Source organism: Somniosus microcephalus, chromosome 2, assembly GCF_052327205.1.
Source record: "Somniosus microcephalus isolate GS21.2 chromosome 2, FLI_Smic_1.0, whole genome shotgun sequence".
Taxonomy (NCBI): domain Eukaryota; kingdom Metazoa; phylum Chordata; class Chondrichthyes; order Squaliformes; family Somniosidae; genus Somniosus; species Somniosus microcephalus.
Window position 1 is genome coordinate 139,791,195 of NC_140988.1, and position 236,900 is coordinate 140,028,094.

General features: G+C 45.5%; 1 protein-coding gene across 6 annotated transcripts; it reads left to right on the forward strand.

Annotated features, from left to right (window-relative positions):
• Positions 1-15,945: 15,945 nt before the first annotated feature.
• Positions 15,946-180,848, forward strand: LOC147122981 (TNFAIP3-interacting protein 1-like). Of its 6 annotated transcripts, none has more exons than XM_085963027.1 (13): positions 15,946-16,045; positions 112,965-113,023; positions 122,707-122,842; positions 142,794-142,895; positions 144,505-144,570; positions 151,045-151,167; positions 151,346-151,474; positions 153,337-153,462; positions 158,723-158,842; positions 159,000-159,074; positions 172,697-172,861; positions 178,456-178,534; positions 178,852-180,848. In XM_085963027.1, the coding sequence occupies exons 1-13, from the start codon at positions 15,962-15,964 to the stop codon at positions 178,881-178,883; spliced, it is 1,296 nt and encodes a 431-aa protein (XP_085819153.1). In that variant the 5' UTR covers positions 15,946-15,961; the 3' UTR covers positions 178,884-180,848. The 6 variants fall into 6 exon arrangements, with proteins under 6 accessions (XP_085819153.1, XP_085819143.1, XP_085819157.1 ...); XM_085963017.1 differs by having other exon boundaries at positions 16,031-16,045; positions 158,717-158,842; positions 178,852-180,324; XM_085963031.1 differs by lacking the exon at positions 15,946-16,045 and adding an exon at positions 91,917-92,043 and having other exon boundaries at positions 158,717-158,842; positions 178,852-180,324.
• The last annotated feature ends 56,052 nt before the right edge of the window (positions 180,849-236,900 follow it).

Genomic DNA, 236,900 nt, shown 5'->3' on the forward strand with positions numbered 1-236,900 from the left:
ACCACACTAGGAGTCATCAGGAAAGTCAAAGAGCCAACAGACTGGGTTAACTCCATGGTATGTGTAAAGAAAAAGAACAATGATCTAAGAATATGCATGGATCCAAAGGACTTAAATGCAAACATAAAACTTGAACACTACCAGATTCCCAAGAGAGAAGAAATCACCAGTGAAATGTCAGGTGCCAGATACTTTACAAAGCTCGATGCCTCACAAGGATTTTGGCAACTAAAACTGGATGAAGAGAGCACCAAATACTGTACCTTCAACACACCATTTGGCAGGTATTGTTTCCTCAGAATGCCTTTCGGGATAATATCTGCATCTGAAATCTTTCATAGAGCGATGGAACACATAATTGAAGGTCTGGAAGGAGTTCAGGTCTATGTTGATGACATCATCATCTGGGGCTCCACACTGAAAGAACACAATGAGAGACTGACTAAAGTGCTACAGAGCATACGCCGGAATGGACTGAAGCTCAACAAAGCCAAGTGTCAGTTTGGCGTCCAGGAAGTCACTTTCCTAGGAGATAATCTATCTGGTAAAGGAATAGAGCCAGATATGGAAACAGTAAATGCCATACTCAAAATGCCCCGACCCACTGACAAAAAAGGAGTGCTACGCATCATGGGGATGATAAACTTCATTGGAAAGTTCATTCCTAACTTGTCAGCCAAGACAGCCTGTCTGCGAGACCTGCTACATAAAACAAATGAGTTCACATGGACAGAAAGACATGAACAAGAGTGGATAAACCTCAAACCAGTGCTGACAACCACACCTGTACTCACCTTCTTTGACCCAACAAAAAGAATCAAAGTGTCAACGGATGCATCAAAAGATGGCCTAGGTGCGGTCTTGCTACAAGCAGAGGGTGGAGATTGGAAGCCTGTTGCCTATGCCTCCAGGTCTATGACTGATACTGAGTGTTGATACGCCCAGATTGAAAAGGAATGTCTAGGCTTGGTAGTTGGACTAGAAAAGTTTCATGGCTACATATATGGACTTCCCACCTTCACAGTTGAGACAGACCACAGCCCACTGGTTGCCATCATAAAAAAGAACCTGAATGAGATGTCTCCAAGGATTCAATGACTCATGATGAAGCTGCAAAGATATGACTTTGAACTGATCTACACACCAGGCAAATACATAGTGTTAGCAGATGCACTATCCCGAGCACCCAAAATGAGTCATGTGAGCTCTACTGAGGAAGACGTGGATGTTCATGTGAGTATGGTCACTGCTGCGCTGCCCGTGTCAGACACAAAATCAAAGCAAATAGCAGAAGAAACAGTGAAAGATACAGTATCACAAACAGTAATAGAGAGCATTCATCATGGTTGGCCAAAAGGTTCCTGTCCAAAATATTTTCACATAAGGTCAGAATTGAGTGTCGCAAGTGGACTATTACTAAAACAGAACAGAATAGTCATTCCACAGGCTCTACGTCAAGACATGCTCAAAAGGATTCATGAGGGACACCTTGGAATTGAAAAATGCAAAAGGAAAGCAAGAGACACTGTTTATTGGCCTGGCATAAATAAGGACATTGAGAACATGATAGGCAAATGTGAGACATGTCAGAAACACCAAAACAAACAAGCAAAGGAACCAATGATAGTAGCTGACATACCAACAGCGCCATGGCAAAAGGTTGGTATGGACCTTTTTCACTGACATGGTAAAGACTATCTAATAGTGATTGACTACTATTCCAACTATCCTGAGATGGCGCTGCTCTCAAGCACCACAGCAAGCAGTGTCATAATGCATGTGAAATCCATCTTCGCCAGACATGGAATTCCCAGGATTGCCATTAGCGACAATGGTCCGTGCTTCAACTGTAAGGAGTGGCAACAGTTTGCAGCACATTATGACTTTCAACACATCACATCCAGTCCTCTGTATGCTCAGTCGAATGGTAAGGCAGAGAAAGATGTTCAAGTTCTCAAGCAGCTACTGAAGAAAGCGACAGAAAGCAAGTCTGATCCTTATCTCGCCCTGCTGAGCTACCGAGCCTCACCTTTAGACTCTGGTTCTTCACCTGCTGAACTCCTAATGGGTCGCAAGTTGCGTACCACGCTACCCTGCTGTGCAAAAGAAAAGCAGAGTAAGGAACTGAGACAGAGACTTCAACTGTTAAAGCTGAAACAGAAATCATACTATGACAAGTCATCCAAAACTCTGAAACCATTGACAAGGGATGATGTTGTCAGGATTGAAGATCCAGATGCATGGAACAGGAAAGCTACAGTTCTTGAGGAAGTAGGACCAAGGTCATACACTGTTAGAACTGAGGAAGGACAGATTCTCAGGAGGAACCGCCGTTCCCTCCTAAAAACACAAGAGACTATCGAAGAGCAAATCGATGACAGTGCCGCAACTGAATCTTGTCACTCACCACCAGAACAATCCTACACAAATACACATACAGGCTCTCATGAAAACACATCAGACTTACCTGTGCTGAGAAGATCCACACGTGAAGTAAAAAAGCCTGATAGACTTAATCTTTGAGTACAAAGAAAACTACATTGAAAATGTTGAGGATGTTTATGTTGTTATTGATTGATATTGATTGATACTGATTTTGTTTAACCTCAAAGAAAGGGGGATGTAATGATCAGTAACCTTTCATTCTGGAATGGTACACTAGGTGGAGCTGTATGTATATAAGAGTGGGCTACCCACGATGCACCAGGCTACCCACAAGGCAGCAGTCAAGATGGATGCCTCTACAGATACTGTACCTAGTCCACATGTGCTCAATAAAGTGTCTAGCAAAAGCTAGCTGTTCTTAATAAAAATGACTGGTTATTAATGAACATAACAGCGGGAAGGGTCTGATAGAAACATAGAAACATAGAAGATAGGAGCAGGAGTAGGCCATTCGGCCCCTCGAGCCTGCTCTGCCATTCAATGCGATCATGGCTGATCATCCAAGTTTAGTACCCGGTCCCTGCTTTCTCCCCATACCCCTTGATCCATTCAGCCTTAAGAAATATATCCAACTCCTTCTTGAATATATTTAATGAATATATTTAATGATGAGGGTGAAGCTCTAGGACCCAGTGGGCTGCAGCAACATGATGTGGCTAGGGAAGCTCAGGGGCCTTCTCTCCGGAGGGAGAGTATGCCAGCAAGTCCTGCTGCACTGGACACAGAGGAGGAGCGGCTTATCGCTGAAATGAACACCCAGGCGGTGGACATGCACACTGAGCTCATGGGTGCAGTGGGAAGGGTGCCCGAATGCATTGATGCACTGGCAAGGAGTGTGGAGCACTTCGCTGTAGCACAGGCGGATGCCACGCTAAAGCTTAGTGCTGCAATTCAGTCACTGGCTGCCGTGATCCCATCTCAGACTGTTCTCATGCAGACTCAGATTGAGGCCACGCAAGCATTGACTGCTGCCATTGTCGCTGGTTCAGACACATTTCCCCAGGATTCTCACCGCGCCGCAGCAGGCCAGCAATCTGTGCTCCAGCAGATTGCTCTGGATGCTGATGTGCTGCCCCGTGGGAGTGCCAGTGTGTCGGTTGATCAGGGAGTTGCTGTCCTCTCTGAAGATGACAGCATTCCTGCTGCCACCACAGTCACTTCCCCATTGCACTTGCCACCGCCTGTAGCCCAGACTGCTGCCACCCATGCAGAGTTGGTGCAGTCTGCAGCCGGGCCCTCCAGGCCCAGAGCTGGTCGAGGCCGTCCTTCAAGGGCATCTGCAGTCTCAGGTTCTGACAATCAGCAGCCTTCCACCAGCCTTGCTGCAGCCACTGGGGCCCCATTATGGAGGAGCAGTAGCGTGGGAAGGGGGGAAGTGCGCAAGGGAAGGAGAGCACCCTCAAAGGGCAAAAAGTAGAAGGTGTGACGAAATGTTGGTCAATTTTTTATTAAAGGCCGAGGTTCATGTTCAAACTTTTGTTTCGTGTTTTGGACATTATCTCCAGGTTGTGAGAACCAGTTATGTTAATGAATGATTTTCTGTGTTTGTTTCTATTAGTTTGTCATGAAGAAATGACACACACAGGGTTAGTAAAATAAAAAAGTTTTTGTATTCAAAATGTGCAGGTTTGGCCATTGGAATCAATGCTGCCTTGGCCGGATTAGGGGTTGTGGGTTGGTTTCATTCATGTTGTTCTGCATGGCAGAAGCCATTTCCTCAGCAGGGGCCTAGAAGCAGCTTGTTATCAGCCTTTGACAGACGGCCCTTGCAGTTTCAACATTGTGGGCCTCCCTCCCGCCTTGGTGGTGCTGCTGATCATCCTCCTTCTCCTGTTCCTCCTCCTCCTCTGGTGGTGCTCCAAGGTCTGGTGGCATTGGTTGGGTCCCGAGGATTGCCAGGTTATGCAGCATGCAGCACACAACTATGAAGAGGGGGGCTCGCTCAGGCGAGTACTGCAGGGCTCCTCCTGAGTGGTCCAGACAGCAGAACCGTTGCTTGAGCATGCCGATCGTCTGCTCAACGATGTTCCTGGTGGCGAGATGGCTCTCGATGTACCGCAGCTCAGCAGGGGTGTTGGGGTTATGGAGTGGTGTCATCATCCAGGTGCACAGTGGATGACCCTTGTCCCTGAGGAGCCAACCACTTGGCTGATGCGGTGCCTGGAAAAGTTCTGGCACAGCAGTCTGGCGCAGGATGAAAGCATCGTGGCTGCTGCCAAGATAGCGGGCATTGACTGCGAGTATCAGCTGTCTGTGGTCACAGACCAACTGGACGTTTAAGGAGTGGAACCGCTTGCAGTTTCAGAAAACCTCTGCATTCTCATGTGGTGCCCGCAATGCCACATGCATGCAGTCAATGGCGCCCTGCACCATGGGGAAGCCCGTTATCCTCGCAAAGCCCAATGCGCGTTCATGCTGTTTGGCCTGGGTTATCGGGAAAGAGATATACTGGCATCTCCTTTTATAGAGGGCATTTGTGACCTGACGGATACAGCATTGGACCGTGAACTGGGAGATATTGGCGATGTCCCCAGTAGCTGCTTGAAAGGAGCCGGTGGCATAAAAGTTCAGAGCCACTGTGACCTTCACTGCCACCGACACAGACGTCCTGGTCCTCAGTAGAGACTGCAGATCTGGCTGCAGCAGGTGGCAGAGCTCAGTGACCACCTCCTTGCTGAAGCGCAGCCTGTGAATACGCTGCTCCTCAGATAAATTAATGTAGGAGAATTGTTGCCGAAATACCCTGGGAGCGTAAGGTCTCCTGTACAGGGGCCTGTTGGCCCTCCTCCATCTGGCCATGATTGCCACTTTCTGTGTCTCTGTTGCCTCCGATTCTGCAGGCGCAGGACGATGCCCCGAATCAGTGCAGCCCCCATACTCTCTTGGTAATCAAAGCAATGAATGTCAAATCCAAAAGTACCTGCAAAGTGATGCTCAGTAACCAAAACTACTTCACACAGCGTTGACTCTATGCAGAAGTCTCTCCTTCTCTCTCTCAGAATCTCTCTCTGTCAGAATGAGTGGTGCAAAAATGTCTACCACAGAAAAAGCCAGGAAGAGGCCGCCTTTAAATAATGCCACCCCCAGCCCCTCACTGACTGGGAAACGTTCCAGTCTCGCTGTCGTTTCTTGCGCCAGGTGGAAAGGAGGGGGGGGCGCCACTCAATATCTGGTCCGGGGCACCACAAGGGCGTTGCACGCTCGACTGATGTCGAGATCTGCAGATGCAGGAGATCGAGGCGGTATTGTTTAGCACTGCTGCAAAATGTCTGGTCGATTTCGTGAGCGGCACAGACATCGCCACACCCGGGCGCTAGCTGCTTTGCGCCCCATTAGCGCCCTCGTAAGCCACTAACGGGAGGCGCAAACCAACCGAATTTTTCCCCCATAGACTCATAGAAACTCAAAAATAGTGATACAGGTTAATAAGACCATAAAAAAGTGAACAAAGCCCTGGGGTTCATTTCTAGAGGGATAGAACTAAAAGCAGAGAAGTTATGTTAAACTTGCCTAGAACCTTGGTTGGACCACACTTAGTAGTGTGCACAGTTCTGCTCTCCATATTATAAAAAAGATATAGAGGAACTGGAGAAGGTGCAAAAATTTATTACAAGGACGAGACCAGAAGTAAGAGGTTATACCTACCAGGAAAGATTGAACAGACTGAAGCACTTTTTTTTAGAAAAGAGAAGGCAGAGGTGTGACCGGATAGAGGTCTTAAAGATTATGAAAGGATTTGATAGGGTTGATGTAGAAAAAATGTTTCCACTTGTGGGTAAGGTTACCAAATCTGGTTGGAAGCATTCCTGGTGGTTTGATCATGTGATGTTCTCACTACTGTATGGGTAGAGCTGAGAAATACCAAGGGGCAGAAAACGTTAGTGGGAGTTGTATACAGACCCCCAAACAGTAATGCTGAGGTTGGGGATGGCATTAAACGGGAAATTAGAGACTCGTGCAATAAGGGCACAACAGTTATCATGGGTGACTTTAAGCTACTTATCGATTGGGCTAACCAAATTAGTAACAATACTGGAGGAATTCCTAGCGTGTATACAGGATGGTTTCCTGGACCAATATGTAGAGGAACCAACTAGAGATCAGGCCATCTTAGACTGGGTATTATGTAATGAGAAAGGATTAATTAGCAGTGTTGTTGTGCAAGGCCCCTTGGGGATGAGCGATCATAATATGTAGGATTCTTCATTAAGATGGAGAGTGAAGTATTTGACTCAGAGACTAGGGTCCTGAATTTAAATAAAGGAAACTACGATGGTATGAGGCACGAGTTGGCTAGGATGGATTGGGGAATGTTACTTAAAGGGTTGATGGTGGATAGGCAATGGCAAACATTTAAAGATTGCATGGATGAACTACAGAATTTGTTCATCCCTGTTTGGCATAAAAATAAAACAAAAAAGGTGACTCAACCGTGGCTAACAAGGGAAATTAGGGATAGCATAAGATCCAAGGAGAGGAGAAATAAATTGGCCAGAAAAACCAGCAAAACTGAGGATTGGGAGCGGTTCAGGATTCAGCAAAGCAGGACAAAGGGATTAATTAAGAGGGGGAAAATAGAATATGAGAGTAAGCTTGCAGTGAACATAAAAACTGACTGTAAAAGCTTCTATAGATATGTGAAGAGAGAAAGATTAGTGAAGTCAAGCGTAGGTCCCTTGCAGTCAGAATCAGGGGAATTTATAATGGGGAACAAAGAAATGGCAGGCCAATTAAATACATACTTTGGTTCTGTCTTCGCAAAGGAGGACACAAATAACCTTCCAGAGATTTTGGGGAACATAGGGTCAAATGAGAGGGAGGAATTGAATGAAATCAGTATTTGCAGGGAAATGGTGTTAGGGAAATTGACGGGATTGAAGGCCAACAAATCCCCAGGGCCTGATAATCTACATCCTAGGGTACTTAAGGAAATGACCCAAGAAATAGTAGATACATTGCTGGTCATCTTCCAAAATTCTATAGGCTCTGGAATAGTTCCCATGGATTGGAGGGTAACTAATGTAACCCCACTATTTAAAAAAGGTGGTAGAGAGAAAACGGGGAATTATACACCAGTAAGTCTGACATCGGTAGTGGGGAAAATGCTAGAGTCCATTATAAAAGACGTAATAGCAGAGCACTTGGAAAACAGTGGCAGGATCGGACAAAGTCAACATGGATATACAAAAGGTAAATCATGCTTGACTAATCTACTGGAATTTTTTGAGGATGTAACTGGTAGAATAGTTAAGGGAGAACCAGTGGATGTGGTGTATTTGGACTTTCAGAAGGCTTTTGATAAGGTCCCACATAAAAGATTGGTGTGCAAAGTTAAAGCACATGAGATTGGGGGTAAGGTACTGACTTGGATAGAGAACTGGTTGGCAGACAGGAAGCAAAGAGTTGGAATAAACGGGTCTTTCTCCAAGTGGCAGGCAGTGACTAGTGGGGTACCGCAGGAATCGGTGCTAGGACCCCAGCTATTCACAATATATATTAATGATCTAGATGAGGGAACTAGATGTAATATCTCCAAGTTTGCAGGTGACACAAAGCTGGGTGGGCGTGTGTGCTGTGAGGAGGATGCCGAGAAGCTCCAGTATGATTTGGACAGGTTGGGTGATTGGGCAGATGCATGGCAGATGCAGTGTAATGTGGATAAATGCAAGGTTATCCACTTTGGTGGCAAAAACAGGAAGACAGATTATTATCTGAATGGCAATAGATTGGGAAAAGGGGAAGTGTTGTGTCCGTCGGTAGTAAGACACAAGACTGCAGGAGAACGGTACAACAGGTGTTTACTCAACGTGGCTCACTCTGGAACTGAACTGTACAGATTACTACTCAGTGCTATATACAGGTGTGGTCACTGCCGGTACTACAGTATACATGAGCTGTAAAAAGTAGTTCCCCCCTTAAAGGTATATACATTACAATTCCTCCCCTTTTAGATTAACAGTACCATAACACTCATTTAACAATTAAATATCAAACTAATTACAATTAACACTTTTAACATACAACGTTAGCTGAAAATAGTCCATTTATATATTCAGTCTTTGGGGAGGCTTCCTGATCCTTTCTGGATAGCGCCTTTCCCGAGTGTCTCGCTCTTGGTGCGGAGACGATTCTGGCACCCTGTCGTCGGTTGGGTCATCAGCTTCCGATGCTACTGTTTCTGGGGTAGATGCGACCTGTACGTCGGGTTCCTCACCAGGTACGTATGGGCGAGGCATGGGGTTGACTTGTTCCTTTGACTCTAGGATCTGGTCAGCATGGCGTCTCACGATGCTCTCCCCAACGTCCACTGTGGACATTAGTGGGCCCTGCCGTGTGCATATCGTTCCTGGCTGCCATTTTTCTGTTCGGTAGTCGCGGGCCAAGACTGGTTGCCCTACATTGAAGCTCCTTGTTGGCTTCTCATGGATGTGCTGGAATTGCTTACTCTCAACATCTCTTCGTACGTTTGGTCTGAGCAAATCCAGGCGAGATCTTAACCTTCGGTTAAAGAACATCATGGCCGGGGCTTGGTTGGTGACTGCATGTGTCGCATTCCGGTAGGCGAACAGGAAATTGTTCCACCTTATGCTGCAGCGGAATGTTGTCATTGTACATAGCCTTTATTGCCTTCTTAAAGGTTTGTACGAACCTCTCAGCCAATCCATTTGTGGCTGGATGATACGGGGCGGATGTGTAAGGCCTTACCCCATTCTTATTCATAAACCTCCGGAACTCTTCGGACACAAACTGTGGTCCGTTATCGGAGCAAATCTGTTCTGGCAAGCCATTCCTGGCAAAAATGGTCCGTAGGACTGCAATAGTTTTCTCCGTGGTGGTGGAGGACATTTTGATGACCTCAGGCCATTTCGAGTGCGCATCCACGGCTATTAAAAACATTGAGTCATGGACCAGCAAAATCAATATGCACCCGTTGCCATGGAGATGAGGGCCACTCCCATGGGTGTAGAGGGGCCTGTGGTGGTGCATTTTGGACTTTCTGGCATCCTGAGCAGCTTTTGGTTAGGTCCTCGATTTGTTTATCGATTCCCGGCCACCACACATAAGTCCTGGCAAGGCTTTTCATTTTTACCCCTCCCAGATGACCCTCATGAAGCTCATTGAGCACTCTATCCCTTAACTTGGGTGGAATTACCACTCGGGATCCACACATCAAGGTCCCCCGGCATACTGACAGCTGTTCTCTTCTTGTCGAGAATGCTGGCAACAGTGAGTCGCCATGTGCTGGCCATCCCTTCACCGTCAAATCATATACCCGAGACAGTGTCGGGTCATTTCGGGTCTCCTTTTCTATACGAGCGTTAGTTACCAGTAGGTATTCAACTATAGTCGAATGAATTATTTCGACAGGATCCACTGCTGGTGCTTCCTCCGCAGTAGGCAGTGGCAGGCGTGATAGCCCATCAGCATTTCCATGCTGTTTCATGCCCTTATATTCAATCTCATAGTGGTGCGCCCCTAGAAAGAGTGACCATCTTTGTAGTCGTTGCGCAGTCATCACCGGAACGCCCTTCTTCGGATTAAAAATGGAGACAAGAGGCTGGTGATCAGTCAGCAAGGTGAATTTCTGCCCGTGCAGATAGTGATTGAACTTTTTCACTCCCCACACTAGGCTGAGGGCCTCCCTGTCAATCTGGGCATAGTTACGCTCGGCTGAGGTTAGTGATCGTGACGCAAAGGCTATTGGCCTCTCTGAGCTGTCCGAGAATTTGTGCGACAGCACCGCTCCAATGCCGTAGGGTGACGCATCACACGCCAACTGAATTGGTAGTGCTGGGTTGAAATAGGCCAATACCTCTTTCGACGTGATTAGTGTTTTGCTCTTCTGGAAAGCTCATTTACATTCGTCACTCCACTTCCATGGCACTCCAGTTTGCAGTAGGGTGTTCAGTGGGTGTAGTATTGTAGACAAATTTGGCAAGATCTTACGGTAGTATTTTACCAGCCCGAGGAATGACCTCAGTTGTGACACGTTTTCCGGTGCTGGAGCCTTGACTACTGCCTCAATCTTTTCTGGGGACTTATGTAACCCCTCTTTATCGATAACATGGCCACAATACGAGATCTGTTTTTTAAAAACTCGCATTTGGGGCGGTTAGCTCGGAGCCCATATTCCTTCAATCTAGTGAGCACCTGCTCCAGGTTGGCGAGGTGATCACTGTCATTTTCGCCCGTGACCAGGGTGTCGTCCAAATAACACTGGGTCCCTGGGATCCCTTGCAGGACTTGTTCCATTGCCCTTTGCCAAATCGCCGGAGCTGATGCTACCCCGAATACCAGCCGGTTGTATTGGTAGAGACCTTTATGGGTGTTGATTGTGAGGTATTTTTTTTGATGCTTCTTCTACCTCCATTTGCAGATACGCCTGGGCCAGATCAATCTTAGTGAAGCGTTTTCCTCCAGATAGCGAGGCGAAAATATCTTCAATCCGCGGAAGTGGATATTGCACGGTGTGAAGGACTGGGTTCACTGTTACCTTAAAGTCCCCACAGATGCAAACCTTCCTTGGTTCCCCAGGTGTGCTGCTCAACGACTTTTTCATCACAGGGACGATGGGTGTAGCCCACTCGCTCCAGTCTACCTTAGACAGTACTCCTGAATGTTCCAAACTCTCCAGCTTTGCTTCGACGGCTGGGCGGATCGCATAAGGTACCGGTCTGGCCTTAAAATAATTTGGCCTTGTGTTTTCTTCGATTTTAATTGTTGCTGTCATGCCTTTTAGTGTTCCGAGTCCTTGCTGGAACACTTCTTGCGCGTCGGTTAGGATCTTTGACAGTCGCCCAGGTGTGACGTCGTCATCCTTTTTGGCAGCCACAGTCAGTGCTTGTATGGAATGCCAATCCAGCTGTATATTCCAGATCCATTCACGCCCCAGTAATGGTGGTCCTCCATCTTGCAATACGTACAGGTCTAGTTTTGGTGTTTCCTTACCATTATATATAACGGTCACCCTTATTTTTCCTTTGGGGTAGACTTTTTGCCCCATGTACGTCTTCAAAGTAATTTTTGTGTCTCTCAAGGGTACGTGTGAGAATAGCCGCTCGTAGTCCCATCGGTTTATGACTGTTAGGGCTGATCCTGTGTCTAATTCCATTTTGACCTGGACTCCTGCTGTCTTGAGAGTGACTCAGATAGTTCGGTGATCCTCCGTTTTGATCACATTATGTAGTTTCAGACAACTCAGCTCCCTGCTTTCGGAGTCGGTATCACTCTTTTGTTCGTCTGAACTGTTCTCTGTCACCTATGTACCTTCTTGTACTTTTCTTTTGGAGATTTCTTATTGCTGGTTTTCTTTCCCGACCTGCAGACTCGTGCTATGTGTCCTACTTTTCCACACTGTCTGCACACTTTGGGCCCGATTTTCGGCTTGTGTGGGAAATGGTCGGATTTCCCCGAATGTGGGGTTTCTGACACACATAAAAAAGTGTCAGCCAGCCCCACGCAATTTTCCCTCAATTGGCCAATTAATTCCCAGCATGTGGGAAGCCTTGCTAATTGTTTAAATTGAGTCAGGAATCGCCACAGTATGATGTCATCATTCGTGGTGCTTTCAAGGTCCATGGCAAGCACTGCATCCTCTGAAGACTTCCAAATGAACCATACAGGATGGCATAAGGAGCCTGCAGCAGCTGTGGCCAGTGCCAGACCCCGAGCTGCCTTCAAATTCGACGAGGCTTCACTGCAGGCATTATTGGATGGGGTTAGGGCCCACAGGGAGGTCCTCTTCCCTAGGTCAGGGAGGAAGAGGCCTCCCACTGAGACCAAAGCTGCATGGATGCAGGTGTCAGCAGATGCCAACTCGCTGGGAGTCACCAGAGGAACCTTGGCATTATATCTCTAACTCCTTCCTTTACTCCCCCACAGTACCATCCAGAGCCCCCGTCCTCACTGTGGAGGAGGAAGAGGCTGTGCAGCCAGACTCCTCAGAGGAAGCTCCAACCTCTGAGGGTGCAGCGTCAGCAGAAGTAAGCGCACCCAGCACCAGCGCAGACACTCACACCTCGGGGGGGCCTTCGGGACATAGAGTAGTGTTGTCACCTGGTGTTTCACAGCTCACAAGTGAGCCTCAGCAGATTCTGGAGACAGGGACAGCAGTGGAGAGTCCTCGTCGGAGGGCGCAGGGCTCTGCCAGCTCAGCTCAGCTCAGCTGCATCTCGACCCTCTGCCTCTGGGTCCATCCGCAAGAGAAGAGGTGATGGATCTCCATGCACAGATGCAGGAGTCTCTGGCAGGTTTTGTCTCCAGGGTCGCTGCGAGTGTGGAGCGAATGGGGGAGACCATAGCGACCATGAGCAGAGCCTTTGTGGAGTCATTGGTACATGAACGCAGCACCATGGAAAGGTTGGCAACCTCCATGGAGGAGATAACTCGCCAGCATACGGAAAACATGGTGAGTGCTCATAAGAGAATGACATCTCTTGAGGAGCGTTGGCCATCTGTTGAACAGAGAAACCAGATTTTCATGGAAGTCCTTCTGAGTAGGACTGCCAGTGCAGAAACGGGTCCCACTGGCCCCCTAAAGCGCAGCAAGGTGCTCTCAATCCACTTCCAAGCGATGGCCCCTTCTGGCTTGTGCAGCTTCAGGTGAGTGAGCAGCAGCCTGGTGCTCCTGGTATTCATCCTGCTGTTCCTGGTACTGCTGCTGCCACCTCTGCTGTTGGAGATCCTCTAATGCCAGGAAGGGAAGGTGCCAAAGGCCTCCCATGCTTCTAGCAGATGCCTCGGTTGAGGAGGTCCTGAGTTAGGGTGGTGAGAGGGGCTTCCCAGGAGCTCACACTGAAGAAGTGTGTGAGGCTCCAACTTTCTGCAGCTGCTCCAAAGGCTTCAAATAGTTCCCCCAAGCCTTGATCAACAAGGTCCTGCAGCCTGCAAATGCTGCCTCTTTAAATATCTTCAGCCCTCAGCGACCTGCTGCTGCAAGCAAGCAAGCCAGCTGTTTTCACACCAGCTCTCATCAGCGGGGTTCCCTGCAGGCGGGTTTCAGGTGGGGAAAGCCCCAAAGTCGCAACAGCATGGGAAAATCCACTTCAACAAGCAGATAATTGCTTGTTAGTGCTCCGACGACCAGTCCCGCCAGCGACGGGCAGGACTGAAGCGGGGCGCGTGAAAACGGCAGTCCGAAAGTCGGACGGGGCGGGGAATCAGGCGGGGGGGTCCTGACCCGCTTTTTCCACGATTTTCAGACCACGGCCGCATGAAAAGCCGCCCGACAGCTGCCCGAAAATCGGGGCCTTTGTCTTTGAACCAGCAATCATTGTGGTTGTGTGTTGTTCTGCCGCAGCGATAGCACTTCTCTGTTCTGTATGACATTTCGTTTGTGCCATATTCTTGCGGTCTCTGTTGTATCTCTGCAGCGCCCCGTGCTGCTGCTTCATATGATACCGCAATGCTGAAAGCCTTGCCCAGCGTAAGGTCCTTTTCAGGTAAAAGCCGTTTCTGGGTTCCTTCACTTTGAAGCCCACACACAAACTTGTACCTTAAGGTATCTGCGAATCCCGTTCCAAACTGGCAGTGTTTCGATAGTTTGCGCAGTTCTGTTAAATATTCAGCATTGCTTTCATCCTTATGCTGGTTCCGTTTGTGAAACTTGAATCTTTTTGCTATCAGCAGCGGTGTAGAGTTTAAATGTTCCTGTAGTATCGTCACTATGTCTTCAAAACTCTTTTCCACTGGCTTTGCTGGGGTTACTAGATTTCGTAATAAGCCATACGTCTTTGCACCCATTAAATTTAACAATACCGGCGCTTTCTTGTCATCTGACACCTCATTTGCCTTGCAGTATACCTCTATTCGTTCGACATATGTAGTCCAATCTTCGACTTCATTGTCAAATGCGGTGATACTGCCACTCTTCGGCATTTTGGGTGTGGTTTAATATGGCTTAAAATGGCGTCTCCCGCGCTTTCCTTCCTCCCCTGCTGCTGCCAACGCCGCTTTCGGCGGAACTTGTGGCAATGGCGGCGCCCTGTAGGTTTCGCGCGTTTCTCCTGCGCTGCTGCCAACGCCGCTCTCGGCGGTCCTCGTGGCAATGGCGGCGCCTCGCGGGTTTCTGTGCGTCTCTCTCCCTCTCCTTGACGCTGCTTGGCCCCAGAACACCGGCTGCGCCCTGTGCGCTCTGCCCTCTCTCTCTCTCTCCCGTCGACGCTGCTCGGCCCTTTGCTGTGCCGCTCGGTCGGGCTCTAGCCCGCCGCTGTCCGGGAAGGGTCTGCGCACTACCTGTTGCCAGCCCGTTTTGCTGGACCACCACGACTGGAAAGCCAAGTCTGGCTCTCAACAGCCTCCCCCGCAATTCTCGAGTCTCTGCTGGATGACTGGGCGGTTGCCCGTGGTCGACGCCCGTGTCTCTAGCCCTGACCTCCAATCTACTGGTCTCCAGGAACTAATCCCTGGGAGGTGATGCAGAGTTGCAGGTAGGATCGAATTTGCCTCGTCGCCAATGTTGTGTCCGTCGGTAGTAAGACACAAGACTGCAGGAGAACGGTTCAACAGGTGTTTACTCAACGTGGTTCACTCTGGAACTGAACTGTACAGATTACTACTCAGTGCTATATACAGGTGTGGTTACTGCCGGTACTACAGTATACATGAGCTGTAAAATGTAGTTCCCCCCTTAAAGGTATATACATTACAGGAAGTGCAACGAGACCTGGGTGTCCTTGTGCACCAGTCGCTGAAGGTAAGCATGCAGGTGCAGCAGGCAGTTAAGAAGGCAAATGGTGTGTTGGCCTTCATAGCAAGAGGATTCGAGTACAGGAGCAAGGATGTCTTGCTGCAGTTGTACAGGGCCTTGGTGAGACCGCACCTTGAGTATTGTGTGCAGTTTTGTTTGCCTTATCTGAGGAAGGATGTTCTTGCCATGGAGGAAGTGCAGCGAAGATTCAACAGACTGATACCTGGGATGGCAGGAAAGACTTATGAAGAGAGATTGAGTCGATTAGGCTTATATTCGCTAGAGTTTAGAAGAATGAGAGGGGATCTCATTGAAACTTATAAAATTCTAACAGGACTGGACAGACTAGATGCAGGAAGGCTGTTCCCGATGGTGGGGGAGTCCAGAACCAGGGGTCACAGTCTAAGGGTAAGGGGTAAGCCATTTAGGACTGAGATGAGGAGGAATTTCTTCACCCAGAGAGTGGTGAACCTGTGGAATTCTCTACCACAGAAGGCAGTTGAGGCCAACTTATTAAATATATTAAAGAAGGAGTTAGATATATTTCTTAAGGCTAAAGGGATCAAGGGATATGGGGAGAAAGCAGGGACAGGGTACTGAATTTGGATGATCAGCCATGATCTCATTAAATGGCGTAACAGGCTCAAGGGGCCGAATGGCCTACTCCTGCTCCTATATTCTATGTTTCTATGTGCTACATGTCATCTGATCATGTGATGCCTGATCTCATGACATCTGGTCACATGACATCGGATCACATGACTTCTACAAATGTTATTGCATTTACCTTATCAAAGTTGGATCCCCTGCAGTTCAATATCTTTGCTCATGGTTTTGCGCCGGCAGCTCTTGTGCAAGAAGTTCCAAGAACCAGGAAACCATCTGCGAGCCGGTGAAGAGGGGAAACCAGAGGTAGGGGAGCAACTTGCAGGGGGGAAGTCAGAGGTGGGAGGAACTTTGATTCCGCCAGTAACTGATGATAACTCACTGAAATTGCACTGGTATCTAATAGTAATGCTAGTAACACTCAGATTCCCCTCATCACCAATAATTATACAATAATTCACTGATAGTCTATCTGTAACTGGTAGTAATAAGTGTAATGCCCTGATATCCTGCCTGTAAATAATAATAATACTATAATCCACTGATATTCACCCTGAAACCATAGCCAGAAATCTCCTGCGCTGCACAAGGTGCAGTCAGACTCCCCAGTTGATACCTCTTTCAATAGGCCCCATCTCTCTCCCTATCTCCATGGACTCTAGTCGGGACTACGGTTCAGTGTGAAATTGACAACTTTGAACTCAGTCAGGGCTGATCTGTACTTGGACTTCACTCATCAAAACAGGCCGGTACAGACCAACCTGAACCAAACAGAGAGATTATATAGAGGACAGTGGGCTCAGTTTGGGGCACTTCTCACAGAGCACATCGTCCTAAACTCAGCTCGGCACCAACATTTCTAAACTACTCCCTGGGCTCAGTCTCAATAAAGGAGTTTTCATAGAATTATAGAAATTACAGCACAGGAAGAGGCCATTTGGCCCCTGCTGCTGGTGCTCTCTTTTGTAACCCCATTTCCCCCCAATCCTTTTATATTCCTCCTTTTCAATATTTACCCCCTTCCCTTTTTAAATGAAGTTTTAGTCTCAATCTCATCAGGAGTTGTAGCATGGTTATATTACTATGGACTAGTAATCCAGAGGCCTGGACTAATGATCCGGCGATGTGAATTCAAATCCCACCGTGGCAGCTGGGGAATTTAAATTCAGTTAATTAAATAAATCTGGAATAAAAAGCTTGTATCAGTAATGGTGACCATGAAGCTACTGGATTGTCGTAAAAACCTATCTGGTCCACTAATGTCCTTTAGGGAAGGAAGTCTGCTGTCCTTACCCGGTCTGGCCTGTATGGGACTCCAGACCCACAGCAATGTGGTTGACTCTTAACTGCGCTCTGCAATTCAAGAAGGTGGCTTACCACCATCTTCTGAAGAGCAATTTGGGATGGGCAATGAATGCTGGCCTTGCCAGCGATGAATAAAAAAAAAGCCACATGCGGTGAAGGAACCCACAGTATATTAGCCTTAATTCAAGAACCTCCCTCCTCCCTTTCCCCCTTGGTTTTTCTAGGGAGAATCCTTGCTTTCCATTCCCTAGTTCCCCATTCGCCCACCAATGGAAACAATCTTTCACTACTTACCCATGGTAAAGTCCCCAGGTTTCACTCAACCTTTACTGGCTTATCCTCTCTGTGCCACTCCCACTCACCATATTGCTGCTGCTGCTGCTGCTGCTATCGGTCATATCACTTCTTGCCCTCAGGACTGAGCAATTTCCACTGCTCTTCTTTGAAGCCACACACCACGCTGTCATTAGGGCTTTCTTGGATGTTGATTCAAGCTTTCACCTTCAGAAAGTGTCTGCGAACCATTCTGTTCAGGTTTTAACACAGGCATGATTGGGCTTGTCCAGTCGCTGTAGTCGATTTTCTCAATTGTGCCCTCGTGCTCCATGTGATCAAATTCCATTGATGTCCCCTCCTTTAAAGCATAAGGTACTGCTCTGATCTTTAAAAATGTTGGCTTTGCTTTCTCCTTCACATTAAGGTGTACCTGAATACCCTTTGCTGTGCCAAGTTCCAGACTGAATAAGGACTTGTACTCTTCCATGAATACGTTCATGGGTCTTTGAGTGGTGATCTTCTTTAATATTGGCCCAGAGAGAGCATGAAAAATTCTTGGCAAGTAAAATCAAGGAAAACCCAAAGATGTTTTATAAATATATTAAGAGTAAGAGGATAATTAAAGAAAGGGTAGGGCCTATTAGAGATCATGAGGGTAATGTGTGTGTGGAGGCAGGAGACGTCGGTAGGGTTCTTAATGAATACTTTGCGTCTGTTTTCACAAAGGAGAGGAGCGAAGCAGACATTGATATCGGGGGGGAGGAGTGTGAAGTATTAGACGAAATAAACATAGTGAGAGAGGAAGTATTAAGGGGTTTAGCAGCTTTAAAAGTGGATAAATCCCCAGGCATGGATGAAATGTATCCCAGGCTGTTAAGCGAAGCAAAAGAGGAAATAGCAGAGTCCCTGACCATCATTTTTCAATGCTCTTTGGCTTCAGGTGTGGTGCTGGAGGACTGCTAATGTGGTACCCTTGTTTAAAAAGGGAGAAAAGGATAGACCGAGTAATTACAGGCCAGCCAACCTAACCTCGGGGGTGGGAAAATTATTGGAAAAAATTCTGAAGGACAGGATAAATTTTCATTTAGAAAGACATGGATTAATGAAGGATAGTCAGCACGTATTTGTTAAGGGAAAGTCATGTCTGACAAACTTAATTGAATTTTTTGAGGAGGTAACAAGGAGGGTAGATGAGGGTAGTGCATTTGATGTAGTGTATATGGACTTTAGCAAGGCTTTTGATAAGATTCCACATGGCAGACTGGTCACGGAGTTAAAAGCCCATGGGATCCAGGGCAAAGTGTCAAGTTGGATTCAAAACTGGCTCAGAGACAGGAAGCAGAGAGTAATGGTCGATGGGTGTTTTTGTGACTGGAAGGCTGTTTCCAGTGGGGTTCTGCAGGGCTCAGTAATAGGTCCCTTGCTTTTCGTGGTATGTATCAATGATCTTGACTTGAATATAGGGGGTATGATTAAGAAGTTTGCAGATGATACTAAAATCGGCTGTGTGGTTGATACTGAAGAAGGAAGCTGTAGACTGCAGGAAGATATCAATAAATTAGTCAGGTGGGCAGAACAGTGGCAAATGGAATTCAATCCAGAGAAGTGTGAGGTAATGCATTTGAGGAGGGCTAACGAGGAAAGGGAATACACATTAAATGGTAGGACACTGAGTAGTGTAGAGGAACAAAGGGACCTTGGAGTGTATGTCTACAGATCCCTGAAGGTAGCAGGCCAGGTCGATAAGGTGGTTAAGAAGGCATACGGAATGCTTGCCTTTATTAGCCGTGGCATAGAATACAAGAGCAGGGGGGCTATGCTTCAACTGTATAAAACACTAGTTAGGCCTCAGCTAGAGTACTGCGTGCAGTTTTGGTCACCACATTACAGGAAAGATGTGATTGCACTAGAGAGGGTACAGAGGAGATTTACAAGGATGTTACCAGGAGTAGAGAATCTTAGCTATGAGGAAAGACTGGATAGGCTGGGTCTGTTTTCCTTGGAACAGAGGAGGCTGAGAGGAGACCTTATTGAGGTGTATAAAATTATGAGGGGCATAGATAAAGTGGATAGAAAGGACCTATTTCCCTTAGCAGAGGGGTCAAAAACCAGGGGGCACAGATTTAAAGCAATTGGGGGAAGGTTTAGAGGGGATTTGAGGGGAAATTTCTTCACCTAGAGGGTTGTGGGGGTCTGGAACTCACTGCCTGGAAGGGTGGTAGAGGCAGGAACCCTAACCACATTTAAAAAGTACTTGGCTGTGCACTTGGGATGCTCTAACCTGCAGGGCTATGGACCAAGAGCTGGGAAGTGGGATTAGGCTGGATAGCTCTTTGTTGGCCGGCGCGGACACGACGGGCCGAAATGGCCTCCTTCCGTGCTTTAACTTTCTATGATTATATGAACATTAGGCTATGAAACCAATCTCAGCCCATCAATGAGGGACCGTAGCCCTTAACGACAATTACGGGCAATTGTTTCATCCGATTATTTTATTTGACTTGGACGTTTATTTACCCAAGGACTGGCAACAGGTGTCCAGAATAACTTTTCAGTAAAATGTTTTTTTTGTAGGGCAATTTTCTGAAACTTTTCCTCATATACATTAAATGATAAAATAGTTACCACAGCTCAAGTGTCCAATTCAAATTCACATTTTACAGCTTCTATCCAGACAGGATTTCATGTTGCCTGTTTCTTGTTGTGGAATATACAGGAAAATGTGTCTCTTCAACCATCTCACTTATGGTATGGTTTCTCGTCAGGTTCCTCATTGGAATTGACTGAATTTTGTCCTTTATTCTGTTGATTCTTCACAGCACTATGATATGATTTGGAGTCTTCTTTTCTTCTCCCTGCTTCCAATCTAGCAGTATTTACTGACCTCCGGCAACACTTGGCTAAATGGCCAGATTCTGTACGATTATAACATTTAACATTGTTACAAAAACATCTATCTGGATGATTAAGCTTACCGCACCTTCAACATGGTTGAGCAACTCTCTTCATTCCAGAGTTATTGGACCCTGTGTCATGTAAGTCAACATGCAGTCTCCATCCCAAATGCTATCTTGAGCTCTAGCAGACGTTAGTCTGTCTTCTACCAACTGTATCAACGTGGTCTCTTATTGCATTGCTTGGAAACCCACCAAAGTCACATGGTGTGGGCAGTTTTCAAAGTTCTGCCATAAACTGAGAAACATTTTCATCATCCCTTTGCCTCCTCTGGTTAAACTTGAACCACTCTGCAATAACCAGTAGCTTCGGGCTTAGATATTCTTTGACCACTTGGGCCAACATTCTTTAAAGATAACGGCCCCAATTTTCGGCTTGCGTGGGAAATGGTTGGGTTTCCCCGAATGTGGGGTTTCTGACACACATAAAAAAGTGTCAGCCAGCTCCATGCAATTTTCCCTCAAGTGGCCAATTAATTCCCAGCATGTGGGAAGCCTTGCTAATTGTCCAATTCGAGTCAGAAATCCCCACAGTATGATGTCATCATTCGTGGTGCTTTCAAGGTCCATAGCAAGCACTGCATCCTCTGAAGGCTTCCAAATGAACCATACAGGATGGCAGAGGAGCCTGCAGCAGCTGTGGCCAGTGCCAGACCCCGAGCTGCCTTCAAATTTGACGAGGCTTCACTGCAGGCATTATTGGATGGGGTTAGGGCCCACAGGGAGGTCCTCTTCCCTAGGTCAGGGAGGAAGAGGCCTCCCACTGAGATCAATGCTGCATGGATGCAGGTGTCAGCAGATACCAACTCGCTGGGAGTCACCAGAAGAACCTTGGCATTACATTTCTAACTCCTTCCTTTACTCCCCCACAGTACCATCCAGAGCCCCCGTCCTCACTGTGGAGGAGGAAGAGGCTGTGCAGCCAGACTCCTCAGAGGAAGCTCCAACCTCTGAGGGCACAGCGTCAGCAGAAGTAAGCGCACCCAGCACCAGCGCAGACACTCACACCTTGGGGGGACCTTCGGGACATAGAGTAGTGTTGTCACCTGGTATTTCACAGCTCACAAGTGAGCCTCAGCAGATTCTGGAGACAGGGACAGCAGTGGAGAGTCCTCGTCGGAGGGCGCAGGACTCTGCCAGCTCAGCTCAGCTGCGCTGCATGTCGACCCTCTGCCTCTGGGTCCATCCGCAAGAGAAGAGGTGATGGATCTCCATGCACAGATGCAGGAGTCTCTGGCAGGTTTTGTCTCCAGGGTCGCTGCGAGTGTGGAGCGAATGGAGGAGTCCATAGCGACCATGAGCAGAACCTTTGTGGAGTCATTGGCGCATGAACGCATCACCATGGAAAGGTTGGCAACCTCCATGGAAGAGATAACTCGCCAGGGTACGGAAAACATGGTGAGTGCTCATAAGAGAGTGACATCTCTTGAGGAGCGTTGGCCATCTGTTGAACAGAGAAACCAGATCTTCACGGAAGTCCTTCTGAGTAGGACTGCCAGTGCAGAAACGGGTCCCCATGGCCCCCTAAAGCACAGCAAGGTGCTCTCAAGCCACTTCCAAGCGCTGGCCCCTTCTGGCCTGTGCAGCTTCAGGTGAGTGAGCAGCAGCCTGGTGCTCCTGGTGTTCATCCTGCTGTTCCTGGTTCTGCTGCTGCCGCCTCTGCTGCTGGAGATCCTGTAATGGCAAGAAGGGAAGGAAAAAAAGGCGTCCCATGCTTCTCGCAGATGCTTCCGCTGAGGAAGCGCTGAGTGAGGGTGGCGAGAGGGGCTTCCCAGGAGATCACATTGGAGAAGTGTGTGAGGCTCCAACCTTCCACAGCTGTGCCTAAGCCTTGAACAATTAGCCCCAAACCTGCAACAACAAGGTCCTTCAACATACAAGTGCTGTCCCTTTAAATCACAGCTTTCCCTGACCTGCAGCTGACAGCAAGCAAGCCGGCAAGCTTCACACCAGGTCTCAGCAGCGGGGTTCCCCGCAGGCGTGTTTGATGTGGGGAAAGCCCCAAAATCGTAACGGCCCCGGAAAATCTTCTTCAACAAGGTAATTATTGGTCATTAGTGTGCCGACGGCCAGCGGCGGCCGTGACTGAAGCGGGGCGCGGGGAAACAGCGGTCCGAAAGTTGGACGGGGCGGGGAATCAGGTGGGGGGGGGTCCCGACCTGCTTTTTCGGCGATTTTTGGCCCCCGGCAGCCTGAAAAGCCGCCTGACGGCGGCCAGAAAATTGACCCCAATGTTTTCTCTTTAGGCTCGACAGGAGCGATCAGATTGTTAATCCAAGTAATGTTGCAGGTCTGCGGAGAGTAAGCACATTGCTCTCTTTTTGACATCTATTGCAAGTTCAGTTGCTTCAATATAAACTGTAGTGTTTCTGCACACTCACTCCAGCTCGACCCCATGCGATACTCTCCAATTTTTCCAATTAATGCCGGCATGATAAAAAAATCAGTGACAACGTAGAACACTACCTAAGTAACAAAGATGTCCAATATTCAATCTTTTTAACAATGTACTGTCTATTATTTTTGTCACCACTTTAATGTCGAAATAAATACTTAGATTGGTGAGGTAATAACTCGCTGCTTTTATGTTCAGACTCTCTAGAATATTCCATCAAAATAAAACAAAAGCAATACAAGAGTGACCTTGGAGTGTAATTGCTACAATTTTCTTACGCCCATCAGGCGGCCATTTAGTGATCAAATACCACACATATCAGTAAGGGCCACAAAGAATATAGAGGCACTGGAGAGGGTGCAGAGGAGAGTGACCAGGATGATAGCAAATTTTACAGCTCTTAGCTATGAGGAGAAGCACCAAGAGTTGGGGTCATTTATTCTGGAGACATACAGATTGAGGGAGTAGAGGGAGGAAGTTTTCAAAATTGGGAGGGGATCGGATCCAGTTATATAAGTTATTATAAAACCTTAGGCAGAGCTAGGTTAGATACTTTCTCAAAGTCATCAGCCTCTACGAACAAACTGCTGGGACATGTGATGTATATGGAGTCACTACAAAAGGGAACTTGACAAGCTCTTGAGAGAAGAGGACTGCCACATTTTTGAATTTTTACACTGGACATTTCCTCAGCTTCAGCATCATCAACCATTCCCTTAAGTGGACCTCACATCTTCTATGATCCAGAGCCCAATATCTAGGCAAATGATCGTAAGACCCAGAGATTGTAACCAAAACCAGTCACTCTGTGCTCAAATGCATCACATCCCGCCATATGATTTGCCTCTCTTCAACAAGCAGACTGAATAAACTTTCTTACCAGAATGAGATTCAGCTCTGCAGTAACAAAGGCTTTTATTTTAAAATAGGTGAATAAACAATAAAATTTATAAAACAATGAATCACACGTTTCTCCCCTCTCCTCAAAACATTGATTTTAAAACATAAACTCACTTTTTGCGCTGTGGGATATGTCACAGCCTCAGAACTGACCAGGCTTTTGTGCTGGTCAGTACAAAAATAAACACCGAGCTCTATTGTGGCTGCTGTCTGAAGACTGGCACTGACTGTCAACCTAAATACAAAACATTCAACACAATCCTGTAATTGGAAAACTCTGTCCTTAGGACTACAGCCAATCGATGGCTCCCTCCCCTTCTCAATGTTTGTGTGAGCTGCTATCACAACCCTAGCCCCCTGCATACTGCATGCCAGGGTGTTTCCCCAACATGCAACTGTGTAATTTTCTTTAAGTATGCACAACTTTCTAAACAATCTGATTCAACGTACAAAGTTCGTTCCTTTAAAATCTGTGTCCATAATTACAGAGAATTACGTAGAATGTACAGCACAGAAACAGGCCATTTGACCCAACTGGTCTATACTGGTGTTTATGATCCACACAGCCTCCTCTCACCCCTCTTCATCTAACCTTATCAGCATATCCTTCTATTCCTTTCGCCCTCATGTGTTTATTGTTATGTATTGTGTGTTCTATTGTGTGTTCTCCTCCCACCTGTGGTGGCGCTGTCACAGGAGATAAATGGTTGGGTATTCTCTCAGTTAAGTTTAGCTCTCTTTGACTTCCTGTGTTGGAGAAGAGCACTGTGGCAAAGGATGCTGGTTTGCGGTATCATTTGGAAACAGTTCAGGCCAACCAGCCGTTGGAGCTTCTGTGGCTGTCTCTGCTCCTAGCAACAGTTGATCTGTGTGTCTTCTCCAGATGACGTCCTCAGCAGTCTCAACCGTGTAAGACACAGGGCCCGTCTGCGCGATCACCTTAGCAGGAACCCATTTCGGTCCAGTGTTGTAGTTTCGAGCTAGGACGTGCTCTCCCGGATGAAACTGTCTCTCCTTGGCTCCTTTCTCTCTCTTTTCAACTTGAGCTTGTTGTTGACGATGGACAACCTGCTCTGCCCTTGGAGGTTTGAGTAAGTCAAAACTTGTCCACAATTGCCTCTTCATCATGAGCGAAGCAGGGGAAGTTTTGGTTGTGGCATGCGGCTCGTTCCTGTAGGACAACAGGAAGCTGTTCAGACGTTGGTGGATTGAGCCCTGACCTTGCGATGCCTTCAAGGCGTGCTTCAAAGTTTGCACGAACCTTTCTGCCTGGCCGTTAGTAGAGGGATGATAGGGCGCAGACCTGATGTGTTGGACACCATTCACATGCAGGAAGGTTGCAAACTCCTGTGATACAAATTGTGGACCATTGTCACTTACGAGTTGTTCCGGTGAGCCATAACGGCTGAACATCTCACCAAGTTTCTCAATTGTTTTCTCTGCCGTGGTAGACCTCATCACAGCGACCTCCGGCCACTTGCTACGAGCGTCCACAACCACCATAAACATCTTCCCTTCGAAAGGACCAGCGAAGTCCACATGTACTCGCTGCCACACTTCTGCAGGCCAATCCCAGGGGTGTAGGGTTGCCAGCTGTGGAACATTCCGGACCCTTTGACATGGGGAACATGTTTTGGCTTTCTCCTCAATATTCCCATCGAGACCTGGCCACCAGAAGTAGCTTCTTATTGCTGAAGCCATTACATCAGTTGCTATGTCAAGGCAAAACATGGAAATGGACTGAACTGTGCAACGAAGCTTTCGCCCAAGCAAAGAAAGCATTGCTGAATTCGGAGGTCCTGACACACTTCGACCCAAAGCTACCCATGCAGCTAGCATGTGGTGCATCACCATATGGTGTGGGAGCAGTCATATCCCACATCATGCCTTCGGGTGAAGAGAAACCTATCGCCTTCGCATCACGCACCTTGAACAAGGCCGAGAGTAACTATGCGCAGATCGAGCGCGAGGCCTTGGGAATCGTTTTTGGAATTCGAAAATTTCATCAGTACCTGTTTGGGAGAAGGTTCACACTCCTGACAGACCACCGTCCATTGACTTCAATCTTCGGGCCCCACACCGGAATTCCGTCTCTCGCTGCAAGCAGGATGCAAAGGTGGGCTTTACTGTTGTCAGGACACACATACGACATCAAATATCGCAAATCAGACTTGCACGGCAACGCAGACGGTCTCTCGAGGCTACCCTTGCCTGTTACTCCCTCAGAGCCTCGTCAGATAGACATCTTCTACTTTAGACAAGTGGAGGGAGCACCTGTCACTGCAGTTCAGGTGCGAAGGTACACCCGCAACGATCCAGTCCTGTCTGAGGTAATGGACGATGTCATTCGAGGGAGAGCGATAGGAGATTCTCCTAGTTTGAAACCTTACGTTTCAAAAAGAAATGAGCTCTCCATCCAGGCCTGTGTCAATGCCTACTGCTGTGGAAGCCAGCGATGACAGCCGGTATCCTGTTAGAGAGCGGCGGCCTCCAAGACGCTTGGATCTGTAGGCTTAGTGACTTACCCACAAGACTGGGGCAGAATAAACCCCAGGGTAAAGTCAGGGTTTGAGGCAGTCTACCTCTACCCTAGGTTAGTTGAGTGCATTGAAAGTAACTTACCTATTGAGGAATAATGTGGACCTTCCATTTAAGAGGGGAGGAAATGTTATGTATTGTGTGTTCTATTGTGTGTTCTCCTCCCACCTGTGGTGGCACTGTCACAGGAGATAAATGGTTGGGTATTCTCTCGGTTAAGTTTAGCTCTCTTTGTTCGGAACTTGCCAGAACTTCCTTTCCTTCCAATAATGCACTTCATGTTTGAATGTCTGAGTTCTGAGTCCTAAATTGTGTCTAGGTAGAAAGGTACCGACACAACATTTATCATCTATGCATCTATGCTATAATATCTAGCATGATTGAGCATCCATATATATCTGCTCAATATCAATAGAGAAAAATAATAAAGAAAATTAAAGAGGTATTACCCTTATAAAAAGTTCAAATCTGTTTTTTGTCTGTCCATTAGTTACAGGTCAGATTAAAAGCTATATTGGTTCTGTGGAGAATCAGCTGGAAAAAAGACATGGTTCTCTGGTGTTATTTCTCTTTAAAAAAATCTGAAATTCTTTGTCGTGACAGATTTCTAATAATTTTAGGAGTGTTGATGTCTCCTGCCCTATTATACTACAGTTACAGTATAGTCACAATCATTTTACTGTAAACGACAGTGAAAGACTTTAAATGTAGATGTGAGTCACTTCTGTGGTTGGCTTATGTTGCACAAGCTGGTTACGGTCGCTGGCCACAGGGTGGGTTCTGTCACTGCTGTATGGTTGTTGTGAACTTGCTGTTGAAAGCCCTAAAACTGGGTCTGCTCTCTGGATAATTCTCTTTTTTTTATGCACCTATGTGACACTGTCAAAGTACATGACTAATCTACCCAGCAATTTTATTTTAAAAAGTTAAAGAGTATCTCCCACACCACGTTTCAGTTACCGGATGTGCCAATGGCGATCGGTGGGTTTCATTTTGGACCCACCACATGAGTGTAGGCGTTGTTTGCGCACCACAGTAAAGAGCAGGCATAAAGGTTAAAAGGACCTGGGAAGCCCTTGACTTTAAAGAATGACTTACTGTAAATCTGCTTTCTTCACCTGGTCTCAGTGTGTTTGAGCCAATGGTCTAGATTTTCCTGCAGTGGTGAAATCAGCGACACACACTGCACATTTCGCTGTCTAGCAGGCCAACCTCGCCATTGCTAGCTTCCTAAACACCTCAGCGAGCATGGTGGCGAATCATAAGAGGTGAAGCCAATGGTCAATGTATTGATCCCACCACTAATGGTCACTAGAAGGAGACACCGCGGGACACACTCACTAAAAGGAGGCACCGCAAGACACACTCACTAGAAGGAGACACAATATAAGGAGGTCGGGACCCAGGAGCGAGGACGGGGCCCAGGAGCGAGGACGGGGCCCAGGAGCGAGGACGGGGTCCAGGAGCGAGGTCGAGCCCAGCAGCAAGGTCGAGGGCCAGGAGTGGCGTAGCCTGGACCAGCAGTGGGGTCAGGAGGACCACACTGCAGCCTATGAAACCCAGGCAGAGAGGACCTGCAGGAAGGAGGGAGGAGGACAATAGGAGTATGTTTGTGTGTGTGTGCTAGGCCGATGTAGCAGAACCTGGTCTCCAATCGTCTTGGATCCCCTTGCCATTGGACCAAGACCTTGCTCTGTCAAGCCCGTGTGGTAGCTGGTGTGCAACAGCCACCCCACGTTAAAAGAATTCACGCACAGGCATCTTCCACCCTTTAAAATGAAGTTTGGGACCTGGAACGTCAGGAAAAAAAAATTTTTTTTCCGCATTGGACTCATCAGTCACCTGAGAACTCATTTTTAGTGTGGAAGCAAGTCATCCTCAGTTCCGAGGGACTGCCTAAGAAGAAGAATGGTGCGATTTCTTTTTCATGGTGGTAAAATGCTACAATTTAACTCGGTGACAACTTTAAACAAATCCTGCCAACTCGAGGTAACATAAGACTTGGCATTTCCAGTTTTTTAAAAAAGTTTTAAAAGTTCTTTTTCTGTAAAACAAATAAAATATAGCTGCATAAAATGGATTAGCACAATGAAACCCAATTCTTATTTACCCTTATTTTAGTTGATTGTGTGATCTGGTTGGGCGAGTTCTTTAATCATCTCAAGTATCCACAAATCTCGCAGCAACATGCAGGGAAGGTTCACACCTGTCTGATCACACACCCCTTACCATTTAAAAAATAATTGTTAAATTAATGAAATGAACATTTACCGGGCTTGTAAATTTCAGAAAGGTTTGTTTGAACCCATGGTTGGACAGAGACTTGTGCTATGTTAACTATTGATCAAAATATTTGAATAATTGATCCTCGCAATCAGATTCCTCCATGCTACATAGAAATACATAGACATGAAAGACAGATGACCTTTATGAAGCTCTGCTTCATGTCCCTGAGTGCTGAGACAGTGATGTCAATTCCTAGAAAGGGATCACAAGAAGAATCAATCTTACATTAAGTGTTATTTTTCATGCACTGCTGACAAGTATCAATTGATGGCACATACTATGGATTTTATGTTGAATATTAAAACATAGTTATTAAATAATGAATCAACCAGCTAAAATAAATTCCATGTGATTTAAAAATAATTAACAAAATTATCAGTGTAATACACAGCATTTGTATGATTATGGATGTATGTAATTGCAGCCTATGCATGACTACACGACGACACTATCCATTATCGACCAATTGAATTTTGATAAAGGCATAATTTGTATGCCAAGAAATGTTGGACCTGCATTGTGCTTTCAATGATAATTGTTGCAGCTGTAGTTCTTCTGATAGTTCAGGTGAGACTCTTCATTTAGATTGATATAATTTTGGCTTTAATAAGGGAACGGTAACATAGAGAATATGTTACTCGACTAGTAATCCAGAGGCCTGGACTAATGATTCAGAGACGTGAGTTCAAATCCCACCACGGAAACTGGGAAATTTAAATTCAGTTAATTAAATAAATCTTGAATAAAAAGTTAGTATCAGTAATGGTGACCATGAAACTATTGGATTGTCGTAAAAACTCATCTGGTTCACTAATGTCCTTTAGGGAAGGAAATCTGCTGTCCTTACCTGGTCTGGCCAAAATGTGACTCCAGACCCACAGCAATGTGGTTGACTCTTAACTGCCCTCTGAAATGGCCGAGCAAACCACTCACTTGTAAAAAAAAACGCTATGAAAAACAATAAGAATAAAATCAGACGGACCACCCAGCATCGACCTTGGCACCAGCTACAGACACGACAACGGCACACCCAGCCCAGTCGACCCTGCAAAGTCCTTCTCACCAACGTCTGGTGACTTGTGCCAAAATTGAGAGAGCTGTTCCATCAACTAGTCAAGCAACAGCCTGACATAGTCATACTCACAGAATCATAACTTTCAGCCAATTTCCCAAACTCCTCCGGTAGGACAGACCCACCAGGGGTGGTGGCTCAGTGGTATACAGTCGGGAAGGAGTGGGCCTGGGGGTCCTCAACATTGACTCCAGACCCCATGAAGTCTCATGGCCTCAGGCCAAGCAGGGGAAAGGAAACCTCCTGCTGATTACCACCTACTGCCCTCCCTCAGCTAATGAATCGGTACTCCTCTATGTTGAACACCAGTTGGAAGAAGCGCTGAGAGTAGCAAGGACACAGAATATACTCTGGGTGGGGGACTTCGATGTCCATCACCAAGAGTGGCTCGGTAGCACCACTACTGACCGAACTGGCCAAGTCCTGAAGGACAAAACTATCAGTCTGGGCCTGTGACAGGTGGTGAGAGAACCAACACTTGACCTCGTCCTCACCAATTTACCTGTCACAGATGCATCTGTTCATGACCGCATTGGTAGTAGTGACCACCGCACAGTCATTGTGGAGGCTTCACACTGAGGACACCCTCCATCGTGTTGTGTGGCACTACCACTGTGCTAAATGGGATAGATTTAGAACAGAACTAGTAACTCAAAACTGGGCATCCATGAGGCGCTGTGAGCCATCAGTAGCAGCAGAATTGTATTCCACCACAATCTGTAACCTCATGGCCCAACATATCCCTCACTCTACCATTACCATCTAGCCAGGGGACCAACACTGGTTCAATAAGGAGTGTAGAAGAGCATGCCGGGAGCAGCACCAGACGTACCTAAAAATGAGGTGCCAACCTGGGGAAGCTGCAACACAGGACTACATGCATGCTAAACAGTGGAAGCATGCTATAGACAGAATTAAGCGATCCCACAATCAACGGATCAGATCAAAGCTCTGCCGTCTTGCCACATCCAGTCGTGAATGGTGGTGGACCATTAAACAACTAATGGGAGGAGGAGGCTCCATGAATATCCCCATCCTCAATGATGGCGGAGCCCAGCACGAGAGTGCAAAAGACAAAGCTGAAGCGTTTGCAACCATATTCAGCCAGAAGTGTCTAGTGGATGATTCATATTGGCCTCCTCCTGAGGCCCCGACCATCACAGAAGCCAGTCTTCAGCCAATTCGATTAATTCCACTTGATATCAAGAAATAGCTGAGTGCACTGGATACAACAAAGGCCATGGGCCCCGACAACATCCTGGCTGTCGTGCTGAAGACTTGTGCTCCAGAATTAGCCATGCCTCTAGCCAAGCTGTTCCAGTACAGCTATAACACTGGCATCTATCCGACAATGTGGAAAACTGCCCAGGTATGTCCTGTCCACAAAAAGCAGGACAAATCCAATCCGGCTGATTACTGACCCATCAGTCTACTCTTAATCATCTGCAAAGTGATGGAAGGTGTTGTCGACAGTGCTATTAAGCAGCACTTACTCACCAATAACCTGCTCACTGATGCCCAGTTTGGGTTCCACCAGGACCACTCGGTTCCAGATCTCATTACAGCCTTGGTCGAAACATGGACAAAAGAGCTGAATTCCAGAGTTGAGGGGAGAGTGACTGCCCTTGACATCAAGGCAGCATTTGACCGAGTGTAGCATCAAGGAGCCCTAGTAAAACTGAAGTCAATGGGAATCGGGGGCGGGGGGGGGAAACTCTCCACTGGCTGGAGTCATACCTGGTAAAAAGGAAGATGGTTGTGGTGGTTGGAGGTCAATCATCACAGCCCCAGGAATGTGGGAGTGCCTTCACTACACGGACTGCAGCGGTTCAAGATTCCGGCTCACCACCACCTTTTCAAAGGCAACTAGGGATGGGCAGTAAAGCTGGACTTGTCAGCAACGCCCACATCCCATGAACGAATATAAAAAAAGATCTCCACAAGTCACTGCCCACGAGTCACGATTCTCATGCATAGCTTTTTTCTCCCAGTTATGGCATCATTATTTTCAGCTATCTATTGTTAAACCAGGTGTTAATCCAACTAACCAAGATACCATTAATTCCATCTTCTTCAAAAGACTCAGATCGTCTTTAAAAGTCCCATTCATTCACATGACATTTATTTTACCAACATCAGGAAAACAATTGTCAGTCAATGAAACTTTTAGGAACTTAGGCCTAGAAATTCATTATAGCCACTTTTGGGGCGGTAAAGTCGGGCGGCCGCTAAAGTTTGCGCCCGGCGCAAATTCGAGGCCACTTCTCCGATATTCATTAGCTTCGCCCTAAGAGTTTGTTCGAGCGCTAAAACTGGCGATGCACGCCTCTCTTTAGGCGCTAAGCCGGCTGCCCGGGCGCTAACACCGGAAGTTGGGCGCAGGGCAGGTGCGGCGAGCTGCTGATTGACGGCAGACACTCTGGCTCCGGTGAGCTCTTAAAGGGGTAGGGTGGATTTGTTTTTTTGAAAGGCCGAGACTGCTGTATTTGTGTTGTTGGGGAGGGCTTCTCTCCATCAGTTTGTTATGTGGTACCGGCACACCAATCCCAATCCCAATCCCATCCTCCTCCTCCTCCTCCTCCTCCTCCTCCTCCCATCATCCCATCATCATCTCTCACAAAGTGTTGTAAAACGGCTGCCTTTTCTACTGCAGGAGTGCCCTTTAATTTGCGCTCCCCGCGGCCCGCCTCGGCTGTGTACCGTTCCACTTCACAGTCGTTCGGGCCGCCAGGCGCACAATGGGGCGGCACGAGTGAAGTTCTGGTTCCAGGCGCACAAAGGGCATTGCACGACGAAATGACGCCATGATCTGCGCGCGCAGCTAAGCGCGCGCAAAGACTTTGCGCCGACGCTAAATGTCTACTGAAGTTGGGGCGAGGCGCAGATCGCGCTGCGCCCGGGCGCTAAGCGCCTAGCGCTCGAGATCTACTCCTCCTAAGGCGCTAACGGCTGGCGCGCCCAACTGAATTTCTAGGCCTTAACCTAACAGAAAACCTGAGCAATATATTACCAATGTGCAAAAATCCATCATAAGGATACTGAGCTGGTTAGACTGTCTGCATGGTATTTGTTACAGAACTATCTATTATTTCTAATGGTACCAAACGTGCAGTATATCCTACAAGTGTTATGGGTCAGCTGCAATTACATTACAGCTGATGAGGAATCAACATATTTCAATTTTAAAAAGCTCTCTGGCAGCATTAGGTTTTGTTTGCTCCCTTTATCTGCAGTCAGAGACCAAAGTTGAACCCTGTGAGTGCATTTATGTATGTTTGTGCAAAGCTGTGCTTTCTTCAATTTGAAAGTAGTGTAAGTAAGCAGTATCCCTACTGCTGCCTACTGATAGCACTCTTAGAAATGTCCCACAGTTCCTCCAATGCTCTACCAGTTAAAGGGGAAGGGTCATTTTTTCATGTTTCAGCCTAGACATAAGTGTCAACAGGACATATGAGTACAGAAGCCATCAGAGTCAAGCCTGATCCTGGCCGTGTCTGCAACCAAACATCACGCTTTCCAATAGGTGTTACTGGATAGCAGGAACCCTGGCACAATTTTCCCCTCTTAATTCAATGATACTGAGGTCATTTGTAGTGTCCCTGGTTCAGATCAGTTAACTCAGCAGAGACCAGAGATGGAATCTGGAACTTTCTGGATCTGTCTGACTCAATGCAATTAACCACAGAGCCATCAAGGGAGCCCATTATACCTCCCAAACCTCTGACCTTCACCGCCAAGAAGGTGTTGACGAAAACCATCGTCTCAAGTTCCCTCCAAATCACACACCATCCTCCTTGGACATATGTGGCCGTTCCTTCATTGTTGCTGGGCCAGAATCCTGGAACAGGCTCAAGGGCTGAATGGCCTACATCTGTTCCTATCTTCCTATAACTCCCTATCTAACAGTATTGTGGGAGTACCTTCACCACACGGACTGCAGGGGTTGAAGAAGGTGCACAACCACCTTCTCAAGGGAAATTAGAGATGGGCAATAAATGCTGGCAGGGAAATCCAAATCCAGAGAATGAATTTTAAGAGAGGACATCTATTCGCAGTAGTAAAATGCCATTCACTGTAGATGGCTCCTTTTCAAGTATTACTAACGTTCAAACATTGAGAAAAATACTGTAATTACACTCTGCTGGCAGCGGAGATGATACAGCACCTCCAGTGGCAGAAAAGTGTAATTACATGATAGAAAGGAAAAACAGAAAAGCAGAGTATTTTTTAAATGGTGAGAGATTGGGAAATGTTGGTGTTCAGAGGGACCGGGTGTCCTTGTACACAAATCACTGAAAGTTAACATGCAAGTACAGCAAGCAATTAGGAAAGCAAATGGTATGTTGGCCTTTATTACAAGAGGATTTGAGTATAAGAGTAAAGACGTCTTACTGCAATTATATAGGGTCCTGGTGCGACCACACCTGGAGTATTGTGTACAGTTTTGGTCTCCTTACCTAAGGAAGGATATACTTGCCATAGAGGGAGTGCAACAAAGGTTCACCAGACTGGTTCCTGGGATGGGGGGATTGTCCTATGAGGAAAGATTGAGTAGACTAGACCTATATTCTCTAGAGTTTAGAAGAATGAGAGGTGATCTCATTGAAATATACAAAATTCTTACAGGACTTGACAGGGTAGATGCAGGGAGGATGTTTCCCCTGGCTGGGGAGTCTCAGAATAAGGGGTTGGGTATTTAGGACTGAGATGAGGAGAAATTTCTTCACTCAGAGGGTGAAACATAGAAACATAGAAACATAGAAGATAGGAGCAGGAGTAGGCCATTCGGCCCTTCGAGCCTGCTCCGCCATTCAATGAGATCATGGCTGATCATCCAAATTCAGTACCCTGTCCCTGCCTTCTCCCCATATCCCTTGATCCCTTTAGCCTTAAGAAATATATCCAACTCTTTCTTGAATATATTTAATGAACTGACCTCCACCGCCCTCTGTGGCAGAGAATTCCACAGGTTCACCACTCTCTGGGTGAAGAAATTCCTCCTCATTTCAGTCCTAAATGGCTTACCCCTTATCCTTAGACTATGACCCCTGGTTCTGGACTCCCGGCCATCAGAAACATCCTTCCTGCATCTAGTCTGTCCAGGCCTGACAGAATTTTATAGGTTTCGATGAGATCCCCTCTCAATCTTCTAAACTCCAGTGAGTATAAGCCCAATCGACACAATCTCTCCTCATACGTCATTCCTGCCATCCCAGGTATCAGCCTGGTGAATCTTCGCTGCACTCCTTCCATGGCAAGAACGTCCTTCTTCTTCGGAATTCTCTACCCCAGAGGCCTGTGGAGGCTCAGTCATTGAGTATTATTCAAGACAGAGATCGATAGATTTTTGAATGTTAAGGGAATCAAGGGAAATAGGGATAGTTCAGGAAAGTGGAGATGAGGTAGAAGATCAGACATGAACTTAGTGAATGGTGGAACAGGCTCGAAGGGCCAAATGGCCAACTCCTGCTCCTATTTCTTATGTTCTTATATATGATGCACTGCAGCAACTCGCCAAGGCTTCTTCGGCAGCACCTCCCAAACCCGCGACCTCTTCCACCTGAAAGGACAAGGGCAGCAGGCGCATGGAAACACCATCACCTGCCAGTTCCCCTCCAAGTCACACACCATCCTGGCTTGGAAATATAATCGCCATTCCTTCATCGTTGCTGGGTCAAACCCTGGAACTCCCTCCCTAACAGCACTGTGGGAGTACCTTCACCACACGGACTGCAGCGGTTCAAGAAGGTGGCTCACCACCACCTTCTCCAGGGCAATTAGGGATGGGCAATAAATACTGGCCTTGCAAGCGACACCCACATCCCAGGAATGAATAAAAAAAATCACAAGGTGACAAGATTACATAGGTAATTTCCATTTATAATGCAAATACAAAAATAAGGAGAGAATGCGTGACTTTAAAAAGGGGGTTGAATTATGTCCCCTTATATTCTCTAATTTACCATGTGCACAGAAAATTGGCTCATAATATATTCAAAATCTTACATCTGCATGCACTTCCTTTCTTGATTTCCTGTGTGCAATGCCACAGGAGATCGACTAGTATGAAAAACAATTCTCAGTGAGGCTTGAGCTTAATTTTACTAATTCGGTGTTACACCTGTAATTAAATAAAAGGTACATTTCTTTTCAATGCAGCCTTTGTTTCCAGTAAACGCCTGCCTGTGGGTTTGTGTGTATGGACGGAAGGCAATCACAGACAGCTCAGTGATCTGAGCTGTCAGAAATCCAGAGATAACTCATTTGTGATGGCACTTTGTACTAGTAACGTGGGCTTTCTCGCTCATGATTTATATTCAAACAAGAACCTTGCTAATCTTCTGGACAGTCATCAAAAGAAACTGTGTGAATGTTGCTGGGCCCTGAAACTACGAACAAAGTCGGGGGCTTTAAGGAGGCTGAACAGGTTCAGTCAGTTTCCACACAGTGAAACTAAAAGGTGTCAAAGTACTTTTAAAAGCAGAAAAATAGGTCACTTTAAAAATATTTTACAAAATCCTTATCCCTATAGCTTTTATATATAACATACATTTCGATAGCTAATGCATCTCTAACTAATATTGTTACCGAGTCTCAAATTCTGAATTTACATGTTAAATGTAATTGAAAAAGAAGTATTTTCTTCCCTTCCTCTCATATAAACTGATCCAGTGAATGATGTCATTTTTGGAAGAATATTCTGACTAACGTGGCTGAGATTCTAATCATTACCTCATCAGTCAGACAGTCCACTGCCAGCATGAACAGCAACTACAATCTGAAAATAGTACTGTATTGAAGCTCTTAGAATATTATTATTATTTAGAAGAGCCACTCCTTGCCTGAATGTGAAGCTTCCAATCCACAAGTTAACACTCTTTGGGAGTTGATACAGTTTTAAAAGTACCTTTTCTCACCCATTTTCTCCTTTCCCCATCTCTTCTGAAGACATCAACTACTTGCTGGGGTTTGGTTCCATAGGCTTTAGTCAAGTAGCCATTGTTCGGGAGTATGCCTTGACAGTGAGCGTTGGCATGCTATTTAGTTCATCATGGGGTATCCTTTGCCTACACATACGCACTATCAGCAGAGGTAACTGGCTAGCTGGCAGGACCAGGAATCCTGGGTAATTTTCCCCTCCCAAACCCAGAATGCTGAGGCTAGTTGTAGTAACTCCCATTGCCACTCCAACTGCGATCAGCTAACTCAGCACAGACGAGGCAATGAAATTGGAACCTACCTCACTTATAGGGCTCAGTTTCTGACTGGATCAACTTGATGAGATGTCGGGGCATTTATTGATGTAATTTCATATTTACAAAGTAATTTTCTAACCTTAATATGGTGAAATATAAAGGATTGTAAAAATCCAGCTTCCAGAAGGTATAATTCTATAAAATTGCCTTTTCTGCCTCATGATGTGAATTTTCTCTTAAGGTGCTGTGCGATGTCCATAGTGAAAAATAATACTGGGGAGAGTACAATTTATTTTGTATTCAGGAACACATTGAGCTCTCTCTGCTCCACCATTGGTGGCTGCTCCTTCAATTCCTAGGCCCCTGCCCTCGCAATTTTTTCCAGGTATAACCTGGGCACAACTGAACCCACTTTTGGGGACCAACATCCTGTGCTCGTAGGTCACCTGAAAAATACCTTGCCTGAAATTGGTAAAGGGCAATTTTTCAGCTGTTCTTGGTAGCCGCTTAAAACAGACTTAAGTAAATGAGAAAGCTAATGTGTGCTTTAAGGCCCTTGTCAAACTTGGCTTGCGATGAGCAGCGCAGGTGTTGGGCCTGCCCATTCAGGATTCTTCAGCAGCCACTGAGGCCTAAGCATTGGCCAACAATTAATTTTTTTTTTTTTAATTCCTGTGCTCCTCCGAACTCCACAGCCCTCCTGTAGGCCGCTGCTAGACTGCGAATGCCCCCCGCCCCCATTCTAAGTATTGTGGCCGAGCTGCCTGTGGAAGCGCAAATGTCGCCAACAGCTTGTCCACGTTATTTAGATGAGGACCAAGGCAAAATTTTGGGTCCGCCAAGTACATGGAATGCAAGACCTTCTCTGGAGTTTCAGATAAGTAGTAATGCCACTGTGTTCATGGTGTAGCATAACCCAATTGGAGCCTCCACTCTGTACCTCCACAGAATAGTAATTTAAGATAGAGCTTCTCATCTCAATCTGGTGCAATAGAAAGGGAGGTGAACTTAGACCCAAGAAACATTAGAAGTAGAGTAAAGTGAAACAGCTGGAAAACGTATCTTAACAACTGTATAATGTCAAGAGCTTTGACCTTGTATGTCTCCAGGTGTTTGAGGGATAGGAACTGTTGGTACTAGATGGTACTGAGTATTTTTAATCACTAATGATGTCAGTCACTGCATTATATTAACCTTTTCATCTAGTCTCAAGGTTTACTGTAAGAATGCCATTAACCAAGACAGTAACCATATGGCTCTAAGTGTGTCAGCTGTTCTTTCTCATGGGATTTTTGGTTGAATGTCACGGCCTCTGTTTAATCAGAAAAGACCAATTTCATGGGTTATATATTATTCTTGAAAACTGGTAATAATTTCACTGCAGCTCAATTTCAAAATGTCACAAAAAGTTCAAATATAAATAGAGATAAAACCACTGCGCTGCTTCACTAATTCAGATAGAAATTCTACACGCACATTATAGCTAATGATTGTGGACAACTGGGTAATAATTTGAATAGAGCTGTCATGGAATAATGTAACTTCCAACTTTGCACTGAAAGGGAAAACTCAGCAGTGATTAGGACGGGTTATGGTAGTGTACTGGTTATAGTCCTGAACTAGTAACTCAGAGGTGGTGAGTTTACCTTCCATGATGGCAAGGCGTGAAACTGAATTCAATAAAACTGATCATTTGTGAGCTAGTTCCAGGGAAAAAAGCAACAAATTCCCTAATGCCCTTCAGGAAATGGAACCTGCCACGCCTATTGGTCTGGCCTACAAATGACTCCAGTCCATACTACATGTTGACTCTTAACAATATCTTAGGAAGTCACTCATTAGTACACATGATTGCTTTAGGTCAAATAAGGATGGGCAATACATGTGGCCTAACCTATGTTGCCCACATCCCAAGAGGAAATTAAAAAAGATGGGTCCGTAGCAGCAATGTGCACATCCAAATATACCTGTATGCTGCAAACACATACATAAAGCGCACACACACACCCACGCAGACATATATGCACACACGTAGATTAATTTGCTATGAAGTTGAGTGCACTTTTTGCCATTTTATTAAGTTTCTGCAAATTTTATTGAGTTTTTAAAATATGATTTTCACAAGGCTTATCCAATTGTGCAGAATCCATGGGATCCATGCACTTCATGAAACAGAACTTCTCTAATTATAACTCAAAGCTGTGAATCAGATGTCTTGAGACGACCAGTCTTGATATCCCACAAACAACATTGTACATGGGTCCACCACACATTCTTCAACATGAGCAATTTAGTAGTGTTGAATGTTCGTAAATTATCCAATTTGTAAAATGCAGTTTCAAGCAGTAAATGTCATAGCAGCAAGGTTTCTGTTCTATAAATGACTTTTATACAACTAGAAAAGGTCAAACCTTGAAATGTGCTACTTAATAGGTTGAGTAACCGCCAAATGTCACTCTAGGTGAAGGTAGGAGGTATAAGAACCACATATTCCTAAACTGAAGTGTAGTGTATCTTGTCTAATAACATAGATGCTGTATGTACTGAGTTAGATTGTTCAATTCTGTGAAAAAGATTTATTGAAACACAAGAGCTGAAAGTTGAATCTCTGGACAGTCTCCCAGGTAAGTGAACTGCCTCATACTGTATAGGTGATTTTAAAAAAGAGCATCACTCCTTGCCCAGGAGTAACTATTCCCTTTCCTAGTACAGTATGTATAAAGAATACACATCAAGGAGTGGTGAAAATAAAGAATTGTTTATGCATAGGATGCATATCTTGTGTGGATATTTAATGACAGCTGTAACACGATTAGCTTATTGCTTGGCAAACACCTGCCTGCGTTCTGTGCTGACATTGTTTAGCTTAGTGAGATTAATTTCATTTTTGTTACATTTCTCATCAATTTTGGGTACTTATCAGAAGTATTAAGAGATTGTGGAGAAATTGTGAAATAACCTGAAAACATCAAAAGAGTAAACACAAATTTAATTAAACTCCTAAAAACATTGAACTGAAGTATATTGTCGGAGTACTAATCAGATGAATTATCTAACCACCTGTAAAGGGAATTACTTTTAATATTTAAGAAATATCAGAAGTTTCTCCAGTGGCTCATTGGACCTGTGAGCCATGAAGGTCAAACCATCAGAATAAACCAAACTTGTATAAGTGATGTGATCACTGTACGGATTAGGCCACATCAATCAATCCCCTCATTGGAAGGCGAGTACTGATGGCACTATTTTAGTTTCCTTTATTTTCTTTGCTTTCTTTATGCACTTTGTATTTTTTGTTTCTTTTATTTTATTGCTCTTCATTCTTAAATCTTTCAGGTTCAATTTTTGGTGATAAGTTTGACTTTGCTGCTCCTTTCTTTCTCTCTTTTTATCTTTTTCACTTTTTTTTTCTCTCTGCTGACTCTCACTGTTGTTTCTCTCTCTGTCCTCATTCTCTTTCTTTCTCTCTTTGTTTATCCTCTTTCTTTCTGTTCTCTCTCTCTTTCTTTTTTCTTGTTTTACTGCCTATTACCAGCATTTCCGTTTGTTGCACAGGCCAGTGGTGCATTGCGACTCTCACAAAATAGTGATCAGTTGTGCTTGTGTCGTGTGAGTATTTCTTTTTTAAAAGCCAGCATGTCAAAAATATTGACCCAATTTCCTGCAGCTTGTTATAAATTGAAACATAGATTTTTGCACCAATGGCCTATTCTGGCAGTTTATAGCTTTGAAAATGGTGCAGTCTGGGCATTGTATGGGAATTCCTGCCTCAATTGCAGGAATCGATGGAAACATTTGTGGGCTATCTTTTTTTGTGCCTCAGCAGTGTGCTTACAAAACCTGGCAAGCTGAAGATAGTGCTGATTGTAGAAAAATGCTGCAAGCATGTCTTACACAAAGCACCTTGGGATGTTTACTACGTTAAAGGCACCATATAAATGCCAAGCTGTTGTTGTAAATCTCTGCATACAATATTCTAGAACCAAGCACTTTGTGAAAATATGTCTCCAGGTGGCCAGTGGTGCAGTGTATTGGTACGCATCACGCATTATCAGTTCCTGGATTGTCCAGATGGGGGAGAATTGCTCTGGACTTTACAAGATAAATTTTTGTCTTCTCCACCTGGACGTAAATCTGGTGGATCGGATTGTCTGGGGGGGTTTAAACTAAAATGGCAGGGGGTTGGGAACCTGAGCAAGGAGACAGAGGAAAGGAAAACAGGGATAAAAGCAAAAGATAGGAAGCAGAAAAACAAAAGTGGCAGTCAGAGAAATCAATGGTTTAAATCAAACGTGGCCACAGTAAATAATAATTCTAATAGGTCTAAGAGCGTTAAAAAAACAAGCCTGAAGGCTTTGTGTCTTAATGTAAGGAGCATTTGTAATAAGGTGGATGAATTGGCTGTGCAAATAGAGGTAAACGAATATGATTTGGTTGAGATTACGGAAACATGGCTCAAGGATGGCCAAGACTGGGAACTCAACATCCAGGGGTATTCGATATTCAGGAAAGATAGGCAAAAAGGAAAGGGAGGTGGGGTAGCATTACTCGTTAAAGAAGGGATTAATACAATTGTAATGAAGGATATTAGCTCTGATGATGTGGAATCTGTATGGGTAGAATTGAGAAATACTAAGGGGAAAGAAACATTAGTGGGAGTGGTATATAGACCTCCAAACAGTAAGGCGGAGGCTGTGGATGGCATTAAAAGGGAAATTAAGAAGCGTGCATTAAGGGCACAGCAGTCATCATGGGTGACTTTAATCTACATATAGATTGGGCCAACTAAATTAGTAACAATACTGTGGAGGAGGAATTCCTGGAGTGTTTACGGGATTGTTTCCTGAACCAATATGTCGAGGAACCAACCAGAGATCAGGCCATCTTAGACTGGGTATTATGTAATGAGAAAGGATTAATTAGCAATCTTGCTGTACGAGGCCCCTTGGGTCGGAGCGATCATAATATGATCGAATTCTTCATTAAGATGGAGAATGAAGTAGTTGACTCAGAGACAAGGGTCCTCAATTTAAATAAAGGAAACTACGATGGTCTGAGGAGTGAGTTGGGTAGGATTGATTGGGGAATGGCACTCAAAGGGTTGACGGTGGATAGGCAATGGCAAACATTCAAAGACAGAATGGATGAGCTACAGAATTTGTTCATCCCAGTTTGGCATAAAAATAAAACAAAAAAGGTGACTCAACCGTGGCTAACAAGGGAAATTAGGGATAGCATAAGATCCAAGGAGAGGACATATAAATTGGCTAGAAAAAGCAATAATCCTGAGGAGTGGGAGCAGTTTAGGAGTCAACAAAGGAGGACAAAGGGATTAATTAAGAAAGGGATAATAGAATATGAGAGTAAGCTTGCAGGGAACTTAAAAACTGACTGTAAAAGCTTTTATAGATATGTGAAGAGAAAAAGATTGGTGAAGTCAAGCGTAGGTCCCTTACAGTCAGAATCAGGGGCATTTATAATGGGAAACAAGGAAATGGCAGACCAACTAAATATATACTTTGGTTCTGTCTTCACAAAGGAGGACACAAATAACCTCCCAGAGATGCCGGGGAACAAAGGGTCTGATGAAAGGGAGGAACTGAAAGAAATCAGTATTTGTAGGGAAATGGTGTTAGGAAAATTGATGGGACTGAAGGCCGATAAATCCCCAGGGCCTGATGGTCTACATCCCAGGGTAATTAAGGAAGTGGCCCTAGAGATGGTAGATGCATTGCTGGTCATCTTCCAGAACTCAATAGACTCTGGAATGGTACCCATGGATTGGAGGGTAGCTAATGTTACCCCACTATTCAAAAAAGGTGGTAGAGAAAAAGCGGGGAATTATAGACCAGTAAGCCTGATATCGGTAGTGGGGAAAATGCTAGAGCCTATTATAAAAGATGTAATAGCAGAGCACTTGGAAAGCAGTGACAGGATCGGACAAAGTCAACATGGATTTACAAAAGGTAAATCATGCTTGACTAATCTACTGGAATTTTTTGAGGATGTAACTGGTAAAATAGATAAGGGAGAACCAGTGGATGTGGTGTATTTGGACTTTCAGAAGGCTTTCGATAAGGTCCCACATAAGAGATTAGCGTGCAAAATTAAGGCACATGGGATTGGGGGCTGTTGTGTCTGTGTGTTGATAGAGACACTGAAGACAGGAGTTGGTTTCATAGGTGTTTACTAAACAAAGTCTGGAGGGGAACTAACGGATATAACACAATATACAGGCTTATATAGCCCGAGTGGCCATTACCGGCATTACAGCACACATGGGGCTCTTAAAGGCACATACACTACAATTCCTCCCCTTTTAGCTAACCAGTACATAATATTTTAAGTAATTATTAATTACATGTTATAAGAAAAATAATATACACATTGCTGCAGTTAATTAATTATAAGTCAGTCTCTCTGGAGGCTTCCTGACTCGGTCCGGATAACGCCTCGGTGGTGTAGTGGTTTCTGGTGGTGTAGTAGGTTCTTTTGGCAAGGCTGATTCGGCTTGAATGCCAGTGTCGGGTTCATCAGGTTCCAGTATCACCGGATCGGAGGTAGATATGGGTATCTCTACTTCATCGTTAGGTGTATAGAGTTGTGGTGTAGGTTGTCCCTTTTCGGATAACTCTATGATTTGGTCAGCATGGGGCCTTATTATGCTTTCTCCGATGTCCATGGTATACATCAGCTGTCCTAGTCATGTGCAGATTGTTCCAGGCTGCCATTTCTCGGTACGGTAGTCCCGGGCCAAAACTTGTTGACCTATCTGGAAGGTTCTAGTTGGCCTTTCATTCATGCCTTGAAATTGCCGGTTCTCCACGTCCCTTCTGATGTTGGGCTTGATCAAATCCAGCCGGCATCTTAGGCTTCTATTGAAGAACATCATGGCGGGAGTTTGGTTGGTAACCATATGTGTTGCATTCCTGTATGCGAACAAGAAGTTATCCACCTTGTGCTGAAGTTTTATGTCTTCATTACCCATGGCCTTTATGGCCTTCTTGAAGGTCTGGACAAACCTTTCAGCCAATCCATTGGTGGCGGGATGGTATGGGGCGGACGTGTAGTGCTTAACCCCATCGTTTTTTAAGGACTTCCTGAATTCTTCGGACACAAATTGCGGTCCATTATCAGAACAGATCTGTTCCGGCAGCCCATTCCTGGCAAATATGGTCCTTAATACTGTGATGGTTTTTTCCGTGGTGGTGGAGGACATCTTTATTACCTCCGGCCACTTGGAGTGTGCATCAACCGCGATTAAGAACATTGAGTCCATAAATGGACCAGCAAAGTCGATGTGTACCCTTTGCCAGGGAGATGAGGGCCACTCCCATGGATGTAGAGGGGCTTGGGGTGGAGCGTTTTGGACCTTCTGGCATCCTAGGCAGCTCTTGGTCATTTCTTCTATGTCTCCATCGATACCTGGCCACCATACAAACGCTCTGGCTAGGTTCTTCATTTTCACTCCACCCAGATGCCGCTCGTGAAGCTCCTTTAGCACTTTATCCTGGAGTTTGGGTGGAATCACCACTCTGGATCCACACATCAAGGTTCCTCGGCATACTGACAGCTGTTCTCTTCTTTGCGAGAATGCTGGCAACAGTGGTTCGCCATGTGCTGGCCATCCCTTCACCGTTAAGTCGTAGACTCGTGAGAGAGTCGGGTCATTTCTCATTTCCTTTTCAATGGCAGAATTTGTTACTGGTAGACATTCCACTATGGTTGAGTGGAACATCTCCACTGGGTCTATTGCAGGTGCCTCTTCTACCGTTGGCAACGGTAGGCGCGATAAACCGTCAGCATTCCCATGCTGTTTTGATCCTTTGTATTCTATGTTGTATTGGTGTGCCCCTAGAAAAAGGGACCACCTATGTAGCCTTTGCGCTGTCATAATGGGAACACCCTTTTTAGGGTTGAATATGGAGATGAGGGGTTGATGGTCAGTCAACAAGGTAAATTTTTGTCCGTGTAGGTAATGGTTGAATTTCTTCACTCCCCATACCAGGCTGAGTGCTTCCCTGTCGATTTGGGCATAGTTACGCTCAGCTGAGTTTAATGAGCGTGACGCAAAAGCTATCAGCCGTTCCGAGCCATCAGGGAATTTATGCGATAATACTGCTCCTATGCCGTAAGGGGATGCATCGCACGCCAGTCTGATTGGCAGTGATGGGTTGTAATGAGCCAAAACTTCTTTGGACGTAATTAAGTCTTTGCATTTATGGAAGGCACGTTTACAGTATTCGCTCCATTGCCAAATTACTCCTGTTTGTAGCAGTTCATTAAGAGGGTGTAGAAGAGTTGATAAGTTCGGTAAAAATTTATGATAGTAATTTATTAATCCCAGGAACGACCTTAATTGTGAAACATTTTCAGGTGCTGGGGCTTTTATGACCGCTTCAATTTTTTCAGGTGACTTATGCAACCCTTCCTTATTAATTATGTGGCCACAATATGATATTTGATTTTGGAAAAATTCGCATTTGGGGCGATTTGCTCGTAGGCCCCGTTCTCTCAGCCTAGTGAGCACCTGCTCCAAATTGGCAAGGTGCTCATTGTCATTTTCTCCTGTTACAAGGATGTCATCTAGGTAGCATTGAGTCCCCGGAATCCCTTGGAGGACTTGCTCCATAGCTCTTTGCCAAATAGCTGGAGCGGATGCTACTCCGAAAACCAGTCAATTGTACTGGTACAGACCTTTGTGTGTATTTATCGTGAGATTTTTTAGAGGCCTATTCAACCTCCATCTGTAGATATGCCTGTGCCAAGTCAATTTTGGTGAAACGTTTCCCTCCGGATAGTGAGGCGAAAATATCTTCTATCCTCGGAAGAGGATACTGTACCATGTGAAGGACCGGGTTTACCGTCACCTTGAAGTCTCCACAGATGCGAATTTTTCTCTGTTCTTCAGATTTATCATTATTCAATGCTTTCTTCATGACTGGAACGATGGGTGTTGCCCAATCGCTCCAATCTATTTTGGATAATACGCCTGCATTTTCCAAATTCTCCAGCTCTGCCTCGACTGCTGGACGAATTGTGTATGGCTCTGGTCTTGCTTTAAAAAACTTGGGAATTGCTGCATCTTCCACTTTTATTGAGGCGGTGATGCCTTTCAAGGTTCCTAGTTTCTCTTGAAATACTTCTTTGACGTTGACCAAGATGTCATTTAATCGTTCAGGTATGACGTCATCATCGTTTTTTTTCTTACTGGTCACCGTCAGTGCCTGAATGGAGTGCCAGTCTAAATGTATTTTCCTGATCCATTCACGTCCTAACAGCGGTGGGCCACCATCTTGTAGAATGTATAAATACAACTTTTGTATTTCCTTGCCGTTGTATACAACAGGCACCCTTATTTTTCCTTTGGGGTATACTTTCTGCCCCATATATGTTTTCAAGATAATGGATGTGTCTTTTAAAGGTATATGCGGAAATAGCCTCTCGTAATCCCGTCGATTTATTACGGTCAGAGCTGATCCTGTATCTAGCTCCATTTTAACTGGGGACCCTGTTATCGTGAGGGTAACCCAAATGGTCTGGTAATCATCTTTGGTAAGTACATTATGTAATTTGAGACAGCTTAGTCTCTTGTTTTCGGAGTCGCTATCGCTCTTCTGGTCTTCGGAGCTACTGTCCGTCATCATTTGTACCTTTCTGTACTTTTCTTTAGTAGCCTTTTTGTTGTCATTGGTCTTCTTCCCAGACCTGCAAACTCGTGCAATGTGTCCCATCTTTCCGCATTGCCTGCATATTTTGTCCTTGGACCAGCAGTCCTTCTGGTCATGGTTTGTTCTGCCGCAGCGATAACATTTTGCAAATCCCCGTGTCATTTCATGGGTGCCGAAGTCCTGTGTCTTTTGTTGTATTTCTGCAGCTCCTCTTGCGGCTGCTTCGTATGATACAGCCATACTGAAAGCCTTGTCCAGTGTTAAATCTTTTTCAGAAAGCAGCCTTTTCTGTGTTACTTCACTTAAGAGACTGCAGACGAATTTGTCTCGAAGATAATCTGCTAGTCCTGCCCCGAATTGGCAGTGTTTTGATAGCTTTCTTAATTCGGTGAGGTAATCAGCGTTACTTTCATTCTTGTGTTGATTTCTCTTGAAGAATTTGAATCGTTCGGCTATCAGCAGCGGTGTTGGGTTTAAGTGCTCCTGTAGGGTATCAACAATTTCTTTAAAATCCTTGTCCTTTGGTTTGGCTGGAGTGATTAAATTTCGTAACAGCCCGTATGTCTTTGCGCCCATTAGATTCAGCAGTACTGAAGCTTTTTTTTCATCTTCTATTCCATTTGCAGTGCAATATACCTCCACTCTTTCCACATATGTGGTCCAATCCTCTAACTCGCTATCAAAAGCATCAATATTGCCAGACTTAGGCATCTTAGAAAAGATACGGCGCTTCCCGCACTTTTCTTTCTTTTCTGCAGAAAAGATATGGCGCTTCCTGCGCTTTCCCGCCGCTGCTGCCGATGACAACGCTGTTTCCCACGGTTTCCGTTCTTTTTTTAAATTTATTTATTTACAGTTGGAGACTCGTTCCCGCCGGACTGTCTCTCTAGGTCTGAACGCTGACCTGTTTGCAGCGCCGGCCATCTCCCGAGTGCTCCCTCCCCGTCTGTTACTGCTTGCCTCCGCTTTCACTGCTTGGCCCAGCTGTAGAACCAGCCGCTGGAGCCCCAGCCTGACGCCCAGGAAGGATTAGCGCAGTACCTGCCACCAGCTTGGCCAGCTGGTGAAACCACAGCTTTTTTCACTTTCTTGATTCTTCTGGACGCCAGAGGAATCGATGTCCTTGAGGTGCTGCCGAATTGCAGGTCAGTCCGTTTCCACTTCGTCGCCACTGTTGTGTCTGTGTGTTGATAGAGACATTGAAGACAGGAGTTGGTTTCATAGGTGTTTACTAAACAAAGTCTGCAGGGGAACTAACGGATATAACACAATATACAGGCTTACATAGCCCGAGTGGCCATTACCGGCATTACAGCACACATGGGGCTCTTAAAGGCACATACACTACAGGGGCAAGGTATTGAATTGGATAGAGAACTGGTTGGCGGACAGAAAGCAAAGAGTTGGAATAAACGGGTCGTTTTCCGAGTGACAGGCACTGACTAGTGGGGTACCGCAAGGATCAGTCCTAGGACCCCAGCTGTTCACAATATATATTAATGATCTGGACGAGGGAATCGGATGTAATATCTCCAAATTTGCAGACGACACAAAGGTGGGTGGGAGGGTAAGCTGTGAGGAGGATGTCGTGAAACTCCAGTATGATTTGGACAGGTTGGGTGATTGGGCAGAAACATGGCAAATGCACTATAATGTGGATAAATGTGAGGTTATCCACTTTGGTGGCAAAAACAGGAAGGCAGATTATTATTTGAATGGCAATAGATTGAGAGAAGGGGAAGTGCAAAGAGACCTGGGTGTTATTGTGCACCAGTCGCTGAAGGTAAGCATGCAGGTGCAGCAGGTGGTTAAGAAGGCAAATGGTATGTTGGCCTTCATAGCAAGAGGGTTCGAGTACAGGAACAAGGGTGTCTTGCTACAGTTGTACAGGGCCTTGGTGAGACCGCACCTTGAGTATTGTGTGCAGTTTTGGTCACCTTACCTGAGGAAGGACGTTCTTGCCATGGAGGGAGTGCAGCGAAGATTCACCAGGCTGATACCTGGGATGGCAGGAATGACGTATGAGGAGAGATTGTGTCGATTGGGCTTATACTCACTGGAGTTTAGAAGATTGAGAGGGGATCTCATCGAAACCTATAAAATTCTGTCAGGTCTGGACAGACTAGATGCAGGAAGGATGTTTCTGATGGCCGGGGAGTCCAGAACCAGGGGTCATAGTCTAAGGATAAGGGGTAAGCCATTTAGGACTGAAATGAGGAGGAATTTCTTCACCCAGAGAGTGGTGAACCTGTGGAATTCTCTGCCACAGAGGGCGGTGGAGGTCAGTTCATTAAATATATTCAAGAAAGAGTTGGATATATTTCTTGAGGCTAAAGGGATCAAGGGATATGGGGAGAAGGCAGGGACAGGGTACTGAAATTGGATGATCAGCCATGATCTCATTGAATGGCAGAGCAGGCTCGAAGGGCCGAATGGCCTACTCCTGCTCCTATCTTCTATGTTTCTATGTAACCCGCCCAATTTTCATTCCCTTATTTTCAATGGAATAAAAATCGAGTGGATTCGACAATGGCTCTGCCAGATTACTGCCCAGGCAGTGAAGACAGGCATTTACCTCTATGGACAGCAACATTGCGAATGCATTCATGAAGATCTCCTCTGATCATTTTTTCCTAGTGAAATCATAAATGCCTTCTGCACTGTGATCTCTAGAAATACCAATCGGAGGAATTTATTTCATGGTGAGTTCCTGAACCTCTTGTTCTTTTGCAACTCCTACTAAATGGCCAGCTTCCCATCCACCACCCTATGTAAACTTCAGCTCATCCAAAACTCTGCTGCCTGCATCCTATCCTGCTCACCTACCACTCCTGCCCTTGATGATTTACATTGGGTCACAGTCCCCACTGCTTCAAAATTAAACATCTTATCCTTGTGTTTAAAACAATTCACGGCCTCATCTCTCCCCAGCTCTGTAACCTCCACCAGCCATACGACCTTCTTTCATACTCTCAGTTCCTCTGACTCTGGCCTCTTGAGCATCCTCCTTCCCATCGCCTTACTATTCACAGCTCCCTAGGCACTATGCTGTGGCATTCCCTCCCTAAACCCCTCCGCTTCTGCACTTCCCTTTCCTCCTTTAAGACCCCTGTAAATCCCACCTCTTTGACGAATGTTTTGAACACCCCTCCTAATATCTCATTCCGAGGCTCTCCATTCATTTCTATTGATGAAGACTCTGGGAGCAGCTGTATAAATTGTTGTGGTGGTGGTAGTACATTGGCAGTAACCTGGGAATAAATCAAGTCCCTACTCTCTCGCTTTGAGGATTCCACATGACATTGTGAGCAGTACAGGGAGAAAATGCTTAAACCAGAAGGGAAAAAAAATAAAATGTGATGGAAAAACACAATGGGGGAGATTTTCAGTTTGGCCACAGAATGGATGTGATATTGGCAATGGGCCCGCGGTGCCCACCCAAGACAGTTGGGGTGCCCAAACCAATTTTAAGTCCAGGCCTCATTTATATTTTGTCAGCAAGTTGTGGGTCGGAAATGAGCGCTCCACTGAAGCTCACTGCTTTCCCGCCCCTTGACAGAAAAGAAAATCAGGCGTGGTGTATGCCTTTTCAGCTATAAGATGGAAGGGGAAAGCAGTACAAAAGTAACAGGTTGTGAGGACAGACTTTGTGCCATGCATACTTGGATGCCCCAACTCCATTAATAGTACCATAATAGGTTTCCCCATGGGAATTCTTCTGAACTTGTGTTTTTTTGGGGAAGACCAATGTAAGGATGCAATGCAGGTTAGCCTGTATCAGAAGCACTCTACACCTATGCATCAGTACCCTCCTAATCGCATTTGCAGGGCAAGACACACATACCTTAATATATCAGAGGAGCAGGGCTTGCACAGGCTGCCATTCACAAGAAGTCATTGACTGTTGTGTCACACGCTGCAGAGATCTGCAGCCAAATTCATTGCCTGTGCAGGGTGCAACAGCCCTTAATCTATGTGCCTCCTGATCATTCTAAGGTACAACTAGTGACATCAGCCACATGGTCAATCTGCAATATGTAGATGTTTAAAAGCAAATGACAGAATCCTTGTTTGCTCAAGCAAGTAAATTTTATCTCTTTTCCTGAGAGGCCTGTAGAATTTTCAGTGCCAGGATTTCCAAAGGTCCAGGGAAATAGAGATTGCACCTACATGCTTCATTACACAATACCACTACCTACATGAATTGCAAACAATTTTACTCTTTTAAAAAAATATTCTTGGGCTGGCAAAGAGCCTCTTTAAGAGTCAGCCATGTAATGTGGACTCGGGTCATATCTAGGTCAAGAGCTCTTCCTTGAAGGGCATGAATGAACGAGCTGTTTTTTTTTCAATCCAGCAGCTGTCATAATCATTTATGCTTAAATAACCAGATTTATTGAATTCACCTTCACTACTTGCCATGGTGGGATCTGAACTCATGGTTGCAAGTCCACTACCATAACCATTATATTATAATATCCTGTAGGAACAGCCAGCTCCATTTGTGACCATCACAGAATTATGCAAGTCAGTACTTTCTTCCCAGGCAGCTGTCATGATGCTGTGGCGGAGCCGCCAAGGGCCTCAGAACAATTGGTAATAATCCCTTTAACTACAGTATAGTGCAACCACGGACTGCATCTTTAAACTGCCTGTTAACTGTACTGCATTGTGTTTTCCTGCACTCCACGTGATGACGTCATGACGCTGCTCACGTGACCACCAGTGGCGCGAAGAACATGATGACGTCAGCTTCCAGAATCTTCCAGTAGTCGTCAAGTGCCCAGCAAGCTGTATAGACCTGTATACCGTTTCTCCTGTAGTTTCCCTGCTAACTTCGTTGTTCATTAAAACCTGTTGATTTGATTCATCGAGTCGAATACTTTATTCAGCTAGGAACCTCCGTTCCTACATTGGTGACCCCGATCTTGTCGGACAACTTTCGTCGAGGATGAACACGAACGCCGTCGCCCTTAAACTGCCGCAGTTCTGGGAACAGCAGCCAGCAGCATGGTTTTTCCAGGCAGAAGCACAGTTCGTTCTCCGGGCGGTCACAGCGGATGCGACCCGTTATTATTACGTGGTTGCCGCTCTCGACAGTGCCACGGTCTCGCGGGTCGTCAGCATCCTTGGAAGCCCACCGGAGGAGGGCAAGTACGAAGCGCTTAAAGCCCGTTTGCTACAGGTATTTGATCTTAATAAGTCGGGGCGGGCACGCAAGCTTATTTCCATGCCCGGCCTCGGGGACTCAAAACCATCAGAGCTGATGAGTCAAATGCTCACGCTGTTGGGTGCGGAACCCCAATGCTTTTTATTCCGTGAGCTTTTCCTCTGCCAGCTACCCGAATCGGTTCAGGCGGCATTGGCCAACGCAGCCATCACAGACGGTGCTGAACTCGCTGCAGAGGCAGACAAGATATTTACTGTCACTCAGCAATGTTGTGCAGCCACGAGGCGCTTTTCCCCCATGCGAGAGAAAACCAGCCCGCCCCCAGCAGGATGGTGCGCGTACCACGCCCGTTTTGGCGCCAAAGCTCGATGCTGCCGGCCTCCTTGCAGTTTCCCTCAAGAAAACAACAACAAAAAAACTCCAACAAGCCCGCGTCCTCCCGGACGGATGACAAGGTCTAAAAAGCACAGCAAGTTAGCTATGGCGGCGGGCTCAGCGGGCAAACTCATTTATGTTACGGATTCCGTTACGGGCCGCCGATTCCTGTGCAACACTGGTTCACAGTGCAGCATCCTCCCGGCTTCAAAGCTGGACCTACTATCCGGCAGCCAAGGGCCTTCCCTCGTGGCAGTAAATGGCGCTGCCATGCGTACGTTCGGGAAACGGACGGTATATTTAACCTTCGCCGGTCAACGTTTTGTCTGCGACTTTATTACAGCCAAGGTCTCACAGGCCATCCTGGGGGCCGATTTTTTCTGCGCCAACGGTCTGCTGGTCGACGTCCAACACTGCCGACTCATTAATGCATCCACTTTCCACGCAGTGCCCTGCTACCGCAGCACCGCTGTGTCCTGGTCGGTGGCCTGCGCGGTTCCGTCGCAAGACAGCTTTACGCGCCTGCTCGGCGAATTCCCGGAGCTCACCAGGCCCACTTTTTCGGCTACAAGCACACGGCACAGGGTGGAGCACCATATCTCCACGACCGGAGCACCAGTTTACGCTCGGGCGCGGCGATTAGAAGCCGGCAAGCTGGCAGCCGCAAAGGCTGAGTTCCAGACCATGGAGCGCCTCGGGATCATCCGGCGTTCGGACAGCCCTTGGTCTTCCCCACTGCACATAGTACCCAAACCAGGCGGCGGATGGTGACCTTGCGGGGATTACAGACGCTTAAACGACGCCACGACACCGGACAGGTATCCTATTCCCCACATCCAAGATTTTTCGGCTCATCTGGCTGGAAACGCTATATTTTCTAAAGTGGATATCGTTCGTGGATATCATCAAGTTCCGGTGCACCCTCCAGACGTCCCCAAAACGGCAGTCATCACTCCGTTTGGACTTTTTGAGTTCCTCCGCATGCCATTCGGTCTGAAAAATGCAGCTCAAGCATTCCAGCGTTTGATGGACTCTGTATTACGGGACCTGCCCTTCATTTTTGTCTATTTGGACGACATCCTAATAGGCAGTAAGGATACGACAGCTCACATGGCCCATTTACGTACACTTTTCGCCCGACTCAGCCAACACGGCCTTATTGTCAATCCGGCCAAATGCACGTTCGGAGTATCCTGCATTGATTTCCTGGGACACAGGATTACCCCAGAAGGCGCCGTCCCACTAGCCACCAAGGTAGAGGCAGTTACCGCATTCCCGCAGCCTCGCACGGTCAAATCCCTGCAAGAGTTCTTGGGGATGGTAAATTTTTATCATCGTTTCATCCCCAAAGTGGCCCGGTTGATGCAACCTCTGTACGAAGCACTAAAGGGAAAGCCGGGCAAGGATGTTCTCACTTGGACACTGCAAATGGACCAGGCGTTCCGCGATACCAAGGCGGCGTTGGCGGATGCAACTATGCTGGCACACCCACTTCTGGGCGTGAAGGTTGCTCTCACTACGGATGCCTCCGACTATGCCATCGGAGCAGTTCAAGAGCAATGGGTCGACGGGGGTTGGCAGCCGTTAGCCTTTTTCAGCCGCCAACTGCGCAAGAATGAGCGAAAGTATAGCACTTTTGACAGAGAGCTGCTAGCCCTGTTTTTGGCCATCAGGCATTTCCGTTTCCTCCTAGAAGGCCGCCCGTTCACTGCCTTCGCGGACCACAAGCCGCTCACCTTCGCCATGGCCAAAGTGGCGGAGCCTTGGTCAGCTCGGCAGCAGCGACACCTCACGTTTATATCCGAATTCATGACGGATTTGCGGCACGCGTCAGGCAAGGATAATCTCGTGGCAGATTGCCTTTCCCGAGTTCCAGTCCAAGCAGTCCACCTGGGCATCGATTTCGTCGGACTGGCAGGGGATCAACTGGCAGACCCAGAGGTACAAGCATTTAGGACCGCGCCTTCCAGTTGGCAGGTTGCAGACGTGCCATTTCAAGAGGCAGGAACCACTCTCCTGTGCGACACATCCATGGGAGTGCCCCGGCCCATCGTGCCGGTCGACTGGCGCAAGAAGGTATTCCAGGCAATCCACGGGTTATCTCACCCGGGGATGCGGGCTTCTCAACAGCTGCTGTCCCGCAAATTCGTTTGGAAAGGCATGCATTTGGACGTCCGGGACTGGACAAACAATTGCGTCAATTGCCAAAAGTCCAAAGTTCACCGTCACGTCAAGGCCCCGCTGGCAAACTTCCCGGTGCCTGAGCGCCGTTTCGACCACGTTCACGTGGATTTAGTAGGCCCCCTTCCCGGGTCACGTGGATTCACACACCTCCTGACAGTCGTAGACCGGACCACCAGGTGGCCAGAGGCGATTCCCTTGGCCGGCACCACCGCAGCAGACGTAGCCAGGGCATTTCTTTCGTCGTGTGTAGCTCGTTTCGGGGTGCCATCGGACATCTCCTCGGACCGCGGTCCACAATTCACCTCAGAGCTGTGGAACGCAGTGGCACAAGGCCTGGGTACCAAGCTGCACCGTACCACCGCGTACCATCCGCAGACGAATAGCCTGTGCGAAAGGTTTCATCGGTCCCTCAAAGCGTCCCTCCGTGCCAGCCTGAGAGGACCCAACTGGGTGGATAGGCTCCCATGGGTGATGCTAGGCCTCCGGACAGCACCAAAGGAGGATCTTCAGTCTTCATCGGCTGAGCTGGTTTATGGCCAGACACTCAGAGTGCCAGGTGACTTCCTCCCTCCACACACCGAGCCATGGTCTGCAGCTCAACAGCTCCTACTTCATCAGGAGGCGGCTAGGAATTTCCGGCCCATCCCAACCTCACAGCACGACCTGCAGAGGCCTCACGTTCCAACAGAGCTCATGAGTTCGGACTATGTCTTTATTCGGCAAGACGGTCACAGAGACCCACTCAAGCCGCCATATACCGGACCTTTTCGTGTCATCTCATCAGGGGAAAAGTTCTTCACAGTCAAAGTCGGTGGAAAGTCTGATACTGTTTCTGTCGACCGGCTCAAACCAGCCCACCTGGATTGGACTGAGCCTGTCGTGGCTGCCCAACCGCCTCGCCGTGGCCGACCGCCGTTAGCCACCAGACCAGCTGTGCATCAACCCACCGTCGAACAGCCCGATTCGGCCTCTGACGCGCCTGCACCTCTGATTACCGTTTCTGCCTCGCCCAAGACGCCGCTTCTGTTGCAATCCGGCACTGGTTCTTCGAATAACGCCCCGTTTCCGCTGCCTGAGTTTCGTCGCCGTTCGGCCAGGATCATTAAGCCTCCTACTCGGTTGACAATGTCTGTTAAAGTGGATTCTGGGGGGGCGCCTGTGGCGGAGCCACCAAGGGTCTCAGAACAATTGGTAATAATCCCTTTAACTACAGTATAGTGCAATCACGGACTGCACCTTTAAACTGCCTGTTAACTGTACTGTATTGTGTTTTCCTGCACTCCACGTGATGACGTCATGACGCTGCTCACGTGACCACCAGTGGTGCGAAGAACGTGATGACGTCATGACGTCAGCTTCCAGAATCTTCCAGTAGTCGTCGAGTGCCCAGCAAGCTGTATAGACCTGTATATCGTTTCTCCTGTAGTTTCCCTGCTAACTTCGTTGTTCATTAAAACCTGTTGATTTGATTCATCGAGTCGAATACTTTATTCAGCTAGGAACCTCCGTTTCTACAATGCCTTCATTTTAAGGCTGTCCTCCATTCCAGCAATGGTTAACCCACCAAGGCAAATTGAAGGATGGTTCCAGGGTGATGACGGCTGCCCTTAGCAATCATGGCTCATGACATCTTTGCTGCATCCAAGGACACCAGCTAAAACAGATTTAACGAAAATAATCATCGAGCATATCGTGACATGTTGAAACAGTACATCTGGTGCTTGGGAGTCTGGGGCAACCTGTAGTATAGCCCAGATAAGGCATCATGATTGTGGTCGGTAACCTGCTGCATGCTGCACGTCTTCACATTGCAAAAAGGTATCATTATCTAAGCCGTAGAGGGAGAAGACAGCAATATGGAATAACGGGACCAATGCAAAGAACAAGAGGAGACCTTCTAATGTGAAAAGCTGTCCATTGCTTTAGCGTTCCTGTTTACATTTTCCCCATGCCCTCCACTAATCAGCCTTCACCTACATTGTCTTATTTCTGTCACTTAACTTCTAAAATTCTCAATCCTGTTGGTTGCTAAAACCTGAGAAAGAACACACTCTGCACACAGTCCAACTGCAGTGCAACCGACTTTGTTACCCTATGGATGTGTCAACTGTTTTTCCCTTCAGTGTTTCACTTTGGTGACGATATGTGATGTAATTCCTGTTAAACCTAATCTGATACTTCATTTAGGTGCAGCCTCAGGAATATGAGGTGGCTGGTTACTGTGTATCCATAAGAGACTCTTAATATTGCTGTAAAACTTGACCCTTGGTTATTGTGCTTTAGGCTGACTAGCTGCAGATTCTGGCACTTCTGCAATTGTTTGGTTGGCGTGGCCCTGTGCACCCTTTGACATCTGTACAGACATCGGAGGGCCTGGTGGTACGTCTAGATATGTTACAGTTCTGAGAGACAGCACCATCATCCATGCCTGTTCCAGTCATGTTAATGCTGCTGGACACTGCCTCTGCCACTGCATTGATTAGCATGACCACAGACCTAATGGTACCATGTGATCAGTAGAACACTGCCTCATGGTTAGAATCATAGAATCATAGAAATTTACAGCACAGAAGGAGGCCATTTGGCCCATCTTGTCCGTGCCAGCCGACAAAGAGCTATCCACCCTAATTCCACTTTCCAGCACTTGATCCATAGCCTTGTAGGTTATGGCTCTTCAGGTGCATATCAAAGTACTTTTTAAATGTGATGAGGGTTTCTGCCTCTACCACCCTTTCAGGCAGTGAGTTCCAGACCCCCACCACCTTCTGGGTGAAAAAATGTCTCCTCAAATCCCCTCTAATCCTCCGACCAATTACTTTAAATCTATGCCCCCTGGTTATTAACCCCTCTGCTAAGGGAAATAGGTCCTTCCTATCCACTCTATCTAGACCCCTCATAATTTTATACACCTCAATTAGGGCTCCCCTCAGCCTCTTCTGTTCCAAAGAAAACAACCCCAGCCTATCCAATCTTTCCTCATAGCTAAAATTCCCAGCCCAGGCAACATCTTCATAAATCTCCTCCACACCCCCTCTAGTGCAATCACATCCTTCCTGTAATGTGGTGACCAGAACTGTATACAGTATTCTAGCTGCAGCCTAACTAGTGTTTTATACCGTTCAAGCATAACCTCCCTGCTCTTATGTTCTATGTCTCGGCTAATAAAGGCAAGTATCCCGTATGCCTTCTTACTCACCTTATCTGCAGTTGATCCCCAGTGCCTCTGGAAGAGATACCACATTCCACTCTGAAATTGCAGACCTCAGCGGAAGCAATGTGAGCATCCATGAGTTTAGACCGACTGTCCATAAGGCCTCTGACATGGAAGCTACATTGCAGATCTTGCTGCAGTTGCCACACATTCCATATTGGACTCCAGTGCAGCAAAATGGCTATATAGGGCTCTGTAATCCTCCAGTTGAGCCATCATCCGCAGCACACTTTCTGGCATGGTCCCTAACGGATACAACATCTCCCAAAGCTCAGAAAGCATCTTTCTTTTACAAACAGGTTCCATAAAGTTTACCTCTCATGACTCATCAGCCAAGGCAGGGCACAAACTGGCCCTCCAAAGAGTAGGATCCTCCTCCTCCTCTGTCACCACCAATTGCTACTGCTTACTTGTGCTCTTTGTCTCATTCAGTGCAATCCCCTCTAAATAAATACTAATCACCCAGGAGGAAATATTTGAGCTGGTGCTTGTGAGGGAAAGAATTAATGATGGTGTATGCTGATCGAGACTGGCTCTACCTCTGCTTTCTGTGGACTACCCAGAGAAACAGAAAAGAAATAGAGGTGCCCTTATCACTAGCCCTTAAAGAAAACTTGCTGTGGAAAGATTGACATGGTAAAGTCCTTCAATATATGTTTAGTGATCAGTAATTTAATGAGAGAATAGAATGAAAAGAAAGAGCAGAAGACGGTTAGAATGCAACTTGAGCTGTATCCAGTCTTACTTAACCATCTCCAACCTTTAATATCACCTCTCTTCCCAGGAATTGCAAGTCTTCTTCCTCATATGGGAGTAAAAGGATGAATGTGTTTATTCCCTTTCTTTGGTTATGGGCTCTCTTCTCCTGTAACCAGAGTCGAGATGAAAGGTTGCAATTGTCATCATGGAGATATACAATGATATAAAAGTGTCAGCATGCAGCCTTGGTGAGTGTGATGCTATGTACATAGAAACATAGAAACATAGAAGATAGGAGCAGGAGTAGGCCATTCGGCCCCTCGAGCCTGTTCCGCCATTTAATGAGATCATGGATGATCATCCAAATTCAGTACCCTGTCCCTGCTTTCTCCCCATATCCCTTGATCCCTTTAGCCTTAAGAAATATATCTAACTCCTTCTTGAATATATTTAATGAATTGGCCTCAACTGCCTTCTGTGGTAGAGAATTCCACAGGTTCACCACTCTCTGGGTGAAGAAATTCCTCCTCATCTCAGTCCTAAATGGCCTACCCCTTATCCTTAGAATGTGACCCCTGGTTCTGGACTCCCCCGCCATCGGGAACATCCTTCCTGCATCTAGTCTGTCTAGTCCGGTTAGAATTTTATAAGTTTCAATGAGATCCACTCTCATTCTTCTAAACTCAAGCGAATACAAGCCCAATCGACCCAATCTCTCTTCATACGTCATTCCTGCCATCCCAGGTATCAGTCTGGTGAATCTTCGTTGCACTCCCTCCATGGCAAGAACATCCTTCCTCAGATAAGGCAAACAAAACTACACACAATACTCAAGGTGTGCTCTCACCAAGGCCCTGTACAACTGCAGCAAGACATCCTTGCTCCTGTACTCGAATCTCTCTCGCTATGAAGGCCAACATACCATTTGCCTTCTTAACCTCCTGCTGCACCTGCATGCTTACCTTCAGCGACTGGTGCACAAGGACACCCAGGTTTCATTGCACTTCCCCTTTTTCCAATTTATTGCTGTTCAGATAATAATCTGCCTTCCTGTTTTTGCCACCAAAGTGGATAACCTCGCATTTATCCAAATTATATTGCATCTGCCATGCATCTGCCCAATCACTCAACCTGTCCAAATCATACTGGAGTTTCTCTGCATCCTCCTCACAGCACACACACCCACCCAGCTTTGTGTCATCTGCAAACTGTAAGGGGTGGTGTGTGTGTGGTCAGCTTTGCCTCTGACTCCTGAGTGGTTCGAATCGCTCCCACTCCCTTGGCTCTAGACCTTGGACTTATTTGGGGGTTGTAATGAAATTGCAACAGACAACGGAGTTGGTGAAACAACTTGGATTTTATTTGAGACAAGAAAATATACACAACACAATAATCTTATTACTCTAAAAGGGGGGGGGGTCACTTCGGAATATATGAGGGAGAATAACAATAGACAGAATACTTCACCCGTCCCAATCCCACTACACTAACTAAGTTAGACTCCAGAGGACCAGGGATAATGCTCACCAAACGACTTATTTTGACAGTTGTAGAGGTTCGCGATTTCGGGGTACTCTTTCTCTAGGTGTGGCGGTTGGGGCCTGCTGTACCCCGGACATGGTAGAAGACTTCACCTGCGTTGCTGTTTAAGTCTCCGCGTGTCCGCTGATGCGGTCGGGTGCGTATTGGATCTATTGGGTAAGTACCCAATTTCTTTTTGTCAGAAATAGGATCTAGAGTCTTTTCATCAAATCTTACCATGGGGTAAGTCAGAATAGTTTGTAGAGTGGAAACAAACTTGCGAATCTTTGGTTTCTTCCAGGTTGGTTTCTTGTCGGTCGCGGTGGCCCAATATTACCTAGTTGCTGGTAATATTTTTGGTTGTTTGTTTCTTGGGGCCTTTGGTTGCCACGAGGCGTTCGATGATGTCTTCTTCTGGCTCGGATACTTTTGTGACTTAACGTAGATTTTGAAGTTCCGTTCTTCTTCTCTCCGAACTGAACTCCTTGACCGAAAAAATCGAATCCTCTCTCTTTTCCTTCCGTTCTCCTTCTGTTGTCCTTCCGTCGATTGCTTGTTTCTTTCCGTTTCTCCAAATATTTCAACTGAAAAATCAGGCCCCAATTATACCATTTGAGGCCTTGCTTATCTGCCCGCCAAATCTTCTCTGGCCCATTGTCATTTTTGGCGGGCTCGTTAACATTAATAGTTTTTGAATTCTTTAACGGGTTTCGAGCTGGTCCCATCTATTTTTAAATGATTTATGTTGGTGTAAACTAGTTTCGGGATGGTCCATTGAAACCTAAATTGGCTTTAAATGACTGTTTAATCTCTGGTTTGATTAGTAAGTTTTGTCTTTTCCTGCTGGGGTCAGGGCCCCTTTTGTTGATCAGTGGCATGTACTGCATTATGCATACTCTTGATGGCTCTGTAATTTTGGCGGGAACTGCTCTTCCGTAGGCCTATTGTCATTATGTAAAATGACTGAGACAGTCCAGAACATTCCCAGACAGTTTGGCCTTATGCCAATACCCAAACTGCTTGTTTTACAGAGGCCCATCCCAACCCCTTTGTCGCAGCCTTCCACAGGCCTGGACATGCCCTTTTAAAATAGCCAAAATCCTGGGGTTTTGACTTTAAGCCCCTTTTTGGCCCAACATTCTTTTAAACAGTTCAAAAATCTCTTCTTTGGGGTAATCTTCTTGGTTTGGGGAATCTGCAGAAGTTTGCGAACCTTACAAAACTTGAAGATATTACATCTAGTTCCCTCGTCTAGATCATTAATATATATTGTGAATAGCTGGGGTCCAAGGACCGATCCCTGCAGTACCACACTAGTCACTGCCTGCCACTCGGAAAATGACCCATTTATTCCAACTTTTTGCTTCCTGTCTGCCAACCAGTTCTCTATCCAAGTCAGTACCTTACCCCAAAACCCATGTGCTTTAACTTTGCATGCTAATCTCTTATGCGGGACCTTATCGAAAGCCTTCTGAAAGTCCAAATACACCACATCTACTGGTTCTGCCTTATCTATTCTACCAGTTACATCCTCAAAAAATTCCAGTGGATTAGTCAAGCATGATTTACCTTTTGTAAATCCATGTTGACTTTGTCCGATCCTGTCACTATTTTCCAAGTGCTCTGCTATTCCATCTTTTATAATGGACTCTAGCATTTTCCCCACTACCGATGTCAGGCTTACCGGTCTATAATTCCCCATTTTCTCTGTACCACCTTTTTGAATAGTGGGGTTACATTAGCTACCCTCCAATCCATGGGAACTGTTCCAGAGTCTATAGAGTTCCAGTGTACGTGCATCATGGAGATACATTACATGGGAGGATTACTTCAGGCTGAACATAGGCAAGGTATGAGTGAAGAAATGGTTCCAGGTGAAGACATGGCAACAAATGACCCCATGGCATAATGGGTATTTATGCCAACATTGAATGTAGTTTAAAATAACGAGGGGGTGGGGGAGCTAAATGAAAGTGCATGGATGCTGAGTACACTGAATTATGAAAGATAACAGTGGGTTCTCCAACATTATTAATGAAACATGGCTAAAAGGGCAGGAATGGCAGCTTGACCTTCCTGGTTACAGTTTTTCAGATGAGATAGAGAGGGGAAATAAAAAATGAGGGGGGGTTGCAATATTGGTTAAAGAAACAATTACAGCTGTAAGGAGGGATGATCTGTTAGAAGGATCATCAAATGAGGCCATATGGGTTGAACTGAAGAACAGATTAATCAAGGACAGTCAGCATGGATTTGTTAAGGGAAGGTCGTGTCTGACTAACTTGATTGAATTTTTTGAGCACGTAACAAGGAGGGTTGATGAGGGTAGTGCTTTTGATGTAGTCGACATGAATTTTAGCAAGGCTTTTGACAAGGTCCCACATGGCAGACTGGTCAGAAAAGTAAAAGCCCATGTGATCCAAGGGAAAGTGGCACGTTGGATCCAAAATTGGCTCAGTGGCAGGAAGCAAACATCGATGGATGTTTTTGTGACTGGAAGGCTGTTTCCATTGGGGTTCCGCAGGGTTTAGTACTGGGTCCCTTGCTTTTTGTGGTAAACATCAATGATTTAGACTTCAATGTAGGGAGCATGATTAAGAAGTTTGCAGATGATACAATAATTGGCTGTGTGGTTGATAGCAAGGAAGAAAGATGTAGACTACAGGAAGATATCAATGTCAGATGGGCAGAAAAGTGGCAAATGGAATTCAATCCGGTGAAGTGTGAAGTAATGCATTTGGGGAAGGTTAACAAGGCAAGGGAATACACAATAAATGGTAAGATACTGAGAAGTGTAGAGGAACAGAGGGACCTTGGCATGCATGTCCACAGATCCCTGAAGGTAGCAGGACAGGTAGATAAGGTGGTTAAGAAGGCATATGGGATACTTTCCTTTTATTAGCCGAGGCATGAATATTAAGAGCAGGGAGATTACGTTTGTACTGTATATAACACTAGTTAGGCCACAGCTACCGTACTGTGTACAGTTCTGGTCACCACATTACAGGAAAGATGTGATTGCACCAGAGAGGGTACAGAGGAGATTTACAAAGATGGAGAATTTTAGCTATGAGGAAAGATTGGATAGGCTGTGGTTGTTTTCTTTGGAACAGGAGGCCGAGGGGAGACTTGATTGAGGTGTATAAAATGATGAGGGGCCTAGATAGAGTGGATAGGAAAGACCTAATTCCCCTAGCAGAGAGGTCAATAACCAGCAGGCAATAGATTTAAAGTAATGGATAGAAGGATTAGAGGAGAACTTTTATCACCCAGAGGGTGGTGGGTTCTGGAGCTCACTGCCTGAAAGGGTGAAAGAGTCAAAAACCCTCATCACATTTAAAATGTACTTGGATATACACTTGAAGTGCTGTAACCTACAAGGCTACCTAAAGCTGGAAAGTGGGATTAGACTGGATAGCTCTTTTTTGGTGGGCATACACGATGGGCTGGATTTTACTTACCGAGACGAGTTGGGGGTGGGACTGCTGCCTTCCAGGTTCTGGTCCCGTCCCCAGTGGCGTCTGATGAACAGACGCTATTTTGCCCTGATTGGCCATGTTAAGCCATCCCTGCGGGCTTGCCGGCCAATTAAGGGAAAGCTGGTGTCAGAAGATGTCAGTTGATGACGCTTCATCTGCCGGTTTTCTTAAAGTCATATGCACCACACTTGTTTGACAGATGAATTGTCAGTGTTTGACAGCATTGAGGTGCTGTCAAACATTGACAATCACTGTACACAGGTGAGCCCTTGCACCCAGACTCTCCAATTACTCTCTCCTTAGGATAAAACAGATGGCAGCTGCAGCTGAGATTGCAGAAGCCATCTGTCACTTCTCCCGTTGAGATGAGGCTACACAAACATTTCACAGCTTGTCACCTGCAGAAACATCTAACCACATTAAACATTACTTTCACAACATGTCCTTACCTCTGATTCAAACCAGTGTCCCATTGCATCCTTCATACCACTTCTGCAGCTGTCATTCAAACACCAACATAACAGACCCACAGCATGCCTCACTTACCTTGGCAGGTGTAGGGGGTGGCGGGTGGCACGTGCGCCCAATCAGTTATGCCCCTGACTGCCTGTCAGCGGTTCGAATCGCTCCCACGCCCCTGGGTTCCAGACACCGGACTTAGGTACAGGCGGCGATACAGAAAGACTCCAGTAGACAGGTGGTTCGGTGTAAGAAAATCAAGATTTTATTAAAACAGGAACGAAAACACAGTCTTATGAGAAAATTACTGGTAGAGAAAACAATTACAGGCATATAACACTATAACTATACTTCAAATCAAAATCAAATCAACTTTTATTGTCATTGTTAGTGCACAAGTGCAGTACAACGAAATGTAGGCTTGCGGCTCCCGAGAGTGTACATTTAGATTAAGACATTTAAACATTCAACATACATTTGGCTTGTAATACATTAACATAAACATAACCATAATAAAGTGCATTGGCAGATGTGCAGGCTTTAGAGTTTATTTGTGGAGTTCAGTAGGATGACAGCCCTGGGAAAGAAGCTGTTCCTAAATCTGGTCGTACGGGTGCGAATGCATCTGTAGCGTCTCCCAGATGGCAGGAGGGCGAACAGACTGTGGCTGGGGTGGGTAGGGTCTTTGATGATGGACCGTGACCTCCGTAAACAGCGTTTCTGGTATATGTGCTCTATGGTCGGTAGCCGGGTCGGTACCGGTCGGTATACAGGGAATGGGGAACACACAGCACATCGAGGGAAAAACAACTACTTCAACAATCCCCTTATCCTTATCCCACCCCTATACCTAACTAGATTAAGCTATGAGGGGCCAGGAATTCATGCTCACCAATCCAAAGCAAAACCTGTTGTTTTAGCAATCGCGATTTTGAGGTCTGGGCTGCTGTCCTTTGAGGTACTCTGTCACCACGTGGTCTCAAGGCGCGGTGCTGGAGCTGCGACACACCTTTCTTCTCCTCAGCTACCATCGTCGTCTCGTCACGATGGGTTATCTTCTTCTTCCTCGGGCGGTCGGCGGCGTTAACGTTGCGTCAATGGGACGATTAGCAGTCTTTACTGCTTAGATTTTGCTACCCATTCTTAGAACGCCAACATATTCGTCATGGCGTGGACACCTGCGTTTATTCACAGTGTTCAACAAGAGTCTTGTCCCCCAAGCGCCAGCTTATTTGCAGGGTTCGCCCAACCAATTTAGTCTCACTGTCCTCAGATACTTTCTTCCTCGAGCGTCAGCTTATAACTCGGCGCTCGGTTTTTAATTAATACGTCTTCTGCTGCCCTTCTCTGCTCTTTGTCGGGTCTACCTTACTCTTCGTCTCAGTTCGTCTCGCCTCATTTCCTCTGCCCTCTCTCGTGGCCCAGGTGTCCTGGGTGACTTTGGACTCGGGTCTCGTTCCCCTCTCCTACGTTTGGTATGGATGTCCTTGGTTGCAACTTAATGCAGGGAGTGAGAAGAGAACCCGCCACGAGGCCAGGGCTCGAGTACGAGCAGCGGTAGCCCAAGCAGAGCAAGAGTCAAGAGACAAGACAAGAGAGCGATTGCTACTAAGAGCCTACAGTTATACTCCTTTCGATGGCCCCTTATCTGTGCGCCAAATCAGGTTAGCCCATTGTTTCAATTTTGGCGGGCTGTTTTAAATGATTGTACCAATCTAAAATAACTCTTTTTAGATGGCTGTTTATCGCACCTAATGGCCTGATGTCCGGGCTGTATTGTCATTAATGCATTTTAATCGGCCTGTCCGGCCTCGATGGCTTCCTTAAGCTGTTTCCGATTATTTATGCAGACAAACTAATGGCCTCCTGTTTAGGCCTAACTGGGTTGATCTGTTCCAATTTGACAAAAATGCATATTCAATTGTTTGCTTAGCTGCTGGCCCTTCAAACACAAAAGTCCTTTTCACAGAAATGCATTTTAAGTTGCTATTTCCCAAAGCTGCTTGTTCTGTGCTGCAGAGTTCAGGCTTTTAAAATCTTACAGGCTTTTGGTCACGAGGTGCGGACGCCATCTTTGGGTACCCTTTTTAAATTGTCCATAGGGTCCCTTTTATTAATAACCTGGAAGAATGTGGAAATTTTGCGAATCCTACACAGGGTTCCCCGACATCGGGAAGCCTGCAGCAGCAGTCAAAAACTTGGGAAAAGCCTCTTAACTGCCTGTTAACTACCTGTTAACAGGCAGTTAAGTGGCTATAATCCTCTTCCCGCTGCTTGGAGTCAGGTCCCTTCGCAAATCAGGGACCCGACTCCCGGGGAAATTGTATGGAGGTGCATTGGGAGCAGGTTCGGGTCCCGCTCCCATTCTTTTTGACTTTTCCGGCAGTCCTGCCTCCTCGGGGCTGGTAAAATCCAGCCCGATGGGTCGCATGGCCTCCTTCTGTGACATAAATTCCTATGATTCTATTTCTTGAGGTGGTAAGGTCATTAAACTTGTTCCAGGAGGGAATTGAGTGGTGCAGTGGGTTATATACTGGTGGGGGGTGAAACAACCTCTGCTTTCTCCAACTTTCTCCAAGTGTTAGATTCGAATTCGGAGAAACTCTAGACGGAGACGGAATTGAGAATAAAGTAAAGGCTTTATTAGTAAATAACTAGAAAGCTTGTGCACAAGGGAGAGAGGCTGATTTCCCCAGAATCGAACCTTTCCTCTCAACAAAATACAATCTACAAGCCTTGATATACCTTTCGATAGGTACCGCCCATTAGGTTGCAAAAGTAGGCGTACACATACAAACAGCGTCACTACCGTCACACCCTTATTGGTTGGCGTGATTAGTCACTCAATGTCGGAAGCCGCCCTGAAGTGTTCTGACAGTTTCTAGCTTCTGTGAGCAAGGTCGCTTAATTCTTGAGATGATAAACAATGTCCGCTTTTGGTTGCGAGCAGACATTACAAAAGAAGATAAGGTGTTTGAGGCAGAGATAGAAATGACCGACTCCCTATGAAGTTCAGTTTCCCTTATCTCTCAGAAGGCCAGCTGCATTAAACACTGCTTCTGTAACACTGATAACAACAAAGACAGAGACTAAGGGGGAGAAATTCAGTAGGTTGCGCCACCCGTTAGCACCTTAAGAGGGCGCTAAGTGGGTCGCAAGCCAACTGGCGCCCGGGTGCGGCACTGCCCACGCCTCCCGCTAAATTCCACGGGACGTTAGTGGTGGCGCTAACCATTAGCACTGTGCCGCTGCCGATGACATAATCGGTGTGCGCAGCGCCCCGCTGATGCCCCGGCCGCGATATTTGGCAGCGCCCCCTGATTTATCGTTGGACGCTATGTCCGACGGGCTCAGGGGGGCCTACCTGCGGCTGGGGAGGCGCAAATTAAAGGCGCGGTGCGGGGCGGCCATTTTTGTTGTTGGCCGCCTGCCAGCACCTGCCTGCGCTCCCGTCCCCGGCCTCCTGAACCCCCCCCCCTCCCCGCAGAGTGCCGGCTGCGCTCCAAGAGCCCGGCACTTCTCTTCGGTGCCGAGCTCTTTTGCCTGCACTCCCGATCCTCGGGGACCCAGCTGGGTCCCAGATCGCGCTGCAGAAGGCCCCTCCCCTTTAAGAAGGGGAGGAAGGCCTGCAATACCACAGCGCGACGTGCCGCAGCGTGTGGCGCTGTGGCACGTAGCTCCACGATATTCACTCGCAGCACCCCAAGAGGGATGCGGGGCACCTCCAGTAGCGCCGCACTTCCCTTTGGGGCGCAACCACTCAATTTCCGGTGCGGGGGCGCGAATGTTTCCAGGGCGCTACATTTAGCGCCCTGGCGAGGCTGGCGCCCCAAACGGGGCTATACTCACTTTCTCCCCCTAAGAGTCTAGTAAATATGTTATTTCTACAGTACTTGGTTAAGAGGGTTAATATGATGGTCAAGTATCCCATCATGCTTCGCAGCTACCTAAATGCTATATGTTCATTTTATACATATTTCCTAATACGTGAAGCTAAACATCCTTTGAATGGTTTCTAGTACTACAGCCCTCCCTACAGCTTTGGTTAATATATTTAAAGACTAGAGGATTCAGGCTTTGATTCACAGGCCTATTTTTTGCAATCCAACAGCATTTTCTCAAAGTCTGCATTAAGGCACTCATGGAATTCATGCTGGAATTCCATCATGCTGTTTCCCTGGGAGTCCTGTGGTACTCTGTCATGAACAGATCTACTCCACCGCGCCTCACTTCCCACATGATAATTTTTATGCCACAGCGGGATGTTGTCTGCCTTCCAGATATTGGGACGCAAACAGAAACTTGATTGCCTTAAAAATCCACAGACCATGAGGCTGTCCCTTGAAGCTACTACAGTCCTTTAAATCCTGCAGCGCCCCCTGAGTTCCTGCTGTGCAACAGGCGAGCTCCCAATCACAGGAGTTTACCTTCATTAGGACAATGAGGCAGTCTCCAGAATTACAAGCAGGGTCAGTACACTGTGGGAATGCTCTACCTTCACTGTCTGACTTCAATTCAAGTATATCCAATTGGATAATTTTATGGTAGTGTAGTGGTTATGATACTGGACTAGTAATCCAGCTAATGGCCCAGAAATTTGGGTCCCCACGCGCGAGTACGCGTTGGGTACTCACGCGTAGGCCCAACGAAAGTGCTGGTTTTGTGCATGCGCGGGAAACTGGAACTTCCGTTCCCTTGAAAGAAGGGGTTGACAGGTGGAACGTATGCACCGGAGAGGCAGCGCGTGCGCATCGAACTTATGTTTTTTTTATAGGTTTCTCCGGGAGGGTAAGTCTCCAGCAGTTACACTTTTAAAAAGCAGGCGCAAGGCCTGCTTTTAACAAGGTAAGTGGTGAACTAATTAAAATTAAAACACTTTTTCCACAGGTTTATTATTTTTAAATACTTTAAAGAAGGGTAAGTTTATTTTTAGCCCCGTTAGAAAATGTAATTAATTTTTTCAAAATTTTAAATTATTGTTTAAAATAGTTATTTCATGTAATTTATAGTTATTTTAAAAATGTGATTTAAAAAAAAATTATTTGAAGTTTTAGTTATGTTTTGGGGCTTATAGTATTTATAGGTTTGACAGCTCTTCCTGTCAAATTTATGACTGAAGCATTCCCTGCTACCATTGGCTCTCCATGGCCCACGTGATCCCAAGGGACGCTTTGAACTAACTGCGCCCCTGGGATACGCAAGCACTGCGCGCCAGCAGTTGGAGGAGGCCCAGGATCGGAATATCACGTGGGCCCACAGCACAATGGCCGGCGCGCTAGGTAAGTGCAGGTCGGAGGCTTGCACCCGCGGGAAGCCTCCGACCCGAATTTCTGGGCCATTAATGTGTAGTTCAAATCCCACCATGCCAGGTTCAGAATTTGAATTCAGTTTAAAAAGATATCTGGAAATAAAATTTGGTACCAGTAAAAAAGAAACTGAGGGGAATTTTAACTTAAATAAATCTCAAACCCAAACCCAACCTGCATCGTGAAATGACTTTACTAGCTTGTAATGAGAAGCAAGAATCCTGGATGATTTTCTGCTCTCTAGCCCGGGGCACTAACGACAACTGTAGTGCTGACTAAATATTTTTCCTGACCATTTGATTGGAAAATAGATCCTGCTGTCTTGACTGAGCTACCCTAACTCAGTTAAGAATCAAAACTGAGCCGTCGTCAGCTGTGTATCTCAGTAACACTCTGGACTGAATTTACTCACAAAGCTATCGGAAGGATATACTGCACTGCACTCCTTTTAGGGTAAACTAGCCTCTGGTGTTGTAGTTCAGTAATCCAATACCAAGTGTCGCATCCCTACTGCAAACAGAGTGCGACTCTTGAAGGTACAGTGTATTACTATTGCCTTTTATTAGTCACGTCTTGCACACATCTTGTGCATGTTATTAAAAGTACAGGATTTCACAACAACGTAGGGCTGCATGGGAAGGCTCTTCCTAACATCCTGAGGTCACACAGCATAATAATCACTGATCTAAATCTGACACAGCTTCTTTAATGTATTTATAATCTGTTTGCTTCCATATATTCAGGATATGCTATACACTGTAATTTTCTGTAGCAGTTGACAAAAAAATGAAGACTGGGGTGGATCTTATTTGAGTAAAACTTGTTCCACTAGTTGTTTTGTGTTGTGCATTAAACATGAGAAATAGGTTTATAATACCTCCCACTAACTAGGACTAAAATTTGAGTGCAGTCTTCTTCTACATTTCCTGTTAGAAATGCTACTTTAGGTCTTCATTATTCTTACTATTATGCAATTCCTGATGTATTTAATGTTATTTAAATTATTTAAAGTCCCACTCCAGAGAATTGAGTGCAAAATCTAGGCTGACACTCCAGTGCAGTACAGAGGGAGTGCTGCACTGTTAAAGGTGCCATTTTTCGGATGAGGCGTTAAACCGAGACCCCGTCTGCTGTCTCGGGTGGATGTATAAGATCCCGTGGCACTATTTCGAAGAAGAGCAAGGGAGTTCTCCCCAGTGTCCTGGCCAATATTTATCCCTCAACCAACATAACTAAAACAGATGATCTGGTCATTATCACATTGCTGTTTATGGGACCTTTCTTGTGCAAATTGGCTGCTGCGTTTCCTACATTACAGCAGTGACTCCACTTCAAAAGTGCTTTGAGATGTCCTGAGGTCATGAAAGGTGCAAGTCTTTCTTTGTTTTTATTAAGCAGTTATTTTCGGTGGGGAAAATAATCTTTTTTGGTATTTAGTATAATGCACTGTATTAAAAAAGCACGAATAACTTACACTATAAGCCCCAGCATGAGTTGTACAGGTAAAGCCAAGGCCGATGGGCAGCTATCTGGTTCACCACAGCATAAAGCCTGGGAGATTTTAACTCCCGGACCTCATCTGCATGGGTCCTGTCAGTCTCCTGCCTAAACCTCTGGAAAGCGCTAGCTGGCCGGTGGACAGGAGCAGAATTTTAGGCATCAGGAGGCTGCTGCCGGGGAGTCGAAAGAACGGTACCTGGCACTCGGGTAAGTGCTTGGGAGAGACGGCTGGAGGGCATTACGGTCAGCAGAGGGGGAGGGAAGCCCGGGGCAAGGGAGGCCCAAGATTTCCTTGTGGGTTGGCTGAGCATTCCTGCTCCTCCTGGCTCACACGGAAATAAAAACAATATATTTATTGCTTACCACCAGAGTGACCTGGTGAGGTAGCCACGGCAACTTCCCCATGTGGGCCTCAGGTTAAAGTTGGCATCGGACCCCGATGACTTAAATGAAGCCCAATCTGCATATTTAAACAAGGACCCCGCTGCCTTCTGGCAGGTGTTCTGCTTGCCTGCGCAAAATAGCAGTTTAAAATTACAACCTCCTGGGAGACAGTGGGGTTGGTGAGGGTAAGTCGCTGCAGGCATTTTAACTGCCTGGCCAGTTTCAGCCACTGGGCAGAAATAAAGTTAACCCTTATACTTTTTTGGAAGCTAATTGGCATTAGTTCAGCATCTTTTTGGTGAATAGAAAGAAAGAAACACTTGGCATCAGGCAGTATGGCCCTCAAGGATGTTTTCTGAATCGGAGACAAGAGTGCTACCGCTGAGCCAGGCGGACACAGTACAGTCCTCACCGCTTATACTGTGTGCGTTGGTGTTAATGCAATTAACTTGCTGTAAGCGTCTATCATATAATAGCCCAGAAACTCGGGTCCCAACGCGTGAGTACGCACGGGGTACTCACGCGAAGGCCCAACGAAAGTGCCGGTTTCGTGCATAGATACATAGAAGATAGGAGCAGGAGTAGGTCATTCGGCCCTTCGAGCCTGCTCCGCCATTCAATGAGATCATGGCTGATCATCCAAATTCAGTACCCGGTCCCTGCCTTCTCCCCATATCCCTTGATCCCTTTAGCCTCAAGAAATATATCCAACTCTTTCTTGAATATACTTAATGAACTGGCCTCCACCGCCCTCTGTGGCAGAGAATTCCACAGGTTCACCACTCTCTGGGTGAAGAAATTCCTCCTCATTTCAGTCCTAAATGGCTTACCCCTTATCCTTAGACTATGACCCTTGGTTCTGGACTCCCCGGCCATCAGAAACATCCTTCCTCCATCTAGTCTGTCCAGGCCTGACAAAATTTTATAGGTTTCGATGAGATCCCCTCTCAATCTTCTAAACTCCAGTGAGTATAAGCCCAATCGACACAATCTCTCCTCATACGTCATTCCTGCCATCCCAGGTATCAGCCTGGTGAATCTTCGCTGCACTCCTTCCATGGCAAGAACGTCCTTCCTCAGGTAAGGCGACCAAAACTGCACACAGTACTCAAGGTGTGGTCTCACCAAGGCCCTGTACAACTGCAGCAAGAAATCCTTGTTCTTGTACTCGAACCCTCTTGCTACGAAGGCCAACATACCATTTGCCTTCTTAACCGCCTGCTGCACCTGCATGCTTACCTTCAGCGACTGGCGTACAAGAACACCCAGGTCTCTTTGCATTTCCCCTTCTCCAAATCTATTACCATTCAAATAATAATCTGCCTTCCTGTTTTTGCCACCAAAGTGGATAACCTCACATTTATCCACATTATAGTGCATTTGCCATGTTTCTGCCCAATCACCCAACCTGTCCAAATCGTGCTGGAGTTTCACGACATCCTCCTCACAGCATACCCTCCCCCCCAGCTTTGTGTCGTCTGCAAATTTGGAGATATTACATCCAATTCCCTCGTCCAGATCATTAATATATATTGTGAACAGCTGGGGTCCTAGGACCGATCCTTGCGGGACCCCACTAGTCACTGCCTGCCACTCGGAAAACGACCCGTTTATTCCAACTCTTTGCTTTCTGTCCGCCAACCAGTTCTCTATCCAAGTCAATACCTTGCCCCCAATCCCATGTGCCTTAATTTTGCATGCTAATCTCTTATGCGGGACCTTATCGAAAGCCTTCTGAAAGTCCAAATACACCACATCCACTGGTTCTCCCTTATCTACTTTACCAGTTACATCCTCAAAAAATTCCAGTAGATTAGTCAAGCATGATTTACCTTTTGTAAATCCATGTTGACTTTGTCCGATCCAGTCACTGCTTTCCAAGTGCTCGGCTATTACATCTTTTATAATGCATGCACTGCGCATGCGTGGGAAGCCGGCACTTCCATTCCCCTGAAAGAAGGAGTTGCCAGGTGGAACCCGTGCGCAGGAGAGGCTGCGCGTGCGCATCGAACTTACGTTTTTTTTGCAGGTTTCTCCGGGAGGGTAAGTCTCCAGCAGTTACACTTTTAAAAAACAGGCGCAAGGCCTGCTTTTAACAAGGTAAGTGGTGAATTAATTAAAATTAAAACTTTTTTCCACAGGTTTATTATTTTTAAATACTTTAAAGGAAGGTAAGTTTATTTTTAGCCCTGTTAGAAAATGTAATTAATTTTTTCAAAAATTTAAATTATTGTTTAAATAGTTATTTCATGTAATCTATAGTTATTTTAAATGTGCGATTTTTTTTTAATGTATTTGAAGTTTTAGTGATGTTTTGGGGCTTATGGTATTTATAGGTTTGACAGTTCTTCCTGTCAAACTTATGAATGAAGCATTCCCTGCTACCATTGGCTCTCCGTGGCCCACGTGATCCCAGGGGACGTATCGAACTAACTGCGCCCCTGGGATACGCAAGCACTGCGCGCTGGCAGTTGGAGGAGGCCCAGGATCAGAACCCCACGCGGGCCCACAGCTCAACAGCCGGCGCGCTAGATAAGTGCAGGTCGGGGGCTTGCACCTGCGGGAAGCCCCCGACCCAAATTTCTGGGCCATTGTCTTTTACTAATGGAGAACTGAGAGCAGTGAAGCACACACTCACTCTAGCAGCCAGTCATCATTCCACACCCATTTGTTTAAGCTTCTTCCCTTCACAGAAGATGTGATTCTCTCCAAAGTGAATGTGCACTGCCCTGTGTTTGGCTACGTCCCTCCGGAACTGATCACTCTGCTTATCTCCAACACTGCCTCCTATGTCTATCGGCTGATGATTGGTAGCAGTGAACATCGTACAGTCATTGTGGAGACGAAGTCCCATCTTCAAACTGAGGACACCCTCCGTCGTGTTGTGTGGCACTACCACCATGCTAAATGGGATAGATTCAGGATAAATCTAGCAGCTCAAAACTGGGCATCCATGAGGTGCTGTGGGCCATTGGCAGCACAATCTGTAACCTCATGGCCCAGCATATCCCTCACTCTACCATTACCATCAAGCCAGGGGACCAACCCTGGTTCAACAAGGAGTGTAGAAGAGCATGCCAGGAGCAGCACCAGGCTTACCTAAAAATACGGTGCCAACCTGGGGAAGATGCAATACAGGATTACATGCATGCTAAAAAGCGGAAGCAGCATGCTATGGACAGAGCTAAGCGATCCCACAAACAACAGATCAGATCAAAGCTCTGCAGTCCTGCCACATCCAATCGTGAATGGTGGTGGACCATTAAACAACTAACAGGAGGAGGAGGCTCCAAGAATATCCCCATCCTCAATGATGGTGGAGTTCAGCACATGAGTGCAACAGACAAAGCTGAAGCGTTTGCAACCATATTCAGCCAGAAGTGCCGAGTGGATGATCCATATCGGCCTCCTCCTGAGTTCCCCACCACCACAGAAGCCAGGCTTCAGCCAATTCGATTCACTCCACATGATATCAAGAAACGGCTGAGTGCACTGGATACAGCAAAGGCTATGGGCCCCAACAACATCCCGGCTATCGTGCTGAAGACTTGTGCTCCAGAATTAGCTGCACCTCCAGCCAAGCTGTTCCAGTACAGCTATAACACTGGCATCTATCCGACAATGTGGAAAACTGCCCAGGTATGTCCTGTCCACGAAAAGCAGGATAAATCCAATCCAGCCAATTACCGCCCCATCAGTTTACTCTCAATCATCAGCAAAGTGATGGAAGGTGTCATCAACAGTGCTATTAAGCAGAACTTACTCACCAATAATCTGCTCACTGATGCCCAGTTTGGGTTCCGCCAAGACCACTCGGCTCCAGACCTCATTACAGCCTTGGCCCAAACATGAATAAAAGAGCTGAACTCCAGAGGTGAGATGAGAGTGACTGCCCTTGACATCAAGGCAGCATTTGACTGAGTGTGGCATCAAAGAACCCTAGTAAAACTGAAGTCAATGGGAATTGGCGGGGGGGGGGGGAACTCGCCATTGGCTGGAGTCATACCTAGCACAAATGAAGATGGTTGTGGTGTTTGGAGGTCAATCATCACAGCCCCAGGACATTGCTGCAGGAGTTCCTCAGGGCAGTGTCCTAGGACCAACCATCTTCAGCTGCTACATCAATGACCTTCCCTCCATCATAAGGTCAGAAATGGGGATGTTCGCTGATGACTGCACAGTGTTTAGCACCATTCACAACTCCTCAGATAATGAAGCAGTTCATGCCCGCATGTAACAAGACCTGGACGACATTCAGGCTTGGGCTGATAAGTGCCAGATAACATTCACGCCACACAAGTGCCAGACAATGACTATCTCCAACAAGTGAGAGTCTAACCACCGCCCCTTGACATTCAACAACATTACCATCACCAAATCTCCCACCATCAACATCCTGGGGGGCGCCATTGACCAGAAACTTAACTGGACCAGCCACATAAATACTGTGGCAACAAGAGCAGGTCAGAGGCTAGGTATTCTGTGGCGAGTGTCTCACCTCCTGACTCCCCAAAGACTTTCCACCATCTACAAGGCACAAGTCAGGAGTGTGATGGAATACTCTCCACTTTCCTGGATGAGTGCAGCTCCAACAACACTCAAGAAGCTCGACACTATCCAAGACAAAGCAGCACACTTGATTTGCACCCCATCCATCACCTTAAACATTTACTCACTTCACCACCAGCGTACCGTGGCTGCAGTGTGTACCATCTACAAGATGCACTGCAGCAACTCGCCAAGGCTTCTTTGACAGCACCTCCCAAACCCATGACCTCTACCACCTAGAAAGACAAGGGCAGCAGGCACATGGGAACACCACCACCTCCAAGTTCCCCTCCAAGTCACACACCATCCTGACTTGGAAGTATATCGCCTTTCCTTCATCGTTGCTAGGTCAAAATCCTGGAACTCCCTCCCTAACAGCACTGTGGGAGTACCTTCACCGCACGGACTGCAGAGGCTCAAGAAGGCGGCTCGCCACCACCTTCTTAAGGGCAACTAGGGATGGGCAATAAATGCTGGCCTTGCTAGCGACATCCACATCCCATGAATGAATTTTTTTTTAAATGGCACCTTTGTAATTGACCTCAGTGGAAATTGCAAATGGTTAGCGCGATTTGCCATATATGCTGCCCGTGATATGTGTATGTTGTAAGTGGTGGGGACTGTATAACCAGGACCTTCCCCAATTTCTGCCCTTACTAGATTCTGCCCACTTAGCTAGTGTCCCCATTTCACTGGGAACTCCAAGGAAGTTGAGGCCTATATCCTTGGTGCTAGCTCTTTTTCCCTCTCGCTTTCCACGGAATCTGTCTGACCTATCATTCTTTGAAGGCTTCAAACAAACTCTTCAACTTGAGGCAGACTGGGAAATACTTTCCTGAAAACAACTGGGGCCAAACAAATGTAAATAACTATCACTCAACTTTTTTTAAAATAGCAGCCAATAAAATATCTATTGGAACAAACCCCACAAGATGCGTGTACTTGATTTGAATGGCTCAGCCATTCCCTCAGATATCTGGATGCTGGATGAGAGGAAATGACTAAAATCTGTAACACTTGTTTTAACATAAACTAGGGTATGGTTTTCTGAGTGAAACTGTTTTTTTAAATCCCCCCCAGGCCCCCACAATATACCATGACAGAATTAAAGAAGCTAATACCATGATGTATATTAGACAAAATGTTTCTTTTTTTGCACAATTGCGTACTTTATTAGAAGTTAACTTACCACAGTTGGAGGACTCAGTCATTTGTGTCTCTCCCTCAGGAAGAATGCAAAAGACAATGAGGAGCCACGCTTCTTTCAGCAGTTCTTGGGGGTTTTTCCCTCCGCACTTAGTAAAAAAAAATGTTCCACTGTTAATTGTGTGCCTCCTTCAGTTGAGCCATAATTTTAAGGTTATGAAACCATTTTTTTTCTTCTGTGGGATATTTGGTTAACCTTTATTATCACTTCTACTTGGGCTATTCAACATCCTGATAAGAGGGGGATTTTTCTAAGTCCAATTGTGTCCTGTCATTTAAAAAATGTTCTTTGATTAAACTTTTAATTTTGATTCCTGAAAATGTAGCTTTCTCATTAGGTTACATAAGTATGTCATTTTCTCTTTCTTATTATCAGAGGAAATTAAATTGGACTCCTTAATATAGCTCACAGGGCCTGAAATTTGGCACCTTAGCGTCGGCTGTTAAGGCCGGTTTCATGGAAAAAATGGCATCAGCCTCGCTTCCACCCACTTCCGGCACGGGACGTGACAGATGCCATATTGGTGAGGGCAAAAAAAAGGCATTGTTTATCTTTGTCTGAAGCAGGCGTTAGGCCATTAACATATTCAAATAAGGGGCCTAACGCCTGCTTCTGCTACCTCTTACAAATCTGGCTTGCGACTGAGGCAGCCAATGCCAGCGCTGACTGCTTCCAGGAAAACAGGGAGCATTGCTTACCATTATCATCTCTGAGCTCGTTCCCGACTCCAACCTCCAGGTCCTCTCCGATCTCCCCCCCAATCCTGGCCCTGACCTCCAGCCCCCCCTGATGCTGGCCCCAGCCTTCCACTGATGCTGGCCCTGACCTTCAGTGCCCTCCCCCAGTGTCCTTTACTGGGTGTTCAGCGCTGGGCTGACAGAACAATAATGCTAATCAGCAGGCGGCACCAAGTTCCGATGCTGCCTGCGGGCCTCCAAATGGGCATGGGTTGGTAGCGCATCATGCTCCCCGTGCCTATTTTCAGGTCTATTCCAATTTATAGCCCATAGGCCTAGAAATTCGGTGGAGCGCCAAACGGGGTGCCAAGCTCGCCTGGGTGCCGGAATTACCGCTGCGAATGGAGCAGTTGCGCCTGCCGGAAATTCAGTTTGAGCACCCCAAGAGGGACGCAGGGTGCTGCTCGAGGCGCCCCGCGTCCCTTTTGGGGCGCTGAAACTGAATATCGCAGCGCAACGTGCCGCAGCACCACACGCTGCGGCACGGCGCGCTGCGGCACTGCAGGCCTTCCTCCCATTCTTAAGGGGGAGGGGCCTGCACCAGCGCGATGACCGATCGCGAGTGCTGGCAAAAGAGCCCGGCACCGAGGAGAAGTGCCGGGCTTTCGGGACACAGCCAGCACTGCCCGGGGGGGGGGATCAGGAGGCCGGGGACGGAGGTGCTGGCAGGCGGCCACAGAAAAAATGGCCGCCCCGCACCTCCACCTTAATTTGCGCCATTACCGCCACAGGTAGGCCCCGTGAACCGGGCACGATTTGCGATCGGCGTTACAGAGGCGGGCGCGACCAAATATCACGATCGGGGCGCTGCGCACACCGATGACGTCATCGGTGGCGGCGCAGCACTACAGGCTAATGTCGCCATTAACGCCCCGCTAAATATCGCGGGAGGCGCGGCCAGTGGCGCTAAAGCCACTGAGTGCCCTCTTTAGGCGCTAACTGGTGGTGCAGCCCACCGAATTTCTAGGCCATTGTGTATAAGGTAAACAGCATCTTGCTGCAGTGCCTCATGGGAGCTTTGCAGTGGAGGTTTTAGAAAGAGTTAATCCTAGAGGTCCCAGGAAATTGCTGCTACATGGAATGGTTGAAGCAAATAACATTGATGTATTTAAGGGGAGGCTTGATGCATACATGAGGAAGAATGGAATAGAGGGATGTAGGGTTAGGGTAGGAAGAGGTAATTAGAATGGGAGGAGCCTCATGTGGAGTATAAACCCGAGAATAGACCAGTTGGGTCAAATGTCCTCTTTCTGTCCTGTAGAGTCCATGTACTTCTATGAACTGAGACCATTTGAAAGCTGCGCATAGAGGTAATAACATCCCTTTAACAAAAAGATCACATTACACATACAGACCATATCATTCGAGTACTCTGAAAGATCTCCTAGTCTACTAAACTGTATTTCATGAATTCCAATTCCCCCTTGGCGATTCATACACCTAAAATCGGAGTTACTTTGAATGGATATTAAAAGTTCACTTTTAAAGTTAGTTTGACTATTTCTCAACTTTTGAAATTCCATCTTAAAAAAATACTGATGGTGAATGAGTCATTTAATCCATGTCATTTTCTGATTTGCTGTAGCATTCACATAACTTTGTACATTATCTCTGCATGAATATTGTTGAGTCATTTACACTTTTGAACCAAACTACTTTTATCATATAGCTTCAGTGCTGTGCCTTAATAGGAGGAAAATAACATTAAAGGGAGCCAAACTATTATAAAAACTTTTGAAAATTCTTCTTGCCATTTTCTCTTCGGCTTTCCTTTCCTTAAGGTGTTTACTCTCTCTCTGGGGTACGATTTGACCAGCAGCGCTCAACCTCTGGTACCTCCTCCAGTAGCCATCATTCATATTCGAACCTTGACAGTGAGTGTCAGCAAGCTGTCTGACTGTGGAGATCACAACCAAATCCAATGCTGTCCTCACCCAACATCCATACTGTGCACTTCCATTAGGGGTCATTGTACAAGGCTCAGGTGCAGGAATCCTGACCAATGTTCATTACCATAATCTAGGGGGGCTGTAGCTAATGCTAACAGCCCTATTACCCCCTGGCTGAGGACAGCTAACTAGACTGGGGATCAAACTTGAGACTTTCTTGGCCTGTATAGTTCAGAGCCCATAAATTCTTTTAAATACCAATTGGGTAGTTGCTTTAAAGAGAATATTAAAGGTTTTGGGGAGTTATCGGGAGAGTGGGCTTCGACTAGATGGATCATGTGACACAGACTTACTGAACCAAATGGCCTGTTTCTGTGCTGTAACATTCTAGGATAGGCCAGATTGAATTTGATGGGCTAATTGGCCTTTTTTCCTTCTGGAGTTTTTAATGTTTTTATGTCATTTCTTTTTTTATTTGTTCCTGGGATGTGGACATCGCTGGCAAGGCCAGCATTTATTGCCCATCCCGAATTGCCCTAGAGAAGGTGGTGGTGAGCCGCCTTCTTGAACCACTGCAGTCCGTGTAGTGAAGGTACTTCCACAGTGCTGTTAGGGAGGGAGTTCCAGGATTTTGACCCAGCAACAATGAAGGAACGGCGATATATTTCCAAGTCAGGATGGTGTGTGACTTGGAGTGGAATTTGGAGGTGGTGGTGTTCCCATGCGCCTGCTGCCCTTGTCCTTCTAGGTGGTAGAGATCGTGGATTTTGGAGGTGCTGTTGAAGAAGCCTTGGCGAGTTGCTGCAGTGCATCTTGTAGATGGTACACACTGCAGCCATGGTGCGCTGGTGGTGGAGGGAGTGAATGTTTAAGGTGGTGGATGGGGTGCCAATCAAGCAGGCTGCATTGTCTTGGATGGTATCAAACTTCTTGAATGTTGCTGGAGCTGCACTCATCCAGGCAAGTGGAGAGTATTCCATCACACTCCTGATTTGTGCCTTGTAGATGGTGGAAAGGCTTTGGGGAGTCAGGAGGTGAGGCGCTTGCCGCAGAATAGTCAGCCTCTGATTGCTCTTGTTGCCACAGTATTTATTTGGCTGGTTCAGTTAAGTTTCTGGTCAATGGTGACCCCTGGGATGTTGATGGTGGGGGATTCAGCGATGGTAATCCCATTGTATGTCAAGGGGATGTGGCTGAACTCTCTCTTATTGAAGATGGTCATTGCTTGGCACTTGTGTGGTGTGAATGTTACTTGCCTCTTATGAGCCCAAGCCTGTATGTTGTCCAGGTCTTGTTGCATGTGGGCACGGACTGATTCATTATCTGAGGAGTTGCAAATGGAACTGAAAACTGCAATCATCAGCAAACATTCCCAGTTGTGACCTTATGATGGAGGGAAAGTCATTGATGAAGCAGCTGAAGATGGTTGGGCCAAGGACACTGCGCTGAGGAACTGTAGAGATGTCCTGGGGCTGAGATGATTGTTTCCAACCACCACAACCATCATCCATTGTGCTCGGTATGACTCCAGCCATAGGAGAGTTTTCCACTTGGCTCCTATTGACTTCAGTTTTACTAGGTTCCTTGATGCCACACTCTGTCAAATGCTGCCTTGACGTCAAGGGCAGTCACTCTCACCTCACCTTTTTCATAATGTCAATATAGGAATGAGCACTGAGCTGTGTTTAGGACCTGAAGTTATTCAAATTGGATTGAGCCATTTCAGAAGATGTGAAATTCACCAAATTTGGGCCACTTTGGTTCACATGAAAAAAATTACAGTGCACATACACAAAGTGAGAACAGCACCAACTTTGTCATGTGCCACTATTTTGTGTTCATGGCTACACCACTGTTTCCTTGCTGTTATGCTGGGTGGCAGACAAGCATTTGTTATGTGTAGGGTTTGTGTCATTAACACACAGTTTGTTTTTCTGAAGGCATTTATTAATTTTATAGCATAGTGGGTGGAACAATGTGATTGTGGTTGATATAGAGGTACTTCTCCTTACTGGAGAAGGCAGGAGGTGTTGGATCCATTTTATCAATCAGAATTCAGAAATAATAATTTCCTACCAAACTAGTGTTGCCTATTGAATGTGTTCGGTAGCAGTTCCCATTCCCACAGCACTGCATTATAAAATAAGATTGCCCTGTGCTCTGTACACGAGTCTTTGATCTGAGAGTAACTTCAAAATGATATTGATTTGGATACATGCAAGTGCCGATTGACAGGAATATTGCTACTATTTGCAGCAGTATTACATACACTGCACACAGTTACTCCTTGTACTGTTCAACCAGAATGATGACAAAATCATGTATACTTGTTTTCATAACAATTATTATAATATTGGAAGGAGCTTTCAGCTTGTTTTGGATCAATTCTCACGGAATACTAAAGCTACAGAACAATCAACACCTGCTGTGCACATCTTAGCAAAAAAGAAAGCCTTGCATTTATATAGCTCATTTCACATCCTCAGGATGTCCCAAAGTGTTTCACAGTCAATGAAGTACTTTTGTAGTGAAGTCATTGCTGTAATGTAGGCAAATACAGCAGCCAATTTGCACAGAGCAAGGTCCTACAAGCAGCAATGAGATAAATAACAACATAATCTATTTTTGGTGATGCTGTTTAAAGGGTAAATATTGACCACAACTCCAGGAGAATCCACCTGCTCTTGCTCAAATAGTGCCATGGGGTCTTTTATGCCCACCAGAAAAGGCAGGCAAGGCCTCGGTTTAATATCTCACCCTAACATCCTATGCTCCTATATGAAAAGCATTACCTCTGACTGTGCAGCACTCCCTCAGCCTAGCTGGATTATATGTTGAAGCATTCGCATTTGGGCTTGAACTCATAGCCTTCTGACTCAGTGGCAAAATACCTACAGCAGAGCCAAGGCTGACCCTTTGCTCCTAATCATTTATTATTGAAATACTAACCAGAGAATGCACTTATATTTTAATTGACTAATTTTTGTAAAGTGCCATGTACTTCATTTTTGACCTAAGGCTTTTAAAACAAAATATGTTGCTGGAATACTGCTTATTTTCATCATTTTCCAGCAGCTGTAAATATGTTCTCAGCTAACTTATAAATCAAGATTAAAAAATAAATAAATTATGGCTTTGCTACATTAATTACATGACGCAATGGACTAGCTATTTGATGTCCTGCCAATGTTAAGAAGATCAAGGAAATATATATATTGTTTTAGCTATGTTACTCTCTAATATTTCCTTCTGTTGTTATTCTGCCTCTGGTTTCTTTGGGCTGCACAGAACTTATAACTGAGAGGATGGTGCAGGGAACTTGCTGCCATCTCCGACCCATGTCTTGTGTTGACATCTAGGATGCATGTGGAAATAACTGAGTGACAGCTTTTCCTTCACGTTTCCCTCCATCCTTATCAAAAGATATTTGGCCCTCGCACTCAGTATCTACCCACAGCAAAACAGCTAAGATTTTCTTTAAAGAAAATAGGTTTAAAAAAATGCCTTTACACTATAGTTTTTATATCGGGTCTGAACACGAACCTGGGCAATATGCCTTTGGTCGTTAGTTCAACGGAAAACTCAGTGTGAGCTGAACTTGTGTTGACTTCACATAAAGCATTGAGTAGAGAAATTTCACCTCCAAGTAATTAGAGTTTTAGTCATATTAATTCTTAAAATACAGTCTGGTCAAAGTTAATCATAGGATCATAGAAAGTTACAGCACGGAAGGAGGCCATTTCGGCCCATCGTGTCCGCGCCGGCCAACAAAGAGCTATCCAGCCTAATCCCACTTCCCAGCGCTTGGTCCGTAGCCCTGCAGGTTAGAGCATCCCAAATGCACATCCAAGTACTTTTTAAATGTGGTTAGGGTTCCTGCCTCTACCACCCTTCCAGGCAGTGAGTTCCAGACCCCCACAACCCTCTGGGTGAAGAAATTTCCCCTCAAATCCCCTCTAAACCTTCCACCAATTACTTTAAATCTGTGCCCCCTGGTTTTTGACCCCTCTGCTAAGAGAAATAGGTCCTTTCTATCCACTTTATTTATGCCCCTCATAATTTTATACACCTCAATAAGGTCTCCCCTCAGCCTTCTCTGTTCCAAGGAAAACAGACCTAGCCGATCCAATCTTTCCTCATAGCTAAGATTCTCTACTCCTGGCAACATCCTTGTAAATCTCCTCTGTACCCTCTCCAGTGCAATCACATCTTTCCTGTAATGTGGTGATCAGAACTGCACGCAGTACTCTAGCTGAGGCCCAACTAGTGTTTTATACAGTTGAAGCATAACCCCTCTGCTCTTGTATTCTATGCCACGGCTAATAAAGGCAAGCATTCTTAACCACCTTATCTACCTGGCTGCTACCTTCAGGGATCTGTGGACATGCACTCCAAGGTCCCTTTGTTCCTCTACACTACTCAGTGTCCTACCATTTAATGTGTATTCCCTTTCCTTGTTAGCCCTCCCCAAATGCATTACCTCACACTTCTCCGGATTGAATTCCATTTGCCACTGTTCTGCCCACCTGACCAATTTATTGATATCTTCCTGCAGTTTACAGCTTCCTTCTTCAGTATCAACCACACAGCGATTTTAGTATCATCTGCAAACTTCTTAATCATACTTCCTATATTAATATATTACACCAATGAGCAGGGGGTTAGGGGGATAGACACTGTTCTCTGCAGCCAGGAGCATGAGTCCCTAAGGCTATGTTGCCAGGGTAAAGGACATCTTCTCCAGGCTGGAGAAGAACTTGGAGTGGGAGGGGGAGGATCCAGTTGTCATGGTCCACATAGGTACTAACGACATAGGTAGGACTAAGAAAAAGGTGCTGCTGAGAGAGTTTGAGTAGCTAGGGACTAAATTAAATAGCAGAACGACTAAGGTAATAATCTCTGGATTATTACCTGAGCCACGAGCAAATTGGCATAGGGTCAATAGGATCAGGGAGATGAATGCGTGGCTCAAAGATTGGTGCGGGAGAAGTGGGTTTCGATTCGTGGGGCACTGGCAACAGTACTGGGGAAACAGAGAGCTGTTCCGTTTTGACGGACTACACCTGAACTATGCTGGGACCAGAGTTCTAGCAAATTGAATAACTAGAGAGGTAGATATGGCTTTAAACTAAATAAGGGGGATGGTGGGGGGGGGGGGGGGGGCGCGGGGGGAGAGAAATATAGAATGCTAAAGAGAAAAGACAAGGAAGCAGTACAGGAAACTGACTGGGGTAAGGATAACCAGATTGTGTCAGGAAGGGACAGAGCATACAAAGAAAAGAGTGCACTAACAAATAGGGTCCGAGTAAGAAAAATTGTAATAATGGTAATAAGGCAAATAGGGCCATAGTACAAAAAAATATTCAGATGTCTAAAAATGTTAAAGACAAATCTAAAGGCACTGTATCTGAATGCATGAATCATTCGTAATAAGGTAGATGAATTAACAGCGCAAATAGATGTAAACGGATACGATATAATTGCAATTACTGAGATATGGCTACAGGGTGACCGAGGCTGGGAGCTGAGTATCCAAGGATATTCGATATTTAGGAAGGACAGGCAAAAAGAAAAAGGAGGTGGGGTGGCTTTGTTAGTAAAGGATGAAATCAGAGCAATAGTGAGAAACATAGAAACATAGAAGATAGGAGCAGGAGTAGGCCATTCGGCCCCTCGAGCCTGCTCTGCCATTCAATGCGATCATGGCTGATCATCCAAATTCAGTACCCGGTCCCTGCTTTCTCCCCATACCCCTTGATCCCTTTAGCCTTAAGAAATATATCCAACTCCTTCTTGAATATATTTAATGAATTGGCCTCTACTGCCTTCTGTGGTAGAGAATTCCACAGGTTCACCACTCTCTGGGTGAAGAAATTCCTCCTCATTTCTGTCCTAAATGGCCTACCCCTTATCCTTAGACAGTGACCCCTGGTTCTGGAATCCCCGACCATTGGGAACATCCTTCCTGCATCTAGTCTGTCCAGTCCTGTCAGAATTTTATAAGTTTCTATGAGATCTCCTCTCATTCTTCTAAACTCCAGCGAGTACAAGCCAAATTGACCCAATCTCTCCTCATACGTCATCCCAGGTATCAGCCTGGTGAATCTTCGCTGAACTCCTTCCATGGCAAGAACATCCTTCCTCAGATAAGGCGACCAAAACTGCACACAATACTCAAGATGTGGTCTCACCAAGGCCCTGTACAACTGCAGCAAGACATCCTTGTTCCTGTACTCAAACCCTCTCGCTACGAAGGCCAACATACCATTTGCCTTCTTGACCGCATGCTGCACCTGCATGCTTACCTTCAGCGACTGGTGCACAAGGACACCCAGGTCTCGTTGCACTTCCCCTTCTCCCAATCTATTGCCATTCAGATAATAATCTGCCTTCCTGTTTTTGCCACCAAAGTGGATAACCTCACATTTATCCACGTTATATTGCATCTGCCATGCTTTTGCCCAACCGCCCAACCTGCCCAAATCATCCTGGAGTTTCTCAGCATCCTCCTCACAGCACACACACCCACGCAGCTTTGTGTCATCTGCAAATTTGGAGATATTGCATCTAGTTCCCTTGTCTAGATCATTATTATATATTGTGAATAGCTGGGGTCCAAGGACTGATCCCTGTGGTACCCCACTAGTCACTGCCTGCTACTTGGAAAAAGACCCGATTATTCCAACTCTTTGCTTTCTGTCTGCCAACCAGTTCTCTATCCAAGTCAATACCTTGCCCCCAATCCCATGTGCCTTAATTTTACATGCTAATCTCTTATGCGGGACCTTATCGAAAGCCTTCTGAAAGTCCAAATATATCACATCCACTGGTTCTCCCTTATCTATTTTACCAGTTACATCCTCAAAAAATTCCAGTAGATTTGTCAAGCACGATTTACCTTTTGTAAATCCATGTTGACTTTGTCCGATCCTGTCACTGTTTTCCAAGTGCTCTGCTATTACATCTTTTATAATGGACTCTAGCATTTTCCCCACTACCGATGTCAGGCTCACCAGTCTGCAATTCCCCGTTTTCTCTGTACCACCTTTTTTGAATAGTGGGGTAACATTTGCTACCCTCCAATCCATGGGTACTGTTCCAGATTCCATCGAATGTTGGAAGATGACCAGCAATGCATCTACTATTTCTAGGGCCACTTCCTTAAGTACCCTAGGATGTAGATTATCAGGCCCTGGGGATTTATCGGCCTTCAATCCCATCAATTTCCCTAACACCATTTCCCTACAAATACTGATTTCTTTCAGTTCCTCACTTTCATCAGACCCTATGTTCCCCGACATCTCTGGGAGGTTATTTGTGTCCTCCTTTGTGAAGACAGAACCAAAATATGTATTTAATTGGTCTGCCATTTCTTTGTTCCCCATTATAAATTCCCCTGATTCTGACTGCAAGGGACCTACTCTTGACTTCACCAATCTTTTTCTCTTCACATATCTATAAAAGCTTTTACAGTCAGTTTTTATGTTCCCTGAAAGCTTACTCTCATACTCTATTTTCCCCCTCTTAATGAATCCCTTTGTCCTCCTTTGAATCCTAAACTGCTCCCAATCCTCAGGTTTACTGCTTTTTCTGGCCAATTTATATGTCTTCTCCTTGGATCTTATGCTATCACTAATTTCCCTTGTTAGCCACAGTTGAGTCGCATTTTTGTTTTATTTTTATGCCAAACTGGGATGAACAAATTCTGTAGTTCATCCATGCGGTCTTTGAATGTTTGCCATTGCCTATCCACCGTCAACCCTTTGAGTGACATTCCCCAATCAATCCTATGCAACTCGCACCTCAGACCATCGTAGTTCCCTTTATTTAAATTCAGGACCCTAGTCTCTGAGTCAACTACTTCATTCTCCATCTTAATGAAGAATTCTATCATATTATGATCGCTCCGACCAAAGGGGCCTCGTACAACAAGATTGTTAATTAATCCTTTCTCATTACATAATACCCAGTCTAAGATGGCCTGATCTCTGGTTGGTTTCTCGACATATTGGCTCAGAAAATCAAGATGTAGAATCAGTCTGGGTGGAGCTAAGAAGCACCAAGGGGCAGAAAACATTGGTGGGAGTTGTCTATAAGCCTCAACAGTAGTGGTAATGTAGGGGACAGCATCAAACAGGAAATTAGAGATGCATGTAACAAGGGTACGACAGTAATAATGAGTGACTTTAATCTACATATAGACTGGCCAAACCAAATTAGCAATAATACTGTGGAGGATGAATTCCTGGAGTGTGTACGAGATGGATTTTTAGACCAGTACGTTGAGAAGCCAACTAGGGAACAGGCTATCCTAGATTGGGTATTGTGCAATGAGAAGGGATTAATTAATAATCTTGTTGTGTGGGGTCCTTTAGGGAAGAGTGCCCATAACATGATAGAATTCTTCATTAAGATGGAAAGTGAAGAAGTCCAAAACTTGGGTCCTAAATCTAAACAAAGGAAACTACGAAGGTGTGAGGAGTGAGTTGGCTATGATAGATTGGGGAGCTTCCTTAAAAGGCATGACGGTGGATAGGCAATGGCTAACATTTAAGGAATGAATGCATGAATTGCAACAGTTATACATTCCTTTCTGGCGCAAAAACACAAAAGGAAAAGCGACCCAATCATGGCTAACAAAAGAAATTAAGGATAGCATTAAATCCAAAGAGGAGTCATGTAAAGCTGCCAGAAAAAGTAGCAAACCTGAGGATTGGGAGCAGTTTAGAATTCAGCAAAAAAAGACCAAGAGATTGATTAAGAGGGGAAAAATAGAGTATGAGAGTAAACTTGCAAGGAACATAAAAGCGGACTGTAAAAGTTTCTGCAAGTACTTAAAAAGAAAAAGATTAGTGAAGACAAATGTAGGTCCCTTACAGTCAGAAACGGGAGAATTTATAATGGGGAACAAGGAAATGGCAAGCAATTAAACAAATACTTTGGTTCTGTTGTCGCGGAAGAGGACACAAATAACTTCCCAGAAATGCTAGGGAACCAAGGGTCTAGTGAGAAGGAGGAATTAAAGGAAATTAGTATTCGTAAAAAAATAGTGCTGGAGAAATTAATGGGATTGAAAGCTGATAAATCCCCAGGGCCTGATAATCTGCATCCCAGAGTACTAAAAGAGGTAACCATGGAAATAACAGATGCATTGGTTGTTATCTTCCAAAATTGTATAGATTATGGAACAGTTCCTGCAGATTGGCGGATGGCAAATGTAACCCCACTATTTAAAAAAGGAGGGAGAGAGAAAACAGGGAATGACAGACCGGTTAGCCTACCATCAATAGTAAGGAAAATGCTAGAGTCTATTATAAAGGAGGTAATAACAGGACACTTAGAAAATATCAACAGGACTAGACAAAGTCAATATGGATTTATGAAAGGGAAATCGTGTTTGACAAACCTACTGGAGTTTTTTGAGGATGTAACTGATAGAATAGATAAGGGAGAACCAGTGGATGTGGTGTATTTGGATTTTCAGAAGGCCTTTGATAAAGTCCCACATAAGAGGTTAGTGTGCAAAATTAAAGCACATGGGATTGGGGGTAATATACTGGCATGGATTGAAAATTGGTTAATAGACAGGAAACAGACAGTAGGAATAAATGGGTCTTTTTCGGGGTGGCAGGCGGTGACTAGTGGGATACCGCAGGGATCAGTACTTGGGCCCCAGCTATTCACAATATATATCAATGATTTGGATGAGGGAAGCAAATGTAATATTTCCATGTTTGCTGATGACACCAAACTAGGTGGGATTGTGAGTTGTGAGGAGGATGCAACGAGGCTTCAAGGCGATTTAGATAAGTTGAGTGAGTGGGCAAATACATGGCAGATGCAGTATAACGTGGATAAATGTAAAGTTATCCACTTCATTAGGAAAAACAGAAAGGTAGAGTATTATTTAAATGGTGATAGATTGGGAAATGTTGATGTACAGAGGGACCTGGGTGTCCTTGTACACCAGTCACTGAAAGCAAACATGCAGGTGCAGCAAGCAGTTAGGAAGGCAAATGGTATGTTGGCCTTCATTGCAAGAGGATTTGAGTACAGGAGCAAGGATGTCTTACTACAGTTATACAGGGCCTTGGTGAGACTACACTTGGAGTACTGTGTGCAGTTTTGGTCTCCTTACCTAAGAAAGGATATACTTTCCATAGAGGGAGTGCAACGAAGGTTCACCAGACTGATTGCTGAGATGGCAGGACTGTCGTATTAGGAGAGATTGGGTCGACTAGACCTGTATTCACTAGAGTTTAGAAGAATGACATTTTTAAAATTCTGACAGGGCTGGACAGACTGGATGCAGGGAGGATGTTTCCCCTGGCTGGGGGCTCTAGAACGTGGGGTCACAGTCTCAGGATACAGGGTAGGACATTTACTGAATGAGGAGAAATATCTTCACTCAGAGGGTGGTGAACCTGTGGAATTCTCTACCACAGAAGGCTGTGAAAGCCAAGTCACTGAATATATTTAAGAAGGAGATAGGTAGATTTCTAGACGCAAAAGGCATCAAGGGGTATGGGGAGAGAGCGGGAATATGGTATTGAGATAAAGGTTCAGCCATGATCATATTGAATGGCGGAGCAGGCTCGAAGGGCCCAATGACCTTAACCTGCTCCTATTTTTCTATCTTCCATGTTTCTATAAAGCCAATAAGGAAAGGTGATATCAAATTTACAGGCCTATTCTGGTGCAAAGTTTGGTGATAGAATGTACAAGGTGAATTCTTTCAGGATGGATATGGGTATTTTGTTCAGTGCATGCAAAGAATATGAAGCTTTCAATGAAGGGTATCACTATTGTATTAAAAAGCCAGCCTACTTTATTGGCTGTTTCCCTTTTTTCTTCCCTTAAAACCACATTCACCACCACTGCCACACATCCTGCCAAAGCTGCAAGGCTACGCTGGATTGGACCTCAGCTGTGGGCTCCTTTATATGAGTGTTATTGATGCCGCTGAAAGATCTATCAACTGGATGAGACAGAAAATGTCAGTTTTTACTTTCATCCCCCAACCACTTACCCGATGGAAGATCTTACTTTCCATTACAGTCGCACCTGACCAGATTCACCCAAATCGAGACGGATGAGTTGAAGGGACTAACAGGAATGAAACTTGAACTTTCAACTTTCTGGGTAGGAGTGGGGAGCTCTTGCCACTTGAGCTGCTGATTAGTTCTTCTCATAATTCAAATGCAGGTGCTGTTACTTTTATGGTGTATTTCTATTGAGTTTGTTTCCCTGTCGAAGCAATTTGCTTGAAAAACTAAATGGCCTCGATATTAAAACCCCATAACGAGCAAGTGGAGATTGGTGGAGGTGGGGGTGGGGGTGGAAGGTGGGTGCTTAAACAGTAAAAAAATGTGAAATACAACCCCAAACTGATGCATAAGCCCCCGTTGCCCTTTTTACGGTGGCGGGTTTCGTGCCGTGCGAGTGTCCCATCTTGGAGAAGTGGGAAACCCCATTAACATATGGGGTTACTGGGACTCTGATTTAAATATAACTGTTGCCGGCCGGGTTTCCCAGGGCTCGGGAAACCCGGCAGCTAAAGGGAAGCAGGAACTTTTTATAGCACTCCTTCTGGGCCAGGAGGAACAAAAGTGTTCCTCCCCCCGGCCCCTCAAGAAAGCCTCTGGCCTCCCTTATGCTGATCATGGCCTCTCACTAGCCCTGTCATGATTGGCGACTCCCACCCCTGATCTGCAGCCTGCCCAGAGATCACAGCCAATTAATGTCTGTGTTGAAATAGCTGGCAGAAGAATGTCATATAAATGTGTTGCTTGTCCACTAATATCACCAACAGTAAGTCCTAGGCTTAGATGTTAATGTCAACTCTGGAGAACTCAAGGCAAAAAAAATGTTTGCGCCAGTAATGCACTGATGTGGATTTCACTACAAAACCTGAATTCAGTTCTTTCATATTATTGATTAATTTGGTGGAATATATGCTCATGAACATAAACATTTCATAAAATAAATATGAGCCTAGAAACTACTATTGAGCCAATCTGTTATTTTAACACATGCTTTAACCTGTTTATTTTAAATGAGCTAATGCCTCTGCTAAAATAGTGAATGTCAGGCAAATGAATAGCAAAGTACTGCAGATGCTGGAAATCTGAAATAAAAACAGAAAATGCTGGAAACACTCAGCAGGTCAGGCAGCATCTGTGGAGAGAGGAAGTTGTGTTAACATTTCGGGCCGATTACCCTTCATCAGAACCAACAATGTATTAAATGTTTGCCCATTAATACCAGCAATAGTTATTTCTAGGCTAGTTCTTTATATATATCAACCATTTTAAATTAATTTTGCAGTACAGCTGAGGGTAATTACAAAGAATCCACTTCATCCCTCAGTTAGTGTTTCAAATATTTCAAGTGCAATCATGATGTGGTAAGTGATATCGGCACCATTGCATCTCTTTTACACTCTTTTCAGGTAATTTTGTGACATTTAAAAAAAAACTTTAATGAACCCAAAGATTATTTTATAACAAAAATAGCATTTACGATTAATGCAAAGGTGGGGCTTTGGCAGCTCCATTATTACTGTAAATTACAGCTTTGTGATATTGCTACCATTGCTGCTGATGTAAGTTTTCCACTAGTGTAGGCTGCACTATTCACTGAGGCTTTCCTGTAGGGCTTCCTCTTGCAGTGTGGGAGTGTGTTTACCCTTTTTTCCGTGACAGCTAGGCAGACCAGGGAATCCTCATGCTTGCGACATCACTCAGGGGGCTCGGCCTTTCTTTATCCATTTTAAAGAGAAATCCGTGGGCAGGTCAAACAGTTGAAACATTTTGGTAACAGTTCTGTTGAGAAAGTGACTGTTTTTCTAAGGGGTTCCCCTTTGAAAAGAGTGGGTTAGGTTTTTCTTTCATATATATACTTGAGCAGCCGCCTTTCTCACAGATCGCCCTCTTTCCATTTTAGTCACAGCACCAGTGATTTCTGTTTGTGAAGATGCTGTAATTTGTGCATTGAATATAACATTAAGGAGCCTGAAGAATCATCTACAAAACACATCATGGTAAGTAATATTTAGACCTTCTTGTCCTTGTGTATATTAACATAGGGAAACCATTTAAAAAAAAATATATTTCCACTATATGGGTAGTCTACAGTCACAAACTTGTATCTAGTCGTATTTCATGTGGATTAAAAATGTATTCTTCCTACAAGTACAATACTCACCAGTTATCATTTGTGCTGATGGTAAATCATACTGTCCTTTTTTTCAAAAAACAGCAAGAATTTCTAAAGAAATGAATCAGTGATAAACCATTTCTTTATATGTAATGGCTGTGGTGTGTATTATGAATAGAATGAATAGTGTAGTATAATTGCTTATACAGTTTATGGCATCATTTCATGTATTATAGTGTACAGGGAATCTCCTGTTGTGATTGATGTGTGATATATGTTCCTATTGTATACCATATTTTATTGCACCATAAAGAAAAATAATTCCAGTAGCTCTCATAGAATGTCCTATACCTTCTGGTCCTAAATCTTTTATTTTCCTTTCACTAATGTCTGAATGGCTGCACCATATTCAGCTAGTCCAACTACACGATAAAACAAACTATATTATCATCAAGATTAGCAAATCTCTATCAGTGAGCTTATGGCAGTATCGTCATGTAGGGGCTCTGAAGGCTGCTCAAACTTGGCTGCCATGGGATACAGTGTCATCAGAAACACTTGATTAAATTCTGCACTCGAGAACGATGAACTTTTCTGCACTTCACCATCCAAAATAACTTGCTCTTCTGTCATATCACTGTTCATATATCAAAGACTGATGTTCCATGAGGCAGTACATCACACTAGATAATCAGTGAGGTCCTATAAACACGCCATGATAGCATGTGAAGTTCTTTGTCACTTGACATAGACAACTTTTTTGATATCATGAGTCAATCAATTGGAAAAAATACATAATATATAAGCAATACTTAATAAGGTAGATTTTATAAATTTAATCTACTTAGCAAAGGGATCTAGGGGTACAGATTCACAAATCATTAAAAGTAGCAAGGCAGGTTTACAATGCCATAAAAAGTGCAAACAACACTGGAGTTCATTTCTATAGGAATAGAATTCAAAAGCAGAGAAGTTATGTTAAAATTATATAGAACCTTGGTTAGACCACACTGTACTGTGCACAGTTTTGGCCTCCATATTACTAAAAGGATATAGCGGCACTGGAGAAAACGCAAAAAAAAAGATTTACAAGGATGATATCAGAACTAAGAGGGTATAACTATCAGTAAATACTGAACAGACTGAGGCCTAGAAATTGGGTTCTGGTCTTGCCAGGGCTGTAGCGCCAGAAAGTTTGCGCCAGCGGTAATGCGGCAGCGCCCGACGAAAATTCGGGTGCGCCGGGCCCAGACGGCGGCGGGCGCTAAAACCCTCCTTTAGCGCCTCAAAACGGGCGTGAACTTGGGTTTCCCGGCGCTAATCCCCCGCTGCGGCACCCGATGCGGTGCGGCAGGCGGGGGAACTGCAGGCCTCCTCCTCCTGTTAAGGAGGAGCTGCCTGCAGCCGACAACTGTCCGGCGGATTGACCCGACATCTGAGCCCGGCACCTCGGGGAAGTGCCGGGCTCGCATGAGACACTGATCAGGGCCGCGGGGGGGGAATGCAGGAGTCTGGGAAGGGAGGTGCGGGCAGGCGGCCGCCGGGAACGCGGCCGGCCGCCGCTCCACCTTTATGCGCCGGCGCACACTGGGGGAAGACTCTGTTGCCAGAGTCTTAGTTGCGCCTGCCACGGGCGAGGCGGGCGCAACTGAATTTCGGCTTGGGGCCGGGTTACCACGGCAACCGGGACGCTGCGCACACCGATGACGTCATCGGTGCCGGCGCAGCGCTACCGGTGCAACGCCGATTTAGGGCCCCAGGGAATTTCTCAACTGGCCATAACTCCGGCGCTAGGCCCTCTAGCGCCTCAAATGCGGCGCTAAGCCTACCGAATTTCTAGGCCTGAGTCTCTTCTCTAGAAAAGAGAAGACTGAGAGGTGACCTGATCGAAGTTTTTTAAAATTATGAAGGGGCTTGATAGGGTAGATGTAGAGGAGATGTTTTCACTTGCGGGGAGTTCAAAACTAAGGGCCATAAATACAAGATAGTCACTAGTAAATCCAATAAGGAGTTTAGGAGAAACATCTTCACTCAGATTGGTGAGAATGTGGAACTCGCTACCACATCAAGTGGTTGAGGCAACTAGTATAGATGCATTTAAGGGGAAGCTAAATTAAAAAGGGGAGAAAGGAATAGCAGGATATGTTGATGGGGTGATATGAAGTAGAGTGGAAGGAGGCTTGTGAGGAGCATAAACACCAGCACAGACCTGTTGGGCCAAATGGCCTGTTTCTGTGCTGTAAATTCTATATTTAAAAAATTGTGGATAAATAAATTACTGGTGGATACTCGGGGCACTCATTCATAACATTTACCCTGATATCTAGTACAAGCAGTAAACTAATGTAGAGTTCAGCAGAGGCCTGTAGCTTCATTCTAATGTTTTATGATGTCGTCTGAATCCCATCAAATGGATTACTGCTTCGTAATTCACTTCCATCCTCGCAGTGTCCTCAGTAACTCACTGCAGCAATCCACTATCATATATTTTCTGTTAAAGTTGGTTAAATTGGGAAATGATTAACATACTAACACAGGAGAGACTGAAAGAGCAGTTGCAATCAGAACTGTACGCAACCAGAATGGCTTTTCAGTAACTAAGGCCAATACAGTTTAGTACATTTAAAAAATGGGAGGCGGCCTACAGTTTACTGATTTCAGCTCGGCACATACCCACAAACACATTTTATGTCTGATTTATACATAATGTTAATGAATATTTGGGATTGGTTGATATCAATGAATATAAACAAAAATGCCATTCCTCACAGGCCTCTGTTGAACTCTACATTTGTTTACTGCTTGTACTAGATATCAGGGTAAATGTTATGGATGAGTGCCCCTAGCATAGGGCTTCACCCACCAGTGATTTATTTACCTCACAATGTGTGGAATAAAACTTAGACATGGCAACAGGCTGATAGAAAGAAAAGAACACCTTGCATTTATACCATACCATAGGAAATCTCTTGGAAATGTATCAAAGTGCTTGATCTACAAATAATTGCTTTAAAATGCAGTGACTGTTTTGTAGGCAAAGGTTACTGCAGTATGGTTAGTGCCACAAGTTTGCTTCTACAGAAACTACAAGATTACCAATGTTATGATGTTGGCTACAGTGTAGCAATTCATTCAAATGGCTCTGGAGAGTAATAAACCATAAAGGCAGCATTCCCTTGTCCTATGGCCAACTCCTTTCACCCTTCACTGAATCTTTTAACAGCCTCGCTCATAAAACCTTTTTTTAAAGTCGATGCCATTTTGTGGCAGCATTGCTTTTCATCTATTAATTAAAGCTAGAGGTATTCAATGGTATCAAGAAACCGAACAATCCACTCCAGCCACACGAGGCCTTGAACTTTGCTTGCTGTGTGGCAGGCCCATTTTCATCCCAAAACTCTGTACCTGCGGTGAGAGATAAGGGGAGGTATTCAGCAGAAGACAGCAGGATATACAATGTTTTTAGCTGTTGTAGTTCTTTCTAGTACTTTCAATAGCGATTAAAAAAAAATTAAACCTCTTTTCATGTAAAATACCAAGGGGAAAAGTTTGGTACCTTTCTTTTGTGCTGTACCTAAGGGTGTAGTGGAGAGTATACTAAGGTATGTTAAGTATACAAACTATTTATTTTTGGAGGCCCACTTTTTGACAACTTGTAATAGGATGTATATCAAGTATATCCATTTTTTAAAAAAATTTGGAGGCCAAGTTCCCAGGCCCAAAAGCACAAGATGGTAAATCACACAAGGTTAAGGCAATATGAGCAGCCATCTTCTGATGAAGGTTGTACGATGCTATGGCAGTTATTGTGATAAAGAGCTATTTTTCATACTGCACTATTTTATTATCAATTAATCATTTTGAAACCAAAATCTAGATATTACTATTGCCAATATTAGCTTGATGAATGCTTAAATGTGTTTGTATAATTTTGTTGGCTATTTTTAACAGCTGCATTAAAATACTGGACAGAGGAATATCATATTAAATTATTAAACATCCATCTGTTAATATTGGAAACAGTAATTTGTAGGCTCAAAAAGTATTATTTTGTAACAAAAAGCAAGTGTATTATTTGATTCACAGCTCATGTGAAGTTGTATACATGCCAGAAAAGACCTACGTATATAAAAAAAAATAAACCACTCCCAAATGCTGGAAAATGATTCCAATTAAGTATCAAAAATGAACATTTTCTGTGACAGGGAGTAAGAGCACAGAGCCTCTCCACCAAATAAAAAACCCTGTGTATAATATACAATATACTCACTTTGAAAATTGCCACTCCACCTTTGGCTGAATCTCTAAAGCCAATTATGCAAAACCTTTTATTTTCTGGCTGAGGTAATAGTCCTGATTTTAAATGTTAAATTTCACAAATGAGCAGCAGTAGATTTTTACTGTTGGCCAGAACAATGTTATCACCAAATGGAGAAAAACTGTTCCACTTTCTAAATCCTTGTATCCTTGTAACTCTGTCACTTTGTGACAAAGGACATTAGATTATACCACACAATGAGACGGTCTCCATTTCCACTCTCTGAATTTGAAGCTGCACAAGGGACATTTTAAACTGCTATTCAGTCAGCTACTGAAAGAAAGTCTTCCAGATGCGGAAATATCAGCAAGAACACAATGAACTGGGCAGCTGCTCTGTACCTAGAACTATTACTTTTCAAATATTATTCGTTTGAAAATTGATATTTCAAGAAAAAAACCCTTGAAATTATTTTTGCTGTTCAATGAAGACATTTTGCACTCCATCAATGTGTACGCTTATTTCAGTTGTGGGTGATATAGGAAGCTGCAACTGGCTCCCATATTATCACCGCTGTCTATTTTCAGTAATATGGCAGTCAACCATTCATTGATACCATGTTGCTTTTATCGCAAAAATCAAGATATTCTGCAGCCTATCAAGTACTTTTCCCTGTTTCTGACTTATTTTACTTGGTAAATGAACACAAAATAGGCGATCACTGTTTTCCCTTACAATGGGACAGGCACTGTACTATCTGCCATGGAATTTTCAAGCAGTATCTGATTGCCACATCCCTGAACGTAGGACCAATATCTGTCGATTAGATGCTCTCTGTGCCTAGTCTGCTGATTTAAAATCAATCTTCACTGCTAAATCCTGATGTAAATCTGAAAGTGGCAGCTCTACCTATAGTACATTAAAGCACTATACTTAAATAAGGATGTGGCTTTAAATGTATTAACTGTATGTCCAACTCACTGCAGCACAAAATGCTTAAGAAAAATCAACTGCAAGTGTTGAAAACAGAGGGGTTGATTTTCCGCGGTGACCATGGTTGGGGTACTAAAGTTGGCCTTAGCACCCTTGGGATAGAGAGTGGAAAATTGGCTGGGGTTTCTGTTCCTCATTACCAGCCAGTAATCCCTTCTGGAAGTATGTGTCGGGTGAAGACAGGTTTGTATTTGGTTGTGATGCCTTCCACTGTGGAATAGCCAGTCAACACTCAACATCAAGGTTCAGAGATGGATACTGACCACTTGTGTGAGGTATTAGAAGTTGAGTAGTCACCATGAAACCATAACCCAGCATAGACTTTCAACTGCCTGAAAAACTGGCAACCAGCAGTTGATTCAACTTTCAGACAGGCCTTAAAGTAGCCAGTCAGCACTCCTGCCCCAGCCTGGTGGGAGCGTGTTTAGTTATGCAAAGCAAGGTCCTACGCCTGTTGTAGGATCCCGATTGCAGCTTTCAAAGAGAAATGGCTGGAGCATACACAGCACGTGCCAGGCATATTTCTTCAGCCGTTGAGAGGCCAAAGTCTTCTGTGTGGCTGAAAACCTGTTCCAAAAGCTGTATTTTTAGCCATATAGGATTAAAGATTGATATTGTTGCAACACAGACATGAACAAGCTAACTTCCGATGCAATTTTTAAGTTTCAAATAAATACCACTCCCGGACAAGATAACTCCTCTGAGGCACAGTCAGAATTAAGCTCATAAAAGTGAGATGCAGATGTGAATTTTTAACGGCAGCGAAATTAATGCCCTGAGTACAGGATGCCCCTGTGAGTTTTTTTAATGTCACAATTCTGTTTGCTCTCACTTGTGATTTCACAACGATACAATATGAAAAGCATTTCATGCTTGTCAATGGTGTCATCACCATGATTTCTAAATATATATTCAAATTGTTCAGATGGCTGACTCCATTACCCCTTTTCCAGTAATCGGCTTGACGCTTTCAGTTTAGTTTTCTTTATTCACACAGTCACCCGATAGGCCAGTGATGGCTCAGACTGACCCTCAGAAAAGGACAATTATTGCAACAATAAATATTACAACACAATTCCTATAAAATAAGTGCAGATATAAAAAGAGGGGAAGCTGTAATTTTATTTTTAGAAACTTCAATATAGGCCCGTAAAAGTCTCAGGAAATGAGGATACTACGACATTCAGAAATAACCACCCAGTTATAGAAAAAGGAATTAGATGATGGCCAAACTTTGTCATAGAAGAAACAGTGCTTATTATTTGAAACATATTTTCACAACAAAGGATGCTCTGTGGCTATCTCTGCGATATGAGACTTACACATTGACTACATTCTGTACGAACAATGAAGTCATATTGTATCACACCCATAATCGTGGGTTATCCTAGTTATACAGAGACACAGAGAATTAACAACAGTTCCACAAGAAACAGACATTTTTTTTCATTTAAAGAAAATTAAATGAAGCTGGGGGCCCATTATTGAAAAAGAAGCTGATCTAGGTAAGAGTCTGTATATCGGTCTCCCCAGTGGTTCAGCAAGGCAACTACATCCCATACATATTGAAGAGAAATACGCTTATTGTTTAATAGATGGCACAGTCCCAGCAAAGCATGTCGTTGCTCGCTTTGCCATGATTCTTTGTGCCCCTTGACATACCGAGCAACACACACCAGAGTTGTAGGATCATTTTTGTTGTCGAAACATTTCATAACATTTTTCCTAAGAAAAAAGAAAGTCATACCATGCTCAATGTCTGTCCACCAGGGCTTCCTTAAATGGTTACAAAATCACTACTGTGACTCTGTCTGACAGTTAAAAGACTAAAGTAGCATTTCTGATGACTGACCAAAGTATTTCTTCAGATACGAGCAGCGTAATGTTAACATAGAATCCCATGTGGCTTACCGTTTAGTGACAAGGTGCAGAGAGCTGTGACACACATGCTCTATGTGTGCAAAACCTCACGACGCAGCTTTACAGGCCCTGTTTGCTTTCATTTGCTTTCTGCAGGAAACTGTTGTTAGATGTGTCACAACACAACATTGAGGATGCCTCTTTGAAACATTCATCCTCTCAACTTTAAGCACAAATTGAACAAGGTTTTAGACAGGTGAACCACATGAGGTGAAACAAACCATCCCTGCACAGAGGGAGAAGTAGCATTTGAGGTTTAGTAAAGAATGCTTGATTTAATCATTTTCATTTATTCCTTTTAGGTATTTCTAAAATAAAGTAACATTTGAAAAAAAATGCATGCACATTGATGTTTGGTATTCCCCTCCACCTACTCCTGTTGCCTCTGGTTACATTTATGGCAGAACAGATGATTTATTCAGAATTAGAATAGTGATGAAAGTCGGGTTGAAGCTGCGTTTTAAAAATATGTTGCATCACTCCCACGCTCACCAATAGATTGAAAAGAGACCTTATTGAATTCTTGCATTTTTTTTTTATTTAGTAAAATATGGATTCATCAAATGTGTAAGTGATTTTCACTTACAGGGTAAATAAACTAGATGCAGAAACGGAGTTTTCATGTAAATTAATAACCTATTTCTTGAAACTGATTTTATAAAAATAAAGGATTCATATTGTAATGCACAGTAAAGCGATGTTCCTGCAGTGAAAAATAAAATGTTGATTCACACAGCTATACTTATCAGTACACATCACTTCAGACTCCAGAAATAAACAGAGAAGGATCAATAATTTGGGTCATTCTGATGTACGCAAATGTTAATGTGGCATTTAATTCAGGGACATTTCTGAGAGTGGAGGAAGCAGGCAGCTGTGGTCATAGTGCTCGCTTGCTCCGCTGTTAAACTGAGCAAGGCAGAACGCTGTGTTTGCATAATTAAACATACACATGCAGCTCTGGTCACTGGCCCCCATCCACCAGTGTGATTTCTAGTTAAATAACAGCTCGTGGGACAGTCGATAACTGTTCCAATAAGCATTCAAAATATTAGGTCATGGAAATAAATCATATGGGGAAACACCACACCAATTTAGAAATCCCCTCAGAAATCTTTATAATAGCTTTCAAATACGCCTACCCTGCTCCTGATGAGATATAATCTTCCTCTAGGATTAATAAATCATTAATTTAGTTTATAAAAAATTGCACATATATAAAGCAGCATGAATGTAATTTTCATTTTATTTAAGAGTTGGTTAAAGTTTTTAGCATGATTTTCTCTCAATCATTTCATTTTATCTACCTACCGCACCCCCACACCCCCCACACCCACATCTTTAAGGATGAAATCTCCACTTTAACAAAAATAGGAGAATGTCTGTGGGCTGAATTTTTACCTTGCCGTCGGGATGGGTGCGGTGGGGTGGGGGGTGGTGGTGCGTGGATTGGGTTGGGAACCCAGACATTGAAGCGGCGTGTCTTGCTGTGGCTTTTTAACAGAGCCACTGCAATTGAATCAGACTTCTGGGTTTCCTGACCAATTAACTGGAGCGGGTCTGATGATGTCATGGATGACTCGACTTCAGCTCAGCTATTTAAAGAAGCAATGCACTGATGACAGTTGAAGGTTGGTGGAGGTGTAGGAGAGGTTGGCGGGGAAGATAGTGCATTGTTGAAACAGTAAGCTTGTTATATAAAGTTATACAGATTGATGAGCAAAAATGCAGGCTCAGTGCCAAAAAGCTGCCCCCAGATTTAGTGATGCCTCCCTGGAACTCCCACTCCAGGGAGTCAGGGCCCGCAGGGAGGCCCTCTTCCCTGGTGACTGGAGGAAGAGGCCAGCTGCCGAGACTAAGAGAGCATGGCTGGAGATCGCGGAAGAGGTGAGCAGCAGGAGTCTGGTTTCTAGGTCATAGATACAGTGCAGGAAGTGATTTTTGACCTCATGAGGGCAGGAAAGGTGAGTGCTGTTTTGATTTCTTTTTGGGTTCAATAAAGACTCATTTCTGAAAGAGAATGTTGTTTAATCTAAAGTCTTGTTCAAGACTTTCTACAGCTTTTTACAGAACACACTATGCTGTGATGCATCCAGAATGAAACTGAAAGTAAAACTCCTCTGGACTGCTTGTCTCTCACATGACCTCTGCTGGTCAGGCACAAGTAATCAAAAACACAGACAAATATGCTGTAAGGCATAAGTAATCAAGCACAGACAAATATCATCACTATTTGCTGATATCATTACATCTCCCTTTCTTAAAACAAAAGTATTTTACTTTTAACTAACAACATTTAATGAACTTACATTATCATTATCATGATCAAGGTTTTTTACCCTTGCTTTGTGTGTTCACATGAAATATGTCAATACACTAGAACTTGAAGAAAGAATAAGATAACATTACTTCCTTCTTTAACAATAGTCCTTAAATTTGCTCAATGAGTCTCTCAGGAGGCTTCACGTGTCTTGAGGATTTTCTGATTGATTGTCCTTGAATCTGAGTTGTTGCCTCAGATGATTGGTTCTCAGCTGTGTGATCAGGTTGTTCACCAGTATCAGTCTCTTGACCTGCTGTGCCTGGTCCCATGAGAAGATCTCGACGATTTCTTCTCAGAACAGCACCCTCATCTGTCTGAATGGTGTATGATCTTGGTTGAACTTCACTCAGGACAGTTCCCTTCTGAGTCCATGTGTTTGTTTTGTCTTTCAACCTTACTTGGTCACCAGTGTGGAGTTCAGGTAGGTTTTGTGTTCCTCTGTCATAGTAGTACTTTTGCTTTTCTTTCTGTTGCTCTTTGAACTTCCTCACTTTCTCCCCCTCTTTTGTTTTCAGGAGGTTCTCCGGGATGGGTAGGTTTGACCTTAGCCGACGTCCCATCAGGAGTTGGGCTGGTGACATACCACACTCGAGCGGCGTTGTGCGGTATACAAGCATGCTTTGGTAGAAGTCAGTTCCACTGTCTTTTGCCTTGTACATCAGTCTTTTCACTGTCTGGACCGATTTTTCCACTAGTCCATTGGACTGTGGATAGTGAGGACTTGACGTTGTGTGGACAAAGTCCCACTCTTTGGCAAAGTGTCAGAAATTTGCATTGTTAAACTGGGGTCCGTTGTCTGTGAAGACCTCGCTTGCCACGCCATGTCTGGAGAATATGGCTTTCATACTTCTTATCACAGCTTCTGCAGTGGTGGTGTACAGTCTACAAACCTCTGGATACAGGGAGTAATAGTCTGTGACGACAAGATAGTCCTTCCCTTGACATACGAATAGGTCAGCGCCTACCTTCTGGTAAGGTCTGTCTGGTGCTGGGTGTGGCTTTAGTGGTTCTACCGGATTGCTTGCTCGATATTTCAGGCATATTGTGCAGTTTGACACCTCATTTGTCACATCTTGGTTGATTCGTGGCCAGTACATCACCTCTCGTGCTCTTTTCTTACACTTTTCGATTCCCAGGTGTCCTCCATGGATCTTTTTTAGCATCTCTCTTCTCAGACTCTTTGGGATAACTATTTTACTTCCTTTGTAGATGATGTCTTCGACCACTGATAGTTCCGCCCTGCAGTTCCAGTACTCTGCTATATCAGGTGAGCAGTCTTGCTTCATGTTGGGCCATCCATCCAAGATGCTTTTTCTCAGTCGTCTCATTGTTTCATCTTTGTTTGTCTCAGTCTTTATGAGCTCCATTTTTGCATCTGCTATGGGCAGTGCACTTGTGATCATGTCCACGTAGGCGTTCACTTTTTCATCCATTGTGGTGTTTGCGGGCTCACTTGGGTCAACAGCTCTGGACAACGTGTCTGCTGTATACATCAGCTTACCCGGTGTGTACGCAACATTCAGTGTATAGCGTTGCAGCCTGATCATCATTCTTTGTATTCTAAGCGGACAGCTATTCAGTGGCTTTTGGAACAATGCAATCAAGGGCTTATGGTCAGTCTCTACACTGATTGCTTGTCCTGCCACAAACTGGTGAAATCTTTCACAGGCGTATGTGATGCTGAGCAGCTCCTTTTCTATTTGAGCATATCGCGTCTCCGCGTCTGTCATTGAGCGCGATGCATATGCAATAGGTTGCCAGTAGTCATATTGTTGCAGAAGAACGGCACCGAGCCCACTCTGTGATGCATCTGATGATATCTTGATGGGTCTCGCTGGGTCATAAAACCTCAGAACTGGTTCCTCTGTGAGCAGTTTCTTTAGATCGCTCCATGACTTCTCATGCTCATGATTCCATTCCCATTCTATGTTCTTTTCAGTTAGTCTTCTCAGTGGCGCTATTTTTTCTGAGAGGTTGGATATGAATTTACCCATATAGTTGATCATTCCATTAAACCTCTGCACGTCCTTTTTGCATTGTGGCCTTGGCATATTCTCAATGGCGGACACCTTTCTGGGATCTGGTCTGATGCCCTCACTGCTAAGGATATCTCCCACGAATGTCAGTTCTGTCACCCCGAGCAGGCATTTCTCTCTATTCAGCTTCAGGTTTGTTTTCCTTGTTGCTTCCAGCACTTTTTTCAGTCTCTCGTCATGCTCAGTTCTCGTGGTTTCCCATACTATGATGTCATCCATTGATGTATCAACTCCCTCCAGGTGCTCATAGATCATATGGATAGTCTTGTGATACACTTCAGGAGCTGAGGCAATGCCAAATGGTAACCTTAGGAATCTGTATCTGCCAAATGGAGTGTTGAACGTGCACAGTCTTGAACTTGCTTCGTCCAGCTTCATCTGCCAAAATCCTGAGGACGCATCTAATTTGCTGAAATATTTTGCATTTGCAAACTGTGCCATGATTTCCTCACGTGTAGGAAGCTTGAAGTGCTCTCTCTTTATTGCTCTGTTTAGATCTCTTGGATCCAGGCAAATTCTGAGCTTTCCATTCTTTTTGTCCACTACGACGAGGGAACTCACCCACTCAGTTGGCTCATCTATCTTCTGAATCACGTTCAGGCTTTCCATCCTGTCCAACTCTGCCTTCAGTTGCTTTTGAAGAGCAAACGGAACTTTTCTGCATGGATGTATGACCGGTGTCATACTTTTATCTACTCTGATCGTGTGTTCTCCTGGAATGCAGCCTAGACCCTTAAATAGGTCTTTGTACTCTTTCATGAGTTCATCATAGACTGTCTCTCCTTCGCTTTCCACAACGAGGACTCTCTTTACCAGGTTCAGTCTCTCACAGGCTTTTAACCCTAGTATGGCTTGCACATCCTTTGGCACCACGATTAATGCTAGCGTGTGCTCTCTGTCCTTGTGTGTTACTTTGACAATGCATTTTCCTTTCACTGGTATATCAGTACCTGAGTATCCGGTCACTTTCACTTGTATTCCATGTAACTTTGGTCTGGGTCTAATTCTCTTAAAATCGGTCTCTGATATCACATTAACTTGTGCTCCAGTATCCAATTTAAATGGAATGTGTATGTCATTCACTTTTAGTGTCAACATCCAGTCTCGTTCTTTTTTGTTTTCAGACACAACATCTACATTGAATTCCTCTATCTTGCTTTCATCTACTGTATGGACCTTGCTTTGTTGCGCTTGGTTCTTACAGCAACGGGCATAATGGTTGTTTTTGTTGCATCTATTGCATGTTTTACCATATGCTGGACACTTTCTTGGTGGATGCTGTGTACCGCATCGACTACATGACTTCCGATTGTCTCTTTCATTTTCGTTTGCTGGCCACGTCTCTTTTTTCACATTGGCGCTCTCTTTGTTAAACGGTTTGTATCCGTTCTTTCTCACTGCATCCACGTTGCAGCTACTGTCACTGAACAGCTCCTTTGCCTGCAACTTCACAGTCTCTGTAGCCCTACACAATGCTATGGCTTTTCCCAGGTCTAGATCTTGCTCTCTTAGCAGCCTTTCCCTTAGACCATTATCTGGAATACCACACACCAGTCTGTCTTTTATCAGCGAGTCTGTGAGTCCCCCAAATTCACACGATTTGCTCCGGTTTCTCAGTTCAGTCACATACTGATCAATAGTCTCGCCGATTTTCTGTACACATGTGAAAAATTTGTGCCTCTCAAAGGTCACGTTGCGTTTAGGTATGCAGTAGGCCTCAAACTGTTCCATTATTTTATCTAGCTTCATTTTGTCTCCATCAACAGCAAATATGAAATTATTATATACCTCCAGCGCTGCATCACCCACGACATGTAAGAACACGGACGATTTTTGTTTATCACTTTTCTCGTCAGCTCCGATTGCCGCTAAATACAACTCTAAACGTTGTTTGAACCTTCTCCAATTTTCAGCCACATTACCTGTCAATTGAAGCGTCGCCGGTGGGAGTAAACCTTCCATTTTTTCACTTCGTTAGCTATTCTCTAATGGTAAGCAACGATGTTCTCTTCTGGCTTGCTAATATGTGGAGAGCTGATTTCGCTGACTTGCCACAACTGCTTTCACTGTCCCATCAAGTTGCTAACTTCAGATTTTTTCTCTTTCAGCCACTTCTGACATCATGTTTTGATTTCTTTTTGGGTTCAATAAAGACTCATTTCTGAAAGAGAATGTTGTTTAATCTAAAGTCTTGTTCAAGACTTTCTACAGCTTTTTACAGAACACACTATGCTGTGATGCATCTAGAATGAAACTGAAAGTAAAACTCCTCTGGACTGCTTGTCTCTCACATGACCTCTGCTGGTCAGGCACAAGTAATCAAAAACACAGACAAATATGCTGTAAGGCATAAGTAATCAAACACAGACAAATATCATCACTATTTGCTGATATCATTACAAGTGCAATGCCACATTGTCCTACATCCTGATGTGTGTTTCACCCCAACTCCCTCACTCTGACTTCTCAAGCTTACTCCTGCATATCACTCCTCACACCAACTTACCTTGCAGGTCCACCCATCCCTCAATGTCTATGCACCTACTCACACCCCCATCTGACTATGCACCACTTACACTCCCCCTCATCCTAATGCAATCATAGATATTAATGCCAAAGAAGGAGGCCATTTGGCAATGTCACGTCACTCCCTCATTGTTCCCCTCTACAGATGTAGCCCATCCATTCCTTACACTCATTCATCATTCTCTTGTTTCTCTCCTTGCAGAAGAGAGCGCAGAACACACTGGAGAGGCAGAGAACCAGAGGTGTCACCTGGTGTCTCACAGATCACATGTGAGCAAGGGCAGATGGTGGAGACAGGGACAGCAGTGGAGAGTCCTCGTCGGTGGGTGCAGATGCTCCAAGCAGTGCTCAGCTGGACGCAGATGCTGAACCTTGGGGGCCATCGACAAAGAGGATGATTCTTGAGGAACAGCAAAAAGTGCGGGAGGCTCTGGCAGCTTTTTCAGCCGCAATATGCTCGATTGTAGGGAGAATGGAGTCCATCTCCAATATGAGCAGCACGATGTCGCAGGCGATGGCTACGATGTGCTTGTCCATGGAAAGGATGGCCACCTGCATAGAGCATCAAATGCACCAGTCAAACGAGTGCATGCTTGCTGTGAGCAACAGCTTGCAGACTCTAATTGCAGTCATATCCAGGATGGATAGGATCCTAGAGTTGGCCTTTAATATCCCCACTGATGTGCAGCAATGTGCTCTCCAGCTGTTTGCTAGTTTGGAAGTGTGGGTGGGCCATGAGAGGGATGATGGTGAGCGAGGACATGGAAGTGGGGACTCTGCTCAAAGCGCTCCCACTTCTCCCCCGTTGCCTCCCCCTCAGTCAGAGCCCCACATACTGCCTTGGATCCCGATGGCCGAGTCTGCCCCTGCACAGGTGCAGGAGGAGCAGTCTTTGGCAGGGCCCTCACAGGCTCCAAAACCCAGAGGATGTTTGCCAAAAGTGTCTAAGCAGTCAGAGCAGGGAAGTGAACAGTCTGCCTCTACGTTTGCTGAAGCCACAGGGGTTGCACGCTGTAGAAGTAGTAGAAAAAGCAAAGGGACACAATTGTAGATATGCAAGGGGATGCACATGTGTGTGTTATAAAATGTCAGAGGGTTAAGTTTCTGTTGAAGTTACGAGCCACATAAATTTATTTCTTTGCACACTTTCCCATCTTGTCCATTTTTGCCTGCTACCTAGAAAGTGGCCTTATTAGTTGGAGTGAATGGTAAGACATTACTTAACTTTGAGCAATGGGTGTGTGTGTGACAGGAATGGTTTAGTCATTTTAGGACTGCTTTGTGGTGGTGGGGTGAGGTGGGGAGTTGGTTCAGCATCTGGGTGCCATATGGGTGCACTGGTGCAATTTAATTAAATCATGCCATTAGGATTCCCTCCCGGGCAGCAATATGCGCCGCTGCTGGTGCCATGCCCACGTCAGGTTCCCCCTCCTCCTTGTGTTCCTCCTGCTCCTTCTCATCCTCCTCCGCCTCCTCCGAAGCTCTGCACTCTGTGCCTTGCTCCTCCTACAGCTTTAATCTTCACTGCTACTCTATGTTGTGCAGAGCGCACCACACCATGATCATTCTGGAAACCCTGGCTGATGCATATTTAAGGGCTCCTCCAGATCTGTCCACCACCTGAAGATCTGAAGCGCATCTTCAGCATCCCGATTGGTTGCTCCATGACACATCTTGTCATCATGTGGCTTTGATTATAGTGTTCTTCTGCCTCATTGCTTGGCCTCCTCAAGGGTGTCATCAGCCATGTCTTCAGTGGATAGCCCTTGTCTCCAAACAGCCAGCCAGTTAGTTTGGTCAGAGGTGCGAAGAGCTGAGGGAGGGTGGATTAGCACAGGATGAATGAGTCATGACAGCTGTCTGGGGATCTGGCACACACCTGCATGATGATCTTTTTGTGGTTGCAGTCGAGCTGCCCATTGAGGGAGTGGAAGCCCTGATGGTTCACGAACACTCCTGGGTGATCTGGGGGTGCCTTGATAGGCACATGTGTGCAGTCAATGATGCCGTGTACCTGTGGGAAGCCAGCCAGGGCTGTAAAACCAAGCGCCCACTCAGTAACACTGGCTTCATCAGTGGCAAAGTTTACATAAGTGCCTGACTTTTCAAGCATGGCATCGGTCACCTGGGTGATGCATTTGTGGGTGGCCGACTGCGAGGTCCTGCAACTGTCCCCTGCAGATCCCTGGAAGGAAGGAGCCAGAGGTGAAGAAGTTGAGGGCGGTGGTGACTTTGACAGCCACTGGTAACACGTGTCCACCAGGTCCACTTGGCAACAGGTCTTCTTCCAGCAAGCTACAAATATCTGCCATGACCTGACGCGATAGCCTGAGCTTTCTGAGGCACTGCTGTTCAGTCATATCCAGGAAGCTGATCCTCTGCCTATATACCCTGTGTTGTGGCTATCGCCTCCTGTGAGGTGCACCCCTGTGCTCATCCCCTCTGTCCTGTAGAGCGACAGGTCGGTGAGGAGAAGCTGCTGCTGCTGCTACTTGTGTTGTTGCTGCTGGGGTTCATCTTGATCCAAATCTGAGGTCCAAGGTGAAACAGCATAAGCAGCACCCAAGCTGATCTGATAGATGCCAGGTAAAGTGGAGATCAGAGGCACAATCCTCCAATGTAGTGAGAGTAACTTCTGAAGTTGTAGAAATCACCTGCAAACTCCTGAAAGCAAATTCTCAGCACAAATGTTGTCAGCAAGAGCCTTTCCCTTAGGCAAGGAATAGGTCTGAGGTGTGAGTATTTATGTGATTTTTTTTTTTATTATCAATTGTTCAACTCCCACAATGGCCACTCTGCTCTCGCCTTGCTTTCATTGGCAAAGTTCAGCAAGCCCATAAATCCCGTAGACAGCCAGTAAAAGTTCCAACTTCAGGTTAAAAAGACTGTTAATAGCCTTTTAACAAGCTCTCAACTAATTTAATTAGGTCACCTGCCTCCCCCGAACAGGTCTCTGGCCCACTGACTAATGCGCCCGAGTTAAAGGCGGAAGGCGGTGAGTTGAAGCTGGCACTTTTAACTGCCCACCCGCTCACAAACCCGCACTCTCTTCAACGTAAAAATTCTGGCCTACGTTTCTCTGTGGTTTATGGCTCACTAATTAAATCATAGAAATGCATAGCTCTGAAATGGCTTATTTCGGAGAACGTGATTTTGTTAATAGATAAATAATCTGGAGAAAAACATTGTCCCATTCTTCATCAAAAGAGCCTTTGGCAAATTCTTCCAGATCCTATACCAGTGACTATTCTCTACCCTAGGCGGATGGACAGTAAAAATACAGCATGTGAGTTACTCATTCGGTTTCGATTTTAAAGTGCTTGATTTTTCAGATGTATGAGGCGCCTGCCTGACCCAGGTTGGGAGCATCATACATTTACGCAAATCGGGGTCCTATTACATCAATAGGACCCCGATGTCATCTTAACACAGTAGAGTGTGGGCACCCACAGCAGCTGCCCCGGCAGCTACAACCTGAAGTCCAAAGAGGCTTTTTCCAGGCAAGTTTAATACTTTGCATTGTGGAGTCAGGAGCAGCAGGAGAGCTCCTCTGGACCCCACAAGGAAAGTGCAGGTCTCCCCTGTCCTGGACTACCCGCCCGCCAGCCAGCCACACTTTGCAAACCTTTTTGGGCGGGAAATTGGCCAGAGGCATATTAACGAGACCCAGCTGTTGAAATCAGTTGAAGTCCATGGAAAGTAAAATCAGGCGGCGTATAAAACAGGTGACCGATTGGATCACAGCAGCTTCCCACCGCATGAGATAGGTTAAAATGACCCCCTGTGTGTGTGCTTGTGAGCATGTGCGGAGGAAGAAGGGAAGCAGGAAGTAGTAATGCTCTTTTGATACATAGGCCTAGAAATTCAGTGGGCTGCGCCACCAGTTTGCGCCCAAAGAGGGCACTCAGTGGCTTTAGCGCCACTAGCCACACCTACCGCGATATTTAGCGGGGCGCTAATGGCGGCGTTAGCCTGTAGCGCTGCGCCGCCGCCGATGACGTCATCGGTGTGCGCAGCGCCCCGCTCCCGCCCCGATGACCATATTTGGTCGCGCCCGACTCTTTAGCAACGGTCGCAAATAGCAACCGGTTCACAGGGGCCTACCTGTGGCGGTAGTGGCGCTAGTTAAGGTGGAGGTGCGGGCGGCCGCTTTTTCGGCGGCCGCCTGCCAGCACCTCCATCCCCGGCCTCCTAAACCACCCCCCCCGCGGCATTGCCGGCTGTTTCCCGAGAGCCCGGCACTTCTCCTTGGTGCCGGGCTCATTTGCCGGCACTCGCGAGCGGGGCTCGCGCTGTTGCAGGCACCTCCCCCTTAACAGTGGGAGGAAGGCCTGCAGTACCGCAGCGTGCCGTGCCGCAGCGTGTGGCGCTGCGGCCCTTAGCGCGCCGATATTCAGTTTCAGCGCCCCAAGCGGGGCGCGGGAAGCCTTGAGTAGCGGCCCGCTTCCATTTGGGGTGCAGAAACTGAATATCCGGATGGCGCAAGTGGCTCCGCGTGCAGCGGTAATTCCGGCGCCCAGGCGAGCTTGGCACCCCAAACGGCGCCCAACTGAATTTCTAGGCCATAAAATGATCAACCTTTACCTTTTTTAACCAATTCTGCTTTGAGGACAGCTTAATGTAAAGACTTATTTATATTCTTGTAAAAAATGTTTATCAGCTTTTAATAGTAATTCAAGTTAAATTTGAATTCAAGTCATCAGTGTTACATACACAAAGTAGTATCTTGGGAAATTCAATTGACTGAAGCCCAAATTTGGTTTTTCTGTTGCCTAGTAATAGCTGTAGATGCTTCCCACTGGAAGAGGAGAATGCCTATGGCAGTAAACTTGACTGTTTGCCATTGGCAATAGTCCCTTATGCCTCCAGGGAAACAACCAACCTGGTTTAATTTGTTGCGGAGAAGTGATTCAAGCTATAAATTGGATGAACCAAAAAGCAAAATGTTATACATTTGAGAAAAAAGTGTAATTTTTTGGTTTCTTAACTGAAGTAATTTATTCCAGCAACCTCTGCTGTATTTTCTGCAGTGCCAACTATTGTGGTGTGGGGTTTGCTCAGATCTGGTATTTTTTAATGAACTAAATTTTTCTTTTGCATAGACATGATTGGTGATGAAGTACAGTTATTGTTTCATTAATCACACAGCTGTCTGTACAGTCTTGTACCCTACCTGCAATTTTCACAAAAAAAGATTACAATGAGCATTTGTCACAGTTGTTAGGAATTCACAACCTATGTTGGTGCAAGCTGAGATTGAATGTAAAAATTAATCCATGTGAAAATATACAGCTTTGAATCTGCTGCAACTATTAGCATGTACCTATGTTGTTTGATTATAATTTTTATTTAAATATTTTCTATTGCTGTCCTTGACACTCTGTTTAGTCTTAGCCTTGACACAGAGCAGCAAAAGGCTTTGAATGTAAATGGAACCCAGTGTCTATCGTACAGTGGCCATCAGCCGGTTAGACTCCGAACCCTCCTTGAGTTGCACGTGTAACTTTTGGCATGACTGTCCAAGAACCAGGTATCAACTGACATAAAGTACTGCATTAGTTGTTCCATCTTTGTTTCATTCAGCGTTAATTATGAGGTAGTTTGCTTCTGAGTCATTGTTGCAGTATCATTTGTTTAAATAAACAGAATCAGTTGGAGCCAACACAAAGTATTCAGGGGTCCCCACTCAATCATTCATCAGTAAAGCAATGCCGTTCTTATTGATTTATCTGCAAGGTATCAATCATTTCTGAGGTTTTTTTTACATTGACACTGTGATGAAATATTTCCATTCATCACTGCCTGTGACTGAGATCGGTTTCAGTGTCATTTCCCTTCCCCCAGACCTCATTGTATTGTGTACTGGAATGTGCTGTATTGTATACTGGAATGTGCTGGAATGTGCTGTGTGTAGGGCTCCGCCCATACCTGGCCCCGTTTGTAAGCTAGCTTCAGTCTAGCCCCAATCTCCAGAAGGACGACATCTCTCTCGCTTACGTGTTTCGTTCTAAGTTAATAAAAGCCTTGTTCTGTTCTGCTACCTTCGAGTCTCGGAATTATTGAGGCACATCAGACACAGCAGTGACTAATCAGGAAGTTGTGAGACCCGGTATATGCTCGGCCCAATCAATCATTAATTGGAAGTCATGGCATTCCTCTCTTTCATAAACAGTGACTGATCAGTGAGTTTGTAACACTGGCAAATGCCAATTGAAAGCTAGACATTGAGATATGGAAGCTATAATATTTACTTTTGTTGCACCGTTGCTACTTTGCTGTATACAGAATATTGTTCACCTTGTTTAATTTTGCTTGTTTTTTCTTTGCACTTTATAACTATCACTATAGCTTACGGCTACTGTCGCCAATGTTACATTACAAATGCTCAACACACTCATATCAATTTCCTCTCTCCATCATTAAAGAGAGGCATTGACCCATTAAAATAAACAGGTTAATTCTTCTGTTAAATAGTAGGAATGAATTTGATATCAATGTGTTTAGTGTTCATACAATGACATCGCTAACAGCAATTTCTAGCTTTATGTCATTTTAAAATTCCCCCAAAAAAGATCTTTTCATGTATTTGGATCCTCACCCACTGTCCACCCAGCATTTTAATTTGGCAATGTTCTAATCAAGTATGCATCCAGCTTCTTGTACTGTCCTGACACAGTTGTGACATTTATAACCTCTTTTGGTACATTATTTGATCAATAAACATATTTTCCAATTCTTTTTGTCAACAGCTGCAACATAAGAACAGGGAACTGAAGACTCTTATGGAGCAGCCTTTGCGTGTAGTCAGGTAGGTGCACTTCCAGGGTTAGTGGATATGTCAACATTCCAGATTAGATTGGATAGTGGGATGAAGGACAAGGGTTTGAAGGTTTATAGGAGCAGGGCAGGTAAATGTGATTAAAACAATTTACCCACATGGAGGGTAAACATTGACACGGACTGGTTGGGCCAAATGGCCTGTTGCCGTTTTGTAATTTCTACCTATATATTTATATATAATGGTGATGTGCTACAAACAGCGCATGTTACAGTTATTACCAGTACCACATCAGAGAAGCTTGTTAGTCAATGGTAAAGCAACATAAACTCTGCATTAATTTTGTGAAAATAGTATTAAACAAAAAAGCCTTGAAATTCGATGGCACTGCACTCGTTTATTAGGTGCAAAATGGGCGTCTAAGCATCCAATATGGTGGCCCGTGCACACTCATTACACATCAGAAGTGTGCTACTGGTAAAGGCAGTAAAAGAGCCATCACACCTGAAACAACAATTAGGCCCTTTGCATATGCAAATAGAGGACCTAACGCCTGTTTGAGGCCCCCTTTGTAAAATTGGGGTGTCATGTTGCAGCCGGCTAGGATCAGGAAAAGGTGGTCTCCATGCAGCCTAACCAGCGGTCTTTAAAGTCTAAAATGAAATACTTACCTGAATGTGGAGCGGGAGGTGGAGGAGGGCTCCTCCCAGCACCACTGCAGTGCCAAAAACCGTTGTCAGCTCCCACTCGGGCCCCCTCCCGACTGCCTCCCCTTTCTCCCAATCGCTTCCCTCTCTCCCGATCATCCCACCACCCCCCTCCCACTCTTGATCATTTCTCTCCCTCTCCCAGGACCTACCTGAGGACTACTGCTCATGACGCAGTGGCCTGAAATTGAAATCATCTTTGCCAGCACGCAGCCTGGAGATGCCCAGCAGGCATCTGCAGCTCGCCAGTCTCAGATAAATGAGATTGGAAGCCCAATATCGGGTGTGCCGTTTCTTTAAAAAGCACTTAAAGCACTTAAATTTAAAGCCAGTTCCTACTCACAGTGGGAAAATGGTTTTGATGACTGGCCAGTTTCCCACTACAGAAAGGCCTCTATTATTTAAACATGAGTGTTTCCCATTTAAATAAAACAGAGCATTGCATAGTGGGAAAGCCCTATAGCTTTTCAATTCTTCTGGGACAGGAAGGGGAAGGGTTTGCCTTCATCCCTATGTACCTGCATTCTTTCCTCCTCCTTCCTCTCCGCATATTTTATAACTCTTCACCACTCAACTCCAACTCCCCGATATTTGCCTCTTCACCAGTCACACTACCAACTGCGCATTCACATAACAAGCTCCAACAGAACTACTTCACAATTTAAAACAAATCGATGGCAGTTTTGGAAGGTGGAGGAATAGTGCCTGAGGAAAGGGGGCGGTTGATGATGTCAGTGAGTTACTGGGCCAAGGAAATTAGTTGTGTGGTCAGGAGTTGGGTTGGATGCGGTCAAAGATGCAGGAGGTGTATCCATAAGAGGCGATGAGTTCGATGAGAGCTAGCAGAAGATGAGGAAGAAACTATAGAATGATACAAGGTCTGGGTTATGATACAAAGAAAGCTGAAGGAGTTGCATAGGGCAGGAGGCTGAAGCAGCCAGGTGGAAAGTCAATCTTCAAGACATGGATGGGGGGGGGAGGGGCTGCGCAGAAGCAGAACTGGTCAGCAGTGGGCCAGAAGATTTTTGTGAGACCTGGAGGAGCCCTCCTGCTCCTTCTGACCCCACAACAATCTATTAAAAACCCCAAGAACTTACCTTTTGGGAGAAGCCATCAGTGGTCCCTTTAAGGGCTGTTAGTTATGCCTCCCGATGCCTGGACAGAGTGGGTCTGGCATGTGCCGCACATGCTTCATCTATTTGTCAATAGAAAGACAAATCGGGCGAGGTGTATAACGGGTGGCCAATCTGCTAATGCCTGTTTTGCACCCCCACCCCCATTATTTTTTGTGCAGTACGCAAGGACTCCTCATATATACTTCAGATATGTGAGGACATAGGAAACATCAAGGTGAATTGCTACATCTGGCCTCTATTTAATGTAAGATGTCTGTCAGTGCATTTAACATTGTGCTAGTTACTGAGAGACAATATGACATGATGATAGTTATCACAGATCTCTAGCACCCTGGGAAATGTATTAGTCACTGTATACCTCTGGATAATTAATGCAGAAAGATAAGTTATAAAAATGGCCTGAAACTATTTACTAGTTATAGAAAGAGTGGGGAGACTAACACTTCTATTTTGGAGAATAGTTGAAGAAGTTCTTAATTCATGCACAGACCATGGGTGTCGGCGGGAGGCGCGAGCGGGAAGTTTAAAAAGGCTTCAGAGACCCAGGTAAGGCCTCAGACCGCGGGTGTCGGCGGGAGGCGCGAGCAGGAAGCTTAAAAAGGCTTCAGAGACCCAGGTAAGGCCTCAGACCGCGGGTGTCGGCGGGAGGCGCGAGCGGGAAGCTTAAAAAGGCTTCAGAGACCCAGGTAAGGCCTCAGACCGCGGGTGTCGGCGGGAGGCGCGAGCGGGAAGCTTAAAAAGGCTTCAGAGACCCAGGTAAGGCGTACCAATCTCCAGTCTCCGAAGTCAGAGGGAAGGAGAGAGGTAAAAAGTAATCCAAGTGTGACGTCACCAGAAAGCGGGTAAGTGATTGGTTGGTAAGTAGTTCTCTCTTTTTAAGCTTAAACTCTGTGGTTTATAGTTTCTAAGGTGCGATATTCATCATCTAGAATCGGGGCAGAGGGTATTTAAAAATAATATTAATAAATTTAATTAATTACATAGAATGGGAGATCAGGTGATGTGTTGCTGCTGCAATATGTGGGAGCTGGTGGACACCATTGATGCTCACGGTGATCACATTTGCAGTAAGTGTTGGCTGCTCGAGGAATTCCGGCTCCGTGTTGAAGAGCTCGAGTCCGAGCTTCAAACACTTGGACACATCAGGGAGGGGGAAAGTTACCTGGACTCTGTGTACCAGGAGGTAGTCACACCAATTAGATTAATTAATTCAGATGTAGTCCGTGGCCAGGGTCAGGATGGTGTGACTAGAAGTGAGGCAGGTATGGGGATCCAGGAGGTAGTGTTGGAGGAGCCGCAGCCCTTGCTCTTGTCCAACAGGTTTGAGGCTCTTACTCCTTGTGAGGATGGGAACAGGGACTGCGGGGAGGTTGAGCAACCTGGCCACAGCACCGTGGAGCGGGGGGCCATTCAAGTGGGGTGAGTTAAAAGAAATGTTGTGGTGGTAGGGGATAGTATCGTTAGGGGGATAGATAGAGTTCTTTGCAGCCGAGAGCGAGAGTCCCGAAGGCTGTGTTGCCTGCCCGGTGCCAGGGTTAAGGACATCTCCTCTGGGCTGGAGAGAAACTTGGAGTGGGACGGGGAGGATCCAGTTGTCATGGTCCATGTTGGTACCAACGACATAGATAGGACAAGGAAGGAGGTTCTGCTGAGGGAGATTGAGCAGCTAGGGGCCAAATTAAAAAGCAGAACCACAAGGGTAATAATCTCTGGATTACCACCTGAGCCACGTGCAAATTTGGCTAGGGTAAATAAAATTAGAGTGTTAAATGCGTGGCTCAAAGACTGGTGTGGGAGAAATGGGTTTTGCTTCCTGGGACACTGGCATCAGTACTGGGACAGGCGAGAGCTGTTCCGTTGGGACAGACTTCACTTGGCCAGTGCTGGGACTAGAATCCTGGCGAATCGAATAACTAGGGCTGTAGAGAGGGCTTTAAACTAATTAGTGGGGGGGAGGTTTTAAGAGAGCGAAAAATAAAAATGACAGCGGAGAAGGCAATAGAGCAAGGTAGCAGTGGGGGAATTAAAAACCAGAGCGTGTCAGGAGGGGACAGAATGTATAATGATAAAGGTAAAGTAGTAAAAGGGGTAAAAGCAGGAATAAATTGTCAGAAAACATATTTGAAAGTTCTTTATCTGAATGCACGCAGCATTCGTAACAATATAGACGAGTTGACGGTGCAAATAACTACACATGGGTATGATCTGGTGGCCATTACGGAAACACGGCTGCAAGATAATCATGAATGGGAACCAAACATACAAGGGTATTTGACAATTAGGAAGGACAGACAGGAAGGAAAGGGAGGTGGGGTTGCTATGTTATTCAAGGATGGAATCACTGCAATAGTCAGAAATGATATTGGGTCAAAGGATCAGGATAGTGAAACAGTTTGGGTGGAGATAAGGAATAATAAGGGGAAAAAGTCACTAGTGGGCGTAGTCTATAGGCCTCCTAACAGTTGCAACTCTGTTGGTCGGAGTATAAATCAGGAAATAGTTGGGGCTTGTAATAAGGGAACAGCTATAATCATGGGGGATTTTAACTTTCATATTGACTGGACTAATCAAATTGGGCATGGCAGCATTGAGGAAGAGTTCATAGAGTGTATTAGGGATGGGTTCCTTGAACAGTATGTAACTCAACCAACCAGGGGGCAGGCAATCTTAGATCAGGTCCTGTGTAATGAGACAGGATTAATAAAAAATGTCCTAGTAAAGGATCCCCTTGGAATGAGTGACCATAATATGGTTGAATTCCAAATTCAGTTTGAGGGTGAGAGAGTTGGATCTCAAACCAGCGTACTAAGCTTAAATAAAGGAGACTATGAAGGTATGAGAGTAGAATTGACTAAAGTGGACAGGGAAAATAGATTAAAGTGTAAGACGGTACAAGAGCAGTGGTCTACATTCAAGGAGATATTTCACATCTTTCAAGATAAATATATTCCACTGAGGAAAAAGGGGAGTAAAAGAAAAGACACCCATCCGTGGCTTAGTAAAGTAATAAAGGATAGTATTCGACTGAAAACAAGGGCATATAAAGTAGCCAAATCTAGTGGGAGGATAGAAGATTGGGAAGCATTTAAAAGCCAGCAAACAATAACTAAAAGATTAATTAAGAAAGGGAAGATAGATTATGAAAGTAAACCAGCAAAAAATATAAAAACAAATAGCAAGAGTTTCTACAGCTATATAAAAAGAAAAAGGGTGGCTAAAGTGAACGTTGGTCCCTTAGAGGATGGGACTGGGAAACTAGTGGTGGGGAACATGGAGATGGCAAAGACGCTGAACAAATATTTTGTATCAGTCTTTACAGTAGAGGACACTAAAAATATCCCAACACGGGACAAACGGGGGGCAATGGGGGGGGGAGGAGCTAAACACGATTAAAATCACTAAGGAGATGGTACTCAGTAAAATAATGGGACTTAAGGCGGATAAATCCCCCAGACCTGATGGCCTACATCCTAGGGTCTTGAGAGAAGTGGCGGTAGGGATTGTGGATGCATTGGTGATCATTTTCCAGAACTCCCTGGACTCAGGAAAGGTCCCAGCAGATTGGAAAACTGCTAATGTAACACACTTATTTAAGAAGGGAAGTAGACAAAAAGCTGGAAACTATAGACCAGTTAGCCTAACATCTGTGGTTGGCAAAATGTTGGAGTCCATTATTAAGGATACAGTAACAGAGCATTTGGATAAACATAATTTAATAGGACAGAGTCAGCATGGTTTTACGAAGGGGAAGTCATGTTTGACAAATTTGCTCGAATTCTTTGAGGATGTAACATACAGGGTGGATAAAGGGGAACCAGTGGATGTAGTGTATTTGGACTTCCAAAAGGCATTTGACAAGGTTCCACACAAAAGATTACTGAGCAAGATAAAAAATCACGGGATTGGGGGCAATATACTGGCATGGGTGGAAGATTGGCTATCTAACAGAAAACAAAGAGTTGGGATAAATGGTTCATTCTCGGGCTGGCAATCAGTAACTAGTGGTGTTCCGCAGGGGTCAGTGCTGGGACCCCAACTCTTTACAATCTATATTAACGATTTGGAGGAAGGGACCGAGTGCAACATATCCAAGTTTGCCGATGATACAAAGATGAGAGGGAAAGCAGTGAGTGAGGAGGACATAAAAAACCTGCAAAAGGACATAGACAGGCTAAGTGAGTGGGCAGAGATTTGGCAGATGCAATATAATGTTGGAAAGTGTGAGGTTATGCACTTTGGCAGGAAAAATCAAAGAGCAAGTTATTATCTAAATGGAGAGAAACTGCAAAGTGCTACAGTACAAAGGGATCTGGGAGTCCTGGTGCATGAAACACAAAAAGTTAGTATGCAGGTGCAGCAGGTGATCAGGAAGGCCAATGGAATCTTGGCTTTTATTGCAAGGGGGATGGAGTATAAAAACAGGGAAGTCTTGCTGCAGTTATACAGGGTATTGGTGAGGCCACACCTGGAATACTGCATGCAGTTTTGGTTTCCATATTTAAGAAAAGATATACTTGCTCTCGAGGCGGTTCAGAGAAGGTTCACTCGGTTGATTCCAGAGATGAGGGGGTTGACGTATGAGGAAAGGTTGAGTAGGTTGGGACTCTACTCATTGGAGTTCAGAAGAATGAGAGGCGATCTTATCGAAATATATAAGATTGTGAGGGGGCTTGATCGGGTGGATGCAGTGAGGATGTTTCCACTGATGGGTGAGATCAGAACTAGGGGGCATAATCTTAGAATAAGGGGCTGCCCTTTCAAAACTGAGATGAGGAGAAACTTCTTCACTCAGAGGGTAGTAAATCTATGGAATTTGCTACCCCAGAGAGCTGTGGAAGTTGCAAAATTAAATAAATTTAAAATGGAGATAGACATTTTCCTAGCAGATAAGGGAATTAGGGGTTACGGGGAGAGGGCAGGGAAGTGGATGTGAGTCTAGATTCAGATCAGCCATGATCCTATTGAATGGCGGAGCAGGCCCGAGGGGCCGTATGGCCTACTCCTGCTCCTATTTCTTATGTTCTTATGTTCTTATAACATGTGGGCCTGTTTATTCTAATTCATGTTGGTTATGGTCATGTGTGTGTTTTAATGCATCTTGCTAAAGAAAAATCACATATTTTGCAACTGATAGCTGCCTGAGGCTTTGTGTAGGTTTATCAAATTGTTATCTGTTACTCGTGGGTGAGTCCTCCTAGTTAGGCATGTTATGTAGCTGCCAATATTTTGTTCATTAACTCTAGCTCAAGCCTCATTCAAAATAATGACACAATGAATGCCAATCAAACGTGGTAAAAGGCCGCTCATGACTATTTCAATAGGGTAGGCCTTGGGCACATGGTCAGCTACTTGTGTGGAACAATATAAGCTGAATCAATGGGGTTAATCTGTAATAACACAGTAAACACATTAGCAGAAAAGACTCAGAGTGGAGTTGTTAAATGATATTAGTTCAGGCTAGACAGAAATTTCACTGACAAGTAGGATTGCCGATAACAGCAGACATGTCAAGCATCCGCGTTGGATGTGGATAGTCAACATTTTGGAGACCAAGGCCTAGAACTTCTGGCATGAATGTCCTTTTTTAGATTAAAAATATTTTAGATTAAAAATTGTAAACTATAAAAGTATTTCATATTAAATAAAATGCATCATTTTTAATGCAAAAATCAAAAAAAATTCCAAGCCCCTGAACCCCTTAGAAATGCAGCACTGGATTAGTGCGAGGAATAGGGGTAGGAAGGAAGCTTCTGCATTTGGAAGGAGTGTGCAAACTCTAAAATTCTTGCCCACAGCCACTGACTGGAATGATCCTGTGGTCAATAACATGGGGTTCAAATTCCCTAAGGTATTATTTTTAATGAAATAAAACTGTTTTCCCCAAATAATAGATTATTTGCTACTACAGCGGGCTTAGCAGCAAATACACCAGTGTATAAATAAGCAACAGGCCAGCACTTTTGCGATACGCAATTGCAACAGGCGAGCTTCCCTGCTAACAATGCATATTGGTACATTACCCTCCTTATTACTTAATTAAGTGTAATTAGTTGTTTTATGTATAAGTTCAGGGTGGGTTTTGAGTTGTTAACTTTTACTGGTTTGACAGGGTTCATCATACCCAGCAACAACTAAACCTAGGCTGTGTTGGCGTTGGTATTTGGAAAATACTTGTTTCTATCAGGAACTGGCCAGGAGTTAGGGACATTCGAATTAGTGTGTAGATTCCACTGCACTTAGACTGAAATATTTGGTATGAAATAATGGTTGTTCAGGGTAAGAGCTCCACCAGAGAAACTCTTACATTTTACTTAGTTATCCAACCTATTTAAAACACAGTTGCAGTGCAAGGTATTGCTTTCAAAAAGTTAGAAGCTGACAATTGAGGTGGCAGCAGGAAATGAGACTTGACCAAAATAAGTGAAAAACATCATCATCTACAGCTGACAGTAGCAGATCCAGGAGAATGTGTGGGAGGAGCTTCCTGATCTGCACCTCAGATTATCACTGATAAAAATCAATATAATTTCTCATGTGCTGGTTGGTGGAGCCTATTTAAAAAAAAAGCTTTGAGCTTCTCTGAAAACAAAATGTAACTGATCGATATATCTTGACAAACCTGACTTCTGTGATGCTGAATAAAAATAATAAAACCTTTCTCAAGGTGAACCTGTGTAATGGACAACATTTATAGGATAGATTTAGAATTGTCAATAAAGCACAGTAAACTATCCTTATAAATCTGTCTTTGCAAACTGTATAAAAAGCTTGTTGTAAAGTGGAGGGTGTGCCTTACTCCTACTTCATGTATCAAACATATTTGTAAGGTAATTAGATATGGATATGTGAATCAATATGGCAATGTACCATAATGATCTCAGATATATAGATAGATAGATAGATAGATAATATTGTATTATTGAAAATTAATTTTAAAAATGTTTTAAAAGAAGAAAGTGGGAGTTCTCTATTAATGAACGAGTAGAGGGAAGGGGAATGTAAAGTTTTCCAGAGTTGGCTGAATGGAGGGTGTGAGCTGGGGTGTGGAGTTGGAGGAGGTTGCTGAAGTCGAGTAGCATGAAGCCATGGAGGAATTTGTAAATAAGGACAAGGATTCTGAAATGAATATACTACTGGGGGTCAGTAAGGATAGGAGTAACAGGTTAGGATGCTAATGGTGGAGTTCTGCTTGAGTTGGAGTTTGGGTAGGGTGCAACTCGGGAGATCAGCAAGGAGATTGTTGGGGAGGTCAAGCATGGACAAAGGTGTGGATGAGGATTTCAGTGGTGGAAAGCGTGTGGTGAGACAGATGAAGGCAATATTTTGGAGATGGAAGTAAGCAGTCATGATGATGAACTAACTGTGGGTTTGAAGCTCAGCTCAGGGTCGAGCAGATGGGTAAAGCTGGATGTTTTTGGCATAGATATCAATGTTGATCCTATGCTTACATTATCGAGAACAAGCAAGTAGATGAGGAATAAGTGAAGACCCAGGATGGAACCTTGTGGCATTTGAGAGATGACCTTCTGGCTATGTGAGGAAATGCCATTGCAGCAGATGTGTTCTGCGTAGGGACAGATGGGGATGGAATCATGAAAGGGCGATGCCATGGAGATGGATCACAGAGAAGAGACAGTGGAGGAGAATGGACCAGCCAGCCTTATCAAAGGTCACAGAGAGATCGAGATAGGGATAATGCACCACAGTCAAAGTCACATTCATGAATTTGACCAGGGCAGTCTCATTGTTGTGGGTGGGACAGAAGCCAAACTGAAGAGATTCAAAGATGGAATGGCAGGAGAGGTGGGGACTGAATTGGACAGCAGCAACAAGACTCCACGGTTATGCTCTGATCTTTTGTATTAAACAGGTGTACAACTGTAGATGTGAGCACTGAGGCACAAAGTTGGAATGCGAAGGAAGACAAAAGTATAGTACAGCAATTTGAAATTGCCTCCGTGCATCAGTGGATTAACAGGAATGAAGAGAACCCTGATACGCAGCAGGTGAGCAGTTGATTACTTTAGCAGCACCGACAGGAAGCAGAAATGGGAACGCCCTCTTGGAAGCAAGAGAATAAAAGCCCAGCCAGAACTTCCTCATTTTAAGAAATCTTGGAATGCACACTGAGTGCATTTCCTTTTATAACACAGCCCTCTGTTGTGCAGAAAATAGATGATATGAGAAAATTGTCAATGTCATGTGGTCTTTTGGAACCTGCTGAAAGACAGCATTTGAAAATATTGGTGCATTTGGTAAGTAAAGTGATTTATATATTTCTCAGCTTTATTACAACCCAGTACTTGAATTTTTTCTCCAATCTGCTCCGAAGAGTTAATGCAGTCAGCTGGCGGATATAGTCATCAGTTTGAGAATCAATGTTATTTGCACTCGGAGCGATTTTGAAGTAACGCTCAAAACGGGCACAAAGTCAGTGGAGCGGCATTCTGCTCATTTGATCATACTAATGTGAGGCCCGAGCCTTTTTGAGGCATAGGCCTCATTAGCATGCCACCGCTGATCTGCGGACACCAAACGGATGCCACGCTGCAGCTCGCTGGTTCTGGGTTGGGTGCGAAATAGGCCAGCTCCCATGCTGAGCTAGCTGGCATGTCTGGCCTGGGGAAGGGGGGGAAGGAGACAATCCCAGTTGAGGCCATGAACAGGCCGGCAGCAGGACGAAGCTTTTTAGGGAGCCCAGGAGGAACACTCCTGCCCCTATTGAGCCCACTAAAAAAAAAATGAAGGTTGCCGGGCCATTTTTTGAGTGTCTCCACCAATACCTTTAAGGAGCACTGGTTAGGCCGCTGAATCTTTGATACAAATGGGAAGAGCATGCAAGGCTCATGCCCTGCCGATTTGTACCTGAAAATTTCCAATCAGAGTACTACAACATAGGATTCCTATTTACATATTTAAGCAGCTGATATAAAAACAGAAAATTCTGGAGATACTCAGCAGGTCAGGCAGCATCTGTGAAGAGAGAAACAGAGTTAACGTTTCAGGCATACGGGATACTTGCCCGTTTACAGGCCCACCTGAAATTTGCATCAGGTGGGCCTTGGGGCATCAGAGACATGGCTGAGGTGCCCCCCGATATTTTCAATTGTTAGCCGCCCATTTTTCAGGCAAGGAACAGGCGGCTGGCAATTGAAAATCACCCACTTAGTTGCTAAGTCTTGTCGCTGTATCTGACTCCCACCATGATATGGCATTGTTAGTTTATTCAAGTTTCTGTTATGGTACAGAGTAATGGAGAAGCTATGCACTTATTATCTGTTCGTACAGTGTAGTGGCACTCAGCATCACCTAAGCCACCATTATTAACTGTGCAGTGGGAAGCAATGACTGCAGGGAGTGTGAATGAGTGAAGGGCCCAAACCCCCTCACTCTGACTTAGATGAAATGATTTCCATTTTATGATACTGTTGAGGAATTGTTGGGCTCAGAGACTCTTTTCTTTGCACCCGTACTATTATATTGCTGAAGATCCAGTATCATGACACACCACGGTAAAATTGGCCTTCGATCGGTCAGTGCGTGTTCCCTTGTACTAATTTCAAAACCACATCATCAGAGTTGGCACTTGAAATACTGTCCCTTACTGGAGCACACCTCCTCCCTCCAGCTGCAGGAGAGGTTATTACTACTGCAAAAAAAACACTCTATTTTTCTGGTACTTTTGTATTTAGTTTGTCTTCATTTCTATTTAAAACATTTTTATGTGGGGAAAATATATTCATAGATTTGGAAGTTTATTTCCCTCTGTGAAATTAGGTTGAATTTAAAAAAACTGTTTGATATCTACGTTTCTGAACTAAACCTGTACATTAAACTAAATTAAAGAGGGAGGCTCATCATCATGTATAATCATTTGCAAAGAATAATGAGTAAGTGTAGAATGAATGCTTTTCAAGGTTTCAATGTACCTGTACCACAGTTGATCCAATCTATGGATCTGGTTAAATTTGATTTTAAACATTATTCTCACAGCCTCCTTTGCCACAAATCTGATCACCTGACATCTGCTATAGTCCTGTCAATCAGCAGCTTCAGGATCCCGTGGGAATTGGCCTCTATTTTGGCACTGTTTTCAGCATTAGCCGGTATTGCTGTGTGCTCAGCTGGGATTTTATTTTCCTCTGTTTGTGAATCAAAATATTAGCTTTCGCTGGGAGAGTCATGCAAGAATAACATTACATAGCTCCTATTTTGAGAGGCTCTGCTCTGGGCTCAGAGCCGGGCCTGGGCAGGTGCTGCCGCATTTAACAACAATAACAACGCCTTCAACGTACTTAAACATCCCAAGACACTTCGCAGGAGCGTTATCGAGCAAAATTTGACACTGAGTATCATAAGGAGATATTGGTCATGGAGGTAAGTTTTAAGGAGAGTCTTAAAGGAGGAGAGAGAGGTGGCAAGGTTGCGGGGGGGAAATCCAGAGCTTAGGGCAGCTGAATGCACAGGGGAGCGATAAAAATCAGGGAAATCAAAGAAAAATATAAGGCAAAGGGAAGTTGGGCTGCTGGCCTTTGTAAGATGCTAATTAAGGTCCTTTGTCAAATTTCAAGTTCTTGAAGTCGGCTCTATTCCCAGGGCTCTCCTCGCCCATGTAAAATGGCTGCATGCCTCACCCACTGGGCTGGCCTGCTAAAGTTGGATACTTGAAGCTACGTTTCTGTGGAAAAATTGATACTAAACTATTTGACATGAATCAGTCATTCATGAAAGAAAGACTTATGAAATAATACTGAGCGGCCTGCTGGTGGCGCTGTCCAGGGAGAGTATAAATACTCGGGCACGGGCCCAGCTTGCGCAGGACATTCTTAACAGGAACTAGTGAAGGACACAACTAGACCTCCATGTTGTAAAACATTTGATTAAAGCTTTGTTTAATGCTTAGACCGAGTGCCTAGTAGTTTTCTTACGTCACTATTTTTTTTGAAGAAGAAGCATCGATGGTTGTGGCATCTTGCTTCCCGTATTAATTTCCTTTGATGTGGAGGTTGCCATTTTTCTGTAATTTATTTATTTTTTCACAAGGTTTTCCCAAAATATTGTTGCTTGCTGCTGCAATTGAAGTTGCAACAATAAAATGATGATGTGGAAGACGAGTTCATGAGTGGACACCAAATTACAGGTGTGACAACACTCTGAGGCATTAGCCGGAATTTTAATTTGGAGGCGGGTAGGGAGCGGGAGATCTGGAAAGAGGTCGGGAAACGTGGAAGAATGGTTTCCCGCAGGCCCTGCCGAATTTGACGGCAGGGCATGATTAGCATTTGGAATCACTGTTTCCTGCCCGCAGCCAGCCAGATGGAGTGGCTGGCTGTCGGGTGGGTAAGGCACCAGGCCACAGAGAGGAGGGAGGGAGATATCAGTGGCGGGGTGGGGGGGGGGGTGCTCATAGGCCGGAGGGGGGAGGTCGGAGGGTGATCGGGGGTTGGAGGGGGGAGGTCAGAAGGTGATCGGAGGCCGGAGGGGCCAAGGTTCGAAGGCCAGAGGGGAGATCGGAGGCCTCATGGGGGTGAGGGTTTTGCGACCTCAGTGGTGGGGGGGTGATCGGATGTATCCAATTGCAAGGGGATGGCGAGGCAGGAACGCTGGATCCAGCAGATAAGTGGAAAAGTGTGATGAAATATTCCATTCATCACTCATCAGTATTTCTCTGCCTGTGACTGTGGTTGGTTTCAGTTTCATTTCCATTGTATTGTACTGTGTGTAGGGCTCCGCCCATACCTGGCTCCTATGTAAGCTGGCCCAGCCTGCAGCACATCCAGTACGGCAGACCTCTGGATGGAAGATACATTCTCCTCTGTGTGTTACCTTCTAAGTCAATAAAAGCCTTGTTTTGTTTTGCTAACATCGAGTCTCGGATTTATTGAGGCACATCAATTTTATTGACTTAATTTTCAACACAATGGATCAACTCTTGAAACCCAAACGTTTGGATTTGGACCAGCATGCTTCGGACGCATCGGCACGCTTCGGACACTGGTTTATGTGTATGGAATTCTTCCTGGCAATTCCGCAGCCGTCAAAGATCCTACGGACGCTGCGAGTATGAAACTCGGAATTCTGCGGAATTGGGTAAGCCACCGGGTTTACCCCCTCATCCAAGACGCCGACATGTACCCGGCCGCCTGCGACATCTTAAAGGCGCATTACCAGCAGCCTAGGAATGAGGTGTATGCTAGGCATCTGCTCGCTACTCGCGCACAGCGACCTGGGGAATCGGTGGAGGAGTTCCTAGGCACCCTGAAAACGCTTGGCAAAGACTGCAAGTGCCAAGATGTAAAAGCCGCAGTGTACACTGACGAGCTTGTTCGCGATGCCTTTATCACAGGCCTCCGCTCCACTTACATCCGGCAGAGACTGCTGGAAAAAACGGGATTGGACCTGAAACAGGCTGCGGACACAGCACGATCCCTGGATGTGGCCCAGAGAAACTCGGACGCCTACTCTTCAGCCCGCGCCGTCCACACCGCCACGTGTGCACCAAGGGTGCCGCCACCTTGGAAGGCATCTTCCCCGCCCGGCAGCCCGACACCGTCGGGGCCCCGCTCTCCCCCCAGAAGCCCTACGACAGCCGCGACGCGTCGGGGACCCAACTGCTACTTCTGCGGGCAGCCGAAGCACGCCAGAAACCTGTGCCCGGCGAAAGGCACCACCTGCTTTAAGTGCGGTAAGAAGGGGCACTTCGGGAAGGTGTGCAGAGGGAACACCGCCGGAAAACCCGCCACCGCCGCGTGTGCGCCGTGGGAGGGGCCATCTTGGACGCCAGCTTGCCCGACCTCGTGGGGTCCGCCATCTTGTGAGCAGACAGCGTGGATGCCATCTTGTCTCGATCAGGGCCCTACAGTGGCATCGGTCACAGTGGACCAGACCAGGCCGCACCCGCTATCCAAATCAATGGTGGACATCGAGGTAAACGGGTGCAGGGTTAAATGTTTAATTGACAGTGGAAGCACGGAGAGTTTTATCCACCCTGAACTGGTACAACAACTCTCCCTAAAGGTGGTCCCTACTCGGGGTACCATCTCTATGGCTGATAAAACCCAGACATCGACCATTATGGGTTACTGCACGGTACAATTGTCCGTTAACGGAACTGTATACGATAATTTTAAAGTATTAATCATGAAGAATCTATGTGCGAGCGTGATCTTGGGCCTGGATTTCCAGTGCTACCACCAAAGCATCACGCTCAATTACGGTGGGTCCCAGCCGCCCCTCACAGTGTGCGGTCTGGCTACCCTGAAGGTAAAGCCGCCTTCGCCATTCTTGAACCGTACCCCTAACTGCCGGCCAATAGCGACCAAAAGCAGGAGGTACAGCTGGGAGGACAGGCGGTTTATCGCGACCGAGGTAGACAGGCTCCTGAAAGAGCGCATTATTGAACGCAGCAATAGCCCGTGGCGCGCCCAAGTGGTGGTGGTAAGGGGTAGCGAGAAGAAACGGATGGTGATCGACTATAGCCAAACGATCAACAGGTACACCCAACTAGACGCCTACCCGCTACCCCGCATATCAGAAATGGTGAACCAAATCGCCCAATACCGGGCGTTCTCCACCATCGACCTCAAGTCAGCGTACCACCAGCTCCCTATCAGACCAGAGGACCGCCCGTACACCGCCTTCGAGGCAAACGGACGCCTCTACCAATTCCTCAGAGTCCCCTTTGGGGTGACGAATGGGGTCTCGGTCTTCCAGAGGGAGATGGGCTGCATGGTCGATGACCACCACTTGCAGGCAACCTTCCCCTACCTCGACAACGTCACCATCTGCGGTCACAACCAGCAGGATCACGACTCGAACCTCGAGAGGTTCCTGAAAACCGCACAAAAACTCAACCTCACCTACAACGAGGACAAGTGCGTTTACAACACCACGCGCCTCTGCATACTAGGCAGCGTGGTGGAGAATGGGGAAATCGGACCAGACCCCGACCGATTGCGCCCCCTACGGGAGCTGCCCCTGCCCAACACTCCCAAAGCCCTGAAAAGGTGCCTGGGGTTATTTTCTTATTATTCCCAATGGGTCCCCAACTACTCCGACAAAGCCCGCCCCCTCTTGAAAGCATCCTCTTTTCCGTTCTCTGCTGAGGCCCATGCCGCCTTCAAAAGCATTAAGCAGGATATTGAGCGGGCCACGCTACAGACAGTGGACAAGAACACTCCCTTTCAAGTGGAAAGTGATGCGTCTGACTTTGCCTTGGCGGCCACCCTCAACCAGGCGGGGCGGCCCGTAGCTTTCTTCTCGAGGACCCTCCAAGGGCCCGAGATCAGACACTCCTCCGTAGGAAAGGAGGCCCAAGCCATCGTGGAGGCAGTGCGCCACTGGCGCCACTACCTAGCCGGCAAACGCTTCACCCTACTTACTGACCAGCGGCCGGTAGCGTTTATGTTCAATAATAAACAGAGGGGGAAGATTAAAAATGATAAGATTCTTAGGTGGCGGATCGAGCTCTCCACCTTCGATTATGACATCATTTACCGGCCAGGGGCCCTTAACGAATCCCCCGACGCCCTCTCACGAGGGTTGTGTGCCAGCGCCACCGGGGATCGGCTACAGACCCTCCACAATGACCTCTGCCACCCAGGGGTCACGCGGCTGTTCCACTTCATAAAGTCCCGCAACTTACCCTACTCGATTGAGGAAGTTCGGTCCCTGACCAGGAACTGTCGCACTTGCGCTGAGTGCAAGCCTCGGTTCTACCGCCCAGATAGAGCCCACTTAATCAAAGCTACACGGCCCTTTGAGCGGCTCAGCTTAGATTTCAAGGGCCCCCTCCCGTCCGTCGACTGCAATGTTTACTTCCTGAACATTGTGGACGAATACTCTCGTTTCCCATTCGCCTTCCCCTGCCCAGACATGACCAGCGCCACGGTCATTAAATGCCTCAACAGCCTGTTCTGCCTGTTCGGTATGCCGAGCTACATCCATACGGATAGGGGGGTGTCCTTCATGAGTGAAGAGCTACGCCAGTACATGCTGTCCAGGGGGATCGCCACGAGCCGTACCACCAGCTACAACCCCCGGGGTAACGGTCAAGTGGAGCGAGAGAACGGGACAGTATGGAAAGCAGTCACTCTAGCTCTAAGGACCAAAGGCCTCCCTATCTCCCGCTGGCAGGAAGTCCTCCCAGATGTGCTCCATTCGATACGGTCGCTATTGTGTACTGCCACTAATGCCACGCCTCACGAGCGAATGTTTGTCTTTCCCCGGAAATCCACCTCAGGCGTATCCATGCCGTCATGGCTCTCCACCCCAGGTCCGGTATTCGTGCGAAGGCATGTGAGGGGCCACAAGACGGACCCTCTCGTGGAGTCAGTGCACCTACTCCACGCCAACCCCCAATACGCGTATGTCCGGCACGCCGACGGAAGGGAGGACACCATGTCCATAAAAGACATCGCCCCAGCCGGTAACGGCAACAACCACGACAACAGCAGCAACAACGACCACAGCAACTCTTACCCACCCACTACTCTTTCATCACCCCCGGAAGAACATCGACCAACGGTACCCCCACCAACTACCCCTTCAACAACCCTGGCGGCACCCCCGGCAGAGACCCAGGAGGCCACCGGGGACACCCAGCCGACACCCGCGGCACCACAACAGCCACGTCGGTCGCAGAGGACTATCAAACCCCCGAACAGACTAAATCTATAGAAGGGGTGAATGTGATGAAATATTCCATTCATCACTCATCAGTATTTATCTGCCTGTGACTGTGGTTGGTTTCAGTTTCATTTCCATTGTATTGTACTGTGTGTAGGGCTCCGCCCATACCTGGCTCCTATGTAAGCTGGCCCAGCCTGCAGCACATCCAGTACGGCAGACCTCTGGATGGAAGATACATTCTCCTCTGTGTGTTACCTTCTAAGTCAATAAAAGCCTTGTTTTGTTTCGCTAACATCGAGTCTCGGATTTATTGAGGCACATCAAAAAGCACTTACCTCCTGGATCCAGCAGTGTTCGCCTTCCTATAGCTGGCAGGATCCCGAGGCCAGGGAAACCCCACCGCCCACAGTAAAATTTAAAATGGTGGATCACCATGAGGCACGAAGCCTCATTATAATATTTAAAGTTCTAAACCGCCTCCTGCGAGCGGTTTGGCTTCCCGCCTCCGTTGAAACCGGAAGTGGGTGGGTTGGGGTCGGGATTCAGATTTTTAACTCTTTAACCTCCCACCCGACCCCAACTCACCTGTGTTTTGGGGTTAAAATTCCCCCCATTATGTCTGTAGCCATCAGTACACAGAACCTGGGTTTATAGGCCCCAATATTCCTACCTGGACATGTCATAGAAGGATCAGGCTTTGCTGTGTTCACTTTTCTAGCGAAGCTGTGCCATCTGCTCCAGGCCAACCTGCAGACAACTTCCACTAGAGGAATTTGTCTTCCCCTAGCTGTGAAGAACATTAAGCATTTATATTACCAAATCTTTCCACGAAACTGCTGAGGACATCTGGCAGATCAGCCACTCTGCAGTCCATAAATGCATTAAACAAATAACAGACACTATGAAGTAAATTCTCATCTTTAATACTCTCAGAGCTGAGCTTCAAGTGCCAGGAGTGTTAAAAGCAAAAAAAAAAATATTTGCAAGGGGCACTACTTTTGCCGTGGAAAGGATTAGCTGGACAGAGCACAGACTTTCACCAAGCGGCAGGATTGCCAAGAGTCCAGGGCATAATAAATGCCACTCGTGAGCATCAAGTCTCCTCGCATCAACTCGAAGAGATTAGGAGAGAAGTAAAAAAAAACAATTAGGAAGGCAAAGAGGAACTATGAAATTAAATTATCATCGAAAATAAAACAAAATAGTAAAATATTTTACAGGCACAAAAACACAAAAAGGAAGGTTGGGATGGGAATAGGGCCATTAAGGGATGGACAGGATAATACCACAAGCAACAATAGAGAGATGGCAGAAATGTTAAATAATTATTTTGCTTCAGTATTTACCAGGGAGATAGAATGGTGGACATAACATCGGATGATGAGATTAGTAATGAGATAACTGCATTTAAAATAAAAAGGGCAGATATATTAAATAAACAAATCAAACTCAAAGAGGATAAAACTCCTGGTCCGGATGGATTACATCTGCGCAATTTTAAAGATTCTAGGGAAGAGATGGCAGAGGCACTACTACACATATTTAATAATTTGTTAGAAAAATGTGTAGTGCCAGAGGACTGGTGGATAGCTAACATAATACCTATATTTAAGAAGGGAGATAGAACATGTCCAGGGAACTATAGACCAGTCAGCTTAATATAGGTGGTAGGAAAAATAATGGAATTCCTACTAAAGGAAAAAATAGAAAAACATCCAGAAACCAAAAATATAATAATGAATAGTCAACATGGATTGCAAAAGGAAAATTCTTACTTGACCAACCTCATTGAATGTTTTGAAGAGGTAACAGAGAGAGTAGACAAGGGCAATGCAGTAGATGTAATTTATCTAGATTTTCCAAAGGCCTTCGATAGGGTACCACATAATAGACTAATGAATAAGGTCAGCGAATGTGGAGTCAGGGGACAAGTAGCAGAATGGATAGCTAGCTGGCTTCAAGACAGAAAGCAGAGAGTAGGGGTAAAGGGTAGCTATTCAGAGTGGCAGAAGGTGGGAAGTGGTGTTCCACAAGGATCAGTGCTGGGACCACTGTTGTTCACAATTTATATTAACGATTTAGACTTTGGAATCAAAAACACAATTTCTAAATTTGCAGATGACACCAAATTGTGGGGGAGGGGTGGGGGATAGTCAATACTGAGGAGGACTGCAACAAATTACAGGAAGACATTAATAAACTTGCAGAATGGGCATATAATTGGCAAATTAATATCAACACAGATAAATGTGAGGTATTACATTTTGGTAGGAAGAATAGGGAGGTCACTTATTACTTGGAGGGTGCAAGTCTGGGTGGCCTAGAGGAGCAAAGGGATTTAGTAATACAAAGATACAAATCAATATAAGTAGCGGCATAGGTTAACAAGGCCATAAAAAAAGCAAACCAAGCACTAGGGTTTATTTCTAGAGGGATAGAATTGAAAAGTAGGGAAGTTATTCTAAACTTGTATCGAACCTTGGTTAGACCACACTTGGAGTACTGCATACAATTCTGGTCGCCATAATATAAAAGGGATATAGAGGCACTGGAGAGGGTGCAGAGAAGATTTACAAGGATGATACCAGAAATGTGAAGGTATACATATCAGGAAAGGATGAACAGGCTGGGTCTTTTTCTCTTAAAAAGAGAAGGCTGAGGGGTGACCGAATAGAGGTCTTTAAAATTATGGAAGGTTTTGATAGCATGAATACAGAGAGAGTGTTTCCATTTGTGGGGAAGACCATAACTAGAGGCCATCAATATAAGATTGTCACCAAGAAATCAAATAGGGAATTCAGAAGAAACTTCTGTACCCAGAGAGTGGTGAGAATGTGGCACTCTACCACAGGGAGTAGTTGAGACAAGTAGTATAGATGCATTTAAGGGGAAGTTAGATAAGCATATGAGGGAGAAGGTAATTGAGGGTTATGCTGACAGAATTAGACGAGGAAAGATGAGAGGAAGCTCAAGTGGAGCATAAATGCTGGCATGGACTGGTTGGGCCGAATGGCCTGTTTCTGTGCTGTATATCCTATGTAATCCTATGTAAAAACTCTACAACCTACATCAACAAAAATGGTTCAGGTGGCATCTGATCATAGAAACATATCAGGAGGAATTTTAACTGCCCCCCCCCACCAGGTGGAAACTGGGAGAAGGGGCAGTTAAAAAGGAACAGAACAATTAACTGCTCCATTCTCGCTTTCACAGGGATTTTAACGTCACTGTTTTTGGCAGAGGGAGAGGTGCCTGCCTAAATCAGGTGGGAGCCTCATACGTGTATGAAAATCGGCGTCCTATTATGTCAGTAGGATGGCCTATTAACTGTGGTTTAAGCAGCGAGCCTGCCATGGCCACCCTGCTCAGTAAAAGCTGCTCTGAAGACCAAAGCGATCACGAAAAGGTAACTGCTGCTCCGGCTTCCCACCCTCCCCCCACACCTTCCCACCCACGAGACCCTGCCGAAACCTCCTCCCCTCCACTGACCTTCCACTCCTGCTCCTCCTGGCCCCACAAAGGAAAGTTTTAAACTTATCTTACTGGGCCTCTTCAATGGTCTGACCAGGTTCTTGTTGTCTGGGCAGCCACTGCGAGTGCCCTGCTGACTCCCTCGTTAAATAGCGACCGGTTCTTAGGACCCCAACTTGCACAAATGTTTGAGGCGCCAGCCTGACTCAGGCATTTTAAAATCGAAACCGATTGGGGAAAAGCGGGTAATTCACCTGCTCCATTGTAACTGCCTGTCCGGTTTCTGCCAGGCAGGGGAAGTTAAAATTCTCCCCCTCCATATTTCTGGAACAGAACAGCACTCGACCAGAGCGTGCAATTAGAAAATTTATCCTCTCACCTCGAGCTGCATCAGTGCTAAATCCATGAGAGAAGCAACTGTGGTGGCAGACTGCAAATGTATATTGTGGGCCTCACAAGGTTGAAATGGCTGTGTTCCTCTGGGGGCAGGGTTACGAGTTGGCCCTGCTAGAGATGGAAACATATCCAAGGAGGCAATGACTGCCAGCTCCTGCCTGCTAACTGGCAATATTTCAATCCTTTGAGGAGGCAAGGCTGGATTGGAAAGATCTGTGGTCACCCTAAAAGGAAGTTGCCTTATCTGATCCTTCTCCTACCATGCTGCAAATGGTGGGTACCCTGCAATACAACCTACAATCTGCAATGAGAACTGAATGTAGGGTACTGCTGAGGAATGTGAAGTCTGCCATCATTGTTCTCTTGAGCTGATACTTCAGCCTGTCAAGTGTGGTAGTAACAAATTCTGTGGGTTGGAGCTCAAGATTCATATCCCCAGTCACAATGTTTGTAAGGGACTTTGTCTGGACTCAGTCAGAGCTGCACTGATTTTCATTCTTCAACAACCTTTGCAGAGTGTTTAGCTCCATTTCAAAAGATGTTATGATGGTCTTTTGCTCATTGATTATCCCCCTTCTGGCCCAGTAGGGTAGCAATGACTTCTCCATACAGCCTCAGGCTATAACCCTTCGCAGCTGCTTGCTGTTTCTTGACTTCCATCTTCAATTGCTCTTCCTCTCTTGCAATCTGTGCTTCACCTGGTGCTCCCTCCTTGAATCCATTATTTAAATGCCCAGGCTGCTTGGATCTGTGATGGCGCTTGCACTAAGAGCGTGTAGTGAAAAATGCTCAGGCATTGACTGCCTTCGGATGATGCTGTCTCATCCAGGAAGACCCTAGGGGAAGAGAAAAGGAGGATATGCTAGAATGGTTACAAAGGGAGGTGCAAATATATTATGTACCACCCTACTGTATGTCTGACGCATACCTCCAATTGCTCCCTTCCCTAGTCCTTTCTCAGACTCCAGCTCAAATCTGTACAACTCCTTCAAATTTGGAGGACCGCTGCTGGCACAACTGGTTACATTCAGCCTTCTCCTGAAAGCACACACGAGACATCCAGATGTTAGAACTTGGCAGAAGATCCAGACAGCCACCCCTGTGGCCAGTTCATATGCCTCCTTGTGCGAGTGCATTCAAACACAGCACATGCTGTAGCTTCAGGTGGCAGTGTTGGTTCAGACCATACCTTTGTTCAAGCTGCTTGTGTACCCCACAAAACAGAACCTAGCCTGCAATGAAGCAAACTCCAAACCATCGTCAACACCTTCACCGAAGCGTACGAGAGCATGGGCCTTACACTAAACATCCATAAGACAAAGGCCCTCTACCAACCTGCCCCCGCCACACAGTATTGCCCCCCGATTATCAAAATCCATGACAAGGCCTTGGACAACATGGACCACATTCCATACCTTGGGAGCCTACTGTCAACAAGGGCAGACATCGACGATGAAGTCCAACACCGCCTTCAGTGTGCCAGTGCAGCCTTCGGTCGCCTGAGGAAGAGAGTGTTTGAATACCAGGACCTCAAACCCGGCACTAAGCTCATGGTCTACAGAGCAGCAGTGATACCTGCCCTGCTGTATGCCTCAGAGACATGGACCATGTACAGCAGGCACCTCAAAATACTGGACAGGTACCACCAACGCTGCCTCCGCAAGATCCTGCAAATCAATTGGCAGGATAGGCGCACCAATGTCAGTGTTCTTGCTCAGGCCAACACCCCCAGCATCGAAGCTTTGATCACGCTCGATCAGCTCAGATGGACGGGTCACATTGTCCACATGCCCGATATGAGACTCCCAAGACAAGCGCTCTACTCGGAGCTCTGGCATGGCAAGAGAGCCCCAGGTGGGCAGAGGAAACGCTTCAAGGACACCCTCAAAGCCTCCTTGAAAAAGTGTAACATCCCCACTGACACCTGGGAATCCCTGGCCCAAGACCGTAAAGTGGAGGAGAAGCATCCGGGAAAGTGCCAAAAACCTAGAGTCTTTTCGTCGGGAGCAAGCGGAAGCCAAGCGCAGGCAGCGCAAGGAGCACACGTCAACCCAAGCACCCCACCCACCCGCCCTTTCAACCACCATCTGCCCCACCTGTGACTGAGACTGTAGGTCCCACATTGGACTCATCAGACACCTGCAAACTCATTTTTAATGTGGAAGCAAGTCATCCTCGGTTCTGAGGGACTGCCTAAGAGAGAGAGTGAATAGAAAAGCGGAAAGGGTTGTCTTCACTCTCTATTCTACATCCCTAAGGATGTGGCCTATTGCGGCAGCTCCCAGGTTTGGTTTGTGCCGAATGAACTATGTCCCAATAGTAAAATAAAGGTAAGCACATTTACTTTGGCACTCATCCTGATACCATAAAAAGGCTTCCCTTGGCCTTAAAAATCTAATCCCTCTGACAAGGGTAGGAAACTTTTTAAAGTTTTTTTTTGGCTGTGTCTATATGCGCAGCGTGTCACAATAAAATAACTAGCTTGTGATTTTTAAAAATCTGAAAAATTGCCATAAAGACATCTGCAGCAAATCCTCCGTCACAGCAGGAACTTCCCACAGTTGCCAGGGCTCCTGAGGTGCAAAGGTTTTGTTTGGTGACTGTAGCAATATTTGACAAGTTTTTTTTATATATACACAGTTACTATTTCACTACAAATATCTGACAATGTGTGGCTCTTCAGTGGGGCATCAGTTAATTTTTTTGTCTACGCTTCTTGTGGCCTTATGAGTTGTATGGAAAGTGAAGCCACAACTGAGACTTTTTTGGAAACTTAAATTTTGAAAAAAAATTCCTGAAAAAATAGAATGAAAATACAGAAAGCAACAACTGCACTTTTGACTACATTTTTTTGTCTAGGTTTTGAAGTAATATCTGACTAACATTTGGGAAGCAAAGACTAGAGCAGAACTGAGAGTAAAGGGAGAAATTTATAAAATCATACTCCTGGGCGGTGATCTTCACTGCTGGAGGAATAATAAGAAATTACAGGATGGCCCACACGGTTTTCCACCATTGTGAATGGAAACTAGGGAACATGCCCATTATTTCCCGAACTCCCAGCGGGTGAAACGCCCTACCAGGAGCGTGTATTCTTAAAATTGGTCCCGACGTTTCTTCTGAAGACTATAAACAAATAAGAATAAAACCTGAAGTCCAGGCACCAGACTGAATTTTAATTTTAATTAACATTAAAACAATTTCTAGCACTAAAGCCATATTGCTGGGATCGGAGTCCGCCCGAAGGATTAACTCACTAAACCTGGGCGACACCACTTTTTTAAATAGTAGAACGGGCGCTTCCAACTCAGGTGCGTTTCTCCATGGGCACAAAACCCCAAACCGAGGTGCAGCCCAGGAGCAAAGCTCCGGTAGAGGGCAGCATCAAAACCCTATCACCTGCCGTTTCATCTGTGAGAGGATGCAGCAAAGATAATGATCAACCCACGCAATGTTTGAGCTGAATTTTTCATTAATAGGTTTACAAAGAACAACAACAAAAATTGGAGGGTTTTTTTTGCAACTTCCAATGAGATCAAGTACAGGTAAGGTGCAGTTTACCGTGTTGTAGAACCTGTTTTATTTCGGTGTTTTTAATCAGCTGTACGTGTACTTAAAAAAAACATGATTCAAGTTGCGCCGCTGCTCGGTTTGGAGGTTGGAGGCTGTTTGAAGTGGTGCAGCTTCATCGTCAAGCCGCTGTGCTGCTTACGGTGCATGTGTGAAACTGGGCGCAAACTAATCTGTTTACAAAGCTGCGCAGGCTTGACGCGGAGGAGCTCTTCGGAACATCGGCTGCCAAAGCTATTGCTGCTTCTCCTCGCAGAGCCCGTTTCAATTTAGTTGTGAGAAAAGACTTCAGGTAACCTGTAACTCTCGGAATTCTGATAAGAAGTGCATGTAATATGAACCAGGGGTGTCTGTGTTAACAAGCGGGAGAGCAGGGCACACAGGCGGGAAGCTTTTCGTTTCCTTTCAGGCACGCACATCTACAAACCCCCCGTATCTATTCGTGCTTCTGAAGATCAGTTCTCACCATCGTGAAGTGAAAGGAACACGGATGTGGCCTATTGCCAAGTCCAGAACTCAACAAGAGGGGAGGGTGGGGCCAGGAGCGGGATCTTGGCTTGAATTCTGATGTTTGATTTCCTGCTGACAAAAATTATTAAACAGGTTCTTAACAGGACCTCCACATCATAAGACACAGAAATATAAATGGGAAAATGGGGGTGCTATTTTGAAAATCTGAATTTTGGTGTCTGGTATACATTTTAGAATTTTTGGATCGTCCACTCAAAAAAAAGACTTTCTGGTTAAAAAACAGACTGGTGGTAATTCTAAAAGTGAAGGATTTGTTCAAGACACCAGTTCGATATAATTCTGTGCACTGTAGAACTAAGATAGATCAAAAAAAGTTGATTTGAATTAAGATGACATAAAGCAAGAATGACTGCACTAGAAATCAGGAACAAATTGGTATTTGATATTTTTTGGTATTATGATTCTCTGATTCTATCCAGAATTTGCTTTTGCAGGACAAGTGTTTTGATAAACCCTGTCGATAAATCAATGTACTTCAGTCCAGATATATCTATATATGCACTGAAATTACACGTGGGATACCAGTGGGTGACATTCCTCTCTCCCTGTTCCAGCAGGGTTGCTAATCTATTTGTTTTAAAAAGGTTAATGCCGCCACTAAACTGGAGAGGAATTTCTGATGAAGGTGTAAGTTTTTGAACACCGGTATCCCATTGCATCATTTCATCGCCATACTGTGATGATCGGATCTACCGCTCATCGCTCCCATTCATGCCATTATGTTTAGACACAGTAGCGTCTTAAAAACATCTGCCATAATTCAAATGCTTTGGATTAGTACTAGCAAACTTGCAATTGATTATGTAAGTTAGAGTGGCATTTCTCTGAGGGGAAGAAAGAGTCAGCACTGTGGGGAAAATTAAAGTCGCTTCAGCGTGCCTACTAAGCAGCATTGAAACATTGTTAAAATAATCTGTTTAAGAAAAGGATCCTCTTCTATATAAATGGTGAGAAACAATGTCATTTCCAGATTACTCCATAAGTGAGGGAAATCTTTATAACTCACTCATTTGAATTATGCAAGGTGTTCCTTGCTCATTAAATTGGTATTATGAGTGTTCTCTGTGCATCAGTTTTAAATACATTGGGGTAATTTCATGAGGTTAAGTATTTTCTGGCCATGCATTTTAACAACTGGAAAATGAGGTCCACGGTGAATCAGCCATGCTGACCTTTGTGCCTGATTCTCAGATCATTATTTCATCGTGCAAGGCTCCCCACTGGCAGCCAAATCTTCCAATTTCAGGGCAATAATGTTGCACTACAGTCTCCAAGCCACACTTGCATTTAGTGAGGCTCAGTGTCTGCATGGAACCAGTCCCCACCCTGTAATGTATGTTAGATACAAAATAATTCTTACTTACATCATCACTGAAAAGAGACTCAAATTACACATGGTTTACTCGACTATTCACAAACCCTCTGTGCTGTTGGTCACAAGTGGAGCTGACCACATCTTTCTAATCTTATAAAAGCAGGAGCAACCATGCTGATTCTTCCTGTTCTACTCAAGGGGGTGGTGTTTCGAAGGCAAAGGGGCAGATCTTTCTCCTTTGTGTTTGGGCATTAAACAATCGCCTGACTGACGCATAGAGCAAAATCAAGCAGAGAGGATCGCATTCTGTAATTGAGCTTACCAGATTAAATAAGTGCCCTTTATTGTTTTGACCTTCATGAGTTAAAGTTCAGCCCTTCCCACATTGTGCAGCTACCCGACTTGGCCACTGTTTCTCTCCTGCTGCCAGCAGGTTTTACAGGTACCCTGTATTGCCATTTCCAGGTGTTGGTTAATTGTATTTAATGCCTTAGTCATTCGAGCGAGACATAACACAAGTTTGCAACATAATGGGAAGCCCAGTCCTCGTTCACATCAACTGTCATTGATCAAAAATGTTGCAGTGCCCCTCTGTAATTTATGTGGGTCTAAATATGATAAAGAAACTGGGATCATTTAAAAGCCTGGGTAAGGGAACAGATTTGAATCAGAGTACTGCACTGATCCACTGGAGCTGGAAATACAGATATTGTCTTCACTTTGAAAAGCCCAAAAAGTTATGGTAAATAATCAGAGCTTCGGATGAAGAAAGGAAGAGATTCTATAAAGGTGTGTGAACTCAGATTAAATAGGTAAAGTGTCTTAAAGCTGCAGGATCTCTCTTATCTGCTGCTGTTTGCACACTGGGTCTGAAAGGGCCTGTAATTAACCCTTAGAGGACTGCAGCATCAAAATAATACTGGATTAGTGTTTGTACTTTTCTACAACAAGGCAGCAATTGTAAGGCTGCGTGCAACTGCTCCTTTGTTCTTGCTGTGCTGTGTACTAGTGCTTTTTTTTAAGGAAAATGGTCGAAAATATTTGGCTAACGAGCAATCTGAATTTACATAGTGGCCTTGAATTTCCAGGGAGAGAGAGAGAGAAACAGATACTGAGCCCTTATGAGTAGTTAAGAGACATAGAACGATTTAGTGAGGTTGTTCTAGAGTGTAGAGCTGAAATTTCTGTCAACGATGGTGGAACAGCAGGGTGTGGGGAATTCACAGAAGGGCAGTGAGCATGGGAGGGGTTGTAAATCTAGAGAAGGTTACAGAGGTCGGATGAGGCGAGGCTGTGACAGGACGAGGTTTTCAATATCAGTGCAGCACCATTGTAGGTCAGTGAAGATGTGGTGAATGGAATCATGTGAGGACGTTCTGATGGAGCTGGTCTGTTGAGAGATAGTGGAGGAGAATGGTGTGGTCACACTGCAGAGAAGTCAAGGAAGACATGGAGGGATAATACGCTGATGGTCAGAGACTGGACTGATTCAAACAAGGCATTGTGGGAGAAATGAACAGAGCTGGGAACGATAACATGCTGAATGGTCTTGGAGAGGAAAGGGAGGTGTAGGATGGGGTCGTAAGTGGAGAGGATGCAAAGGTCGATGGTGAGCTTTTTGAAGAGGGAGGTGTTGACAGAGATTTGGAAAAGGGAGAGGGACAGAGCCACAGTGAAGGAAACCACTAATTATATCATCAAACATGGGGCTGGGAAGGGTAACTGAGTGGTTAGGGATTTGATGAGTTGGAGGTCATATTTTTCCAAATATGTGTTTAAACTTTGAGATTGTTGGTGGCCTTTTCAAGGGACTTGGCTGAGTATGAATTAAAAAGCCTACCAGTATAAATAACTTAAATTAGCATCAGTAGATGATTGCTATTAACACTGATGGGCACAATAACCAATCCAAGTCACTTCCTCTGATACTGTCATCTATTTGAACAAAATATTTAATAAATTAACAAGAAAATCAAAAGGATATGGAAACTTATCATAATTCTTAAGAATGTTTGATATCCTGAAAAGATATCAATAATTAAACTTTGCCTTCAATTAAATAAGTGATCTAGTTTGCATTTCAAAGTTACCCACAGGTGAAAGCAATTCAGGTTTTTTTTATTTGCTTATGGGATCTGGGCGTCGCTGGCAAGACCCAGCATTTATTGCCCATCCCTAGTTGCCCTTGAGAAGGTGGTGGTGAGCCGCCGCCTTGAACTGCTGCAATCCGTGTGGTGAAGGTACTCGCACAGTGCTGTTAGGGAGGGAGTTCCATGATTTTGACCCAGTGACGATGATGAATCAGCGATATACTTCTAAGTCAGGATGGTGTGTGACTTGGAGGGGACCTTGGAGGTGGTGGTGTTCCCATGCGCCTGCTGCCCTTGTCTTTCTAGGTGGAAGAGGCCACGGGTTTGGGAGGTGCTGCCGAAGAAGCCTTGGCGAATTGCTGCAGTGCATCTTGTAGATGGTACACACTGCAGCCACAGTATGCCGGTGGTGGAGGGAGTGAATGTTTAAGGTGGTGGATGGGGTGCCAATCAAGCAGACTGCTTTGTCCTGGATGGTGTCGTGCTTCTTGAGTGTTGTTAGAGCTGCACTCATCCAGGCAAGTGGAGAGTATTCCATCATACTCCTTACTTGTGCCTCATAGATGGTGGAAAGGCTTTGGGGAGTCAGGAGGTGGGACACTCGCCACAGAATACCTAGCCTCTGATCTGCTCTTGTTGCCACAGTATTTATGTGGCTGGTCCAGTTAAGTTTCTGGTCAATGGTGACCCCCAGGGTGTTGATAGTGGGGGATTTGGCGATGGTAATGCCATTGAATCTCAAGGGGAGGGGGTTAGACACTCGCTTGTTGGAGATAGTCATAGCCTGGCACTTCTGTGGCGCGAATGTTACCTGCCATTTACCAGCCCAAGCCTGAACGTCGTCTAGGTCTTGTTGCATGCTGGCATGTGCAAGTTAAAAACAAAGTGCAGAGCTCGAAGGGTCAGTGGGAAATTGGAGAGTGAGAAAGACTCTGCTGTCTTTTTTCATGATAGAATGTGACTGGAATGGAAATCGAAAACCAGAGGAAGCCTTCCACAGATGCAAAAGAAGTATTTGAAAGACGGATTAAGACTTTGGAAAATCAGAAAAAAGAGGTACCTTTTAATTTTTTAATTGTAATCCAGTGTCCTCTGTGAATGACATCCTTGGCTACAAGATCAACAACTTACAGTTAGATAGTGCATTTAACACAAGAAAACAGCCCAAGACACTTCCCACAAGCATAATTGGACAAAAATCAAAGATGGAGATATTAGGAGGGATGACTCAAAGCTTGTGTAAAGAAAGGGATTTTAAAGAGGGTCATAAGGAGGACAGGGAGCTGGTGAGGCGGAGAAGTTTAGGGAGGGAATTCCAGAGCTTAGGGTCCAGGTGGCTGAAGACCAGTGCGCCAGTGGTAGGACAAAGGGAGTGGCAGCTGCACAAGGTAGAGCGGCTGGTTGTGAATATTGGTAGGAGAGTTTATATGGAGGGAGAAGTTAAGGGTTTGCATAGACTTTTTAAAATCTAAAGATTAAAAAGTTTCTCTAGGCCTTGCTTCAGGTATTTGATCATGTCTAGCCTAAAATAACTGCATATTATGTCATGCTAGTTGGGATTAAGCTGAACAAATGTTTTTATTGGTATGATGTCTTATAATTGTTTCAACAGAAAATGCTGGAAATATTCAGCAGGTCATACAGCATCTGTGGAGAGAGAAACAGAGTTAACGTTTAAGATCAATGACCTTTCACTAGAACTGGAAAAAGTTAGAGATGTAACCGGTTTTAACAAGTACAGAGGCAGGGAAAGGGGGGAGGGAAGGAGAGGAAAGAACAAAAGGGAAGGTCTATGATAGGGTGGAAGACAGGAGAGATTAAATGACAAAAGGGCTGATGGTGCACGGCAAAATGGGGTGGTAATGGGAGCAGTAAAGAAACAAAAGATGGGTCTAGAGGAGCTATAAATGGCAACAGCAGAATCATTACCAGCACCTGCTGTCCAATAAAATGGGGGCAGAGGTTATTGTCTGAAATTGTTGAACTCAGTTTGAGTCCAGAAGGCTGTAAAGTGCCTAATCGAAAAATGAGGTGCTATTCCTCGAGCTTCTGTTGAACTTCATTAGAACGGTGTACGAGGCCAAGGACAGAGAGGTCAGAGTTGGAGTGGGGCAGAGAATTAAAATAACAAGCGACCAGAAGCTCAGGGTCACGCTTGCGGATGAACGGAGGTGTTGCGCAAAGCAATTCCCCAATGTAGAGGAGACCGCATCATGAGCAGTGAATACAGTATACTAACTTGAAAGAAGTACAAGTAAATCGCTGTTTCTCCTGGAAGGAGTGGTGCGGCCCTAGACGGTGGGAAGGGAGAAGATAAAAGGGCAGGTGATGCATCTCCTGCGCCTGCATAGGAAGGTGTCATGGGAAGGAGAGGGGGTGATTGAAGAGTGGACCAGGGTGTCCCAGAGAGAATGGTCACTTCGGAATGCTGAAGGGGAAGATGTGTTTGGTGGTGACGTCCTAGAATTGTGTTTTTCCAAGTCTCTGAAACTCTAGCTGTCCCATCTTTTTTTAATGCTGTTTCCCATGTCAGTCAACATTATATTTCCCTTGTGGAGTGGTTCGTTACAACATGTAACATTTAAAAACTCTAACCTTTAGTCTGTGTATGGAGAAATGTTTGTATTTAGTTTGATGTGGATCAATGAATTTATTGTTATTGCAGCTTCTGGAGATAAACAAGCAGTGGGACCAAGAGTTCAGGAACATGAAGGCGATGTATGAGCAGAAAGTAAGACACGTATATCTTCTCTGCAATTTTTTCTAGTTTTTTTTTGTTTGTGGGATTCCTCGTGTGTGGATGGTGCGTATGCTTAACTTGCATCTTGCTAATATACAAATCCTAATAAGTATTGAAACTTAGGGCTGAATTTTGTCGGTGCTCAGAGGGCAGGTTCGGAGGCGGGTCCGCTGTCAAAATCAGAAAGATTGACAGTGGGGCGGTATCCCGCTCTGAACCCGCCTCCTTGTGAGTTTCCCTAGTGCTGGCTCTGCCTGCGCTTTGCAGACCCGGCACTAAGCGGCGGGTCAGGCAATTGAGATACTTAAGCTGCTTAAAGGTATTTAAGAAGCATTTTACCAGGTCCTAACGATTTTTCCATGTTTTTTACGAGGTTCCCGGCACTCGGGGATCACATCAGGTAAGTGTGTCGGGTTCTCTGTGACTCTCCATTGCTGTGAATAGTTGACGGCTGCAAAAGTGGTATAAAAGCTACCATTTCACAGCTGTTCAATTTCCGATCGTAGAAGCTGGAGCCTTCAGGATTTGGAATACACTTTTCAGCTTTATGGAGGCTTGAAGTGTTTGGAGCAAACTCTCTCCAGTGTCACCTCCTTGGAGCAACCTCTCTCACCATTGACATCGCTTCTGTCATCTCAACTTCAGTTGCCATCTATTCCACCAGCATTGGTGCCCTTGGAAAAAAATCTCACCTTGGTCCTCAGAATCCCACCACGATCAGCCCCAACACCAGCATCACCAGGCTCACCACCAACAACAACAACACCACCAACCTTCTCCGCATCAGCACCCGACCACATTGCTGCCTGGGAGGCCAGGGATGGCCTCACCATGGCCACATTTACTTCACTTGATGCTGTACACCCTGGCTGCCACATGGTTCGACCAGGTTGGCACCACCCCACACCAACACCATAAAGCATTCCTACAATGTCCAAGCCATTTCTTTCACACTCATCACCATTGCAGGGGGTACCGTTATGTCTCACCATTCACTGCAACTCACTAAGTCACTTCCAAAGGTGCACACAAATCTGTCCAAGAATGCAAAGTGTTGAAAATAAAGATCTCAATGTTTGACAGCGCACTAATAGACATTTTACATGAACATTGGCCACAACACCTAAAGTGCTTACCCTTGTGTGTTGTTAGTTGGTATGATTGGACATGGGTTAGTTGGTATGATTGGACTAGGATGAGGGTGAGTGTGAGGGGTGGCTAGTGAGATGGGGAAGTGATAATGTAGATAGGGATGGGTGGAGGTGTAAGGTAAGTTGGTGTGAGTAAGGATGTGCAGGAGTAGGGTAGGGAAGGCAGAGTGATGGGATGTGATGAGTGGCACAGCAGGATGAAGGTGAGTGTGGCTTTGCAATAATGTTTCGTGATCTACTGAGATTATTGAAAGGTTTGCGCCACTGCAGCCTGGTCCTCCTGACGACATCCCTGCTTCTGTCTTCCCCTGCAATGTGCAACCAGGCTGTGTTGGTCTCCTGGGAAGGTCTCTTCCGCCCATTGGTGTGTGACTCCATAAGCATATGAAAGGAGTCATAGAGTCATAGAGTTTTACAGCACAGAAAGAGGCCCTTCGGCCCATCGTGTCTGCGCCGCCCATCCATGCCTGTCCAGTCTAATCCCATTTTCCAGCATTTGGTCCATAGCCTTGTATGCAATGGCATTTCAAGTGCTCATCCAAATGCTTCTTGAATGTTGTGAGGGTTCCTGCCTCCACCACCCTTTCAGGCATTGAGTTCCACATTCCAACCACCCTCTGGGTGAAAAAGTTCCTCCTCAAATCCCCTCTAAATCTCCTGCCCCTTACCCTGAATCTATGCCCCCTTGTTATTGACCCCCCCACTAAGGGGAAAAGTTCCTCTTTATCTACCCTATCTATGCCCCTCATTATTTTGTACACCTCAATCAGGTCCCCCCTCAGCCTTCTCTGCTCCAAGGAAAACAACTCCAGCCTGTCCAGCCTCTCTTCATAGCTGAGGCGCTCCATCCCAGGTAACACCCTGGTGAATCTTCTCTGCACCCTCTCCAAAGCAATCACATCCTTCCTATAGTGAGGCGACCAGAACTGCACACAGTACTCCAGCTGTGGCCTCACCAGCGTTTTGTACAGCTCCATCATAACCTCCCTGCTTTTATATTCTATGCCTCGGCTAATGAAGGCAAGTATCCCATATGCCTTTTTAACCACCTTATCTACCTGCTCCGCTGCCTTCAGGGATCTATGTACATGTACACCAAGGTCCCTCTGACCCTCTGTACTTCCTAGGGTCCTACCACTCATTGTGTATTCCCTTGCCTTATTTGTCCGTCCAAAATGCATCACCTCGCACTTTTCAGGGTTAAATTCCATTTGCCACTTTTCCGCCCATCTGACCAACCCGTTTATATCGTCCTGTAGCCGGAGGCTTTCCTCCTCGCAATTTACCACCCCACCAATTTTCGTGTCATCTGCGAACTTACTGATCATACCTTTTACATTTTCATCCAAATCATTTATGTAGATCACAAACAATAAGGGACCCAGCACCGATCCCTGAGGTACCCCACTGGACACAGGCTTCCAGTCACAAAAGCAACCTTCGACCATCACCCTCTGCCTCCTGCCACTCAGCCAGTTTAGGATCCAACGCGCCAAGGCACCCTGGATCCCATGGGCTCTTACCTTCTTGACCAGTCTCCTATGCGGGACTTTGTCAAAAGCTTTACTGAAGTCCATGTACACCACATCCACAGCATTTCCCTCATCCACCCCACTAGTCACCCCCTCGAAAAATTCGATCAGATTTGTTAGACATGATTTACCCTTAACAAAGCCATGCTGACTATCCCCGATTAATCCTTGCCTCTCCAAGTGGAGATTAATTTTGTCCCTCAGAATTTTTTCCAATAATTTCCCCACCACAGATGTTAGACTCACTGGCCTGTAATTCCCTGGTTTATCCCTGCTACCCTTCTTGAATAATGGTACTACGTTAGCTGTTCTCCAGTCCTCTGGTACATCCCCTGTGGCCAGAGAGGTTCTGAAAATTAGTGTCAGAGCCCCTGCAATCTCCTCCCTTGCCTCCCACAGCAGCCTGGGATACATCTCGTCCGGGCCTGGGGATTTATCCACTTTTTGGCCCGCTAAAACCGCTAGCACCTCCTCCCTCTCGATGCTAATATGTTCAAGTATGTCACAGTCCCCTTGCCCGATTTCTATGTCTGCATCGTCTTTCTCCATAGTGAACACAGATGCAAAAAATTCATTTAAAACCCCGCCTACATCCTCTGGCTCTACACACAGATTGCCACTTTGGTCCCTAATGGGCCCTACCCTTTCCCTGGTTATCCTCTTGCCCTTAATATACTTATAAAACATCTTAGGATTTTCCTTTATTTTGCTCGCCAGTGTTATTTCATGGCCCCTCCTCGCCCTCCTAATTTCTTTTTTAAGTATGCCCCTGCACTTTTTATACTCCTCTAGGGCTTCTTCTGTCTTTAGTCTTTTGTAACTGCCAAAAGCCCCCCTCTTATTTCTAATGCATTTTTGTATATCCCTTGTCATCCAAGGTTCCCTTTGCTTGTTGGTCCCACCCTTGACCTTTACAGGAACATGTTGGCATTGTACTCTCTCTATTTCCCTTCTGAAAGTCTCCCACTGTTTTGATGTGGATTTTCCTATAAGTAGCTGCTCCCAGTCCACTTTGGCCAGATCCTGCCTTATCATATTAAAATCGGCCTTCCCCCAATTTAGAACCCTTATTTCCGGGCCGTCTTTGTCTTTTTCCATGACCACCTTAAATCTCACCGAATTATGGTCACTGTCGCCAAAATGCTCTCCTACTGACACTTCCACCACTTGCCCGGCTACATTCCCCAGAATTAGGTCCAGTACCGCCCCCTCTCTTGTAGGACTTTCTACATGTTGGCTCAAAAAGCTCTCCTGGATGCACTTTAAGAATTCTGCACCCTCTAAGCCTTTCACACTCTGACTGTCCCAATTTATATTGGGAAGTTGAAATCCCCCACTATTATTACCCTATTATTTTCGCACTTCTCGGAGATTTGCCTACATATCTGTTCCTCTATCTCCCCCTGACTGTTTGGGGGCCTATAGTACACTCCCAGCAAAGTGCTTGCCCCCTTTTTGTTTTTAAGTTCTACCCATATGGCCTCATTAGAGGAAGCCGCTAATATATCATCCCTCCTTACAGCAGTAATTGACTCCTTAATTAATATTGCAACACCCCCTCCCCTTTTACACCCCCCTCTGTCTCGCCTGAAGATTCTATACCCCGGAATATTGAGCTGCCAGTCCTGACCCTCCCTCAACCATGTCTCCATGATAGCAACAATATCGTACTCCCATGTGTTCAACAACAACTTCAGTTCATCCACCTTATTTGCAAGACTCCTTGCATTAAAATAAATGCCTTCCAGCCCTGCCATATTCTCTTTTGCCTTCACATATTTGCTCTGCCTTCCCAGCTGACTTGTTTTTCCCCTCTGTATTTGGCCGTAAATCACCCCCTACTATAGCTCCACTCTGTACCCCAACCCCCTGCCAAGTTAGTTTAAACCCTCCCCAGCAGTGCTAGCAAACCTCCCCGCAAGGATATTGGTTCCCCCCTGGTTCAGGTGCAAACCGTCCGACTTGTACAAGTCCCACCTTTCCCAGAAGCAGACCCAGTGATCCAGGAAACTAAAGCCCTCCCCCTTGCACCATCCCTTTAGCCACGCATTCATCTGTTCTATCTTCCTATTCCTATACTTACTAGCACGTGGCACCGGGAGTAATCCAGAGATTACAACCCTTGAGGTCCTGCTCCTTAATCCTTCACCTAGCTCCCTAAATTCTTGCTGCAGGACCTCATCCCTCTTTTTACCTATGTCGTTGGTACCAATGTGGACCACGACCACTGGCTGTTCTCCCTCCCCCTCCAGAATGCCCTGCAGCCGCTCAGTGACATCCTTGACCCTGGCACCAGGGAGGCAACAAACCATCCTGGATTCACGTCTACGGCCACAGAAACGCCTATCTGTTCCCCTTACTATAGAATCCCCTACCACTATTGCTCTCCCACTCTTTTTCCCCCCTTCCTGGGCAGCAGGAGCACCCCCAGTGCCAGGAAGTTGGCCGCTGCTGCCTTCCCCTGGTGAGTCATCCCCCTCAACAGTATCCAAAGCGGTATACTTGTTTGAAAGGGGGATGTCCGCAGGGGTTCCCTGCACTACCTGCCTGCCTTTGTTGCTCCGCCTGATGGTCACCCCCTGTGCTGCCCTACCCTGAGGCGTGCACAACTCACTAAACGTGTTATCCACGAGCCTTTCAGCATCGCGCATGCTCCAAAATTCATCCACCCGCAGCTCGAGCGCCGCAATGCGGTCTACAAGTAGCTGCAGCTGGATACATTTCCCGCACACATGGTCATCAGGGCCACTGGCAGCATCCCTGACTTCCCACATAGAGCAGGAGGAGCAGAGCACGGGTCTGAACTCTCCTGCCATGACTTACCCCTTTAATTACTTTAAAAATTTATTCAATACCCCAGTTACAGGTATGCTCTAGGGCGCTTTATTTACCAACTATCCCCACTACACCACAGAAATTTAACACCACAGAATTCAAGCTTGTATTGAAAAAAGAGAGTCATGGGAGAGCCTGGGTGCAGCTGTGCACCTTTGTGCAGTGCTTGTCAGTGTTTCCAGCACCTCAATGCTGTAGAACACTGACAGCACAACTGTCAAAATGAATGTGGACATGGCCCCTTTAAAGAAACAGGCTGATGACGACCCGCTTCCTTTTAATTGGCCGGGAACCTTGCAGGGCGAGCTTAACAAGCCCAATCAACGGAAAATCTTGTTGGAGGCCTGGATCGAGACAGATGCGGCGTCCCCACACGCCATGGACATCGCCCGCCACGGACCCGCCGAGGTTGGAAAAATCCAGCCCGTAGTGTGCAACATTCTTATTTTAAACTTAAAAAAAAAAACCAGCTTTGTTTTACTTTTCTTTAAACACCCTCCTGTAAAATACATTCTGTTAATTCCCAACTAAGTCCATAATAGTCTCAACATAAATGCCCTTTGAGAAATGTGGCATTGTATGTATTTTAATTTTATGCTAGACTGTTCTCGCACACCCCCTAGTGAGTTGTTAGAGAATTACATCTGCACAGACCTGGCAGCAAGTTATTTGTTCTTCATCTTGGTTGGGGATGATGTTTGGTGCTTAGGACATAGAAAGGCAGAGAGAAGAAAAAAAAAAATGGTGTTAAATATTCTCAGAACTGTATGCTGTTTGTGTCACATAACCTGCTTTGCCAACCTGGATTCTTGATTCTTTACTAATAATAATAAGCCCCCCTGTATTTCTGCTACCTAACAGATGCTTGTTTTAATTGTGCCACTCCTTGAATAATCCATAACATCCCACTATATAATGGATCCTTCATTGGCTTTCATCTTCTGCAGCTGAAGGAAAAGTTTACCACTTATCAGCAGTCCCTGAGTGACCTGGAGAAAGAACTGGACCAAAAGCAGAGGGATTTTGACAAGAAGCTGCTGCTTGCCAAAGCGAAACTTGAAACAGCAGAAGTATGTCTTTATCAATAATGACTTGAAAATAAATTTGATATTTGATTCAAAAGCTGCAGCAGTTACATGGTTAATATTATGTTCATCTCCATATGTGTAACTTTGAATTGGTTGAAACTGTTCCCCTCAAATCTGGTCTTCCTATTACTTATGTTTTTTCCATTTTTTTTGAAAAAAGGAAGAAAAGCAGACACTAAATGCAAAGTTGCTTGAGGCTGAAGAACAGAACAAGCATTTGAAAGAACGTCACACTTCAATAATCAAACAAAAAGGATATTATGAACATGAAATTGTTCGTCTGAATAAGGTCCGTACAGTAATTACTTTGTTCTCATTCACATGTTCATCTGTAGACCAGTACAGAAGAACAGCTCCACAAACAAACCAGTCTCTCTCCAGTAAAGCTGTTTCACATGCCCATGATCACAAAGTCTTCTGCAGGATTTTTTAATCCAGTTTTCTCTTCTCCTCTCCCCTAAAGGTGCTGAAGCACAGGTACATGGGCACCACCTCCCACTCTGGTCGTAAAACATAATTGCATGGGTTTTGCCCATTTGTTTTCAAGTAAGCAGAATAATGAAGGACTGGCTGGCCTCACTAATGGTCTTTAAAATTTGATAATTTTAAAATTTTATATTCCCTCTAGTTAAACATTTAAAAAGATCAAATATATAATGGCCTTTTTACTCAACACAAAACATCTGGTTAACTGCTGTCAAGTGCTGTACTGCAAATTTTCTTGTGGTATGTGAAGTATGAGAGTCTTGGGTATTCATACAAAGTACTGGAGCTGAATCCAATCTGTGGTGATCATGTTGCTTTCCAAGATGGAAGCAGGTTTTAAATGGTCAGTCTAGTGGTACAGTCCATTTGTGTTCAGATGGACTGGACTATGAAGGGCGAGGGCGAGAGAGTGTGTGTGCGTGTGTGCGTGTGTGCGACATACAGAACTGACAAAACAAATATTTGGGGAGGAAAAAGATGACTATACCACTTAGCAAGAGCACTTAAAAGTCCAAAATCACAGTGAGAACCGTTTTTAATATAAAAAACATATGGAAAAAGAGAATTGAAAGAAAAATTCCCAATCAGTTTGGTAACTGACTTAATACAATGATTCCAAAACTAGGAAACAGATGTGCTCTGTATTACTGGATTATGTCCACCAGTTGATATTCAAATATCAGTCTCCTGCTGTTTCACACAACACAGAAATCCACAGAGGAGACCTTAAGTACTTTTTGGAAGATTTATTATTGAAGTTCTGAATACATGGAACATATTTAGGTGCAAGTCCATGACTTTCTAAGTGTTGCAGTGAGAGTTGCTTTCCTGCTTTAAAAGATCAAAAGTAGATTGTTCTGTGATCATTCCATAATGAACCACAATGGATATTTGTTTTTTTTTATTGAACAGTTCTTGCACATTAGTAAATTAAATGATAACTGTAACCACAATCAGGATCGTAACCCTTGTTGCCAATGTCAAGGAGTTACTAAGGTGAAACACTTCAAGAAACTTGAGATGATAAAAGAACAGGATGAAATAAAAACAAAAATGCAGGAATTATAGGAGGCATGTCGGTATCTGAATAAGTTAATGTTCAAGTATAGACCCTTCATCAGAACTCCGTTCCTTCCAATGAAGGATGTACACCCAAAATATTAGCGTCTTTTCACCTTTTTCCCCTTTTTTCAGATGCCATTTTTTATCTTTTCAAATGCTGGCAGACCCACCCTGAATTTTCAACATTTTCTGTTTAGTTCCTGATTGGGTTTGAATGTTGGTGAATATCATTGGGTTTTAAAATGGTTCTCCCTGGTAGATTTTTCAGGATGTTGCTAACATGGCTATTTGGCTGGGGATTTCACCAGTGAGTCTATGTATATTTCTTCTTTCTAAACAATACTGTAGAGTTATACCTCGCAAATGTTTGACAAAAGGAACCTTGAAACAAAACGGTAGTCAAATCTCTAAGTAAGGACTCCAGACGGTGACACAGTAGCTCAGCTGACTGGAGCTCCAACATGCTATACCACACAGTAGGATGTAGGTCTGGACCCATGTTTACTCACATGTGCTTTTGGGAAAAAAAGCTTTGTGTAAGCTCTTGTGACTCAGTCAATAAAGATTGTTAGTCTCAAGTTTTTAAAATTAATTTTGTTACAGGCTCTGTCTGATGCTTTAAGAAAGCAGAATGTTTCTTACATGTCTCACAGTTTTGATAGTGGAGAGATAATGAGAAAATCTCGTCCTGAAGAACTGACGACACAAATTGAGGTCCTAAAACAACAGGTAATATACAATGCATTGAATATTTTTCAAGAAGGTGTGCTTTGTGGATGAGTGCAAAGTTACATTTTAGAAAACCCTGCCCCTTTTATTTATATTTATTTCTCAAGTGTTCATTTAAAATTCTCATCCTGGTTTTCAAATCCCTCCATGGCCTCGCCCCTCTCTATCTCTAATCTTCTCCAGCCCCACAACCCAACAAGATATCTGCTCTATTTCACTTCTGGCCTGTTGCGCATTCCCAATTTTCAACATTCTACAATTGGTGGACATGGCTTCAGCTGCCTAGGCCCTAAGCTCTGGAATTCTCTCTCTCTCTCTCTCTCTCCTCCTTTAAGTCACTCCTTAAAACCTACCTCTTTAATCAAGCTTTTGGTCACCTGTCCTAATATCTCCTTACGTGACTCTGTGTCAAATTTTATTTTAGAATGTTCCTGTGAAGCACCTTGGGACATTTTACTATGTTAACAGCACCATATGAATGTTGTTGTACATGCAGAAAAGGACAAGTTTATGGTTTGTTTTCTTCTATATGTGGGCAATGCCCTTTGTATTGATGAGCAGTGGTTGGAAGTCACTGAACTATGAATATGAACTTTTTTTAATGCATTTGAGATTCCTATTTAAGTTAGTGATGGGAATGAATGGAGATGTGTCCAATTTGTCTGTGAACAGTGTGTCTGTGGAAATTGTCCCAGTTCGTTTACCAGCCTGGACTCTGGATTTTTGGCTCGGACCATTCAAACTTTGGTCCCAATTGGAGCCTCTAATTAATCTCCTCCTCTATTTTCTAGCTTCTAATTTTGAATTTCATTGCTATCGGGTTGCAGTTCATTCCCTTTTTCAACCACATCAGGAAAGGGATATGTGTCCAGGGGTATGGAACTGCAGAGCTGCAGACCAATAGCACACAAAGTTTTTGGCCTAGAAATTCAGTATCGCCACATTTGGGGCGTTATAGTCAAGCGTGCGCTAAATTTAGCGCCCGGCGCAAATTATCGCCACCTTCAGCGAAATTGACTTGCTTCGCCCCAAGAGGTGCTTGGTGCGCTAAAGCAGGCGCTGCACGACTGTCCTAAGGCGCTAAGCCGGAGAGGCGAGGCACTACCACAGAGGGCGGGCGCAGCACAGCTGAGGCCAGTTAGCGATTGCATGCAGACACGCTGGCGCCGGTCACCTCTTAAAGGGGGAGGGTCGATTTGGCTTGCAGCCACGCCCTGCACATTGGAGCCCTGATTCTCGGCCTGGACAGACCTGCTGCCACATTCTAACGCCTAGGACAATGGAGAGGGCCAGGGAGCGAGCGCAGCGGTTCAGTGAGGGGGGGCCCTGAAGGTTCTGGTTGGCGCAGTGGAGCACAGGCGATCTATCCTGTTTCCTGACAGTGGCAGGAGGCCGCTGCCCAACGAATATCGAAAAGCTTGGAGGGAGGTGGCACACAGTGACCTCCAGCAACATGGTACCTAGGACCCCTGTGCAATGCAGGAAGAAGTTCAATGACCTCACGGGTTGTCAGGGTGAGTACCCTTTCCAGTATCCTCTTCATCCCTGCATGTGCACCTCACTTTATGGCCAAAGGGTCCTGAAAGCCCCAATGCCCAGCCCTCATCCAACACCTATGGGCCTTTCATGAAACTCACATGCACATTCACCACATTACACACTGTAAGGGCTAATCGACCATGGGAGGCAGTGCAGCCAAGATCAGGGCTTCACACTGTACTCGGAGCCCGCCCTTTCTCTTGCAGGGCAAGCTGGCGCACAACAGGAGGCAGCAGCAACGGACCAGGGGAGGCCGGCCTCACCTTAAAGACCTCAGCGATCTGGAGCAGCGAGTGGAGAGGATTATGGCAGGCCGGATGATTGGCCCCGTCGCCACTGGAGATGCCGACCCTGTTCTGAACAGCAATGGTAAGGTCATCACCTTTTTGACCTCTCCTTCCACTTGTGCCTCACACCAGCATCCTTTGCCACTATCGAACCAATACAGTGCATTGCAGCACTCATGCCTCCCTCGCTGCCGCCCTGTCCTCACACTAAAGCAACTCTTGTACCTCCCTGCTTTCAGATGCTGATTCGCCAGGTGAGGAGGTGGGCCCTCAAGCTGCCACTGTGAGTGATTCTGAAGGCGAGCAGGAAGAGAAAGCCGGACCATCAGTGCCACCCTCAGCCAAGGCAGCCCATGGCCATAATGGGGACACGTCTTCCCTGGAGGGGAGCAGGGGGGAAGGGTCTGAGGAGGGTGAAGCTCTGGGGCCCAGCGGGCTGCAGCAACGCCGGGGGGGTGGGGTGGGGGTGGTACGGAAGCTCGGCGGCCTTCTCCCCGGAGGGAGAGTCTGGCCTCCAGTCCTGCTACAGTGAGCGCAGAAGAGGTGCGGCTCCTCGCTGAAATGGGCGCCCAGGCGGAGCAGAGGCACACTGAGCTCATGGCTGCAGTGGCAAGGATGCCTGACTCCATAGAGTCACTGGCAAGGAGTGTCCAGGACTTCGGGGCAGCACAGGCAAGGAGTCTGCAGGACTTCGGTGCAGCACAGGCAAGGAGTCTGCAGGACTTCGGTGCAGCACAGGCGGCTTCCATGCAAGTGCTTAGTGGTGCCATGCAGTGAGTGGCTGGTCTGATGCAGACACAGATTAGGGCCACACGAGCACTGACTGCTGCCACTCTCGCTGGATGGGGCAGGATTCGCTGGGGCCCTCGCCGCGCCGCAGAAGGCCAGCAGTCTGTGCTTCAGCAGATTGCTCCTCATGCTGCAGTGCTGCCCCGTGGGAGTGCCAGTGTGTCGTCCGACCAGGGAGTGCCTGTGCTCTGTCAGGATGGCAGCATTCCTGCTGCCAACACTGTCACTCCTCCACTGCAGCTGCCACCACCCGTTGGACAGACTGCTGCCGTCCATGCAGAGTTGGAGAGGCCGGGCCCTCCAGGCGCAGAGTTGGAGAGGCCGGGCCCTCCAGGCCCAGAGCTGGTCCAGGCCGTCCCCCAAGGGCATCTGCCGACTCACTTTCTGACACTCAGCAGCCTTCCCCCAGCCTTGCTGCAGCCACTGGGGTCCCATTGCGGAGGAGCTGCAGGATGGGAAGGGGCCAATCTCGCAAGCGAAGCAGATCACCCTCGCAGGCCAAAAAGTAGGAGGTGTGGCAAAATGGTGTGAATTTTTTTAGTGAAGGCCAAGGATCATGGTCATTTTTGGTTAACTCTTTTGTTCATTGTCTCCAGGTTGTGAGAGCCAGTTATGTGTCTGACTTTTTTGGGGGGTTTCTCTGTATTTCTTTGTCATGCGGGAAGGGCACAGAGTTTGTTAAATAAATAATTGTCTTTATTCAGATTGTGCATGTTTGCTCTTTGAACTATTTGTTGCATTGACCGGCTCAGGGTTTGCGGAACCGTTCCATTCATGTTCTTTCAATGGCACAAGCCATTCCCTCAGAGGGGGCCTAGACCGATTTGCAATAAGCCACTGACGGACGGCCCTTGCACTTTGTGCCTCCCTCCCGTCTTGTTGCTGCTCCTCCTCCTCCGGTGGTGCTCCAATGTCTGCTGGCAGTGGCTGAGTTCTGAGGATTGCTAGGTCATGCAGCACACTACAACGAAATGGGAGACTCGCTCAGGCGAGTACTGAAGGGCTCCCCCGGAATGGTCCAGACAGCAGAACCGTTGCTTTAGCACGCCGATTGTGTGCTCAATGATGTTCCTGGTCGCTTGATGGCTGTCATTGTATCGTTCTTCAGCAGGGGTGCTGGGCGCACGGAGCGGGGTCATCAGCCTGGTGCACAAAGGATAGCCCTTGTCCCCGAGAAGCCAGCCTCCTGGGTGAGCCGGGGCTTCGAAAAGGTCTGCCACAGAAGTCTGGCACAGGATGAAGGCGTCGTGGCTGCTGCCTGGAAAGCGGGCATTGACAGCTAGTATCAGCTGTCTGTGGTCACACACCAACTGCACGTTCAATGAATGGAATCCTTTCCGGTTGCGGTAATCCTCGGCATTCTCTTGAGGTGCTCGCAAAGCCACATGCGTGCAGTCAGTGGCACCCTGGACCATGGGGAAGCCCGCTATTCTTGCAAATCCCATTGCGCGCTCTTGCTGCTTGTCCAGGGTCATGGGGAAGGAAATGTACTGACGTCTCCTTTTGAAGAGGGCATTCGTGACTTGGCGGATGCAGCAATGCACCGCGAACTGGGAGACATTGGCAATGTCCCCAGTAGCGGATTGGAAGGAGCTGGTGGCATAGAAGTTGAGACCCACTGTCGCCTTCACTGCCACCGACGGAGACGTCCTGCTCCTCAGCTGAGGCTGCAGATCTGTCTGAAGCAGGTGGCAGAGCTCAGTGACCACTTCCCTTCTGAATCGAAGCCTCCGAATACACTGCTCCTCAGACATGTTGAGGTAGGAGAACTGCTGGCGGTATACTCTAGGAGGGTAAGGCCTCCTGTGCCGACGCCTGTTGGCCCTCCTCCTCCGTCTGGCCATGATTGGCACTCTCTCTCGGCGTCTCTGAGCCCTCTCAATGCAATGGAGAAACCCAATGTTTCCACCCATTGCAGCCCCCATAGTATGTGGCCACTCAAGGCTATGCCACTGAAAAATCAATCCAACTGCAAAGTTCTGGGCTGAAGCCAGAAGTACCTCTGCGAGCGCTGACTCAATGCAGAAAGCTCTCTCCCTTTGTCTCTCTGCAAATCTCTCTCTCTCACACAGAAGGAGTGGTCCAAAAATGGCTACCACTAAGAAGCCAGGAAGAGCCCCCTTTAAATTGCGACCCCCCCCAAACACCACAGCGACTGGGAACCATTCCAGTCGCTGGGAGCGCCAGGCGGAAAGAAGGGGGGCGCCACTGAAGTTCCGGTTCGGGGCGCACCAAGGGCGTTGCACCATGAAATGACGTAAGGATCTGCGCGCGCAGCTGAGCGGGCATTGTGGTTTTGCGCCGCCGCTAAATGTCCGCTCAATTTCGCGAGAGGCGCAGGTCTCGCCGCGCCCGGGCGCTAGCCGCTTCACGCCCCACTTATCGCCCTCTTAAGGCGCTAACAGCTGGCGCTAACAACTGAATTTCTCCCCCTTTATGTTAAACAAAAATCCATTTAACAAAATCATAATTTACACTTGTTTTATTAGATGCCATTTTAATTCGTTTTTGCAGAGGCTTCACTTTACCAGTAAATTCCCATACCTGTTTCGTTCTGTATACAATCAAGAATGTTGACCAGATTAAGTTAAGCCAAATTATATCCATGGACTCTTAAATTATTTGGGGTTCTGTTGAAGGTGCAGATATTTGAAGAAGACTTTCAGAAAGAAAGGTGTGACCGGGAAAGAATGAATGAAGAAAAAGAAGAATTGAAGAAAAATATTGAGCAGCTACAATCAAAGCTTACTTTACTTAACACACAGGTATTGGCATAGTACCGGCCTTTCTAACATTAATTTGTTTCAATGTCTTCTGCTACTTTAATAAATGACACTTTCATGTTCCACTCACTTATAGATTATTTGTTTGATCGTGTGGCCAGTCATTAGTTAAGGGAATTTTTACTTATTTTTTTCACAGCTTAAGACTTATGAGGAAGACTTTATAAAGGAAAGGAAAGAAAAGGACTTGCTGGGGAAGAAACTGAAAAAACAGGTATGAGAATTTACTAAGAACATAAGAAATAGGAGCAGGAGTAGGCCATTCGGCCCCTCGAGCCTGCTCCACCATTCAATAAGATCATGGCTGATCATCGACCTCAACTCCACTTTCCTGTACTATCCCCATTTCCCTTGATTCCCTTAATATCCAAAAATCTATTGAAAATCTGTCTTGAATATACTCAATGACTGAACCTCCACAGCCCTCTGGAGTAGAGAATTCCAAAGATTCACCACCCTCTGAGTGAAGAAATTTCTCCTCATCTCAGTCCTAAATGGTCGACCTCTTATTTTGAGACTGTGACCCCTGGTTCTAGACTCCCCTGTATCTACCTTGTCAAGCCCTGTAAGAATTTTGTATGTTTCAATGAGATCACCTCTCATTCTTCTAAACTCTAGAGAATATAGGCCTAGCCTACTCAATCCGTCCTCATAGGACAATCCCCCCCCACCCCCATCCCAGAAATCAGTCTGGTGAACCTTCATTGCACTCTCTCTATGGCAAGTATATCCTTTTAGGTAAGGAGATGAAAACTGTACACAATACTCCAGGTGTGATCTCACCAGGAGCCCTATATAATTGCAGTAAGACATCTTTACTCTTATACTCAAATCCTCTTGTAATAAAGGCCAACATACCATTTCCTTTCCTAATTGCTTGCTGTACCTGCATGTTAACTTTCAGTGATTCGTGTACAAGGACACCCAGGTCCCTCTGAACACCAACATTTCCCAATCTCTCACCGTTTAAAAAATGCTCTGCTTTTCTATTTTTCATACCAAAGTGGATAACTTCACATTTTTCCACATTATATTCCATTTGTCATGTTCTTGCCCACTCACTTAGCCTGTCTATATCCCCTTGAAGCCTCTTTGCATCCTCCTCACAATTACATTCCCACTTAGCTTTGTATCATCAGCAAACTTGAATAGATTACATTTGGTCCCCTCATCCAAATCATTGATAAAGATTATGGGGTCGATTTTTCATTAAGCTGTCGGGAAGGAGGCGGGACTACAACTTTCGGGTTTTAATCCCGCCTACATCGACGTCCGGCCAATCCACGTGATTTTCCCTTGATTGACCTTGTTGAGCCCGCCCAACGGGCTCAGCAGGCCAATTAAGGGCCACCCGGCAACAGGTGACGTCACAGACTGAAATTTCATCTGTCGAGGTCTTGACAGATGAAATATCAGTGTTTCACAGCTGTTTGAAGCTGTCAAACACTGACAGTCTGACTTCTAACCTGAGTCCTTCTACACAGACTCAGTTAGAGCTCTCACCGACAATGAAAGCTGAAGGCTGTCACTTTTGACAGCTCACAGCCATTTTGCTTTCAGTGCCGGCTGAGTGATGGACTCCCGAAACCTAGAGGAAGAAAGGCTGTTAAGGTAAGTACAGGTAATTTAAACTACTTTAGACACACCAAACACACTTACCTTTGCACTCATGCACCCATCACTCACCTGAACACCGACATAGTGACCCCTCCAAGTCCTTCAACCCGACGGCCCGCCTGCTCTAACCTGGCGTGGTTTGGAGCCATCGGGAATCCCACACGACACCCCTCCAAATAGGGATTAGGCTAAAAACTGCCTGTTAACTACCTGTTAAGAAGCAGTTAATTGGCACTAATCCCTTCTCGGGCCGGCGGGTACCCACCTCCTGTGAAACTTATGTGGAGGCGGGTTTTGGGCGGGATCGTGTCGGGACCCCCGAATTCGGGATTTCCCTCCCCCACACGCCTGAAACCCCGCCTGACGGCTCCAGGAAAATTGACCCCTATGAATAGCTGAGGCCCAAGCATTGATCCTTGCGTTACCCCACTAGTTACAGCCTGCCAACCTGAAAATGACCCGTTTATTCCTACTCTCTGTTTTCTGTCTGTTAACCAATCCTCAATCCATGCTAGTATATTACCCCCAATCCCATGAGCTCTAATTTTGTTTAATAACTTCTTGTGTGGCACCTTCTCGAATGCCTTCTGAAAATCCAAATACACCACATCCACTGATTTCCCCCTTATCTATTCTGTTAGTTATAATCTCAAAAAACTCTTAACAGATTTGTCAAACATGATTTCCCTTTCATAAATTCGTGTTAACTCTGCCCAATCCTATTATTATTTTCTAAGTGCCCTGTTACCTTAATAATAGATTCTAGCATTTTCCCTACTACTGATGTCAGGCAACTGGTCAGTAGTTCCTCATTTTCTCTCTTCCCTCCTTTCTTAAATAGTGGGGTTACATTTGCCACCTTCCAATCCACGGGAACCGTTCTAGAACCTATGGAATTTTGGAAGATGACAACCAATGCATCCACTAGTAAAGCTATATCACATGAAACCTCTGCAGAAACTAATTAAAATGGCACCTAATCAAACAAGTGTAAAAAATGATTTTGTTAAATGGATTTTTGTTTAACATAAAACTTTATGCTGCTAACTATTGTCTGCTTACAAAGAAAGGTGGAATTGAATATATGGCACTGACTTTTAAACTGAGTTTGAGTACAAATGTTGTACCTGAGCATTACATAAACACAACTAATAGTTTATCTTGCATCTGTTGTGGTCTTGGAGCAAGTTGTGTAGAAGAATGGCTATAAGGAGTGTGACAAATATGAAGCAATTCTGTTTTGTTTTGGTCTGATAGCTGTCCCTCTATTTCTGGTGCAATACATACGATTTCAAACAAAACACCTGCAGCCTCCACCTGTTTTGTTTCATGTGTTGTGATGTATGTTTGTTGTTGTAGTCTGCCTGGTAACAGGCTTTAGACAGAGTCTAACTCCCTATTGTCAAATATATACAGACTTTATGATTAGTTCAGTTATAAATATGATTGCCTGTCATTTTTGAATGAATCTCTAACGAGCCTTAGCAACAGGCTGAGAGCCATAAAAGGAGGAGCAGGCAGCAGTAGTCAGAATGTAATTGAATTGAAACAACTGAGATTTTTTGAGATACCTGCCATTGGTGATATGGAGACAAGGAGGGGAGCTGTGTGTACGACAGTTGTTCATAGTTACAGGTTAGCATTTTGATTTGCAACCTTTTGCCAGTTCCCCGTCAAGGAGATAGATGGTAGGATTTTCACTAAATATATATATGACATTGTCACATATTTTCTTTATTGATTAAATTTGTTAATATTTTAAAACTAGAACAAGCTCTGCTGTGATATTCTGCTGCATATTGAGGGCTGGAGATAGATCTTGTGGTGGCACAATAATAATTCCTGTAGGTTAAACAATACCTGACAGACCAGGGTTTCCTGTTCATGTGCTGGGCATGTTACTGAACATCTTCCCTAGATAGTGAGGCTAGAGAAGACATTCTCAAAGGCACAGAGAGTTGTAACTCACCTAGGAGAGCAAAAAATCTAGAGTAAGAACAGTGTCAAAGATCTAACAATGTAAGGGAGTGTACATTTATTTTTCTTTCTCTCTAACAAGCCTCAATTTTATTTTGAATGCACAAACTATAGGCACTAATTTCTTCACTCCTACTCTATAAACATTATTATGGTTTGGCAATGCCTATTATGGTCACTTCTACTGACAATCCGTTTTTATTTCCAGATTATTAAAAAACTGAATTCAAATTCTCAAACTGCCATGGTGGAATTTGAATTCATGTTGTCTGGATTATTAGTCCAGTAACATTGTAAAATTAAGTTAAAGATTCACCTTCAATAAAGTTGACTGTTGCACTTATTCTTGCTGCCTAAAAGCTAGATTTCAGCAAGATTGGATGTGTGTGGTAACAAGGGCTCAGTTAGTAACCTTTTACCTTGTGTTTTAGTTACACTTGCACCAGTTGGATTGGGGATAGCATTGAAATATAAAATAGTTGATGTCTAACCAGTTACTAAGCTTTTCTAACTAAGTCTTAGATTCAACTTTTATGCTAGTGGACCAGTTTACTGAAAATTGAAGGCAGCAATCACAAGATTTTGGCAGTAAAATTTAAAAGCTTATATATTGAAGACTGCTAATCTTTGATCAGTGGTATCTTTTGCTGTAATACTGTACACTGGCATTAGCAATTTTGGTTTGGAAACTTCAGTTTTAGAACCAAACTAAAGATTAACCTTGCAAATTGACTCTGAGGAATGAAGTACACTCTGAGTAACCCTGATTCTGGCATAAATGTCAGTGTATCCTATTGTACCTCTTCACTCTTGTATACATTCCCAAGTAACAGCTTTTCAAAGCTTTCCACGCTGTCAAATTTCATGTAGCGACACCAACAAGTTTTTCTATTCTCATTTTTACTTCAGTATCTTTTTTTTCTTGATGTACTTTGTTAGGTTTGTGTAGACACCGGCATTATCAGATAGAATGACTAAATGAAGTGTGGTATAAGGATTTGCAAATGGCTGTCCTTATTGGTAGTTTTTAGAAATCTTCATCTGAGTGTAATCACTTCTTGCCAAATGAATTTAGCATAAATAGAGATGATATCTATAAAAGGGCTAGCACCTGCCACAGTATTTGTGCCATATGTTAGACAGGGATATCTCTATTATCGTTTTGGAAGGAGAAGGGAGAAATCATGGAATGAATCATAGAATGGTTCCAGCATAGAAGGAGGCCATTCGGCCTGTCGAGCCTGTGCCGGCTCTCTGCAAGAGCAATTCAGCTTGTTCCATTCCCCGTAGCCCTGCAAATTTCTCTCCTTCAGGTACTTATCCAATTACCTTTTGAATTCCACGATTGAGTCTGCCTCCACCACTCTTTCAAGCAGTGCATTCCAGATCATAGCCACTCACTGCATAAAAAGTTTTTCCTCATGTCACCTTTGGTTCTTTTGACAATCACCTTAAATCTGTGACCTCTGGTTCTCGACCTTTCCGCCAACGAGAACAGTTTCTCTCTATCTACTTGGTCTAGACCCAGCAAGATTTTGAACACTTCTATCAAAATCTTCTCTGCTCTAAGGAGAGCAACCCCAGCTTCTCCAGTCTATCCACATAACTGAAGTCCCTCATCCCTGGAATCATTCTCGTAAATCTTTTCTGTAATAATCAACTTTATTGTCATTGTTAGTGCACAAGTGCAGTACAACGAAATGTAGGCTTGCGGCTCCCGAGAGTGTACATTTAGATTAAGACATTTAAACATTCAACATACATTTGGCTTGTAATACATTAACATAAACATAACCATAATAAAGTGCATTGGCAGATGTGCAGGCTTTAGGGTTTATTTGTGGAGTTCAGTAGGATGACAGCCCTGGGAAAGAAGCTGTTCCTAAATCTGGTCGTACGGGTGCGAATGCATCTGTAGCGTCTCCCAGATGGCAGGAGGGCGAACAGACTGTGGCTGGGGTGGGTAGGGTCATTGATGATGATCCGTGACCTCCGTAAACAGCGTTTCTGGTATATGTGCTCTATGGTCGGTAGCCGGGTGCCGGTAATGCGTTGGGCAGTTTTGACTACCCGCTGCAGGGCTTTCCGGTCATAGTAGCTACAGCTGCCATACCACACTGTGATACAGTTCGTCAGGATGCTCTCTATTGTGCAGCGGTAAAAGTTAGAGAGGATCAGGGGTGACGGGTTACATCCCTTCAGCCTCCTTTGGAAATATAGGCGCTGCTGGGCCTTCTTCACCAGAGAGGAGGTATTGAGGGACCAGGAGAGGTCCCTCCTAAAGTACGGTGCCCAGAATTGGACACAATCCTCCAGTTGAGGCTGGACCAGTGTTTTATAAAGGTTCATCATAACTTCCTTGCTTTTATACTTTTATACACCCAGCTCTTCCAATTTTGGTACAAGCCCCCAGATGTTAGTGAGGAGGACTTTGCAGGGTCGACTGGTTTGGGTGTGCTGTTGTCGTGTCCGAAGCCGGTTGCTAGGTCGATGCCGGGTGGTCTGTCAGTTTTTATTCTTATTGCTTTTCGTAACAGTTTGTTACAACTGAGTGGCTTGCTAAGCCATTTCAGAGGGCATTTAAGAGTCAACCACATTGCTGTGGGTCTGGAGTCACATATAGGCCAGACCAGGTAAGGACGGCAGATTTCCTTCCCTAAAGGACATTAGTGTACCTGATGGATTTTTATGATGATCTAATAGTTTCACGGTCACCATTACCGACATTAAATTTATTTTCCAGATTTATTTTAATTAACTGAATTTAAATTCCCTAGTTGCCGTGGTGGAATTTGAACTCCTGTCTCTGGATCGTTAGTCCAGGCCTCTGGATTACTAGTCCAGTAACATAACCACTATGCTACCGTTCCCCCTCAATTTAAGCCAGGAGCAGTGTATTAGGAGGCTCTGTTTCACCAAGGAGGTGGTCATAGAACTCTGCCCCCTCCTGCATCCAGACCTGCAGCCTGAAAGCAGGGCGACCACGGCTCTCCCAGGAGCCCTCGAGGTCACTGGCCCTCAATTTCTTCACCATGGATCCTTCCAGTCTCCAGCAAGAAACATAGCTAACATTTCACACTTCACCATCCATCACTGCATCCAGGAGGTCACTGAGGCTCTCTACACCAGGAGAAGGGACTACGTTGTCTTCTCTCTGAGCAGAGAGAAGCAGGGGAAGTGCGCAGGTGGCTTTGCCATGATAGCGGGATTCCCCATGGTGCAGGGCGCCATCGACTGCACACACATGGCTTTGCGGGCGCTGCATAACAATCTTGAGATCTTCTGTAACTGCAAAGGCTACCACTCACTTAATGTGCAGTTGGTACGCGACCATGTGCAGTTTGTGCGCGACCACGTCCAGCGCTTCCTGATGGTCAATGTCCGCTATCCTGGCAGCAGTTATGATGCCTTCATCCTGCGTCAGTCCGGTGTGCCAGCAATCTGCCAGCCACCACATCAAACTCGAGGGTAGCTGTTCGGTGGCTAGAGCTATCTGCTCTGCACCTGGCTGATGACTCCCCTCCACAACCCCACTACTCGTGCCCAGCCCTCATATAATGAGAGCCATGCTTCCACCAGGCATATCATCGAGCAGACCATCGGGCTGCTGAAGCAATGGGGGAAGCAAAATATGCATGCTTACAGTATCAGCAGCTTATAAGTGAGCAGAGTTTGTGGGATGAGGGGGAAGTGGGATGTGAGAAGAAGGATAGGATTGAGCATACCGTTGTTGTTCCCAAGGGGATCCAACCTCGCTGGTTGCCACGGCCTCTATTATCTTCCACCCAATGATCTCCAGAAGTGTGTGCCTGATTGTGGTGATATGACTGCCATAGTTGAATAGCTGTCGGTGTGAGATGCGGGTGTGAGTATTGCAGCAGTGTTAAGGTTGTGAGAGTGAAGTGAAGCTATGATTGTGAGGTTTGAGTGGTGATTGGTAGAGATTGTTGATAGGTGAGTGCTGGGGGTGTGGTGCATTGAGCAGTGTGTGAGGCTTGTGGTGCAGATGGTGGGATATGGCATTTGCTGAAGCCTTCACTCACTGACCACCCATGTAAGGCCATTAAACTTCTAGTGGCATTGTATGGAGGACCTGGGGACTACATTGCTGGCCATCACATAATTGGCTATCTCCTGCCAGAGCCTCCTGGGTGTATGGGCTGATGGCTTGCGGGAAGAGGACAGCCCGCCTCCTCTCCACGGCCGCCTCCAGAGCCACTTCTGAGAATCTTCTTGCTCTCTTCCTGTGCTGAGGCTCAGCCATCTCTTTGGTAGCTTCTGCTTCTAGGTGCAGTTCCATGTGGAATGAAAATGAGATGCTGCTGCATCAGTCCACCTCTCCTTTAAGTACTGAATAAAGCCTAGGCCAAACATGACTGGGAATTGGACTACACCCGATATTGGCCCACCTGCTGAGTGGTAAGCCAATGAGCAGCGGTTTTAGCACTGAGAGCAGCACTATAATCATGTTAATATGGACTGAGCACGAATTTTGTGTGCTACCTAGACCAGTTTCACCTGGCGCAGCTTAATAGCACTGGGCCATGACACTGCCCGTTTTCAGGCCATATCCAATTTCTAGGCCTGTGTATTAAATATATGTTCCTTTACCAAGCGATGGTGCGCCGTAGAATCTTCGGCCCCGATCTTTACTGGGCGGGATTTCCAAGCGGGTGGGAGGAGTTCTGGGGCCCCTCGAACACTGTGGAATCACTCCACAGCGTGCGTGTTTTTATTCAACAGAATCCCTGCCTGGAAGCCAGCCTGTTTGACAGGCTTGGCTCCCTGTCGGGCGGGGAACGCTCCGGAAGAGGCGGCAGCCCAAGAGCAGGTAAGTTCATGCTTCTGGGGTAGAAATCGTGAAGGGGGTGGGTACAGAGCGGCTTGTGGGCTGGGGGGGTGATAGCGGGGGATTGGAGACAGATCGAGGGCAGAGATGAGGGGTCGAGGATTGCAGGGGCAGGGGTGGGGGGGGAGGTCCATTCATGGGGGTTGTCGGTGTTTGCGGGGAGGGAGGCGGTGATGTGGTGGGGGATCTGATCGCAGGGATGGGAGTAGGTTAGGCTGGGAGGAAACACTCCTGCTCCTGGCCCACAAGCAGTGCTAAAAAGACACTTCCCTCTTCCTCGCACCAGTCCTCACCTTCCTTTAGCTGCCGACCAGGGGTAAACCTGGAAGAGAGATAAAATCTGAGGCACGCAGCCTCCTTAAAATATTTAAATGGGAGGGGGTTGGTTGCCCGCCCTCCCCATCACACATCCGTTAAAACCAGGAGTTGGTAGGTTTGAGTCCGGTTGGCTTCGGGTTTGCGATTTAAATTTTTTTACATCCCACCCGACCTAAACCCACCTGTTTTTGAGGGTTAAAATTCTCCTCTTCAGCACCAGACTCCATACTGACCTAGGTTCAACACATACGGATTCTCTTTTGGAGTTTGTTATTTTCCTTATTTCTTAAATGATGACAATATTTGGGCCCAGAGAAATAGATGGGAAAAAAACACAATATTTTAGTATCTTCCTATTTTACTAGGATTGAGATTTTGGGATTCAGGAGTACAAAACTCAAATCTGCCTCCTCTGTAAATTCTCCTGAAGACACAGGAGGAAATTGATTGTTCCTTCTGCTTCTCCAGAAATCCACTGCACTGGGGATCAAATGTAGACCAATTTCGTTCACTTGGGCTACCTGGTACCTTTTCAACTCCTAGGCTATGAGCGATTCGGATAGCCTGCTGCTATCTTAAGAAGAGGTATTTTATCATTTGGGTGGATGGGTGGCAGATACGTGGGCAGACTGCTCGTCAGGGGCAGCGAGAGGCCTGAACCATTTCAGAGGCTGCACCTCATATGAATAGAACCAGTGAGCAAACAGCTTGCCAGATTCAGGCTGGCACAATATCATATCAGACAGCCCAGAGGACACCTGGCTTAGCAGCAAGATAATTCGTAGCAGAGGGAATTCACAGTCATGGGGGCAGGCGGAGAGGGAAGCTTGGGGCAGCAGTGGCCAAGATTATTTTTGTGAGGCACAAATGAGCCTTCACTTAATTGACAGGTTCTACTGAGTGGAGCATCTGTGGCTAAGGCTCCGCCCAGTAGGCCATTAAAATGGCTCTGGGATCCTTGCTACGTAATAGCACCCTGATTTAAATGTATTCATGAGGCTCCCACTTCAGTCAGGTGGGTGCCTCAGCCGCCTATTAAACCAGCGGTGTGAAGGTGGCGGTGGGGTGGAAAACTGGCACTAGTTAACATCCCCCGTAATTTTTTTTTTTACTTCAGGTCACTCAGGATTTAAACTTTTCGGTTCTCTTCCCATCATTTAATGTTCTTTTTGAAGCATACTGTTCTGGGGCTGAACCTTGCAGACCAGTTAATTCCCACATTTGATCTCTGGTCTGTGCTGAATTAGCTGATTTGAGTCAGGAGCAACGTTTGAGTGTTACATTTAGCCTCAATAACCCGAGAATTAGTGAGAGGTAAAATCATTGTGCATTCCAATTCCTAATCGCTGTTCTAGTGAGCCCTGTGTTGAGTGAGTATGGGTAGTGTAGACATCTGGCCAGCTGTGATACCATTCCATGGTTGAAGAGCCTGCCAACTCTCTTGCAAGGCTTATAAATGATAATTAGCTTCTTGGGTGCAGTCTAGAATTCATTAGTGATCTTTGCCAATTTTTCCAAAGCAGTTAAAGTAACTAGGCCGGTTCAACCAGAACAGAGCCTGCTGCAACGATAGTCAGTGATGGCTGAATGTCCTCTGTTATTGCCCGCTATTATACAGACATTTGCAGGCAGCATGGGAACAAGCTTTGTAATCAAAAAGCCATTTTAAACAAGTGCGCTCTGGACCATGTGGCAGCCATCTTCATTAAAACCTCAGTCTGCTCCCACACACGTCTCCGTCTTTATCTGTTCTTGTCATAAATTATTCTACAAAGGCACTGACTAACTGTTTACATCAGTGAGGTGTGGGTCAGATTGAAATTTAAAATAATGACATTCAATTTTTCAATAAATTAACCCACAACAAGAACATGTCTTCTAATTTTCAAACACATTTTGCATAAATGCTAACTTTTGGAAGTGAAGTTTGACGTTTTTATTGTGCTAAAAGCCCTTTGAATTTGAACAGCACAGAACAAACTTCCTTCAACTTTCTAATTTATTCAGGTAACTGAACTGGGTGGTTGGCTGGAGACAGAAACTGGGAACTGTTGAGCTTAGTGGTATTGAGATTTAATTCCCATTTCAAAGTTACACCTGAGAATAACTGAGTTACTGAAACTGAGGAGGTAGATTTTGACTTTGTGCGATAATGTAAAGCGGGCGATGGAGAATCGGCAGCGTGCTTTACATCTCTCCTGATTTTTTTATTTCCATTGACTTCATGACCGAGATGTAAAATGAGCTGCTGATTTTGTTGTCACCCATTTTACACTCTTGCACAAAGTCAAAATCTACCCCAGAGACTGTAGTGAAGTCTCTCTGGCTATTGCTCACCATTTCCTTATAGCTACTACATTGTTCCTTTTTGAAAGACTACCTAGGGGTAGTACAGTTCTGGAGAAAATACAGGTACAGTCCCCACTGCTTATAGCGGCCACGTTGGTGTTAACACGATTTGACCGATATAAACAGTGGACAGTAAAGTGCAAAGTGTTAAAATAAAAATAGTGCCCATAGCCAGTTTGACTTCCAGCTCCACCTTGTTCATGGAGGAGGGACACATACTTTGGAAGGCAAAGAGATCTTGCGGCCTGAGCGATGGCTGGTAAGTACGTGTAATCCTGTCACTCGGCCACTATTTCACCAGACTCCCGGATACAAACAGTGACACTGCAGTACTGCGGCACTCTCCGGTGAATAGTTAACCATACTTAATCGCACTTTAACAAGGTGCAAAATGTTTATTGAATTGTCCTAAATAGCCAATTGGCTTAATGTGTTAGAAGCGGCACCTGTGTAATTGATTTCAGTGGAAATGACAAATAGTTAGTGCCATTTGCCCATGATAAGCATGGACGGTATAAGTAGTAAGGATTGTAATTGTATGAACACAGTGACTCATTGTTAGAACTGCACCCGCTGTCTCCAAGGAACAGGTAGTAACATTGATAGTATTATTGCTAATCTCCTCCTAAAGCTGATCATACACAGCCGAAGTATCTATCATTATTCTACAAGGGCACTGCATGTTAGCAGGATATGTGGAGATAGATTGAATAACTTAATTTAACATACTGTCAGGAAATGTCGTCTTGCCATTGCTAATATGTAGCCTGAGTTGCCACTGTTTTAAGCTTCAGTTGCAAATATACAGTATATTGTTTCCCAGCATAATGGTATCTTGATTCATTGCCTATCTTCACAAACACTGACCTACACCAAAATCATTGCCTCTACAGTCATCCCTTTAAAGGAAGCGACAGTTTTGCCAATAAATACTTGACTCATGGGTCATGTACAAGTGTTTGTTTACTTTTAATGAGTATTACTTTAAAATATTGGTATCCCTCCCATTTTATTTTGTGAAGAATGGATCAAATGTTTCAGCCAAGAGTACCCTTTAGCAGCACATTAGACCTGACATATTAATGTCAATGGGATTGGGTGGCTTGGAGACTGATCATTTTCATGGTCAGGCCTCATTTTAATATTCATGGCCAGCTATCTGTTCGTTTGGAGGCACAGACAGGCAACGCACCAAAGGGGGGACAGGAACGCGGGAAATCTGGCAGCCCCTCCGGGTGCCAAGATGGCATTTTCTGGGGAGAGGTAATCCTGGGGAAGAGCAGCGAAGAGTCAGACATCGAGGAGTCGCACCAAGGCTTTTTCTGGCCCTCCAAAAATTGCTTAAAAACAACCTAGATCCCCTGTTTTTGGAGCAGCGTGCACAGACCCTTGAAGGATTGCTTAGGCTGCTTTGTTTCTGGCAGGAGACTTGGCTACCTGTCTGAAGGCCCCAATCAAAATGGCAGCAGGCCGAACGACCGCAGGAGCGAAGCAGTGAGCCTGTATTCTAATTCTGGGCACGCTAAAACACTGTTCCTGCCAAAAACAAGGACAAAAATCCAGACCATATATTCCAATATCTCTACCAGTTTGTTTACCAAATTTCCTTTCTCATCTTAGTCTCTTTTTTAATTTTCTTTTTTATTCAGAGAAAATATGGAGGGGAGGAAAAGTCATTTTCAATTTTTTTTTAAGTGGAAGTAGAATAGAAGAATAATAGAATTGCACAGCACAGAAGACCATTGGGCCCGTTGTGCCTGCGCTGACTCTTTGAAAGAGCTGTCCAATTTAGTCCCACACCCCAGCTATTTCCCCATAACCCTGCAAATTAGTCCTCTTCAAGTACATGTCCAATTGCCTCTTGAATGTTCCTATGGGATCTGATTCCACCAGCCTTTCAGGTAGTAGGTTCTAGATCTTAACCCTCTGTGTGAAGACATTTCTCCTAATTTCCCCTCTAATTCTTTTGCCAATTATTTTAAAGCCACAACCTTGGGTTACCAACCCACTTACCAGAGGAAATAGTTTCTCCCTACTTGCTCTATCAAAACCCCTCATAATTTTGAATACCACTATTAGGTCTCCCCTTAACCTTCTCTGCTCTAAGGAGAACAATTCCAGCTTCTCCAAACTCTCCACATAACTGAACTCCCTCATCCCTGGTCCATCCTAGTAAATCTCCTCTGTACCTTCTCCAGGGCCTTGACATCCTTGTGTGGTGCCCAGAATTGTACACAATACTCCACTGAGGCCTAACCAGTAATTTGTAAAGGTTTAGCAAGACTTCCTTGGTTTTGTATTCAATGCACCTATTTTACAAAGCCAAGTATACCATACACTTTATAACTGCCTTATCAACTTGCCCTGCCACCTTCAAGGATTTGTGAATATTGTTTGTGTTTTTGTATCTTTAAAATAAAGCATTGCAGGAACAATTAAGGGGCTGAAATGTCTATGGGGGATGCAAGTGCACCCTCTGTATGAACTTGAATTCACTTTGGAGAGACCAGTTCAGTTATTTTATTGACTAAAATATGCCATTGGCCCCAGCCTGCATGTGCTCAGAGGAGTTGTGATGCTATTAGAAGATAAAACGATTATTGCTGCTTTCTGTTTCTAAAAATAGGAAAGTGAAGACATAGCACATGTCAATGGCATAAAATTTGCATTAACCCACTCGGAGAGTTCCAAAGTAAATCATGTGACTTTTTGTATCTTTCTCTCAGGCTACAGGCTTTTCACAGTCACCTACCGCCCCTTGTCCGCCTCTGGCATATGCACCCTGTGCACCATATGTTAATTATGGACATCCATACGGGATCCCCATCCACTATCCAGGCCCGGCATTGCTAACGACACAGACAGAAAGTAGAGGTTATCAGCACCCCATGGTGAGTACTAGTCGGTTTGGTTTGAAATCCTAAAAATATACAGAGAAATTGTAACTTGTACCTCATCCCTAAAGGGAAAGTCAGGTGTAAGGGAAGCACAGTACTTTTTGTTTAAAGTAGTCCTGCCCATGTCTATGTCTATATAGTCCTTTTCTGTAAGAAAAGTTGAAAGTTCCTACTTCAGTGGAGACCCTCCTTGCCAGATCTCTTTCCTCCATGCTGCCCTGGTAACATCACTGAAGAGCGGATCTGCTTGTGTTTCTGACCGGCCTCATCTGATTTTAATGGCGAACCAGCCTGCGGGTCAATGCAGAACAACCCAACCTCAGGAAAATACATTGCATACTACAGTCATTTGGTTTTGTGTAGACAAAGGCGAGTACTTTGAACAAGTGGGGGGGAGGTTCCTAGAGAGCAAATAATAAAAATGACAACTGAGAAGGTAATAGACTTAGGTAGCAGTGGGGAAATTAAAAACCAGAGCGTGTCAGGAAGGGGCAGAAGGTATGGAGTAAAAGGTAAAGTAATAAAAAGGGCAAAAGCAGGAACTAAGTGTCACAAAACATCTTTGAAAGTTCTCTATCTGAATGCATGTAGCATTCGTAACAAAATATGATCTTGTGGCCATTACAGAAACATGGCTGCAGGGTGACAATGCCTGGGAATTAAACATACCAGGTTATTTAACGATCAGGAAGGACAGGCAGGAAGGAAGGGGAGGTGGGGTGGCTATGTTAATAAAGGAAGGAATCACTGTAAAACAGAGAAATGATATTGGGTCAAAAGATCAGGATAATGAAACAGTTTGGGTGGAGGAAAGGAACAATAAGGGGAAAAAACACTAGTGGGCGTACTCTATAGGCCTCCGAACAGTGGCAACTCTGTTGGACGGAGTATCAATCAGGAAATAATTGAGGCTTGTAATAAGGGAACATCTATAATTATGGGGGATTTCAACTATCATATTAATTGGACAAATCAAATTGGGCAGAGCAGCCTTGAGGATGAGTTCATTGAGTGTATTAGGGATGGGTTTCTTGAGCAGTATGTAACTGAACCGACCAGGGGGCAAGCAACCTTCGATCTGGTCCTGTGTAACGAGACGGGATTAATTAAAAATGTCCTAGTAAAGGATCCCCTTGGAATGAGTGACCATAACATGGTTGAATTCCATATTCAATTAGAGGGTGAGAAGGTTGGATCTCAAACAAGCGTGCTAAGCTTGAATAAAGGAGACTATGAAGGTATGAGAGCGGAATTGAGTAGAGTGGATTGGGAAAATAGATTAAAGGGTAAGACGATACATGATCAGTGGTGTACATTTAAGGAGTTATTTTACAACTTCCAAAAAATATATATTCCACTGAGAAGAAAAGGGTGTAAAAGAAAAGACAGCCATCCGTGGCTAAGTAAAGAAATTAAGGATAGTATTCGACTAAAAACAAGGGCATATAAGGTAGCCAAATCTAATGGGAGGATAGAGGATTGGGGAAACTTTAAAAGACAGCAAAAAATAACAAAAAGATTGATTAAGAAAGGGAAGATAGATTATGAAAGTAAATTAGCAAAAAATATAAAAACAGATAGTAAGAGTTTTTATAGTTATATAAAAAGAAAAAGGGTGGCTAAAGTAAATGTTGGTCCCTTAGAGGATGAGACCGGGAAATTAATGGTGGGAAATATGGAGATGGCAAAAACACTGAATATTTTACATCAGTCTTTACAGTAGAAGACACTAAGAATATCCCAACACTGGACAAACAGGGGGCTAAAGGGGGGGAGGAGCTAAACACGATCAAAATCACTAAGGAAGTGGTACTCGGTAAAATAATGGGACTCAAGGCGGATAAATCACCTGGACCTGATGGCTTACATCCTAGGGTCTTGAGGGAAGTGGCGGTAGGGATTGTGGATGCATTGGTAATAATTTTCCAAAACTCCCTGGACTCGGCAAAGGTCCCGGCAGACTGGAAAACTGCTAGTGTAACACCCTTACTTAAAAAGGGCAGTAGACAGAAGGCTGGAAACTATAGACCGGTTAGCCTAACATCTGTGGTAGGTAAAATTTTGGAGTCCATTATTAAGGAGACAGTAACAGGACATTTGGATAATCATAATTTAATAAGACAAAGTCAGCATGGTTTTATGAAGGGGAAGTCATGTTTGACAAATTTGCTGGAGTTCTTTGAGGAAGTAACGTATAGGGTGGATAAAGGGGAACCAGTGGACGTAGTGTATTTAGACTTCCAAAAGGCATTTGACAAGGTGCCACACAAAAGATTATTGCTTAAGATAAAAAATCACGGGATTGGGGGTAATATTCTGGCATGGATAGAGGATTGGTTATCTAACAAGGCAGAGAGTTGGGATAAATGGTTCATTCTCAGACTGGCAATCAGTAACTAGTGGTGTTCCGCAGGGGTCAGTGCTGGGTCCCCAACTCTTTACAATCTATATTAACGATTTGGAGGAGGGGACCGAGTGTAACATATCAAAGTTTGCAGATGATACTAAGATGGGAGGGAAAGTAGTGAGTGAGGAGGACATAAAAAACCTGCAAGGGGACATCGACAGGCTAAGTAAGTGGGCAGAGATTTGGCAGATGGAATACAATACTGGAAAGTGTGAGGTTATGCACTTTGGCAGGAAAAATTGTAGAGCAAGTTATTATCTTAATGGCAAGAAACTGGAAAGTACTGAAGTACAAAGGGATCTGGGGGTCCTGGTGCACGAAATCAAAAGGTTAGTATGCAGGTGCAGCAAGTGATTAAGAAGGCCAATGGAATGTTGGCTTTCATTGCTAGGGGGATAGAATATAAAAATAGGGAGGTATTGCTTCAGTTGTACAAGGTATTGGTGAGGCCGCACCTGGAATACTGCGTACAGTTTGGTGTCCATACTTAAGAAAGGACATACTTGCTCTCGAGTCAGTACAAAGAAGGTTCACTCGGTTAATCCCGGGGATGAGGGGATGGACCTATGAGGAGAGGTTGAGTAGATTGGGACTCTACTCATTGGAGTTCAGAAGAATGAGAGGCGATCTTATTGAAACATATAAGATTGTGAAGGGGTCGGATCGGGTGGATGCGGGGAAGATGTTCCCAATGATGGGTGAAACTAGAACTAGGGGGCATAGTCTTAGAATAAGGGGCTGCTCTTTCAAAACTGAGATGAGGAGGAACTACTTCACTCAGAGGGTGGTAGGTCCATGGAATATGCTGCCCCAAAAAGCTGTAGAAGCTACATCATTACATAAATTTAAAACAGAAATAGACAGTTTCCTAGAAGTAAAGGGAATTAAGGCTTACGGGGAGCGGGCAGGAATTTGGACATGAGTCTAGGTTCGGATCGGTCATGGCCCTGTGGGTAGCGGAGCGGGCCCAGGGGCCGTGTAGCCTGATCCTGCTCCTATTTCGTGTGTCTAATTCTGTTAGATTCAGGAGATGGTTCTGTGATAGTGGATTGGCGGTTAGGATCAGATCAGCCATGATCTTATTGAATGGCGGAGCAGGCTCGAGGGGCCGATTGGCCTACTCCTGCTCCTATTTCTTATGTTCTTATGTAAAGGTCCTCTCACTCTCTCTCTCTCTCTCTGCCCTCATACAAACTGTCTTTCCCAAACTATAACTGATAAAGTATAATTGCAGTAGCTGAAAATGAAACAACTTGTTATTTGTGAATGTGACTGGATTTCATTTATTTTCTCCTGAAAGAACAAGAATGAGTTTTCTTGTTTTTAATTCCAGAAAACTCGAGCTTAACAATTGGGCCACTAGCTGCCATCCATTTGCGCCGCTGTCCTGGTGAAAAATGGTGGCCACCACTCTAGCGCCATTCTCTGGCACAGGACTCGGCGGCCGCCATTTGATGAGGTCCTTAGCAACGCTAGCCCTGGACATTCCGTAAATGAAGAGAAGGTGACGTCAGTCAGTGTGCAAGGCCAATTCATTAAATATATTCAAGAAGGAGTTGGATATATTTCTTAAGGCTAAAGGGATCAAGGGATATGGGGAGAAAGCAGGGACAGGGTACTGAATTTGGATGATCAGCCATGATCTCATTAAATGGCGGAGCAGGCTCGAGGGGCCGAATGGCCTACTCCTGCTCCTATCTTCTATGTTTTTATGACCCCTCACTGAACTTTGACCTTAGCACTGAGTTCAGCGCTGGGTCCTAAGCTCGCTCTGAAAAGCACACATTCAGTAGGCTGACAAACATTGTCAGCACCTCTTAAAGGGACACACATCTTTTAGGTAAGCTTGAATTTAAGCTTTTGGACTGGATTTTTTAAAATTTTATTGAAGTGGCTTAGTGCAATACATACTAAAGTTTTTTTTTTAAGAGTGCAGGGAGTGCTGCTGGATGCTTGCAAGGCCTCGGATGGTAAAGGAAGGCCTCTGAGAAGAAAGAAAATGCTGGAAACACTCAGCAACTCAGGCAGCATCTATGGAGAGAGAAAAACCAGAGTTCACGTCTCAGGTCGAGATGCTGCCTGACCTGCTGAGTATTCCCAGCATTTTATGCTTTTATTTCAGATTTAGAGCATCACAGCATCTGCTCGCAGAGTGAAGAGGAGGGCGCAGAAGAGGAGGATGCAGAAGAGTAAGGATGCAGCCCAGACAGCTCTTTTTCTGGCCGGGATATCCGGGATCGAATCATCCGCCTGCAGTACCAGTGACCACAACCCCAATTCCCCTTTCAACGTTTGCCCCACACCTTGCCTTCCCTCTGTTACTGTCAATCACAGCACCCTGAGAGGGCAGATGGGACCTCGGTTTAACGTCTCATCCGAAGGACACCACCTCGAACAATACAGCACTCCCTCACTGCAATTATCAGCAGAGATTATGTGCTCAAGTCCTGGAGTGGGGCTGTGAACTTTCAACCTCTGACTCAGAGATGCAAAGTCTGACACCTGCACATGTATGTGGGTCTGCACTATTTGTCCCATTTTCATATTCATTTCAACTGTCAAGCCATATCTACATTGTCAGGGAACATTTGAACTGCAATCAAGTTACCAATGATGGATTCATAATGCAAGTGGGACTAATTGGATAGCTCTTTCAAAGAGCCGGCACAGGCACGATGGGTCGAATGGCTACCTTCTGTGCTGTATGATTCTATATCTGTTTGCCACCTAACCAAAGGTGGCTTTGAATTTTAAATTTTAAATTCTACAATAGGTCTGTACTTTTGGAAGAATGCTCGAGGATCAGGCTGTTACAGGGTCTTATCCTGGAGTATTCCTTTAATCCTGCTGCTTATCACAGTCTCCTTTCTGCCATTTCTCACTCTGCTCTGAGTTCAAAGTAGATTTTGAATTTATCTTTTGTACCAGGTACACTTTTTCAATGGAGAAGCATTTGTAATTCCTGTCTAATCTAACAAGATTATGTTTCATATTTGTGGACGAGATGGATTGAAACATTTTTTTAAAAAATCATTGCATAACCTACCATTAACATCTGAGCTATTCCTCTGATATTTGTACTAAAGAATGCAAAGCTCTCGTCATTTTCATCATCCGTCCAATAGATTTGCAGTAATCTTGTTCAATTTTAATATACATATAATTATTCTGTAATTTGCAGCCAGAGTATCCATGGTATATGCCATACTCCAACCAGCTTTCACCAGATCAGCAAAATAGTCAAAAATGCAGGCCAAAAGGTAAGAAATGGACCAGTCCAATACTAATGCATTTTAAATAAACTTCTTGCTATTCTTGGGATTAAGGTGTAGGGGTGTAAATTCAATTCCACATATCAATCAAACTTGTCCTTTTGGCTCAGTACTTCGTATATTATACGGAAAATTTTCATTCTTGAGATTTCTATTTATAGCTTGATGACTGATAATCATTGTCTTATGTCTGTATATATCTATGTTTAACACTTACTGGAAGATCTGCATTCAAATGCAAAGAAACTAATTTTGAAAATTGTATTAAATTAATCCTAAACTTTTATTTCCACATTTAATTTCAGATATTACCTCAGCAAAAAGACATCTGAAATAGCAGCTTTTGGAATAAAAGCAATTGCTATGAATATTTATCAATGCCTTCAAACAACACTAGGCCTTTGCTGACCATCGGCCTGATGCAGCTGCCACTGTAATATTTTAATGTATGTTGTTTGTTTCCCTGTCTAAGAGAAACCATAATAACATATTAAAGAATGATTCAAAAGTTTGCCTTCCTGACTGTGTCGACAATAACAACAATTTATATTTACATAGCTCCTTTAATGTAGTAAAACGTCCCATGGCGCTTGACAGGAGCATTATCAAACACAATTTGACACCAAGTCACATAAGGTGAAGAGGTAGGTTTTAAGGAGCATCTTAAAGGAGGAGAGAGGCGGAGAGATTTAGGGAGGGAATTTCAAAACTTAGGGCCTAGACAGCTTAGGGCTGCCAATAGTGGGGTGATAGATTACGTATTAGAAAATATTGTAACTTGGCCAGTGCATTATTGTTTTTCTTTTTGTTGATTTGGCTCAGTTTGTAGCACTTGTGTCTCTGACTTCAAGCTTTGCTGGTTTGTGTTGGCAGCCTTGCCTTCAGCTGCTGAGGCCCTAAGGTCTGGAATTTCCTCCCTAAACCTCTTTACCTCTCTTTCCTCCTTTTAAGACCCTCCTTAAAACCTATCTCTTTGACCAAGCTTTTGATCACCTACCCTAATGTCTCCTTCTTTGGCTCAGTGTCAATTTTTGTTTGATTATGCTCCTGTGAAGTGCCTTTGGATGTTTACTGCATTAAAGGTGCTATATAAATGCAAGTTGTTATTGTTGTTTTTGTGCTCCATTGCAGGGCCTCAGCACATAATCTCGGCTCAGTGCAATACTGAGGGAGTGCTGCATTGTTGTCGGTGACATTCTTTGGAGGAGGCATTAAACTGAGTCCCTGACTGCCTTTTCTAATGTTCAAGGACCCAATGTTATTTTTGAATGATCTTTCCAGTTTCTTGGCCAATATTCCTCCCTCAACCAACACCAGCAACAACAAATTGACTGGCCATTCATCTCACTGCTGTTTGGAGGACTTGACTGTATATAAAATGGCTGTCACGTTTGTCCACAATAATTGTTCTACCGTGTAACTTCATTCTATGTGAAATGCTTTGGGACCTTTTGAGGGGCATGAGAATGTGCTTATATAAATACAAGTTTTTCTTGTTCAGAAGCTGATTTGTTACTAGTGCTAAAATGCATGTCTCAGATGTTAAATACCTTACTTTCTAAATTGTATGTGAGCAGCCAGTCTTGCTGGGATATTAAAAAAAAATAATAAGTTGGTCTTCTCAAGATGAATTTGTATAAGTTAAAATTGTTTTGAAGTAATACCTCATCAGAGGTCAGGAGTGCATCTCGACCTCCAAAACCAGTGAGTGGTCCTAAGTCTTGTTGTTCTTTGGCCCTCCATTATTTTGTGTAATAATAAATTTGGGGTAAAAATTACTTGGAAAAAGAAATTCTTCCCTTGTCACTAAAGATGATTTCCCATCTGAGCTGTTTAACTGTCCAGGTGAGGAAGCCATAAAGGAGATCTGACATGGGTGGTATAAAATTAAAGGGAAATTTGCACATTCTGATTGAATTTGCAATCTGGATAGGAATTTTGCTCAAGTGGTTTGAAATTTTAATCCACATTACTTCTATAATATTTTGAACTTCCATTTTCAGTTTTTTTTATATAAATCCAAGGAAAGCTTTCTCTTACATTTCCAAATAGGTCAACCAGGAAAATGACTTCAGTGTTTATTTGGGCACTGATTAGCATTCATTATTCAGGTTGCATGAAAACATTTCTCAATTTCCACTGCTATAGAATAACCATTGTTATAGTAATATCTTTGAACCAACCTATTGTCATCCTGATAAACTCTGTATATTTTAAATGTTGAATGCTTTGTAACATATTGTGACTGTTTAATATCATACAACTTTTTTAACTAATGGGAAAGAGAGATTTAACCTGACAATTTGTGTGTTTATTTGGAAGAGGGTTGTTGCATCTTTAGAGTATGCATGTTTAACGGAACACATTCACATATTTCTCCAGGTTCAGCTGTATTCATTGTAATCTAGTAAAATAATGTCAATAGGAGTTTGAAAAGTAATTGCATCAGAACACAAATGCTGGGTGGTACTTTTGGATTACAATTATGGTCTTGTGTTGGTAATCATAGAATAGTACAGCACAGAAGGAGCCCATTTGCCCCATCGATTCTGCGCTGGCTGTTTCAAAGAGCAATCCAGTTAGACCCACTCCCCCCGTTCTTTCCCCATAACCCGGCAGTTTTTCCTCCTCATAAGAAAACCGGAGAGAGAAAAAAAGAGACATAATCGGCTAAGTTTGCCATTTGTCTCAGTGTTGACTGGTGTAGTTATGGTGCTAGTTCACCAGCATTTGTGGTGGTTATGGGGAAAGGGTTTTTGTTACAAGATCATGGGTTAAGTAGCAAACTTGACCAATTTTGTGTCTCTCTCTTTTCTCACCACCTTTCTTCCCCCTCTTCTGTAGGCACTGCTTCGTGCTGGGGGATAGTTATGTGCCCTGCAGCATTTTGTCCAACTGTCCATTCTTCAGGTGAGAGACTCGAAGTGAGTGCGAGCAAGCTACCCAACCTTTTGGGGATAATGGCTAAGCTTGAACCTGTCCTCATCCAATGTGTGCATGGTACAATTTCCTGGGCAGTGATCCGGAGTTGGAATCCTAGCTTATTTTTTTTCCCTTCCAACCCAGCCCAGGATGACTGAGGGTAACTGTAATGATGTTACTGCCACTCCAACCAATTAGCTAACTCAGCACAGACTGGAGATTGGACCTGCGCTTGGTATCACACTGGGTGATGCATTTATTTGCTGAGCCATTGGAGAAGCCAGCAAGTACTCTAAACTACGGACAAAATTTAATCTGGTTACCCTTAGCAATTATCCTTCTAGCCAAAGTCCCAGTGGCACCAATATTGGTACAGGTACCCACCAATGTCATGCTAATTGATTAACTCCGCAAATTCTGATGGAGTCAGGCACCTAGATCTCCGATGCATTGGCATTTGGAAATGGAGCAGGTTTCTGGGCCTACAGTTATTATCCTTCCCTTGTGACATTTTGTTAACAACCTGCATGTAGTTTTTAAAATTATATACTTGCCCCTTATTAACATTAATTTTGATTAAATCCTGGAACTTTTTATAAGAGCAATTAATTTGGCAACCGTCAGGGAACCTCATCGAGAGAAAGCACATTTTGGAAATTGATGCAACATTCGTACATTGTCGACACTCCCCGGGGCCCGGCACCCCACTGAATAAAAAAAGAATTACTGCACCCCTCCTCCAGCTGAGGTAACATTCCTATACTAGTAACCTCCACTGAGGAAAAATTACCCATGAGAAACCCCCCTCACTGAATTGAACAAAACGCTGCCACGTCCCCCGCCTCTGATCCTCTCCCACTCCCCTCACTCCTTATCTTTTTCACTCACGTTGGTCCTATCCCCTAGCCTCTCTTCTGGTTCCCTCCCTCCTCCTCTCACAACCCCTCATCTTCCTCTCTGCTCCTTCCACTCCCTTCTCTCGCCGCCTTCTGCTCCCTTATTTTTCACCTACTCTTCCCCCCCTCCTCTCCCCTCCCTCCTTCACCCCTCTCTCCCCATCACTTTCCCCCCTTGCCCCATATTCTACTTTCTTTTCTCTCCTTCCCTCTCTTCCTATCCCCTTCTCTTCACCTCCTTTCCCCATCTCCTAAGCACATAAGAAATAGGAGCAGGAGTAGGCCCTTCGAGCCTGCTCCGCCATTCAATGAGATCATGGCTGATCTTCTGCCTCAACTGCATTCACTGGCCCTTTTGCCATATCCCTTGATGCCCTTACTAGTCAGAAATCTATCAACTTCTGCTTTGAATGTACCCAATGACTGAGCCTCCACAGCCCTCTGGGGTAGAGAATTCCAAAGAATGCCTCTTTTTCCCCCTTCTCCTATTTCTCCCTTTATCTCCTGTCCTTTCTTCTCCCCTCTCCTCCCATCCCCTCCTTTTCCCAATCCTCTCTCCCTCTTCTGTCTCCCCTCTTCCTGTCCCTATCTTCACTCCTCTCTTTAACCTTCTCCTTTCCCCCTTACCCCAACCCCAATCTTAGTCTTCTCCATCCTCGCCCTCTTCTCTCCTTTTTCCACCTATCCCCTCCTCTCCTCTCCACCTTGGTTCAATTATCTCCATGCCCTCTAACCATGCTTGACTTGAAAAGTGCCCTTGGTATTGACACTCCATCTGCATGCAACAACAACAACTTGCATTTCCATAGCTCCTTTTAATGTAGTAAAACCTTTAAAGGTACTATAGACCGATCAACTAATTTTTATTTTAAAAAGAATGTAATTGAGTGTTGAAATATGTAGTTGGGTCAGAAGCTAGAGTGGGGACATGCTAAGGTAGAGATAGGAAGAGACTCAAAGTTAAATCAGCAAGTTTCTGGAGGAATAGTAGTGCTTACATAAAAAGAAAGACTTGCATTTATGGGACGTGAACCCACAACCTTCTGACTCAGTACTACCAACTGAGCCACGGCTGACACACATCAGGGGCAGAGCTTATATAGGGATGAGAACAGATTGAATAAGGCCTGTAAACTGGGATTGTAGGGTTGGGAACTGGAGGCAGCTAAATCAAGGTTCTGACAGAGTGAGCAATGAAATGTGGGCTTTGGGGTTGCTGTAAAGGGAGGGAGGCAGTGAGTGGGGAAGACCAGGGCCTGGGGTTGCATAATAGCTTCTGGAAGGTGTAGTCTAGTTGTTCGGTCACATCACATGAACCTCACAGTACAGTGGTGTTCTTTGCACACATGTTATGATGGGGACTCGGCCACATGATGACTAATGGGAGTTGTAGTGTGGTTGTTTGGTTCAGAATATCGGGCCTCAGCTGAATATTCTGCGCAGGAAGTATTAGGGGAGGTTGTACCTGAGGTCACGATATTCATGAGGGTTGGCAGAGTGCGACCTGGTAGTAGGGGCATGAGCTTTTGGAGTAACTGGAAGATGGAATGTGTTGGCTCATACATTTTTCTGAATTATTGAGTTTTTGTGTTTATTATATCAGAATTTTTATTTTTAAAGGTATATAGGGGTGGGGTGGAATGCCATAGCAAGTGGAAGTTTGCTGGAATATGATTGGATAGATATTTTTTGGTGGAATTAAATTGGTGAGGAAATTGGGGGAAAGATTTCAAATAATATCGGTTATTTTCTGCATTGGTTATTTGCTGATGAGAAAAACAGATTCAAACACTTAACCACTGAGGAGAATGACATTTTATTATAAAGATATATTAAAGGCAAGGAAACTAACGCACTGATTACCATAGCTCCATTGGCTTTGAATAAAAATGTGAGACATGTAACATAGTGTAACTGCCACAGTAGTGTCTCTGAGGAGAGGGTATTGGCACTGCTGGACTGGAGCCAGGGAATGCTGAAGGATAATGGCGGGGCGGGGGGAATTTCCTCCGGATTTCTCCTGCTCTTCTGACGTAACTTTTAGTGGAATCCTCGTTTACACACTGAAGTTATGGTGTTGGAGTGGGAGAAGCCCCAAGGAATCCCCCAGCAAATAAAACTCATTTACCTCATTAATGGCACCTGTGTGTTTTAACTCCTGCTCCATCTAGACTGCTGTGTTATGGAAATTCTACATTTGGAATCATAAGATTAAAATTCAATGTCAGCTGTGGCTTAGTTGGTAGCACTCTCGCTTCTCAGTCAGAGGTTGTAGGTTCAAGGCCAGAGACTTGAGCACAAAAATCTAAGCTGACACTCCAGTGCAATGCTGAGGGAATGCTGCCCTGTCTTTTGGATGAGACGTTAAACCCGTCTGCTCTCTCAAGCGGACGTAAAAGATCCTATGGCAGTATTTCAAAGAAGAGCAGGGGAGTTATCCCTGGTATCCTAGCCAATAATTATCCCTCAATTAACATCTCAAACAGATTACCTGGTCATTATCACATTGCTGTTTGTGGGACATTGCTATGTGCAAATTGGCTGCTGTGTTTCCTACATTTCACTACACTTCAAAAAGTACTTCGTTGGCTGTAGTGCTTTGGGATGTCCGGTAGTCGTGAAAGGCACGATATAAATGCAAGTCTTTCCTTTCTTTAGCATTATGCAAATATAGTATTAAATTGTAAACCGCATTATTACTTTTTAGCAGTGGTTCACTGGCAGTAAAATCTTGCTTGAGATGTTATTTATATGGATTTCCAGAAGGCATTCAACATGGTTGCACAGAAGAGACTTAACAAAAATGAGAGCACCTGGAATTGGCTTGGATAGGGAATTGATTAGGAGGTAGGAGACAGAATAAGGATAATGGGGATGTACTCAAATGGCAGGATGTGAGTATCAAAACCTTTCATCATTTTAAAGACCTCTATTAGGTCACCCCCCTCAGCCTTCTCTTCAAGAGAAAAGAGACCCAGCCTGTTCACCCTTTCCTGATAAGTACAACTTTGCATTTCTGGTATCATCCTTATGCATGTTTATTAATGTCATCTTGTAGTTTGTTGCAGTCCTCCTCAGTATTGACTATTTCCCTCCCCCCCCCCCCCCCCCAAAATTTGGTGTCATCTGCCAATTTAAAAATTGTGTTTTTGATTCCAAAGTCTAAATCGTTAATATAAATTTTGAACAACAGTGGTCCCTTGTAGGACCCCACTTTTCACTTTCTGCCACTCTGAATAGCTACCCATTACCCCTACTCTCAGCTAGCTATCCATTCTGCTGCTTGTCAACTGACTCCGTATGCTCTGACCTTATTCATTAGTCTATTATGTGGCACCTTATCAGGCCTTTTGGAAATCTAGATAAATTACATCTATTGCATTATCATTGTCTCTCTCTTACCTCTTCAAAAAATTCAGTGAGTTTGGTCAAGCAATACTTTCCCTTTTGAAATCCATGCTGACTATTCATTATATTTTTGGTTTCTATTTTCTCCTTTAGTAGGAATTCCATTATTTTTCCTACCACCGATGTTAAGCTGACTGGTCTATAGTTCCCTGAACATGTTCTGTCTCCTTTCTTAAATATAGGTATTACTTTACCTATCCACCAGTCCTCTAGTACTACAACTTTTTCTAATTAATCATTAAGTATGCGGAATAGCGTCTCTGCTATCTCTTCTCTAAATTGCTATCTGTCTGGACCGGGGGTCTTATCCTCTGAGTTTGATTAAGAACATATGAGCATAAGAAATCGGAGCAGGAGTAAACCATTTGGCCCTTCGAACCATTCAATAAGATCATGGCTGATCTTTTACCTCAACTCCACCTTCATGCACTATCCCCATATCCCTTGGTTCCCTTAGTATCCAAAAATCTATCGCTCTCTGTCTTGACTATACTCGACGACTGAGCACCCACAGTCCTCTGGGGTATAGTGTTCCAAAGATTCACAACCCTTCCAATGAAGAAATTTCTCCCCTTCTCAGTCCTAAATGGCCAACCCCTTATTCTGAGACTGTGACCCCTAGTTCTAGACTCCCCAGCCAGGGGAAACATCCTCCCTGCATCTACCCTGTCAAGCCCATGAAGAATTTTATATGTGTCAATGAGATCACCTCTCATTCTTCTAAACTTTGGAGATATAGACCTAGTCTACTCAATCTCTCCTCATAGGACAATCCCCCCATCCCAGGAACCAGTCTGGTGAACCTTTGCATTCCCTCTAAGGCAAGTATATCCTCCCTTAGGTAAGGAGACCAAAACTGTACCCAGTACTCCAGGTGTGGTCTCACCAGGGCCCTATATAATTGTAGTAAGACATCTTTACTCATATACTCAGATCCTCTTGTAATAAAGGCTAACATACCATTTATTTTCCTAATTGCTTGCTATACCTGCATGTTATCTTTCAGTGATTCGTGTACAAGGACACCCAGGTCTCTCTGAACACCAACATTTCCCAATCTCTCACCATTTAAAAAATATTCTGCTTTTCTATTTTTCCTACCAAAATGGATAACTTACAATATTTAGTTTATTTAATATTTCTCCTTTTTTTGTTTCAAATGTGTTTATAACATTTCTAATCTCATCTTCTGATGTTATGTCCACTTGATTTGTCTCCCTGGTAAATACTGAAGCAAAGTAATTATTTACTTTTTCTGCCATTTCACTATCACTGCCTGTGATTTTATCCTGTCCATCCCTTAGTGGCCCTATTCCCATACCGACTACTTTTTTTATTCAATAGCAAAATACAGCAGATGCTGGAAATCTGAAATAACAACAGAACATGCTGGAAACACTCAGCAGGTCAGGTAGCATCCGTGGAGAGAGAAAAACAGAGTTAACATTTTAGGGTGCTGCCTGAGCTGCTGAGTGTTTCCAGCATTTCGTGTTTTTATTTATATGCCTGTAGAATATTTTACTGTTGTTTTATGTTCCTTGATAATTTAATTTCATAGTTCCTCTTTGCCTTCCTAATTTTTTTTCTACTTCTCTTCTAATCTCTTTGTATTCTCCCTTGTCATGCTCTCAACTGCTGTCCATGTACTTAGTGTATGCCTCTTTCCTTACCCTCAATTTTTCCCTTTATATCTTTATTCATCCATGGTATCTCATTAGTGTTTTGTTCTTGTTTTTTTAGCGGAATGTATTTTTCCTTGACTGTTAAAGACCATTTTAAATGTTTCCCATTGCTGTGCTATATCTTTGCCAATATCGTTGTCCATTTTATTTTCCCAAGTTATATTCTCAGCCCCTCAAAATCAGGTTTTCTCCAATCTATTACCCTGGTCTTTGTCATGCTTATATCCTTCTCAATTATTATCTTAAAGCATATTATATTTATGGTCATTATTGCCTAGATGTTCCCCTACTTTTACTTCTCTGATCAGCTCTGGTTCATTCCCCATTACCAGATCCACTAGCAAATCCTCCCTTGTTGGGCTTCTTTCCATGCACATTGTGGGATCCCATCCCTTTATCCCCTTTACCTACCTCTTCTGGCCAATTAATTTGGGGGTCGTTGAAATTCTCCATGATTATTTTTCTGTTTTTTACTAATTTCCCTAACTTGTTTGCATATTTCTTCCTCCACTTCCCTTCTACAAATAGGTGGTCTGTAGACTACCCCTGTTATTGTAATTGATCCTTTATTATCTTATCTCTATATGGATTCTATTTCTGCCTTGCTGATGGCTGCGTCACTTTTTTCTACTGCCATTATGTTACCTCTATTAAGTAAAGCTCCCCTTTTTCCCCTCTCTATCTGTTCTAAATATGTTATACCCTGCAATGTTTAATTCCCAGTCCTGGTTTTTATGTAGCCATGGGGGGATTTTTTTTTTTTTTGGGGGGGGTGGTCAGCAGGTGCGTTTGGTGGCGGGTCGGTTGGGAAATTTCTTTTTGATGGCATGTAGGGAACCAGCCGCCATGCTAGTTTCCCAGCTGTCGGGTCTGTCAGCACTGAATAGACCCAACATCAAGCAGCAGGAGAGGCAATTAAGGTGATTAACAGCCACTTAAAAACTATTTTGAGCTCACATTTAAATTATATGAGGTCGCCCACGGGGTCCATGCTGCTCGGGGATCACGTCATGTAAGCAGGTCGAGCATTGTGTTACCATGAAATCATCTCTTGACAGCTGCAAATGTGGTATAAAAGCTCCCATCTCACAGCTGTTCACCTTTCCAAGCTCAGCAGCTGTTGCTCACTGCATTTGGAAGACAGATTAAGTTTTATGCAGGTTGCAAGTGTTTGGAGTAAACTCTCTATCCAGTGTCACCTCATTGGAGCAACCTCTCTCACCATTGACAGATCGCTTCTGTCATCTCAACTTCACCTGCTATCTATTACATCAGCATCGGTGCCCTTGAAACTATCTCACCTTGGTCCTTAGAATCCCATCACAGTCAGCCCCAACACCAACAGCACCAGGCACACCAACAACAACACCAACTGTAGTGTATGTACCTTTAAGAGCCCCTGTGTACTGTAATACCAGTAGTGACCACTCGGGTATATAAGCCTGTATAGTGTCTTGTATCTTTTAGTTCACCTCCAGACTTTGTTCAGTAAACACCTGTTAAACCAACTCCTGCATTCCGTGTCTCCATTAACACACGGATACAACACCAACCTTCTCCGCAATCAGTTGGTGCTGTACGGGAGAATGGGTTTCCCGCAGGCGCTGCCGAATTTAATGGCAGGGCCGGATTAGCATTTCAAAGCACTGATTCCCGCTCGTAGCCACCCAGATGGAGAGGCTGGCTGGCTGCAGGCGGTTAGACCTGCACTAGGCTGCAAAGAGGAGGGAGGGAGGGATTGGTGGGGAGGGGGTTGTGAGCCAGAGGAGCAGCAGGGGACATGGTCATGCCTCAGGAGCCGGAGGGGAATTGTGGAGGGGTGGGGTAGTCGGGACTTGTGAGCCATCGGAGCGGGGGGGGGGGCGGCTGGTGGTCGTGACACAGGAGCTGGAGGAGCATCGGGGCAGGGGGGTTGGTCAGGACTCGGGGGCCGGAGGAGGAACGGCATGGAGGAGCATTGTGGGGGAGAGGGCGTGAGTGGTCAGGACTCGGGAGCCAGAGGAGCATCAGGGGGGTGTTTGGGGGCCGGAGGTGCATCGGGGCTGGAGGGGGCAGGTCACAAGCCTTGGGGGGGGGGGGGGGGGGATTGGAGGCCTTGTGGAGAGGATCACAGGCTGGGGGATCAGTGGCTAGGGAGGATAGGAGGCCTGGGATGGGGGTTTGGAGACCTCGGCGGGGTCCGATCGTGGGGGATGGGTGAGGCAGGACGTTGGATCCAGCAGTAAGTGAAAACGCACTTAAGTCCTGGATCCAGCTGTCCTCTCCTCCCTTTACCTGGCAGGTTCCCCGAGCCCCAGGAAACCCGAGCAGCCAGAGTTAAATTTGTAATGGTGGATCACCATGAAGCACACCAGCCTCATTATAATATTTAGATAGGCGATCTGCCTCCTGGGAGTAGGTTGGCTGCCTGCCCCCTGTCCCACCTCTGTTAAAACTGGAAGGGGCAGTTTGGAGATGGGTTGCAGTCGGGCTTCAGTTTTTTAACACTTTAACCTCCCACACAACACCAACCTACCCATTTCTTGGGGTTAAAATTCCCTGAATATTCTCCGTAACACAATCCTAACACACAATTTTTTAAATCTTTACAGTTATAATAAAGGGCTTGTCTTCAAGGAAAAAATGACTCATGGTATAAATAGGAACCCCTTTGGCTATGGTATAATATATGAACATATAAAAGAAGGTTAAGAAATGGTCATTAGGCCCATCAAGCCACCCCATCTGGACATGTACACCAATAACTCTGCTCCCCGCCTCCATCAGGCTATCTCCTGAGAAAGGTAAAAAGTTAGAGAAAAAAAATTAGCAACCAATTCCTTCTGAGAAACTCCTCTTCAACTCCTCTTTAAGGCAACTGAACAATGCTCCAAGAGGTGGCAGTTGCCCATGACTAATCACAATCGCAACTAGTTAGCGATTTACCCTGTATAATTGGAAATGTCATCTTCACTCAGGAGCCTTTCAAGTTTCCTATTAAAGGACTGTAGCAAATCCATACCCACCACGTATTTAGGTAACTACTCCAGAAAATGATGAATTTGTATGAAAAGAAAAACTTCTTGGTATCTATCCTAACTTTGCTTATAGATTTTATATGCATGCCTTCTAGACCTACCATCCTTATCCATATCAGAGTCCAATCTCTTCATAATTTTAAAACCTTAATCATATTGGTTCTGAATTTCCTCGGGTCGTGGGATGCACTCCTAGTGTAAAATGGCTGGCAGTGGAGCGGAGAGGGCAGGAAACTCTGGCAGGTCCTGGAAACTCTGGGGGATAGATTTTGCGATAGTGTAAAATGAACGATAGTGAATCAGCAGCCTGTTTTACATCACTCCTGATCTTTATTTCCATTAAATTGCATTATGGTTAAGGGGTTCACAAACTTTGAATCTTCAATGGCCCAGAATTTCCTCAATCCCAATTACAGTGCAATAATGTCAAAATTTACACCGGTTTCTATGCTAACGTTGCTGATGGGAATTTATACCTTAATTTTCTGTGGCATTCATTTGCCTACTTCAGAATGTAAAAACTGGCGTAAAACAAGTGCAAATGCAGCAACATGCCATAGTTTAAGGAGTCAGGTGCCCTCCGGAAAAGGGCATCTGTCACCTGGCGAATACAGGGCCTTATAACTCCCTGGCTGATGGTGCATAGATTCCCCCATGGCTGATTGGAAGAACCTGGAACCTTAAAAGATCAGCGCGAGGGTGACCTTCATCTCTATCAACAACACTCTACCAGAAGTCGACTGAGGCTTGAAGTCTTCCTGCAGAATGTCACACAGATGGCCGATGGCTCCCTTCTTGAAGATTCCTGATGCACTCCTCCTTCTTGGCATAACCTGCGCTTCATGTACAGTGTCTGGAGGAGGTAATAGTGAGTGGGCTGCTGTCTTATAGCATGATGCCTCACTCTCGGAGCCTCTTGCCTCTGATGATCCTCTTTCTCTTCCGCCTGGGGTGGGGAGTAGTGGGAGTCCTAAAATTTTAGGTGCATTCATCCTAACAGTACATTTGTTAAGTAATGCAGGTCTCAGTAAGAAAACTTAAAGAAAAAAATCACAAAGAAAACTATTAACAAACTCCAGAAATAAAGTTAGCACATTTGGGAACTCTTCAAAGGCTCAATGTCAGGTGACTTAAGGCCATGCTGCAGCTAAATATATGGGCATAAATCTACGCTAGCGCATTACTGGTGTAAATGCAGGAAACTCCTGTGAGCTGCTCTATTGCATGGGGCGGGGCTATGTTAATGAGAGGCAGAAGGTTTAGGTGGATGTATCATGGCGGTGGTGCAAAAGATCAAGGAAATTCATGCATAGCCATGTCGCAGCATAAATCAATTACAAGGACATGATCAATCTTTGGCTGTGATACTTCCCTGTGTCACACCATGCTGATGAGAAAAATTTAATTTAATTTGAATTACAGGTGACTGAAGTCAACAGCAAGGATATTTATAATGAACAATCATTTCTCTGATGTTCAAATGCAAGATGGTGATAATTTTTTACATAATGATTCATCCTAATTTGTCTCTTCCTTAAAACATTGCAATACTTAAGTATCTCAGACCGCGGGTGTCAGCGGGAGGCGCAAGCGGGAAGCTTTAAAAAGCTTCAGAGACCCAGGTAAGCCCTCAGACCGTGGGTGTCGGCGGGAGGCGCGAGCGGGAAGCTTTAAAAAGCTTCAGAGACCCAGGTAAGGCCTCAGACTGCGGGTGTCGGCGGGAGGCGCGAGCGGGAAGCTTTAAAAAGCTTCAGAGACCCAGGTAAGGCCTCAGACTGCGGGTGTCGGGAGGCGCGAGCGGGAAGCTTTAAAAAGCTTCAGAGACCCAGGTAAGGCCTCAGGCCACGCGTGTCGGCAGGAGGCGCGAGCGGGAAGCTTTAAAAAGCTTCAGAGACCCAGGTAAGGCCTCAGACCGCGCGTGTCGGCAGGAGGCGCGAGCGGGAAGCTTTAAAAAGCTTCAGAGACCCAGGTAAGGCGTACCGTCTCCAGTCTTGGACCTCAGAGGGAAGGAGAGAGGTAAAAAGTAATCCAAGTGTGACGTCACCAGAAAGCGGGTAAGTGATTGGTTGGTGAGTATTTCTCTCTTTTGAAGCTTAAACTCTGTGGTTTCTAGAATCGGGGCAGAGGATATTTAAGAATAATATTAATAAATTTAATTAATTACATAGAATGGGAGAACAGGTGATGTGTTGCTGCTGCAATATGTGGGAGCTGGTGGACACCATTGATGCTCACGGTGATCACATTTGCAGTAAGTGTTGGCTGCTCGAGGAATTCCAGCTCCGTGTTGAAGAGCTGGAGTCCGAGCTTCAAACACTGAAACACATCAGGGAGGGGGAGAGTTACCTGGACTCTGTATCAGGAGGTAGTCACACCAATTAGAGTAATTAATTCAGATGTAGTCCGTGGCCAGGGACAGGATGGTGTGACTAGAAGTGAGTCAGGTACGGGGATCCAGGAGGTAGTGTTGGAGGAGCCGCAGCCCTTGCTCTTGTCCAACAGGTTTGAGGCTCTTACTCCTTGTGAGGATGGGAACGGGGACTGCGGGGAGGATGAGCAACCCGGCCACAGCACCGTGGAGCGGGGGGGCCATTCAAGTGGGGGGAGATAAAAGAAATATTGTAGTGGTAGGGGATAGTATCGTTAGGGGGATAGATAGAGTTCTTTGCAGCCGAGAGCGAGAGTCCCGAAGGCTGTGTTGCCTGCCCGGTGCCAGGGTTAAGGACATCTCCTCTGGGCTGGAGAGAAACTTGGAGTGGGAGGGGGAGGATCCAGTTGTCGTGGTCCATGTTGGTACCAACGACATAGATAGGACAAGGAAGGAGGTTCTGCCGAGGGAGTTTGAGCAGCTAGGGGTCAAATTAAAAAGCAGAACCACAAGGGTAATAATCTCTGGATTACTACCTGAGCCACGTGCAAATTTGGCTAGGGTAAATAAAATTAGAGAGTTAAATACGTGGCTCAAAGCCTGGTGTGGGAGAAATGGGTTTTGCTTCCTGGGACACTGGCATCAGTACTGGGACAGGAGAGAGCTGTTCCGTTGGGACGGACTTCACTTGGCCAGTGCTGGGACTAGAGTCCTGGTGAATCGAATAACTAGGGCTGTAGAGAGGGCTTTTGTTAAGTCCGTGAATGATTGAGACACGGACTAGCAGGAGAGAAAACAAACAGATCTTTACTGGTGAAAGGCATAAACGAAACTAAACAACAGAGGCTCTCTAGCGCCTTTTATACAGGGGTGGTCACTGCCGGTACTGCAGTCTGAGACCAGTTATTCTCTTAAAGGTACATACACAACAATTCTCCCCTTTTAGATAAACAGTACATAACATTCATTTAACAACTAATGATAACGAATTACAATCACAATTACTGTTGCTAGATACATTGGTTAAGTTTAAGCAATTATAAGTTCAGTCTTTGAGGAGGCTTCCTGATTCTGTCTGGATAACGCCTCTTTGGAGTATCAGGTTCTTCTGGCAATGTTGAGTCGGAATCAATGTCGTTGTTTGGTTCATCTGCTTCCAATATTACCGGTTCTGCGGTAGCTGCAATTGGAACGTCGATTTCATTACCAGGTGTATCAGATCGTGGTGTGGAGTTGACGTTTTCCAGTGACTCTAGAATCTGGTCAGCATGGCGTCTTACAATGCTCTCCCCAACGTCCACGGTATACATGAGAGGTCCTTGTCATGTACAAATCGTTCCTGGCTGCCATTTCTCAGTGCGGTAGTCCCGGGCCAAAACTGGTTGACCTATCTTAAAACTCCTGGTCGGCCTTTCATTCATATTCTGAAACTGCCTGTTCTCCACATCTCTTCGGACGTTTGGCTTAACCAAATCCAAGCGGCATCGTAGTCTTCGATTGACGAACATCATGGCTGGAGTTTGGTTGGTAACCGCATGTGTCGCATTCCGGTAGGCAAACAAGAAGTTGTCCACCTTGTGTTGTAGGGGTATATCTTCATTACACATTGCCTTGATAGCCTTCTTGAATGTTTGGACAAACCTCTCGGCCAATCCATTAGTGGCTGGATGATATGGGGCAGATGTGTAATGCTTAACACCATTGTTCTTTAAGAACCTCCGGAACTCTTCAGACACAAACTGTGGTCCATTGTCAGAGCAAATCTGTTCAGGCAGCCCATTCCTGGCGAATATGGTTCGTAAAACTGCGATAGTTTTTTCCGTGGTGGTTGAGGACATTTTCATTACCTCTGGCCACTTTGAATGTGCATCCACCGCAATTAAAAACATCGAGTCCATGAAGGGACCAGCAAAATCAATGTGCACCCTTTGCCATGGAGATGAGGGCCACTCCCACGGATGCAGAGGAGCTTGTGGTGGGGCGTTTTGGACCTTCTGGCATCCTGCACAGCTCTTGGTCATCTCTTCGATTTCTCTATCGATTCCCGGCCACCACACAAACGCTCTGGCTAAGCTCTTCATTTTTACCCCACCCAGATGACCCTCATGAAGCTCATTGAGCACTCTATCCGTCAACTTAGGTGGAATTACTACTCTGGATCCACACATCAAGGTTCCTCTGCACACTGACAGCTGTTCTCTTGGCAAAAATGCTGGCAGCAGTGGTTCGCCATGTGCTGGCCATCCCTTCACCGTTAAATCATAGACCCGTGATAGTGTCGGGTCATTCCGTGTTTCCTTTTCTATGTTTGCATTCGTCACAGGGAGACATTCGACTATGGTCGAGTGGAATAACTCCATTGGATCCACTGCAAGGTCTTCTTCTTCCACCGTCGGCAACGGTAGACGTGACAATCCATCAGCATTTCCATGCTGTTTAGTTCCCCTGTACTCGATGTCATATTGGTGTGCCCCTAGGAAAAGGGACCATCTCTGCAGCCGTTGTGCTGTCATTTTCGGTACGCCCTTCTGAGGGTTGAAAATGGAGACAAGAGGTTGATGATCGGTTGGTAGAGTAAATTTTTGACTGTGCAGATAGTGATTGAACTTCTTCACCCCCCCACACTAGGCTGAGGGCCTCTCTGTCAATCTGGGCGTAGTTACGCTCGGCAGAAGTTAACGAGCGTGACGCAAAAGCTATCGGCCTCTCCAAACCATCAAGGAATTTATGTGACAGTACCGCCCCAATGTCGTAGGGAGACGCATCACACGCCAGCCTGATTGGCAGTGCTGGGTTGTAGTGAGCCAATACTTCTCTTGAAGTGATTAAGTCCTTACTGTTCTGAAAGGCCCGCTTACAATCATCGCTCCATTTCAATGCTACCCCTGTTCGTAGCAGGGCGTTCAGTGGATGCAGAATTGTCGACAAATTCGGCAAAAACTTATGATAGTAATTCACCAACCCGAGGAATGACCTCAGTTGCGACACATTTTCAGGCGCTGGGGCCTTAACAACCGCTTCAATTTTGTCAGGGGACTTATGTAACCCCTCTTCATCAATCACGTGGCCACCGATATCTGTTTCTTAAAAAATTCGCACTTGGGGCGGTTGGCTCGCAGCCCATATTCCCGTAGTCTAGTGAGCACCTGTTCTAGGTTGTTAAGGTGTTCACTGTCATCTTCACCTGTTACAAGGATGTCGTCCAAGTAACACTGAGTCCCCGGAATCCCTTGCAGGACTTGTTTCATCGCTCTTTGCCATATCGCCGGAGCCGATGCTACTCCGAATACCAATCGATGATACTGTTAAAGAGCTTTGTGAGTGTTTATCGTGAGATACTTCCTAGAGGACTCTTCAACCTCCATCTGCAAATATGCTTGTGCTAGGTCAATTTTTGTAAAACGCTTCCCTCCAGACAGTGAGGCGAAGATGTCTTCTATCCTTGGAAGAGGATATTGTACTGTGTGAAGGACAGGGTTCACCGTCACCTTGAAATCCCCACAGATGCGAATCTTCCTTGGCTCTCCGCACTTATTGCTTAACGTTTTCTTCATGACAGGAATGATGGGTGTCGCCCACTCGTTCCAGTTGACCTTAGACAACACGCCCGCCTTCTCCAGATTCTCTAGCTCTGCCTCGACGGCTGGACGAATTGCATATGGTACCGGTCTTGCTTTGAAAAACTTGGGAACTGCATTCTCTTCTATTTTTAACGAGGTGGTTACGCCTTTAAGTGTGCCCAGTTCTTGTTGAAATACCTCTTTGGCGTTAGCTAAGATTGTTGACAATCGTCCAGGAGTGACGTCTTCATCTTTTTTACCTTCCACCATCATTGCATGAATGGAATGCCAATCTAAGTTTATCTTCCTGATCCATTCCCGTCCCAATAACGGTGGTCCACCATTTGGCAGTATGTAGAGATACAATTTCTGTATTTTCTTGCCATTGTATTCGACAGGCACCCTTATTTTTCCTCTGGGGTATACTTTTTGCCCCGTATACGTCGTCAAGACGATGGATGTCTCTCTCAAGGGTATGTGTGAAAATAGCCGCTCATAGTCTCGTCGATTCATGACGGTTCGCGCTGATCCTGTATCCAATTCCATTTTAACTTGGGACCCTGCTATCGTGAGGGTGACCCAAATGGTTCGGTGATCCTCTTTTGCGATTACATTGTGAAGTTTGAGACAGCTTAATCTCCTGTTCTCGGATTCACTATCGCTCATCTGGTCTTCGGAACTACTGTCCGTCATCTTTTGTACTTTCTTGTACGGTTCCTTAGTAGCCTTTTTGTTGTCGCTGGTCTTCTTCCCAGACCTACAAACTCGTGCAATGTGTCCAATCTTCCCGCATTGTCTGCATATTTTGTCTTTGGACCAGCAGTCCTTCTGGTCATGGTTAGTTCTGCCGCAGTGATAACATTTTGCAAAACCCCGTGTCATTTCGTGGGTGCCGTATTCCTGTGGTTTTTGTTGAATTTCTGCAGCTCCCCTGGCTGTTGCTTCATACGATACTGCCACGCTGAAAGCCTTATCTAGCATCAGCTCTTTTTCTGCGAGTAACTGCTTCTGTGTTCCTTCACTCAGGAGTCCACAGACAAATTTGTCCCGTAGGGTATCTGCCAGCCCTGCTCCGAACTGGCAGTGCTTTGATAGCTTGCGTAGTTCCGTAAGATACTCAGCATTGCTCTCATCTTTGTGCTGAGTTCTCCTGTGGAATTTAAATCTTTCTGCTATCAACAGCGGTGCAGGGTTTAAGTGCTCCTGTAGAACAGCAACAATTTCGTTAAAACTCTTCGCCTTCGGTTTGGCTGGAGTAATCAGATCCCGCAATAGGCCGTACGTTCTAGCGCCCATTACGTTTAGCAATATTGATGCCTTTTTCCCCTCCGCTATTTCATTTGCCTCGAAATATACCTCGACTCTTTCCACATACGTGGTCCAGTCTTCTAATGTATTATCAAAAGCAGTGATACAGCCAGTCTTCGGCATCTTGCAAATCTAAAATGGCGTCTCCCGCGCTTTGCCTTCTTCCCCGATTTAACAAAATGGCGCCTCCCGCGCTTTGTCTTCTTCCCCGCTGTTGTTAGCGCTGCTTTCCACGGTTTCCTGCACGTTAAATATTAATTCGTTTTCTTTTATTATCTTCCCGTCGTGGAGCGGACCCTCTGGGACACTTCCCTCCCTCTTCTGAGGTCCGAACGCTGCCCAGCTTCGAAACACCGGCCGCGCCCTGTGTGCTCCACCCTCTCTCTCTCTCTCCTTGCTTCCCGACTCGCTGCCCGGCCCCGTTGAAAGGCCACCCGATCGAGCTTCAGCCCGCCGCAGCCCAGGAAGGATCAGAGCACTACCTGCCACCAGCCCGATTAGCTGGGAAACCACGGACCGAGGAACCCAGCCTGGCTCTGGACAGTCTCTCCTGCAAGTTTTGAACTCGATGATTGACGGTCGACGCCCGTTTCTCGAGTTTCAATGGCCTATTTTTTTTTTCTTCTTTCTTCTGGCTCCGACCTTCAACAACGTCGTCGGAGCTGCTGCTGAGTTGCAGGTAAGTTCGTTTCTAACTCGTCGCCAGTGTTAAGTCCGTGAATGATTGAGACATGGACTAGCAGGAGAGAAAACAAACAGATCTTTACTGGTGAAAGGCATAAACGAAACTGAACAACAGAGGCTCTCTAGCGCCTTTTATACAGGGGTGGTCACTGCCGGTACTGCAGTCTGAGACCAGTTATTCTCTTAAAGGTACATACACAACAGCTTTAAACTAATTAGTGGGGGGGGAGGTTTTAAGAGAGCGAAAAATAAAAATGACAGTGGAGAAGGCAATAGAGCAAGGTAGCAGTGGGGGAATTAAAAACCAGAGCATGTCAGGAAGGGACAGAATGTATAATGATAAAGGTAAAGTAGTAAAAGGGGTAAAAACAGGAATAAATGGTCAGAAAACATATTTGAAAGTTCTTTATCGGAATGCACGCAGCATTCGTAACAAAATTGATGAGTTGACAGTACAAATAATTACACATGGGTATGATCTGGTGGCCATTACGGAAACATGGCTGCAAGATAATCATGACTGGGAACTAAACATACAAGGGTATTTGACAATTAAGAAGGACAGACAGGAAGGAAAGGGAGGTGGGGTTGCTATGTTAATCAAGGATGGAATCACTGCAATAGTCAGAAATGATATTGGGTCAAAGGATCAGGATAGTGAAATAGTTTGGGTGGAGATAAGGAATAAGAAGGGGAAAAAGTCACTAGTGGGCATAGTCTATAGGCCTCCTAACAGTGGCAACTCTGTTGGTCGGAGTATAAATCAGGAAATAGTTGGGGCTTGTAATAAGGGAACAGCTATAATCATGGGGGATTTTAACTTTCATATTGACTGGACTAATCAAATTGGGCATGGCAGCCTTGAGGAAGAGTTCATAGAGTGTATTAGGGACGGGTTCCTTGAGCAGTATGTAACTGAACCAACCAGGGGGCAGGCAATCTTAGATCTGGTCCTGTGTAATGAAACAGGATTAATAAAAAATGTCCTAGTAAAGGATCCCCTTGGAATGAGTGACCATAATATGGTTGAATTCCAAATTCAGTTTGAGGGTGAGAGTTGGATCTCAAACCAGCATACTGAGCTTAAATAAAGGAGACTATGAAGGTATGAGAGTAGAATTGACTAAAGTGGACTGGGAAAACAGATTAAAGTGTAAGATGGTACAAGACCAGTGGTCTACATTCAAGGAGATATTTCACATCTTTCAAGATAAATATATTCCACTGAGGAAAAAGGGGAGTAAAAGAAAAGACAGCCATCCGTGGCTTAGTAAAGTAATAAAGGATAGTATCTGACTGAAAACAAGAGCATATAAAGTAGCCAAATCTAGTGGGAGGATAGAAGATTGGGAAGCATTTAAAAGCCAGCAAACAATAACTAAAAGATTAATTAAGAAAGGGAAGATAGATTATGAAAGTAAACTAGCAAAAATATAAAAACAGATAGCAAGAGTTTCTACAGCTATATAAAAAGAAAAAGGGTGGCTAAAGTGAGCGTTGGTCCCTTAGAGGATGGGACCGGGAAACTAGTGGTGGGGAACATGGAGATGGCAAAGACGCTGAACAAATATTTTGTATCAGTCTTTACAGTAGAGGACACTAAAAATATCCCAACACTGGACAAACAGGGGGCAATGGGGGGGAGGAGCTAAAGACGATTAAAATCACAAAGGAGATGGTACTCAGTAAAATAATGGGACTTAAGGCGGATAAATCCCCCGGACCTGATGGCCTACATCCTAGGGTCTTGAGCGAAGTGGCGGTAGGGATTGTGGATGCATTGGTGATTATTTTCCAGAACTCCCTGGACTCAGGAAAGGTCCCGGCAGATTGCAAAACTGCTAATGTAACACCCTTATTTAAGAAGGGAAGTAGACAAAAAGCTGGAAACTATAGACCAGTTAGCCTAACATCTGTGGTTGGCAAAATGTTGGAGTCCATTATTAAGGAAACAGTAACAGAGCATTTGGATAAACATAATTTAATAGGACAGAGTCAGCATGGTTTTATGAAGGGGAAGTCATGTTTGACAAATTTGCTCGAATTCTTTGAGGATGTAACATACAGGGTGGATAAAGGGGAACCAGTGGATGTAGTGTATTTGGACTTCCAAAAGGTATTTGACAAGGTTCCACACAAAAGATTACTGATCAAGATAAGAAATCACGGGATTGGGGGTAATATACTGGCATGGGTGGAAGATTGGCTATCTAACAGAAAACAAAGAGTTGGGATAAATGGTTCATTCTCGGGCTGGCAATCAGTAACTAGTGGTGTTCCGCAGGGGTCAGTGCTGGGACCCCAACTCTTTACAATCTATATTAACGATTTGGAGGAAGGGACCGAGTGCAACATATCCAAGTTTGCCGATGATACAAAGATGGGAGGGAAAGCAATGAGTGAGGAGGACATAAAAAACCTGCAAAAGGACATAGACAGGCTAAGTGAGTGGGCAGAGATTTGGCAGATGCAATATAATGTTGGAAAGTGTGAGGTTATGCACTTTGGCAGAAAAAATCAAAGGGCAAGTTATTATCTAAATGGAGAGAAACAGCAAAGTGCTACAGTACAAAGGGATCTGGGGGTCCTGGTGCATGAAACACAAAAAGTTAGTATGCAGGTGCAGCAGGTGATCAGGAAGGCCAATGGAATCTTGGCTTTTATTGCAAGGGGGATGGAGTATAAAAACAGGGAAGTCTTGCTGCAGTTATACAGGGTATTGGTGAGGCCACACCTGGAATACTGCGTGCAGTTTTGATTTCCGTATTTAAGAAAAGATATACTTGCTCTCGAGGCGGTTCAGAGAAGGTTCACTCGGTTGATTCCGGAGATGAGGGGGTTGACGTATGAGGAAAGGTTGAGTAGGTTGGGCCTCTACTCATTGGAATTCAGAAGAATGAGAGGTGATCTTATCGAAACATATAAGATTGTGAGGGGGCTTGATCAGGTGGATGCGGGGAGGATGTTTCCACTGATGGGTGAGACTAGAACTAGGGGGCATAATCTAAGAATAAGGGGCTGCGCTTTCAAAACTGAGATGAGGAGAAACTTCTTCACTCAGAGGGTAGTAAATCTATGGAATTTGCTACCCCAGAGAGCTGTGGAAGCTGCGACATTAAATAGATTTAAAACGGAGATAGACAGTTTCCTAGCAGATAAGGGAATTAGGGGTTACGGGGAGAGGGCAGGGAAGTGGACATGAGTCTAGATTCGGATCAACCATGATCCTATTGAATGGCGGAGCAGGCCCGAGGGGCCGTATGGCCTACTCCTGCTCCTACTTCTTATGTTCTTATATAGTTAATCAAAATAATTATAGCCGAAGCCAAGCAAGTAACTGGAGAATGTAAGGACAATTTGTATTTTTAAACTTGGAACACCTGACATGTGTAGTTACTGTACTTTTTTAAATAAGATAGGAAGGGCTAAATCTGTCTGTGGTTGTACTACAGTATTGCTGTTTTCAGGCAGGAGAATATCTGCTCCTCTCCCATTATGTTCAGACACTGTCAGAACAAAACAAAAGGCATCTTTACATTCGAGGAGTACAGCCAACAGAGGGAGAACTGTAAAGATAAACAACCTGATCTTTGTTCTTCCATCTTTGGTGGAGAGCCCAGATTTTCTCAGATCTCGCAAGGCTCCATTGGGTCTCTGTTTAGAAATGAAAGTGTGGAGCCAGATGGAGACATTTGCTGCTGTGGGAGTGGCAGGTATCCAGCTTCTCACAATGGCACCAGGTAAAATAAACAAGCGAGAGAGGCATGTGCATCTCCATTAGAGCACTGCCACTCGACCCCCTAGCAAATAGAAAAGTGGCCTAACACTCTCAGCTGCAAGAATGAAGTACTTTTAATTGGTACTATATTTATTTACATGGAGTATTTTATTATTTCTGTGAAATCCGTGGGCAGAAAAGAGACTGAGCTAACAGTTTTCAGTGGTGTTTCTATACATACTGCATGAATGCCATCTGCCACAATGATGTATACATCAGGTCACTAAGCAGGTCTCCATAAAACAAAACAAAAAGAGCATAGACCCATAAAAAGCTTATAGCAAAATGTTCAGGTTGCAGCAGATGACACAAGATCATAAGATGGATACAGATGAGAAAGCCCATTTGGTTATCTTGCTCATTGAGAAAAACCTCCAGTCCTCCCATCACAACATCCAACTGTCTCTTAAATATTTCCACGGTTTTTGTCTCCACTTACCTTCCCAAAAGTCCATTCCAAGTGATATTGTGGACAGTGGCCCAGAATTTTCAGAATAAGTTGCTTTTGGCTGTTCCAGGAACTTCTATAAAAACTCTTTGAAAAGAAGATGGGGTAAAAGTTCCACTGTTCCACTCCTGGCACTTGCTGTGATTGTTTTTTCACTGACTTTAATGGAAGTAAAATCTGCAGGCTTGGAATGCACATTTTTGTAATACGTACTGTCAGTGTGTGCTAGAAGTGACACAGTGGATTATTTTGCCTTGATAATGCTCCTTCAAAATTACAAACTTGGAGTCGGGCTTGGATGAAATGAAAATCTCCTTTATCAAATAGAAGGGTCCTATGCAAAGTGATGAATTAGCAGGCAGTCTCTGCTGGTTTTTCGTGGGTATAAAACAACCCATAATATTACATTAAATACGCAGTCTAACTCAGATAGGTCAGAATGATGGGAAGTACGAAAAATGGAAATTTCACTCTGGTGCAGTTGAAGAATGCTCTTCTTACACTGGGTGACATTACATGTTGTTGGGTCAGAATAGTGGAAAGACTTTTTTTATGATCTGTGCAATACCTAATCTGGAAGAGTTTGATATGTCACATGGAAAAGATTCCATTTCTCACCATAACATCACTCAACTCCATGAGTATTAAAATTCACTGATACACTAAATAATATAGCTATTAGGACAGATTTTTCAACTACGCTCTCCCACTTTGGATTCTTGCCCATTCATTTTACAACCATTTTCTGCCTATTTCCACCTCCGTAACATCTCCACCCCTGCCTCAGCTCATCTGCTGCTGAAACCTCATCCATGCCTTTGTTACCTCTAGACTTGACTATTCCAATGCACTCCTGGCTTGCCTCCCACATTCTACCCTATGTAAACTTGAGGTCATCCAAAACTCGGCTGCCCATGTCCTAGCTTGCGCCAAGTCCCGTTCACCCATCACTCCTGTGCTCGTTACATTGGCTCTCGGTTAAGCAATGCCTCGATTTAAAAATTCTCATCCTTGTTTTCAAATCCCTCCATGGCCTCGCCCCTCCCTATCTCTATAATCACCTTCAGCACCACAATCCCTCCGAGATATCTGAGCTCCTCTAATTCTGCCCTCTTGAGCATCCCTAATTTTAGTCACTCAACCATTGGTGGTCGTGCCTTCTGTTGCTTAGACCTTAAGCTCTGGAATTCCCTCCCTAAACCTCTCTGTCTCTCTACCTCTCTTTCCTCCTTTAAGATGCTCCTTAAAACCTACCTTTCACCTGCCCTAATTTCTCCTTATGTGGCTTGGTGTCAAATTTTGTTTTATAACACTCCTGTGAAGTGTCTTGGGACATTTTGCTATGTTAAAGGGGGTATATAAGTACAAGTTGTTGTTGTATTTAAATTAATGTTCTGAAAATTATGGGCAGCGTGTACCCAAAATTCTGATATATGCTACCTGCAGGATAGGCAGGTGCAACATTGGAAAATTACCTCTAATGTCTCCGTGAATTTTCCCAACTTGTCATTGAAGCTGTGCAACTGTCCCAACCACAGATAACAAGAAGGCCGTTACCTCTCTGAAAAACATTTCTGCACTTGGAAAGTTTAAAGAAATAATTTGGAAAAAATTGCAATCTACAGTATATTGTTACATATTTGTGGGTAGATTTTGACTTTGTGCGGTAGTATAAAACGAATGATAGCGAATCAGCAGCCCATTTTACATCTCTCCTGACTGGGGAGAGATGTAAAACGGGCTGCCGATTTGTTATTACCTATTTTACACTATCGCACAAAGTCAAGATCTACCCCTTAGACTGCAGTTTTTCCCAGGAAAATACTTTGTGGAAACATCAAACTCCAGCAGAGCAGTCTCATCATCGAACACCAGCATTATCTACAAATACCAGAGCCTGACCCAGGAGATGTATAAAGGAGGGAATGAAAAGTGATTTGGAGAGGTTTTAAGAAATATTTTTCTAGGAAGGGGAAACACATGAATTTAATACGGACCAGAAAATACTATTGGCAATAATAGTGTATGATTGTTTAATGCATTCATCTGGCATTTATCCATCCGCATTTTAACAGTGACATTAACCCATTTAGTTTAAAACACATTAAAGTGCTCATCCACTATTAACGCCAGCGGTAATTTCTAGCCTCCATGAATTTCAACTGAAGCAACAGAGACATCTGGACCACACACGCAGCACAAATGTGAAAAGTTTATTTTGTGAGAGATGAAGACTCACAACCCACAAAAGACCTATCGTACAAGTAACTAGATCGAAGGATGTAGTGGTGTCAAAAGTGCCAGAGAGTTCGATCATGATGGATTTTAGGTCAGAACCAGAAAGCAGGCCCGATTGTTCCATTTCTCACTATATCTTTTCTAGTATGAGCCAGAGCTTTCTGTGTTAAACTGAGTGTAGTGCAGAGTGTAGTTTGCTTGGCAGATGACCTCGCATTGGACTTCTAGGATTTTACTACAGGTGGGAATTGAATGAGCTGACAATCATAGTACCTCCCACACCACTTCTTTAGACATGCACGAGAGAGCTACCTCCCACGTGTGCCTAATGGAGTCTGTGTTCTGCAATTTATTTTCTATAGTATGCTCTCTTGAGTTCTGGAAATTACATCTGACATACACTGATCTCCCAAGTGCTTTCCTTTGTACATTGGAATGCAATCGTGGTTACTGTTTCAACCATTGGTGCGATTTTTTTTTTGTTTTTGAAAAGGGAGTCATACAGTTGCTCTAATTAATGTATATATGTTTAATACATTTTGTCATATCCCCTTTAAAAAGTACAGTTCAAGAATGCACTGAAATAATCCACATTTAATGCTAAATCAGGAGCTGAAGAATTTAAGGGATATTCTTACATAACTTGATGTTGTTGCAACAAGAATGGCAGATTATTTTGGTCTATGTTAAGAATTTAGTTGAGTTTTTAATCTGCAGGAATGTAAGAAAGAAAGACTTACATTTATATAGCGCCTTTCATGACCACCAGACTTCTCATAGCACTTTACAGCCAATGAAGTACTTTTGTAGTGTAGTCACTGTTGTAATGTGGGAAATGTGGCAGCCAATTTGTGCACAGCAAGCTCCCACAAACAGCAATGTGATAATAACCAGGTAATCTGTTTTTTTTTGTTATGTTGATTGAGGGATAAGTATTGGCCAGGACACCGGGGATAACTCCCCTGCTCTTCTTCGAAATAGTGCCATGGGATCTTTTACGTCCACCTGAGAGAGCAGACAGAGCCATAGTTTAGCGACTCATTCGAAAGTTCAAAGAGAAAATATTTTTTGGTCAGAGTTTTGTTACATACATTATTTGCACACCTTGTTTTCGTGAGAAATATTATCAAGAGTGAAAAATTAAACGGAACTATTTTGCTCTTCTTTACAGCAATTTTGTAAAGGAACTACATACTTTAGTTATTCTCAAAAATAATTCAATGTACTAGTGTGATGAATGTCATCCTAAACATGACTTAATGTCCTGTTTGTAGTACTCTTTTGGCAGTGGTGTGTCTTATGAACCATACTCATAACAAATACCTGGTAAAAAGTGATCTTGCAACACGAGTGCTGCAGATCAGCTGCAATATATCTGCACCCAGTACAAACCCAACCTTTGATAAGGACTCAAGCAGCATAGTGAGCTCCTTTAAATTTCTAGTGTTAGGAAAGAGCTGCTGTCCCCACTGGTAGTCAGAGGCTGGTAAGAAGAGTGTTACATGTGTATTTAGGTCCATATATCAAAAGCACTGTTTTCTCCAGCTCAAGAGCAATGCAAGTAGTCAGTATAGCCACAAATGCCACTGGCACCATTTTCAGAATTGCTCCCAGTACCACACTACTTGGTGCAGCACAAGAGGTATATAAGAGTCTGCATTCAACAATAACAACAATTAGAATTTATATAGTTCCTTTAACGTAGTAAAAAGTCCCAAGGTGTTTACAGGAGTGTTAGAAGTCAAACATTTGACACCAAGCCACATAAGAAGAAATTAGGGCAGGTGACCAAAAGCTTGGTCAAAGAGATAGGTTTTAAGGAGTGTCTTAAAGGAGGAGAGAGAGGTAGAGTGGCGGATAGTTGGGGATTCTAGTACTAGGGGGCATAGTCTAAAAATTAGAGCCAGACCATTTAGGAGTGAAATTAGGAAACACTTCTACACGCAAAGGGTGGATGGAAAACCCAGAAATATGACTTTTCCAGATGTCCTGCAGTTTTTAACTGCAGGAGATCTTTTAAATTTTTTCTGTAAGTTTCCTGCCCAATAGGCAGGCTGATTGACAGGCCGCCTGCCTGTCGGGCAGGAAAACCTGCGTCACAATGGCACAGCCGAGCAGAGAGCAGGTAGGGAGGCAGGGAAAGAGCGTGGTCGTGTGGTTCTAGTGGTGGTCAGGGGGTCCTCATTGTTGCGTCCATCTATAATAAGACACAGACTGCGGAGAACGGTACAACAGGTGTTTACTCAACGTGGCTCACACTGCAACTGATCTGTATAGATTACTACTCAGTGCTATATACAGGTGTGGTCACTGCCGGTACTACAGTATACATGAGCTGTAAAAAGTAGTTCCCCCCCTTAAAGGTATATACATTACAATTCCTCCCCTTTTAGATTAACAGTACCATAACACTCATTTAACAATTAAATATCAAACTAATTACAATTAACACTTTTAACATGCAACATTAGCTGAAAATAGTCAATATATATTCAGTCTTTGGGGAGGTTTCCTGATCCTTTCTGGATAGCGCCTTTCCCGAGTGTCTTGCTCTTGGTGCGGAGGCGATTCAGGCCCCCTGTCGTCGGTTGGTTCATCAGCTTCCGATGCTACTGTTTCTGGGGTAGATGCGACCTGTACATTGGGTTCATCACCAGATACGTATGAGCGAGGCATGGGGTTGACTTGTTCCTGTGACTCTAGGATCTGGTCAGCATGGCATCTCACGATGCTCTCCCCAATGTCCACTGTGTACATTAGTGGGCCCTGCCGTGTGCATATCGTTCCTGGCTGCCATTTTTCTGTTCGGTAGCTGCGGGCCAAGACTGGTTGCCCTACATTGAAGCTCCTTGTTGTCTTCTCATGGATGTGCTGGAATTGCTTACTCTCAACATCTCTTCGTACATTTGGTCTGAGCAAATCCAGGCGAGATCTTAACCTTCGGTTAAAGAACATCATGGCTGGGGCCTGGTTGGTGACTGCATGTGTCGCATTCCGGTAGGCGAACAGGAAATTGTCCACCTTGTGCTGCAGCGCAATGTTGTCATTGTTGTAGTGGCGCTTCGTAATTTCCAAACATGCAGCCTCTGAGCTTTGAGGCTTTAGCAACGTGTAGACGCGTGATGAAATAAAATGTTCCAAACCATAACTTTGTCTTTAAACTGTTTACTGTAACACCTTACAAACAGAATTACAAAGCAAAACACGTTTAAACGAACACGGTCAAAAACTATATTGCTCCAGCCCTCAAAGCTTCTGCCTCCTCCAGCCTCGTGGTGCTTGAGCTGTAAAATGGCTGGATACCATGTGACAAGCTTAAGGACTGTACCATTGTAGCAAGAATAAAGGGGGTCACTCAGCCTATACTATTGTAACAAGAAAAGAGGGGGTTTCTCAATACAATAAGTCAGTCAGGTAAATTAACTATATTATACTATTTAACCAATATTTTAAAGTATTTTCTTTCTTAAACTTTCATGACTCTTACATTCCGGCCCCTAATTGACTAGGCACATGAAGCATATCAATTACTCAAACATTCTTAAGAGTCATAAACTAATGAGTTCAACATATTTACAATATAAATATCCACTTTTTTTTGTTCAGGAACCTTTCACGCTGCTTCTTGTAGCAGGCAGAGCTTTGTGATCGGTCTTTCCAGGGTTGTGTAACCGTCTGCAAACAATGCATTCAGAGAGTATTTTTCTTATTACAGAATTAGCTCCTGGAATCCAGTATCTTTGTCTTAGCTTCGCAAGCACGTGATTCCTCCCACTGTGTCCAATACTCTGGTGTATATGCTGAAGAATGAGAGTAGCAACCCGGAGGTCCTTAGAAAGGATAGCAGGATGCTTGGCCTCCTCTGGCATAGCAGATTTGTTTAGTCGCCCTCCCACCCTCAGTACTCCATCTTGCAGTGTAGGGTCCAGCTTGTAGATATGACTACCTTTCTTGATTGGAGTATTTCGCTGTAAAGCTTTGATTTCTTCTGGATATCTTTGTCTTTGACTGAAGCAAACTATATCTCCATCTCAGCCTTGGCCAAATCCTCCACGGTCAATGAATTCTTACCCAATGTGGTCTTGTGCTGGTGCATATATTGCTGTAGAAGCATTCTCTGCTTATCAGGGTTACTTTCAGACTGATGGATAGTGGCTCGATACTCTTTTCTCTTACCGCTCAGGTGTAGCAGCAACTCTTTCAACCTTAGAAACCATGCAACTGCTTTCCTCAACTGGTGCCATCCTGAGAAATGGTTAACAAGCTTGTTCACTGTGTCAAAGTTCTCTTTCGTAGTTGTGAGATTTGCTGTGACTGATCTCTTGACTTCGACGTCGTCTTCAGCAATCTGACTTGGCATATCTGGTCTTTCTGGCCATGATCTCTCTGTTTCCAGCAGATAACTTGGGCCTTGTATCCAAGTTTCACTCCTCATGAAGTTTTCAGCCTTCAATCCCCGTGAGGCTTGATCTGCTCGGTTTAATGAGGTGTTTACATACCTCCATTGAGATGGTTGTGTAGCTTCTCTAATGGATGAGATTCTGTTTGCTACGAAGGTCTTGAAGCGTATCTTCTCATTCTCTATATACTTCAGCACCGTCGTGCTATCCGTCCAGAAGACAGATTCTTCTAGTGGGAGCTGCAACTCTTTCCGCATCACCTTGTCAACTTTAACTGCAACAACCGCTGCCGTCAACTCCAGTCTCGGGATGGTGACCTGCTTCAGCGGAGCCACCCTGGATTTCCCCATGAGGAAGGAACAATGTTTCTGGCCCTTTTGATTTGTCAGCAAGAGGTAAGTAGCCGTGCCATAGCCGTCCTCACTGGCGTCCGAGAAATGATGTAGTTGAGCCGTCTTTGTAACTCCAAAACTCACAGGCTTGATGCATCTGCTGACATTGAAGCTAGAAAGTTGTTGCAAATCTGTCAACCATCTGAGCCATCTCTGAGCTTGACCTTCTGGGATATCTTCATCCCAACCTCTCTTGTCTCTACACAGCTCTCGTAGGATCAGCTTCACCGGCAGAATGAGTGGTGCCAGGAATCCAAGAGGGTCATAGATGGAACTGACCACGGAGAGAATCCCTCGTCTTGTGGATGGTCTTTCGTTCACCATTATTCTGAAGTTGAACGTGTCTGACTCAATGCACCATTGTACACCAAGAGCTCTCTCGATAGGAAGGACATCGTGGCTCAGGTCCAGATCTTTGACTTCAGTGGCCCTTTACTTTTCTGGGATAGAAGCTAGAACTGCTCTGCTGTTGCTTATCCACTTAGTCAGATGAAATCCTCCATTCGAACACAGAGTTCTAAGGTCTCTTGACAGTGCAATGGCATCGTCTTCTGTTGACACGGACTTCAGACAGTCATCGACGTAAAAGTTTCTGAAGATTGTCTCCACAGCCTCTGATGGTGCTTTGCCTTTGCCATCTTCTGCAGTCTTTCTGAGAGCGTAGCTTGCACAGCTGGGAGATGATGTGGCTCCGAACAAGTGTACAGCCATTCTACATTCCACCATAGCTTGACTAACGTCGCCATCTGGTCACCAAAGGAAACGCAGAAGATCAGCATCTTCATCAGGGATTCTGACTTGGTAGAACATTGATTCTATATCTGCCATCATGGCAACGAGCTCTTGTCTAAACCTCGTCAAGACGCCAATGAGGGTATTAATAAGATCAGGACCTTGAAGCAGCTGATCATTCAGTGAAGTTCCTCTGAATGAGGTGGTGCAGTCAAACACTACACGGATCTTTTTCTTCTTTGGGTGATACACACTGTGATGAGGAATGTACCAGGTCCTTCCATCGTCTCTGTTCAACTGTTCCTCGGGCACTTTTACAGCATAGCCTTTCGCTATGATGTGTCTCACGAAGCCTTTGTAGTCTTCGTGAAAGTCGGGGTTCTTGTTCAGCTTTCTCTTTAGACTGATGGCACGCTGCTCTGCTATGCAGCGATTATTTGGCATCTTCGCGGTCTGTCTTCTCAGTGGCAAACCAATGTGATAGTGGCCATCAATGAACTGTGTAGACCTTGTCATCAAATCCATGAACTGATGGTCTTCTTGTGACATCTCTGTCTTTTCCTCACAGCTGCGTTCTGAGAAGTCTGCGTTGAACTGCTGTATCAACAGCTCTTCAATGCTTGCGATAGAGATACGATTAATTGTTACATTTTGTCGTTGCTCCTTGTTCGACTTGTTGCCATCATCTCTCCTTACCAGTCCATTGACTACCCATCCAAGGGCTGTCCTGACTGCGTAGGGTCCATCATCCTTGCTGTTTATCACCTGCCATGGCTCCATAGTTTTGTAGGCATTGGTTCCAATTAATAGGCCAATTTCTGATTCAATATATGGGAGACGCACCTTTTCCAGGTAAGGCCATCTCTCCACGTCCTTCTGCAGGGCTAAGTTCCCTATTTTAACAGGAATCTCCCTCTGTGTGAAAACATTAGGCAGGTCTATGAAGTCCTTCTCTTCAAGTCCACACACTTCTAAGTCTGACAGGATATAACTTTGCATTGACTTCTCATGACCCATGGTGCGTAATAGGATTTCTGTTCTTCTGCCTCTAACGTTCAGCTGTCGCATGAGTGATTCTGTGCAGAACATTGCTGAACTACCTGGTCCATGAAGGCGTAAGTCTCCACAAACTTCTCACTCCTCTTAGACTTGATCTTTACAGGTACGATGGCAAGAATACAATCACTGTCACCGGCCCCAGTGAATCCACAAGTCTCTGGTTCTAGCGACACCAGAGCACTTGAAACAACCTTCTCGTCGGTATTGTTTTCTTCACTCTTCTTAGAGACTTGTTCTTCTTTGTGGATATGCAGCAGACTGGGATGTTTCCGAGTGCACTCTCTGCATGTTGTTCTTTGCTTACAGTTTCTACTCAGGTGCCCCTGAGAGAGACATCCAAAACATAGGCCATTGTACTTCAGAAATTCGATTCTGTCTTTATGTGGCTGTGCTTTGATGTCACTGCAGAAATCCAATGTATGATTCTTCTGGCAGAATAAACATGGCTTCTGAAAGGCATTAGCAGGTGTCACTGTGCTGCTCTTTTTGGGAGATGAGTTCTGAGACTTTTCTTCCCCAGCTTGAGTGACGATAGTTGCAAAGCTGCTTCCCCTGGAACCACCTTTCCTGAGAGTCTTTGATTCAGCAGGCTTGGCTTTCACTCTTCCATCAGTAGTCGGGCTGACATCCTGGATGTTTCCAAACAATGGGTCCCTAGCAATTTTAGCCTGTTTGTCTATGAAATTAACTAAGTCTGCAAACCTGGCTCTACTTTTCCGCCTCTCCATTATCTCAAAGGCTGTTCTTCTCCATTGTTCTCTCATCCTGTAAGGAAGCTTAGAGATGATGATTCTCATAGTCGTAGGATTGTCCATCTCTTCCGTGAATTCAACATCCTCCATGGTGTTGCGACATCCTATGAGAAAAAGAACATATGTGTTCAATGCCTCCCCGTCCTCCGATCTGATCTGTGGCCATTTGATAGCCTTTTCAATATATGCAGTGGCTATCTTCAGCTCGTTACCATAGTGCTCCTGCAGCAACTTCCTGGCTTCTATGTATCCCCGGTCCGGTCTCATGTGTTCACAGCTTCTGACCAGGTCTTGTGGTTTACCACTGGTGTACTGTCCCAGGTAGTACAACTTATCACTGCTGCTCTCTGTTTTGGAGTCAATGGCTTGTTCGAAGGATCTGATGAAGGACTTATACTTGAGTGGGTCGCCTTGGAACACTGGTATGTCTCTTTGAGGGAGTCAAAACAGATTCTGTTGTTTCACAAGCATCTCTGTAATTTCGTTCTGACGTTGCATCACTCGGTATAGGCTTCTCCCTGTGTCTTCAGGCCTCTGGTGGTCATCAGCAGGGTCTAGTCTAGACCATCTGACGTCTGGGGTAGCATCACGTGCTCCTGTTAGTGGAGAGGCCTCTCTTCCACGCTGTAATGTCAGGAGATAGCCTTCAGACTCTCTTTTAATTCTTGAAGTTGCCCTGGATCCAACTCTGTGTGACAACATTGACTGGCAGTATTCGTTCATGCCATCCTGTGAGCCTTCATAATCTTCATACACACTCAACTTGGCATCTGAGACCGCAATAGCTGTTTTTAGCTCCAGCTGTTCTTTCTTTGCCTGCTGTTGGGCCTGCAGTTGGGCCTGCAGTTGGGCCTCTTGGGCCTCTTGGGCCTGCAGTTGGGCCTCTTCCCGTTCTAGAGCTTCCTTCTCCACTAAAGATGCTGCGCGCGCCATCAACACTGCCCGTTCAACCTCCTCTCTCATGCGTCGCGATGAGCATCTGGTAGAAGCGACTGACCTGTGTCCAGAAACAGAGCTACCTTCTTTTCGATTTTTGCTCAGTCTGGCTGAAGTCTCTGAAATGCTGTCATCTGGTCCGACTTCATCGTCATCTTTATCTTTCTCTGCTGTATCAGCATCTTGACGAATCTTTAACATCCACTGTTCTGTGGCCTTGACATAGTCCTTAATGCTGGATGATTTAAGATCAAACCAGTTGTGCTGATCAGCGTTTCCCTCTTCTTCAGACAGAAGTGCTAATACATCTTCATTGAGTACATTAAATTCTTCATGCAACTTGGAGAAATCATAATGCATTGTGTCTTCAACTTTCTTAATATTAGCATTATCTTCCATGAGACAATCAATTATCTTCATTTTTCCAGTTATCTGAGCTAATTTAGCCCTCCTTGCACCTATGCTTCTATGTAACTTCTCTTCCATTGCCTTTGGGGTGAGCTTTACTTCCCTCTTTTGGCCAACAATCCTTCTGGCTGGGGGAAGCTCCTCACGGCTCCATAAGGCCTCGGCCATTTTACCCGCAGCTCTTATTTAGCTTCTCAATAGAATGAACAAGGCAAGTAACAGTCACTGTACCTTCGCTTTCTTATATTGTCGTCTGGTTCCGTGACCATTCGTGTATATACGTTCCCCGACAATTCCGTCCTTTCTTTCTTAGGGAGCTAGTTTTTTACTAATGTAGTGGCGCTTCGTAATTTCCAAACATGCAGCCACTGAGCTTTGAGGCTTTAGCAACGAGTAGACACGTGACGAAATAAAATGTTCCAAACCATAACTTTGTCTTTAAACTGTTTACTGTAACACCTTACAAACAGAATTACAAAGCAAAACACGTTTAAACGAACACGGTCAAAAACTGTATTGCTACAGCCCTCAAAGCTTCTGCCTCCTCCAGCCTCGTGGTGCTTGAGCTGTAAAATGGCTGGATACCATGTGACAAGCTTAAGGACTGTACCATTGTAGCAAGAATAAAGGGGGTCACTCAGCCTATACTATTGTAACAAGAAAAGAGGGGGTTTCTCAATACAATAAGTCAGTCAGTTAAATTAACTATTATACTATTTAACCAATATTTTAAAGTATTTTCTTTCTTAAACTTTCATGACTCTTACAATTGTACATAGCCTTTATTGCCTTCTTAAAGGTTTGTACAAACCTCTCAGCCAATCCATTTGTGGCTGGACGATACGGGGCGGATGTGTAATGCCTTACCCCATTCTTTTTCAAGAACCTCCGGAACTCTTCGGACACAAACTGTGGTCCGTTGTCAGAGCAAATCTGTTCTGGCAAGCCATTCCTGGCAAAAATGGTCCGTAGGACTGCAATAGTTTTCTCCGTGGTGGTGGAGGACATTTTGATGACCTCAGGCCATTTTGAGTGCGCATCCATGGCTATTAAAAACATTGAGTCCATGAATGGACCAGCAAAATCAATATGCACCCGTTGCCATGGAGATAAGGGCCACTCCCATGGGTGTAGAGGGGCCTGTGGTGGTGCATTTTGGACTTTCTGGCATCCTGAGCAGCTCTTGGTCAGGTCCTCGATTTGTTTATCGATTCCCGGCCACCACACATAAGCCCTGGCTAGGCTTTTCATTTTTACCCCTCCCAGATGACCCTCATGAAGCTCATTGAGCACTCTATCCCTTAACTTGGGTGGAATTACCACTCGGGATCCACACATCAAGGTCCCCCAGCACACTGACAGCTGTTCTCTCCTTGTCGAGAATGCTGGCAACAGTGAGTCGCCATGTGCTGGCCATCCCTTCACCGTCAAATCATATACCCGAGACAGTGTCGGGTCATTTCGGGTTTCCTTTTCGATACAAGCGTTAGTTACCGGTAGGTATTCAACTATAGTCGAATGGAATATTTCGACAGGATCCACTGCTGGTGCTTCCTCCGCAGTAGGCAGTGGCAGGCGTGATAGCCCATCAGCATTTCCATGCTGTTTCGTGCCCTTATATTCAATCTCATAGTGGTGCGCCCCTAGAAAAAGTGACTATCTTTGTAGTCGTTGCGCAGTCATCACCGGAATGCCCTTCTTCGGATTAAAAATGGAGACAAGAGGCTGGTGATCAGTCAGCAAGGTGAATTTCTGCCCGTGCAGATAGTGATTGAACTTTTTCACTCCCCACACTAGGCTGAGGGCCTCCCTGTCAATCTGGGCATAGTTACGCTCGGCTGAGGTTAGTGATCGTGGCGCAAAGGCTATTGGCCTCTCTGAGCCGTCCGAGAATTTGTGCGACAGCACCGCTCCAAAGCCGTAGGGTGACGCATCACATGCCAACCGAATTGGTAATGCTGGGTTGTAATGGGCCAATACCTCTTTCGATGTGATTATTTTATTGCTCTTCTGGAAAGCTCGTCTGCATTCATCACTCCACTTCCATGGCACCCCAGTTTGCAGTAGGGTGTTCAGTGGGTGTAGTATTGTAGACAAATTTGGCAAGAACTTATGGTAGTAGTTTACCAGCCCGAGGAACGACCTCAGTTGTGACACATTTTCTGGTGCTGGAGCCGTGACTACTGCCTCAATCTTCTCTGGGGACTTATGTAATCCCTCTTTATCGATAACGTGCCCACAATACGAGATCTGTTTTCTAAAAAACTCGCATTTGGGGCGGTTAGCTAGGAGCCCATATTCCTGCAATCTAGTGAGCACCTGCTCCAGGTTGGCAAGGTGATCACTGTCATTTTCGCCCGTGACCAGGATGTCGTCCAGATAACACTGGGTCCCTGGGATCCCTTGCAGAACTTGTTCCATTGCCCTCTGCCAAATAGCCGGAGCTGATGCTACCCCGAATACCAGCCGGTTGTATTGGTAGAGACCTTTATGGGTGTTGATTGAGAGGTATTTTTTTGATGCTTCTTCTACCTCCATTTGCAGATACGCCTGGGCCAGATCAATCTTAGTGAAGCGTTTCCCTCCAGATAGCGAGGTGAAAATATCTTCAATCCGCGGAAGTGGATATTGTACGGTGTGAAGGACCGGGTTCACTGTTACCTTAAAGTCCCCACAGATGCGAACCTTCCTTGGTTCCCCAGGTGTGCTGCTCAACGACTTTTTCATCACAGGGACAATGGGTGTAGCCCACTCGCTCCAGTCTACCTTGGACAGTACACCTGAACGTTCCAGACTCTCCAGCTCTGCTTCGACGGCTGGGCGGATCGCATAAGTTACCGGTCTGGCCTTAAAACATTTTGGGCTTGCATTTTCTTCAATTTTAATCGCGCTGTCATGCCTTTTAGTGTTCCGAGTCCTTGCTGGAACACTTCTTTCGCGTCAGTTAGGATCTTTGACAGTCGCCCAGGTGTGACGTCGTCATCCTTTTTGTCAGCCACAGTCAGTGCCTGTATGGAATGCCAATCCAGTTGTATTTTCCGGATCCATTCACGTCCCAGTAATGGTGGTCCTCCATCTTGCAATACATACAGGTCTAGTTTTGGTGTTTCCTTACTGTTATATATAATGGTCACCCTTATTTTTCCTTTGGGGTAGACTTTTTGCCCCGTGTACGTCTTCAAAATAATTTTTGTGTCTCTCAAGGGTATGTGTGAGAATAGCCGCTCGTAGTCCCGTTGGTTTATGACTGTTAGGGCTGATCCTGTGTCCAATTCCATCTTTACCTGGACTCCTGCTAACTTGAGAGTGACCCAAATGGTTCGGTGATCCTCTGTTGTGATCACATTATGTAGTTTCAGACAACTCAGTTCCCTGCTTTCGGAGTCGTTATCACTCTTTTGTTCGTCTGAACTATTCTCCGTCATCTTATGTACCTACTTGTACTTTCCTTTGGTAGGTTTCTTATTGCTGGTTTTCTTTCCCGACCTGCAGACTCGTGCTATGTGTCCTACTTTTCCACACTGTCTGCACAATTTGTCTTTGAACCAGCAATCATTCTGGTCGTGTGTTGTTCTGCTGCAGCGATAGCACTTCTCTGTTCCATATGACATTTCGTTTGTGCCATATTCTTGTAGGTTCCGCGCGCTTCTCCTGCGCTGCTGCCAACGCCGCTCTCGGCGGTCCTCGTGGCAATGGCGGCGCCTCGTGGGTTTCTGCGCGTCTCTCTCTTCCTCTCTCCGACGCTGCTCGGCCCCTGAACACCGGCTGCGCCCTGTGTGCTCTGTCCTCTCTCGCTCTCCCCCGTCGATGCTGCTTGTCCCTTTGCTGTGCCGCTCGGTCGGGCTCTAACCCGCTGCTGTCCGGGAAGGGTCTGCGCACTACCTGTTGCCAGCCCGTTTCGCTGGACCACCTCGACTGGAAAGCCAAGCCTGGCTCTCGACAGCCTCCCCCGCAATTCTCGAGTCTCTGCTGGATGACTGGGTGGTTGCCCGTGGTCGACGCCCGAGTCTCTGGCCTTGAACTCCAATCCACTGATCTCCAGGAACAAATCCCCGGGAGGTGATGCAGAGTTGCAGGTAGGTTCGAACCTGCCTCGTCGCCAATGTTGCGTCCGTGTATAATAAGACACAGACTGCGGAGAACGGTACAACAGGTGTTTACTCAACGTGGCTCACACTACAACTGATCTGTACAGATTACTACTCAGTGCTATATACAGGTGTGGTCACTGCCGGTACTACAGTATACATGAGCTGTAAAAAGTAGTTCCCCCCCCTTAAATGTATATACATTACACTCATGGTAGTCGGTGGGGGGGAGGGTGATCATGTGGGAGTCGGGGGAGAGATCGGGGCGGCTGGAGATAGTGGTCAGTGGGGGAGATTGCGATGGGGGGGTGCATACGGCAATCATGGAGCTGGAAGCAGGTAAGCTTGTTGGGTCAGAGGGTAACACCCCTGCTCCTCCTGGCCCCCAAGCAGTTGCTGTAAATGCATTTACCTTATGGATCCGTCACTTCTTGTCTCCTTTTACCTGCCTAGTTTCCCGAGCCCTGGAAAACCAACTGAATTGGGTTAAAAATAAAGGCCAGAATTTTCTGGCGTACATGCGGGCGCGATTGGAGGCGGGTCAGGAGGGAAATTTGAAATACCTTGGAGCAGGTCGGGAACCCGCCGTCATTCCGCCCCACACACCTTTCCCTCGGGCACCTTTGCCAGCATGGCAGCGACCCGAACAGCAGAGGTGGCCGAGGTAATTTAGATGATTATTAGGTACTTGTCAGACCCTTAAACCTCTTTTTAACCCTACCTTTCAAATTCCCCTGGATGACCACAGGAATGACACAGCTCAGAATCCACATCTGTGAACGTAAGGCGGAAGTTGAGTGGCCATTGATATAGCTCATTAGTGCACAGCATGAAAAGTATAATGAAAACTCCCTCCTGACACCTGGTCACTTTCCTAAGGCAGATGCTGTTGCTGAGTTCATTGTCAGCACAGATTTAGCTTTCTAGAGGTCGCAAGTCTTTTCAGCAAAGTTGGGATCCACTGTCACCTCATTGGTTGAACCTATCACACCATTGATAGCTTGCTTCTGTCATCTCTACTTGACCTGTCATCTATTACAGAAGCATGGGTTCCGGTTAAGAACATAAGAAATAAGAGCAGGAGTAGGCCATACAGCCCCTCGAGCCTGATCCGCCATTTAATAAGATCATGGCTGCTCATCGACCTCAACTCCACTTTCCTGCCCGATCTCCATATCCCTTGATTCCCCAGAGTCCAAAAATCTATCTATCTCAGCCTTGAATATACTCTCAGACTCAGCATTCACAGCCCTTTGGGGCAGAGAATTCCAAATATTCGCAACCCTCTGCATGAAGGAATTCCTCCTCATCTCAGTCTTAAAAGGCATACCTCTTATCCTGAGACTATGCCCCCTAATTCTAGACACTCCAGCCAGGTGAAACAACCTCTCAGCATCTACCCTGTCAATCCCCTTCAGAATCTTGTATGTTTCAATGAGATCACCTCTCATTCTTCTAAACTCCAGAGAGTATAGGCCCATTCTACACAATCTCTCATCATAGGACAGCCCTCTCATCCCAGGAATCAATCGAGTGAATCTTTGTTGCACCGCCTCCAAGGCAAGTATATCCTTCCTTAGATAAGGAGACCAAAACTGTGCACAGTACTCCAGGTGTGGTCTCACCAAGGCCCTGTACCATTGTAGCAAGACTTCCTTACTCTTATACTCCAACCCCCTTGTAATAAAGGCCAACATGCCATTGCCACCCTTATTGCTTGCTGTACCTGCATGCTAGCTTTCTGTGTTTCTTGCACGAGGACACCCAAATTTTTCTGAACACCAACATTTGAAAGTTTCTCACCATTTAAAAAATATTCTGTTTTACTATTCTTTCTACCAAAATGAATAAGCTCACATTTCCCTACATTATACTCCATCTGCCACCTTACTGCGCACTCACTCAGTCTATCTATATCCCTTTGCAGACTCTTTGTGTTCTCCTCACAGCTTACTGTCCCACCTAGCTTTGTATCATCAGTAAACTTGGATACATTACACTTGGTCCCTTCATCTAGATAATTAATATAGATTGTAAATAGCTGAGGCCCCAACACTGATCCTTGAGGCACCCCACTAGTTACAGCCTGCCAACCTGAAAAAGATCCGTTTATCCCTACTCACTGTTTTCTGTCCGTTAACCAATCCTCTATCCCCGCTAATATATTACCCCCAACCCCATGAGCCCTAATCTTGTGTAATAAACTTTTATGTGGCACCTTCTCGAATGCCTTTTGGAAATCCAAATATACTACATCCACTGGTTTCCTTCTATCTACCCTGCTAGTTACATCCTCAAAAAACTCTAATAAATTTGTCAAACACGATTTCCCTTTCATAAAACCATGGTGACTCTGCCTAATCATATTATGATTTTCTAAGTGCTCTGTTACCACTTCCTTAACAATGGATTCCAGCATTTTCCCGACGACTGATGTCAGGCTAACTAGCCTGTAGTTCCCTTTGTTTTCTCTCCCTCATTTCTTGACTAGCAGGGTTACATTTGTGACCTTCCAATCCGCTGGGACCATTCTAGAATCTAGGGAATCTTGGAAGATCAAAACCAATGTGATATACCTATCAATTCGCCCAATGAAAAGCGACGAGTTAAGAAAGTAACTATAGGTTTTTATTGACTAAATAACAGAGCCCACCCTCGTGGGTGATCGGATCCAAGAAGGAGGAATACCAGCCAGTCGACCACCTTTATACCTGGGCAGTTAGGTGGAGCCATGGGCGGAGTCGGCAGTGGTCAGCCCAGGTATAGCAGCGTGACAAGAGGCGACCTCGTACAGTGATACAACAATGTGAACAGTGATAACTATAGGGAAACGATCTAACAGTGATAACTATAGTGTAACGATAGTGAACGGTAAAAGTGGTTTACCACATTCACCCCTTGTTTAGATTTGAGTCCGGCGGGGTGAAGTGTACTACCAGTTCTGGTATGTCAGTCTGTCCGGAGGCCTCGTAAGCCTGTCTGATCTTCGCAGCGGCGGTGTTGCGTTCTCCGGTGTTAATGCTGGCGTCTGCGAGGTAGGCGAAGGCTCTTGGGGTTCCGGCGTACCGTCTACCTGGGCTGGAATTGGGGGGGTGGGGGGGGGGTAAAGGTGGTGTCTCCGGGGTGCCCGAGGGTGCGAGGTCTCGTAAGGAGACTGTGTCTTCCCGCCCGTCTGGGTATGCCACGTAGGCATACTGGGGGTTGGCGTGCAGGAGGTTCACCCTCTCGACCAGGGGGTCCGTTTTATGGGCCCTCACGTGCTTTCGCAGCAAGACAGGCCCCGGAGAGGTCAGCCAGGTTGGTAGCGTGGTTCCCGTAGTCGACTTCCTGGGGAAAACAAACATTCGTTCATGGGGGGTGGCGTTAATGGCAGTGCAAAGTAGTGACCGGGTGGAATGCAGCGCCGCCGGGAGGACCTCCTGCCAGCGAGAGGTTGGGAGGCCCTTAGACTTTAAGGCTAAGAGGACGGCCTTCCATACCGTCGCGTTCTCTCTTTCCACCTGGCCGTTCCCTCGGGGGTTGTAGCTGGTGGTCCTGCTAGTGGCGATGCCTCTCGCTAGTAGGAACTGACGGAGTTCCTCGCTCATGAAGGAGGCGCCCCGGTCACTATGTATATAGTTTGGGAACCCGAACAAGGCAAAGAGGTCGTTCAGGCATTTAATGACCGTGGTACTGGTCATGTCTGGGCAGGGAAAGGCAAAGGGGAAACGGGAGTACTCATCAACAATGTTGAGGAAGTACACATTACGGTCAGAGGACGGGAGGGGCCCCTTAAAATCGATGCTCAAGCGCTCGAAGGGGCGGGTGGCCTTGATCAGGCTTGCCCTGTCCGGCCTAAAGAAGTGCGGTTTGCACTCGGCACAGGTCTGGCAGTTCCTGGTCATGGTCCTGACCTCCTCAATGGAGTAGGTCAGGTTGCGGGCCTTAATGAAGTGGTAAAGCCTGGTGACCCCGGGGTGGCAGAGGTCGTTGTGGAGGGTCTGAAGTCTATCAATTTGCGCGTTGGCGCATGTAATTCGCGATAGAGCGTCAGGGGGTTCGTTCAGCTTACCAGGCCGGTACAAGATATCATAATCGTAGGTGGATAGCTCGATTCTCCACCTCAAGATCTTGTCGTTCTTGATTTTACCCCTCAGCTTGTTATTAAACATAAAAGCGACCAAACGCTGGTCGGTGAGGAGGGTAAATCGCTTGCCTGCGAGGTAATGCCTCCAGCGGCGTACCGCCTCCACAATCGCCTGGGCCTCCTTCTCGACCGAAGAGTGTCGGATCTCAGGGCCCTGTAGGGTCCGTGAGAAGAAGGCCACCGGTCTCCCCTCCTGGTTGAGGGTAGCGGCTAGGGTGAAGTCGGATGCATCGCTCTCCACTTGGAAGGGGATGGACTCATCCACTGCGTGCATAGTGGCCTTAGCAATGTCTTCCCCTGGTGAGGGAGAAGGCCGCGCGCGCTCCTTCCGTAAGGGGGAAGGAGGTGGACTTCATGAGGGGTCTGGCTTTGTCTGCATAATTCGGCACCCATTGGGCATAGTAGGCGAAGAGCCCCAGGGTTCTCTTCAGCGCCTTTGGACAGTGGGGAAGGGGTAGCTCCATGAGGGGACGCATTCTTTCGGGATTGGGGCCGATGATTCCGTTCTCTACTACGCAGCCGAGGATGGCAAGGCGCGAGGTGTTAAACACACATTTCTCCTTATTGTAGGTGAGGTTCAGCCGTTGGGCCGTACGGAGGAATCTTTCCAGATTAGCGTCATGGTCTTGCCGGTCGCGGCCGCAGACGGTGACGTTATCTAGATAGGGGAACGTGGCTTGCAGCCCGTTCTGGTCAACCATCCGGTCCATCTCCCTTTGGAAGACCGAAACCCCGTTGGTGACGCCGAAGGGAACCCTCAGGAAGTGGTAGAGGCGGCCATTCGCCTCGAAGGCGGTATACTGGCGGTCCTCGGGGTCCTAGGGAGTTGGTGGTAGGCCGACTTAAGGTCGATGGTAGAGAATACCCGGTATTGAGCAATCTGATTGACCATATCAGATATGCGGGGAAGGGGGTATGCGTCCAGCTGGGTGTACCGGTTTATGGTTTGGCTGTAGTCGATGACCAGGCGGTTTTTATTGCCGGTCTTAACGACTACAACCTGGGCACGCCAGGGGCTGCTGCTCCCCTCGATGATGCCCTCCTTCAGGAGACGCTGCACCTCAGAGCTAATAAAAGCTCTGTCCCCAGCGCTGTACCGCCTGCTCTTGGTAGCGACGGGTTTGCAGTCGGGGGTGAGGTTAGCGAACAGGGAAGGTGGCGGGACCTTGAGGGTGGATAGGCCGCAGGTATTACGCGGTGGGCGATTTAAAGGCTGCTGGTTGTCGACTGTGAGCGGGGGGAGGGGTCCACCGTATGCTAGAGTGACGCTTTGGAGGTGGGATTGAAAATCCAGCCCTAGTAGGACGGCAGCGCATAGCTGGGGCAGGACGAGGAGTTTAAAGTTTTTATACTCCGTGCCCTTAACCGACAGGGTCACAACACAGTAGCCGCTGATGTCTGTGGCGTGGGACCTCGATGCCATCGAGATCCGGTTGCGCGTTGGCTGGACAGTGAGGGAGTAGTGGCTCACCGTGTCTGGATGTATGAAGCTCTCCGTGCTTCCGCTGTCGAACAGGCAGGTCGTGGCGTGGCCGTCTACTTTGATGTCCATCATTGACTTGGACAGATGATGCGGGCGAGCTTGGTCCAGTGTGACGGAGGCTAGTGTGTGGCTGAGCGGGTCGCTGTAGTCTGTGGGTGAAGCGGTCGTCAGGTCTGGAGGTAAGGTGGCGGTCGAGCGTGGTGGGTAAAATGGAGGCGCCCACGAGGTTGGGCAAAATGGCGGAGAAGATGGCTGCCCCCACAACCCACATGAGGCACTGCTGGCGTCGGTTGCCTGGATCAAAGATGGCCACCCCCATTGCTCACACGAGGGGATGCTGGCATCTGTGGCCTTGATAAAAGATGGCCGCCCCCACAGTTCGCATGAGGCACTGCTGGCCTCTGCTGCTCTCCCTCTGCAGGCCTTCGCGAAGTGGCCTTTCTTCAGGCAGCTGGAGCACGTCGCGTTTTTGGCTGGGCAGCGCGACCTCGGGTGTTTCGCCTGCCCACAGAAGAAGCAGCCGGCGGCCTGATCGCGGGGGTCCGAAGTCGCAGCCGGTACCGGGGGTGGCGGTCCCGATCGGGTCCGGGACGCCGACGCTGAGGTAGGTCCCGGGGGCGGCGCTACGAGGGGTATTGCGGTCGGGGTCGGGCCCGAGTCCCAGAGTCGCGAACTGTACCTGGAATACACCTCGAGGTCCCGCTGGGTCACTTCTAGGGAGTAGGCCAAGGCTGCAGCTGTGTTCAGGTCGAGGTCCTTTGATTCCAGCAGTCTCTGCCATGAGTAGTCGGACCGAAGGCCTTTCACGAAGGCATCGCGGATGTTATCTTCAGTGTTTTCTGCGGCCGATACTGCTTTAAAGTCACAGTCCCTGCCGAGTGTTCGTAGCGCCCGTAAAAATTCAGCTACAGACTCTCCTGGCTGTTGCGGGCGGGATCTTAGGAGGTGTCTGGCATACATGGAATTTACCGGGCTCCGGTACTGCTTTTTCAGTAGGTTGATAGCGGCCTCGTAAGTAGTAATGTCCTGGATGAGTGCGTATACTTTAGGGCTCGCTTGGGCGGTCAGAACTCTGAGTTTGGATCTCTGAGGGACGCCGGATTCTTCCAGGTAGGATTCGAAGCAGCACAGCCAGTGTTTGAAGTCGAGGGCTGCGTTTGTTGCTTGTGGGTTTAGATCCAGGTACGGTGGTTTGAGGGCTCGCAGCCAAGCCGGCTGCTGTGGCTGTTGTAGCTGGGCGTCTGGCTGGTCGGTTGGCTGCTCCGTTGACTGGTTGTTTGGCTGCTCAGGTACCGACATTTTAAAATTTAGTCAATAAAATTGATATACCTATCAATTCGCCCAATGAAAAGCGACGAGTTAAGAAAGTAACTATAGGTTTTTATTGACTAAATAACAGAGCCCACCCTCGTGGGTGATCGGATCCAAGAAGGAGGAATACCAGCCAGTCGACCACCTTTATACCTGGGCAGGTAGGTGGAGCCATGGGCGGAGTCGGCAGTGGTCAGCCCAGGTATAGCAGCGTGACAAGAGGCGACCTCGTACAGTGATACAACAATGTGAACAGTGATAACTATAGGGAAACGATCTAACAGTGATAACTATAGTGTAACGATAGTGAACGGTAAAAGTGGTTTACCACACAATGCATCTACTATCTCTTCAGCCACCTCTTTTAGAACCCTAGGATGTAGCCCATCAAGTCCAGGGGATTTGTCGGCTTTTAGTCCCATTAGTTTCTCTAGTACTTTTTCCCTACTTATATTAATTACGCTAAGTTCCTCACCCTCATTAGACCTTGGCTCCCCACCAGTTTATACTGTCTCACCTTGATGCTCAGAATTGGACCACAATGAACCCCAACACCAGCAGCACCAGGCACACCAACAGCACCAACAACACCACCAACCTTCTCTTCAACCTATCTGATGCTGCACAGACAGAGGGCATCAGCACAGGGCTGCACTATGCCGGAGGCAATACCTCCAACAAAGGGTATTCAGGCAGAGGATGAACTTCCTCAACATGACTGAGCAGCAATGCCAAAGGTGGCTCAGGCTATCACGCCAGGTCGTTGCAGACATTTGCAGATTGCTGGAGCAAGACCTGCTGCCCAGCGGACCTGGTGAACATGCCTTACCAGTGGCTGTCACAGTCACCATTGCCCTCAACTTCATCGCTTCAGGCTTCTTCCAGGGATTTGCAGCAGACATTTGTGGCATCTTGCAATCGGCTGCCCACAGGTGCATCACACAGGTCACTGATGTCATGTTTAACAAGTCAGCCAATTATATCAACTTTGCCACTGATGAAGCCAGTGTTACTGAGCGGGCGCTGGCCTTTGCTGCTCTGGCTGGCTTCCCATGGGTGCATTGACTGCACACATGTGGCCATCCGGGCACCCCATCATCACCCAGGAGTCTTTGTCAACCGCAAGGGCTTCCATTCCTTCAATGTGCAGCTTGTCTGCAACCATAGGAAAATCATCATGTATGTGTGCGCCAAATTCCCAGGCAGCTGCCATGATTCTTTCGTCCTGCACCAGTCCACCCTCCCTCAGCTCTTCGCTCCTCCGAACAGACTTTCCAGCTGGCTGCTTGAAGACAAGGGCTATCCACTGAAGACGTGGCTCATGAAACCCTTGAGGAGGCTAAGTACTGAGGCCGAGGAGCGATATAATGAAAGCCACATTTCCACCAGATGTGTCATAGAGCAAACAATAGGCATGCTGGAAATGGGTTTCAGATGCCTTGACAGATCTGGAGGAGCCCTTCAGTATGCATCAGCCAGGGTCTCCAGAATCGTCGTCATCTGCTGCGCCCTGCACAGCAGCGAGGATTAGTGCTGCATGAGGAGCAAGGCACTGAGCGCACAGCCTCTTCGGAGGAGGAGGAGCATCAGTTGGAAGACGAGAAGGAGGAGCAGGAGGAACCAGCGGTCCAGATCTCAACAGCACCTGAGCACATTGTTGCCTGGGAGGCCAGATTTATTTAACTTCTGACATTTCACCCATATGGCTGCCAGATGCTGTGCCAGGTTCACACCACCCCACAGCAACACCATAAAGCATCCCGAACATGACCGAGCCATTCCTTTCACACTGACCACCATTGCTGGAGATACCGTAATGTCTCACCATTCACTCCAACTCACTAAGCCACTTCCAAAGTTGCACACAAATTTTTCCATGACCAGAAAGTGGTGAAAATAAATATTTTTATCTGTGACATCACAGTAACGGAAACTTTACACAAGCATTTATTAAAACACCCAAGTGGCTACCCTTGTGAATCTACTTGTGTTTTATCTTTCTCTTATGCGTGCTTCTATGGAGTGCAACCCCTATGGGGGAGAAGTGTGAGCGCTTTGAGAGGAGCCCCTACTTCCATGTCCCCTCTCACCGTCATCCATCTCATAGGCCACCCACACTTCCCTGCTAGCAAGGAGCTGGAGAGCATCTTGTGATTGATATAATTACCATAGCAAGAGCAATTATTATGATAACAGATGGCAAAATGTAAAGTAGTTGTAGAGAATCTAAGCACGGAACAGTTCTTTGTAGTAATGATTGGTAGTTCAGAGAACATTATGGGGGGAAATTTCCGGGGGGATTCTCCTGATTGTCTGCCGTAACTTGGGCGGAAGATCTACAGAAACCCTGAAGAAACAGCACAAACACTGTTGCTCCAGGGCTTTTGAGGATCTTCAGCTGAAGTTATGGCAGATGATCGGGAGAACACCTGTGGAAATTCACCCCATTTGCCTAAAACCAAAACAGAAGATTACTACCACTACTACTACCACCAGATGAGCAAGGTGTCTTCTTTGGGCAGTGTCTCAACTGGAGTCAGAAGATTGGGCGAAAGATCTGTTTTAAATGAAGCCCACACATACTCGTGGCATAACGACAACAATTTGCATTTATATAGCATATTTAAAGTAGTAAAACGTCCCAAGGTGCTTCACAGGAGCGTTATCAAATAAAATTTGACACCGAGGCACATAAGGTGAAATTAGGGCAGATGACCAAAGCTTGGTTAAAGAGGTAGGTTTTAAGGAGCGTCTTAAAGGAGGAAAGAGAGGTAGAGAGGCGGAGAGGGTTAGGGAGGGAATTCCAGAGCTTAGGGCCTAGGCATGGCCACCAAAGGTTGAGCGATTATAATCAGAGATGCTCAAGAGGCCAGAATTAGAGGAGCGCAGATATCTCGGGGGGTTGTGGGGCTGGAGGAGATAAGGAGGGGCGAGGCCATTGAGGGATTTGAAAACAAGGATGAGAATTTTAAAATGGAGGCATTACTTAACTAGGAGCCAATGTAGGTCAGTGAGCACAGGGGTGATGAGTGAACGGGACTTGGTGCGAGTTAGGACAAGGGCAGCCAAGTTTTGGATGACCTCAAGTTTACGTAGGATAGAATGTGGGAGGCCATCCAGGAGTGCATTGGAATTGTCAAGTCTTGAGGTACCAAAGGCATGGATGAGGGTTTTAGCAGCAGATGAGCTGAGGCAAGGGCAGAGATGAGCGATGTTACGGAGGTGGAAATAGGCAGTCTTAGTTATGGCGCGGATATGTGGTCGGATGCTCATTTCAGGGTCAAATATGACACCACATTTGTGAACAGTCTGCTTCAGCCTCAGACAAATGCTAGGGAGAGGGATGGAGGGATGGAGTCAGTGGTGAGAGAAACAGAGTTTGTGGTGGGGTCCCAATATTTAATTGGAGGAAGTTTCTCCTCATCCAGTACTGGATGTCGGACAAGCAGTCTGACAATTTGGAGACTGTGGAGGGGTCGAGAGAGGTGGTGGTGAGGTAGAGCTGGGTGTCGTCAGTGTACATGTGGAACCTGACATTGTGTTATCGGATGATGTCAACAAGGGGCAGCATGTAGATGAGAAATAGGAGGGGGCCAAGGATAGATCCCTGGGGGACACCAGAGATAATGATGCGGGAGCAGGAAGAGAAGCCATTGCAGGTGATTCACTGGCCATGATTCAATAGATAAGAATGGAACCAGGCGAGTGCAGTCCCACCCAGCTGGACGACGGTGGAGAGGTCTTGGAGAAGGATGGAGTGGTCAACCATGTCAAAGGCTGCAGACAAGTCAAGAGGATGAGGAGGGATAGTTTACCTTTGTCACAGTCACATAGGATGTCATTTATGCTTTGATGAGAGTTATTTTGGCACCGTGGCAGGGGTGAAAACCTGATTGGAGGGATTCACACATGGGGTTCTGGGAAAGATGGGCACAGATTTGGGAAGTGACAACACGTTGAAGGACTTTAGAGAGGAAAGGGAAGTAGGAGATGGGGTGGTAGTTTGCAAGGACGGAGTTGTAAAGTCTGTGGTTTGTGCAGTTAATAAATACACAGACTTCAGAAGTAACAAACAAAACAGGTCTTTACTATTCGAAGGTCCGGGCGAATCTGCCCCAGAAATCCTGCTACAACACTTATATACTGGTGTGGTCACTATCGGTATTACAGTATACAGAAGCCAAACAAATAGTGCCACACCTAAAGTAGTTCCCTTAAAGGTGAACGGTTACATTCAATAGTTCCCTTAAAGGTAGACGGGTACATACACTACAATCCTCCCTTTTTAGCTTATTACTTACAGAGTCCCCATTAAACATACATATCTTCAACTTCCTATAAAACAAATTACAGCTATAATCTTGGTGGAGTCAATGTCATATAAAACAATTTACAAATATAATCTCGGTGGAAACAGTTCACAGGTTCCGTCTCTGCGGAAACAGTTCATAGATTCAGTCTCTGATCTTGACTCGTTCCGAACAACATTTCTATGGGGTAGCCGGTTCACCTGGCTAGCGTGACTCCTCCATAGCCTTTTTCTTGACGTAGCAGCTTGAACTTTCGTCCTGTTGAACCAGCAGTGCGGACTTTTACAACCAACTGGCTGTCTTGACATTTTCCAGTTTTTCAACTAATTTAGCTCCTTTCGTAGTGTTCCGCCTGAGATGGTAGAAGTGCTAATATTTTAGACAGTTATTATCTTCTGCTTCTTCTTTTTCTTTTCTGCCTTTTCGAAACTCTCGGAGCTCCTTTCTCGGCTGCCAGCTGTAGCGCCACCAACTCTCTATGTTCCTTAGACCTTAAGTGCTTCCTCCGGATTTCAGCACTTTGGGAGTTTTCATCACAAACTGGGCAGACCACATCCTCGTAATATTCAGTGTCACTCAACAGGTCATGGTAATATTCGGGTTCGTCCTGAGTTAGGCCAGCGAGAGAGCCTTCTTCTTCCTCCTCACTCGTCTGGACGTTAGCTGACGGTGGTTCCTTCCCTAGACATCTTTCTTGAAAAGACTTCTTCATGCATTCATATTCATCCCGCTCTTCCTGGGTTGTCTGCCATTTCTTCACTATTGACCTCATTTGTGAGTTCAATACCTTCCCTTCCACCGGGGATTGTGGTATCAGGCTATTTAATCCTTCTACTGAAGCAGCTGTTTCAACATTCTTCTGTTCACATTGACGTGATTCAACGAACTCTTCATAGAGTAAACTGTAATACAAAATCTGTGTTGCCACCTCAGTTATTTCTGTAACTTTTGGGAGCTCCGAATTCCTTCCCTTTGCAGATTGAAGCTCGTGTTCCCATTGTGGAGTCTTGTCTCTCAGCATGTGAAGGAGTTGGCTGACCGTTAACTCTTCCGCGGGGACTCTGTGGATCAGAGTCTTCACCATTTCATCCACCTTTCCCTCCAATGCTTTCACCTTCCTTTCCTCTTGTACTTTGGTTTCAAGCGCTCGAAGAAGTTGCGCCTTGATGCTCCCAAGCTCATGTTCAGAGCCCATTCTTACAGTCTCTGTGTTTCTTACAGTTTCCTTCCCTTCCACTGAAAGGATTCCCAGTTGACTCTGCTCTTCAAGTCGTTGAACCTCGGTCATTGCCGCCTCATATTTGTCTTGGGTTTCCTCCAATATTTTTATGAGTTCTTGGACATCTTGTCTTTCATGTTCTGCCATGTCTTTCACCGCTAAATTCTCATCTATGGATGGAACTTCTACCGATGAGTCTGTCTTGGCCTTGAGCTCATCAAGAATTTCCTGCAGCCTTTGGACTTCTTGCTCATGTTCAACCTTTAGTTGTTCATATGCTTCTACTGAAACTAGCTTTTCGGAGGTTGCCGAGTTAATCCCCTCCAGAATTGTAGCCTGGGCCTGTTCATACTGTTCTTTCCACTTCTCACACTCTGCTTGTAAGGAGTCGTAGAGAAGAACTGGAATAAAATCCCGGCTTCCTGAAGATTCCTCTTCATTTGCTTCTTTCGCAATTTCCTGTTGGAGTTCAGCCAAGGCTGCTATGCTATCTGCCTCTTGAAGTCTCACTGCCATCAAATCTTCTTTATTCTTGCAGTCTATCTCAGTCATTTTCCCTTTATTTTCATTTAACTGAGTGATAAGCTCCTCTTGCAACATGGCCACATTATTCACATCAGGTAAAGAAGCGTTTCTCTTTTCCATGTCCAAGATTTTTTTTTGCATCTCTTTAAGTGCACACTGCGATTCAGCTTCTCTTAACCTTGCCTGCACTAGCTCCGTCTCCAATTGCAGAACAAAATCCTCAGTGTAGCGTGGTTTGCCTTTATGCTGTATCTCTAGATCATGCAAATATTCTAACTCCTGAACATCATAAGGGAGGTGTGATCGGTAATTGGTCACGATGGCTCTATGGTCGCTCTCTGCTTGAGCCAGCAGGTTCTGTTGTCTTTCCAGACTCTCCCATTCGGTGTCATAGAACTTTTTCATTGTTTTCATCTCCTGTACGAGACGGTAACTTAATTGTTCGAATTGTTGTCGTACTTTGAAATAACGTTGAGTTCGAGCTCGGTGTTCCTCCGTAATGCATATGTCTGTGACTTGAACAGACTCAGAATTCTCTGTCTTTATGCACGCCATCATTTTTCCAACCTTAGTCAGTGAGTTCATGTTAACCTTGTTTTTCATACGTGGGCTGGACTTATCGTCTTCCGGCTCAGAGTCTGAGCTGCTTGTCTGCACCGAGTCCTCACTCGTCATTGCTTGTTGGTAGTGCCATTCCATGTCTATTTTCTTGATCCACTCCCGTCCTAGAAGTGGTGGTCCTCCCTCATGTAGTACATACAAGTTCATTCTTGGGTGTTCTTTACCCCTATCTCTCACCTTGACTCTTATTTTTCCCATGGGGTATACTTTATGCCCCGTGTATGTCTGCAATACGAACTTGGTATCTCTTAAGGGTATGTGTGAGAATAGCCGGTGGTAATCCCCTCGATTTATGACTGATACAGCTGATCCAGTGTCCAACTCCATTTTCACTTGGACTCCAGCTATTTTTAGCATGACCCAGATAGTTTGTAGGTCAGCTTCCTTACTCACATGGTGGATACTCAGACTACCCAGCTCCTGGCCGTTTGGATCTGAGTCTGGATTCTATTCGTCTGAACTCTTCTCAGCCCCCTTGTATACCTTGTTGTACTTTTCTTGTGATGGCTTCCTTTGGTTGTTGGTCTTCTTCCCTGACCGGCATACCTTAGCGATGTGACCCAGTTTGCCACATTTCCTACATTCTTGGTTCTTAAACCAGCATTGATTCTGGTCGTGTGTTGTCTTCCCACAACGATAGCATTTTGTTGTACTCGAGGTAATTTGGTCCACCCCGAGCGCCGCCGCCTTTAGTTGCATTTCCGCCGTTCCTTTCGCTGCGGCTTCGTGTGATGCGGCTATAAGGACAGCCCTGTCAAGTGTAAGGTCGTTCTCTTCTAGTAGGCGCTTTTGCGTCCCTTCCTTGGACAATCCACCTACGAACTTGTCTCGCAGTGCCTCTGTCAGATTCCCTCCGAACTGGCAGTATTTCGCTAGCCTACGCAGTTCGACCAAGTATTCTGCGTTGTTTTCGTCTTTCCGTTGCGTTCTTGCATAGAATTTGAATCGTTCAGCCAACATCAACGGTATGGGGTGCAAGTGGTCCTTCAGAACAACCACAATCTCTTCGAAAGACTGATCCGCCGGTTTAGCTGGTGCTAGTAAATCCTTCAAGAGCCCGTATGTCTTTGCGCCCATCGAGTTTAACAATGTTATCGCCTTGTCGTCTTCCTCTATTTTGTTGGCTTCACAATAGATCTCGATGCGTTCCACGTACGTGGCCCAGTCTTCTATTTCAGAATTAAAGTCGTTAATATTCCCTCGCTTAGGCATTTTTCTTCCCTTGGGAGCAGCACCAGTATTTCTTTAAGTATTCTTATTTATTTGTTTGTTTCTAAGATGGCGGTTTTCCCGCAAAAATGGCGGTTTCCCGCTCTTCCTTTCTCGCCCCGCCCACTTCAATGGCGGTTTCCCGCTTCTGGCGTCTTCTCCGCCTAATGGCGGCTTCCCGCGTTTCTTCCCGGTGGAAGGGGTACGCTTCCCCCACAGCGGACAGGTTCAGCCGCTGGCTGGCTTCCGCACAGCTCCCCTTACTCGGCTATGTCTTTTCCTCCCGCCCGCACGGCTCTACCGGCGCTGGGTACACCCCGTTAACGGAGGACAGTTCAGCCGCTGGACTGGCTCTCGCGCAGTCTCTCTCTCCGTCCCCGGCTCTGTCGCTCTCTCACCCGCACGTTCGGTGCTACCGGCCCTGGGTACCCCGTTGGTGGAGAACAGTTCAGCCACTGGACTGGCTCTCGCGCAGTCTCTCACCCCGTTTTCGGCTGTGTCTCTCACCCACTCCCGCATGTTCGGTTTTGCCGGCTCTGAGTACCCCGTTGGTGGAGAAGAGCTCAGCCGCTGGACTGGCTCCTCGCAGTCTCTCTCTCCGCACCCGGCTCTCACCCGCACGGTTCCCGTTCGCCTCCCCCAGCCCTCTCGCAGACCGGTGTTTCCCTCCCCGGCTGCGGCTGGGTTTCTCTTCCCGCGCCTACTCGCAGGCTCAGCGCTTCGTGGCTGCGGTCGCTGCCCGGATTTTTCCCGCCGATCGCGGTCCGGCTGTCACCCGACGCCGTTGGACCCGACTTTTGGCCGGCACAGCTCCCCCTCGACCGAGGTCGAGTGCTCTGCCCTTATCCTCCGGATACTTCTACACCTTCCCCTACTCACAGTCTCTTCGGCCGCCTTGTTCCCTGCTGATCGGCTCACTCCGCAACGTGGTAGAAGGGTAGTCAGTGCCTGTTGCTAATGGAAGCTTTTGTTGCTAAAGTCTTCCACCTTTCTCCTGCTGCAGCCTCGTGTTTTCTTCCAGCAGCACGACGAGGGCGGTTGCCTCTCTTCGACGCTCTTCTTGCTTTGGTAATCTTGCCGCAGGGTACGATCGGACTCGTCGCCACTGTAAAGTCTGTGGTTTGTGCAGTTAATAAATACACAGGCTTCAGAAGTAACAAACAAAACAGGTCTTTACTATTCGAAGGTCCGGGCGAATCTGCCCCAGAAATCCTGCTACAACACTTATATACTGGTGTGGTCACTATCGGTATTACAGTATACAGAAGCCAAACAAATAGTGCCACACCTAAAGTAGTTCCCTTAAAGGTGAACGGTTACATTCAATAGTTCCCTTAAAGGTAGACGGGTACATACACTACAGGAGTGTTGTTTTTTTGAGGAGAGGGGTGATGGTGGTAGATTTGAGGGAAAGGGGGACAGTACCCGAGGAGAGAGAACCGTTAACATGGGAGCCAGAAAAGGAAGTTGGGTGGTCAGCAGTAGTGTCACGTTTGTGAATAATTTGACTATTTCTCCACATAAAGCATTTTGATGCTGGGTTTTTTAAAAGAAATGTGTATTCTCACAAGTTTTAAAAAAAATAAGAGGCACTTAGATGACACGTGGTTAATATGGTAATCACAAATTACTTCTCCCAGTAACAAAACAATAATCAATTTGCTAGTACGATAGCAAAATACTGCAGATGCTGGAAATCCGAAATAACAACAGAAAATGCTGGAAAAACTCAGCAGGTCAGGCAACATCCGTGGAGAGAAATTTGAGTTGACGTTTCGGGTCGAAACCCTTTTTCAAAACTGGTCTATTACCATCTCGTCTGGTTTCAAATATCTTTTATTGTCTCTTTTACTTCTTTTGTTCGATCGCAGCCCTGCCTTCGATCTATTTTCTTTACTTTCCAGTTTTGAAAAAGGGTTTTGACCCGAAACGTCAACTCAAATTTCTCTCCATGGATGTTGCCTGACCTGCTGAGTTTTTCCAGCATTTTCTGTTGTTATCAATTTGCTAGCTTATCTGGATATTCAGAAAGATATCTTTTGCCATTGTATTAGGAAACCTGTCAGTCTGTGAAAGGGACAGGCTTTTGACACAGCATGGGAGGCAGAATACAAACCCTAAGAAAGTCAGTAAAATAGCAAAGTGAAACAAAAAGTTTAAAAAGAGAGAGCAGACTGCAGAAAGAAAGGTTCTGTCTGGAGCTGTAGGACAGAATATATACAGAACAATAGCGAGAGACAGGGAACCAAAGGTGGCCCTCCAGTCTTCAGTAAACTAACAGCAGCAGAGCAGGGGGCTCTGAAGATCTCAGGAGTTGGAGAGATGCTGGCGGTGGGAGACGAAGAGAGGGGGATATCCCAGCAACCTGGTGACAGAATCACATTGCATAAAGCCACATGGCATACAGCAGTCACTCATATGATGTCAGCAGCGAGTGAAATGCCATCAGGTACATAATGTTAACGTTATTATAACACTTCTAAATCATCTCTTTACTCTTCCACAGGTCCATCATCTGCCCCATCACTCCCCCCCCCCGCCAACTGTCCAGCTGGAGGAGGAAGACAACTCCCCAGAAGAGCCTCCAGCCTCTGAGGGTACACCATCAGCAGACCCAAGCGCACCCAGCACCAGCGCAGATACACACACACTGGTGGGACCTTTGCGCCATAGAGTAGTGTTGTCACCTGGTGTCTCACCATTCACAAGTGAGCAAGAGCAACTGGTGTTGACAGGGACAGCAGTGGAGACTCCTCGCCGGAGGGTGCAGAGCGCTCCAAGCTCTGCTGAACTGCATGCAGACGCTGAGCCTCAGGGACCATCAAGAAAGAGGGCGATCTTGGAGAGGCAGCAACAATTGCAGGAGGCTCTGGCATCTTTTGCAGCCGTGATGTCTGCAAATATTCAGAGAATGGAGGAGTCCATCTCCAACATGAGCACCACCATGTCGCAGGCGATGGTGCATGGAGCAGCAAATGCGCCAGTCACATGAGCACATGCTAACTGTGGACAACAGATGGCAGGCGCTCATAGACCTCATCCGTAGGAGGGATGTAAACATTGACTTGGGCATTCTCCAGCTTCTTGCTAGCAGGGAAATGCCGATAGCCCATGAGAGGGGCCATGGAAGTGGAGGCTCTTCTCAAAGCATTCCACTTCTCCCCTGTTGCCTCCCCCTCAGTCAGAATCCCACATGCTTCCTTGGATCCCGATAGCCGAGTCTGTCCCTGCACAGTTGCAGGAGGAGCAGTCTTTGGCGGGACCCTCACAGGCTCCAAAAAGCAGAGGACGTCTGCCAAAAGTGTCCAATGAGTCACAGCAGGAAAGTGAGCAGTCAGAATCAGGGGAATTTATAATGGGGAGCAAAGAAATGGCAGACCAATTAAATACATACTTTGGTTCTGTCTTCACAAAGGAGGACACAAATAACCTCCCAGAGATGTCGGGGAACATAGGGTCTAATGAGAAGGAGGAACTGAATGAAATCAGTATTTGTAGGAAAATGGTGTTAGGGAAATTGATGGGATTGAAGGCCGATAAATCCCCAGGGCCTGATAATCTACATCCTAGGGTACTTAAGGAAGTGGCCCTAGAAATAGTAGATGCATTGCTGGTCATCTTCCAAAATTCTATAGACTCTGGAACAGTTCCCATGGATTGGAGGGTAGCTAATGTAACCCCACTATTTAAAAAAGGTGGTAGAGAGAAAACAGGGAATTATAGACCGGTAAGCCTGACATTGGTAGTGTGGAAAATGCTAGAGTCTATTATAAAAGATGTAATAGCAGAGCACTTGGAAAACAGCGACAGGATCGGACAAAGTCAACATGGATTTAGAAAAGGTAAATCATGCTTAACTAATCTACTGGAATTTTTTGAGGATGTGACTAGTAGAATAGATACGGGAGAACCAGAGGATGTGGTGTATTTGGACTTTCAGAAGGCTTTTGATAAGGTCCCGCATAAGAGATTAGCATGCAAAGTTAAAGCACATGGGATTGGGGGTAAGGTACTGACTTGGATAGAGAACTGGTTGGCAGACAGGAAGCAAAGTGTTGGAATAAACGGGTCGTTTTCCAAGTGGCAGGCAGTGACTAGTGGGGTACCGCAGGGATCGGTGCTAGGACCCCAGCTATTCACAACATATATTAATGATCTAGACGAGGGAACTAGATGTAATATCTCCAAGTTTGCAGAGGACACAAAGCTGGGTGGGCGTGTGTGCTGTGAGGAGGATGCAGAGAAACTCCAGTATGATTTGGACAGGTTGGGTGATTGGGCAGATGCTTGGCAGATGCAGTATAATGTGGATAAATGCGAGGTTATCCACTTTGGTGGCAAAAACAGGAAGACAGATTATTATCTGAATAGCAATAGTTTGGGAAAAGGGGAAATGCAACAAGACCTGGGTGTCCTTGTGCACCAGTCGCTGAAGGTAAGCATGCAGGTGCAGCAGGTAGTTAAGAAGGCAAAT

Bases quoted from the DNA above. Each gene is read 5' to 3' on its own strand.
- LOC147122981 (XM_085963027.1), top strand. From the start codon at position 15,962: ATGGTTTTGCGCCGGCAGCTCTTGTGCAAGAAGTTCCAAGAACCAGGA. The intron at 158,843-158,999 runs GTATTGGCATAG...TTTTTTTCACAG, and splicing joins TTACTTTACTTAACACACAG to CTTAAGACTTATGAGGAAGA. The intron at 178,535-178,851 runs GTAAGAAATGGA...ATTTAATTTCAG, and splicing joins TCAAAAATGCAGGCCAAAAG to ATATTACCTCAGCAAAAAGA.